This window comes from Camelus ferus, chromosome 3 (assembly GCF_009834535.1).
Source record: "Camelus ferus isolate YT-003-E chromosome 3, BCGSAC_Cfer_1.0, whole genome shotgun sequence".
Classification (NCBI taxonomy): domain Eukaryota; kingdom Metazoa; phylum Chordata; class Mammalia; order Artiodactyla; family Camelidae; genus Camelus; species Camelus ferus.
In genome coordinates this window covers 94735413-95023770 of record NC_045698.1, presented here as the reverse complement: position 1 = coordinate 95023770, position 288358 = coordinate 94735413, and the positions used below count along the sequence as shown (strand labels likewise).

At 41.9% G+C, this 288358-nt stretch overlaps 3 protein-coding genes and 1 long non-coding RNA gene across 6 annotated transcripts; 2 read left to right on the top strand and 2 right to left on the bottom strand.

Annotated features, from left to right (window-relative positions):
- The first annotated feature begins 81613 nt into the window (after nucleotides 1-81613).
- Nucleotides 81614-200376, top strand: TRPC7 (transient receptor potential cation channel subfamily C member 7). Its single transcript, XM_006180300.2, is given in 13 exon segments — nucleotides 81614-81919; nucleotides 89793-90570; nucleotides 122435-122617; nucleotides 148776-148940; nucleotides 156599-156815; nucleotides 167183-167298; nucleotides 167300-167417; nucleotides 171264-171528; nucleotides 184874-185069; nucleotides 190180-190401; nucleotides 191064-191144; nucleotides 197730-197805; nucleotides 199773-200376. Coding segments are annotated over 13 exon segments (2589 nt in total). The 5' UTR covers nucleotides 81614-81917; the 3' UTR covers nucleotides 199943-200376.
- LOC116662720 lies at nucleotides 90616-205317 on the bottom strand. Its single transcript, XR_004318727.1, has 7 exons — nucleotides 205125-205317; nucleotides 201069-201168; nucleotides 200618-200808; nucleotides 199750-199912; nucleotides 199191-199349; nucleotides 106710-106819; nucleotides 90616-90740 (listed from the first exon to the last, which is right to left on the bottom strand). It is a non-coding gene; the product is annotated as an uncharacterized LOC116662720 (long non-coding RNA).
- Nucleotides 205318-219645: 14328 nt separating this feature from the next.
- On the top strand, nucleotides 219646-220706 carry SMIM32 (small integral membrane protein 32). The gene has a single exon (XM_032476808.1). It carries the CDS (start codon nucleotides 219676-219678, stop codon nucleotides 219985-219987), a length of 312 nt encoding a protein of 103 aa, XP_032332699.1. The 5' UTR covers nucleotides 219646-219675; the 3' UTR covers nucleotides 219988-220706.
- Nucleotides 220707-228484: 7778 nt separating this feature from the next.
- On the bottom strand, nucleotides 228485-268903 carry SMAD5 (SMAD family member 5). Of its 3 annotated transcripts, none has more exons than XR_004318725.1 (8): nucleotides 268752-268903; nucleotides 256322-256893; nucleotides 250589-250840; nucleotides 246263-246382; nucleotides 236917-237138; nucleotides 234842-235098; nucleotides 231556-233528; nucleotides 228485-229646 (listed from the first exon to the last, which is right to left on the bottom strand). XR_004318725.1 is itself a non-coding variant. In XM_032476807.1 (7 exons), exons 2-7 carry the CDS (start codon nucleotides 256722-256724, stop codon nucleotides 233385-233387), a joined length of 1398 nt encoding a protein of 465 aa, XP_032332698.1. In that variant the 5' UTR covers nucleotides 256725-256893; nucleotides 268752-268903; the 3' UTR covers nucleotides 228485-233384. The 3 variants fall into 3 exon arrangements, 1 of the variants encoding a protein (XP_032332698.1); XR_004318726.1 differs by having other exon boundaries at nucleotides 231872-233528; XM_032476807.1 differs by having other exon boundaries at nucleotides 228485-233528.
- Between the last annotated feature and the right edge of the window lie 19455 nt (nucleotides 268904-288358).

The window sequence follows — 288358 nt, the reverse complement described above, 5'->3', positions numbered from 1 at the left end:
ATCACATAATTAATCCTCTTGTCTTGGCAGAATTCTCTCTTTTTTTTTTTTAACCAGAACTATTTGGCTTATTTAAAGTTCTTTAGATTCAGGATTTGTACTTTCAATGACAGAGAGAAATGAACGGAACAACTAAGAAACTGAGATTTCTTTAAGAGAACAAGCCACTCATATATGTCAATGCAGGGACCACGATACAAGTGATGGCACTTGATAGCACTAGCTAGCGGTATATTATGATTCCTTACACTGTACAAGCCCTTGCACATTTTGTTAGATTTATATGTAAATATTTCATGTTTTCTGCTGCCTTTGAAAATCATTGTGTATTTTTAAATGTTCACTTGTTCATAGCAAGTCTATAGTTATACAGTTAATTTTTGTATACTGAACTTGTATCCTGTAAACTTGATAAATTCAACATATTAGTTCTAAAAGATTTTTTGGTATATTCCTTGGGATTATCTATATATTTATGTCATCTGTTAATAAAGATAGTTTTATTTCCTGCTTTCCATTAAAAATGTCTTTTATTTTTCTTGCCTTACTACATTGACTAGAACTTCTAGTACAACGTTAAATAGAATTGGCAAGAGAAAACATACTTGCCATATTCTTGACCACTAAAGGGGAAGCATTCAATATTTCACCAATGTGGATAATACTATCTGTAGATTTTGATAGATGCATTTTATCAGATTGAGAAAGTTCCTTTCTATTCCTAGTTTGTTTAGAGTTTTAAATCAGAATTTGATGTTGAAATTTGTCCAAGGTTTTCTTTTTATCTGTTTCTGTGATTAGAAGCTTTTTCTTCATTTGTCTGTTAACTAATGAATAACATATACTGATTTTTTTAATGTTGATCGAGATTTCCATTCCTGGTAAAACCCAGTTGATCTTTAGGTCTTATTTCTTACTCATTCTGAAAACAACTGTCTCTTAATTGAAATTTAGATGTGTTACATTTTACATAATTATTGACATGATTGAATTTAGGTCTACTAATTGTTGTTTTCTATTTGTTCCCTCACCCTTTGTTTCTATGTTCCATATTTTCTGTTTGGCTTATTTGAATATTTTGTATTGCATATTAATTAATTTATTGGCTATTTAACCTTTGCATTATCTTTGCATAATCTTTGCATTATCTTCAATTTTAGCATTTTTTTCAGGAATTAAATATATATGCTTAAACTTTCACAGTTCTACACAGGGTTAATATTTTATCATTTCAAGTAAATGTGGAACCTTAACCTTATAGTTTCCTGCATCCTCTTTCTTTTGATGTATTACATACATCAAAAGCTCCACCAGACAATATTATATTTAAAATTTTTAAGAGTAATACTAGTTTAAAGAATTTAAGAGAAGAAAAATAGTCTTTTATATTTACCATTTCTGCTACTATTCCTTCATTCCTGAAGTTCTAAGTTTCCCTCAGGGATCATTTTCCTTCAGAGTTTCTTGCAAAACAAAGATTCAGGCAACAAATTCTCTCATTATTCCTTCATCTCATAATGACTTTACTTTGGGTTTATTCCTGATGGGTATTTTTATTGTTCATAAAATTCTGGGCCTTTGGTTGTTTTCTTTCAATATTTTAGACATTCCACTGTCTTCCTGCCTCCATGGTTTCTTATGGGAAATCTGTAGTCAGTCAAATAGTTGTTTTAATACGATGACCTATAGCTAGTCTTTTTGTCTTACATCTACCTGTGCTTTTGGAATCATATCTAAGATGGCTTTGCCTAACCTAAGACCACAAAAATTTACTACTAATTGTATATTTCCTACTAATTGTTTTATCACTTTAGCTCTTACATTTAGGTTTATAATTTATTTTGAGTTTATCTTGTATATGCTGTGAGGAAGGGGTCCAACTTTGTTCTTTAGCATGAGAATATTCAGCTTTTCCAGCACCATTTGTTGAACAGACTACATGCTCCTCATTAAAATCTCATTATCCTTGTCAAAAATCAATTAACCATAACTGTAGAGATCACAGCAAACTTTTTAAGAATGGTAATCTTTAGGGTTACCTCCATAGGCATTAAGATTAGCATTGGCACAGTTACATGTGGAGGACATTTTTTAAAAATTTTCCAGTTTTGTATCATGTATGCATGTACAATGAGCTTGAATGACTTTGTAATTTAAATTTTTAGTTTTTAAAAACACCACATTTGGTGCACCTTTTCTGATGAGTAAAACCTATTGCCTAAATAGGTACTGTACCTCAGAGAGACATATTTTCTAAAAGAAATTTTGTAAGCTGATTTAAAGCTACTTTTAAATTAGTTTAATATATTCAAATCTTAAAATATTTTGTACAGCCACACAATAACACTTTTAATTTTACTATTTGGTCTAAGAATTGCAATTGAAGATTCTAGAGGGGCATGTTGATATTCTGACACAGCAGATGAAAGAGAGTTAAGTATTATTTGAAGTGCCTGTTGTGATTCTCTTTGGTAGACACCTCTAGTCTTTTGGATTTCTGTTGCCCGCTTTTATTTCTGAATTAGAAAATTTGGGTTGGTGCTTTTTGCTTAAGAATTTCCCAATCTCTCTCTCTCCCCTTTCATTTTATTTAATTAAAGTGATTTAATTTGTCCAATGGTTTCCTAAGGAAATCTGGCATAATCAAATTCTTTTAATAATAGCCCAGAAAGCTTCTTTTATCACTTAAGTGTAACAATGCCTTTCTTGTATTTATGGGCTGCCAGGAGCATCCAGCTAATTATGGTTTTTCTGGAACAGAAGAAAATCAATATGGCTTACCTAATACTTTCGCTCTTATTTTCTGGGACCATAATTCTGTAACTATTTGCCAGTCCTTCCTGTAACTTCTTATCAGAGTAGGAGGTATATTTGGTAACTATAAAATAAGAGAGATGTGGACTAAATGATCTAATAAATATATATTGTACCCTAGAATCATGTCTTGCCCTCTTGGGATACAGAGGTCAGTGAAAGCAGCCATGATACGATCCCTGCTTTCAAGGGACTTAGATCACTGGAGAGACATACATTAATAAAATTATGACATAAGTAAATGTGTTTTTACAAAAGGGAGAGGACGAGAGCTCCGAAGGAAAAAAACAGAGTTCTGCAAAAGTCTTTAGAAAAGCCTTCCTTAAAGAAGTGGTGCCTTAGGCAAGAAGACTGATGAGAAGGAGTTAGGAAGATTAAGAGGGACAAAGCTTGTTTCAGAGAGAGAGAAATACATGTTTTTGTAAAAGTCCTATGTTAAAGAAGCGTATATTATAAGAATGCCAGGTATGACTAGAACACAGAAGGGTAGAGAAGAGGTGGTATAAAATGAGGCCAAATAAGTGAGCAGAGGCCAGACAACCACCAGCCTTGCAAAATTCAGTTCCAGCTCTGCCACTTTCTACTGATGTGGCCGGGGCCTAATTACTAACCTTCTATTAAGCACACTTTCCTTACCTATAAAATAGGGATAATAATAATAATACCTCACCGATGTTACGAGGAAGTCTGAATATTACACATAAATATACATGAATACTCAATCATACCAGCTCAATAATTAACATTATTATTAGAGGTTATTTGTAACTGGTCTTCCTACTCCTTCCCTCCTCTTACAATCAATCCTCTGGCCATTGAGATACTTCTAAAGCACTGTAAATCATGCCTACATTGCTTAAAAAATAATAATCTTCCCTCATTGTCTACAGCAGGAATGGCAAAAAGGCGTTAGCTCAAGAACCAATTCCAAGTCAATTATAGTAGATCTCTGGATTCAGTCTTCTGGATTCAGTAGTAAACATTCCTACAGTTGACTGGTTATATCTTCCATGGGCACTGAACGTAACATGCAGCAGGTATGCTATTCCTCAGCACAGAACCTAAGTACTTCCTTGATATACCTCCTTCCTGTTGTTCAGTCTCCTCTAAACCATCTTGTCCTCTTTCTCAATTAGAAATGCACCCAGAATGATGTAAAAATTTATCTAAGAACTATGTACCAAAAAATACCAACATGTTACTCCATGTATGTACTGTGAGTGCCCTTCACTCCACTACAGATTGGTTCATGATGTTTCATTTGTCTGGAATATTCTTTCCAACTCAGGGAACTCTTATCCATAAAATCCTTTGTATTCTATCTGAGAGGTCTGTGCCCCTGTTTTTCTAGGCCAGGGCCCTTTGAATATATGCTGTCTAGAAACACGCCTCTTCCCTTCAGAGATGGTATCTTAGTGTGAAGTTGCAGAGTTGGCAATGGGGCTATGTGATTACCACCTGTGGCCCTCATCACACTCCTGGCTCACAAGAAAGGGAACCATACCTGTATTTGCCTTCTTCATTCACTTCTGCATCTCCAGCACCAAGCACCTCAGTCTGCCATTGGTGCCCTATGCATTCTTGTTAAATGGATGGGTAGCCCCAGATATTTCCTTTCTCTGTACCATTCAGTAAATTTCCTTCTAATTCATTATCAATGCCAAAACTCAGGTAAGAAAGGAAGGAAATTCATTATCAATGCCAAACTTCAGGTGAGAAAGGGAGGAAATTCATTATCAATGCCAAACTTCAGGTGAGAAAGGGAGGAAATTCATTATCAATGCCAAACTTCAGGTGAGAAAGGGAGGAAATTCATTATCAATGCCAAACTTCAGGTAAGAAAGAAAGGAAAAAGATGAAGAACTTATTTAAAATTCCAGTGACCTCTTGGTGATTCTTACATTTCAGTGAGTAGCAATTGCTGTACAGTGACCCCTCCTGGTTCAAACTCTTCCATTATCCTTGACTAAAAAGATCTGTCTAGATTTCCCAAATCATCACCGGAATGCATACACCAAAATAATCCAGAGATCTAAAGGAAAAAAAAAATGGGACGTCTCTCCTTTTCTCCTGTTAGGCTCTTTTGATGTGCTAATTTGGTATATGTCAAAGTTAGAGGTTTTGTTTTATAGTGACCACTGAAGATCAAAATGAGAATCCTAGTCTGTATCCATTATTAATTCAGGATTCACAGTGAGACAATTTTAGGTAGTATATGGAGTCTATTACTAATATCCAGAGTTCTGATAGATTAAAATCTAGGAGAGAAAAGATAAAGAACATACTTCCCTCAGGGAATTTCTGGTTCCTGTGTTTGCCAACTAATAAAGCCCCTCCACCAATAAATCTTAGATTTTATTGACAATAGAGTCTCAGTTCTTAGCAGAGAAAAAGCAATTGGAATATTGAGTGAAACATTATTGGGAAGTATAGGTTGAGAAGAATTTTGCTATTTTATACACTCAAGGTCACTTTGAGAAGGACTTCCCCTAGAACGGCATTTTACAATATACACAAGTTATTTTGGAACTAACAAGGATCCCAGAAAAGTTCCAGTCTAGCAATATTTTGATTCTATAGATCAGAAAATCTAGAAGTAGTTATAATTCAGTCTATGACACACTCCACAAAATAGCATGTTTGAAAGAGTGTTCCTTGGAACCTAAGTTTTGTGAGATGTTAATATTTGTTTCACAAAAGGGGGAGAAAAGAACATTATTGAACTATCTGGGAAATGTTGCCTTAAGCAAAGTCCAACAAATATCTACTATAGGAACTCTCAAGGCTTTTAATTTGTTAGAAGATGAAAGTCTCCAAAAAGAAAAACATGGCAAACAATTTTACATTCAGAACCATTTTTCATAACTATTTCTTAGGACTGTGATTGTTGAAAAGTATTGGGCAAGAAATGCTGCTTCAGCCCAAGCTTAAAGGAATTACTTCAGGAGAAAGCTGGGAATTAGAAAAGGGAAAGACAATCAGATTAATTGAGCCTCTGAACACACTGACCAGCAAAACAGACAGAAACAAAGAGAAGAATCCTTGGTTCACCAGGCAGCTGGGGTCCTGGAATCAAGCAAATAGCTTTCCACATAGGGCCCTGCTCCCCAAAAGAAACTCAAGATGGAACCCAAATACAGAGTTGTGTAATAACTGGACTCCTTAATGTCCCTTCACATGGAATGTAAAATGGAGATAAGCAGCATTTGAGGTAATTGCTTTCTGCCTAAATCAATTCTGTCTTTGGTTGCAACTGGATAATCTTGCCTTAAATTGCTGTCTAATGTACCCGTGGGTTGTTAAACAGCAAGTGCCTTTCATTTCATAGGAAATGATTTCTGACTTTATAAAGCAATCTTTGAGGGAAGTTTGTATTTCTTTTTATGCTTATGAAGTGCTTTGGGACAGAGGTCAGTATAAAATCCAGATTTATTACTACTATTAGCAATAGTAAAAGTGTTATGAAGCCATTTATTCTGTCTTTGTTACTAATAGCTGAAAAAAGCTGATTCTCCTGCATGGAATGGGAGCTCAGCCTCAGATTATAAACATCCATCTTCCCCCTGTGCACTAGCTCCCAGCTGCAGGTATGCAGAGAGGGGCCAGGGTTTTGGCGACTGAGCTCTAGGGCTCAGGCTTTCTACACTTGAAAGTCACTCCTCCCTAGGTGGGTGGAGCCACGAGATACAGATGTACAAATGGAATATCAGAATTATCCAATGCCCACCCCAAACTATCAGAAGCAGTTTGGCTTTACTGCTCAGATTTTTTTTCATTTATTTTATTTGTCTTTACTAGAAAGATTTTAATGAAGTTGGCTATAGGCCTTTAACACAGACCAGAGCAGAAAGACAAAAAGTTATTTCACTGACTCTCTAGAAACTAGATTTTAAAAATTCTACTACTCAGAGCTTTTGAGTCTAGCCTGGTCACTAACCATGCACTGTAATATTGGTTTTTCTTATGCATCCTTTAGCTTAAATTCTTACCTTTCCCCCATGATTAAATGAATACTTTTCATTCATATATGTGCCACTGAGGAGAAATGGATAAAGATACTGCCTTTATGAAGGTTGACTTCTAGCAGCCTTTAATTATTTAACTTGTTGAACTTGTTAATTCTGTTTATAGGACTGGAAGAGTTGTTTCAGTAAATATTAGCAAGCATTTTATATAAATCTCAGTCCATGAAGTCTTATAGCTCTTCACAGGAGTTATTAATGCTGAAAAACACACGTTTTTCTCAAAGTCCAGCTTGCACTAGCTACCTCAGCAAAATCACTCTCCCTTACTTGACACTGGAGTAAATGAGAGGAGGTATAGTGAGGCTGGAGGACTGATTGTTCAGAGAGAGTTTTTCTTCATAAGGGAGAAACCAGAATGTGTTAAAGTGCTGATGAGAAGATTAAATAAACATAACATTCTGAGGAGAGAGGGGACAGCATGAATGGTTAATAGCATATGGTTCCTAAGAAGACGGAAGAGAGAGAGTGCAGAGTCCAAGTAGAGTTGAGAAGAGGAAGGCAAAGAGGCTTGCAGGAAAGGAGCCAGGAACTCCTGTCCCAGGCCTTCTGCTTTCTCTTTAAGAGAAGACAACTTGCTAAAAGGATGAAGGACATAAAAGGAAATTTAGACATCTCCTGCTGATACCAGACCTGGTAGAGCCAAGATCTACACTGAAGGCCATGAAGCTGTGCTCATGAATTTTTATGGAACCAACTTGCCAGGTGGTATAATTTCTACAGTCAGTGCTTGGGAGTCCCAGATACCAGCCCAGAAAAGACAAGAAGATGGGCTACTGATTTCCAGCAGTATTCAGGGTCAGGAATGTTCAGATGAGAAATGTCAACTTGCAGAAGTGTTAGAAGTGAATCTAAGTGAAATGGAAAAGCAAGGAACCCTTAGCTGCCTTGACCTTGTGAGTCTATCTCTGACCCCACCCTGAAAGGGAGGCCCTGGGACAGAAGGCTAAGACCAGAATTCCACAGTGAAGAACTCAAGAGACTTCTTCCATGTTTTAAAGCTCCATGTCCCTCCTGGTGGGGATAAGAGGGGGAAAAGGTCTATAGCTCAGCACACAGTAGGTGCTAAAAAAAATGATGACTGAATGAGTAACAAGTCTGCGATATTCTTTTTTAAAAAAGAAGAGTGGTTGCTCAGAATTTTTTAATCTATTATTTAGTTTGAGAAAGGGATTGTTTATATAGAAATATTTTACCTTTGGTGCAATATTTCCCAAAGGAATCATGCTTTTTTCCCTTTGCTGGTGAAAATAAAAGGAATGACGAAGAGAAAAAGGAACCAAAGGAAGAAACAAAGGAAGAAATAAAGGAAGGAAGGAGGGGAGAAGAAAGGAGAAAAGGAAAGAGGAAGTAAAGGTGAGAAGGGGAAGGGAGAAAGACAGGAAAATAAAGGAAAGGCTATTTCTACATGCTCTGAAACATGCCTAAGAAAATGACTGATAAATTGGTTAAATGCATTCTTAAGTAATTCCAAGAATTCAAACTGTCAGTATTCATTACGGGTTTGGATTCATTTTAAACTCCTGTAAAGCTCTTACTTTACTGCCCTGATTATGTCTCTTTATGGGCTCCATTTGTTCTGACAATACAGCTTTCGCCACATGGTAGCCTGTACTGTGTGTCAGCTTTGTTTTATGTGAATTTTAAAGATTTAGAGCCATAGAAGTTTGGTGAACAGAGAATGGTCTAAAAACTAAGGTGCATTAGATCATGTAAAGGAAAGTCATACTTTATTAATTATGTTTTGATATATTAACACATGGAGACTTTTTATCACCAGAGCAGCTCCTGTACTCTGGCCCTGTATTAGGTATAGAATATAAGAGATAATCAGACATTTACATACTTAACCATAATTCAGTACACTGCAATTTTAAAATATAAATGTGAGTATTTTTATTTTCCTGATTGCAAGGGCATTTTTTTCTTTGGTGTGCCTTCCTTAGGAATTATTCCGAGTTACAGTGATGAGCAAATCAAGGAAAGCATCTTAAGAAGACACAGGATGCTCATTTCAAATGGGTTATAACTGCAGAAAAAGAGTTGGCTCCACTGGATGTGTTTTTCCTTTCCTCCATCTTTAGAGCTGTGTCTAGATTCCTATGACATAAGAAACCTTGAAGGCTACAGTGATTTTTATGTCTTTTTACTTCTCCAACTCAAATTGAAAGGCAGCTGTGCAATAGCCAGGTGTTTCTGCATTTATATTTTTAATGCTAAGGTAAGAACATGGCTTTGATGAGAGTTACTAGAGTTTTACGATTTATTGTATTATAGTTTTTAGTTTATTCTAGCTAGGCAGAATGCCTTGGTGTTTGAGTGGTGAGTTTCATTGGTTCAAAATATCACTTTTATTTTTTTCTGGCTGTAAAAACAATACATGCCTGTGTTTTCACCTTTTCATTGACAATAACTATATCTACTCTGGAAAGAGAAACTAGTCATAGTGAGTGAGAGCAAAAACTCCAGAGTCAGGCAAAACCTTGGTTAAAAGTGTGTCCCTGTTGTTTATTAGACGGGTCACTTTAGACAAACAAACTTATCTTGCCAAACTTCTGCTTCTCTATTTGTAAAAGTGGGCCAAATAGACCTGTGTCTTGGGATTACTGTGAAGTCTCCATTAAAGCATGCAGCACAGGCAGAGCACCTGACGAGCAGGCAATACACTCCCTATCTTAGCAGGGCTGGGGAGGAGCTTAGAGGAGCTTTGCTCCTTCCCAGATTGAGGTGTCTAAAACAACTTGGCAGGTTTTCCCTCTTCGGCTTCTCCAAGTATCTCAGATTTTCAACTGAAATAGCAGGGATGTGTCTGTCTTCTTGATTCTGCAGCTTAAACCTGATGGGCTCCAGACATTAAGCCACCTCTTAGATATGAATGATCCTTAATTTGTTTTCCTACTTGTTGTTAAAAGTGCAAAATAAAATTAGCATTGACTAGGCTGTGCCTGCTTTCCAATGCCATGCTATGCTGTTGACTTCCATCTTGATTCGATACGTAGTTTCTGAAGTTTCCAATGTCATTAAAGAAAAGCTCTGCCCCGCATTCCAGCCCCACCAACCACTATCTTGACAAGACCACAGTACCTTGATATACAAAGTGTTTTTCAGTTTACAAAGCATTTTCATACTATTCTATCACAACAGCTCTGAGAGGTAGTGGGAATGGTTGTCATCAAAACCACGGAAGCCATGAGAAATCAAAGTCCTGGAACTGAACTGACTGATTCAGGGTACAAAAGCTAGTAACTGGCAGGGCCAGCCCAACCTCAAGGCCTCCAAAGTTACGTTTTCTAACTTCTCATTCACTCTCTCTCTCCTCTTGGACTTTAGTCTTAGGTTAACATCTTGGCCAGCAGTTCTAAAATGTGAGTTTGTTCAAGGACCATCTGAGAAGTCTGTGAAAATGCAGACACACAGGCCCTAGCCTCAGATATTCAGATACACTCATTCTGGGATGAGGCCTGAGAATATGCAGGTCTCACCAGATCCAGGGTGATTCTGATATGGAACCACACCTGGAGAAACTCAGAATTCTTAGCACTCTGTTATTCTCTAAGTGATGACACTACTCCTCTGAGAATGTTGTCTGAGAAGATCAGACTATTTTCTATAACTTGTTTCACATAGAGACAATATCAGTCAGCTTAGGCTAAATTGTGCAACAGTAACAAAAGATACCCAACACTAATGGCTTGCAAGTGCAAAGGCTGATTCACTGACTCACACTTATGTCCCTATGAATTGGCTACGAATATACTATATACCCCTTTTATTGGGGAGCCTAGGCTGAAGAACAGTCCCTATCTGGAACATCCAGGACATTCTGTCATGAAGGAGGGAAAAGAGATGGCAGAATCTCATGACAGCTCTTTAAGCTTTTGCTGGGAAGTGTCATGTGTTATTGCCACTTACATTTCACTGACCAAAGAAAATTAAATGCCCGAGCCTGCAGTCAAGGAGTCAGGAAGTAAACTTTTCCCTTAGAAATAGGCTGGGAGCTACTTCTAGTGAATACTTTCACAATCATAAAATGAATGAACCATAGGGACCTTACCTGAAGTCTTGAATAGGTCTAACTGTCTATTTTTCTTGGACTAATGAAGATTTCCCCTTTGAACTAATTATTTGCTGTCTAAGTTTAATATTTTGCCACCATAATATAGCCCCCATTCTTAATTTAATCATCCTTTTTAGGTATTGTGTTCTACCTTGTATTGCCTTATATATGAATGCTTTTGATTATTTAAACATCTAAGCATCTAAGCTCCAAATTCTAAAAATTTATAGCATGGTTAATATTTCTCCATGTTAAGAAACATACTTTAATATATTTAAAGACAACTCTGGGTCAACAGTGATCCTCTGCATCTTACAATGTTTATTTCTGCTTTTAGAGCATACTAGTGGCTGCTGGCCACACACTTCAATCAAAGGCAATTTTCCTCTCTCTGTTTAGCTCTGGTTCCCAGCCAGGACAAAGAATAATAACTTTGAAGCTTTTTCATTTTTGTAATAAACAGGCACTTCAATGCTGGTGTCCTGTTCATCATTAAAATCCATTTCATTTTTTTCCCTTCCCTGCATCCTTCAAGGCAGATGATGGTTGGTTCATGGTGGAGGTGAAGTATCTGTTTTGTTCCTGGGTCTACAAAGAATGAAGCTGGCAAAAGTAATCTTTCTTATTTTCTCTGCTGAGTAAATGGTTATTGGATTATATATGACTCCAATACATCTATAGACAGGAGAATATAACTAGTATGGTTAAGACCTACAAGACATACCATTAAATGCACCTCACTTTAGAATAACTGATACAAAAAAAAAAAAGAAGGCTGCTGGCAGTGACTCTATATGAGTTTCCATGGTAAGCTATATTTATTCACAATTTGATTTTCTCTTCTTAGGGAATTGCAAATTTTATTTGAAACTGTAGCTTTAAACTAATAAACAACACATAATCTCTTTAAAAATCAAGGTAAAATAGAGTGAACTCTGAAATACAAATACTTATTCATTCTCCCTCTTGTTCTTTCTTCCCTCCTCTCTTTTCCTCTCCTTTAAAAACCTAGTAATATTCCCAATCATTTTATTAATGAGCTCTGATCCCTCCAATCCATAAAGGTACACTGAGTGTCTGTTGTGTATCAGGCCCTCTTCAGGGCACTGGGGACCGTGTGATGAACAAAATTCAGCTCCTGTCCTTGTGGAAATTACATTCTAATGAGTACATATGTCATTTTCTTTTTTCTATTCATAATACGTACCTACTTATAATATATTTAACAAACTTTTAGTGAACATTTACTATGAGTCAGGTGTAGTTTGAAATGCTGGAGATAGAGGAGTGAATAAAACCAATAAAAATCCCTATATTCATGGAGCTTGCATTTAGTGAGGAGAAACTGATGATGAACAAATAAGTGAAGTACAAAATATGTCAGAGATATGTAACTGTTGTGGATAAAAGTAAATAAAGAAAGAAGAAATAAGGATTGATAGAGAGTGCACTTTAAGTAGGAAGCTTGAAATTGATGAGGAAGAGAGTGATGCAGGCACCTGAGCTAAGAACATTCCAGGAAGATGTAACAGCAGGTGCAAGAGCACTGAGGCAGGAGAGTGCCTAACATTTTCAAAGGGCAGCAAGAGAGTCCTGATAAAGGTAAGAATATACGTATATAGCACTGACAACGTAAGCTGGCTTCTACTTGTGGAGTAGTGAATGTTGAGTCATCAACTGGAGTAATGCAGAAGTGGGCAGACAGCGCAGGATTGTAGCTGAGAGGGTTTCACAAATCTTCTTATCAGTAAGATAAGATATCTAAAATAGATATCTGATTATAAGAAGATGATTAATAAAACGACAGCAGGAAAGATCTTCACAATCTGTCTCTGCCCGAATAGCACTCTTTAAAAAATATACATATAGCATCCAGATGTAGACTACAAAGTGAGTAAAAAACCTTTATCCATATTATTTCAAATGTTGAAAGTATTTAAGCTAAAGAAAAGGAAGCACTCTCTGGAAATAACCAACTTATGTGGTCAGTACTGAATAAAGTACAATGACTCGTCTCCTTTTTTTCCCCTTTTTTAACAAAAGCTATAATTCTCAAGGAGCTCTTTAATTTCCTAGGTGGCTTATTCCTAAATTTCTTTCTGTTTCTCTCCATCTATTGTAAAAGGACAGAAACAGTTCTCTACACCAAAATCCTGAAGGAAAGTTGACTGCATAGCAAATGCTAAAAAAAAATCATAAATGTATATAGTATAAGATCATACATATAAATATAATTTCTGCCCCCAATAATTACTACACATGATTATTTCAGTGCTGGAATTCCACATCAGTGCTCTGAGTAGGTTTGTAATAAACACACAGTTTTCGTGGTGCCATCATTATTTGTGGTGGTGGTGGTGGTGGTGGTAGGAACTCAAGTCTTTTATTAAATATGCTCCTTCATACTTTCTTCTTAAAAAGCCTACCACTATCAGGCCTTTTAGGACTGAGGACCAGAGGTATACAATTCCTATACTTTTATCAAAGTAACTAATAAAAATACCAGGAGACCACACAGCATTGTAAAAACAAAACAAAACAAAACAAACTTTGCCTTGAAAATGAACCAGAATTTGCTAGCGAACACTGACACTCAGAAACTGTTTAACCTTGGCACTTACTCAATCCCTCAGACCCTTTGAAAATGAGGAGAATCATTGTACCTGCCACAAAGAGCTATATAAAGGAAAACGTAGTATCACCTGTAAGATGCTCTGCACAGTCTCTGTGCTCAGTGAATGTTAGCTAACATTATGAATAAAGAACTTGGAGACGGTGGCTCATTTACACAAGGATCTGGACAAAAGCCATAAACGAGGGATATTATTTTTACATGCAACTTTCTCTGGGTCTGCTTAGTTTTTTGGGGGGTGTTTGTTTGTTTGTTTTGGTGGGGAGGGCTCTAGGGAGGGAGTCAGAAGGCAAGGGAAGCCTTCTGGGTTTCATGAACAGGACACTGAGTACTGTATTAATTTCACCTTGGGCTGGTGATCATCTGAGTCACACTTTCCCAGATTTGGTTTTGTCCTCCCAGTAGGAACACATTTCCACTTTGTGAAAATGAGATTTGCCCTTTGTTAATAAAATTCTACCTTATCTCAAATCAGAATTCTAAAGTGTATTAGTTTTAAAATGGTTAAATCATTTCTTCAGTAGTTTAACTTCTTTTATGCAGAGAGCATCCAAGAGGAGAATCGTTATTAAACACTCAAAAGAAAAAAAGTCTTTCTCAAAGCAGGACCGGCTGTTTAATAAATAATCCATTGAATTCTTGCAGCCCTTTCTCTCAGATAAAAAGCAACAGCAAGGCCTGTTAAAGAAACCCATCAAGGCAAAATCCACACCCAACAGAAAGTGTCTAATAGAGTGAGATGACAGCACAAAGGGCTGAAAGAAGCTCGTCTTTGTAGAGAGAACAAAGATGTCTCTGGCAATTAGAAGCACGTTTGTCAGTTTTAACTGTGCTCGTGGGGAAGTCTGCGGAAACCGTACCGTTTGGGCGCTGCTGGGGTGCCCTTGCTCCAAGACAGGTGGCAGGGCATGTTAGTGGAGGGAGAAAATAATGATCAGATGAGCCAGTGTGGTGTGGGACTACTTGAAATGAATTATAGCATAATTGTAGTCTCATGGTTTTATTACCCAGCTGTTCTAAAGTTTTATTTTCATCTATTCTATGGATATATACTTGCATGCTGATGTGGAGATAAGAGGCAATAGATGTAAAAGGCTAAAACAAATTCATCTCCCGGGGGCCTTTATTAATCTGGCAGCCGAGGCCCTTCAGATCTAGGACTGTTCTCCCATTTTAGAGTCTCTTGTCTCTACCTTCACATCTGCACCCTACGCTTTGGCCAGACCAACAAGTTTGTGGTCTCCACATAAGACAGGCCCTCTGAGTGTGAGCAGCTGTTTCTTCTCCAGGCCTGCCCTCCTCCCCACCCACAAGCATGCTGTCTTGCCAGGCACACTTCTGCCATCAGGAGGCCGTCCCTTATGTCTCCACACAGAGCTCCCTGTCCCTGTTTTGTCCCCATGGTACCCAGTGCCCCACTTTCCTCAGAGGTCAGAACCCCGCACAGCCCTTAACCATTTACTCGTGTCTACCCATGAGACTGAAGATAACAGTCACCTCCATGTGACGAGGTTCAGCATAACCCTGACACAGAGAGGCTCAATCAATATGTTAATGAGCTAATCAATCAATGGATATAAATCAATAAATTGATATAAATTAATGTATAAAATCTATCTCTATAAAATAATAGGCTGCTTTTGGTTTCTCTTTAGCCTTTCTCAAATTGGCATTTGCTCTAGAGCTTTCTGGAGGTAAAGATGTTGCAGGCTGTTGTCTGGGCAGTTAAGGACTTTTGATTCCACTTTCTTTTCCTATCCTCCTGGCAAACAACCAGACCAGGTTAGAGAAGCTGCTATCAGGAAGGGCTCTGTGACAGCGGGGCCAATGCCATCCCTCTCTTTCCTGAATAGGGTTGAAAAAACTAGTTTGTGAAATGGAACAAAATTCAACCTGGAGTAACTGAGTAGTCCCATTTCGTTCACTGAGAAAAAAATGTGTATCCAAGTCTTCAATAGATTGATATAAATTATCAAATAAACAAAATAATAGGACTTTAGATATAGGATTGTTGAAATAACTTCAGGTCCAGAATAAAAAATCTTGAAAACTGAAGGATAAAGGCATTCACCTAAAGTCCTGTCTGACTCACCTGTAGCTCTCAAGCTGCAGCCAGCTTCTGAGAGCACACAGCAGCTGGTCAGCAGACGAGGCAGAGGTTAGAGGTCTGCTCAAAAGTATGCCAACAATGTGTTCTGAAACTTGGAAAGCCACAAACGGCTCTGATTAAGTAGAGGGACTCTTCAATACAATCCTCCCTCATTCCAGAGGAAAGTATTAGAAAAGGGGCCAAGGTTTAAAATGTTAGCTCTATGACCACCCTGTTTTTGAGTCCACCCAAGAAACTTGATGGTCTTCACAAGAAAATATTTATTCAGTATCTGCTCCCAAGTGCAATCTCTGTGATGCCACTTCCACGTGGCTGCCCTCTGCCCAGCAGTGGCTGTCAGTCTAGTAAGGGGAGACAGACAAGTGAACAAGCTAACACAGTAATGTGCCCTGGAAACCATTACAGAATGGGTTTAGGTTGCCATGGGGCCATTAAGAAAAACAGCTATTCCACCAGCACAGCCTAGAGGATGAGGAAAGAGTTCAAAGAGGAGGCAGATACAGAATGAAAGTTTGAGAAATGATGATGGTTGCTATGGAGCAGGGCTGGGGTGGAAGGAGGGTGGGCTGAAGGGATGCCAGAGAACAAGGTTTGCTCTCCAGGAGAGTAGGTCTGGGGGACCCCCACAGTTACTGAGTGTAGAGCACTGAGTGTGTGGGGAGAGCACTGAGGAGTTGGGACAGGTAGGAGGCTGGGTGGATAGATGGACCTGATGATGAAGGCTCCCATGTGCCAGACCTAGCCTATAGGTGGTGACAGTCCCTTCAAAGGATCACAAAGGTGAGAGGGCCCAGAAGTGAAGCAATTTCTTTACTTGTTTATTCACATGTTATCCATTGGCCCTCAGACTCTCCTTTATAATAAGAATTTGAGGTAAGCAAGCATTCATGGTAAGCACAAAAAGCTTTCTATATCTGTAACTCATTTCAGCCCACTTGCTCCTATCCTATCTAATCCACTTGACACCTATATGCTTTTAATTGTCTGAGATATCTTACTAGCTCAGAACCAAACCTGTCCCTTCCTGCATGATAGTATATTCCCCTAATTGGTCATGGAATATTAGAGAAGATTTATTCCCTTTCTTTTGCTCAAAGCCCAATCACACAACTTAAGGACTACTATGCTAAAATCTTGGCCTGATTTCCAAACCCTCACATTTCATCAAGTGAGCCCAGCTTTCTCCGTAATACACTCATAGTCATGCACCAGGCATTTTACCCCTCGATGCACCTGCAGGGGGATCACCTGGTCTCAGCCCAGACCTCCTGAGTGAAGACAAATGGGAAGTAGGACCTGGGACTCTGCATTACAACAAGGTCCCTAGGAGGTTTTTAATCTCACTGAGGTATGCAACCAACTAATCTAGACTTAGGCAAATTTACAGAAAAATACAGCCTCCTATTTCGAAGGTGACTGGATCCAATTTAAGCAAAAATGATTTAGACATTTTAGGGAGAAAGATGTTTATAGTTCCTCAAAATACAACGTTCTTAAGATGAAAACATATTACAGTAACTGCTATAAAGGCTTGTGTTGTTTTGCCAAATTAAATGATCCTTTGATGTCACACTTCTCCCCCTCTCACTACCCTCACGTCTGATGTTGAGGTTACTGACTTCACACCTCTTCTTTCTAACGTCAGTTTCCTTTGCCAGAAGCCTAACTTGAAAGTGCTGGGAAAATGTGTTGGTCTCAAGTCTCTCACAGCAAAAGTCACCCTTTCAGGAGGCCATTGTTAACTCAATCGGGCACCCTTGGCTTAACTAGTAGCCATTCAATAAGCATGGGTGGGCATGTAGGGGTGTTTGGAGCTGTGGGATCCTGGGAGGACAAAAATCTCAGATCTTGGCAGAATGGACGAGAGTTCACAGAGAAAGAGTAATGGGGGGAGGGTGCTGGGAGCTTGTGTAGAGGAGACCCCCTGGTCGGGGAGGGACTGAGAGTATTGACCTTAGGACAGAATGTGGCATAATGAGAGTTAACAGCAAATTTAATATTGTTCAGTATTCAAAGGAGTCTTTTTCTTTGTGGAGTGAAAACGAAGCTATTTCACTGAATATAAAAAATGGCAATATTTCTGACTGTCCCTGTGTATTTTTAGCTGTCGAGATGAGATGACTATCTTATAACCATAGTTAATGCATGATTTTCAATGGTTCAGATTTTCCATGTTGCAGACTTGGGTATGACATTTTGGGATCTCTTTGTGTTGAGGGAAGATAGAAGTATTTCTTTGTTAATGATTTAGAATAATTTTTATCTGAGTTCTAACAGATTTTGTTCTTTTTGAAGACCCTTTTCTCTTTCTAGTATGACAAAGGAGGAGAAAAAAATAGGGCTGGAAGGCATTTAAAGCCATCTCATCCAGCCCCCTGCCCCATGTGGGAACCTATTTCCATCTGAGACACTTTGGATACTAATTTGTTTGGACACAAATGTCGTGACATTCAAACAGAACATCCAAGTCTGGGTTGCTCCAGACACTAGAGGTGCTAAAATGAGAACACCTGAAGTTTTGAGCCTAAAACATAAGTCAAGGCATAAAAATACTGGTTTATTAGTTTTAAGGAATTCATGCTCACTTCTAAGAATTGTGCTAAAATAGACCATTTCGTGCTCAGCCATCCAATGGACTGACACAGTTTGGTACTGCACCTTCACACTGGGCAATGCTGAGACTTCAGGAACAATTTTATTTTGCACTTCAACAAATATATCTGGAAGATTTTTAAAGGCATTTTGGAAGGAGCCAATTCATATTAGATGAAAGACACTCATATTCTGCTTGCAAGAGGATAAATTGGAAAAATTCATGAGATTATAAGCTTTGTGAGAATGGAGACCACATGCCTCATTCATATGATTTTTTTCTAGTACCTATTACTGCCTGAAAACTACAGGTGCTTTAAAGTATTTGTTAAATAAATAAATAAATAAATGGGAATTTGGCTGTAAGTCTGAATCAACCATTTCACTTTCAGAAAATTATTCTACAGAAATAAACATGGATGAGGTCAAAGACTTAGCTATGTAGATTCTCATCATAATATAGTTAGACATGTGCAAAAATGCAGAGGGGGTAAATTATGGTACATCTATGCAATGGAGTACTAATAAAGTTGTTAAAATAGTGTTACATGAAAATATCTGATGACAGGAAAAGATTAAATAGGTTGATAAACATAAAAGAAGATTACCAACCTTTAGTAACTACAGTATGTATCAAAATAACTATAGCATTTACCACAGGGTCTTGGAATTGGAAACAATTTGATCTCCTTATTTTTGTTTATTCTCTACCTTCTATCATGACTATGTATTATATCTATTTGTAACAATAAATGTTATTAAATATATAATACAGTTAAAAATTGTACCCCTCTACCTTTCACCTGAAAACTGCACAGTGATACGTGAAACTGATATCCCCACTGATTAAGCTATATCAGAGGTCATTAGTAAATTCCTTAGACATTACTAGTTTCTGTTTAGTTTAGTTTGGTTCAGAAAAAAATTCAAAGAAAGAGTATTAAAAAGGTACAAAGGGGCAGATGTTTTAATTCATTTTAAGAAATGGCATTTCTTGCTGGAGAAGGTGTAGAGAAAAGGTACCCTACCATACTGCTGGTGGGGATGCAGTTTGGTGCAGCCATTACTGAAAACAGTATGGAGATTCCTCAAAAGACTAAAAATAGACCTATCATATGATCTAGCAATCCCACTTCTGGGTATACATCTGGAGGAAACTCTAATTCGAAAAGATACATGCACTCCAACGCTCACAGCAGCACTATATACAACATCCAAGACATGGAAGCAACCTAAATGTCCATCGACAGATAACTGGATAAAGAAGCTGTGGTATATTTACAGAAGGGGATACTACTCAGCCATAAAAAAGAATAAAATAATGCCATTTGCAGCAACATGGATGGACCTGGGGAATATCATTCTAAATGAAGTAAGCCAGAAAGAGACAGAAAAATATCATATATCACTTACATGTGAGATCTGAAAAAAAAAGATAAACAAACTTATTTACAAAACAGAAACAGACTTACAGACATAGAAAACAAACTTATGGTTACCAGGAGGGGAGGGGGGTGGGAAGGGATAAATTGGGAGTTCTGGATTTTCAGGTACTAACTAATATACACAAAATAGATAAACAAGAAGTTTATACTCTATAGCATAGGGAGCTATATTCAATATCTTACAGTAACCTATGGTGAAAAAGAACATGAAAACGAATATATGTATGTTCCTGTATGACTGAAGTATTGTGCTGTACACCAGAAATTGACACAACATTGTAAACTGACTATACATATATATATATATACATATATATACACACATAAAATTAAAACAAAGTGAAGCCAGAAAGAGATAGAAAATTACTATATGATATCACTCATACTTGGAATCTAAAAAACAAAAAAACACTATGAACTCACCTACAAAACGGAAGCAGACTGGCAGACATAGTAAACAATCTTATGGTTACCAGGGGAAGGAGGTAGGAAGGGATAAATTTGGGAGTTTGAGATTTACAAATGTTAGCCACTATATATAAAAACAGATTTTTTAAAAGTTTCTTCTGTTTAGCACAGGGAACTATGTTCAATATCTTATAACCTTTAATGTAAAAAATATGAAAACGAATATATGTATGTATATGCATGACTGGGACATTGTGCTGTACACCAGAAATTGACATGTTATAATTAACTTACTTCAATTTAAAATAAATAAATAGCATTTCTGAAGTCAACCAGAATTTCTGATGTCACTGGGAATCATAATAATAAACCAAAATTTAATCAAACAAAAGGAGGGTTAACTGTAATTCAGAACTCTGAGGAAGGGAAGACTCTACTTAACGTGGCATGTTCTAAGAGTACCCACTGTGGTTGGCCAGGACATGAAGTCCCCACCCATGGAGTGATGCCTCTGGTGGGCAACATGGCTGCAAAGACCACTGCTCAAGCATCAAGTGACTATCAGGGAGAATACCTGTGCTCAAACCATGAAATGGAAGGATTAGCACCAATGGCCATCCTTTCTTATCAGATGACATCAAGCTCACTGTCTCAGTCAGCTCAAGCTACTATAATAAAACATCATATAGACTGGGTGGCTGAAACAACAAACACTTCTTTCTCACATTCTAGAGATTGAAAAGTCCAAGGTCAAGGAGCTGGTAGGTTCCGTTCCTGGTGAGGCACTCTTCCTACCTTGTAGATAGCCACCTTCTCCCTGTGTGCTCACAGCTTTTCCTCATCACATATGAGAAAGTTTTGGTGTCTCTTCCTCTTGCTGTGAAAGTACTAAGTACCCATAATGAGGGTTCCACTCTCATGACTTCATCTAAGCCCACTTACCTTTCAAAAGTCCCATCATCTAAGATCATCACATTGTGGATTAAGACTTCAACATATGAATTTGGGGGGACAAACATTCGGTCCATAGCACTCATCCACCTTTTTGCTACTTTCTAGTCAGCTCTAGTTGAAAAAATAACTCTGAAGAAGGGATGAATGAAGTTTGCACAATGGGTGCAGAACAAAATCTAGGATATGGAGCTGGCTGGTGCACAGCAGAGAGCAGGACCATGTGTTAGGAAGGAGGCCATCACCAGGTAAAAGTAGAAGGAGGTAGCGTTACTGAAGACCTTGAGGTGCCAAGCGTGGCGTCTTTCATTATTTGTTCCAAACCTTACATCACTTCTATGAGCTGGAATTATGGTTGCTATGGTCCACATGTTACCCATGAGAAAAATAAGGCTGATACAGGTTAGGTCACATAACTAAGAAGTGATGAAATTGACTTTAGAACCTAGAGCTGGCTGGCTCCAAAGCCAGTGCTCTTTCCACTTAATAACAGAAATCACTGGAACTGAATTAATTTCTATGAAAGCAAGGATCTTTGTCTTGTTCACTGCTGTGTTCCAAGCATTTGGGACTAGCCACACAGTGAGTGTTCTGAAAGTGACGAATGACTGAGAAAGTGAATTAATCAAGACAAAACTACAACTGGCATGAAAACATTAAAAGTCTTATATCTTTCTTCTTGAGCCGAGTCTTTACAGACACTGCAGATTGAACCCATTAGAACTGGGTGGCTGTGTCTGGGTTTGCAAAGTGTTGAGAATGACAAAGCACACACATCTCAATATTGCTCACCAATATAATTAACTGCTAGAAGATGACTTGGCTAGAGAAGTATCATTCTGGTTGGAGGGATGAGTCCCGTCTGACAGTAATAGCATGCTCTCTCAGGCTCTTTTTCTCCTGAGGCTGCCCATTCAGATGCTCACCTGTCCTCACTGCAGCTGCCCACTGGGATTGGAGAGCTGCCAAACACAGCTGAGTCCAGGGCAAGCTGCCATCACTGATGCAGCTGACCTGATGTCTTCCTCTTTTGCAGCTGGCTTTACACTTTTTGTTTCAGCCCTGTCCTTGAATATGGTTCAAGTGAAGTGATTTAACATTTTAGTCCGCCCCCAATTCAGCACATTCCCAATTCAATGTAAAGGACGCCAAATAGTATTTATAGTCATCTCACATGGGCGGCTCCTCTGAGCAACTTCACTGGAAATCTTCCCCTGTGCAATTTCTATTAGAGACTTTACTTCAAACCCCACCCAATAACTGTAGAAAAGACCAGAACTGACTGAATTCTGATAGATGAGTTCTTCTATGTGTGTCTATGACAAGTCTAGACCTCTCCACCTGCATACATTTGCTTTGCGCCCCTAGGGTCAACACCAAGAGCAAATCTTCTTTACACCTGTGGGTGCCAAAACACAACTCAACTTTGTACAAAGCACTTGAACTCTGTAAGCTTCAACTCCCTACTCTGTAAATTAGGACGAACATAACCCTATGAAATTCTTGTGAGAATTAAATGTAATAATGCAGCGCCTGGAATTCTCTCATTGCAGGAACAGTCACCAAGATCCTGAGAGGACACATGGCTTCCTCTGTGGCACAGTAGTAGACAGCACCGCTGGAATTAGTACCCAAGTCTCCCAACTCTGTGTCCACCCACCATCCTGTCACACTGCCCAATTTTAGACAAGAATTAGAGCGCATTTTATATTATATCCAGGCAATTTTCAGAAAAAAAGGCAATCCAGTATTTTTTAAAATAAATAATAAATATACAAATTATATTTAAAATATTTAGTTCTTTACTCTCAAGATGTTGAGACAGAGACCCACCCCCCCCACATGTGCAGATTCAACCAATTGTGGATCCAAAAACTTTTTTTTATTCTAGGAAGTTCAAAAAAGCAAAACTTGAATTTGCCACACTCCAGCAACTATTCACATAGTATTTACATTTTATTTACAACTATTTACATAGCATTTACATTGTATTAGGTCTTTTAAGTAATCTAGAGTTGATTTAAAGTAAATGGGAGAATGTGCACAGGTTATATGCAAATATTATACCATTTTATATATGGGACTTAAGCATTCTCAGAATTTGGTATCTACCAGGAGTCCTAGAACTAATCGTCCACAGATATTAAAGGACAACTGTACTTCATTCCCCAAACTTACATCATTTTGTTAGTCATAATATCAACCTGGAGTATAATTATCATTTGTGTTATTCAAGAAAAGTAACTTGTCCTTAAATCAGAAAGTAAGTGTATAGAATATTTTTAGTTTCCTACAGAAAACAAAATAAAACCAAAAGCCATAATTATTTTCAAAAATTCAAATAACTGATTCCCAAACTGATCTTGCATTGGGATAAACTTGTACTGCCAGATACTTCAATAATTATTTTGGTTCAATCAAAATATTACTCTGATAGGCTCACAAGAAATGCTAACAGTTAATAACAAAAAGAATCCATTGTGGGCAATTCACTTTTACTGATGGTTAATTTCATTGCAAAATTCCCAAATGAAGTGTCAAGTTACTTGGCATATGAAATCATCAGGGAAATTCAAAGAACACAGGAACAGGATAAACATGAAAGTGGCTACCAAGATTGTCCATGAGTGGAGCTCTCAACTCTGACCTGGACTTCGCAGCCAGCAAAGGAGCCCTCACTACCAAAGGCTAGTCTGTTAACATCATCAGCAAGTAGACAGTGCCTGGAGGTTAGAAATACCTGGATTTAATCACTGGCTGTGCCACTTACTAGCCCCATGACCTTGAGCAAATAAACATTCAAACGCCAATTTCCACACTTGTAACGGGGATAACGGTAGCCTTACAGGGATACTATGAGAGTTAGATGAGATAATATAAGATAAAACGTAGGGAGTTTGAAAGCATGTGGCAAGTGCTCAAGAAATGCCATGTTTATTTATTTGATGGTTGGGCTTTTTTGTTTTGTTTAAATAGCTGGTAGTACCAGGCTTGTTACATATCCAGCTGGCATGTTCATGAAACACTGACCAATGGCCTCCAACCATCTTGTCCAGGTGGCTGGACAGGATGAACTTCCTGCTCCAGATTCCCATCAATGTTCACTGACTTTATGGAGTGTCCCCTCCAGTACGTGAAAGGCACTGTGGCACCAACTAGTTTCAATTTACTTTTGCTAGTAATTTATTAGCTCTAGGCCTGGGGTAAGTCTTTTAAACTCTCTGAATTTTGAATTTTCTCATCTGCAAAAATGAGGAAAGTCTCTGAGAGATGTTGTGAAGACTGATCGAAATAATACATGTAAAGAACCTAGAACAGTCATAACACGGTTAACTTTTGTCAAGCCCTCTTGAAATCTTTTGTTAGCACTGTGGTAAGAGTCGCACCTGCATTATTTCTTTAATGTTTTCAACCATCGAATGTCAAGCCTATTTTACAGGAGAGAAAATGAAAGCACAGAAAGGTTAATTTTCATGTGCAAGGTCAAATAGCTAAGAGGCATCAGAACTAGAAACTGAATCCATTCTGCCTCATTTCAAAGGCCAGTGCACCTTACCACCTCCTTATCCCTTCTCTCCTGGCTCCTTAGCTGATATAAGTCACAGTTCAATTCAGTGTCTAAAATAGTAGGTTCACTAGGTATTTCATTGATCCTCTGAATTCTGTCCTCATTTTCATAAATGTCTTCATGCTACTACCAGTATTAATCTGCAGACCAGTGGAGTGTGTGCATCAGGACTTTCTCACTCTGAGTCTTGTCACAATATTAAGTATAAAAGATGCATCACTCCCTTAGTCTGCGTATGTGAAGTGCATCATCATCTTATTATATATCTAACAACTACTCTATTCTAGACATGCTGGGAAGTGACTTTCAGAGTCTCTGGAACTGCTTTCAAAATCAGCGTGGCACCAGGATGCACCCCCCTCCAACCACCACCACATACACAGTACAAGAACTAGGGACTGGTTGAACTCATTGAAAATGACACCTGCAGGAAGCAAATGCAATTTTACTGGAACTCTGGAAATCTGTTAAGTTTCCTCCATAAATTCTTCAGCATTTAGGATAAGTAACAACTCAAGATAGTAAAAAGGCAAGGTCTTCTTTCTACTAGGGAAAAATGTCATTATCTATCACTAGTGGAGAATGGAAGGGCTTAGACTACATGAAAGACATTCCCATGTTCTTAGTTTGTTTCAGTTTGGAGCCTAGCAGTGTCTGTTTTGACCACAGGAGTTTCCCCTCCTCCGCTCTATCCCCGCTGACAGGAAAAGGATGAAGTTCTTTGGAGAAATATTGTGCTGAAGTTTTCTTGATACATTAGGCTGAAATATCTTATTGAATCTTACATCTCCATCAAACCTGAATTAAAGTGTGAGGACTACCTGCTCACTACCTGATCCATCTTCCTGAGAATGGATAACATTTTTCCTAGTCATTTCAAAATTCTTCTGTTTTGCTAGCAATCTAATTTAGAAGCAGTGCTTGAAAACAATCAGTAAGAATTGCGCCTTTGTGGTTCTGGGTCCAGCCACACAGCCATAGCTCACCCTGGCAGCTCAGCATCCAGCAAATGAAAGATTGTGGAAGTCTGGCCATTAATCCCTACAGGGCTTGCTTTTCCAAAAAATTCTAGTCCTGGCACTAATGCCTTGGTTCAAGATATGGCATGCAGCCAGGTGGAACAACCAGACAAATCCCTGCAGGATGGGAACATGTTATGTCCATTGATAAAATATTCCTCCCCATAAAGGTGGAGTGAAACATTAGCAAGTATAAGGTATAAATTTTATGTAACTTAACAAATATCCCATGACTGCCTACTAGCTCCACCCTACCTATTAGATGTGCCAGCACTTGAGAAAGTTACCCAACTTTGCGAAGCCCTCAGTTTCTCAACTATACAATGGAGATAATAAGAGTTCCTCATAAAGTTCTCAGGTGACTTAAATGAGACTATATATATAAATTAATATACGTAAGTGCTTAGAATAATACCTGGTACGTGGTAAATACCATCTAAGTGACTTTTCATTAAATAAAATGCTTAGTATATACTACCTGGCAGATAAAAAGCACTCAATAAATTCTGGAGTTATTAATATCACTGTCGTCATCATCATCACTGTCTCAGGCACTGTGCTAGGCATAACGAGAAGAAACAAAGATTAAAAATATATAGTTCTTCCTTTAAAGGAGCTTCCCTTTACCAGGGGAGTAAAGTATGCTGCATGTGGGAATGCATCCTGCTGCTCAGTGATCTTGAGAGTAGAAGCAAACTATGATAGAACCTCCCTAATCCTGTCATACAAAAAAGTGTGATTAACTGTAATGCAATGATGGCACCCTTCAAATAACTAGACTTAGGAACTACTATATCTTTTATGTTCCATGGTGATAACAGAAGTGTAAAAAACAATGGACAAGTAATGGATTACTACAAAGATTAATTCTGACTGACATTATGAGGAGATACTTCAAGGAAGAGGGTCTTAGAAAGATGAAAAAATCAAAACATATTGTCATGCTGGGACTTCTTTTTCTAGCTATGATGTTGCTACTGGCCCTGAATTTCCACAGGCCCTCCCACTGAAAATAACTATAAAACTGGACAAATTGTAGGAAGCAATTATTTTCAGACACTAACTAACAAGCAGTGAAATTCTGTGATCCCTAAAAGAAAGAGAACTTATGGGTATCATGAGAGTGCTCAGGAACAATTTCATGACCATTGCACAGTGACCTGAGGGTCCCAGCAGAGCTGATGAGCAACAGACCACAGTCTAGGCATCTGGAACAACTGAAATCTGAACAGGAGAGTCCATACATAAGGGAACAGTGCGGATGGGTCCCTCAGAGGCCTGTCTGAAAGTTTCCCACAAGGCTTTAGCTGAAAACTGTGTTGTGATTATATAAGGTAGATAATATGAGACTTACTGGCTGCTTTAGAAGTGAAATCAGAAAAAAAAAAAAAAGAAGAAGATAACAGCAGTCAAACATGTTAGAGGACACTGGAAGTCAAATTTAGCCGACAAGTATAAAATTCATTAATACCTTATTAGCATCCCAGATATTCAGATGAGATACCAGAAGGCTGAGCCTAAACAGTAAAGACAGCATCCTAAAATAAAGCATATGCTAGTCCTACCCTACAAGTCTGACACCAAGACCTGCTAAGATCTGTAAGGAGAGAGAAAGTTTGGAGGCTGAGTCTCGCCAAGTTAGAGCAGCTAGAAAAACACCTCAGGCTTTTCACAGAACCACCCTAAATAAAGCATAAAATTAAGTCTACACAGGTTGAAGATGATCAACTGATGAGTAAACTGCCTAATAGAACAAGAATTAACACTCCTCAGGGATAACAAAAGATTCCAGAGTTGCTTGAACATATCATCACCAATACCCACTACACAATCAAAAATTACACCTGTGAGGCGGGGTGGAGGAGGAAGAATGGGAATAGGTGACTCCACCCAAGAAGTCATCAGTAAAACCAGCTTTAAATGATGAATTTAGCACACAAAAATGTTAAAACATGTGTGATAATATGTTTAACGAATTAAAGAAATACTGTCTTTTTTATTGAAGTACCGTTGATGAACAATATTTAGATGTTACAGGTGTACAATACAGTCATCCACAATTTTTAAAGGTTATACTTCACTTGTTGTTATTAGAAAATATTGGCAAAATTCCTTGTGTTGTAAAATAGATCCCTGTAGCTTATTTTATACATAATAGTTTGTACCTCTTAACTCCCTACCACTATATTGCCCCTACCGCCTTCCTTCTCCCCACTGGTAACCACTAATTTGTTCTCTATATCTGTGAGCCTGTTTCTGTCATTCTCATTAGTTGTATCACCAGTTTGTTGTATTCGTTAAATTCCATATATAAGTTATATCATACAGTATTTGTCTTACTCTGTCTGACTTCTTTCACTTAGCATAATAACCCCCAAGTCATCCATGTAGTTGCAAACAGCAAGGTTTCATTCTTTTTTATGGCTGAGTAGTATTCCATTGTGTGTGTGTGTGTGTGTGTGTGTGTGTGTGTGTGTGTGTGTGTGTGTGTGTGTGTGTGTGTATCTCCACATCTTCATTATCCATTCATCTGTTAATGGATACTTAGGTTACTTCCTATCTTGGCTATTGTGAACAATGCTGCTATGAACACTGGGGTGTATGTATCCTTTTGAATTACTGTTTTTCTTTTTTATTCTGATATATACCCATGAATGGAACTGCTGGGTCATATGGTAGCTCCATTTTCAGATTCTGAGAAACCTCGTACTGTTTTCCACAGTGACTGCAACAATTTACATTCCCATCAACAGTATATGAGGATTCTCTTTTTTCCATGTCCTTGCCAACATTTGTTATTTGTGTTCTTTTTGATGATAGCCATTCTGAGAGGTATGAAGTGATATTCACTGTGGTTTTAATTTGCATTTCCCTGATAATTAGCAATGTTAAGCATATTTTCATGCACCTATTGGCCATCTGCATGTCCTCTTTGGAGAAATAACTATTCAGGTCTTCTGACCATTTTTAAATTGGGTTGTTTTTGATGTTGAATTGTATAAGCTATTTATATATTTTGGATATTAACCCCTTAGAATCAAATCATTTGCAAGTATTTTCTCCCATTCAGTAGATTGTATTTTCATTGTGTGGATTGTTTCCTTTGGTGTACAAAAGCTTTTAAGTTTAATTAGGGTCTCAGGTGTTTATTTTTGCTTTTATTTCCTTTGCTTTAGTAGATGGAGCAGAAAAAAAAAAACTGCTACAATTCATGTCAAAGAGTGTTGTGCCTATGTTTTCTTCTAGGAGTCTTACGGTTTCCAGTCTTACATTTAGGTCTTTTAATCCATTTCAAGTTTATTTTTGCATATGGTGTTAGGAACATTCTAATTTCATTCTTTTACATGCAGCTGTCCAGTTTTCCCAAGAGACTCTCTTTTCTCCATTGCATATTCTTAACTCCTCTGTTGTACATTAACTGACCATAAGTGCATGGATTTACTTCTGGGCTCTCTATTCTGATTTCCACTTATCTATGTGTCTGTTTTTGTGCCAATACCATACTGTTTTGATTACTGTAGCTTTGTAGTATAGCTTGAAGTCAGGGAGTGTGATTGCTCCAGTTCTGTTTTTCTTTCTCAAGATTGTTCTCTATTGTGTTTCCATACAAATTTTAAGATTATTTGTTCTATCTCTGGGAGAAATGCCACTGGTATTTTGATAGGGACTGCAATGAATCTTGGGTAGGTTGCCTTGGGTAGTACTGCCATCTTAACAATATTCTTTCAACCCAAGAACATGGTATATATTTCCATCTGTTTGCATCGCCTTCAATTTCTTTCATCAGTATCTTACAGTTTTCCAAGTACAGGTCTTTTATTTCCTAAGGTAGCTTTATTTCTAGGTATTTTATTCTTTTTCATGTGATGGTAAATGGGATTGTGTCCTTAATTTCTCCTTCTGATAGTTCATTATTAGTGTATAGAAATGTAACAGATTTCTGTATATTAATTTTGTATCCTTCAACTTTAACAAAATCACTGATGTGCTCTACCATTTTTCTGGGGGCATCTGTAGGATTTTCCACGTATATTATCATTTTATCTGCAAACAGTGACAGTTTTACTTCTTCCTTTCTAATTTGGATTCCTTTTATTTCTTTTTCATGTCTGATAGCTCTCGTTCGGACTTCCAATACTATGTTGAATAAAAATGGCAAGAGTATGAATCCCCGTTTGTATCTGATCTTAGAAATGCTTTCAGTTTTTCACAATTGAGTAGGATGTTCAGTATATATGGTCTTTATTAAGTTGAGGTATGTTCCCTCTATGCTCACATTCTGGAGAGTTTTTATCATAAAAAATGTTGAATTTTGTCAAAAGCTTTTCTGCACCTATTAAGGTGACCACAGGGTTTTTATTCTTTAATCTGTTAATGTGGTGATTGATTTGCAGAGACTAAAAAATCCTTGCATCCCTACGCTAAATCCCACTGATCGTACATGATCCTTTTAAAGTAGCATTGGATTCAGTTTGCTAAAATTTTGTTGAGGATATTTGTATTTATGTTCCTCGGTGATATTAGTCTATAATATTTGTGTGTGACATCTCTGTTTTGTTTTGGTATCAGAGCGATGCTGGCCTCACAGAAAGAGTTTGGAAGCCTTCCCTCCTCTGCAATTTTTTGGAATAGTTTGAGAAGAACAGGTTAACTCTTCTCTAAACATTTGGTAGAAAAGCCATCTGGTCCTAGACTTTTGTTTATTGGAAGTTTTTGTATTACTGATTCAATTTCATTACTGGTAATTGTTCTGTTTAAATATTCTATTCTTTCCTGGTTCACTCTTGGGAGTGAACATTTCTAAGAATTTGTCCATTTTTTTCTAGGTTGTCCATTTTATTGGCTTATAGTTGTTTATAGTAGTCTCTTACGATCTTTTGTATTCTGTGGTATCAGTTGTAACTTTTTTTTCACTTCTGATTTTATTGATTTGGACCCTCTCTCTTTTTTTCTGGTTGAGTTTGGCTAAAGGTTTATCAATTTGGTTTATCTTTCAAAAGAACCAACTTTCAGTTTCATTAACCTTTTCCATTATTTTCTCAATTATTAAAATGTTCTATATTTTAATTGAGATGGTGGTTACATTGGTGTATTCACTTATTAAAACTTGTATACTGAAAATATACACATTTTATTGTGTGAAAAGCAACCTAAAACAATGATAAATAAATGTTTAAAAATTCATGTGGTATTAGGAGAGGGACAGCAGTGGCAAACTATCGGGTGGCGGGAAACATGTGGAGATAGCAGGACTTAATCTCCTCCTATGCCCTGTATACACTGCTTAAGTCTGTGAATCCAGTGACAGAAAATCAAACACAGCCTTGTACTCTCACTGACCCCACTGGGTAGTGAAGTGAGCAAATAATTAATACAATGAGGAAAAGACTCTAATCAAGATGGTGGAGCAGGAAGACGTGGAACTCACCTACCTCCATGAATGTATCAACTACACATCTACATGTGGAACAACTGTCATTGAAAACCAGAGACTAGCAAAAAAGCCTCCTGCACAACTAAGGTTTAAGAATGATCTATGTGGAATCAGATAGGAAGGGAAGAGAAGCTATCAGGTCTGGACTTGTGTCCCTGGGAGGGGACTCAGAGGAAAAAGGAGATTACACAGGTGGAAACCCTCCATGGGGAGTTAGCAATTCAAGCCACATATTCAGTGTCCCAAACCTGGGATCTGACAAAGGGAAGCCAGCCCCACTCGGCTCACTGGAGAGCTAGTGAGACTGAAAGGAGGGCTGTGGGAAGCCTGGGCCCCACTCAGGAAGAGTGCCCAAATGCTTGCTGGCTCCTGAAACAGGGCAGAGAGAGCAGACTGAAACTATGTGGGTGGCTGACTCATTTCCCATGACCATCCTGAGAAGCACCACAGCTCAAGGAGCATGAATGCCCCAGTGCCACGTGCCTCACATCACAGCTTCACACTAAAGTGAGGGCTGCCATGACCGATGAAAAAGCTTGGCCATGAAACACTGAGGTGGCTCAAACCTTAAGGAGTGTCTGAGCAGAGAGGGGACAGCCATTACCAGCAGTTGCACAGGCAATGCATCAGAGGCTCTCTGGATCTCTCATGGCAGCCAGACCAACACAGCCCGCACCCTGACCCTCACAGAATACTCACACCAGCTCCTCTTGCTCCAGCACTGCTCCCCTCTGGGTGGAGGGTGCCGGTGCTGGGAGGGGGAAAAGCAAACAATTAAAGGTAAGTAAGCCAGCTCAGACTCGACCTTAAGAGCTTCTGCTCTAGCAAATTGGGACCTGACCCCACCCTAAATAAGGCAGTGATAGCCACTGAGCAGAGGGGAAGCCCTGCCTCACATTTAGCTCCAGCCCTACCCTCTCTGTCTCTAGCCTTACCACCTACCACAGTGAGAACTGTCGACACACCCAGAGGAAAGATGTGACTTATCTACAAATCAAATCCAACTCTCCCACCAAAGTCACTGAAAACACGCAGATGATACAGGGATGCTCTCACTTAAGGACATCCTTTCAAGAACTGCCATAGGTAACGATTTCATGTAATTTCATAGAGGCAGAGAAAAATAAGCAAAATGGGAAGACAGAGGAATTCATCTCAACTGAAAGAGAAAGAGAAAACCCCTGAAAAAACAATGAATGAAACTGAAATAAACAATTTACCAGATAAAGAATTCAAACTATTAGCTAGAAGAATGCTAAATAAATTAGGGGAAATAATAGATGAATAAAGTGAGAATTTAAACAAGGAACTAGAAAACAAAAAAGAATCAGAAATACCTGAAGAATACAGTATCTGAAATAAAACACACTAGAAGGCCAACAGCAAACTAGGTGATACAGAAGAATGTATAAGTGATGAATAAGGGAGATGACCCAACCATAACAGCAAAAATAAATACAAATTTAAAAATGAGAACAGTTTAAAGGATCTTTGGAATAACATCAAGCGTAACAACATTCACATTATAAGGGTCCCAGAAGGAGAGGAGAGAGAGAAAGGGGTCAAAATGTATTTAATGGAATGACTGCTAAAAAAAAAACATTCCAATCCTGAAGAGGGAAACAGATATACAGGAAAAGGAAGCACAGAGGGTCCCAAACAAGATAAACCCAAGCACACCCACACACTAGGACGTATCATAATCAAAATGGCAAAATTTAAAGACAAAGAGAATTCTAGAGTCATAAACAAGGGAACCCCCCCCCATAAGGCTATCAGCTGATTTTTTTTCTGTAGAAACTTTGCATTCTTCTGAAGAGAATGACACGATATATTTAAAGTGATGAAGAGGTAAAACCTGCAACCTAGAATACTCTACTCAGAAGATTGTTATTTAGAATTGAAGGAGAGAGAAAGAAATTCTCAGACAAGCAAAAAATAAGAGTCCATCAATACTAATCCTATGCTAAAAGAAATATTAAATGGTCTTTTCTAAGTGGAAAAGAAAAGGCTATAACAAGAAGTATGTATCTATAAAAAAAAGTGAAAATCCCGCTAGTAAATATATCATAAAGGCTGAGGCCCAACCACTTAAATAGCTAGTATGAAGATTAAAAGACCAAAAATTGTAAATATCACGTACAACTATAAACACCTCTCAGTCCACCCAGATCCAACCCCAACAGCACTTCATCCATGAAGGCTTTCTGATAACCCAGAGCAGAGTTAGACACTCCATCTTCCGTGCTCATACAATTCCTGTATGTCATGGAGATGGTGGCACTGTAGCTTAAAGAATGGGGAGTATGCTGGAAGAAGTATGTATACGAAATATACACAGGGGCCAGTCCCAGTGTGCAGTCTGGGAGAAGTGAATACAGTCACTCAGTTATTCACTCACTCAGCACGTATTACTGAACTGTGACTAGGTGTCAGGTTCAATGCTCAGTGTTGAGAATTCAATTGCTAGCCTTATTGGCCTGGTCCTGACTTACACAGAGAGGCAGGCTAGTGACCCAGCGCTGGTCCCTCTCACAGAAACACACTTGCTTTCAGAAAACACTGATATGCTTCCTGCACTGACAACTGCAACATCTGTGTCATCTTGACCTGCTGGTTGAATCTCAGGGAAAGAATTGGGATTTAAGAGCAGATTAGTAGCCAAACCCTACAGGATTTGCGTACAGCAGAGAGAACCACAATCTCTATCCTATTTTTATATATAAATAAGGCTTTTTCTTTTCTGTTCTTGCTAAAAGACAGATAGGAATCTTCTTAGAAATCGTTTATCTCTGGAGCCAGTAGGATATATTTTTCTGGATTTCTTTCCATTTATTTTTCCACAGAAAGAAACATTTGTTTATAGAAGAAAAGAGAATCTCCTGATAAGTTATATATCCCCTGGAAATACTCATGAGCTGGGTTATTTTGATCAAATAGAATGTCATGGTATTTATCAAAGAGAAAAAAGATTGTTTGGATGTGGCTTCTCTTTAAGAAAACACAGAGAATAGACAGAAAATACAGAGAAGGGATTTCAGATATTCATGTCATTTTCTAGGACTGCAGTCCCCCAAATTTGAGTGGCTCTGACTTCAGTGTGATTTTCTAATAGCTGTTTTTAGCCCCCTGCTTAATGAGTTATATGGCTTATTAATCTTCAATAACTGAAGTAAATGTATTTTCTGGTGAGGAATATGGTGATGCTCTTTGGAATAATGGGTGATTCTCTGGAGAGACAGAAAATAGTCAGAGGATCCGAGGCTGAGGGTCTAGGAGCCCAGAAGCTGACCCTGCCAACATGGTGGAAGATGGGAACAGGGGGGAAGTGGTAAGAGCTCACCAACCAGAGCCAGGTAATGGGCCAGGCTCAGGTTGGAGAGGAAACCATAGGGAGACTCTCTTCCTTTATTCATCCAACAAACACATTCTGAGAGGTCCTGGAGACCACTGGTCCTAATGGGAAACAATCGAGCTCCCTGCCTCATGCAGGAGACAGACAAGGACACTGAGATCTCTAATGTGCTAAGACTACTAGAGAACTGAGGGGTGGGACGGGTGCAGTGAATGAAAGAAGGAAGAAAGAATACTTGAATGAGCCTCAAGGGGCAGGTGGAATTGAGCCAGATGAGCAGAGCACAAGACATTCCAGAGAGAGAGGAAGCAGCACGCATGTGCAGAAACGTGGGTTGTGAATTGTTCACACTGCAAACTGCAGGTCACTCTGCCTGGCAAGGGTAGTGAGGGCTTAAGGAGTACAGGTGACAGAGGGGCCTGATGTTATCACCTTTATCAGGAAAAACCAACAATCCACCCTAGAGGCTTTTTGGATGAACCCAGGCAAGCTACTCCACCTCTCTGGGCCTCAGTTTCTCATCTGTAACATGAGGATGATAGTAGCACCCACCTCACAGAGTTGTGAATGCACAGTAATCAGCACAATACTCACAGTCCTGCCCTCAAAGTCTTTACATCCTAGTAACACAATCAGTCTGCTCAGCCAAAGAATACCATAAGTCCTGAAAACATCATAAATGCTCTCTTAAAAAAAAAAAAACTCTTTGTCATCATCATCACTATTATCACCTTTTGCCTTTTCTCAAGACAGAATGTTCTTCTCATCAATCTGCATTTTCTGGGGACTCAAAACCCTCTGTAAAAGCAATTAGATAATTAATTCTAGCTTTCCTAAATCATGCCCCAGTGTGAAGGTACTGCCTTATGTAACTATTCAGTGATAATCAGAAAGCATTTATTTCCCCTTTAATTGGTAAATTAAAGACATCCCATGGGGAGAGACATGAATGACACTGAGAGTAAAATTATTTTATATAAGGAAACCAACCTCTATAAATTAACAAGGAAATTTAATGGACTAGAAAGAACTTCCTATGTTTCCTGAGTTTTAAGGAAACAGTCCATCCATCTGATACTAACCAAAGTCATAAAAAAAATTAGCAAACCGAATCCAGCACTAAGTTTAAAGAATGAAAACTGATGTCAGTACCAAAATGGTTCCATATTAGGAAATGTATTAATATAGTTAAGTACATCAACATATGGAGAGATAAGAGGGAATGACTGTTTTGATAATGCAGGAGCAGTTACTGTGGAGCAGTTAAAACAGAAGCTCGGACTGCAGTGGGTCCAAGAGCAAATGAGATGATGAAGTGGAGACAACAGTTACAGGAGAGTCTTTCCAGGCTTGGTAGGAATAAGCACAGGAAGAAGAGAGATGGGGCGGTAACTTAAGACAAGGCCACAGGAACAAAGGATAGTGTGTGTGTGTGTGTGTGTGTGTGTGTATCTTTTAAGATGTCAAATACTGGAACACTTTTATAGCCTACAAGAAAGAAATTCACGTAGGGGGAACATGTAAATGTTACGAAAGGAAAGAAAAAGAGGTGAACTATGCAACTATCAGTGAGCTGCATACATGGTTAAGAGCTCAGACTCTGGAGCTAGACTGATGGGTGGGAATCCTGTCTCCATCATTTACTAGCTGTGTGACCTTGCACAAGTTACCTCACCTCTCTGTACCTCACTTATAAAGTGACAATGTTAACAGTGCCTTCTTCATAGAGTTGCTATAAGAATTAAATAAATTTATATTTATAAAATGCTTAGAACAGTGTCTGATGTCGTGTTAAGTAAGATACATAAAATTAATGTCTTCTACTAAGTATAAAATGCTTAGCCCTACTAATTATAATACTAAATACTAAATATAGAATAGATTTTAAACATCTATATTTTATGTATTACTTCTTTCTAAGTGGGTATGTAAAGAAGCATGGAAACAAGTAATTCAGAGACAATTAGAGAAACAGATGAGACCAAGAGTCGCTGATGTCACCTATACTCACCATCAAAAAGATGGTTTCACTGAAGATAAGGATCAGCCAGAAATCCCAAAATTCCATTTCATCTCAGGATGACCTTGCTGTTCTAACAAAATAATGAAGAAATAGAAGGGAGGGACGAGGAGCAGCAAACTAGAATAGGGCCCAGATGAGGAGAGAGTCCAGGGGAACAGGGTTCAAGACAGAACTGCATGCCATGTTCTATATACTTCAGTACAACTTGAACCTATTACAATGCAAATGTATTCACGTAATATTTAGGTACTTAAAAAATTTGAAGTGTAAGATGTTACCATCAGGGGAACTGAGTAAAAAGGTACATGGGATCTTCCTGTATTATTACTTACAACTGCATGTGAATCCATATGTATCTCAAGAGAAATTTCAATTACAAAAAATAATACAGAAGAATGTGCTTAAAATTTAATGCTACATTGTCTCCCTCACTCTGATTCCAGCCACCACTGCAGAGAGGGGCAGATCAACATGCATTTTATAGACAGAAATGAAAACTATGACAAAAGGCACATTTCTTTCTGCACACGCAGTGGTGCACAAGGGGAAAGGCTGGTGGACAGTCCCTCAAGGGCCTGTCAGAGTATCCTTTGCTTTAGTCTCTGCCACGCTCCATGATTTTTCCTCAGTTTCACAACTCATAATCTTGGTGTTGTCAGCATGCTAAGAATTGAACCAAGACATGCAAAAAACCCACACTGCAAGGACAGCCTTGTAGCTCAGAACACCAGTTTTGTTAAAAGGCAGCCTTGGGTTCAAATCTCTCTGCTGTCACTAACTGTGCCGCTTTGGGCAATTTTCTTAACCTCTCTGGGCCTTTGTTTCTTCATCTATAATAATTAGATTATAACAGTACCACCTTACTTGAAAGATGAAATGCCATGGAGATTTCATGATAAACACAGTGGACTGAACAAGGCCATTGACGGCTACCTCCATCCAAAACTTAAAAAAAAAAAAAAAGTTAAGGAATAAAAAAAAATATGACATGCAAGGCGAAAAGGAACAGAGAGTAGACAAAAGGGGAGAGAGAGAGATCAACAGTTATTTTTAATATATAGAACATTGTTGAAGAAAAGTAACAAACTTTAGGACAGAGATTGGACAGAGAAAGCTGAAAGCTAAAAGCATCTAGCCATCCTTCCTTGTGAAATCAAAGTGTAAATATAAAAGAACTAGAAGGAATTTTAGCAATCAAAGTTCTCTTCTTAAAAATGTGGAAGTAAGACCTAAAGAAGGACAGCCATTTGCCCACAGAGACAGGACACTCACAGTGTCAGAGCCGAGATTAGATCCACTTTTTGACTCAAATCCTAACGCTTTGCCACCAGGCATTTCTTCTTCCTTGATTTGATATCAGAGTGGGAATGTCAAACATGCTGACTGAGGTCAGGATTTTCTATCTTTCTGTCTGTGGCCTTAGGGACCAGAAGGAGGAAATGAGGGTCACTGAGATGGGAAGGAAGAGGTCTTGTAACTGGGAGAGGCACTGGGGTGACTTCTATGGCCAAACAGAATTTTCAGTTCTAGCTGCTTGATTTTTCCAGAAAGTATCTGCTAAGGCAGAGAAGCACTGCGGAAGACATCTACACAAAGGAGGCTGCTCTTGATGTTTTGAAACTAGCGAAGGTTCAGAATTAATTTGCTGCTTCTCTGGTCCCAGGTGACAAGCACTGCTGGAAGCCTGAATGAAGTTCAGCAAATTAATCTCGCATATTTTATGGGTCCTGAATGCTGGATACACAGCATTCCTGATGTTGATTACTGTCTCAGTCAGTGCAGGGGGGATTTGTTTTATAATGATTTCAATTACAGATAACTATTGTACCCGGAATTAAACATCAGCTACTTGTATACCAGAATGTGATATTACACTGGCAGCAGAAGGTTAAGGGCTGCCTAGAACATGGTTTTATTTTAAAGCTGGTAATAAAACAGCTCTGGTTCTAGAGAAAGAAGTTCTGTTCCTCCCACGTTTTGTGTGCGTTCCTGTTGGTCGTGTCCCTGCTTTGGATTTGGAATCACGCAGAAATGACAACACTACTGCCTATGTCCCTCTCTCATTTTCTATCGGGAATAACCAGCATTTCAATGTTGCTATTTGGTATGCAAAGTTGAGCAGAGAGGGATGACCCAACAGCCCTGACACCCTCAAGTTGAGTTCCCAGCACTGTAGAACCAGTTCCTGGCTTCTGGCAAGTGACCGGGGAGGATGCCTAAGTGTGAGGCCCAGAAACACCAGGGGGCACTTCAGGGAGACAAAGGGCCATCAGGCATCCAGGCTGCCTGAGGAAAGAAGGCTTTTCACTTTGTCACACTTGGGCACCTGAAAGCTAGCTCTCCTCTACAGAAGCCATCAGTCTGTGTGTGTGTAGCCAAGGGCAGTGCTCCAAGCATCTCAATTTGTGAGAGACCAGTATGTCCAGCAAGTGACAGCCCCATTGTGGAGGCCTAGAGCGACACGGCTGGAAAGGAACTGGTGCTAGCTAAGCCTGACCTCTCATTCCACCGGGGGGAACTTAAGTCCAGAGGAGGGCTCCCTCCTGCAGGTCACAGGGAACTGGAGTCTCATCTGAGACTAGAATCAGACCTTGATCTTCTCGGTTCAGTGATTAAGTTTAGAAACCCATTATTTCTATTTTCTTACTCGTTTCTCACATCAGTGTCTGAAAAGGCAAAATGTTTCTGACTTGTTCATACAATCACACCCTCTAGCTCTGACAGTTTCCACAAAATTCCATCTTGAATAATGCCACACTATTGGGTTCTCTTTTCTGTTTGACAGACCTGGTGGTCAGCCCTGCAGCTGCCCTACCCGACTCTTGACGGTGCGCAGTGAAGCTGAGCAGCAGAGAGGCAGCCCCGCGCCTCCAGGACGTGCACGTCTGGGGGACACGCTCACCTCCCCTCATGGATACATGCCTGGGTTTGACCCTGTGCACAGCAGTCCTAGCCTCTCTCAGCCTTTGTCTTTCTGTTCCAGAGCACTCACTGTTTCCCATTCTACGGCCCTGACATGAATTTCTCTCACTGTAACTTAAATTTTTATTTTTATGAAGAGAAACAAAGTATTGTTGGTATTTGTGGGGGTTCCCATAGATACCACCAAGGCCACATTCTCACCGGCTTGTGACTACAAAACAAAGTTACTTTTTATTTTAAATACTCAAATTATTACAGCCTAAGCCCCACCTAATATAAGTCCCTCTAGCAAACACCCAGCAATTTCTACAAGCTCTTCCTCTAAAACCTGATGGTCTGGCCAGACATAGCTGCCTCTTCCTCCCGGTCTCTGCCAGTGATCACCACATCACCCCAGCTTCAGAGATAGAGCATCATGCTTTCTAACTTCCCACTGCACAGCTGTGATGTTAACAAGGCAGCGCAGATTCACAGAAGCGTAACTTCTTCCTGAAAGGTAACTACGTTCTTCTGGAGCTGGCCATTAAGGCCCATGGGCTCTATCTCACTCAGGATGCTATGGCAACCAGTCCATGCCTACCTCCTAGCCCGTCCTAGATGATGGGGCCCAACTCCCTGCCCTCAGTGCCAACCTCCAAGCATCTTCACACCCATGGTCTCCCCAGTGCTCTCTTCACTCCTGGCTCCTAATTAAAGAAGTCCTTCCACACTCCCATTAGCACCAGTGTCTTTCCTGCTCTAGAATTAACTTCCCAGGTTGACAATGGAAACCTCAACTTCCTCAGGAGGAAACCCACAGCCCTGGAAAAGAAAGTCAAAATAGTCAATGATAAATTTAGCAACATGTGGCCTTTTACTATATTAAATAACAGTATGAGACATACCAATGGTCCCATCTGTCCTGCTCAAGCCTGATACTAGTTCTCTTCATCATCTTTCCTCACCAGAAAGAGATGAGTTGAAGCCTGTGCCCCCTCCCGGCTTGTCTGGTTCAAGCTGCTGTTATTCTGTGAGCAGACACTGGAGTGAGAAGACTGTTTTCCAGGAACAGGCACATGTAGGCCAAATCCAGAGAAAGAAAACAGGTCCCTACCTTGGCAGGGAGAAGACACACACTGTCAGTCGCCTTTTCAGAACACAACGTTTCCAATCTCAGCCTGCAGCACCTCCCTTTTGCTCTCTGCTGCATGTGGGGCTTCCCCAAGGAAAATGAGGGGTGATCATTGCCCTCCACCTGCATGAATGAGAAAGCCCCACCAAAGAGACAGTCCTCCAAGAAAGTTAGAAGTTTAATTGCAAAGACAAACTGCAGCATTCATCCAGAAATGGTAAAACTGCCTTCAGTTCTGCAAATGGTAGAATTTCTAGGTTCTTAAAAAAGTTTAGTGTCTGTCAGACTTCCTGCTGCCTTCCAATGACACTCTCAATGCTGTCACACAGAGATCCCAACACAGATGTGTCCAGGCTCTTTAATCCACAAGCAGTTACTGAAAATGTAGCTATGTGCAAAAAAAAATTTTTTTAATGAGGTCACAAGATGGCAGGGACACAGCAGGAAGTGAAGTTTTTGGTAAATTGAAGCCTTTAAGGAAAAATAGTGTAATAAATATGATGGCCCAACTTGGCACATACATTCCATGACAATGCTTCATGTTTTTTCCCATATGATAGATGGTCACTAATCTTACTGTGGTAATCATTTTGTGATGTATGTAAGTCAAGTATTATGATGTACACCTTAAACTTACACAGATTTGTATGTCAATTATATCTCAATAAAACTGGAAGGAAAAAAGAGAAAGATCAAGATTCAATGATGCTACAAATGTTAGGAAGATGTTCATGCAGTTTAGAGACATAGGAGATTCAAATCTCACCATCAGGACCACACAAACCCATGATGTGGGCCAAGAACCATCCTGTGGGCTCCACTTCTACTTACCCTGGGTACCAGTACAGCTCCCGGGCAGTGCCACAGAGATAGACATAGCTGTGTCCTTTGAGGACCCCAATGCTTTGTCCATTTCTAAGTGGATGCTGCCCTCTGAGTTTCCTGGGGTGTTCAAATTGGTACAGGCGTTAGGAAGTCAGCAAGACTCTGCATGCTCTCAGAGGGGTCCAGAAACAATGCTCCTTGGTCACCTCCTTTAGACACACCTCCACCTCCCCACTCACCAAAGAACTTAGTCATACATCAGAGACCTGAGCTGACAGATAAACAAGGGAAGAAGAGCTTCACTTCTCAAGTTTGCCCTGCCTGGTTCCTTCTGCCTTGAGAATGAGTTCTCTCCAAGAGGCTCCTCAGCCCCTCGTGAAGAGAGAATTTTGGCCAGTTCCCTTACTGACCTAGCAGACACGCCAATGTGAGTCTGATGCCCAGTGGACATTTTGCTCCCACACTCCACAGACACATCTCAAATATGGTGCACCAGTGTGGGGGACGGAGCTTCTGTGTTTGCCCTTTGTAGTCATTTGAAAGGCATCATGCTCACAGATCTCCCACCTTTGGTGTCAGTGCCCATTTCTATCTCAGAACATGACATACGCCAGCTGAAGGGACTGTTCTTTAATGGAGAAGCCCAGAGCAGTTGGAAGAGGGATGGCTAACTGCTGGGATGCTCCTTCTGCCAACAGTTAAGAATGCTTTCCTCGGGATCCTTTAAAGTGTATTGGGGAAGAGGGGATGGTCATTCTTCCCTTCTTCTTTTCCACTGATTCCCTGTGGGCCACTACTTACTCTGGTGGGTGCCTCAGGAAGTGGTTAAGTGATACCCCACATATCACGAACCCAGCACAGTGAGTTCCTAACAAGCCCTGACCCTAGCATGCCCAAGCTCCGACATGTCCATTAATTCAAAGACCTCTTGCATTTCTTAAGCCCCACCGATACTTTATCATATACAATCCCAGCCTCAGGAAAATGAGAATATAAAAAACACCACAGACAAAACTTCACAAACATATATAAACATCAGGAAGACATCTTCAAGAGAAGCAACCACCAGTGTAGCCAGAATGTTGTTCTTCGCTCTAGAAGTGGCCACTGTCCTAGGTGTGTGGTTCCAGGCCCAGCTTCATCCATTTCCTTGATGAATTTAACTTTGCCCTTTCATTTATGAATCTGGTTGCCCTTCAACTCCTCCCTGGGTTGATAAGGAAATGAGTTGATGAGGTATAATCTTTCAATTAAAAAAGTACATATGGGAACATATGCTGGCTCTATAAATCAACAATCTCCAACGTGACCATTAAATGATTATTTCCTATTTTTCTCCAAGTCCATGAGGAAGCTACCCACAGGAGTGATAGGGTGTGAGGCTGGAAATCAGACCTGAGGCAAAGCAAACACTCTCTTCCTTTGCCTTTCTTGCCAATGTCACTAAACTTATTGATGGCATAATTGGAAGGTTTGGCTTTGAGCCAAGGGTTGCCTTCTGAATGAGGGGCAGGGGGTGGAGGAGTCATAAAATGTTAATTGCAAAATGCAAGCTCAGGGCCACCTGCCCCAGGCTCCTCTGTCACATCATTCATTGCAGCTGATGAGGCTTCCCTTGTAGACTCCCAGAAGAGGAATGATAAACGCTGACCTCCCCCGGTGCCAGCAGTTCCTGACTACATAATTAACATTTATAATATGGGCCTGAAGTTATTTCCAAGGCTCTGGAAACTCCATTTCCCAGACTGAGAAAATGGGTGTACAATGAAACAGTGGCCAGGACCACGAAGCCAACAGTTCCACAAGGCAGAGATTCCATCCATCACTGCTGAACCCCTACCCCAAGGCTCAGCCCCTGGCACTGAGTGGAAGCACAGTAATTATCTGAGACCCTGCCCGGACTGTTGCCTTTGTTTCTGCCCCTCCAATATCAGATACATGCAGAAAAACACAGACACTGAAACCGCACACAGAGGCAAACACAAACATGCACACTCACATACAGACAGACACATATATAGACCTATGTCTCTTAATAAACAAGGCTTGGGGCTAGAATTACCATTATTTCTTTCATCAGTTTGACATTCCCCTTTGCTGGTGAAAATAAAGCAATTTATACCAGTAGGGCCCTGCTTTGGTTCATTAAATTTCTTAGTAGCATTTGAAGAGTCACTAAGGGTTTTTCTAAGCCAATGTCTTCATTTTTAAGGTGGGAGAACTGAGGCCCAGATTGGGTGGGAAATTGCTTAAGTGAATTCGAGATGGTCCCGAAAGAATCTGGTCCTTTGTTTTCTAAGCTAACCAGTCCTGAGTTCCCTCTGGGGATGACTTTCAGCCATCACCCCCATGGAGATTAACCTGATAACAATAGGGGCTGCCATTTATTGAATGTCCCCCTCCTGCCAGGCATGGAAATAGGCCTTTCGCAAACATTATCTCTAATCTCACTGTCAATACTGCAAGGTACATAATATCATCTGCAACTGAGAACTGAAGAAATCAAAGTTTAGGAGGCAAAATATTCAAGTCAACCACTGAAACTGACAGTATTCGACATTTGGCTGATAAAAGTGGCAAATTAATAACTTCCCCAGGCCTCAGAGCAGGTAAGCGGTCCAGCCAGGCCGTGCCACGAGAGCCCCTTCCCCTCTGCTGCAGCCTCACTGGATGCATGGCCCGGGCTCCTGGGAGCTGGGCCTGCTCCCACTGCGTGCTGATCACGGCCTTCTCCAAGGCTCAGAGGAACCTCGGGCCTGTTGCCCTCCACTCAACACACGGAGTGTCCGGCGTAGCTATCCTGTCTTTTCTGACCTCAGCTCTTTCGCTTTGGGACGTTTTCTCTCTCAGCAGTCCTCTGACCATCCCTCTGACTCCTTTTAACCATCAGGGCCCTTGTGCCCACGCTGAGCGTCCCCTGCCCACACTGGTCAGGACAGCTTCTCTCCTCTCCTGGCCTGTCTGCCCTTTTCCTTGTTGGCAGCCTACTGAGCACTTACTCCTCACATTTTTGAAGTTTAAACACAGGCACTGTCTTGGTCTTAAAATCATGTCCACAAATGTTTTGATATTGCTGTTTTCAAGAGGTAAACTTGACCTCCCCTACTCCTGAGTGTTGGCTGGGCTTAGGGGCTGAATTCTTACATAGGGAATATAGGGGAAGAGATGGTGCACCACTTCAGAGATGACATTAGTAGGGAAAGCCACGCCATGTGCAGCCCTATGGAGAAGCTGACATGGCAGATTCAGGCCAACAGCCACATGAATGAGCCTGGAAGAGGAACCTCCAGCCCCAATCAAGTCTCAGTGACAGCAGCCCTGGCCAACAGTTTGACTTGAAAGACCCCAAGCCAGAAGTGCCCAGCTAAATTGCTCCAGCATTCCCAAACACAAAAGCTGTGAGATAATCAACATGTGTTGCTTTAAGCTGTGGGTCTGAATAACTAACACAGGCACCTTTGGCCTTATTGGCAGAAGGAGGCCACTCCTGTATCAACAATCAGATATTACAGGTGGCCTACCTTACTTGTTTCTAATTTTATTCTCCACACCGCCTCCTTAACTGAAAACGGGCCTACACTTGCTCCCTTCCCAGCGTACTTCTTTGCCAGGTGCCCATTGCTTCCAAGATCTAAGCTAATGGGTATTTTCAGACAACTCTTTGTTTTTAGTTTCATCTAGCTGAAAAGCAAACAAATTCATTAAGAGTAAAAAAACAACAACAACAACATCTCCAAAGATGTGATGTACTTGTCTGACATGAGTATATGCTGCTGCAAAATGACTTATATAGCTACGGCCCCAAAGAAAACATTTCATTGCTTTGTTCTTGGTCTCTGACTTTGAGCTACAGGATGAGAAGTTTCCAGTCCAATGAAACTCATACTGACATTAAAAACATGTCAGAGCAGTGACAGACAAAAAGAGTTGGATGTCTGAAAATTGAGTCCAGTTCTCAGACGTGCACACCTTGCCCTGCAGGGGCAAATTACGTGAAACATTTATGCAGGGATAATATCCTGCAACTATGAACATGGACGGTCCCTCTGGGTTCTTTGGTGGCCTTGGAATTCTACTGAATAGAAGCTGACTCAATGTAAGAGGACAGAGACACCCTGTTAGGAATTCAGAGGGTTTGTTTGTTTTGTCTTTTTACCATGGGAATGCTACTGTAATAAGACAGAGCGTGCTTCCTTCAGGCCACTTAGGCAGATGTACATGGTGTTTTCTGTCTCATCCCCTTTGCTCCTCTCGTCCCATTCCCATGTCACACTCTCTTATCTGGGTGTTAAGCCACTCCAGTCTTTTCTGAAGAGTTAGGGACAGGTTTCATTACTTGTGGCAGGTCTATCACTGTGAAACCAAGGTGCTATCCTTTGCTTGCTTGTGGCATGCTGACCAAGTCTTTAAATTGCCTTGAAACAATGTCATTCCTAACCTCTGGGACATGGACAGGAAAATCAAGTTGAGCTTTCTAACTATTTCACAAATAGCCCATAGCAAATAGCTTTGGTTGTGGGTACCATCATTCCTCATCCTTGCTCCATTAAATTCCCCAGCTCTGTCTGTCCCTGAGTGAACAGCTAATAGTCACATGCATCTTCAGCAATCTAGGACACCAGGTAGGAGCTGCTGTTAGAGATCTGCCCATCCTCCAAACCACCAGGCTTAAGCCTCTTCTCATGATAGGGCCACAATGAGGACATTGTCTTGATGCAAAGTTAAGCCTATCCAGTGGGACAGAAACCAGGTCCTGGGATACCAGGATGGAAGGCTGTCCTATAAAAGACGTGACATCATCTAAGGTTAAGACAGGGCTAGAGGAAGTCATGTGAAGTGGATAAAAGCAAACCTTAATAAGAGACAAAAATAAGCCTGCTGGATTTGCTTTTGAAATTACAGTAAGGGAATTTCAAAATATATCTTGTATGGGCTTCCACTCACCAATTCCACTGACTAAATGGATTTCTGAAGCAGCCAACTGGAAATGTAATCTGTATTTCAAGAAAGCAGAATCAGCTTTCATCACTCAAATTTGGTATTTAGTATTTCCACACATGCTAAAGCATGAAAAAGAATAAAATAATCTGAGATCAAAACCTGAAAACACACAGGTGGATGTAAGAAAAAGCAACTGGGCCCATATCAGAACATCTTTTATTGTCCCTATTGTCAACAAACTCTAGGATCTGGCTGTGGGACTTCAGTTTTGTTACTTAATCTTTCTGTGTCTCAGTTTCATTGCCTGTAAAATGGAGGTATTAATAAAAATCTTCCTCATCAGATTACTGTGAAGATTAAATAAAATCACACATTAAAACAATTCCTGGCACAGAGGAAGCACTCAAAAAATATTAGCTATTGTTGTTGATGTTGCTTTTATCATCCCACTCTGTCTCTGTCAGCAAATCCACCTGGGAAAGCCACATCATAAGCATAGTAGTGCTTGGTGAGCAGGGCATCTGCACATTAGGATGAACCCAACATTGACTGACATCAGCCAAGATGCATGGCATCCCATCTCTATTACAGAGGAAAGGTTGTATCAGTAGGGGCAGAATATCCCAAGTTCATTGCTGAAAGCTTCCTCTATACTGGTCAATGAGCACTGCTTATGCACCATTTTACAGCTCTCTTCTGCCTTTCTCTTTCCTTTTTAATAAATCAAACATTCTCGACAGTCTTTCTGAAAGGACAACCATTGTTTCTCCATCAAGTCCCTCCATCTATGACTAGTATGCATTAACCATAACTTTCACCTCTTGAGGGGGCTTCTCTTACTTCTTTCATTTCCTAGTTCATAGCAGGTACTACATTCCCCTAGAATTTGGCCACAACAAAGTTTTGCAATATCTGTAGAATTATCCAAATAATTCAGTTTAGATCCCTCACAGGTTCTAGTAGCCTGAAAAAATAGTCTCTTTTCTGAGTCTGATAAGGCAACTTGCCTTCAACGCTTGATATTGTTATTTATCTCTGCTTCAAATGAATGCAGGAGATCATTCGCAGGTCTAAGGTGACTTGAAATTATAGTCATTATCATATATAAACCTGTGAGAGTATCAGTTTGCCTAGGCTGATCATGGGTGTTACAGCATAACTGCCCAACGGGTCACAGTTGAGAGTAACAAAAGCAACTGAACAACAGGAGTGATAATAGTTTTCATTATTTGTCTAATGTTATTTTTCATTAATTTTTTAAACTCTCCTTACAAACAAATAAATGATCCTACTTAATTATGTCCAAGGAATACTCCAAGCCTGATTAGATTTCCATACCAATTACAGAATCCACTTTCTCTGAAATGTCATCCTAACATAAATGTGGTTGATTAGGTCAAAGGTTCCTGGCTAACACTAGAAGAGAGCTTTCTATGTGCAAGACAGTTTAAATACACTGCACCATCAGGTTTTCACAACAAACCTCTGAGCAACGTATTATGCTGATGAAGCATAGATAGGTCCATTAACTTACCAGAGGTCCAGACCTGGCAAAAGATAGAGTTAGGATTTTTTTTTTTAAATCATAATTCAACCTAAAAGCAGAAGCCACTCTAGACATTTCAAGCAGAGGGATTAAATACAGACAATTAAGTTATAAAGTTGTTGGCAGGTAGAGAAGCAAAAGGGGGTTCATGTTATGATCTAAAGATACACTGTAGGTCATAACTGCCCCACGTGACAACCTGCCCTTTTTTGACCCATTATCTTCAACCGATGAGCTGCCAGTACTGCTGCCTCAGAAGCTGACGGACCTCCTTAGACACTGGCTGATGCCACTGACAACAGGGCTAGATGAAGAAGTCCATTTCTCCCTGCCTGCACCTAAGTGCTCAAGCATCCTGCCAATGGAAGGACATAAAGGAGAATGGAATAGAGGACCAAAGGTGCCTATGAATAGAATTTAGGGGGCCCATGAACCTGGATGAGAAAATAATTACATCACCATTTTCACTAACTTCTTATTGAAATTTAACATATCTTTTAATTATGAACATAAGTAATTATCCACAGAAGAATTGATAGTACTGTGATGTATCTACCAACAGAAGGGACAGGCATCTTTACATCACATTACAATTGATTTATTTCAAGAACACATCCCATCTCAAAATTAGTGGCTATTAAATCCATCACTAGAGCTCATTATTTAAAGCATTAATAAAGAGGCATATACAACACTATTTCACAATTTATTATTTTATAAATTGTCATAGCCAATATAATTGGCTTCCTGTGAAATATTATGTTTTTAATTTTAGTCATTTAAAAATCAAAATTTTAAAAGAGGTTCATGGGCTTCACCAGATGATGAAGGGTTTGGGGCAAGCAACATTGATTACCTTTGGCCTAGAAGGACAGGGTTGATTCCTAGAATCAACACACATAACCTGAAATCTGAACCCCCTTCTATTAGACTGTATCATCTATGCTTTATTCATCACACTCTACTGGGGCTTTGAGAGTGAGAGTAATTCTTTTAGGTATTTTGAATACCATCAAAAATCTGAGTGTTTCCAGCCTGCCAGGCATTGATGCAGACTTGGGAATCCCCAGTGAACACTAGAGCAGTAGTTTTTTCATCCAAAAGATCAGTCCTTTACAGCAGGGTGGGGCAGGGCATGAGGAGGGGGATGGAGGGGCATCATCTTTCATCATCTTTGAAAAATTTCACTCTATTTCCTCACACATTGCATTTTCATTTGCAAAGTGCCTTTTCCAAGTGACATCAAGACATCTCAGAACTACATAGCTGACTCCTATTTTCATCAGAGTAGTGAGTACAAAGATGAAATGTTTGGTGTACTTAGAGGAAGAAATCAAGAGGTTATCTTAAGAATTCTTCCATGAAACATTCAAGTCAAAAGGCATGTGTGTGGTATTTTCTTTTCTGACAGGGCTTCCATCCGTGAGTACGGCTAAAAATACGGATGGTCTGTTTGTCCTCATGTATCTGACAAGGCATAAATAGAAGAGACCTCATTTAACAGATAAAGAGACCAAGGAAAATACTGCATCATGGTTAAGGGCTCAGCAGTAGAGTTAAAAGGACGTGCGTCTGAACCCCAACTTCTCGTATTACGGGTGTAACAATGGGTACAAACCTTGGCTAGAGAATCACTAAACCATAAGTTCATCATCTATGAAATGGGAGAGTATTTACCTATCAAGACATTTTCTTTTTTATAATAAATGAGCTAAAATGTGAGATGACTAGCACAAACAATGAATATTGTTAGCACAACAGAGACAAAATTACTCTAGGGCATAAGATGGGATGGTACAGGGAGCCAGGTTTTAGGCCCAGGTTTCTGGCTTTCTGCAGTGTTCTTTTCTGCATGAAGACTTTCTATGTGGCAGTTTTCTTTCCTCTAGGACTTGTCTGGCCAGTTGGACTGGACAGCTGGCTCCTTTCTAGCTTGTCCCAAGAGAAGGAAAGAGGTAATAACACCTTAATGTTTATGTAACAAGTAGAGACCTCATAAGCAAGACTCGCTTCTTTCATCCCCAGAAAATGAAAGAATAACAGTGGACCAGCCGAAGACAGATGTGAAGGGAGCTTTTAATCTCCCACCTGCTAGCAATCAGACTTCTGGACTCTCAGCTCCCTCTGATAAATTGGCTGTTCTCTTTTCACATCTCCGTGATCCATTTGTAGCACATGCTCAGCCAAGGCTTCTGTTCAAATTATAATCATCTCTGGCAAACTCATTTGCAGGTGATTCAACAGATTTCTGAGAGGTGACATGCTCCAAAGATTTCCTGTCACTCACATGGGGCTCCCTTTACCACCCACTTGGATGAACAGGCTGGTAGAAGAGCACCTCCAACATAGCCCAGGTCCTCAAAGACTCACAGTACAGGGGAGAGCACAGGCCACAAATCTATAAACCCAGGATTCTGGGGAGCACACGGCAAGAGGTCTGGTCTTAATGGAAGAGGTAGAGGGGAACCTACCTCCCTGAGATTTCCCTCACACCCTAGTTACAGGAGTCTTCTTCCATCTCCCTTCCCTAAACACGAAACACTATTTCCCAACCAGAAGTGGCTGCAGGAATGAAGCCTCCTCCTGGGTGGTTCCAGGAGGACCAGAACCAGTGACTCCATGACCACAGCCTTCCACTAGGCCCAGAGAGGAGCAGACCAGTTGTTCTCTCATGTGACTGCTTTTCTTGCAGGAAGTTCTCCACTTCATTTCCCTACCATAAGTAGATCATTTCCAGCTGCTCCGGAAAGGGCCATGATGAGGGTGATGTGCATAATGGGAGGTGTGCGGCCACAGGAGAGGGCACTTGGCTTAAGAGCAAAGCAGATACTTGGTCGCTGCAACCAAGTCAGGCTTTTGCCTGCAGATTTGGGCTGCCTTCTCACTATTCCAAACCTAGAGGAACTCTGATTGGGCGGGGAGTGGTGGGGGGTAGAGGTGAGGGTCAAGAGGAGTTCAGGCTCCAACCCACAAGCAAATGAGATTAAAAACAAAGTAAAATGCACAAACCAAGCCTATGGTCCTCTATTATCAGAACCACTTAAGAAAAATAGCTTCTTGAAGGGAAGTCAGGAGTATCCCAAGGTCTGCAGGGGATCATCTATTTGGTCACTAGATATGTGGATTTCTAAACAGAACCTCACTACAGCAAGTGCTAGCAACATACTGGCTGGGGTGGGGGTGGGGGTGCTTTTGCATTATAGTTCACATTTATACCTTCATGGCCCTTTGCCATTGCTCTTAATGGAGTATATAATCGTGAGGCTGCATACACTGATACAAAGCCAGACTGACTAGACTTGAATCCACTATCTGTGGGATCTTGAACAACTTACTTCACTTCTCTGTGCCTCAGTTTCTACCTCTGGAAAACAAAGACAAAATAGTATCTACCTCATAAGGTTGCTAGGCATATTAAACAAGGTAATATCTGCAAAGTACTTAGAACAGTGCCTGGTACATAGTAAGCATCACATAAGTATTTGTTAAATGACTATCATTTTTTAGTACCATTTAATTGGTACTAACAGTGTGCCAAACACTATTCTCACAACTATTCTCTCCAAAAGGCAGACAGCTTAAAATTATCTCTTCTTTACAGCTAAGGAAACTGAGGCTCTGAAAGGAAAGCAACTCAGCCAGATCACATGCTTGATAAATGGCCAAGTCAGAAGCTAACTCCACGTCTGCCTGACTGTGGACTCCTTAGCCATCCTGACTCCTCAAACCAAGTTTTGGAGAACTATCCCTGTAAGAGTTTATGTAAGACCTGCCTCCCCATCCAAGTCCCTAAGAAATCTGGGACTGGTCTTGGCAAAACCTCTGGGAGCTACAGTTTGTCCAGAGATAGGCACAGCCAGCGGCTGATAGCCTCCACCTGGTCCCTGGCAGGTGGGGTCTCAATACATGCCCCAGTCCCCAGGTGGAAGCCAGCACTGTCATTTCTGCTGAAACTGCTTCCTTCCAGCCTCTCCCTATTAGTTCCTCCTTGGAAAAGCACTCCCATCTTCACTGCCAAGCGACTCAAAGAAAACCAGAGCCTGTTCTCTAGCCAGTCCTCCTTCCCCAAGGGACCACTTCTGACTCTGACTCTGGGGACAACTGAGAGAGGTCAAGGTGATTCCCCAACCTAACACCACCGCCGTGTCTGCAGACCCACCATAAGAAGAGTAATTAGAACAATGAACACAGTGGTTATCACACATGGAAATGGGAGCTGACAGCAACTGTAGGAGTCGCTCTGTATAGAGAGCTCCTCTGAACAATTTACACACATCACCTCACACACTCCACACAATAACCCCGAAACATTATTAATACTCCCATCTTACAAATGTGAAACTCAGACCCAGAAACAGGAAGTTAATTGCCCAAGACCCCGTGCTAGTGAGTGGCAAAGCAGTGGAGGGGGCCCAGGTCATCTGATGACAGTCTGTAAGTCTTTCCCCTCTGCTCCAGGAGTCCAGGCCGAGGTACCCACAGGGCCATTTTTCCCTTAGCTCTGGGGATCCAGGTTCTAAGCAACATGCTTCATTTCTCTGCCCCACCCCCATCCCTGCCCCATGTCTTTCTGGCCAAGTGGAAACTGCCCCAGAATTCTTCAGAGCACATCTGACCAGAGCATGGAGTGTCCAATGCAAATACTGTTTCAGAGATAACTTAGTTAAATAAACGAGTCCGTTCCAAGGTGAGAAGCTATATCAAAGCCTCCCCTGGGGAACATTAGGCCGGCTCTGCAAGCTCAGCAATCAGGTAGGATCCTGCTGCTCTGTACATGCCCGCCTCTCTTCCTAAGCGATTCTGGCTGTCACCCAAATGGGCCTCACTGGGGCATCTGCACTTTGCTGCAGTCCTGGGCTGAGAGGCTCATCTCTCTAGGACAGCTTGTACCTCTGCTTTCTCATGCACAGCCTTGGCCTATGCTGTAGACGCCTCTCCTCTTCTTTTGCTGCTACAAATGGGTTTCCATCCAGGGCTTTGCAGGGAGTACTGAGACAGGTTGCAGCATGAGCATCCTTGACATTGGCCCCCTCTGCCTGGTATGTTTACAACTGGATGGTCCAGCCTCTTGGTGGTGGCCACATACAGCTGCCTATGATAGGGCAGATCATTCCTCCAAAACAAGGAGGAGTCCACCAGTGCATGGGAACAAGTCTTCACAAGCAGCTCTCAGAAGACAGAACCACGGGTGGGCCTCCTCCTCTTCCCTGGAGCTAACACCCCAACTCCTTGCCTACTCTCCTGGGATGACCAAGGTTGGATGATTTCTGGTTAAGAGCAAAGGCTCCGAAACCAGATGAAGTCAAGTTCTGATTCCAGCAAGACCATGCGCTGACTGTGTGACCTCAAATGAGTTGCTGGACTTCTCAAACCTTAGTTTCTTCACTGATAAAACAGAGATAATAATAAACCCCACTTCACAGAGTTGCTGCAATAGTTTAGTGATTTAATGCACACAAAGAAATTAGCACAAAGTTAGCATTCAAATACTGGTAGCTGTCCATTCCAGGTTAGTTGGTAACTTCTCAAGGCACCAACCTCCTCATTTAGGCTGGTGACTTGCAACTCTGTATTTTCATTACTCACTGCCTTCCTGGGCCTCCACGTATGGGGTATACAGATACTTCAGTCTCAAAACATCCACAAAAGAACCTTCCTCTTCATCTCAAAATACCATGACACGTAAGACCTTTGCAACCTCATCCATTTCTGCCCCTGACATAAACAGCTGTAACTCTCCCTCCACAGGAGTAGGTACCCTTTTTCAGAAAGAAAATGCTGTTTTATGCCTCTGTACCTTTGTGGGGCTTTTTCTTCTGCCCAGAATACCCTTGCCTAATTACTTGGGCTAACTCACTCCTAGTGCTTTCCATTCAAGCATCAGTTTCTCTGAAAGACTCCCCTAACACCCTCTCCCTCCCACTTCAAGCTGGATAAGGTGACCTCTTATGAGTTTCCATAGGCCCTTATGCTTTTCCCACCTCTTCCGTATCACACTGAATCAGAATGGCCTGGGTGGAAGATAAGTATCTTAGTCTACAATTTAAATTGTGCACAAAAATACCTTTCCTCTGTTGCTCAATAATTGAAGTTAATTTCCATTCAAGCTCCTAAATCATAATCTCAGTCACTTCAGGTAATGTAAATTAATTTAACATTTTCTCAGCCAATGCAGCCCCACTCCCAATCCCCACACTTCCCCAGCTTGAGTCTGGGCTCTGAGAGTCTGATACAATGTTGAGGCATGGGTGGGGTAGAGAGAGATGGTTGGGGCGTCTGCTCTGCAGCTGCAATCTTTACTTCAGGAGCCATCATTAACTCATGCTGGCATCTGCTGACATGTAGCACATCCTCCCTCCAGCCTTCTGTTATCAATCTGCAGAGGTCTGAGCTCTGCCCCATGATCTGCCTCTGCAAGTTCAGCATTATCTGGTTACTTCCGTGTCTCTGCACAAGAGAATCATTTTCCTGTTCACCATGCAATGCTAAGCTCTAAGAAGCCGTCTCAAGGCCACCTGCCCTAGACACTGCACGTATCCACTCCCACTGCCCCTGTGCCCCTGAGTGTTAAGGAACAACCCAAGGAGTCTTGTCATCCTCCCAGGCTCCATCAAGAAAATAAGGGCAGATACCCTCCTTCCAGGTTGTCCCCAAACCTATCTGGATATACTGTCCAGTATATTTCATCCATCCTCCCTAGAACTCATCCCTGAGAGTTACAGGATCCTCTTCTAAGGGAAGAGCACCAGTCTTCATTTCTATTGCAGTCCCCCTGACAACTGAAAATTGGCACTTGCCATCTGTCTTTCCAAGAATGAGGTCACTAGCCACTGTAGTCACTGACCTTCAACACAACCTGAAAGGAGTTCAGGGCAGATATCAGGAATGAGGCGCTCTGTGCTCTGGGAAAAACTGGCAGAACAGGCTTTCAGATACATAGATATCTTCAGGAGAAGATTTTATGAGTCTAAATTCTTGCATTTTCTCATATCTAGAAAAGCACTAAAATCATTAACGGAGACATCTGTTCTTCATGATTGGCAGTAATCCTCTTCCAAAATATGTGCTTGACTGCACATACCTCCTTCACTATAACCACGTATAATACTGACCTTCCCCCTACATCTTTGGAACAGTTCCTCAGAGCTATCTGAGATGCTCTCTCCTGGGCTACAGTCCTCAATTTGCCCCAAATAAAATTTAACTCACAACTCACGTTGTGCTTTTCATTTTTTCAGTCGACACTTCCAATTCTTTTTAGACCAGAAAATCTTTTATCTTCTATGGAGGAGGGAAAAAAAAAATCCTACACTCTGACTGGTTTTATATCTTCTGGCCTCTGAGTCTTTTCAAGGCAAAGATTTTTGGAATCCCAAATTCATAAGCTTTTAGAAGCCCAAAATCTTTCCTTTGAAACTACTGTCTGTGCCTTGAGTTTTCAAATATATTTTGAAACTCAAAAGCCAAGACTTGATTCCTAGCTTTCTGTGTTCTACTGTAAAAACCATTCCCTGAGGCAAAGAATGCCTCAAGTTCTAATTTGAATGGGGAATGCGCTACAGAACCCACCCCCCCAAAAAAAAAAACCTTCCCTGAGGCAAAGAATGCCTCAAGGTGTCGTCTGAACAGTAAACGTGCCACATGACAAAAAAAGAAAAAAATATATATATACACACACACACATTAACCAAACACAGTAGTAAATACATGGAAACAGTAACTCATTCCACTTAAATTGATTCTAAACCAGACTGAGCCCTCTGAAAGCAGTTATTTCATTTCTTTTACTAATACCATATGCTTAATAAATTTTAGCTGAATAAATAAATACATCTACTTCTGTTCTCAGTGTTTGGGATTTCAAGAAATTAACAACATACTGGACTATCCACGACAGTGTGGAAAAGGGACACAAAGGGAGCAAAGCTCCCTGTACCAGAATGGTAAAGCCAATAGAATGGGTCATCTTGACTCTCCGTATGACTTTTTTCCCTCAGCATTTACTAAGCAGTTAATATGAATCAGACACTGTTAGATGTTTCACATACATTATCTCACTTAATCCTATCGTGGAAATGAGAACATGGAATCTTTTAGGGAATAAGACTCCTAATAAGCTTGGGGCTCAATTTTTTCACTAGAGAATAGGGGAGTTCTCTTGCCCCACAGAAGAGCCACCAAGCTCAAAGGCTTATCAGTCCAGGTACAGTGAGATGGGGAACATGGGAAGTTACAGAAAATGAGTATCTTTCCTGGCATCTGTGGCTCTGACCTCATTAGATCTGCAAGTCAGAAACCCGGGAACATTTTTATCATTTCATCTCACGGTATGTATTGTCAACCCTTGCACTGAGATAAATTCATGGAAGTTAATATGGGCAAACTGGTAATAATTTCAGAAAGGCTCTTGGAAAACTCATATTGCCTTTGCCCTGAGACTCATAATTTGACTTTCAATCAACATAACTGAAATACGTGGCATGAAAATTTTATAGCAAAAGGAAAAGTACGTGCCAGGAGGTAACCTCCTTCACAAGTTAATTATTTACTTTTAAAGGGAAAATACTGCAACATAAATCACAGGTGCATTGTTCCTCAGACCCTGGCTGCAGTATGGAGATGACTATGCTCTCTGAATCAAATGGAGTCATTTATTCAGATTCATCCAAAAGCTACTGCTGTCCAGCTGTATTGCCAAAGTGGAAATTAGGAAAGAGTCAACTTGGTGCAGAGGAATGACCACTAGATTTTAGACAAAGGACTTGTGCTCAAGCCAGGGCTCTCTCTTTCCTCACTTGCTCAGTCACTTATGACCCTGACCCTGCTTTCTCATTTGTCAAAGATGATAGTATTGACCCTACCTATAGCATCTGGCTGCTGTGAGGACCAAATTAGTTAACACATGCAAAAAAGCTTTATGCTGTATAAAACATGCCCCTGTGAGAGGACAGAAGGTACCCCAGCTAACAGATTTATGCTTCCTGTCTCTCTTGTCGAAATATCGAGAATAACAGTGGCACTCGACAGTGCTCACCGGGCATAGGCATTACTCTAAGTGATAGTAAATATTAACTCATTTAATCCTGAAACAACTCCATGTGGCAAGTTCTACTATTATTCCCACTTATAGATAAGGAAACAGAGTCAAGGAGAGGCTAAGTCACTTGCCTTAGACACTAAGCTGCAAAGCTGGGATTCTAAGGAAAGCTGTCTGGCTCTAGAATCCCTGCTATTAATATCCTTGGTAAGATGCCTTCCAGTCTACCTCCAAGCATCCCCTCAGACATCTTTATCCTTTCAGCTTACTGTAGAGTCACACTTCTTTGGGCCACAAAATAGCTAAAAGAAGGACATCTCTCCAGAAGAGTCCGCCTCGGAAGCTGGTGCTCCTTCCCCATTTGGTACTATATTTATGTACATCTCCTACAGAGATGTAACTTCTGCTTTCTGATCCTCCCTCTGCCCTCTGAGCTCCTGCAGAGCAAGATGAACCCCTCCCACATGGAAGCAGTTCAAATACCGAATATAATCCTCAAACCCACCATGAAACTTTTCTAAAAACTCAATGACTCTTCAACTCTTTACCACAAGGAACACTCCTAGGACTTTTCCAGATGCTCACTGCCCACTTTTGTGTTCCTCTGATTTTCTCCCCTAGAAATGAGTCGTACATGAGTGGGACTTACAACCACAAGGGCAGTCTGCCCAGGAGAGAGGTCACAACTGCCATTTCCTATAGCCAGGCCTGTACCCCACACACTAAAGCACAGCTAACAAATCAAGCTTAATTTTCACACACTTCTATATCCATCTGAGCACAGCTTCCCTCCAGCATGGTGTTTGAAAATTTGAAAATATGGAAGTTCTTTCTGCAGAGAGCAACTTTCCTCCCCAAGGAAGGCTCAGCCAACTGCCATCCCCCACAAATGGATTATTATTTTTTTAGATTATTCTGCCCCTGGATTATTTCTCTCATTGTCCTCCATTTAAACCTCCTTTTTTTAACTTCTCTAGTCATTTATTAACTCATTAATTCAATAAATATCTACAGAGTGTCTACTAAATAACTGCTCCTGCAGAAGGTGGGGTCAGAAAACATTAGAGCTGTTCAGTAGTTCTGAAGAAGGTGGAGTCTATGTATCTTTTGGAAGTCTTTTTGGAATTTGCATAGATCTGATTCATTCAGTATCTCTGCTTACACACGTAGTATTTGCTTTACTTACAGGCAGTCCACAAAGAGGTCTGATATGACTGAAGAATTGTGCTGTACACTAGAAATTGACACAACATTGTAAACTGACTATAGTTCAATAAAAATATATTTTAAAAACATTAAGGATGATTACATCCTCTTGATGTACTGACCTATTTATCATTATGAAATTACTTTCTCTATCCCTGGTAACATTCTTTGCTCTGAAATATATTTTGTCTGATGTTAATACTGCCACTCCAGCTTCCTTTTGACTACTGTTACCAAGATACATATTTTCCCATTCTTTTACTTTTAACCTATTTGTGTCTTTACATTTCTTGTGAGCAGCGTATTACTGAATCTTGCTTTTTCATCTAGTCTCACAATCTCTGCTTTATTAGAGTAGTTATATTTAATATGATAATTATTAGGTTTAAGTTCTTCATCTTGCTTTTTGATTTCTATTTGTCCCCTTTGTCATTTGTTTGCTTTTTCTACTTTTTCTGAATGTTTGGATTGACTATCTTTTTATAATATCATTTATCTCCTTTGTTGGCTTATTAGCTGTTACTCCTGCTTTATTGTTTTAGTGGTTTCTTTAGGGTTTATAGCACACATCTTTAACTTATCACAGTTTATCTTCAAGTAACATTATACCACTTCATAAAGAGTATAAGAACTTATAGCATACTTCATTTCTCACCTCTGGGCTTTTACACTATTATTGTCATTTATTTTCATAAAATATCCCTGGATATAGATATCTGGTATCACTGTCCTGTCTGAAGGACTTCCTTTAATACTTCTTGTAATGTAGGTTTGCTGGTGGTGAATTCTTTCAGCTTTGGTATGCTTGGAAACATCTTTAATTTGCCTTTATTTTTGAAAGATATTTTTTACCAGGTATAGAATCTAGGCTGACACTATTTTTCATTCAGTTCTTTGAAGATGCTGTTTCACTCTCTTTTCACTTGCATTGCTCCTGAGGAGGAATTTTCTCACATCTTTATCTCTACTTCTCTGTACACAAGGTCTCATTTTCCTCTGACTACTTTTAATTTTTGTTTTGTGTTACTGATTTTGAGGAAAGTGTTTATTTAGCTTCTTGGATTTGTGATTATCAGATGAGGAACATCTACCCTCGAGTTTAAAATGAAGTAACAGTTTGCATGACCCAGAAGATATTAAAGATAAGGCAACTTATAATTTACCAACAGCCAATCTGAATTTTTTTCCTTTTTAACCCTCCTGAATCAAACGCTAGAATCAGGGTTGGTACCCAAAAAGACTTTGTGGAGAGAGTATCTCAAACCTCTGTTTTTTGAGTCATTCAAGCACCATAAGGCTTTCTATCAATGGGAGGTACTTCAGGCAGATTGTTGCGTTTCACAAAAAAAGAAAGAGTGTAGGAAATAACAGAGATTGTGTATAAGGAAATGAAGGAGTTTCAGCAATTTGACACATCAAATTCAGAATGGAATTTCAAATGGAAAAGAATTTATTATGTCAAAGATGTCTCAAAAATGCTTCCCTAGAATGACTAAATTTGCAATATTCTCAGGTGGATGTGTTCTGTGATCTAGTCTTTTCTAAGAGTTTTAGAGTGAACTAAAATATCTTATTGCAAAAAGGAGGAGGATGAGGGGTAGAGGAGGAAGAGAAGGAAGGGTCGAGGGGAGCGGAGAGGGGGAAAGGTGAAAACAGCAAATGTTCAAGCTTATGACTGCATTCTAAAATCTTGGTTTTGCAGATGTACGTTAAGAATACACCTCTGCTGTCATTCTGGTCTCCTTTCACAGATCTACATTTAGCCCTATGGAACAAGTCAAAATGATTCTTCAGATGCACCAAGATACCTGACATAAGAAAAGGCTTTTGAAAATGTCTTTATCATGGTAAATCATCAAACAGACTGGTGTGGAAATAACAGAGCTAGGCCTGAAAGAGAGGGGAAATTATTATGTTTCTAAATTGCAGACTTTCTCTATGTCCTTTCTGAGTAAGAACAAACTTATAAATAAAAGAAAACTCTAAAAGGATTTCATGAAGAACATATTCCTGTCTGCTGGCAGACACAACAGCCAAACTTGGGCAAAGCAAAAGATTTTGGCAAAGCACTGAATCCTGGAACAGGCAGAGTCAATAGAGATAGGAGATAGTGGCTTCTTGTTACACTTTTGATGCAGAGAGGCCTCCTTCTTCCAGAAACTCATAGAAATGCTTGATTAAACATTCTTCACAAAGTGTAAAATTCAAAGTTCAATGTGATATAAAAGGAAATACCCAAGGGTCAGAAATGAAAAGGCAAAGCAGTAATGTCACGGTGGACTCAGGGAGTGTAGGAACATATACAGGCTCTGAGGATTGGGAGGTGGTGTTTTAAGATCCTCTCAGGAACCCACGGTCACGTAAGAACAACCCCATATTAAAGGGACACAGTACTCCATGCAACACAGCTGTCACAGGGATAGAGAATCCTTGCTATATAGTATTCCGTTTTATAATTACACCAAAATGTTATTTGCTCATTCTCAATTGGCAGACATTTGTATTATTTCTGGTCTTTATGAATACAGACATTGCTGCTACAAAAAGTTTTATACAAGTCTTGTGGTACACAAAAGCAAGCATTTTTTTAGGGTATATGACTAGGAGTAGAATTGCTAGGTCATAAGGTATTGAAAGCTGTTTACAAAATGTGATTTTTTCAGATGTTTTACTTTTTATTAACTGATAGGTATAAAATGATACTTCATCGTGGTGTTAATTTGCAATTGTTTAATTACTAATAAGGTTGATCATCATTTCATATGCTTGTTGGCCACTTAAGGTTCCTCTTCTATGATATACCAGTTTATCTTTTGTCTATTTTTCTATTGAGTTTTTGAGAAGAGTTCTTTATATATTCTAGATACTAATTCTGTGTTAAGTACATGTATTGCAAATATCTTAACTTTCTGGGCTTTTTTTACTTTGTTTATAGCAGTTTTTGATGAACAAAAACTATTTAATTTTACTACAATCTTTACTAACAATCTTTCCTTTGTAGTTTGGAATTTTGCCACCATTTTAAGAAGTCACTTCCTAGTCCAAAGTCATAATATATTCTCCAATATTCTCTCCTAAAGCTATATGGTTTGAACTTTCATCTTCATTTATTGTCATATTTTAGGAAGGAATCCAATTGTATATTTTTAATATGTAAATAAGCCCAGTACTATTTATTTGAAAAGCGTATCCTTTAAACCCCTACTGATTCGCAATTCCAATTTGTCTGAAATCAAGCTTCCATGGATATAAAGTCTATTTCTGGATTTTCCATTCAGATTCATTGGCCTGTTTTTCTATCCATATACCAATACCTCATTATTTACTTTTAAAACTTTAAAATAAATCTTGATATCTGCTAGGCTAATCCTCTCCACCATATTTGTTTCTTTGGGAAGTTTTAGCTATCATTGCCCTTTTGCTGCTCTGTATAAATTTTAGAATTAATTCCCAAAACTAAATGAAACTCCCCATCACACACACACACACACACACACACACACACACAGACCTGTTTTATGCTATTTGTAAAAGTTTAGTAAAGAAAGATAAAGCAAAAAAAAAAATTAAGAGAAACATGATATGATAATATTAATATTAGATTATACTAAGGCAAAATGCATCATTCAGGGGAAAAAAACAGGATCTTACCTTAATGATGAAATTTAAAATTCACCAAGAAGATATAACATTCCTGATCCAGTCAAAGTGAACCACACAGTCTCAAAGTACATTAAAAAAAAAAAAAAAGAAAGAAAGAAGTGGACTGGAGAGGAGAAATTGATCAAATAATCACCATGGGATATTTTAACACATTTCTCTTAGAAACTGATAGATCAAAATGGCTAAAAAAAAAAAAAAAAACAAAAAAAAAAAACAGCAAGGTGATACAAGATTTAAATAGCAAAATAAACAATATTGATCCAGCAGGTATAACCTACAAATAAAGTAAACACATTCTTCTCAAGTACATATGGATAATTCACAAAAATTGACCATGCTCTGGACCATAAAAGAAGATTCCACCGAGCAATCAATACAAAACACTAAATTCTCTAACTGCAAGGCAATAACGTTAGAAATCAACAGCAAAAGGTCAGTTTTTCAAAGCCCATACGAACAGTTCTTATAGCATTTTTCACAGCTTGGCAAGTTCTTGGAAAGAGAGCCAGTGAACGGTCTTCATGAGAGTAAAGAAAAATAACTTAACAATGTAGTAATGGAATCAACCAGACTCCAGCGGGGATTCTAGTTCACTGTACCAGCCTTGCGACCTTAGGCAAGTGACACAGACTTTCTGTCCTACTATTTCCTTACAATTAGAATGGAAAGTGCCCTTTTTCTCATTAGTTATTATTGTTGATGTTATGATTATACTAACATTTGCTTCTCAACATCACAAAGGGAATTTCTCTTAGGATTTCTATCCTGGCACAAGCACCCTTTTCAAATGTGAACCACTGATTAAAATTCAAACATAACATTATAATAGAAGAGGCAAAGCAAAGTAATTAGCTTCTAGTGTCTCATACTTGGTTTCCCTGGGTGTTCATGACTCCCAAGGAAACTCTTTTTCCAACTTCCCTATTTAAAACATCCAAAGAGATTATTCAGATTTGACTACTTTTTATCCAATGTATAGACTAATAATTTTTCCTCTGCCGTCCTGGTTATTTCTTTGAAACCCTTTTAAGCCCTGTATGGATGAGTAGGGAGTTAATGGACACCTGAATTGTTGAAGTAGCAGCAAAGTGACTGGGGTTAGAAATCCTGCTATGTCTCATTCAGTCTCCTGGTGACCCTAAAGAAGTCTGCCTAACAGGGATAGTTTCTTTTTGCCAGTGAAATAGTGAACACTTCTGGAGAGCAACCAGAACTTAGAGTAACATTTGTAAGCACTGGCTGAGGTCATCAGCTCCTCCTCTTCCCCTCTGGCCTTCACAATGCGCCCCCCTGCCCAGTGTGCATTTGTACTCCTTCCTACTGTGCCATAAAAATGGAAAGGGAGAGAGGGAAGGAGGTGCTTTATTGGAACAAATTTCAAGAAGACATGGAAGTGTTGCAAATCAAATTAGTAGGGGTCACAGAGAAGAGAGAAGGCCTGGGGAACTTGAAAAGTGGGCATGGATCACTGGCTCTGCTGCAGGACTTTCCCAGGCACCCCTGACAATAATGACAAAGAAACATGGGTGATGATGGGAACAAAACAGATGCTACATGAGAGAATAGCTAAGATATAATGTACATGTTCATGGAATAAAATACAGTTTTTTGGTTAAAAAAATCATTTCTTCAATGATTTGGTGATATGGGAGAAAGCTTATGATAAAAAATAAATAATTTTAAGTGCACTGGAGTGTGATCATTATTTTCTTCCTCATTTTGTTCTGTATCTATCTCATTTTGTATCATAAGTATGTGTTACTTCTACTGTCATAGGCTGAAGCCAACCTATGGAGGGTTGTGAATGCCAAAGTTAAACACTGGAATTGTCTGGAGTTCAGTCTCACCCATGGGGCAATGAACTCCCTGGGGAGAAAGACTGTGCCTAATTTGTCTTTTTATCCCAAGTGCACAGAAAAGGACCTGGGCTTGGAGGATATTCAGAGAATATCTGTTCAAGAGAATGAATGACTATAAGAATATATACAGCAGTGACAAGGAACTGGATCTGGTGAGCAGTTAGGTTCATAAGCAAGAATACAATGAGAAGAGAGTAAACAATACATTGGACAAGTACCAACAGTGGAATGTGACCAAAATGCATTTTATTTTCGTCTCCCACCATCACTCTGATTTTTTTCTTTAAGTATATCTGACATACCATAAACCACAATTATTTAAATTGAACAATGTGCCAAATTTTGATGTATGTCCACCCCCATTTAACCATCAGCACAACCAAGATAATGAGCATTTCAGTTACTCCTCAAAGTTTCCTCCTCGCAGCCCTTTAAACAGGCTTTGAGATGGAGGTTTGTGTACAGGTTTATCTAGAAGTGCTCTCAGAAATATTGCCTATGCAGGAGTGAGGGAAGCAGGAGTGCGAAGAGTTGGGGCTGAACTGTGATACAGATACAACAGAGGCTCCAACCTAGCTAACCTCGCACAGAGCTCTTCAGAGTTGCCTCACATTGATATAAGGGAGCCTGTCCTTTGTACCTCATTTCCACCAGTCATTGGATATGGACTTCCCCTCGGGAGAGGCTTAAACTTGGCAGTTCCCTTTGACCCAAGGCAATTCCTGGGGAGGGACTCAGATAGGAGGCTCAGCAGGCAACAGCAGTTACAAGAATAACTACCTGCATCCTGAAGAGGGATCTGGGTCGGGTTCCACAATATACACCTTCAATGGGTCAAGTAAGGGATACAAGAGTAAACAGACCTGGTCGCTGCCCTCATGGAATGGGGAAATGATTAGTTTCTACTTTTTAAGGGAGAATTCAGTCCAACCAAACCAAAGCTTCTGCCTATGTTGTGCCACACACTACTCTAAGCACTGCACGATTATCATAACCACCCATCACGCCCTGGGACAGATGAGACAACTGAAGCACAGAGAGGCCAAGTAATCACCCAACATCACGTAATTAGCAAGCTCAGGGCTAACAATCAACACTCCATGCTGTGTGGTACATTTTTAACTACTACGATCTGCTGCCTCCCTGAGCTTTTATTTCCAGTCAGATTTTTTTTATTATGTTTTATATTGCATATCTTGTAAAACATACTATTTTTACATGTTATGTTCAAAATGTGAAAATTGGCAGTCTGACACACACTGATTGTATAAATCATTCAATGCCTGTATTAGAAATTACTGAAGTAACATCTGCAAAGTTATGTGATATTTTGTCACCACATTAGGAAAGGCTATCATTATAGCTTGTGATCACTGATGGAGTGAAAACACCATCCTAGAATTAGTCTGACTCAAAGGGGTTAGAATTGGAAATATATATACTTATAACTGCAGGGAAGGAGAACTCGAAGGCCCAGGTACAGCCTCATTTCTTATGCCCCAGGAAATGGTCATCTTTTACTGAACTGTCCTAGTAACTGACAGATAACAAGCCTGATCTATGTGGCTCTATGACGAAACTCATTACCTGTTATATCTAACAAGTTTCTGTCAGAGAAGCAAAACCACTATGACAGACTAGATGTATTAAACAATGAATCAGGGATTTGACTTCATACAATTGGCAGAGCAGGTTAAAGAGTCTATGTGAAACTACTCCACCTGCTTCTGGTACTGGAGTCTAAATGTGCAGACAAGACCATCAGGAAGAGAAGATCGATGGGAAACGGGAGAAGTAAGGAAAAACTGGAAACTATGAGGATGAGCAGAAAGGACCAGCACCCACGGCAGTCTCTCACCACCTCCAAATTCCTCCTCTGATGACAGAGGAATCCTGTAGGGGAACATGGCACCCTTCGTCACAGTTTACTCAACACTTATAATCAATTGTCATCATCCTTTTTGATGTGTAACTTGTCTCAAGTCAGCTTTTATACCTTTCTTTTTAATGAACTCATTAGTCTTGTGCACTTACTTGCTTTTTGACATGAGATTTTTCAGGCTTACCTAGTACATTCCTTGCTCTGGGCCTGGGTGTAGCCTTTCTCTAGGAAACACTTTAGTGGTGACTGTTATTTAGAAACCCAAATTTAGGTGCCAGCTGGACTCACTGCTACTAAAGTAGACTGCTTAAATCCCTTTCAGTAAACAGAGCTAGCAAGTGTGCATATGTGTCCTTGTCACCTATCTTTTGATCTATCTGAAATGAACTCATATTGAGAACTTTCCCTGAAGCCTAACCCTATATTGTTTGTCCTCACTTCTGAAAGAAAAAGAAGGCTTCCCAAAAATATCAATATATTTACTTTATTACTTTATCTTATTATACACAGAAATGTTTCAGAATTATACCACCACCAAGAACACAGCTGCTAAGCAAATGTCAACAGTTCTTTGTAGTTCTTTTTGACTTTACAATATATTCTATTTTAGGGTACACAGTTAAAGCCCTGTGTTCAAGTTAGTTAATTCTTTTCTGTGTGTGATTATCATCAATTTGACATGCAGTAGATTATTTTTTGTTTATATTCAAATTTACTGTCTGCCTTTTCATGATTTTGTTGTTTTTTTGAACATTTAAAATATTTACATGGTTCAAAATTAAAACTACATAAGAACAACCTACTAAAAGAAATCTTATATTCATCCCTATACCCTCCTACACCATCGTACATCTCCTACACCATCCTACATAACCTGTAGGTAAACATTTTTATTAATTTCTGGTTGATATATCCTGTTTCATTTTGCAAGAATGAGCAATTTCCCTTTCTTTCTTATATGATAGGTAGCTTACATGCACTCTGGTATATCCTGGATCCATGAACAACTTCCTTATTCTTCTTCTTTGGCTACATTGTACACCATTATATGGAGCACTATATTTAATTCAATTACTCTCCATTGAATGATCATTTAGAGTGACTACAATGTTTTGCTATTACAACTTATTTCTGAATGAAAACCTTGCGCGTATGCTGTTTCATATTTGTGGAAGTGTTTCCTCAGGGCAAAATTTCTGGAGGTGGGGTTTCTGGTTCAAAAGGTAAATGCATATATAACTTTGACAGATATCATCAAATCCCCTCCAGAGGGGTTGTCATCATTTTGCAGTCCCGCCCAATACATTTGGATATGAAAGTATCGTTGACACGTGTTATCTAGATTTTGAACTTTCTACCAATCTGACAGATGTGAAATAGCCTCTCAGTAAAGTTCTACTTTGCATTTTATTATGAGTAAAGTTGAGTATCTTTTCTTGCATTTAAGGGCCATCTTATATTATTTTTTTGTGAACTTTTTTTTGGGGGGTTGCCCATTTTGTATCATATTTTATGATTTTTTTTCTTAATTTTAAGAATCCTTTATTTATTAGAGAAATCCGCCCTTTGACCATGATAAACCTTTTGATTTTTTATTGGTTTTTTGACTTTGCATGTGATGTTTTTCCATGTAAAAAGTTTTCATCTTTATTTTTATGTAACTGATATTAGTCAAGAGATAAATCACCCATGTTTCCTTTTACTATTATATGGATTCATTTTTTACAGTTAGATCTCTGATCCATTTGGAATTTGTTCTAGCAATTGGTATGAAACAGAAACTAATTTTTTCCAAATTACTATCCAGTTGGCCCCAAGTCATTTATTTTTTAAGTCCATATTTTCCAAAACAGAGGGAATTTGAGGCACAGAAACTAGTTTTATGAGCAAAGGATGAGCTGAGAAGCCAAATAGGGGCAAATGGAACAACTCAGAGACTGGTAACCACAGGAAACCATTATCAGCCCTGGGCTAAAGTATCAAAGGGAGAAAGAAATGTTCCTGAAGCCCAGGGTTTAGGCCACCAAGAAAAAACAAAAGTCATGGCAGTCTGTCCAATGAGATCTGAAGTCTTCCAGAAGATGCACTTGCTGCCTAAGCTAAGGGGTGAGGGTAGAAATGCTCCTTTGCTCCCGTCCTCCAATTTCCCATCAGTGGTTTCCACTGGCCAAACCTAGATGGAAGACAGCTAACAGGGAGCCTAGGAAATGCATTCTGCAGTTTAGATCCCTTGCAAAATAAAACGGAGATGGAAGAGGGAGGAAGGACTGCTCTGAAGGCAAAGAGCCAGTACAATACTCAGCAAAAAAAAAAGTAAGAATTCTTTACCTTTTCATTAAAATAAACTCCCAGAAGATACCATGTAATTTATTAACACTTCAGTAGTAAATAAGTAAATGTAAAGGTATATAGAGGTTTAAAGACTGACTACAACACAACCTTCTTATTAGTTCAAATTGTCTTTCCTGAAAATAATCTCCATCAGTGAGATTTTCATTATATACAGTTGGTCCCCTATATCACAATCATAGATTCAACCAACCAAGGACAGAAAATAATCAAAAAAAATTCCAGAAAGTTCTAAAAAAAAGCAAAACTTTAATTTGTCATCTGCAGACAACTATTTACAAAGATTTATACTGTATTTACAACTATTTACCTAGTATTTACATTGTATTAGGTATTATAAGAAATCTGGAGATGATTTAAAGTACACAGGAAAATGTATATAGGTTATATGCAAATACTACCAACATTTTATATAAGCAATGTAGGCATTTGCAAATTTTAGCAGTCGAGACATTTGTGAATTTTAGTAATCACAAGGGTCCTAGAACAAATCTCTGGTGGATACCAAGAGACAACTGTATGCATTTTGGGTAAAGAAGGACTGAGGAAATCAAGAGTGTGGCAATGAAACTAGAAAAATTTTAAAAACAGAATTAGCCCTGCAGAAACCAGAAGCATCTAAGAGACTAAAAATGATATTAAAAAGTAGTAACTGGAAACAACTAAATTAAAAAGAATTAAACTTCATTTCAAACAAATTAAAGTTGAATTACAAAAAGAAAAATTACAAGTCATATACAATGAATGCAGGAGTTGAGATACTCAGAGGAGGCAGAAATTTCTTTTTTCCCCTTCATAATTTCTCTAGGTGCTAAATTTTAATATAATGATTTTAGAAATATGAACTTTAATAAATCTAACAACCTATTTTATACCTTAGGAATTCCATTATACTATTTATACATTCTAAGCTAGCAAAATCCAAATGTAACTTCAGTTTTTAAGGTTTGTTAGTTGCCATAAAAGAGTATTTTGATTTTTTTTGAAGGAATGATATATTCTCAGAATAAGTCCAATGAGACAAGATCACTTTCTTGTAAGGAAATCAGTAATGTATCTCTGTCTAATATCCTAGAAAATCAAGGGCTCAAAATCAAACACTTTGCTGATTTGCAATGTAGGTACTCAAATACCCAGTTGGAAGATTCTCTGGGCCCTTCAATGTTCCACTTATTCCTCTCCTTCTCTTCTCTCCTCCCTTCTCCTACTTGCCAGTGTCCTCTTCTGCACTGGGTAGCATTGCCATTTTGGGGAAGGAGAACTGAAAGGGTAAATAAATCCACTCAAGCAAAAACACCCTGGTACACAGGAAGATGAAATAACACTAGTGCATGAGGCACCATTAGTCATCGTTCCAGTCCCAATAAAACCATCTTAACCAAATACCCTTGGATAATCAGTTCCAATGACTAATACATACCCACTGATCCAGAGCCTGAGGAGTGTGACTGACAAACAATAAACCCACTTAGGATAATATGATTGACTGCAATTCCACTTAAAATAATGTAACAAATGATGATGTGCCATCTAGTTAACCATGCAGCACAGTTGTAATTGTTAAGGTTGTTCATTTAATTACACAGTGTCCTTTCTCAGAAAAAAAAAAATGTTTTCTGCTCTTAGGATGAGGAATTGTTGCCCTACATCTGATGGCATAGTTTCTACTGATTACTTGGCTTGTTTCTATTTCACTCTGGTTTCTAGGAAACCTGGAGCCTGTCTATAGCCTATGGATAGGGAGATATTTGCATGTTAGCTTAAATCAAGCAGTTTATGTCTCTTTCCTTATTATTGCCCTATTCTTTTTCAACTATCTCTAATTTTATTTTGTATTTTATATATCCCTGTAAATCATCTACTGCAGGTTAGGTTCTCTAGAAATAGATCAGAGATAGAGTTTGGGGTCCAAGAAATTTATCTGTAATCATTATTGGTGAAGAGAAGAAAGAGGGAGTAGGAATAAGCAGAGGGAAAAAGCAGGCCTGATCAAACCTTTGCCAACCTGGCAGGGCGCTCTGATGTGAACGCAGTCCTGTGCCAACCCATAATGGCTGTACATTCCCTCGATTGACTGGTCCCCAGAAATAGGCTTCCCCTCCAAGGATGGGAGCTCAGACAGGGTGAGACTCTAGAGCAGAGGGAGACTCTGAAGGAGCTGAAATACAGAGACTGTCTGCTGGTTCTAATACTCTCAGGTGGCAGCAAGTCCCTCCTTGAGGGGGAGATTGGCTGGCACATTCACATGTTTGTACTCTAGCCCTCTACTGCACACAGGATGGAAGAGAAGCTCCTCCAGGTGTCTGGTGTGCCTCTCTTTCTAAAAGAAGCTTAGAAGAGAGATGTTAGTGGGACAACTACAGTGCCTAAAACAGAAGAGAGTCTCAGAGTCCCAATGGATACTCATTATTTTCTTCTTCCACTATTTTTTTAGATTCCATTAACCATCAACCACCACCTCTGCTGGCCTGGGTACTTACCTGTTTATGCGCCCCAGACCTTCAGCCCTATGGTCATCAGGATAAAATGAATTCAGCGTAGTTAACCTATCATTTACAGGTTAGTTGCTCTTCTTGAGAAATGGTGTCATATTAACACTGTCCTCTGTTGCTGGCATACTGGATATTAAGCGGTAACCACAGCTAGATGACCACTGGTAAATGGGAGTCCAGGCTGTTGAAGCCTTGCATATCCTTCATCTTTGTTACCACCATTTATGTGCCAATTGCACCAGCACTGATGTGGCTGATAACAAAGGCTGGCTGTTGTTAACTGGGTAGGTCACTTTGTTTACTTGGTTGTTTAGTATCACTCCCATGGTAGATGCTATCTGGTGGACATTAGCATGTGATACAATGATCTTCATGATTCATACCCACTCCCATATGTCCATTCATATCCCTCTAACTCATACTTTCCTGTCATCAATCTTCCATTCTTTCTCCTTCCAGGCCCCTTAACAGCTGGCCAAACCATTCCTTACTGTCCATTCAGTCTGTGTATATTTAACCTCAGGTCAGTTCTCTTTCCATGCAAAAGGAATAACCAGGTCCACCAGTCCTCTGTGCAATGAGAGGACTTCCCTTATCTTTCAAGGCCATCTTTTAATGAGATTCTGGTGCAGCTACTATCTATTTTGATTTGTACCCTAATATGAAGCCAACTTATCTGTATACTGAATTCAGGTTTTTTCCTCCTCTTTCACTTGGTATATTAAATTCTCCATATAGCTATCAGTATGAGCTGAGAAAGGAACACTGGTGCCACAGTGATATGAATGCACGTATGGGAGTGGGTATGAGTTCAGACGTGTATGGAAAGTCAAAATCTTCAGGGACATCATGCAGATATCCTCTTCCCATCAGAGTCCTGGATTTTCTCAACCAAGGTGCTGGCCTTGCCATGAAAGACCAATTTGGTCAGGCATTTAGTCATGTCTGAAACTCAATCCTCTAAGTATTCGTTGCCAGGCTCAGATCTTGACTTTCTCTACCTTCCCACTAGAGTTGGTAAGCTTCTTTGTATGCAACCAAGAGGTTCTCTAGCTTTTATACCTGGATTTCAATTGACTATTATACATTCTCATCTACTCATTATCTTTCTGTTGGGCAACAGTGGCATTTAACAAAAGTCATCCATACCACTGTGCTTGCCATTATTATTTCTCCTGTAAGTCTTAAATGCACAACACATCACAGTTGTTAATGTATTTTCTTCTATCAGTACAACCTTCCAATTCAACATAGGTAAAAATTTAGATACTGGACATTACCTTGTTCCAGGATTGTATATGCTTCACATATGACCCATTATGGGGTCCACACTGCCAGTTGGATGGAGGTGATACACTTTCAAAACCCATTTTATCACCTACTTTCTCAAATCACACATGGTACCAATTAATACAGGTTTAATTCTCTGAGACAGAGTCTGAGGTGAAAGATACTCATTAGGAATAAACATGTACAAAAGGGAAGAGAGAATACAGATGACTGGGCATAGGGAGAAATCAAACTATGATAATTTGGTCAATACAGCAGTGAGCTATAGAATAAGCATTGCTCAGAAGAGTGTCCCTGAAATAGCCTGCATACTCCCACTTCGCTTAATCACCAGATAAAGGTTGCCCAAGAAAAGGTGTGACCTTAAGTAAGGTGGCTCTTTGAAGCTGAGGCAGATCCTAAAGGAACTGATGGCTGGACTCTATCAGCTGACTGCTATCTCCACGCAAGTTATTCCTGAAAGAGGATTCCCATGTGTTAATAATTATTTCAAGAATATGAAAACAAATATGTGTATGTATATGCATGACTGGGACATTGTGCTGTACACCAGAAATTGACATATTGTAACTGACTGCACTTCAATTAAAAAATAATTATTATTTCATATTAGTTTCCATTTGCCTTTTAAAGAAAACTTTAATGGGTTACTGGCCAATTATTGCTACTATACATCCTGTAATGGTACAACCACTCAAATCCATAAAGTTATAGCTCAAACAAGAAGGTTGGTAATTTTCCATAAAATGTATAAAAATGAGTAGAATTAAATCAGCATTATTCTCATCACTTTGAGACACTGTGCCATTTCTAATCACTCCTCACCTGTTTATGAATAAAGACAATTTTCATGACTTGAGAATAGTCTAGAGCATAGGATTTTGACTAGATCTTGTGCTCACTGAAAAAGTTTCAAAGCGATTTTGCCATCAACCAAGACAAGAGAGAGATTCCCTGTTCTTTTTGAATATGAGTTTAACATAGTGACTTCTGGCAATTTCAACCAAAAAAAATTTTTATGGGACTGATTTGTATCACTTTCTTACATCAAAAGTATAAGAAGTATGTTTATATTGTATAACAGTATATTGCTGTTCCTATCCAGGAGAAATAGCCAGGTCTGTTCAGTAAAACAAAGTAGCATACACTATTAAAGAACATTCTGAGAGGGCAAAAAGAGAGAATGAGTGTCCCAAAATATTCAATCACCTGAAACAGACTTTCATACTCATGGCTGTGGTTTCTGCAAAAGTTTAGTCTTCCAATAGACAAGAGTAGCGTTTCTTCATGAATATACGTATGTTCATGTATAACTGAAAAATTATGCTCTACACTGAAATTTGACACAACGTTGTAAAATGACTATAACTCAATAAAAAAAAAGTTTAAAAAAAGAGTAGTGTTTCTTCAAAGTATGATTATGAATTATCTGCATCAGTATCACCAGAGGTTCTTGAGGAAAAATGCAAATTCTCTGGGGAAGGAGCATCAGAAATTTGTATTTTTACATATTTAACAGGCTACAGCATATAAAGTCTGAGAACCACAGATCAATAGTATGTTCACTGCCTAGCCATAGATTGAATTGTTAAGCAAGAATGAAAGCTAACAGGAGGGGCCCAAGATGAAGGTGTAGGAAGACCCTGAGCTCACCTCCTCCCACAGACAAATCTATACCTACCTATGGAAAAATTCTTCCTAAAGAAGACATGAGGGCTGCTGGAACAGCTACTGCACACAGAAGAATCATATAGAAACAGGTAGGAAAGATAAGAGATATGGTATCTACAGGAATCCCGCCCCTAATGGACATAGCCTGCAGTAGGGAGGGATACTGCCGAGGGGACTGAGCACAGACTCATTCACCCTGGAACACAGTGAGAAAAAAACAGTAGTTTAAAAGGCACCTACACTATACTGTAAGGTAATCCATTCACTAACCCTAGAGCTTCTGCCAAACAAGGAGGAAACTGCTAAAACCTTCTCCAGGGCCAGATGCACCAGTGAGTGCCACTGTTAGAGTCCCGCTGGGGTTCCCCCCAAGTCCAGGCCCACTCCAGCTTCACCAAGATGGCCTCGGACACAGCACTCCCCAGGGACTTCATGAGGCCCATGCCAACTCCAGCTCCAGCTGGCTTTCCAAAGCCTCCAAGTACAAGCAGACTACACAGGTGATATTCCCATTCAAGGATACTCCTTCAAGACCAGGAGAGAGCTGTTTTGCATAATTCATGGAAACAAAGCCCAAAGTCAAACAGAATGAAGAGACAGAGGAATATGTTCCAAATGAAAGAATAAAATAAAAGCCCAGGGTGAAAAACCTAATGAAACAGAGTAACTAACTTACCTCATAAAGAATTCAAAGAAACTGTCATAATGATGCTCACTGAACTCTAGAAAAGAACAGAGGAACTCAGTGAGAAATTCAACAAAAACTTAGAAAAATGTAAGAAAGAATCATCAGAAATGAAAAATACAATACGTAAAATAAAAATAAGCTAAAGAGAATCAACTGGCAGATTATATAATACAAAAGAAAAGAAAAGTGATCTGAAAGACAGAATACTGGAATCACACAATCAAAACAGCATAAAGAAGAAAGAAGTTTAAATAATGAGAACTTAAGGGACCTCTGAGACAACATCAAGCATACTAACATTCACCTGATAGGGGTCTCAGAAGGAGAAGAGAGAGAGAAAGGGACAGAACACCTACTTGAAGAAATAATGGCTAAAAACTTCCTTAACCTTAGGGGAAGGAAACAGACATCCACATACAAGAAGCACAGAGTCCAAACAAGATGAACCCAAAGAGATCTATACCAAGACATATTATAATGAAAATGCAAAAGTTAAAGATAAAGAGAGAATTTTAAAGGCAGCAAGAGAAAAACAACTAATCACATACAAGGGAAACCCCATAAGACTATCAGTTGATTTTTCAAAAGAAACTTTACAGGAAAGAATGGAGTGGCAAAATATATTTAAAGTGCTGAAAGGAAAAAACTTACAACCTAGAATACTCTATTTAAGATTATCATTCAGAATTAAAGGAGAGATAAGGAGCTTCCCTGACAACCCAAAACTACAGTATTTCGTCACCACTAAACCAGCCTTACAAGAAATGTTAGAGGGTGTACTATGAGTGGAAAAGAAAGACCACAACTAGAAATAAGAAAACACATAAAAGAAATAATCTCACTGGTAAAAGCAAATACATAGTAAAGGCAGCAGATCCACCACTTAAAAAGCTAAGTTGAAGGTAAAAAGACAAAAATAGAATGATCAACTCTAACTGCAATAAGTAGTTAAAGGATACATAAGATTAAAAGATGTACAATATTACATCAAAAACATAAAAGGGAGGGAGTACAAATGCAGTGCTTTTAGATGCTTTCAAACCTAAGTAACTATCAGCTTAAAATACACAGCTACAAATCTAAGTCAATACATATGAAACACAAACCAAAAACATACAATGGATATACAAAAAATAAAGAGAAAGAGATCCAAACACAGCATTAAGGAAATCCATCCACAACCAAAGAGACCAAGAGAAGACAGGAACAAAGAATGACAAAAACAACCAGAAAACAGTTAACAACATGGCAGTAAGTACATACCTGTCAATAAGTACTTTAAATGTAAATGGACTGATTCCTCCAATCAAAAGACAGAGTAGATGAATGAATATTTTAAAAAGACCCATCTACATGCTGCCTACAAGAAACACCTCATATCTAAAATACACATAGACCAAAAGTGAAGGGATGAAAAAAATATTCTATGCAAATGGAAAAGAAAAGACAGCCAGGATAGCACTACTCATAATCAGCACAAAACAGACTTTAAAACAAAGACTGTAACAAAAGACAAAGAAGGGCATTACATAATGACAAAGAAGAAAATCCAACAAAAGGATGTTAACATTTGTGAACATTTATAAGCCTAATGGAGGGACATCTAAATGTATAAAGCAAATATTAACAGAAATACAGAGAGAAAGAGACAGCAATACAATAATAGTAAGGAACTTTAACACGTCACTTATATCATTGGACAGATCATTCAGACAGAAAATCAACAAGGAAATCACTGGCATTAAATGACAAACAGCATATTATACCAAATGGACTTTAGAGAGAACATTCCATCCTAAAGCAGTGAATACACATCTTTTCAAAGTGCACTTGGAACAGTCACCAGGAAGTATCACATATTAAAACACAAAATGAGTCTCAATAAATTTAAGAAGACTGAAATCACATCAAGCATATTTTCCGACCACAACAGTACGAAACTAGAAATCAACTACAAGAAGAAAACTGACAAAAGCACAACCATGCTTTAGTGAAGACTAAACAACATGCTATTAAACAATCAATGGATCAATGAAGAAATGAAAAAACCCCTTGAGACAAATGAAAACAAAAACACAACTTTTCAAAATCTGTGGGATGTAGGAAAAGCAATTCTAAGAGCTAAGTTCACAGTGCTAAAGGCCTACCTCAAGAAATAAGAAAACTCAAATAAACAATCTAACTGTACATTTTAAAATACAAGAAAAGAAGAATAAGCAAAAATCAAAGTTAGTAGAAGGAAAGAAAGAGTAAAGAGCAGAAGAGGAATAAATGACAGAGAGACTAAAAGAAAAACATTACAAAAGATCAATGAAAGTAAGAGTTGGTTTTTTGAAGAGATAAACAAAATCAACAAACCTTCAACCAGACTTATCAAGAAACAAGAAAAAGCCTAAATAAATGATATCAGAAATGAAAGAGGAGAAATTTACAACTGACACTCAGGAAATACAGAAAAAAAAATCACAAGAAAATACAATAATTATATGCTAACAAATTATACAACCTAGAAATACATATATATATAAATTCCTAGAAACATATAATTTTCCAAGACTGAATCATGAAGAAATAGAAATTCTTAATAGACCAACTACTAGTAACAAAATTGAATGAGTAATAAAAAAAAAAAAAAACTCTCAAAAACCAAAAATCCAGGTCCAGCTGACTTCACAGGTGAATTTTCCAAACACTTATAGAAGAGTTAATACCTATCCCTCTCAAATTATTCCAAAAAATTAAAGAGAAAGGAAGACTTCCAAACTCATTTTAAGAGGCTACCACTACCCTGATACCAAAAGCAGACAAAGACACCACAAAAAAAGAAAATTACAGGCCAATATCTCTGATGAGTATAAATGCAAAAAAAAAAAAAAAAATCAGCAAACCAAATTCAACAATATATTATAAACCATGATCAAGTGGGATTCATCCCAGGGTTACAAGGATGGTTTAAGACCCACAAATCAATGTAACACACCACATTAACAAAACTATGATCATCTCAATAGATGCAGAAAAAGCTTTTGATAAAATTCAACATCTATTTATGAACAAAACTCTCCAGAAAGTGGGCATAGAAGGAATGTACCTCAACATAATAAAGGCCATATATGACAAACCCATAACTAACAACATACTGAAAGGTGAAAAGCTGAAAGCTTTTTTTCTAAAATCAGAAATAAGACAAGGATGCCCAGTCTCACTACTTTTATTCAACATAGTATTAGAAGTCTTAGCTACAGTAATTAGGCAAGAAAAAGAAATGAAAGACATCCAAACTGGAAAGGTAGAAGTAAAACTGTCATCTGCAGATAACATGATACTGTATTTAGAAACTCCCAAAGTCTCCACCAAAAAACTATTAGAACTAATAAATTAATTCAGTAAAGTTTCAGGATAGAAAATTAATAAACAGTAATCTGTTGCTTTTCTATACACTAATAATGAACTACCAGAAAGAGAAATGAAGGAAACAATCCCATTTACAATTGCACCAAAAAGAATAAAATACCTAGAATAAATTTAACCAAGGTGAAAGATCTGTACTCTGAAAACTACATGACATTGAGGAAAAAAAAATTGAAGATGACATAAATACACTGAAAAATAGTCCAAATTCATGGACTGGAAGAATCAGCATCATTAAAATGCCCCCACTACTCAAAGCAGTCTACAAATACAATACAACCTGTATCAAAAAATATCAAAATACTACTGGTATTTTTTTTACATAACTAGAATAAATAATCCTAAAATTTAAATGGAACCACAAAAGACCCCCAAATAGCCAAAGCAATCCTGAGAAAGAAGAACAAAGCTTAAGCATCACACTCCCAGAGTTGAAATTATACTACAAAGCTACAGTAACCAAAACAGTATGGTACTGGCACAAAAACAGACAAAAAGATCAATGGAATAGAATAGAGAGCCCAGAAATAAACCCATGTTCATCTGGTCAATTAATTTACAACAACAGAGGCAAAAATATACAATGGGGAAAAGACAGTCTCTTTAATAAATGGTATTGGAAAACTGGACAGCAACTTGCAAAGGAATGAAACGGTACCATTTTATTATACCATATACAAAAGTGAACTCAAAATGGATTAGAGGCTTAAATATAAGACTTAAAGCCATAAAATTCCTACAATAAAACACAGGCAGTAACCCCTTTGATATCACTATTAGCAATATTTTTTGGAATGTCTCCTCAGGCAAGGGCAATGAAAGCAAAAATAAACAAATAGAAGTACATCAAACAAAAAAGCTTTTGTACAGTGAGAGAAACCACCAACCAAATGAAAAGGCAACCTACTAACTGGGAAAAGACATTTGCAAATCACATATCTGATACAGGGTTGATATCCAAAATACAACTCAACCATCAAAAAAGCAAACAACCTGATTAAAAAATGGGCAGAGGACCTGAATAGACATTTTTACAAAGCAGACAAAGAGACAGACATAGGTATATGAAAAGGTGTTCAACATGACTAATCATCAGGGAGATGCAAATCAAAACCACTTCATACCTGTTTAAATGGCTATTATCAAAAAGACAAGAAACAGCAAGTGTTGATGAGGATGTTATGCACTATAGGTCAGAATGTAAATTGGTGCAGCCACTTTGGAAAATAGCATGGAGTTTCCTTAAAAAAATAAAAATTGAACTACCATATGACCCAGCCACTCCAGTTCTAGGCATTTATCCAAAGAAAATGAAAATATTAATTTGGAAAAATATATGTACCCCTATGTTCACTGCAGAACTATTTACAACAGCCAATATATGGAAATAATCTAAGTGTCCATCAATAAATGAAAGGATAAAGATATGCTATATATACAGAAGTGAATATTACTCAGCCATAAAAAAGAATGAAATCTTGCCATTTGCAACAACATGGATAGACCTACAGTGTACTATGCTAGGTGAAATAAGTCAGATAGAGAAAAACAAATACCATATGATTTCACTTATGCAGAATTTAAAAAACAAAACAAACAAACGAAACAGAAACAGACTCATGGATATGGAGAACAAACTGGTGGTCATCAGAGGGGATGGGGATGGAGGAATGGGTGAAATGGGTGAAGTGGATGAAAAGGTACAAACTTCCAGTTATAAAATAAATAAATCACAGTGATGTAATGTACAGCATAGGTAATATAGTCAGTAACAGTGTATCAACCTTGTATGGTAATGGATGGTAACTGGACTTACTGTGGTGACTGTTTCATAATGTACAAAAAACTGAATCACTATGTTATACAGCTGAAACTAATATAATGTTGCATGGTAATTATAACTCAATTTTTTTTGTTTTTAAAAAAAGAATGAAAGCTGGCATATGCTGAGTTTTGATTTTGTGCCAGGCACTGCTGTAAGTGCTTTATGTGACTTGTCTCATTTTATCTTCACTGTAACTCTACAAGTGAGAAACTATTACCTACCTTTTTATAGGTGATAAAACTAAGGGATATACTTGGGGAATGGAATATTTGGATTATAACACAAGAAGTTTGACCAGAAGTGGTTATGTACTGTGAGCCTATGAAAAAACAAAACTCAAGACCTTACACAGGAACCTTGGATATCTATCGTCTTCTGAACTTTCACTGTTGATAGTGAGGACCTAGTTACTTCTGTGTCTTACATATTGAAAATATTTTGACATGTATGTAACTTTTTCAGATTACAAGTATTTATTCATTGAACCAAATGTTGTGTATAATATCCTCCAGAAGTGATAAATCTTTCTAATAATGAGGACACTGAAGGTTGGATCCTTCATAAAACATCATCTTATCCTATCACTCTGGAGAGCTGATTCTGACCTATCCTCTGTTTATATGTATCTATAAAATAATTAGCTCATTTCCTCCATATACATGACTGTAGTAATGTCACTGGCACACTTTTAAAAATATGGGGTATTTTTATGAGCTCATCATGAGTAGAAAAAAGAACATAGTTCATGTCAGAATTTCTCTTGGTTATTTATTAAAAACAAAATATAATAAGACTTCATTTCCATCATTATCAACTAAAAGCCACAACCTAGTATTCTTCAGAAAGTATTTCATAATTAAGAGTATCTTATTCTATATTGCTTCACTAATCACAATGATGCGAATCCCAATTAAAGGGATATTATCAGTGTCATAGCTAATCTTCTAACTTTGGGGTTGTGTAAGACACTTTTGTTGGCTTTATATATTTTGTTCTACACTTCAGTGTAATACTAAATAGCTCTTAATTCATTAACATTTTATTTAAAATGAGTTAAACGTATTTATTGCTGATTCTAACTAAAAATAAAATTCCCTTGTCCTTCAAGTCTATAAAAAATTTAAAGGAAAAGTCTTAATGTTAAGGAAATTTCTTTTTAAAATAGTATTTCGTCTAATAAAGCACAATCATTAATGCTGGAGAGCTTGTGTGGAGGCTTATAGAAATAAAAATTAGTTTGTTATCAAGCTTTTTGGAGTTTTAACCAGATAACTACTTTAACTTCTCTTAAACAAGGAGTGGAAGAAGAACACTCAAACTTACTATGCATCTCTTAAATGTGAACTCTTCTGGGTGTTTCGTATATGCTATGTCTATCAATTATTATCATGCATTTGGGGAAAAAAAGCATTATTACCCATTTTCACTAACTATTTACATATGAAAAGACTGAGATTCAGTGAGGTTAAGCATTATGCCCAAGGTCACACAGTTAACATGTGAATAAAAACTCCAGGGTCTTTCCCCACACACCATGTTGTAAGCAAAGAAAATGCTAATAGCATAGGTATCTATTAGCTACCAGTGTAATCTGATTTGTCTATAAACCTAGAATGGCATTGTGCAAAATGTATTAAAGCCACCTCTTTAATCCTGAGTACTGTATGTGCACACAGAGACAGTCTTTAATACTGTCAGTTGTTACCCATGAATTGGTTTCAAAGAATAAACACTCTGTTTATTAGTTCAGTGACCCAGGTAAGTTTCTTTCACACAGGTAATATTTCAATTAAGGAGGTTTCTCTCCAATCAGGCCATCAAAATACTTAAGTGTTTAAGAACTGTAGGTCATTTGTTAACATAGCAATTGGTGAGATTGGGGACTGTGGGGAAATGGGTTTTTGCACTAGGAATTTCCTTTCAAAAAATGGAAAGCTATAAATGAGAGCTAACACTTTTAAAGTCTTGTTACTAGTATCAGACTTGATCTACATCACTGACCTCTACCTGATCCTAGACAATGCTAAAAGATCATCAAACAGAAGGTTACAGTTAGAAAATGCATCAGTCACAGAAGACAAAGTCGGGTGTGACCATAAAGCATATTAAAGTAAACTACTGTTATTCTTTGAGTTCCTCCGATTTCAGTTTTCTTCTCAACTCTTTTCCTTGGTAAACACACAGACACAACAGGTAGGAAACTAGTTCATTCCTCATTTTTCATTCGTTTCAACAGATGAACAGTCTGTTTCAGGAGCCAGAACCTGCTACGTTATATAATTGAGGGGTGTGTGTGTGTGTGTGTGCGTGTGTGTGTGTGTGTGTGTGTGTTATATGCGCTGTTCTGGGGCATGAGGTGGGGGCAGGTAGAAATCCTGAGGAGCTGCGGTAGGAAGGCAGAGTTGCTACCTCCCTCTCAAAGCTACTGGGAGAGGGGGTGGGGACTATAACAACCCATCACCACGCTGCCTGCCAGTCTCTCACACACGGATCTTTCTCCTTCATGTTCCCTGAGAAATTTTCCCCAGATTGGGAAAAGAACAGTAAAGCGGGTCTGCCTCGGAAGACGAGTTTTTACTATTGCAACACAAAGGACAGTGGAGTGCGCTTTCACATTCTCGCAACTCTACTCACTCGACCAGCTCCATACTTCAGCACCACGGAGAGCGGTATCTATCCGGCTATCACTCATGGGGAGCCAGATTTCTGCGACTCAACACCGGATTCCGGTCATTTAAAGAAGGAACAAGTCTGCGTATTTCATCCTCAATGTAAGCAGCTATGATGGTTCTCTCATATTATTTTTCCAGTAGAGGCTGTTTTCTAGCTGAATATGGAATTAAACTTCTATTTATTAGCCCTATCCCTCTTGTGCTCTGCTTGGATTTTTAGATGTAAATCTGGATCTGAAGTCTTATCTGCTGGGTTGGTAAGAATTTTTTTTTTAACTTTTAATTGAAAGTTTAAGTTTACAAAGCCTTTCAGAAACAGACAACTCATCCTGGTAGCCCAGTCCTTTTGTACTAGAGTGTAGTTTTATTCCTAGAAGAAAGTATGTGTGTTGTTTCTTCTACTTCACTACTGGCAGCTTTTTTATTTGATTTTGTGTGTGTTGTTGTATTTATTTTAATATAAATATGGGAGTAGGAGGAAGAAGAAGGCTGTATTTTAATAAGTAGCCACTACTAAAGAACTATAGGTAGGAAGAAGGAGACTATTATTTTTCTTTCCTTTTCTTTGTTGAAAACATGTCCTTTAGACAACCATTTCTTTGTAAGATGAACATGCTTTTAATAAAAGAGATGAAATCTGGCAGGGCTTTGACACAAGCTTTGAAACTGCAATACAGAATCTCCCTCTTTAAGTTTGAGGTTGTAAATTCGCTTAAGTATAGTTGAGTAGACATAACCAGGATGCTATTGCCATTAATTGTGATTTAAAGGCTTAATGGATTTAGGGTAGATCTGAAAGAAGCAATGATTGACCCTGTCTGGTGGTACTCAGTGAATTTTTGCCTCAGAATGCCACCTGCTGGTGGGTCCTATTTCTGAACACTGGGCACACACCAGATTTATGAATGAATTCACATTAAATCCAGAATATTCAGTATGGATATGATTCAAACTCACTCTCTAAGATCTTCTAAACAATGACATTAGTTCAGTTATCTAACAATTTACCAAGGGTTCTATGTCACAAGTATAAGTTCACAAAAATTTACTTCTAAAAACACTTGCTCCTAAGCTTAGGGGCATGGAGACTAGCTAACTCCTTTAGGCAGTAATTAACCCAGAAAAAAATCAAAACTACATGGAGCCTCACTGAGGCTAATTACAGATGCATATGGTATCCTGCGTGAGAGGATCTCTTGCTTAAGAAAAGCAATCATTATCCTCCCCAATCACGCCACCCGCCAACAAATATTCAGCATGTTACTTTTCTCAGTATTGTCATTTCATGATTTAAGGGTCTCTCACTTTTTTGCTAGTACACGTTCATTTCAGACTCTTGTCACAGAAGTCAATAAACAATGAAAAGGTTACACATATCTATTTAATTCCAAGATGAATCTTTGGGGGGGAAATGTAACTCTTAGAACTTGTTGTTCCAGCTCTATCTCAAGCTATACACAATGAGATACAGACATCCAGTTCCATAACCTACCAATTCCAAATAGATAAATAAGGATTTAAAAAGAAAACAGAAATAAAAGAAGCACACACAAAGCACTGTTATACTTGGATGGCTAATTCATAAGGTAGTTTGAAAATCCTGAGAACACTCTCATCCAGAGAAGATGTCATTTGGTGAAAAATAAATTACTGATAAAACCATTTTTAACATTCAGGAACACTGGATAATATTTTTCAATCTAAGATGCAATGGGAAAAAATCCCACATTAGTAGAAGTGTTTGGAAAGTATACCTCAATATAATATATTGTAATAAGTAGCAGAAAGGTACTTTGCTTGTTTCCTGTAGGACCTGACTGGCAAAAGGTGTATGAACTCATGCACATTCATGGAGTAAATAACTGAATATCTTTTTTAATTCAAAGTATATGTGCTATACAAGCAAATTATTTTCATTAGCTTGGGTAGGAACTTGAATGCTTTGGATTCACAATTATTATTGCTTTGGATCCACAATGATTATAACTGTATTAAACTAAAATAGTTAATATTATCCAATTATTACTAGAGCACTTAGTAAGCACTGTAATTTATATGTACTATCCCACCTCAACTCCAACAGAATAAAGAAGATGATACATAGAAATAAGTTGGATCCCTCTGGAAATATATTTTAAAATTTAGGAGTATTCTGAAGTAGTAAGAATGCCTCAGTTATCTGCCCCAGTCACCCATAGTACTTAGTACATCCTCTGATACTAGCAGTCTCACCTAGCAACTTACGGACCATCATTTACAGTGAAGCTAACTGGAAACTAATTTTCCTTTGGAGCTCACACCTTATTTTAAAAGTTGTCAGTTACAAATAGGAAATAGTAGTCATAGGATTATATGGTTCCTGCATTTCTAAGGAGGACACTGGTAAACATTAACACCTCTGTTTTACTGATCTTCTTTAATAACCAACCCAAATTCAAGTATTTAAGAATTAACTTATGTGACCATGCACCAAATGCCAGGCATCCATATATCATTTACCATATACATATACCATATAAACAAGTAATTCTCCTGCTCTTAAGGATCCTGCACTCCAGTTGGAAAATCTGCAGTCTAAAGAAACTTAGAAAAAATGCAGGAAGAAGATGGATGGCAGCAGAATACCAGCTAAAAGCATGGGCTTCGAAATCAGGCAGATGAGAACTTCTTACAGTGGGTCTACCATTCATAGACTGTGTAGCCTCACAAGTTGTGTAGTTAAAAGTGGTTAATTTATCTGAGCCTCACTTTATCATCTATTAAATGGGAATGACAATAGCACCTATATCCTATAGTAGTTGATGAGAATTTAAAATGATAATGCATGTAAAGTATTCAGTACATGGTGCCTGCAATGTGGTTAATGTATAATAAATGTTAATCATTATAGTCATTAAGGAAAATAGCTAAATTTATCATACAATTTGTGTGAATTTAAAACAATTCATGTAAATCATTTAGCACAGTGTCTGTCACATGGCAAATGTGTAATATATATTAACTCTTACTATTACACAGTCATTTAGAAAAATAGCTAAGTTTAATATATTAGTGTAGAGCAAAATGGAAGCCAATTTACAATCATTTACTTAAGTGTACTAATATGTAAGGTTTTCATCATTATTGTCATGGACATTTGTGTAAGGCTTTACAGTATCCAGGGCATTTGATACACATTATTTCATCTTCACTGGAGTCGTGAGGCACATGGAGGATAGATTTTATTATTTCCTTTCTATTGGTAAGAGAAATGAGGTTTAGGAGAAAACTCCCAATCACCCGACCATTTGATCTCTGTTGCTCTGGACTAAAATTCAAGAATATGTACACCTGGGAGATGATACACAGACCAGAGCTGGGTTTTTCCTGGATGACTGATCTGACTCTTGGATTTGTTTGGTTCTATGTTTAGCTGTGGAAGGTTACAGACTGAATTTGTTTCAGACTAGGATAATTTCTACAAAGACCTATGGTGCATGTAGCTATTTCACACAAAAAAGACAACAAATATCTCCAAAAAGACATTTTGATTAAGTGTGGCCTTTTCTTCACCAGTAATCAACCACAATCCCTGTCTCCAAAAAGCTCTGTGGTCATGCTCTTTTGCAGCTGGACTTAGGGTGTAGAATTCATACTTTTTGTGGATCAATGACATCTGGCTTCCTTCAGACTGGCTGATGCATCTGTAAGAGAAGCCTGATAAAAATAGCAACCAAGGGATCAAGAGGGAGTTTAATAATTAGTCCTCCTCTCAAATACAGTTTTGTTTCCCCTGGAACCCCTTTTTCAATGACATCAAATGTCAATGCATGCATTTATGGAAAATGAAAAACACAGTATATTAATTGAGGTATTAGATGAGTTTGATCACTTGTTATCTTAATAATATATGCAAATAAAAAAGCATTTGCATTCAAAGTTCATTTTTAAGAAAAATATTAAAGTAAGGGCAATCAAATGCTAACTGTATTTTAGAGAGAATCACTTAGCTCATTATTGGCAGTAAAACTATGTCAAGATCCCAGAGTCCAGCAGAGCAACATATCTGACTCATGAGTGTAAGCTTTGGCCACAGCTACTGTGGACCAAATGACTTTATCTTTCTGACATAGCATGCTCTGTGGATTCTTCCCAATCCATGTGAAATGCATCGCTAAAGTCTGACTACTTATAATGTCAAGATTAAATGGCAAGGATACAATGGTTAAATATTGTCAAAGGTGTATAAATGTTTAAATGGGGGAAATAGGGAGAGAGTGGTAAAGAGGTACAAACTTCCAGCTATAAGATGAATAAGGTCCTGAAGATCTAATGTAAAATATGGTAACTATAGTTGATAACACTGCATTATACGATTGAAATCTGCTAAGACAGTAGAACTTAAATGTTCTAACCAAAACACCCATATATATATGGTTATGGATGTGTTAATTAACAAGATGATGGGATTCTTTTCATGGTGTATACACATATCAAATCACTACAGGATACACTTTAAATATTTTACAATTTGTCAGTTTATACCTTAACAAAGCCAAAAAAGTAAAACCAATGTTTAAAAGCACTATTAGAATAGAAGACAGAACTAATAAGAAGCCCCAGTGAGGTAGAAAGGCCTCCATCAGTATCTGGATCAATTCATGTGGCTGCTGTGAAATCCCTTATGTTGGGAGCAACCTCACTGAGTAGCATGTCCCACTATATGCTTGCATACAAAGGTGACTTGAGTCCCATAACGTTTCATCAGTGCCAGATTCTGTAAGGAAAGGAACAGAACTGACAATTCTGTGAGCATCCAAATCTATCTCAAAGTCAAGGTATTAAAGGATGGGAAAGAGAGACTTGTTTATTTCCTAAAACTTCTGGGTGTCTGCTTTCAAGGTCATTCAGAAAAATGCATGTCAAGCGGTGAAGACAAATACTAGCCATACACATACATTTTTTTTCTTTGATAAAACATAATTGTTATAGAAACATCAAGATTTATATGATGCTCTATTCTTGTGCAGAAATTGTTTGCCCTAAGGTTTAGTCTTTATGCTTCATCACCTTCAGTTTCTCTACCTAAAAATGAGAATGTTAACATCTTGCTTTTTTTGTTCGTTTAATGAGGGGAATTAACAAATGATTCTTTAACATCCTTTAAGTTTTTAGGCTACAGCGTCTATGACATTCATATGGACTCAGTTTAGATTGGGTACTTATGTGTTCCCTGTGAAATGTTTCTCTGCTCTGACTTGGTTCTGTATTTTTTATATTTCCTTTGAATTAGTCTCTCCATGGTTTATTGCTATATAATAGTTGTGTACTCTTGACCTTGGAGTCTGACTTATCTCCCTCTTGAACAGATCTCTAATGGAAAAGTGATATGGAATCAATCTCAAGGTCTGTCTCCTTCTAGGACAGTTACTGTTTCATCTCTGACACATTGCTCAGATGCTCTTGAGTGGAAAGGGACTTTTCTCAGGTTGAGATGTGACGGCAAGTTCAGAGAGGTAGCCCTGCGAGGGGAGAAGCCTCAGCATAGGACAGGCTGAGTAATTTCATGAGAAAGAGTTAAAGTCTTCTGTGGGAATAATTCCCACCTGAGAGTGTGTACTCAGATGACAGATCTTGAAACTGAGTTCATGTCTTCTGAAACAAGGCCCTTTGGGGACACAAAGGAAGTGACTGCTTAGCTTTCAACTCAGTCACCTCCTTGTCTTCTGAAAAACATAATAATAAATACCTGTGCCCACTTTGTGACTCCTTCTCTCTCCTGTAAAGATCTCTCCTGGACTCCCAATCTACAGTCTGCACTGGCATCAACAAGCAGCCTCTCTCCCTGGAATGATGGCATTGTTGACAGAAATGGGTTCAGAAGGAACTCATAAACTTGAATCTTGAGAATCTTTTCTCCAGCAATCTTTTATCAACCTGCACTTCAGAAAAGTGGATAGTAGTTCAGACACTCTTCCTAAAAGAGCACAGAGCTCTATATTAGGATTTATCACCCACAACTGCCTTTTCAGGGAGTTGCCCATCATTATTCCTTTTACTTTTCTGAAGATGAAGAAGCTGCTCCACTGAATAGTTCAGCAGATTCTCCCAAGAAGTGTGACTCAGGCCTAGGCAGGATTAGAGTATGAGACCTCCAAGTCTCTTCTTTATACCAGATCAGGGCCCCAAAAGGAGCTAAAAGCAAAAGGGTTCGAGGATGTCAAAAGAAAAAATAAGCAGAAAACTAAATAGAGCCCAAATTTTTAGAAATCACAAGACTAAATGACACTACTTTAAAAAAAAAAAATCTCAAAACACTGTGTATAATTTAAAAGCCTTCCTCTGTGATTACTTTGCTTAATTTTTACAAACGACTTAAGTGAAATAGTGAGTATTCTTGATGCATGGAGACATGACCAATAACAAAAAAGACAGTTGGGAACATGGAAAATAGTTCAAAACAAATCCCCAAGTACTTACTCTTTAGAATAGATGGTTTCTTACTGAAATGCATACCATTCTAATATTATTTGAATACCTTGAGTTGGGGTAGACTAGAAAAAGAGATTAGAAAATATGAGTAGGGACAATTGGAGAATCAAAAAAGTTTGAGATGCTCAAGTGTGTAGAGAATTAGGGGCTCTCTATTCTACAGTGGAAGCATCTTGAACTGGGGACCCACTCCAGAAGTCAAGGTGAGTTAGAGATGGGGTTTCCAGCTCAACCTCAAATTACACGGCAGCTATTATTCTCTCTAGCCTGCCATCTTAAAACCCTGACAAACTTGTCCAAAGTCACAACGCTGGCAAAAGATAGAGCCAGGATTCCTACTCTGGACCTTCCTACTTCAAAGCCTGTCTCTTAGCCCCACTTGTCTAGGGATCTTCATCTGAGTAAGGACAATTATAGTATCCACCTCATAGAGTTTAAGTAAGAATTACACAGATTATCTATGTGAAGTACACTAACTTCTTAGTATAGTTCCTGGCATATCAGAGGTGCTTAGTAAGTGTCGCCAACTGCTACTAATAGTATTAGTATTAATGTCTACATTATGACACAATGGGAAAGAACAACACATTAGAAATGAACATACATATAAATTACACTGTTCTTCTGTCCATATAAAAATTCAGGTTTGATCTTAAGAAACAAAGGCTGAATTTCCTCAGGAAGGCTGTTTCAGTGGCCATCAGTAAGTGGCAGTGAGTCTAGGGCAGCTCCCTGCCACAATGTGCCCTTAGTAGTTGCTCAGGCTCCATGGGGGCAAGAAAGAAAGCACAATCCCAGTGCAGAATAGCACTGAATGTAGAAACAAGAGGTGTGTGGCCACGCTTGCACGTTGCTCCAGGTCTGTCACAGTGAAGGAGGTTCAATGGGGGCAACATACCTGAAGCAAAGGCAGCAGTATCCAAGGTGGCCACCTCTATGGCAGAGTCCTTGAAGAACTGGGTACACCAACAGGCAGGAGAGGACAGAATAAAACCAACATCGACTGAGTGTGTTCTACATGCATGTTACCTCATTTAATCCTCCCATGGACTCTATGGCACACAAAAAGTTATCCCCGTCGCACTGGCAGACACACAGAGAAACATTACTAATGCGCAGAGAAGTTAAGGGACATGCTCAACTTGACACAAATGGCAATAAAACAGGCCTTGGCCTGTTTTCAGCTACATCATGACCCCCACACTCTCGACCTCCCTCTGCTTAAATCCACATTTCAGCTCTGCAGCCAATCCTCCACCCCAGGGGTATAGATGCTAAGTAACTAAATCGACACCTTTCCGTTTGTAAAAGAATAGTGCAGGTTATCCAACCTGTCTTAATCTCAGTGCTAAAACAATGATTTCTAATAAGATTTCATAATTTCTCGTAAGATTCCAGTCATGACATTCTTTTTCATCTCAACCTTGTTGTTTGCTCTGCCCCTGGGGCACCTGCAAGCCCCTGGGAGAGTATTCAGCATCTCTGCCTTGTTGTCCCACAGGTTGGGGAACAGCACCTTCAAAAACATGCAGCGCCGGCACACAACACTGAGGGAAAAGGGCCGCAGGCAGGCCATCCGCGGTCCCGCCTACATGTTTAACGAGAAGGGAACGAGTCTGACGCCGGAGGAGGAGCGCTTCCTGGACTCGGCCGAGTATGGCAACATCCCAGTGGTCAGGAAAATGCTGGAGGAGTCCAAGACCCTCAACTTCAACTGCGTAGACTACATGGGGCAGAATGCACTGCAGCTGGCTGTGGGCAACGAGCACCTGGAGGTCACAGAGCTGCTGCTCAAGAAGGAGAACCTGGCGCGGGTGGGGGACGCGCTGTTGTTGGCCATAAGTAAGGGCTACGTGCGCATCGTGGAAGCCATCCTCAACCACCCAGCCTTCGCGCAGGGCCAGCGCCTGACACTCAGCCCGCTGGAGCAGGAGCTGCGCGACGACGACTTCTATGCCTACGACGAGGACGGCACGCGCTTCTCCCACGACATCACGCCCATCATCCTGGCAGCCCACTGCCAAGAGTACGAGATCGTGCACATCCTCCTGCTCAAGGGCGCCCGCATCGAGCGGCCCCACGACTACTTCTGCAAGTGCAACGAGTGCACTGAGAAGCAGCGGAAGGACTCCTTCAGCCACTCCCGCTCCCGCATGAACGCTTACAAGGGACTGGCAAGCGCTGCCTACTTGTCCCTGTCCAGTGAAGACCCTGTCCTCACGGCGCTGGAGCTAAGCAACGAGTTAGCCAGACTAGCCAACATTGAGACTGAATTCAAGGTAACTCTCCCACTTACCACCAGCAGGCAGATTGCCCGATGGGCTCTTCCGGGTGTGTCCAATAGCCAAATGGGTTGTCTTCCCGTCTAATGGAGGGTGCAGGACTCACGGTCTTGCCTGTTCAGGCTTACAGGGAGGAAGGGAACCTCCAACCTGTGTCAGAAGTAGGCCTGAAGGAAAAGCAGCCCATTAGATGAAATATTTGAAACCACATAAATGTGGTCAAGAGATGACAAAAACAAATCCATGTGTTTGTCACACAGGCAAGATTATTCTGTGGTTCTGGTGTAATTGCCTCCCCTCTGCCCTGGGCAGCCCAGGTATGTCTGGGATACATGCGGTTGTTTCCGAGTTCCAGTTTTGGACTTCTTGACTGTCTCACCTGTAGAGTTTTCATTTGTCTTGTTCATATCTCTAATGCATCCTGGACTGTGTGGACTGTAGATACAATAGTAAGTGCTTGCTAAATTGAGAAAGGCTTGCGGTTCTATCAAAGGGCTGAGGAGGAGGTACATGAAAATGAAAATAAAACTGTCTCTGTAGTTAGGTTTGTCATCCCAGTAGATGGGCCCAGAGCAACCCCCCTGAAAATACCCGGAATTTCCAGGCCAACTCAGAGGATGAAGACCCATCTCTAAAGTCCATTATTCAATAGTGGTTCTGTGCTTTTACTATCAACTGACTCTCACCCTGATAGAGAAGACTGGAACCTAATTCTTTTGACAGTTTAATAAATTGAGACCAATATTTATTTTGTGCCAAGTAGTAGCTTCCTTACCTACAGGATACTGTTTAATCCCCTCAACAACCATTGGTATGGGTACCATTATTATCCCCATAGTATATTAGAGCACAGAGGTAGAGAGGTACCCTATAGCCAGTAAGTAGTAAAACCACTGTTCTAATCCAGGCACTCAGACCCCAGAGCCAGCTTTTAGCCATCCTGGGAAATTGTAAGTCAGAGGACTTGTTCATGCATTGGGCTTCTCAAAGTTTCATTTGTCTCTATCTGAAAGACACCTTCCACTGCAGAAGGTGTGGCTTAAAGACTAGAAACTACAGCTGGGCTCATAATTTTTCATCCTGCCATTCAATCAGAGTCTGTGATGTCAGGGAGCAAGCAAAAAGGTATCACATGTGGGGCTCACAATGGAGCTGGGAAGAGATGTCACCTGCAGGAGAAAAGTTCATTGTCATGTGCAAGAGTTGCCCCTGCATGGGACACAATCAGGTGGACAAGGATGGGTACCAACTCACATCAAAGGACCACCCTGTTCCGGGAGATCTCAAAGTAGGAAACAGAATTGAGCTGGGCTTTATTAAGCAGGAGGAATTGAATTAGTGGGAAGAGAGAGGTAGGCATTCAGGGAAGGCAAGTGAAGGTAAGGTCCAGAACGGCCCACAGCAGGCAAGCCACTGATGAGAAGCTCTATGTGACTACAACAGACATTTCCTGCAGGGGCACACAGGAGGAGAGCTGAAGAGATGAGTGGGCAGGTCTCAGAAGGCCCTGCATGTCAAACTGAGCAATTTGGATGTTACCCTGTAGGAAATGGAGGCCAATGAAAATTCGTGATTAGGAGACTAAAATGAAAACTACGGTTTTGGAAATTTACTTGACTGGTAGGTAAGATGATTTAGAAGATATGAAGTGTGAAGCACTGGGACTACAGAGGGATAATTTAGTTGAACATGCTTGAGGCCACTGAAGCCTCTCTGCAGGAATGGAATCACCCACAGTCAGGCACAGAGGAGCCAGGCCTACAGAAAGCTGCAGGGCACCACAAACTATGAACAGATGAAAAATCCTATAATTAAACTAATTTTACTCCATCTGTCCCCTCGTCTTGGACCCATCTACTGAATTGGAGCCTCTTCCATAAATCCTGTAATGTTCATAGCCTCATCTAGAAAAATTGGTGGATGCAGACACAGAGATTAACCAAAGAAGCTTCCAAGGAATGTAGCTATTGCCTCTTATTTCCTTGTTTCTGTACAATAAACTCCACCTACCAGCAATGAAGTCAGTCATGTCCCAAGGAAGCTCAGCGGAATTTTGCTTGTTCCCTGGGCTTCAGACTATAACTGCATAAGCCATATAAAAGAAATGGCTAAACCAATTAACTTAGATATTTCTGTCTAAGAAAAAAATAATTCAAGCAAAAAATGTTTTTGGACCAGATTATCTGGATAATTGCGCAATTCTATATTTATGTGGAATCTGCGAGCATGCCAGCCTTATCAAATAAAATGAAGCTAGACTGACATTCGGAAGTATATCTACACCATTTGTTTTCTTTATAAAACCTAAAGTCTGACATATTTTAGTATATATAATATCTAAAACTGGGAGTTTGTTGAAAACATCTACTATGATATTTTGATTTAAAAAGTAAATTATGAAAATTATGTACAATTAAGAACATGACTAACATGATGACAAATCTTTTCTACAATGCAAAGAATAAGAGCTAGCATAAATACATTTGCTGGCTATTAACATCCCCCTAGCTACCTTTGTTTGAAATAAGTGTCTTTCAGATTGTCGACAAATGGTGCATTATAAATTAACATAAAGCATTCCTTTAGAACTTTATTACTTATTCAACTATCCTTGTATGTGCATTCTTCACATTATAAATCTCAGACAAGAGAGCAGCTTATTAGCAAGAAGGAAGTCAAACTATAATAAAATAATAAAGAGCAAGTGATGTGTTCTAAAATGCACTCTTCAGGCATCTGTTCTGCTTTAAAGGGACTACACATTGATGACTGTAGCCATGTGTTATGGAGGTGGTCCGATGCTACCACCTGTGTAAAAAAGCTATCAGGTTCCCACTGCAGATGTCATATGTCATCTTCCACATTCTCTAAAACACTCATTCTGGGAGTGACTCTTCCTGACTGGAACATATTATACATGAAAACCTGGATTCAGTTGCCCAAGCTATTGTTTTTGGAGTCCTTTTAATTTATCACCAGAAGAAAGTTTAGTCATTAGCAAGAAGTACAGCCAATGTCAAGGTCTCCAGTAAATTGTTGCTGGAGTCAGATGTCTGCTAGCAAGCCATTATTTTTAGTGTGGAAATTATGCAACTGGTCAAGGATTTTCTTATGTCTCTCTAATCTTATGGGCTGTAGAAAGACATTAAAACTTGATGTGGCCAGTGAGGCTTTCCTAATGCCATGAATGGTGCCCAGTAATCAAGTAAGCATTCCATAAATACCTGAATAAAGGAAATCCTAAAAAAGGATAATCATTTCGACTGATGAAGTAAGTGATTACTTTTACCTATGATTTAAACTCTTCTAACACCAATGGGTTTAACAAAGGTATTAGATAGACCTGGTGAAATGGGAAAGCTCTACAGGTTACATGGTGGTTGAAGGGATAAAACCATCTCATGTTAAATAACTGAAGACCAATCATAGGCTGCACTGTCTGGTGTCAATGACCACTAAACTCCCAGGGAGCAGAGAGTGTCTTCTTGGTCTTGCCCACTGTATATAACATGTGGGATCTGGGAGTACTGCCCACAAATGATATTTTGGTTAACTGATTTATCTACACAGTAGGAGACAAAGAAGGGGAAGATCTGTATGGGATGAACTATTCAGAGGTGTTTCATCCTGATGGAACAGCGTCTCTACAGAGGCACCTGGAGTAGCATGGAAAAACAAGGAATTTGTCTCAGTTGAGTAACAGCTTCAGCCACCAAGAACACAACAAGGTCTTTACATTTCTCTTGAGTTAGTCTGCTTGGTTTTCTTCACTGATCATTCTCATGATAAAACTGCTTGGGGCCCCCTTTATTTTGCTGGTGCCCTTCCTGTGAAAGTCCTGGGCATTCTGTCTGTGTATGTTGTTTATCTGTGGAACTGCCATTTCAAAAGGATTACAGGTGTTCATCTTGCTCCAACCTAGAGTTATGCTAACAGCAATGTACAACAGGGGTGTGGAGAGGAGAAGGAAGGAAAATATCACAAGAGAATATTGTAGAATGAGGTTCAGGGCTTTGGAAAGATAGAGAAAGCAGGATGGGGATTGAAAGTATTCCTCTTGCTCTCTCACCTTTTGCTTAAATTGACACCCAATGTTCCCAAGTCAAGGAACTGTGGAAGTCCAACAAACACTTTATCTTAGTTATTTAAGATTCAGTCATTCTGAATAATAACAAAGCTACAACTGAGAAGGCTCTAGTTGACAAAACATCAGCATGAAAGCTACAGACTGCTTCAGTCACAAGGAATTTATTCTTATAGACTACAGAGGGGAAGAGCAGGGGGCAAAAAAGCTAAAGCTGTAAGTTCATCTTGCTTAAAGTGTTGATGATTGTTCTGTTTGTAAATGGGTCGTTAACCATGTGTATTATGAAAAATAGATAATGAATTATGTATCAGTGTTTGTGTTGCCATTTTAAGACCCATAAAAAACTTAAAATACCACAGATTAAAAATGCAAATAATGATAAATTAGACCACTTTGCCACCTGCTATCATCTCTAGTAAGATCCCATTGTGGAAGGTAAAGATGTTGAGATGACAGTTTGCAATCTGCTTGCAAACTTATCAAAATGGAAGAGGGAAGAGGAGGAGAGTAGGGTGGGAAGGGACTCTGTATTTGGTAGGGAGAACCCAGAGCACATGTGAGCCCTGGAGTCTGGAGCCAGGAAGACTGAGAAAAGGCCCACTCTGGGCCTGGGGCAGTACCAAAAGCTGAATAAGCCTGTTGCCCCCAGCCTTTAGTGGAATCTGTTTTTGCACCTGCTTCTCAAATCCTTTGAACATTTTTAGTATTTTTAAATTTTATAGGCCAAAGTCCTGGGAAAACACATTTCCTTGAAGTCTGAAAGCTTAGCTAGTAAGTAGCACAAACAAATGCCTGTTTAATATACAGGAAATGACTTGAAAACTGTTCCCTTTTCTAATGGGAAAATATTTTTAAACCATGAAGGCTACAGGTCTTAAAAGCAAGTTGTTGTTGCTTTTTAAGAGAATCAGGCAGAAAATCCTCAAAGCACTCACTTATATACCATCTGAAAGACCCCCAAAGATCTAACTGTGTCACCCAAGCCCTGTACTTGAGCATCTGAGGATGCAGAATGTAAGCAGAGAAGAGACAGTTCACAAATGTCAGTTGATGAGCTACGACAGAACGCCCCCCCACTGAGCATGTGCAGGTAAAGGGCAGTCAGAGTACATGTGCCGGTCTCCAGATCTGAGAGCAAGATCCAGGCATTGGCTTATCTCAGGAGAAGGACAGAAGTGATTCTCCCCATGTTAACTTTGTCTTTTTCTATTTTTCTACCTAAGTGTCTGGAGGAGCACTTTCACCTGAGCTTTCACTGATGAGTCATCACAGGAAAATGAGCTAATTAATGTGTCCTTTAATGACAGTTTTTCATTGGGTCAGAACTAATGCCTAAAGTTAAATGATTTTTCTCTTCTCTTTATGCCAAGAGTATTTAGCCTCTAAAATACAGGGAGACATTGTAAGCTGGGTGACAGATATTCCAGTGGGATAAAGGAGGCCACTGCACTAGATGAGGACATGGACAGGGGACAGGCTTTGGGTGAGCACTCAGTGCAGCCATGCTTCATTTTCTCAAGGCTATGAAATAGGGAGCACAGAGCTTGGCTCTGGAATCAGACTGACCTGGGTTCCAGTTCACAGCCATCTCCTAGCAACCATACAATCTGGGGCATCTACTGGAAGTTAGTTTTCTTACATGAAAAATGGGGGGTGGGGTGAGGGGAACAGGTGTTAGAAGTGTAACATGTCCAAAATGAAGGCTTGTTTTCCCCACCAAACACTTGCCTTTACCGCAATCTCTGATTCACCCCATTGTTAAGAGCTTTCACTGCCTCATTCCATTTAACCTCCACAATGTCCTGCACATGTTAGGTGTTCAGTAAATAAATAAATAAGTGAATTAATGAATTATGACATCCAAGGATGTTAGTGAGGGTTAAATAAGATGAAGAATGTAAAACTCCTTGCAGAGGACCCGACCCATAAGAAGTACACAATTTACCCCAGAGATCTCACTGGGGATCCCTTTTTGGTCCCTAAAGCCCACAGGATTTTCAGCACCACAAGTTTTCCTCCCAATAAACACAACTTAAGTTTCAACACCTCCTCTATTCAGAGGGCCTTCCTGATGTCTGCTAAGCTTTCCTCCCCAACCCCAAAGATCCTTCCAGAACCAGAAAAAGTATAGGCTGTACATGTGAGCTCCATGATTAAAAACAGGTCAAGGGAGTATTTTCCAATTGGGAAAATGCAGACCACTGAAACTAGAGAAGCCTAGCATGCTGCTAAAATACTGCTGTGAAAAGCAGCTACCCGGGTAGGAGAGACAGAGGCTGCGATGGGGGGAGAGGGAGGAAATGGGCACGCAGAGCTCCTGCCAAGTACAGAGATTATTTTTTGAAAAATATCTCTATGAAAAAGATTCATCACTACACACAAAAAAACTGGGAAAAAATCATTTCCTATACAAGTGCAACTATCAGTCTGAAATATCAGAGATATGGAGAAAATGGAGGCAGTTCTTAGAGGGGATCAGTCAATGAGTAGTAGTGCAAGTTACATCAAAAGTAAATGATGGAAATGTAGGGTTTTTCTCTGAAAAAAGTTACAATTCTATATATAAATCAATCACAATAGGGTAAAACTAATCAAGTATGCTGCACACACCATCAACAGGGAAGCATGTGGTTTACTAGGAGTAAATTCACATGCAGATTAAATGTGGAAAATATATGTCAAGAGTGTGGATGGGAATATGGTCTATAGACGGCCAGAATATCAGAAGTGGAGGGACCCTAGTTACAAGCTATCTGAAAATTCAGCATTCATACCACAAATGCTTAATTAAGCCTCTAGTATGGGCCAGGTTCTGGGTTGGCTGCTGGGATGAAATGATGAAAATGATAAAGTTCCTGCCCTCAGGACCTTATAGTCTAGTGGAGGAGATGGGCATTCTTCACGTAATCACAAAAACAGCTTTACAAATCATGTTGTATGCTAAGCAGTAAATGAGCAATTTAAAAGAGTTGACTTAGTGGGATAGATGACTGTGTGTGTATGTGCATGTGTTTAAAGATTTCTCAGAGTTGACAATATTTAAATGAAAATGGATGGTATGGGAGAGATAAACAGACAGCAGGGAATGGGAAAGATGGTTTCAGGCACAGAAACTGCTCAAGAATTAGCCCACTGCAGAGAGGGAACAGAGAGGCCCATGTAGAGAACTGTGAGTAGCTCCCTATTATAGGGAGTAAATAGGAGAGGCGGCAGGCAATACAGATGCTGAAAAAGAACACCTCAGCCTCTTGGAAGCCATGGTAAGAAATCAAACTTCACTGTAGGGTGAATGGGAAGCTATCGGAAGGTTTCAGCAGGTGAGTGAGTGACTCGTATCCGCAGCTTGGAAAGATCCAGTCTGACTGCTGTACAAAATGGACTGGAGGGGACAAGACTGGAAGGAGCTGTACAAGCGCTGTTGGAAGGGGCCTCCCAGGAAAGAGGAGAGTGGCAGCAGGACCAGCACATCTCAACCAGCAAGTGACTCGTTGCAGCTGGAGTGAGAGCACAATCAGAGAAGGTGACGGCTCCTGGCTGTTTCCAGGACAGCTTTCTTGTCTGTGAGCTCCCAGGAACTTCTTCCTTCCCTGGACCACTCAGTGCTCCAGCAGTGGAGAGACACAGGGAGGGAAGGAAAACAGAGCCAGCTCTCTTGCTGCTTCTCCAAGGTAGAAGCCCAGTGGAGTAGCAGAAGGACAGGAGACTAAGGAGGATTCTGATATTCCACCCTGAACTTTGGAGGAAAAAAGGGTGTGCCCTAGGCTTGGCCAAACTATTTACTGCATAGCACTGTCAACACAGAAGTACTGGAAAGTGGGTTCAGAAGTGATAACTCCAGAATAGAAAGGTTTCCACTGGATTTTAATCTTTCCACTGTATTTTCCAGATTCTGAGGACATCTTTCTCCCTCTGTCTCCTGCATGAACCAAGTGAAGTTTCCATTAAAGTAGAGTAAAACGCCTAAAATCTCATCTCTGATTTTGCTAACTGGGGCTGGTTTTAACATAAATAAAGGCATAAAAGAGACCTCTCCCTCTACTTCCTCCAAGACTCTGTATGTTGAGAATGCCAGGCCGGGAAGACCATGGAGGCAGGTGAGGCTTTTCTGGGCACCCAGAACCTCTAGATGGACAAATTAGTTTCCTACAGCTGCTGTAACAAAGTACCACAAATGTGGTGACAAAACAACAGAAATTTATTCTCTCAGTGCTGGAGGCCAGAAGTCCAAAATCAAAGGAATCAGCAAAGCCATGCTTGCTCTGAAGGCTTCAGGGTACAATCGATGCTTCCTTGGCAAGCCTTTGCCCATAGACACATCACTCCAACCTCTGCCTCTGTTGTCACACAGTGATCTACGTGTGTGTTTCTGTGTCTCTTGTCCTCTTCTTATAAGACCATTCTTTTAAGGAACCGTCATTTTGAATTGAGGGCCCACTCTATTCCAGTAGGACTTCATTTTACCTAATCACATCTGCAAACGCAATTTCAAAAAAGGTACCATTCTGAAGTTCCAGGAAGGGTGTGAATTTGGCAAGGACACTATTCAACCCAATACAATCGGGTAGCACTGGGCTAGATGAACTGGGGAAGGCTGAGACCAGGAATCTAGGCAGATCCACAGAGCAGGGCAAGATAAAAAGGCAAAGGTCAGTTATCCTGGGAAGTCAAAGACAGTCCTAAAACTAGGAAGTCATTCTGGAAGAAAAGGGAGAGACTGTTAGTGCTTTCTACTGACCAAGACACAAGCCTAGATAGAGCTATTGGAATTCTGTAAAAGTGTGAGTGTGTGTCTGTATGTGTGTGTCTGTGTGAGAGAGAGAGAGAGAGAGAGAGAAAGAGATGTTTGGGGGAAGCCAGGTGGGTAAAAAGTGGGAGGTAGCTGACAAAGGGAATGGAGGAAATTTAGTACTGGGGCACTATCCCTCTCAAATATGAGGAAAACATTTTCAAGGGCTGGGTTTGAGTATAATGAAAATGAAACACATTGATTATAAAACTTTTAGAAAATACAGAAAAGTAGAAGGAACAAAAAGGTCAGCATTAATCCCACCATAAGAGGACTTTATATTTTTGTATGTTTCCTCCGAGTGCTCCCCTACCACCCGGTGCACAACCTGAATTAATACTGTGACTTAGCTGATGGAACATTATCATCATATTTTTGTTTCCCTTCATACTTTATCCTCATTCCTATTCTCCTCTAACCCCCAAAAAAGCACCCACTTCAGTGTATTTAATGTAATTACACTGAATATCATGGCATTCTCTCATGTGATGCCAACACTTCATAAGTAACAATTCATAGAAAATGTTAGTGTCATGTGTTGAGAGGAAAACTCCCCCACTACCACCTTAGGCTGTGACGGTTAGGCCCTGTGAATTAACTAACAAAAGACAGGTTAATAAGAGAAAAGACAGAGATTACCCATATGCATACAGAAGTGCAGAAAAGAAGTGCCTCCCTGAACCGTTAAAGACGGGTTTATATACCAACATAGCAAGGAAAGGGAGGGGAGAAAGGAGCTTCTAAGGAAAAAGAGGACATTCAGGAAACACATGGGCTTTTAGGGAGACAAATGCAAGGCGTAAGAGCTTGTGATGTTTGTTCTCGCCCAGGTGCTAGTGGTCAGTCTCTTTTCTAGCTGTAAACCACTCTCCCAACCTCCGCCATAGAGGGGATTTATGACAAGTGTACTTTTGGCACTTAAGTTAGCGAAAGAAGTTCAGCTGCTCTTTGTTCAGATGTTTTTAACCTAAAATAATCTTCATGCCTTTCTGATGATTTTGAGAGTCCCTACGCATAATCATTACAACTCAATCTCTGAGCCCCACCACAGAACAACTCCTGTCGAACAGTATAGCATGAGGGTGGGCCCCAGGGACTAAGGAAGGACCCTCTGAAGAAGGGTGTCCTAGCCCTGTCCAGGGAGAGAGATAGGCCTGTATAGGGGAGGAATTTTCCTCTGCCTTCCTGAGTTCATAGCTGCAACCCCTGTAATAAAAAGACAGATTATCAAGAGAAAATTGAACAGAAGTATAGAATCATGTACACAAGAGAAATACTCAGGGAAAAATAAGGAAGTCTCTGAGGTGGCTTAGAATTCAGATTAAATACCATTTTAATAGGGAAAGCAGGGTTTGAGGGGCATAGGCCTTTTAGGGGAGAGTATATGATTTTTAGGAAATATGAATGGGCACTTAAAAGAACAAATGGTGTTCATGTGTAATTGAAAAATTGTGCTCTACACTGGAATTTGACACAACATTGTAAAATGACTATAACTCAATAAAAAATGTTTAAAAAAAAAAAAAAAGAAGAAGAACAAATGGAAAGTATGATAGTTTGGGACAAAGCCTGTCTGGGTATGGTATCTCCTCTCCTGTGATAAGAGCCCATCTTCTCTGGTGGAAGAGGCTCCCAGAGAGAGGATTTATGGCAATCAAGATCCTTTTGGAGGATCTGTCTCTGGGCAGATAAGCAGATTCAAAGAAAGCCTCTTTCTGTATGTGCTGTTTCTCAAGTGTCTACAACTCAACATGATCAATATACCAAAGTAGCATATTTTGGGGTAGCATGTCCTGAACTCCTACAGTCATATTCTGGGCTAGCATATTATCCTGTCCTTCAAGGGGTTGATACTAGATGATGTGTGGACTTAGATTTGTTTTCCACAGCATCACTTTCAGCCTTTCTCTCCAAAACAGAAGTCACTGTTCCCAGGGGCTGGTGACAATGCATCTAGAAGGAAGAAGGGCATTCTCATATTTTGAGAGGCTCCTTCTCTTACATGCCCACCAGCTGGAGCCCTGAGCAGAACTACAAGACAGATCCCTGGCATCCTTGATATTCTAATCCCCTTGCAGGACTGGCTTGGTGAACAGAGGGAGGCCTGTGAGTTCACACCTACCCATTAACCCTGGGCCAGCCCAGACAGTGGGCAGACCGGGCAGGACCAAGGCAGCCTCAGGGCCGGCTGCCCCAGTGGACTTTTCACCATTTTTTTTGTTGGGGTTATATATGAAAGACACTTAGAAGACCCCTGGAAATTGTACATAAGGGTTAAAGAACTAAAGTAGAAGAGTAGGGGGTGGGGGAGCCAAGAAAATGTGAATAAATTACCCAAAGGGCTATTAGGAAAGAAAGGTGAGGGCTGTTTTCTGTACTTCCAAGGATCAGCAAGAGGTAGCTGGAATTAAAAATCAATGATAAGACGGGCTAAAATCAGAATTTGTTTTCAAAATGACTTCAGCAACATGACCCAGATCAGCTTAATTTACTTCCATTGAATTAAACCACAGTGAGGACCAGAACTAAAGCATGATAGTAGTCTGTGGTCCTGCCTTGCTGCTGGATCTGGAACTGGCTGAAGGGTTCCCTGTGAGATTGAGGAGCTCAGCCTGAGCAGTCAAGGGTTTGGTTTCTCCTTGAGATTCCCTTTACAGTGAGTGCATACAGGAGTAAGGAACAAATGAGGAAATTACCCATCTTCTCAAATTTTTATCAAAGGAATGTATGATGAAAAAAATAATTCAGATAGAACCAAACAACATACAGTAAGAAATAAGCTCCCCCTTTCTTAATACTTTCCCTTGCCCTAATCTCAGTTCTCAGACTCAGCCTCATTAATCATTTATTTTATACCTGGGCATAAATCTTTTATTCGTACATAGGCATATATTCACATGCCCATGTAAATACACATATGTATTTATTTATTTATTGTCTTAAATGTATTAAAACATACTCCACATTCAGTTCCCAACTTCTTTTTTTTTTTTTCACTCAATAATAAAATCTGCAGAGATGTCTTTCCATGTCAGCACCCAGGAGTCCTCTCCTCTCTCCCCAACAGGAACAGAGTGTTCCATAAATGCACTGCAATTTATGTAACATTTCCTTATTGATGGATCTTCAGGTTAGTTGCAGCTTTTGTTTTAATGAACAGCTCTGCACTGAATATCCTTGTACATATAGCTTTGTGCACTTCTGTGAGCATATCTGTAGGCTGACTGCTCAAAATGGTCAAAGAGCACAGATATTTAAAATTGTGTTACAACTTGACAACTGCCCTCCCAAAAAGCAGTCCAAAATTATAAGTATCACTAGCAGGGTATGAAAGCTTCTTTTACACACTTCCTTGCCCACAGTGAGTGCTACCAAACTTATTAATTGCTGGTGGTTTCGTAGGTAAGAAATGGTCACTTTGTGCTACTTTAATTTGAATTTTTTATAAGATTACACAACTTTTTGTTTATGGTTCATTTGTATTCCTTTTTCTGTGAATCATTTGTTCCTATCTTTTGTCCACTTCTACTTGGTTCATTCCTCTTTTAATTTTTGGTTTGTAAGAATTATTTTTATGAAAAAGAAATCAGACCTTTATCTACACAGTATGTGGCAAATATTTTTCAGCTTGTTGTCTTTTTTTATCTCTTACAATATTCTTTTCTGAACAGAAATGTTGTGTAAATTTTATACTGTTTTATCTGTCGGTCTTTTAGTGGTGGTCTCTAGGTTTCATGTCATACTTGGAAAGGTATTCCTATTCAAAGATTATTTTTTAAATGCATTTGTCTTTTCCTCTAGTATCGCTACAGTTTCATTTTTGTGTATTCAACTCTTTAATCCATCTGGAATTTATTTTGGTATGAAGAAGAAACTCTCTTAACCTTCTTAACAGTAACACTCCTCTGCCCCTTCCAACAAGTTACCAAGATTTGATTCCATTTGTATAGTCGAAAACTTCTAGCTGGAAAATATCAACCAAGGGAACTTACTGTAATTCAGGAGAATGAAGGTGGCTGTCAGTGGCCGTGACTACCCCAGCTACCCATCAAATCCCAGATACATACATTTAAACCATAAGTTTTCAAAAGAAATAGCCCAAAGCCATGCTCAGTTAATTTTTTTTTATTTTAAAGGCTTTTTTACAGGCTTTGGATTATTTTAGTGTTTGGTTTTTAGGCTGAATAATGCTAAAAAGTTATGGTTCTTTTCTTCCTCCATTAGGCTGCAGGAGAGGAAAAAAAATCTTTTTCCCTCTACCCTCCTAGGTTCCCTGGCTAGATAAAGCCCTGTAAACTAGACTGAGCAAAAGACAGGTAAACAAGAAAAAAACAAATAGGAGTTTATTAAAATGCGCATTGTGCAAAAAGAGGAAAGAACTCAGAGATGAGTAATTCAAAGGGGTGGTTAGGACTTGGGCTTATAAATCATCTTAACAAAAGAATAAATTTTTAGAGTCATGACAAGACAAAAGAAAACAACTGTGAGCTTCTAGCGGCATCAACTGTGGGAAGGTAAATATAGGAGGAAACTATGGTAGATGAGAAGCAGTTTTAACAAGGTTGTTCTGTAGATTCCTCTAGTGCTGTCTCTAGGCTGATAAGGATCTAGAGTTGTCTCTGGTGACTAACTGGTTTTCCTTGGTAGAGAGGGAAGGGGCGACACCCTTCACAAATTTATGTTCTGCTTTTAGCCAAATAGCAGGAGGACAGAGAGTTTTTTTGTATCTGCTTCTTCTCAATTGCCTTTTTATCTCAAAAGAATCCTTATGCCAAAGTGGCATATTTTAGGGCAGCAGATTCTAAGCTGGCAAATACTACTGCAGCTCCTGGATTCCAGGTGGAGTTGCACTTAATACCAATCAAGAAAACTAAGAGAAATGCATTTGATTGCAAAAGGAAAAAAATTTCTATCATTGAGAACTCTCACTTGGCATTGGTGAACTAAGTGTCCCTCTCTTTCTTTCTCATTTATAAACTGTGTGATCAGTACCTACCAGAAGTGTTATACACTCAAACACAGTGTAGGGATAAGACGTTCTGCAATAAACACTGAATATCCTGGCATGGGCTTCCTTTCAAAACATGTACTGCCCTAGCAATAGGAGGCTACGTACTTTTCCATCAGCTCTCAATAAGATAGATCAGGTTGTACAGTACCATCTGCACTGGAGGAGCTGAAGTACAGATTCTGGTCACCATAGAGGCAGAATGGTGTAAGATCCAAGAAAACTAAGAAAACTAAAGCTGTAAACCTAGTCCTAAAATTACAGTGATGTAGGAATAACTGAGGCTCAAATTTTCTAAATACTATCAATTCTCAAACAGAAGAGGGCTCCCCAGATGCTCGGTAGCATAATTATCTTTCATATCATTATGATCTCTCCATCTCCCATACCTACAGTGTGAAATTAATAATAATGACCTGTGTTTCTGGGCTCCAGAGCAAGTTTGCTAATTACTGATAGATAAGTGCTTTGAAAATTAAGAGGGGCCATACTGAGATGCTAAGTTCCTCTCTCTGTCACACACACACGCACGCACACATGCACATGCACACATCCTGGAAATACAACACACTTTCTGTTTATCAACAATATAATTGCTTGGACATGGGGGCTCAGAACTCATGTTTGCATTTTCGGGAAGAGTACCATGCTTTTTGCATGATGAAGACCAGGGCTTTTTCTGTTGAGGGTTAATAGCTCTCTCCTGCTTCTCCTACATATTCTTTGAAAACAGAGCCCAAGAAACTTTCTGATGAAAATTTATCTTCCCTGGTGATTACTAATTTTGCTTAAAGTTTATACTCCAAAGAATTTGACCAGTATCCTCCCATAGCACATCAGACACTTGATGTTTAATGTGCTTAAACTTGATGTTTTATCATAAACATGAAGATGAACCCCAGGAAATGTGGCAAAAATGTTTTAATTTGACTGAAAAAACTAGGAGCAAGAGTTTATTTCCCCAAATGGTTTTCCCTCAAAGATTTTAAGTGTAGAAACCAGATTTTACACAAAGAGTTGGATTTTTTCTTTACCCAAGGCACATATGTAAGGAGGGTGGTCATGGTGGTAAGATTTTGTAGATTACTTGAGGGAACCAAGTAGCTTGGTCACGTTCTGCAGAAGACATGGCATATGTCACAGAGGTAATATGGCATCATAAAGGAAGATCCTCTTGGGCCTAGATGAGGGGCACCGAGTGAGGAGACCCAGGCTCTAGCATGAACTGATATGTGAATTTGGCTCAGTCATTCTACTGCTCTGCAGTCATCCTCCTCATTCAAAAAGCCAGGTACTTTGACTAGTAATCCCTTGTTGAGTCCCTACTTCTCTAGCCCTTTCTGCTTCTCATTTCTGCAGAGCATTTTCATAAACAACATCTAAGTTTAGATTTAAGAAGAGATTATTATTTCCATTGTACAGACGAGGAAATGGACTGAGAGTGGTTAAATGATCTTCAGCAAAGGGTGGTCTTCTTTCTGCGTACCAGATACTGCACTAGGTACTAGGTCTACAAGCATGGATGAGACCTGAACTCTGCCCTCAAAGCAACAGAAAAGAGTGGAGAGCTGAGGGATAATTACAATGTAGGAGAGTAGGAGCAAAATGCTATGATAACACAAAGAGAGCAACGAACCGCCTGGTGATGCGGGGGAAGGATTCTTGGAAGAGATGATATTTTGAAGTGGTTCTTGAAGGTTAAGTTTGGCAAATAGAGAAGAGAACTAAAGGCATAAAGGCAGACGAATAAGCACGTGCAGAGGCATGAAAAGCCCAGTGTGCTTGGTGGACAGGTGTAGCTGGAGGGGAGGTGAACTTATGGGAAGAGGGCTAATCTTCGTGAGGTATATTAAAATATGATAATAAAGATGCATGGATTTTTTTTCCTGTAGATTTTTAACCAAGGGGATAACCAATGGTCTGGCTTCCAGGTAGAGGGAACTGTTGCTGTTAAACAGATCACTCACGAGGGTAATTCAAAAATCTTGATACTAAATTATAAGGACTTGAATTAAGATCAAGACTGTGAGTGTGGGCAGTAGGGGTCAGACAGTAGAGATCTTTGGATCAGAATCCATAGTTCTTGGTAACTAATTAGTAAAGACAACGACAAACCCAGGATTTCTAGCTCAGGAAGCTGAGTAGATGGAGACTCTATTTACTGAAGCAGAAAGCAGATCAGGTTTGATTGTCAGACGGAAGACCCATATGCTCAGTTTGGGGCATGCAGAGTTTAAAGTGTCTGCAGGACTTACCAATGTAGGTGACCATATGGCAACTGAATCTTTAAATCAGCTCCTTAGAGTACAGGTTGGCACAGGAGGTAAAAACCCAGGAATCATCAGCTCACAGGTAACAGTGGAAGCTGTAGAGATAAATGAAAGCATATCAAAGTCTCAGTTTCCTTTTTTTACATTCACAAAAAAGCTCTAAGTCCTACTTCCAAGTGTTATTCAGTCATTCACTGGATAAATAGGCAAAAAAATTGGCATCCGATTTTCCTGATTAGATTTGAACTTACTTAAATGCAATCACTTACTCATCTTTTCCATGTCTTCCTGGACTTCTAGAAAATCAGCGCAGTTTTCTATGCACAAGACAATGAGCCCTTAACAGGCAGCTCTGGCTCCAAGACCATCTCTTAGAGACAAGTATACCCCTCCCACTACTCCTAGATCAGGTCCCTGGTAGCCACACACCAGCAGTTGCTCCTCAGCTTCCAATAAATAAAATTCGAATCAGAGTATATAAATGGTCATTTTATGCAACATTTATTAAGTCCTGTAATGTGGCATGCCATGGGCTGAGATATACAAACGAATGAAGTTGATTAGCTAAGCCTGAAAATGTCAAAAATACAGAGAGAATTTGGACAGGGCTCCTGGACCCTAAGAATAAAAAGCACTGGGTGCCCAAGCATGAAACAGGGCTATTTCCCCAGGGATACCAGGAGAGCCATCCTGGAGTTACCTTCAAGCTGGTCTTGAAAAAGGACAGAGGTTTTTAGAAGAAGTAAAGAGGACTTCAGTCCAGGCATGAAAACACAAGGTAAAAAGAATGGTGTGTGCTCCTTGGATCAGAAAAATCATAAGTACTGATTTGCCTAATTTGGTTTTGGGGTTTTGTTTCGTAATTAGTAGAACTCAACACTTTTTTAATTGCTGCTTTGCCATCCAGTCATTAGTCCCTCTTAATAGCATTTTCAGCAATCACAAGCAAATTTTTAAAAATGCCTTCGATACATACACTGTGCTATAATTACTCTTTGAAACAAGTCTCATGAACATTTACTATTCTGAATTCATAATCAGGTGAGTTATGACATAATCCTCTGGAAGGGTATGTTATCTGATGATGCCAATTCTAAATGAGTGTTTCTCTGAAATGTTTTCACAATATACAGTAAGTACAAACAAGATGCACAGGTCACATTTGCTCTGAATCTCATTTTGGATCTTCTTTTAATTTGATCTTAGGAAAACAAAGTTATTAGATATCAAATAGGAAAGACTGCATCCCTGGCCAAGACAGCAACAAGGGTGGATATTGCTCTTCAACACTAAGATTTAAAGTTTCAGCAAACTTTATCCAAAGGAAAAACAGGCAGGTTTGAACACCATAACTCAAAATTTTTTCTGTTTATATTGGCAAATGTGCAATTCATGTAGAAAATTAAATTGTTGTAAGAAAAAGAAAATTCATCTATAATCCCATCAGATACTAACATGTTAAGGAATTTCCTCACAGTGTTTGATGCCCAAAGCATGCCACATATGAGCTCCTGCTATCCCTCTGCACCTTAAATCCTGCTCGTACGAAAACTTAGATGTATCCCCAATCCATTGCCATTCCTGCACCCTTACCACCGCTGCATCTGACCAGGTGATCACAACTGCTTCTACCATAATCCTACCTCCAGGCCACAACACTCCCCAACGCTGAGGCAGGTCTTGCACACAGGGCTAGAGGATCCCACTGAAGTACAAATCAGACCATGCCATTCTCTCACTTACAAAGCTCTGGTGGCTCCCCACTGCCTATGGAATGAAGTTCAAGGTCCTTATCATGGAAGACAAAACCCTCCATGTCCCGGCTCCTGTCTATGTCCCCAGACTCACCTTCTGCTGCCCTCTGCCTCTGCTTGCAGTTCCCTGTATATTCATGTAGCATGTTTTTGTGCCTCTATGCCTTTGCTCATGCTGTGTCCTTGACTTGGGATGCCCTTCCTCTGCCTCTTGAACTTTGGGAACTATGATTGACCCTTTAAGACCCAACCACAACTTAGTTCCTCTGGGCAACTTCCCTAAATACACAGGCAGGGCTAAGAGCCCATCTTTGATGCTGATGTCCCAAAGCACTGAGCCTACATCTGTCCCTTATCAACTAGTTACTGCCACAATAATGTTGTATTACAAACCAACCCAAAACACAGTAGTCTACACTTCAACATTTATTGTCATGTTCACAAGTCTGCGGGTCAAGGGAGGAGGCTCTACTTATCTCATTCTGGGATCCAGGTTGGATGAACAGTGGAAACCAAGGGCACTCTTGGCGGAGGCTCAGAACCCCCAGAGAGATAAGGGGAAATGCATGATGCCTCTTAAGACCTAGGCTTATATAAAGGTCACACACTGTAGTATCATGGGCTAAATAAGTCCCATACCAAACCCAACATCAATGGGAAAGGAAGCATGCTTGTCTCATGGAGATGGGGAAGGAGGAAGGAAACATTTGCTAAACGTGGAGCTAATTTAACACAGTGCTCACCTCATAAATAGTGAATATGTTTCCAGTTGCTCACGCCAAAAACCTCAGCATCACTCATCCTTATCCCTTCTTTCTTTTATTTTTTCTTTCTTGATATCCAATCCATCAATAAATCTGCTTGGCTCTATCTTTCAAAGACATTCAGAATTCTACATTCTCTCCCTCTGGCTCCTGTCTACTTCCCTAGACTCATCCTCTGCCACCCTCTGTCTCTACTTGCAAGCTTGATCGTTTACCTTTCTGGTCCAGGCCACCTTCATCGCTCCCCTAATTAACTGCAAATGCCTCTTAATTGGTCCTCCGGCCTCTGCTCTTGCACCTTACACTGTATCCCATCCTAGCAGCCAGAATGATTCACTTCAAGCATATACCAGATCATCCTAACTCCACTTCTTAAAACCCTCCAACAACTCCCTGCCTCACCAGAGTAAAAGCCAGAGTGCTACATGTGCCTATCAGGGCTTTGGCCTTCTGTCTCCTGCTGCTGCTCTGTTCTCCTTACACACTCCGTCCCAGCAACTGGCCTCCTTGCTATTCTTCAAAAAGACCAGACACTCGCCCTCTTCTGGCTTTGCACTCTTCTCCCTCTTCATAAGTCTACATAGGTAACTCCCTCCTTCACCATCTTTGACTCTCTATCCAACATCACCTCCTCAGGGAGTTCCTGCCTAAGCATCTATATGTACAAAACAGAAATCTGCAGCCCCCAGGCCCTCAGTAAAAGATAAGCTCCAAGAAGGCAGGTGCTCCATTTTGCTTTTGGCCATATTCCAAGACTGAGAACAGTGCCTGGAACAGAGTGGGAACTCAACGACTATTTGTTGAATGAGTGACTCATTCATATACAGCACTGCCATATAACATGAGAACAACTCATTATGTGAAGTCTCCCCTGTGGGTGGGCAGTGACCGTATCTCACTCTTCCTTACATCTCCTGTATTGTCACTGCTTCTAGAACACAGAAGACTCAGTAAGCACAGGCTGAACTGGGTGGAACACTTTGTAAGGATGGATTACTGGAAAGCACTCAAGCTCTCACTCTAACAGATTCAGACTGTTTCTACTACTTACCAATTGAGTTTATTTGGAAGGAAATGTTTTCCCAGGAAATACTATGAGACTGAGCATAAAGAAACTCAGGTTTAATTAATTAAAAGGCACAAAAAAGGAGCTCCTTATCCCACTTGGCTGTAGGACCTTCACTGTTCTTCCCTCTGGCCTGTCAGCTTCCTGAGGGCAGAAACCATGCCTGCCTTGCTTCTCACTGTATCTCCAGGGCCTGAGCACAGTGCTCTGCACAAGATGGAAGCTCTATTCATTTTTATTGATTAAATAAATAAATAAAGGAATACATGAGTTCTTCTACGAGCCAATCCACAGACCAAAGTGGTTTACGTGTGCTTGTGGATGAAAGCTTTGGAAGGATCCAGGAACAGAAAGTTAATTCAGCATCATTCTGCAGCTATACTGTATGCCTCCGCTCCTACATGGCAAACAGACCCAAAAGTCATGCCCGGTGCACCGTGAACAGCAGCCACAGTGCTGCCCCCTTCGGAATTCAGCTGGCAAAAGCAATGTCGCCTCACCCTGCCACATTCAGTTTCTCTGTGTATCTGAGGAGTGAGTGAGCTGCAAAGTGCTCCAGCCACTGTAAGGGGGCAAACCTGCCAGTCCTCTGTCTCACCCTTTCCCATAACTTCTCAACGTAAAGACAGTGATCCTACAGAGGGTAGGGGGATCTGTTATAGAATGGAGGTGGATGGTCCTCTGGTAGGAGCTGTAAGACCAAAAAGGATGTGGGGGAGTGAACATACTGGCACCTGAAGGAGAGGCTTAGGGCCTGGGGAGCAACAGGGATGGCACATCCTGTTAGGGATAACTTCCGCCTTGACATTCTGATGCCAACGCACCTGCTGGTAACTTAAGAGTGCAGGGCAAACTTGGCTTCCTGAGCTCAGCCAGGCTTACCTCCTGGCCTGCCCCTCAGTGCAGATGCATGGGTACTGCCTCACTCCATTTCATCACCTTGTCTCTTACCAACAGGCCCCTTTAGGGTGATACTCAGGGTTTCAGAGAACATGACAAGGCAGTTGGTATTTTTATCAGATGAGTACTCTCCAGTGTTAGTATTATGGAAATTGGAGTCAGCATACCCAAGTTCAAATGTCAGCTGCCACTGAGGTCTCTGGGCCTCAGTTACCCTGCCTATAAAGAGGAATGATGACACTATCTACTTCCCAGGTTTGTCATAAGAATTCAATGAGGTAAATATGTAAAGCCTTCAGCCCAGGGCCTGACCTATAGTAAGCATTCAGTAAATGATAACTAACAGTAGTAATAACTGTAACAGGCATACACTTTAATATTGTCTCCCATTCTAGTTAGCACAGAGACCAACCAGTCACACTGAGGCCAACCCCAGGAAGGCAGGGGAGAGGTGGGGCTGCTTCTATGTAAGTGAACCATGGGGCTTCCTATGGGTCCCTCTTTCTCCTTCAACTCACACATCTGACTGATTTCCTGAGCCACAGCTTGGAGCAATCACTCTACCATGGAGCAGTGACCTATGGTTGATAGAAAGATGAAAGAAGGCAGGGGAGGTGGGGAGGCGGTGAGGAAAAGGAGATAAAGACAGGGCCTTGGAGATTCCAGGGAGGCCTGGAGCTGTGAGGGGTGGGATCGGGGCAAGGCTCACAAAGGCAGACCATCTTGCCTTTCCATCTTGGTTCCCGAAGAAAAAGCAGAAAGCTGAGGAGAGGCTCTTCTGGGAGCTCAGCAAGAGAGAACTAAGCAGCATCTTTAATCTGGATAAGGATGTGCAGAGAGTGTACATGAATTCCTCTCTCCATACACGAGCGCGTTCGTGTTTAATTGTGAGAAGTTATGTAAAACACTGGATAATGTGCATAATTTATGCACATAACCATCTGTGCTTAAAGGAGCTCATACCCATCACAGTCTACCCTTTGGTGAATGTTCTCCACCCTCTGGGCCAGTGCACTTGCCAGGCCCTCTTCCTGGATTGGGTCCCCATGACCTCTCCTCCCCACACCTGCCTCGCCCCTGCTAGCTTCTATTCATGCTCAGGGCTCATTTTATACTCTGCCCCCTCTTGGAAGTTCCCCATACCTGTAGTTGGATGGCATGTCACAAGACACTTACGTCACCTTGTGGTCGTTACCTAGACACTTGTCATTCTCTCTAGCAAGACCCTGAGTTCCTCAAAGGCAAGGACTGCATTTCATTTAGGTTGTGTCTCCAGTACCTGGTACACAGTGAGTGCTCAAATATACTTGCTGAATTTGAGTAAATTACTTGAATTGCTCATTTGTTTCCTTGAAAGACAGCCTCTATCCTCCTTAGGCAAGCCACTAAATCTGTCAGAGAGGACTTGCTACAAAGTCAACAAGCAGAGCAAACCATTACTTCTGGGACAGCATAATGTCATGGTGACGGGTTAAGGAGCCCCTTACAATGTCAGTAGCTACCAATTAAGTAAACCAAAAACCAGCTTGAAAACCAAAGTATCAGAGGCATTGTCAACACTGCCTGGCTAAGAAGGGCAGTGCAGTCACCTGTAGGTCCAGGCTCAGCACACAGGGCCTGCACCTCCGCTGTGGGCTATCAAGCACTCTGCTCCAACCCCATGCTCCAAGGCGCTGCCTGCACCTTCCCCAAAGGGCGGACACAAGGTGAAGCTGCCAATTAAATCCAACAATGGATGTGTCAGCTTTGTTAGAAAAGGCACTTGAAGGTCAACACCACAAAAGAGACAAATTTTCCATACACTCTGCTAACCTACAAGCCACATGTATCATAATACTGGCTCACCCTTGCCACAAATACTGTTAAGCAACCTATATGGGTTAGCTTATTTACTCCTTGCAACAATCCTATACAGTTAATAACAGTATCATCCCCATTATACAGGTTAAGCTAGAACACACAGAGAAATTAAATTATACACTCAAAATCACACAGACAGCATGCAGCAGAGCTGGGATTATGAATCCACACACTGAGTATAGAGCCCAAGCACTACCCACTCAGCCATCCTTCTCATGCAAAGACTGATCAGGCCTGTCCTGAGAAAATCTAAGATCACCAATGGCTCACATACAATCATCTTCCCCAAATCCTGAGAACCTGTTGGGAAATGCAGGGAGTAAGTTCAGGATGAATAAAGGCAGGTCTCCCACAGATAGCAAATAAAACTGTCAAGGAGGCAGGGGGTGACCAGTGGCAGAGTTTGAGAGCCGGGTCTTTGAGAGGGTCACTGGAGCAGGTGGCCAGCACTACCATCCACACTCCTGGGTCACAACCATGGATTCTGAGGACCCAGGGGATGTCTAAACCCCACTGGGAAAGCCAAGGCGAGAAATGCTGGCTATCTGACTCATACGTCATTATACATCATACTGGACTTGAACCACCTTCTTTGGATCTGTGTCTCTAAGTGGAAGTAAATGCTGAAGGATATTTGCCTTTAATGATCCTACGGAGCACGGGCTTATTGATATGGCGACGGTTAATGAAATAATTAAGTGTGTGCATGAAAGCTAAGACATGGATTGAAATTTTTCAATTTGCATCTGCAGTAATGAGCGACAGGCTCAGGTTCTTACCCTGCATTTCACATCCATTAATTATTTCAGTGATTTCAGTTACAATTAATAAGGATTCAGCCATGTGTGTTAAATCTTAACATTCAGTTTTCCCATCCATCACCTGAGTGAGGGGATGTGCAGAAAGGAGTACTGGAGGGCAGGATGAGGCACTTAAGTCCTTTCTCAGCTAAAAGGCACTGATCCAGACCCATGTGCGCAGTCCCATGTTACGTGCTTCCCGTCTTACCTCACTGAATCCTAGTGATACAATTTCAGTAAGTGTTTTAGTCCCTCTTTATGTCATGGCTGCCTCCTGGGTCACCCCTCAGAACCTGCACTCAATTCCCCACCAGGTTCCTCGTATACCCTGCTCTGTCCTCACATCCACCTTCTTCATCTCTAGATACCCTCCCACTACACTCTCTCAAAGTCATAGTCTTTCTTCGGCAAAATCCCCTGTCTCGCTGCCCCCTTCTCTTAGAGCTGCATCATCTTGTTGCTCTTTCTGAAGACTGGCTCCCCTAAGGACACACTTCCCCAGCATTCCTCCCATTGGGGTTCGTTTTGCTCCCACAGTCCTCATGCCATTGGGCATGGAGAAGGGGAAGGAGGGTGTACCCCTCTTTCTGTGCCTTACCTCTTCCAGACCTTTCTCCTCTCCTCCCTAAAAACACTGAGCTCTGAACCACATTCATCAGATTATGCTACCCATTACTCCACATCAATGCAGTCTGCAACAATGGGTCATGCTCTGTCATTTCTCCATGGTTTTAATTTCTGCTATTTAAACTCTTGACACTTTGATATATACACAGATCATCCTTTTAACACCTTAGCTCAGTTTTATGAACTCATCTCCTTCTGTGGTCTTACTTTAGTCACCATGAGCCACCCTGAGCCTACACCTGTCATGATCATTCAATGAAAACTCTCCGTAATCCAAGCATCATCACATATTATACTCTATGACTTCCGGCTTGAATGTTTCCATCTCCCTCTAATACCCCAACTCTGTCAATCTTTTGCCTACCCCCAGGACTTCCAACTCATTAATCTGACCATCTTCTTTAAACAAACTTTATTTTTAGAGCACTTATAGGTTCACAGCAACATTGAGCAGAAGGTACAGAGTGTTACCATATTCCCCCTGCCCCCACAGATACACAGCCTCTCCCATTGTCAGCATCCCCTAACAGGGTGGAACATTAGTTACAACTGATGAACCTACACTGACACATCATTATCACCCAAAGTCCACAGTTTATATTAGGGTTCACTCCTGGTTTTGTACATTCTAAGAGTCTGGACAAATGTATAATGACGTATCTACCATTATAGTATCATGCAGAGTAGTTTCACTGCCCTAAAAATCCTCTGTTTACCCTTCTCTCCCCCCAGCCCCTGGCAACCATGATCTTTTTACTGTCTTCATAGTTTTATCTTTCCCAGAATGTCATACAGCTGGAATCATACAGTATGAAGCCTTTTCAGATTGGCTTCTTTCACGTAGTTATGTGTATTTAAGGCTCTCCCATGTCTTTTCATGGTTTGATAGCTCATTTGTTTTTAGCACTGAATAATATTCCATTGTCTGGATGTGCCACAGTTATTTATTCACTTACTGAAGGATTCCTGGTTGCTTCCAGAGCTGCTATAAACATCCGTACACAGGTTTTTGTGTGGACATAGTCTTCAACTCCTTTGGGTGAATACCAAGGAGCATGACTGTTGGATCATATGGTAAAAATATGTTTAGTTTTGTAATAAGCCACCAACTTTATATTTTAAGTGGGTTTCTTGTAGACAACATACAGTTAGGTTTTTCTACTTTCTTTCTCCCGTGGAAGTCCTGTCTCCATACCAGCCTTAATTCTGTGGACTATAGCCTCTGTTCCTCAGCCCCTATGTTGATTTCTTGTATTCGCTGGCAAAAATACAATCCTGGTAAAATCTAATTCTCTACCTACTCCATGCTGGCACTCAGAGAGGTGAATGTGGTGACAAAAATCAACCACGCTAGCTGGTCTCATTTTAAATTTCTGACAATGAACCTCAAATGGGTTCTCACTGTTCTTCAGCAATCATATCCTGCCTCCCCCGTCTATTTACTCTTAAATCTCTCTAAAATCTATTTCAGACCTCCTTTCCTCACACTTCCATCACCTCCTCCCCAATTCCTACCCACAGCTGATAACGTTTCTTCCTATTTTACTGGAAAAAAATCGAAGCAGTAGAAAAAAGTCTCTGCAGAGTCCCACCATCAATGCATTCAGCTACTAGCATCCTTACCCACATACTTGACCTTCCCTCCTACTACAGATAAACCATATATGATTCTATCCAAATTCATTCCTCCATTTAAACACTGCACCCGATCTTCCATTCATATATGCTGTTGAATTACTGGCTTCATATAATGATATACTGATATCACAGACAATGATCAGCATAATTACCTACTGGAAAATTCCCATCAACATACAAAATATTATGGTTTCTTCCATCAGGAGAAGGAGGGAAGGAAGGCAGGTAGGCGAAGAGGGGGGAGAAGAGGAAGAGTGAGTGAGGAGTAAAAAGAAAGCTTCTCTTGACTCTACTTCTCACACCAGCTATTTATCCATTTCTCTGTTCACCTTTGCAATGAAACTCCTCAAAAGGGTCATCGATATCACAATTCTTTTCTCTCTTCCCTTTCTTTATCCTTACCAGTCATACCCTCTACCCTCTCAAAACTGCTCCCATCAAGGTGACCAATGACCTCCAACTTGTTACATCCATGATCAAATCTCAGCCCTCCTCTTATTTGGGAATAATTATATTATCAGCTTTATAAGGTAACTATGACCATTTAATTAAATACTAAAATGTCTAGAAACCTTTTATTGTACTGATTTCTTTCTTAATAATTTAATCACTTTTTAATTTATTGGAATTAGAATAGCAAGACCTATATTTTTGTGAATTCAGCATCTCAGTTTTAACATCCATGGCCCTTCTCTTCTCAATTTATTTTTTATATTCCCGTATTTCCCAAACTATAGTACTTATGAAACAAAGTTTTGTATCATCCTTTAAACTTCTTTTTTTAGTTGAAGTATAGTTGATTTACAATGTTAAAAACTCAGCCTAAATGTGAAAAGCAGAAACTTCCCAGGTTTAAAGAATGCACACATATGTTGATTTATCACCATTTGTATTTCAGTTGGAGCTTTCAATAAACATTCCTTCCCCATAAGTGGATCTCTGAAGGGAGGAGGGGGGGAGTGAATGTGAGGCTCACACTCTTTTTTTAATCTAATTTCTAAGGTCTCCATGGAGGAATGAGTGTTAATTACACTGTACTGTGTGGGTGTCTCCACAGCATCAGTCTGAGAAATCTATCTTTTGACCGACAGAATAATGAGCTTCTCTCGTTTGATTTAAGTTTGTCAGTAGCTTTGAAAAAGTTTGAGAGTTGGGGTTTTTAACCAAAGTCAAACAAACTAAACTGGTTTTTAATTACAGAAGCTGGAGCAAGTTTTGTTATTTGTGTTATCTACTGTTAACTGTACTAAGCATTTTACACTGTTTGGTATTGACTCTCCCAGTGATTATATGGTGTATACAGTATTACAGATCAAAAATTGAGATGCAGAAGAGTTACACGGCTTGCTCAATTTCTCATAACTGACAAGTAGCAAAAAAGAAGTTCAATTTCAAGGTCCTTCTGACTTCAAAACCTGTGCACTTACCTACTATACTATCGAATCTGTCAGGTATTCATATATCCATGTCCCAGTGCACCCTTTATTTCCTCAAGTTAGGTGAAAGTGAGCCCCAATTAAGCCTCTAGCTTTTAAGCGTGCTAAGCAGAAGGGAACGTGCTGCCTCACTAAGAGACGAGAGAGAGGAAAACAGGATTTGGGTCAGACTGACCTGTCTTGAATCTTGGCTCTACCACTTAGTCACTATGTCATCTTAGACAAGTACACTGCTCCAATGGCGTCAACAAGCATTTACTGAGTGCTTATCGTGTTCCAGGAAATGTTCTAGGCTCTCATGATATATTAGTGGAAAAAATAGCAAATATTCTTGCTCTCAAGAAGCTTACATTTTGGTGAAAGACATGGACAATAAATATAACAAATAAGTAAAATATATAGTATGTCATATGGTCATAAGTACTATGAAGAAAACAAACAAAAAAAAAGCAGGAAAAGATGATGGCAAATGGAGAAGGATTACAATTTTTTAAAAGATAGTTAAGAAAGGCTTCTGAGAAAGTGACATTCAAGTAGAGACTTAAAGGCGTTGAGAAAGTTGTTTATGTAAATACCTGGGGAAAGAGCATTCCAAGCAAAGAGAATCCCCAGTACAAAGGTTTCAACCATGCCAAATGTGTTTAAAGAATGAGGTGGGGTCAGAGTGGTGGGAGTAGGATGAGGGAAGGAGAGAACCATAGGAAATGAAATCAGTGAGAGAATGGAGAGGCTAGATAATGTATGTCCTTATAGGACAGTATAATGATTCCACTTTTACTTTGGGTGGATGGGGAGCCACTGGAGGGTTTGAGGAGAGCACTGCCGTGACCTGACTACTTTTTGTAAATATTCTGACTGATGTATGGAGAAAACACTATAGAAGACCAGAACAGAATCAGGGAGGCCAGTTTGGAATCTCCTGGTTAGTCTAAGCAAGAGATGATGATGGTTTGGACCAAGGTAGAAATAGCAGAATTGGTGAAAAGAGGTTAGATTATATATACATATTTGGAAGGTGGAGCTGGTAGGATCTGCTATTGAATTAAATGCCAGGTTTGAAAGGAAGAGAGGAATCAAGGATAAATCCAAGATTGTTTGTCTTAGACAACTGAAAGGATGAGGAGGACTAAGTAGAGAAGACCAGACCCAGAGGTAGTTTTGTTAAGTTTGAAATGCCTATTTGGCATCCAAGTGGAAATATCAAGACAGCAATTGGATATATGAGTCAAGTTCAGGAGAGAAGGCTGGGCTACAGATATAAAATTTGAAGTCATCAGCATATGGATGGTATCTAAGGATCTTAGGTAGGATCACTAAGGCAATGAGTGTAAACAGATAGGAGAATTCAAAGGACTGGGGACATCTTTGGGGCATTCCAAAATTGAGACATCAGGGACAGGAGAATGAATCAAGTAGAATACAAAAAGGAGTCATTCAGGGAGAAAAACCACAGAAGAGTATGTTATGTTGGAAGCCAAGTGAAGAATGTGTATCAAGGGGGAGGAAGTGACCAGCTAAGTCAAAGCATTTAACAGGTCATGGAAAATGAGGACTGAGAACCAACCACTGGATGGAGCAACATGAAAGTCTCTTGTGACCTTGATAAGAATGGTCTCAGTGGAGGCAGTGGGTAGGGTGTGAAAGCCTTACTGAATGGGGTAAGAACGAGCACAAGGAGAGAAGCTGGAAACAATGAGTATAAACAACTCCATGGAAGAGTTTTGCCGTAAAACGGCACAGAAAACTGGAGTAGTGATTAAAGAGAGAAGTACAGTCAAGAGGTATTACTTCATGAGACAAGAAAATAGCAAAATGTTTGTATACTGAGCCAACAGATAAAGGGAGAAATTAACAATGCAGAAGAGAGAAAGGAAGAATGCAGAAGCCATGTCCTTAAGTAGGCATAAGGGTCTGAGATCCAAGATGGGGAGTTGACATTAGATAGGAGCAGGGGCAGTTCATCCACAGTGAGAAGAAGGAAAAGTGTCCATGAGCACAGACGCATGAAAGTAGGATACGTGATGGTATGAGCACATGGAGCTTCTCTCAGGATGTCTTCTATTTTCCAAGTAAAATAGGAAACTAAGAGGGGGAGAAGGTGTCAGATGACTGAGGAGAGGAGAAGCGAAACGCTTGTTTGAGAGACAGGGAGAGTAAACTGCCCAGCAGCACTAAGGACTACCTGAAGTTGGAGGTGGTGAGTTGACAGCATGCCTGCTCAGTGCAGGTGTGTGTCCTCCAGCCACATTCACTGTGCAGAGGCAGGAGTAGAGCAGTGGAGAGTTACACTCAACCAAGTCAGGTTTGTATCTAACGAGGAGGACCAAATAAGAAGAGGACAAGAGAGTTCATAATACGTTCAGGAAGGATTATAATGATTGCTTATGAAATAGAAGCTCTACAAGGAGGGAGACAGGGACCTGAGAGGGATGAAAACTGGTGAAGAGGTGGTACAGTCAATGGTTTATAGGTCTGGTGGAACCAAAGGATTGTTAGAGCTGGGGTTCCAGATGGAGAGAGCTGGACACATAGGAGGAGGCAGTCAGAGAGAGGGAAACTTAAAGTTGGGGTTGTGGATAAATGGCAGTTACTGGGAATAACTCAGAGAATGAGTGGTTGAGTTGGGGTAGAAGGTCACTGGAAGAGACGTTGTCAAAGAAATGAGAGGCAGGGTATTGGGAGGGTCATCTTCTTGGATAGTGAAGCCACCAATAATAGCAGCAGTTAATGTTGGGAGTGACAGTGAGATAGGAGCTAAAATCTTCAAGGAAGGTGGGAGAGTGACCCAGAGATGAGTCAGTGACTAATGTAAGGAAAGTGGATTTAGCCTGTTAGTTTCTCTCTCTGAGTCTGCTTCCTCCTTTGTGAGTTGGAAATGCTGATAGTCCTTTTAACATGAGGTAGTTATAAGGACTGAGTGAGATGATGGAGGTAGAACATCTGTCACCCATCGGAACTGGCAGACTTCAGTGAGCAAGAATATTAATTTATCTGTAAAAGGGCATCTGTGGAGTCTCGGGTGTGTGTCTCATCTATCTCCAACTGAAATTGAGGAGTGTGGTTGGAAGGTTCACTGAGCTCAGGGTTGACTCTCTAAATCATAATCATCATAACTCCCCAGAGATGTTCACCTCTGGCTCTCCCTGGGAACGCCCAGGCCTGGCCATGACCCCCCCCCCCAACCCAAAGCTCTCCTTATCCATGTCATCTCCATCTTACTGGCAGGCCCGGTTCCCTCTGCCTCTTGCAGCCATCTGCAGACAGCAGGCATGGTGTCTGCCAGACTGAATGCCTAATACAGAAGGTAGAAAGCAAACAACCTGCTTTGGCTGCTCTGGTGTGTCTCCTCTTTTTACGGCCAGGCTAGTTGAAAGAGCCCAGGGAAGTGAAAATCTCTAATGAAGTGATACCTTCTGTTCTGAACTGCACAGAACCCAGAAATGTGCAGAGGCTCTGGGATGGTACAGTCTGACTTGCTCCGTGACAACCTGCCTGAGCTAAGAAGTCATTTTTCTACCCAGCACTTCCAAAACACCCTTCTTATTCCTAATATATATATGAAAGTGAAGGGCAGTCACTCTTATCTGAAAACATTTTCCTGATCCTTTTCCTTTTCCTTAGCAAACATTTACTTACCCCTTTCTCTAATGCAAAGGGACATTTTGATGCTGTGCTGCTGGAAGGAGAAAAGAATCATTAATTGAGAAAAATGGCCGAGCTTCTGCAGCTTGCCAGGCTTCCACCTATTTGCTAAGGAATCCAGGTCTGGATTTGGAAAAGCAAAACTGCACTCCAATCTACCAACTACTGTTTACTACTCTGACATTGATTAACATTGGAAGTGACATTTGGCTCTTCTGTCACTTCTGAAGAGACTTGTTTCAACTAAGAAACCAATAAGGAATCCTTTAGGGGAAAATATTTTGGTGGAATAGAGGTTTGAGGGTGACATGAAACATTCTTTTGTCCAACATTTTGGATCATTATCTGAATTAAAGCAATCTGTTTTAGGGGAGAGAGAAGTTGGCATGTCACTAGGAAAGGCAGTCAGCTTCTCAAAGATAATTCAGAAAGGTACGCCTAGAGAAGAGAAGAGAGAAACCCAGAGGCAATTTATCAAAAAGCAAAACAAAACAAAAAATAGGTCAAGGTCTGAAAATGTTCATTCAACAGGCAAGTAATTTAAGGAGCCATGATTTGCTTTACAAAAGGATTTGTGGTAAGAAAAGATTCTCTTAAATTACATTTGATTTTTACATTTATAATTGACAAGCAGATTTTCTAGCACATAAAAAGAAAGCACACCTGTGTACACTTTTCCCCCAATTTTAGCATATCAGCTGTATCTTTCCAGTTAACTTTCTGTGTAGAGCAGTCACCACTATAGATTGGTGGTAAATGAGTGAAGTATATTTCCATCAGTCTTAAAAGTGCATTTCCTTATCACTCCTCTCTCAGAGTTGGCTCAGAATTGGGCACAGAGAACTGCTGCTTTCAAAGAGCCCAGGATGGGCTTTGGCAGGCATCAGAATCACTCAGAGAACAAGGTTAAAAGACAGATTCCTGGGCCTCATCTCCAGGAATTCTGAGTCAGGAAGTCTGCAGTAGAGCCTGGGAATTGCAGATACAGGAAGCACCCAAAGTAACTCTGATGCAGGTGGCCATGGAGCACACCTTGACAAATCCTGTCTTAGGGAAGATGTCCCCTAGGTTCTTATGTCAAAAGAAATTACTCTGTCTTCCAGATTCAGCACATTCCCTGGTTCCAATGTACTCCGTAAGCTCACACTTGGTGGACAGCTGCTGATCGACAATGCTGTGCTGGGCAAGCCGATCACACCCCTGATTTCTCTTTATTCTGTTAGAACGATTACAGGAAGTTATCTATGCAATGCAAGGATTTTGTGGTGGGCGTGCTGGACCTATGCCGAGACACAGAAGAGGTGGAAGCGATTTTAAATGGTGATGTGAACTTCCAAGTCTGGTCCGACCACCACCGTCCGAGTCTGAGCCGGATCAAACTCGCCATTAAATATGAAGTCAAGAAGGTAAGCTCCCCTACCGCTCCTGCCTTCCTGCCTCCAGGACTGCTGGCCTACCTCTGTGCTCATGCATATTTTCTGCTCAGGCAAGGGGACAGTGACAGCGCCAATTATCTAACTTGTCTCTAGACAGGGAACTGGCAGCTTTGCAGGGCTGCTCAGGGCCCCACCCTTCACCCCCAGCCCACCAGGAGAGAGAGAGATATGTCATTACATGGACAGGCTTCGAGCCTGGAGAACAAAAGAGGAAAGTTTCAGCCTCCAAACCACTGGCAGGAACAAGGTCACAGAGAGTGTTTCCATCAGCTAGCAGGCCAATTCCTAAGTTTTCATGAGAAACATTTATCACTCAGCTCTTTCAACAGCATTTATTGAGCTTTCTCTGAGTGCCTGGGAACTTGTGTAGAAAAGGTCGAAGTCAGAGGCTTTGCAGGAAACATGGTTCTGGAAGGCTTACAGCAGTTTCACTCTCAAGGCTTACATAAGTCCTTAGTAGGAAGCTTGAGTAGACTTTCAAAAGAGTAAGCTCACCCCATCTCCTCAACTGGCCCCAAGTGTCTTTAGTGGCCATTAGCACTCAGTAGCCCTCAGACCTCCAGTGGCTGGTCAGCTTGAGGTTCTAAGGAGTAAAATTCAATTACATTTCCACTTTGGAGGTACTCCCGATTCTTCAGAATGTGCTTTTATGTCAGACAACATCATTCATTCTGATAAAAACTTCAGAGTTCCAAAAATCCATGTGCTTAAATATTAATGTCCTTTCCCATAAGCAAGATAGCTGATCGGTCTCTAAGGGGGTTTCTTCCCAGCTATTTTACAGGGTGACTACCAGAGGGTATTTTTAATGCCCCCAAAGTAGCCTCTTGGTATTTCTCCTCTTGCCTGATTATCTTAATTTGTGTGTGAGCCATCCTTCAACAAACCACATACATATATGGAATTCATCTAGAGAGAGCTTCCAAGTTTGATAAAATCTTTCTGCCCTTTTAATTTTAAATAATCAAAAATTCTAAGAACAATTGCTTTTTTTTTTCAAAGACTATGAATTCCAAAGATAAAACTGATAAATCATGGGGAAGGTGGCCTTAGATTAATAATAAAAAGCAGAGAGTTATGGGAAGAGAGGAGTCAGGCTGCAGTTTCAAGTATGTCCAATCCTATTTTCCTAGCTCAGGAAAACTCATCTTTTAGCTTACCTCAGGAGCTCACGGAGGCTCTTCATCTAAGTACAGCAATCCCTTCCTGAAGCTGCTGAGATATTCACAGCTTTGGAGTTCAAAGAAACTCTGCTGCGGAGACTGCTTGGCAATGAATGGTAACGATGAGCTTGAGTTTCTAGAACCACAAGCATTTCCTTCCATTCCCAAGCTACAGCATCCCCCTGCCTCCCAGCACAGGGTGAGAGGTGAAGATGTATTTGACCCCTTAAAGAACAGGAGATGCTTGGCATTTGCAGATATACATTCACAGTTTTGGCTGTGCATGAGTAATTCCAAGAGCCCATGAAATGCAAGCATTCACCATTTTTCTGAAACATAAATCCAAATCTCTTAGCAAAACTGTCACTGAGGGTAAATTATTCAGCTAGTCCAGAGTGTGGCCACTACCTTATAGCCTATATGTTCCTTCTCATTGTCAGTTACCAAGTACAAAACCGTCCTGGTGATGAATGAGAAGAAAAAGAGAAACACTCCATGGACATGACAGTTTGGGTCAGAATAAAAAGGTTTTCTGAGGGAAATTATTTACTCTAGTGATATTTGCCAATTAAGGGAATCATAAAGGTCTCAAGAAATATCCATCATGAATGTCAAGTGTCTGCTCAAATCCATAGGTAGGAAGATGATAAATGACCTGCATGAAATGTCAGCCTTGCTCATTTCAAAACCCTCAATGGGTAAATTCTTTCAAGCCATGTATGCCATCATGCAACAGCAGACAGACTCACAGTTTTCCTTGACATTTATTCTACCGTGAATTACCAGTGAGAATACCTAATATTTTAAAACCTTATTAATATTATAATGAGATTTCATTTTTAATTTATGAACTTCAGCATGCTTGCTTGGGCAAAATCTAACTCCAGGTCTTTGAATTATGAAACAACTAGCACCAAGGCCTATTTATAAATACACTGCCTTTTACACCTGACACATATATGAGCCTTAAGACTGAAATACAAAATCATAAAAAATTCCTATGGCTCTGCCCACATAGCAAATAAAACCATTAATTCAGTGATTAAAACAAACTAGTTGCTCTTGGCAGTTCCATGAACTGCTAATAGGTGTGACCTTAAAAAAATGTTTTCTGTTCAAATAAATGTGGAGAGCTTGAGTTAAGCAAAGTCAGAAAGATTTCTGTGCTTAAACACATTATACAGCCTCTAACAGGCATTGCAACTCTAGAAGGGGAGGGGGGAGTACAATATGTGTTACCTGATCACAGAACTCCTTTTCTCATGGAACACCTAGTACAACTAGTTTTCCATGTAACAGTATTTGGGAAACTAATCTGTGTATCCATGAAGTACACAGATCTGAATGAAACGGGTGCCACTCTGTGGCTGGTACTGTGCCTTAGACCATGTCCTTCATCTGAATGCTCACCTCTCTTCAGGGACCACCCCAGTGTCTGGTCCTCTGGCTGCCTCAATCATAATGTCAGCCTCTACCAGATAAAGAGAATGAGCCCACCATGGCACAAGGGGCCACCTGGTGAAGAGGAAAGAATCACGAATAGGGTGTCAGGAGACCAGATTTCTGGCATGAGTCTTACTTTCACTAGCCATGTGGGCTTGGATAAGTCTTTGGAGCTCTCTGGGCCTCAATCCCCATCTAAAAAATGGACATAAAGCTTTTGCTTCACAAAGTTTTCTGTGAACTTGCATACGAATTACTATGAGAGGAACTGCTCTGGAAACTGAAAAGGTCTCTGCAGCTCCACAGGGAAGCATCATCACTGTCATTCAGTGATGCCACCTTCCTTGAGATACAGAGGTCCTCCTGTCCCAGAGACATTCCTTTGTCCTTTGTTTTCTCCCCAGAGAATGTCAGAAATGTTCCCTTGTAAGGACATCAGCCCTATAGCTTAAAGTTCCTCCCCCAGAGACCAAAGGCCTTGTAAGGATATGGTTGTTCTCCATGTCTTCTGACTTAATCAGGAGACAACCTCCCCAGTGGCCTAGGTGGATGTGTCACCTGAACCGTTAACCATTGTGTTTGGAAGGCAGTGTTGGAAAAGTGGCTAAGAGAGTACTCTCTGAGGTTAATCATGGTCCGACCACTTATTAAGGGGATCACTTAATAAGCAAGTCACCTAGCTTCTCTGTGTCTCACTTTCCTCAGTTATGAAGTTTGGTTAATAATGCCTACTTCATTAAATTGTGATGAAAATCAAGTGGAATAAAGTATGTGTGCCACAAACAGCCCAGGCCTCACCAGCCTGTGGGTATAAGTGAGACCATATTAATATACACACTGCACTGGCTTAGAGTCATTGCTCACATTACAGAAGACATTTCTGTTAACCATTTCTGTCCACCTGAGCCTTTATAGGCCCCGTCCCTTCAGAAGGCAAGCATTCCTTGTGAAGACGCAAGGATGCTTCTTCCCCAGACTGAGTCACAGGTAAACTCAGAAGCAACTCTACCAGTGCTTCACTGGTAAAGATAAAGAAAACAATCCCTCCAGCTTTGGCCTTTGGCCCCAATATATATACAGGCCTTAGTCTCCTCCTCTGGGGCCAATGTGAGTAACGGACATCTTGCTACCTTCTCGATTTGTATCTTTGTCTCCAGGAAACCACACCTAAATATCTTTCTTAAAGGCTTTCCCTTCTCCCCACGTGTCAACTCTAAATAACCCTTGGTTCACACATCTTTCCTCATTGCTAGTCCAGTCCCACGAACTGGGAACACACAACCAGTCTCTGAATCCATTCAGTCTCAGCTGGGCCCGGTGTGCACCCAGAAAGGGGACTGAGTGACTGGTCACAAAGACCAACACACAATCCTTAGTGCTCTGTTCAACTTGTATAACTGAAGACTCACATCTGGGGCCTTCACTCTCATCCCTCCCTTTCTCCTCTTTATCACTTCTTCATCTCTAGGCTTACAGGGATGCTATTTTCCTTCCTTATCCCTACATCATCTCTTCCTTCTTCGTGACTCCAGGTCTGCCTTACTGAGGATCAGGTGACTCTCCTATTCACTGGAAAGAACTTTTTGGGCATGGGTCCTCCAGGCTTAACTGCCAAAGGAAAGTGAGACAAAGAGACCCACGAGATCCTATTTGCACAACAGAGGCCTTAACTACACCTGTAGAAAAGATGGAGGCCCCTTTGGACATTATTAAGCAAAGGTCTGCTACTAAAAAAGAAAACACGTGAATAGTTTGTCCAAAATTATATTACTCTCATTGCAGAAAGCATGTCTATTATCAGGCAGTATCACCAATAAGGGAGGTTAGTTTTAGCTGACGAGTTGTTTTAGCTCTACAGACGCTGATCCCAAGGACAGTAAGACACAGTCTTGCCCTCAAAGAGCCATCAGTGCAGCAGGTGAGGTGCAGACAGGTTTGCTATGACTATAGCAGCAAGAGTGTCTGCACTGTCCTAGATGAGCAAAGTGGAGTTCACAGCAGTTACCTCTTTCAGACTTCCAGGTGGCCCCTATCTGTAGCATCCTGGCATGGGGAGGATATAATCATGGTGCCAACCATCTTTCCTTCCAACTGATGAGACCCCCTGACCTCCTCAAGAAGCAGCTCTATTCAGTCAAGCCTTCTAAGCCCCAGGATTTTAGAGATGCTCTTTCCTGACTCTTCCACACTCTTGGGTTATTCTATGAAATAAAGACCTGGGACTGGACCGTGGGAGGTAGGAAGGAGGCAGGTGGGACCCTCACTAGTCCTATTCAGTAACACAGTTTCTTTTCTCTTCGCACTGTCGTACTAAGGAAATATCCCCTGTGATTTTCATTCATTCACTCACTCATCATTTAACATTCAATGATGTCTACTACAGCACCAGCTCTGTGCTGAGCACTGGAAAGACTGAAAAGACATAGACCAGGCCTTACCCTAGAGGGATTCATGTAGCAATGGAGAAAGATGTGTAAACCAATGGTTATAATCTTGCCTGAGCAAGGCAAACATGAATGGGCGGGGGGCAGCATGGAGGTCAGCAGCAGCACTGACCAGCTCAGTATGGACTTCAGGAAATGTTTCCCAGAAGTGGAAATTCTTGAGACGGAGCTCATTTAGGAAAGGAAAACGTTTAGAGGGGGATGAGTGTTTCCCTGTGGCTGCACTACTGTGGGAAAGAAACAAACTGGAAAGCCTGTCAGAACCAGATCCTGGAGGGCATTGTATGCCATGCACAAGCACTGGGACTTAATCCTGCCAGCACTACCCAAAGGTTTTCTATGACAAAGGAAACGTTCTACTTTCTACTGTCTAATCTGGCAGTCACTAGCCTCATACAGCTAATTAGAACGTGAAATAGGTATAATATAATTATGAAACTGAATTATTAATATTTTTAATTAATTAATTAAAATTTCAACAGGCACACGTGGCTAGTGGTTATCAAACTAGACAGTATGACCGTATCCCACAGTCATGCATTCAACAAGCTTTCACCGAGTGCCTACAAAGTATGCTGTGCTAATCCTGGGGGATGTGGTAGTGAATAAAAATGACATGATGTCTACCATCATGGAGAAGATAGATATTAATCAAAACAGCACACCAATTGTTGTAATGGTCCAGTTGAAATAAGTGTCATGGAAGAGAAAAATATATTATAACCTCTAAAGGTAGATGTGATCTAATCAGGGAGGTCAATAAAGGCCTTTCAGAGGAATTCATGCTGGCTCTGAGAGAAGTTAACCAGAAGTGGGGAGGACATTTCTGGCAGAAAGAACATGTCCAGAGCTGTTCAAGGCATGTTCAAAGACCCTGCAGTGAGAATAAACACAGCATACAAGAAGAACTGAAAGAGGGTGAATGTGGCCGAGTTAGATGGCCTGAGGAACAGCAGGGTGTGGGATGAGTCTAAAGAAGAGACAGGAGCCAGCCCGCACAGAGGCTTGTAGATCATGCTAAAGAGGGGTGGGGGGAATGTTGTTGTTTGTAAGAATAGAAAGCCACTGGAGGACTTTAATCAGAGTGGTTGCATATATTAGGATAGATGGAGAGACAGCTTTTCCTCGGAGAAGGGCTGGAAGGCCAAAAGGATGAGTACAGATGCCATGTAATTGCTGGGGGAAAAGAATAGGCTGTTAATCAAGGTGAAGCTATGCTGTGCTGACAAGCAAAATCAAAGTTGTAGTGGCTTTTAACAAAAGAAGTTTATTTACTGCTCATCCTATTTCCATCTTGGAACAGAATTCACTCAGAAATTCAGGCTGAGAGAACAGCCACCACCTCAAATGTTTCCACCCCACCAAAGGGAAATCCAGCTCTGGAGTCTCACACCAGCAACTAAATGCTTCTACCTGGAGGTCAAACACACACCGTTTCTACTTACAAATCACTGTCAACAGTTAGTCACATCGCCCACCCCACAACAAGAGGGGCCAGCATGTAGTATATAATCCTGCCATATGTTTGAAAGGAGGGGAAAAAAATGGGGCTACTTGGCAAATAGCACTAATGACTACCAATAGGAGAAAAGTTGAGGGAATTCATATTAAGAGCATCAGCTTCTCTGTAAATAGGTAGCAGAAACACTCTGTGAGGTAAAAGGCAGCCTGCAAAAAAATTTTTTTTAATCAGAAAGTCTGGGAAGGACCCTGTGGGAGATGGGAGACAAAGCTGAATAGTAGATCCAACAGCCCAGCTTAGACTAAAGAGTGTAAATTATTTGGCAATAGCCTGTGTTCTCAATAAAAATACAAAAATCTCTATGAAAAATGGTAACACACCAAGTCAGTGTCCTCCATCAATCTCAGTTCCTGCTGTGAACTTCATTTCAAGATTCCTTCATAGACATGGAGCCCAGAAGTGCACCACACATGCCCACAGCACAAAGAAGGCTCCCTCACAGAAGAATGCTACAGAGGGAAGGGCAAGCTTAGAGGAGAGGGGTGTGGGGGGCCATTCCACCCACATCACCATCCTGTCTAAAGCTGGGCCAGGGCCTCTAACAACAGATGTCCCTTTGCTTCTTTCTTCTAAAAATCACCATCTTGTACACATTTCACAGTCATGCCATAAGTTGGCCCATTTTTCTACCTGGAAAAACTCCCAGGAAAAGAAAATGGAACCTGAGTGCAGCAATATACAGCTGTGTGGCCAGGAGCCTGCCAGCTCACGTTCTCCACTTACTAAATACACAGCTTTAGTAACATGTCTGAAGTTACATATCTGCTGGCCTGCTATTCCAACCCTCAAGAGCCGCCTGGCCTAACTCTGTACTAAGAGAGACAACGAGGCCCAGCAGTAGATGCAAAACTGGTTGAAACCCCTCACCCTAGTACAGTGACTACATGTAGGGACACTAGAGAGGGCAGCTGACCTCTACAGGGGTTGTTTCACTTCCTTTGTCTGCACAGAGCACAGGGCCAGTGAGAAAAGGGGACACGGGGATGCCAGAGCTTTCTAGTGGACATCTGAGAGGCCAATCAGATGCTCACATGCTCTGAGCAGACATTCTCCCACTGTGCTTTCCTGCTGAGGCATCGCTTTAACAGATGCTCAGAGTTAAGAAGACCAAAGCTGTCACAAACACAGTCTGGCTGGTCCGGCACTACCCCCAAACTGCACAGCAGGATGCCCAGGAGCTGCCACACGCTGTGGGAATCCAACCGTATCAAAAGCATCAATCAGCATCCTCTTTGGGGATTCCTCTCGGCACTTCCAAGGCCCTAGCCTGGCCACAAGGCACAAAAATGATCCATGTCCATTCATCTCTCAGCTCAGAGGGGCTATCTTTTGCCTAGGAAAAGTAGCTTTGTTTTTCTCAAGCAGCAATCTTAAGAAGGACCAATGCAAGTAGGTATGTACCCCTTTGCTGCCTGGAAAAACTCACAGGAGAAGAAACAGAGAACCTATTGGGCAGCAGTGTACTGTTGTAGCTGGAAACCTGACTGCACGTGAGCAAATCCCAAGTCCTCCCTTTGCTAGATAGGTGGCTTTAGATAAGTTATTTCATCTCTGGGGCTTAGTTTTCTCATCTGCATAAGGGGAACAAACAATGGTAACTAATAAACAAAAATCAATGTCTATTGAAACACAAAGTAGCTAGAAAACAGTAAGTGCAAATAAATATTAGCTAATGGAACCTGTATGCCATGTTGATTTTACAAGCAGAACTACCCCTAAAATGAAACCAGGGTTTCTCAACCTCAGCACTACTGACATTTTGAGCCAGATAAGTCTTTGCTGTGGGCACTGTCCTGTGCATTATAGGATATTTAGCAACATTTCTGGCCTCTACTCACTAGATGCCAGCAGTATCCTCCCCGTAAGTTGTATCAACCAAAAATGTCTCCAGATATGGTCTGTACTGTCCCTGGGGGAAGATGTGGAGACAAAATCATCCCCTGTTGAGAATCTTGGAATACTTTTCAGGATATAGGCTATAAGCCCTTAACTGTAAGCCACTGAGGGCAGGGATTGTAGTTCTGCAAGGATGCACTGCATCTATCTAGACCAGACCCAATGTTAGAACAAAATTAAACTCCATGTATCTCTCTAGAACAAACTAAATTCTCATACTTAACTGCATAAAGGAACCGCCTGGGAGCTCTGAAAAAAAAAAAAAAAAAAACAGCCAGCTTCTGTGCCCCACCCAGTTTCTAATCCAATTCTGGGTGGGAGCCCAGGGACTGTGTTTTTGAAAGGCTCTCTAATGAGTCTAAATTTTGTAAAGACTCAGCTCCCGGCAAGTAGGACCTCTCTTCATTCACCTTGGTCTCTGAAGACAGAGAACAGTACTCACACTACATAGATGTGCAGGCTCCGTGATGAGCAAATGAATAGCTAGATGGGTGTAAGGCATGAAGCCATGGGCCTTCAAGCACCCTGAACATCTGTAGTTCTCCTGACAGTTAAAAATCCATATAACAGAATTCAAACGACGTTCCAGGCTGGCCTGAGAGAAAAGGGCCATCCATCTCCATTCCCTTCATTGCTGACCTGTATCCCTTTCAAGTTTGTAGCCCTGAAAAAGGGTTCTCATTATGCAGAGAAGCCTTAACACTGGTTCTGGCCTAGGAGTTTTAAGGATGGAAAAGAGCAGCTGGTAGCTCCCAAGGCAGCCCCACACAGCAGGGAGAGGCAATAGGGCCTTTGAACTCCAGCAGGGAGCTCAGGCCACTGAGCGTTCCACAGTGGGTCTCAGGAGTGCTGCTCCACCCACTGGCCGAGTTGCTGGCCGGCCCCACACCCTGCCTGGCTCAGCGTGAAGAGGGAAAAGCAGAGTGCCTGATGCCTCCTCTCCGCCCTTTCTCAGGCTTGCTGAGAATCATCTGACACAACTTTCTCTAAAGAGCAAATACTACTGCACATTTGCAAAAGAGATTTCAGTTCCTCAAAGGTGTCACAACCAGGCAGAAAACTATTGCCTTTTTGGTTATTTTGCTGCCTTTTGTTCAGTTCTTTGAATATATAAATATTTGCATGAAAGGATAATCCTTTGAAGGATTTTTTCTTCTTGGTTCTCATGTTTCCTAAGCTTTGTAGCCTTAGCTTGTGTAGCTATCATTGTATCGATCATGTGCTGCACTTGTTCAGGTATTCAGAGGCTGATTATTATTACATCCTGATTTAGGGGTCAACAAGAAGAGAGGAATCTGAGGAGCATTCAAGGAAGGAACACAAATCCCCACTGCCTCCAAGAAATAGATGCAAATTAGATGCATTTACTAGCCCAAAGTGGAAAGAATAAGAGCCCTTTTCAAACTGTCACTTTTATCCCAGAGTCAAACAGATCTTAGAAATTACAGTACCCTCAAGGACCCCAACTCACTCCAGTAATTAAGCTAAAGACCAACTACATATTTCTGTCTCATTATTTCTATACTAAATGCTCATATATGGATTCAGAGTCTTAATGAGCATTTGCTCCTTTATATATTCCTCCCATTACTTACTATAATGCTTTACTCTTTTATTAACATTCATCTGCCTAAGGTCACTTGGAAATTTCTTGATGGAAGGGGAGTTTTCTAAGTACAATTGTGAATGAAATCTTTGCTTAATAGAGATGCTTTAACTTATCGTAATCAAAGCCATCGTCCTATCTTGCCTGATTTATTGCAGTAGCCTCTAACTGGTCTACCTACCTCTGCCCTCTCCCTCCCCTCCTCCTCACCACAGCAGTGGGCAGAAGCAGCAGCAAAGACGGGGTTTCAGTGAAGCCTGACTTCAGCCTGACTCACTGGGAGCTCTGGAACATAAGCAGCACTGCAGACGTGCTGCCACGTTGCTCTCTCTGTCGTCAGTTACTCTCAATTGCAGTCTCCTCTTTGGTAGTCAATATCATCTGTTCCATTTGTCTACTTATTTACTATTTCCCCCAACACAGTAAACTCTGTGGCAGCAGCTCACCACTGTATTTCTAGCCTAGAACAGACCCAGGCAAGCTAAAGAGTCTCAGAAATACTTACTGAATAAGTGAATGGTTGAATGAATGAATGCACTGTATCTTTTTATTTTTCTCAAATACAACAAAAGCCTATGTTCAAGGTAAGATGCATTCCCAAAAGCTGCTGAGGAAACTCTCAGGGTTCTCTTGAGAATCAAAATGAGATGAGTAGGATAGGAGACCATGAGCTACTAGACATTACTTGTCTCATTCTTGAACTCCTACAACTACTGGCACCAAGTTCATGGAAACTCAGATCATAACTAATGGCCTTATTTTATTTAAAAACAAAATATCATTGTTTGATTAACAAAATTAGTAACAATTTGGCCAGCAAATTGCATCCTGAAGGAATTACAATCAATTTATCTTTTCATACTTATTATTCCATAATAAATCCATCTGATGCATCATCTTCTGACTGCTTTGCTTATTCACTCCCCCTTCTGATAGGTATTAGCTGTTTTTGAACAGGCAGACCTGTAAGCTTGAAGAAGAAGGGAATAATCATGTGACACCTATTACCAAGAAAATTTATGGACATTGAAAAGATAAGACCTAGTCCCCTGCCATCAGAAACATACATCTTAAAGGGCTACATATTTGTGAATCCAGCCTTTTATATAAAAAAGAAAGATTAATTCAGGGGAAAAAATGATGTGGGAAATCTTTGTGGAGGAAAGGAAGGAAGTTTCTGAGTCAAACCCTGAAAGGTGGGTCAGAGCTCAAAAGAAAAGAACATTCCAAATGGAGGAAACAGTGGGGAAAGCACAAAGATGTGATAAAGTTTGGAGAATTATAGACGGTGAGGGTGAGAACACAAGCAAAGAGAGACTGGGGTGGAGCGGACATAATGGGGTGGGGGATAGGGGACTGGGGTTGAAGGAGATACAACCTGCTGGGGAAGCAGGCCGGCTGTGGTGGACTGGGAAAAAGACATGCTGAAGTATATGGTCTTCATTCCATAACGGAAGGGGAATCCTCGAGTTGTCTCTGCAGTGTGCATTTATCATTTTACTTATTGTACAAATAGCATTTTAACAATAAGAAAAATATTTAAAAGGAAAAGGACAGTCTACAGTCATGTGCCTCTTTGTCAACTGTTTTCATTGGTTTACATTCGTCCCATTCTTTCCCCCATTAGACATACTTACAGCTATAGGGTAAATAATTTTGTGATTTGATTTACCTACATTAGAAAGTATATATTTTTCTATGATTACTATGTTTATGTCAGCATAAGATTGATATACTTTCATTTGTATCTCCTCTGTTGGCGCATATTCACTTTTTATATGTAGTTATATTTTTCTATTATCTCCATACATATCACTTACTTTCCTTCTTTTCTATTATTTCCTAAAACTGAATTTCTGAGAATGAGGCTCCTGGGTCAAAGAATACAAATATTTGTGGAATACACTGCAAAATTATTTTCCCAAAAGGCTATACTAATTTTCAATGTCAACAGTGTTATACAGCTGAACTGGTTTCACTACTCTGCAAGCATTAGGTATTATTAGGATATTCTCCTCTAATTTAATAGATATAAAATAATATCTTATGCTTATTTTAAAATTCATTCCTCTGGTGCCTAGGAAGATGAGCATTTTCTATCTGAGTTCTCTCTGCCCACAGCCACTCTACTACATTCACCAAAAGATACTGGTGAATATCCTTTAGCATTTCCATACTGGACCCTTGATCTTTTCCATGTTGATGTGTATGACTCTAGTGCAATACAGGACTTTTTACACATTTGTGGCCAAGTCAATAACATGTTGTGACTGAAGGTAGCCTTGCTTCCTTAAGACAGTTCTAGTAGCACGGTTTGATGGTGTACTTGAGAATGGGGACTGGCTAAGACGCTACTGGAGAAGGCCAGTGGGAGGTGATGAGGGCCTAAACAAAGTAAGACAGTGGTTGTGATCACTAAAGGGAGGAATCTGCGTAACCGTCATTTGGAGCTTAAAAAAAAAAAAAAAAAAAAAGGACTTTTCAATCGAGGGCACAAGTTCAGCCTGGAAATTCCTGTGAAAGTCTGGCCTAGCAACCACAGGATAAATTGCTTTACTCCGATCTTAAGTTGCCCTAACAGAGATGACCATCAGGCTGAAATTCAGTAAAAGTAAGACTCATTAGAAAAGATTTATAAAAACAAAGCTCAGACAACCAAATCCATTAGCACTAGTTACAGATCCTTACCTTATAACAGACCACTGTCCAGAGAAAAGTGACAATGTACTATGAGGGCAGGGGGCATACACATTCCATATACATAATACATAGTGTTCTATTATAATTGCATATTCATAAACAGTGCACGCATATCCTAAAGGTTATTTACATGATTGTTAAAGACTTCTACCTGAAATAACTGACTCCCTTCCAGATAATCAGAGAATCAGTATTTCTACCGAAAAACAGACCTTTCCACATGATGTGGAAAAAAGATTCTGTGTAGATTCGTGCTTAGAATCATGAGCTCTGGAATGAGACAGCCTGGGGTCACCTTGGGCAAATCACTTAACCTTGCTTTTCCTTCATCTCTCAAGTAGGGGTAGTAATACTTGCCTTACAAAGTTCCAGTATATAGTAAGTACTGGATAAATATGGGCCTCTAGCACATTACAAATGTTATCTTTCAGGAATTATTCTGATCCGCAGCAGGTACTAGTTAGGGAACCGGTTACATATTATCTGGTTGGCAGGCAAGGCACAACTCACTCCAGGTTGTTATACAACATTGCTAGAAAAAAAAATTCTCTATTTCTAAACATAATCTGTTCTGTTTGGATTATTATATTATACTATTAGAATGTTACATATAAACAATACATGAATGTATATACAGTTTTAAGTATGTAATTGTGAAGCAACAGGTACAACCAGTATGAATTTGCTTCACGAATCTCAAGAGTAAGAAATCTCACATCTTATCTGCTACTTGGTAGAGATGAAACTCTGGAATGAGAGAGAATACCTGGGTGGTTCACATCTTGGCTGTGTGACTGGAGACAAGTTACTCAGCCTCTCCATGCCTCAGTTTCCTCCCTTTAAAAAAAAAACCTAATAATTTTACCTATGACACAGAAATATTGTGAGGATTAAATTAATATGTGAAAATCACTTAGAAAAATGTCTGGTGCATCATAAATGCTCAATAAATGCTGACCCTTATTTTTTAATTTTTCTAAATCATGTGAAATCTGGCCCAATGTCTCCTACCCAGGCTGCCAGGAAATTCTGCCTGTCAGAATTCAGTCAGTCTAGGGTGTTGTCTTCTGCGTCACACCACAGGCCTGAAGACTCATCTGTGTATCCAAAGAGGGCTCTTGGCCTATGCCCTTCTCCTTGTGGACACATTATACCCCTAACACACACGGATCACTACCATCTGTCCAAGTTGTGGCTCCATTTTATTTATTCAACAGTTTGTTTGTTGAGCACTATATCCCAGATACTACAGCAGGTGCTGAGAATAATAAAAACAAAACAGACAAAAACCCCTTCCTCTATGGAGTTTCCAATGAATCAAGATCTCTAGGCCTACTGATGCTGAACTTCCACAAAAGACCCCTTGGCATTGGTCAATCCCCCCAGCAATCTGAAATTAACCCCATTTTGGGGTCATTCTATCTCCAGAGAAGAGAGTTCAAGTGGAATCTGATGTCTACACCTCAAAGAAAATTCCCAAAGCCAACGAGGTTTCAGGGAGTGTCTCTCCACCACCAGGTGCCCTCTTCCCCCAAGGCCCTCCCCTTCATTGGACCTTGATCCCAAAAAAAAGGGCAGCATATGGTTTTGAAAACCATCCCTAAAGCCTCCAGAAACTGTGAATTTCCTCCTGAGCCAGGACCACCTGGCTCACCAGAGCCCTCCTGGCCACCTCCTCAGGAGGCAGAAGGCAAAACGCCACTCATCCTCCCGTGAAGAGCCTTCGGCTAAGAAAATGAGACAGGCTCACCTCCCAGGCAGGTTACTCAGACACCCAGCAATACAGAAGGGGTCAAGGGAGAAGGCATTCCTTAGTGAGTGGTAGGTGGCACCTGGGTTACAGAGCTGTCACAGAGAAGGAAGACCTAGAACAGACTGGTGGATCTGACAACCAGAAGAAATTTTGAGAGAAACATTGCAGCAGAGTTCAGGAAACAGGCTTCAGACGGTCAGGAGGCCATAGGGAAAATCAACAGCACAGGTGGCAGCCAGCTATGATTACAAAGGATGCTTCTTCCTCTCAGAAAGAAGAGCACAGGAAGAGGACCAAGGCAGATAAGAGATGAGGACCGAGGAGGGACGTCTTGCCCAAGAGCTCAGTGAACTGAGGATGAGATAGAGAGGGTGCAAGAATGATGGTGGATTCTGTAATCTCCCCTCTATCATCTCCCCAAGAGCAGGGAAGGGGCATTATCTGGCTAGTAAGGATGGGTCTCTACTAAGAATCAAGCCTCCTTCAGCCAGACAAGAGGCCAGACCAATGGCACTCACTATGGTTAGAAAAATACCACATTTTTTCCCTATGTCTATCAGACTTCTGATAATCTGGTTTTTGCCTGTTTCACATCCTGCCACTCTCCTCTTTGTTCATTATGATCCAGCCCACTGGCTTCCTCATTCTTCCTGAAACACACCAAGGCCTTCCTTGACCATCCTAACCAAAACAGATCTCCTCTCTGCTTACCACTCAGTCCCTTCCTGTCCTTTTACCCAGGTCCCTGGGCTTCCCTTCTAGATTCTAAGAGCTTAGGGGTAGTGTCTTTGCTACATGTTTTTTACATTACAGTGACTAGATGCTATCCAAATTTGGTCTGGAAAAAATGTAAAAAGTATTCTGCATAGCTCCAGATGGCTTTGTAAATTAAATTAAACCCACAACTAGCCCAGGAACTTTCCCCGTCATAATTATATTATTGATCATTAACATTTAAAGACGTTGTAAAATGAATTCCGGACATTGCAATAAATTATCATTGTCTACTAGGCAGGTTCCATGGATCAGGTGCCCCTGGAGCCTTTTGAGACTATCCGATGATGTAATTTAAGTGATGTCGTTTTGCTCTTTGTTAAGTGGGAGGACAGCGTGGGCAGAGCTGGGGACAAGTGTGTGTGCACATACAACCTACACGATGGGCATCTCGCCCACATGTAGAATAAAAGTATATTACAACTCTCTCTCACTCCCAAGGTACCTGCTTTTCCAAGTCATGTTTAGTTTCCATCTTAGCATGATGCAAGACCCCTTGAGCTGGCTCCCATTTCCCATCACTCCCTGATGGTCCACTCACCCTGAGATACCTGCACCTCACCTGACACATTAGGCTCTAAGGCATCACTAATAATAACAACAACAATAACAACAATTTATTAAGTGCTTAAACTGCCCCCCACCACTTCAAGTGTTCTGAATGTGCTCATTCACTGCACCATCAATACTGTCATCCTCATTTTCATCCTCAGATGAAACAGATGCAGCTCAGAGTCAGAGTCAAGATTTAAATCAAGATCTGCCTCTGAAGCCCAAACTCTTAGCAGCTCCTTCTCCTCAGTAGACCCTTCCTGATTCTCTTGGTGGCCTGGTTATAGCCTTCACAGCTTCAGCTTAAGAATGCCTCCTCCAGGAAGCCTCTGCTTACTGTCCCTCCACATCCCCTCTTGGGCTGGGTGCCTCTTCTCTGCTAACCTCTGTTATGGCACTGACTGAGCTACACTGAATTTGCCTGTTTGTCTCCCTGACTAGACTTTGAAGGTCATGAGAGCAATACTGAGAGATATTACACGCAACCTTTGTATTCCTGGTATCTGGTTCAGTAGGTATTCTCCGGATGGATGGATAGACATAAATTTATGTATACACAGATATAACTTTAAATACATCACAGTAATTTATAAGACTCAGTTTCCACTTCTAAAGAACATGAACATGCTGAAAGAGAGATTTTATTTGCCATAGACTGATAAAAAAAAAAAAACCCAGCATTCAAAGTCTGACCAAAATCAACTCAACCTATCAAGAAATTTTCTATAGATCTCATAGCTTGGGGGTTGGCCCCCTGAATAACAAAGGAGACTACTGCATCTTCAAATACTAAACAGAGGTGTCAAGGGGACTTTTGCATTGGTTGCTGAATATTCATACCCCTCATTTGACATCTAAGAACAGAGAGCTAGCAGTCGCCTCCATGACCAAAATGTGCCTTCACCAGAAATAAATGCTGCATGCTTCCCAGTGTTGGGGTGTGATGAATTTCCACACTTATCAGAGAAGTGAAAGGAGCCACTGAGGATGTCCAGGCTGGAAGCCTTGGGTAACAGCAGGCATAGATATCACCAAGAGAAAAGAAACCCACATTACTAAGTACCTAGCTAAGGTATGTGTCGGGCTCTTTGTCTACATAACAATGTCCTTAAAAATATCAGAGGGTAGAAATGAGCATTGTGACAGAGGGGAATAGGAGACACCCTTTAAAAGTTCTCTCTGTGCTCTAGAAGTGAAAAATTATGGTGATTTGAGAGGAGTGGGGTGTTCATAATTGACACACTTTATTGTTATGTGGCCCAGAACCACATGAAAAAGAACTTCAACACTGTCTACAAAGGGGTTAACTTTGTTGGTCAGGTCAGTGGTAGGAGGTGGCAGAATAGGAAATAAGGTTAATTTTTAAGGGAAGTCTGAGAGAAAAATTCCTAGAAGTGAGGAGAAGTCTGGCCAAGATCTGTGTGTGAGGGACAAGCAGGGGATCTGAGCTCAGCAGACAGTGGCCCTCAGATCCTCCTCGGCCTCCCCACGAGTCAAGATGAGCTGTGTGTAGGGAGCTAAGAGTACTGGTTCAGTTTTAAAATCCCTCTCCATCCAGCTTTCGGGAGGCTAACTCATGTAGTCAAATAAAATGAAATAAGACAAGTACTCCTCCACTTAGGAGCATCAGAAGCAGAATCATGCAGGCCTGAATCCTGAAATAAAGAAACTATGGAACAATGGAAGGCATTACTTCACCCGAGGCATCACTTCCAGAGACCCTGTTGGGTTGCTGCCCTCTAGAAAAGCATGAGAAGAGACAGCCATTTCTGGGGTAAACAGATGGAAATCTGGAAATAGGCATGATGGAGAACCAGTGGTCATCCCTGCCAAGAAAGTAGAAGCCCCACATGCCAAGGAGGCATTCAAGGACCTGAGGAATTCAGTGCCCACCACCACATGGGGGTCCACCAGCCCAGCAACAGAACTGGAGAAGAAAGTCAGCAGCAGAGAACTCAGAGAAAGTCTGAGAGCAAAGCAGAGGGCAGAGGGCTAGACATACTCTGCAGAGGCACGGACCAGCCAGGAGGCTTTATGCAAGCAGAACAAGAGATCAGAGGGTTGATGGGGAGGGAGGGGGGGGGGGCAGCCAGAGCAGAGCTACCGACGCCCAGCAGCCGTCGTGCCCATGCACTGGACTAGCTACAAAGGGGTATTTCAGAAAACATTTCATACGTAGGATACTTCAATCAAGCTTAAGAGGAGGCAATGAATGATTAAAAACAAAACCAAACCCTGCTATATAGCCTGAAAGGGCTCCAAACCATCAAGATTTGGGAATTAATAAGCTTCCTAAAGGCAGAAGCCTTGACTGTCTTGCTCGCTGCTGTTTACTCCATGCCTGAATGCACTTGGTGCACAGTATCAATCGGCATTTACTATCTATCTGGTGGATGGATGGAAGCATGTCTACCAATGGGGCCAGGTTTGTATTTACCAGCTGCCAGGACCTGGAATATCTAGGTCACAAGCAATTCTTGAACCAACGGTTATACCATTATTTCAGCACTTATTTCTCATATCATCAAAATACTGGTAATATTGATATTCTTCAAGTGACAAGAATTTAAAATTTTTAATTTAAAAAAGAGACACAAAATCCTTAGCATGTTTCAAATATAAAACTGTACATACAAATAAAAGCATCAAGTAAAGATGAAATATGGGCAAAATATATGTTATGCATATATCAGCATTATATCATAGGAGGGAAATTAATTTTAAGCATTATTTTTAAAATAATTACATAAAAGTAAAATGTAAAGTGATTTTAAAAAGTAAAGCATGTCAAGGATATCATTGCTGAGCTATATGCACATTTCTCTGAGAGAGAAACTTGGAAAATTTGGAATCATAAAAGAAAGTTATAGGTAAACTCCAGATAGTTTATTTTTTCATCTACAACTGACCTAATATTTTATTTGATAATTTAAGAAAATCTTCTGGAGAAAAGTATGATTACTCCAGCTTACCACTTACCACTAGCTCTATCAACCTAGGACTACAATTTTTGTATTGGCTGGAGGCTGTGTTTTATATTTCAAGAAAGCATTTTTAGTCTGTCTTTGTCTTCTGTTGTTTAATTAAGTATAAATGTTGATTTCCTATATCAATATCAGTATCTTTGGATGTATGTTCTCCTAGTTGATAAACTCTTTGAATGACAGAATTATTCTTGCAAGAAAAACTTTGCTTTTATTGACAATCAAATTTCTTTCTCTACTTAAAAACCATAAAAAATATGTAGAGGAATACTCTAAGTGAGCATATTCTTGACTGATTAAAAATTTTAATGCATGACATAACTCTTTGGACAGGGCTTAAGATAAAAATGTGTTCTGACTTTTACTGCAGAAATAAAATACTCTACCAATAACAACAACAACAAAGCAGTATTGTGGCATTTGAAAATTGAACCATAAACCAAAAACTGGAACTGCATTTTCTGAACCCTTTAAACGTCCTTTGAGATGGTCATGCTTATAGTCATTTTATAGATGGAGAAACTGAGGCCTGAAAAGTTAAGCTACCCTGTCCCTCATTAGTCAGTGAGTGGTAAAGCCAAAAACGGTACCCAGGCAGGCTGACCCCAGAGGCTGTGCATGTTCTAGCACAGCCACCAGGGAAGGTCTGCAGAGTTATGGATCCAGTTGGGGAACATTATTCAGTCAGACCTCAGGCTCAAAGAATTTTGTGAAACTACAACTCTTCCTAGTAAGATTCAGTGTCAGATGGGATTTAGCAAGAGGCTGGAGCTCCTAAATAGATCTCTCAGCAAAGCGGGTTTTTGGCTGGGGTCTGCACTTCTCAAGGATGTAAATCTGGGCTAAAGTGACCTCCACATTAACCTGGTTCCTGACAAAGTGGTGACCAGGCTGAGTTACTGCTGAATCAGTTATTGCTGCTCTTGCCTGTGTGCAGGAGAGAGAGCCAAAGACTTCATCTTCAGCATGATGACTCACTTCTTTTAGGATGACGAAGTTGTCGAGGAAACTAGTTTCAAGCCCTCCCCCTTGTGTATTCCTGGTTTTTATATCCACTGGGATTTGACTGGCCCACAGGCAGAAGCAGAGATGTGGGAGTTCTAACAGCAACTTGAATCATGAGGTCCCCTGGCCTCTGTGGGCTTGGAGAAATCATTGTTGGCCCCTTATACTTTGGCATGTCTGCCTGATTAAAAATTTACCTTGTGGAAATAAAAGATACTAGTTCAAAGCACAAAACTAGTTTAAGGCCAGACCCTGTTATAATCACCTTTGTGTTTTATAGGCAAGTTACCAAGTTTCTCTGTGTCTCACGCTCCCATATTTAAAACAGGGATATAATAATGTGTATCTCAAGGATCTGATATGAGGGTTAACAAATATAGTGATTGTTAAGCACAGAGCCTGACACAGAATAATCAATAAACATCAGGTATCCCATATAATGATAAAAATAATTACTATTATATATTTTCTGGATTGATCTCAGTTTGCAGTGGTAGTGACATACATAGAAATTACATGATCCTCATCCAGTCCAAAAGACATTCCTCAAACCCTGCTTTAGCCTTGCATTTCAATCTTCTCCACAAGAAGACAAGAGCCTGCTTTAGCTTTCATCACCTTTCCCTGTCTGCCCTCTAGCAAACATGTGAAGACAGTTAAGTGTTCATCAGACTCTGAGTAAGAGGGGATCTGTCATATTTAGAAATCATTTTGGAATGATGACTCACAGGGAAAATCATGTAGCAAATCTCAGAGGTTTGGGAAGAGCACAATTTATCACTAAACATGTTCACTGAGCACCTACTACATGCAAAACATAAGGCTGCCCACTCTTGGTGACACAAAGATAGTTGGTTCCCTCAAAGAGCTTAAAAATAGCAAAAGAGAGCAGATGTACACATACCAGCACAGCTCTTCAGAACTTGACCCACCACCATGATGGCCAAGCCAGGGGGCCACACAACAAGACCCAGAAGAGTCCAGGACATCTCAGGGGGCTGAGGGACTTGGTAGGACTTGAATGTAAAGAGAAAGTTGGGTGCTGAAGGCTGACCAGCAACTGAACCACAGAGGATCAGGATGGACCTTCCTTGAACACAGCAGGGGGCTACAAAGACCATATCTGGGAACAGTATGGAGAGCAGCCTGGCTGGAAGGGAAGGCTCAGGAATGAGAGTAGCTCAACATAATTCAAGAAGGTTTGCTAGAAGCTGCTTCCATTTCTCCTTTGGTTTCAGGCTAAGACATAGCCCTAAGTGGGGTGGAGAGAGTCACTGCCCAGGTATGGAGAGTGGCCTCTCTGTGACACTGTGAAAGAGCAGAGGCAGTCACTTGGAGTCAGCTAGAAGCTCACTCTAAGCCCATGGTGGGACTCTGGCACCACACACCACTGCCAGACTGGAAAGCAGGTGGCCTCATCAGCACCCTCTCAGCTCAGTGCTGTGGCAGGACTCCTGATGAGCACTGGGCAATCACACAGTCAGCATTCTCCTCCAGGAGGGCCAACAGAGCTGAGTGCTCTGTGTGGATAAGGACAGCAACTTCTCTGTATTTCCAGTGCTGGGTACAGTGTCTGGTGAGAGGTGGCACTGAAGAAAAGTTTGTTGAATGAATGAATGGATGAATGAACAGACCAACAAACTAAACTAGTCATTGACTGACATTTCCATTTCTCTTCTTTCCTCCTCAACCTCCATGGCTTGAGAGCTTTGCCAAGACAAAATGGGAGGGAAGAACATTAGCACCACCGAACCCAATTCTACAAGATGCTCCAAATAGGAAATGGCACCACAGAATTATTCTAGTTCAGATTGACTGTCCATATTAAGAAAACCCACTTGATAACTGGTACAGCAGCTGGCTCTCTTGGTCTACGTAGACAGTTTCCAGGGCAGGGAAAAAAAGAAATCCAATAAGGAAAGGCCAGTGATGAGCTAAGCGGGAAATCTTGACCACAGTCACATTAGACATCAGCCTTTGGTAGTTTACCTGTATAAAATAAAGTCACTTTCTCTATAAGCATTGGATTTCATAAATTTTTTTCAGCTACATTAGTCTTCAGCTTATCAAATCATGCACAGCCACATCTCTTTATTCTGTAAATGAGGCCTAGCGTCAGAGAGAAAAATCTGTGCCTATAGGATATGGAAATCACATAGCCTCAAAGCCTGAGATCAGATGTAGCCCTCTTCCCCTCCCTCAAAAGAGGGCTAAATCCCGGATTTAACCGCTTTTAAGGTGGAGGAGGGGAAGGGCATTAGGAGGGAGGAGGAGTATTTGTGCAGGTTCAGTGAGCTGCATGGCGCCTCCTTGAAGGAGGGCTCCAGAGTGGAGGGGAGCATCAGCAATGGATGAACAGATGTGATGGGGACCCTGACTGCCCTTGCACAGGCCAGCTCACTTTCAGCTAACTGTCTGGATAAACCAAGTGGCATTTTCATTGGAGGATGAGGAGGGAGGAGCTGGATAGAGAGGGAATGACCTCACCAACCTGTTAGGCTACATGAACCTTTCCAAAGGCACCAACACTTCAAGAAACTCCGCTGAAGCAACGTGGAGGTCAGAATAAAGATAGGAGTGTGGAGCAGAACTGCAGGGGGTGGGATGGAGGGCAGAGAAATAAAAGGCAAAGGGAGAGGAAAAAAAGGGAAAGGAAAGGAGAGTCATGGCCTTATTTTTATTTATCAAATACTAATACAGTGCTTATTATTCACCAGGTACTGTCCTAAGCACTTTATAAATACTAACTCACTTAATTCTCATTACGAGGCACATATTACAGGAAAAGGAAGCTAAGCATGGAAAGAGTCAATGATCCAAGAGCACACAGCCAGCATGTGGCAGGACCACGACTTGAACCCAAACAGCCTTGCACCAGTCCACACACCTAAACACCCTCCATCAGGAAAATCTTAGCCCTGTTATAATGTGAATATATGGCCCAAAGGTGTTAACATCCCATAAAACAGTTAAGGAATGTTGACAGCTCTTCTATTTATTCTTAAAATATTAGATATTTCCATGTGAATGAATATAAAGCAGGGAAAAGAGTGAAGGGAATAATTTTCCTTCAGGCTATAAAAGAAAATTAGTAGCCCATGGATCAGTTAAAAGCAAAGTAAGAGCCAAGATTTGGCCAACATGCCCAAGAGTTTCCATATGCCAGTATTACAGTCTCTCTAAGTCACCGGGCACTGGGAGGACAAGGAAGTTTAGGTGAGATAGTAACAGAAAACTAGCTTTGGGTACAAATGCTGTTATACTGAACACGAAGGCTGCTCAACATGCCACCAGTATAACTGGCATGTCAGACCAGGTCTTCCCTTGAAGAGCTTTCATAAAAATTCTTCCATGCTCTGTGACAGGAATGGTTTAGGGGCAGGAATGGCCTGGGAAAACCTCCTGGTGTGATCCATCTTTTGATCATTCTATCCTTTTGTGAGCTAGATGCCAAAGAAAGCAGGCCCACAACCATGTCAGTTTTCTGAGTTCCCACTCTATTCTGTCTAGCTGTGGGCTTTTCTTCCTCTGTTCCTCTCTGACCCTGCTCTTGAAAATCTCCCCCGCACCTGTCCCCCAGGAGTTATTGCTGCCTCTGTTCCCTGACTGAGTGTCCTACTGGTTAGGGTGTTCTTTGTGTCTTGATGGCGTGCCTCATGTTACTCTCCTCTTCCTAGGGTCAGGAATGATGTTTCTCTGTGCTTCAAAAGCACAGTGGGAAAAAAATCTTTGTTACACATTGAACTGTGTGTCATGACGTTGTCTTTGAAGTCCTGCTACAAATACAAAAAAGTGCCCACATAAAGATAAATAAAAATTTGGGCTTCAGCTATCAGCTGCTGTCAGCTTTCTGGAAGCATTATATTCTAAAGTCTGTCTACAAATAAATAGCATATTTGGAGCTAGGTGACTTTATTACAGAGGAAGAAATGCCAGTGTGGAAATTAATAAAGGTCTAATGAGAGAACACAGTCTCAAGAGAGACGCCCTTGTTTTAGCTGGGCCACTGCCCTCCTCTGAGGCACATAAGGGCAAGCAGGAATGGTTCCCACTGTGTTCTCTCTCAGAATTTCTTACCTGCTCTGCTGCCCAGTGTGTTGTGCTGATTTGCCTGCAGGAGGCAGCAGAAGCAGCATGGATGGGCTTTCCCCCAAAGACAGAAGGCCAATGATGGGGCAGGATGGGAGTCCTTCCAGAGCAGGGTGTGCCAAGTGGTCTTCGGCTACTTCACGGGTCTACATTTCACCTTCTAATCAGACTGTGAATTTCTCCAGAGCAGGGCCATTTCAGCATCCAGAGAAGGCTAATCATTGAAAAACAAAACTGACTGCCCTCCATGCCTGCAGGTCAACTCACCTTGTTGTGACGAGGCACTGAGAATTAGTAAAACACCTACATGACACTGCTGTTTGCTCTACTTTGTTGTGAGCCAGAAAGGGTACAGGAAAGCGTATCACCTAATGGCCTGGAGGTTCCTACCTGGGTTGAGGAGAATCTGTTGCTCTTGTTCTTGAAGGAAAAAAACCACAATGGTTGTCATGAATCCAATAACACTACTCCCCCAAAAGCCTCATTTGCAGCTGATGTTTGAGTAATAGCATCACCAGGGGCCACTGCAGGGCCAAAAAAGCTTTGATGGCATCCTTGAAAATCACTTGGCTGCTACTGTGAGTTCTCAGAAACTGGAAACAAGACAATGTTGCCATCTGTGTTGGGAATTTTTTTTAATAGCTCTATTTATATTGTTCATATAATGAAAAGGGAATGTTTTGCATTTCCCAGAAATTGTTGTATATGTCCTCTTAAGACCCAGTGAGGCAAATGTGATGAAAACTGGGACATTATGCTCCAGGGTAATCAGCTGAAAAGTCAGTCCCTCTAAAGAATGCCAGTCTATCTGCTCTAATCCATGGGTCCCAGCTCCTATGGCACATGGCTACCCTGAGTAGGGCCAAAGAACAGGGTTGCCAAAAGCAGATAGTGGCTTCCTTCCCTCAAGGGAGGAAATAAGCTAATAAGTATAATTTTCTCAAGTGTACATTTTATTCCCATAAATTTTACTTAAATATTGCCTATTACCAGTTTCCACTGGCCAGGACTCAGAATCAACTAAACAAGCAGCACCTATTAAATGCAGAAAAGGATGTTTGGTTGCAGCAACTCAAGTCAACTTGCTGGATCAAGCAGAAAAAGGAAGATGCTGTGTATGAATCTATGGACCACGTGGGCAGAGTGGAGCTGGGCCTTAGAGAGAGTCAGACACTATTTGAGCCTCTTTCTATACAAACTTCCTTCTTTCTCTCTTCTTAACTGGCATGCTTTGCTACTTACTCCACAGAATGGAAGATAGCTGCCCAGGTATCTCAAGGTACATGTTAACTCCTCAGTAAATAGACTGCCTCTCTCCATCACAGTCTCAGTCAGCTGAGAAAACCTAATGGACCCAATTTAAATTTGGATTCCACCCCTACTCCAACATATACCAAGAGGGGTGAGGTCAACAATACAAAATGTCCACAAAAGGCCCATCTTGTAACTGGGCATTAGGGCATGGCAGTTCCAAGAGAGGGAGGTGGTAGAGCAAGGAGCCACTACATGGGGGATGCAATGTCTCAGTGCTTCAGCACGCCAAAAACATGGGCCCAAGCCAAATACTACAGAAATCCAGTGGGGAAATACTAAGGAATGTTAATATGTGCTCTGGAGACACTGCAAGCACTTTCTCTTAGACAACACACGAAAAGAGAGAGGAACCTCTCTACAACATCTCATTTAATCCTACAGGACAATGTGACAGGCTGTTTTGCAGATACAATACTGAGGTTCAGAGGTTAAGTAGCTGGCCCAAGGCCACCTGGCTAGTAAATAGAGCAAAATTCAAACCCATGTCAGCACTCCAAAACCCCATTCATGCTCCATCCATTCCTATACGTTGACTCCCATATTAACTCTGCCCAGAGATGAGTCTCCTTGGCTTGGAGACAAGCATTTACTCAGAAGCTGGCTGTCCTTTTCCATGCCCAAGACTTCTCCAGGCCCTCAGTTTGCCAAGCCCTAACTCAGCCAGTCCTATAAGGACTCTGGCCACAGCACAAAGACCCCTAGCACCTCCAAGCCAGAAGGGCCCAGCAGGTATGTGACTTAGCTGCTCCCGCTCGAACACCCAGGCCACCCCTGGGGGGGAACATATACGCCCCAAGCTACTCATAGGTCATATACTGTTCAAGTGCTACCAATGCCATTTTCCTGTTTGCGTTTCGTTTTTGTTTTTGTTTTGTTTTTACAGTTCGTTGCTCATCCTAACTGTCAACAGCAATTGCTTACCATGTGGTATGAAAATCTCTCAGGCTTACGTCAACAGTCTATCGCTGTGAAATTCCTGGCTGTCTTTGGAGTCTCCCTAGGCCTCCCTTTTCTCGCCATAGCCTATTGGATTGCTCCGTGCAGCAAGGTACAGACTGCTTAAGGTGCATGTCTTTGCGGTTATTTCTTTCTACTTAGCATGACCTAAAGTCCACTTTGTCCAAATAAGCAGCTGATCATTTCTCACATTTAAAGAAAACAGCCCTGAGATACCCAGCAAAACTAGAAAACCACATAAGAGGGAAAATGCTAAGATGTGCTTTTTTTTAAATCATCTTTTCTTTTTTTCAAGACAATGGAGAGATAAAATGGGAAATTTTATACACACGAGGCATAATCTGAGCAATAACAGAACAGAGGGGAAATAAAAGCATTTCTCCTTTTCCAATTATGCAATGCCCTAAACAGGTCCTCCAAACTCATGGTAATAATAATCATGATAACGACAATATGAAGAGCCAGCATTTACTGAGAACTTTCTTTTCACTAAGCCCTTGTCATGGAGTATCTCACTTCACTTTTCAGTTACACTATGAAGGCAATAATTTATGAAGCAGGTTCAGCAAAGAGAAATAGCTAGTAGCTGAGAGTCAAAGGCTTCTCATACTGAGGTACTGCAGACCCCTCTCAGCATCCTCTGGTTTCCTGGCTTCGTTGTCTGGCTTGTGGCCCACATGGGCAGCTAATGAGGTCACTAGAAGGAAAAATGAGAAAGGAAAGAGAAGGAGAGCTTGAAAGGCGCAAAGCTGGGTTCTTTTCCCCCGAGGAAGGGGGAGTGTCTGGTGCCCATACATAACGGAAGGAGTGGAACTTGCAGGTGCCAAGCTGTCCCACCATCCCCATAGCTCAGCCATCTCATCCAAAGCCACGAAAGCACAGTCCCTCCAGCTTCAGGCAAAAGTTAGCACCTATAAAACCAAACCATGCAGAAATTTTGAAACATGTTTCATGGGTTAAGTGGTAATCAGAGGTTCCAAAGCTGCATTTACTTTGTGATATATTAAAAAGGGAACTAAGCTTAAGTAATAAACATTTAGTAGAAGAGATACTACTACAGGGAGATTGGTTCCACAGGGAATGTGATCAGCTAATGCAGTTAATAGAAGTGTCATCAGTGAGTGGATCCTCTTGTCAACTCCACCAAGAGAAAACTCACGCCTGGACGATGGGCCCAAGACTCCAGGGCTGATGAGGCCACCTAGCCAGGCAGGCACTGAACTGACTGCCTTAGAGTAGAAGGGGTGTCAGAGAGAGACTAGGACTCACACTCCTTCTTCTGTAGAATAGTATTAAAAATAAAAGTCCTCACACTGAATATTTGTGGTGTTCAACCTTCTATCTACTAAGTATTTTATTTCGATGGCAGTCTACCACGACATGGATTTCTAAATCACCATTCCCCAAATGACACACATGTAGATGAAGGCAATTTTTTCTCTCCATAATATCATGAGCTGAAAAAGGCACAGTGAATGAAAAAAGTCTAAGCAAACGTAAAGCTGGAGTAAAGCAGGTGATTGGTTTTAGGCACACGTTTTCATACTAGAATTATCTAGTCTGTACTGCAAGTTAGATCACTGCCTTCACCTGGAGCCTAGATGGATAATGAGGCTTGCCATCCGCACCCTCCGAGCCCCGGACTAACTCTAGCATGTTAGTCATTCAAGTAACAGCCAAACACTGCCAACCCTCACTTTTGTTATAAAACTAAATGTGACAGCTCTCAGGGAACTCAGACTAGCCAATACCAGCAAATTGGTTTGCCTCTGCCTGCATGGAGAAGTGTTCAGAAAGAGAGAATATGCCAGCTGCTGACTAATTTTTTAGATTTTCAGTAGATCTGAGAAGAATCTTGGCCAGTATCATGCAGATGTGATGCAAAAAAAAAAAAAAAAGTATGTGTGTAGGGGAGGGCAGAAGTCCACAGAAGCTCAGGAGAATGATGCCACCATGAAGATAGGAGTCAGACTTACTGTAGTCTTTTGGAATATTCTAGAAGAAATAACTGCAGAAAAGTTTGGCTGTGGCTTCCTCTCCTCTGTTCAAATACTTGTCTGACTCACATTTTGTGTTCCTGGAACTTTCAGAAAGACAAAAAAGCAGAGCACTCAAGATAAACATGAGCTTGTCATTAGGCCACTTGTGGATTTCTTTGCACTTTCTGGGCTCCAAGTCTGAGCTCAATGCAGTGGAGGCTGTGTCCACAGCTCAGTGACAAGTATTATTCTATGGCATGAGGTAATTTTTGGTAGCAACCCTCATTCTGAGGAAAGATTCCCTCATTACAGAGCTTGTCAAACTTGCTCTGAGGCAGCCAAAGGACAGATAAAACAGTCACGATATTTTTAGTCTTTTCTTTCACCACTTAGAAAGAAATCTTTTCAAGTTTGGCAGAGATATTACATTACTAGGGATCACAGAGAAGTTACATCTTCCTTGTGAAGAACTGGCCCTCTCTAAAGGCTCCCGATCCCTGGAATACAACGTCCAAGAGGAGTGGCATAGTGGGGAACTCTCTTAATGTGCTAGTATCCCTCCACCCAAGGGGTCTCTGCCTTTGCATCTGTCCAGTAATTCTATGAAAAAGCCAGTGTCATTCCAGCAATTTCATGTTCTAATAGCCTTATCACTCCTCCCTCAAAGAAATCAGACCTTGATATCCTTTCATAAATGTATTCATAAAATGTCACTGCTAAACTTCATCAACCAGCTAATGTCCATGAATGTCTAGCAAATGTTGAAATTTCTGTTTCCAACTTAATGGTGCATTTACTTCCTAATAGTTGCTGTCCTAATTTAGGGGCTATTAGGGACACCAAAATTACTTGATTAGCCTGCCAGAATGACCTCATCTCTTCTTTCCTATTGAATTCCCAAGGATGTCAATTCTACTTTTACATGTTTCTGATGATCCCTAAAAAGACAGTTAAATAAGGAGATGATATGTGAAGAGTGTCAAGACAAATTCAGCTTACTAATACGGTGGCTGAAGAGGGTAACCAAGTCACAGATGTGTACATACGGTGATAACTGAAGGTCTGGAGCATAGGACGGGTTTTCCAGGGTCAATAAAGAGAACAGTGCTTTTGTTGTTGTTGTTGTTTTAATCACTTCTCATTGTAACCCCCAACGTGGGTGAGGTCAGGCAGCCCACTGAGAGGCCAGTGAGTTCTTATCCACATGGATGTTGTCAGGTTAAATCGTTTCCTACAGAGCTCTTTCCCCTCTAAACAAGGGCTCCAATGCCAAAGGGCTTTTATGACTAATTAGGCTGTTTTCCATCCTTTGCTAATCCATCCTGATTCATAATTTGAGTTGTTTGTTAAAATCCAAGAGCTGAAAAAACAAGTCATCCTCAAGGGCTGAAATGGTATTGCTACAGCAGGTAGAATGGAGCAGAAGTTGGCATCATGAAAGTGTTGAGGAACCGAGCAAGTTCTAATTATAAAGGTGCAAGAGAGGAAGCTGACTACCCCCATTACCTGTTAACCTTTGCTGTTCAACTGCCCTTATAAATTAGTCCCAGGACTCAGGCTGGGAGAGCTGTAAACAACTTTAGACTCCCACCTGATGTCTCTGTAGTGTGCAATTTATCAGTCCTTACTGCCACATAACTCTTGCTTGCAAAAAATACCAGGAAGTGTTAGTTGTTGCCCCCAACCCCCTCAGCCTCATCCCAAGCAAGTGAGGGTGGCATGAGTGACTGCAGCTTTTGGAGGTCCCTGCTTTGCCTTGTCAAAGCTGAAACACTTTGAAACAAAGGTTTTCAAACCATGAGGTCCAGGGCCAATAGAGTGAGAATGGTGCCTCCAAAGGCCTCTGTGTCCTCCTCATTTGTCTCTGCCAGAGAGCTACGCTAAATTAAAGAAAACCATGATACAATTTTTAAAGCATTGTGATGGAGGGGAAATCTGCACCAGCAAATAGAGCATTCTTTGCTCTTTTGTTACAAAGCTTCTGCCCTCAAAACCAAAAGGAGAGCCCATCACCTGTCAGCCTGCTGGGATAGAACTTAAGATCAGAAGGCTGATCACTTTCATACTTAGGCGAGTCTGAGCCCTGCAAAATTCTCTCCCCATATCTCCACTTCCTACCATAGTGCTTTGCCTATTTCTAGTCCCCCTAGGAAATCAACAAATTTGAAAGAACCAACTCTTACAGCTTATTCTGTCTCCATCATCTCCAGTGCCCAGCATCCATTTGTACATAGATAGCACCCCAAAAGGGCTCATAACATAAATACATAAGAACTTTGTATAGATCTCCTTTTGTGAACTCTTGCATGTAAGCTTTTCAAGAGTCAGTTCATTTTTTTAATTGAAATATAACTGATTTACACTTGACTTATTTTAAGTTAACCCTTAGGACAATTGCCTGAGGCTCTCCAGTGCCACAAACTGAGTGCTTCCTGTGTGTGAGGTACTATTGTTTTGCACATATTAAATAATTCATTCCTTATGTCAACCCTATGCAATAAGAACTATTATCCCCATTTTACAGATGAAGAAATTGAGACACAAAGGGATTAAGTAAACTGCCAAAAACTACAAAAGCTGTGATTTAAATCTAGGGTCTCTGACTCCAGAGACCTAACCTTAGCCACTGCACACGTGCACATGCGCACACCAGCCATCCCCCTGTTACAACAGCAGCATTACAACCTTCAGTGCTGAATGGAGACCTCTTAGCTGCTGACTACTTGACCTTGAAATGAATTTGATTCACATCTTTAGCGTTAGCAGAGATTCTCTAGAAGGGAAGAGTCAAAAATCACCATATGATTAACTCTACTCCTTCCTTTTCTTTCTTTGGAAGCCCTACCTTTAAAATCCCATTACTCAGCCCCTCCTCAGCCCTCAGCACAAAGGGTGGAATCATACTGTAACGTGAGAACACCCTGACCAGAGACAACTAGTGAACACTCCCTCCACACTAAAGAAAGAAGATTCCGGAGTCCTTGGCTAAACAGTTTGAAAAAGAATTTTGGAGGGAGCATTGAGGAATCTGCCATTAATTAAACCAGGATCTGTCAAAAATTTGAGAACCACTACAGCCTTGAAGATAACACATGTTTCTTTCTGAAATTCCTGATCCAAAGTTTGCCTCCATTCAGCTTCGTACAGCTTGTACTGAGCCCCTGCTGTGGCCACTGGAAGCTGGCGGCAAGTGAGGGTGCCACTTGATGAGGAAGACTCTGGTGTTTCAGACTGGAGAGAGAGACGCTGGAAACACTCTCTGTGTGCTCTACTGCAGTCACGGCCTACCTTGTAGGCATGTGGCCACCAGGCCCCAGTTAGGTGCTGACACTTGTGGTTAGGGAGGGCTAAGAGCCCAGTGGCCTGGAACACAGGCGTGCCAACAAGCAAAAGCAGGTGCTCACCCTGATGGCTCGAGAATGCAGTTCACTTGGAGCTAATTCAGGAGCATTACTCAGTTATTCTCACGTTCATATAATTCCCAGAGTAAAAGAATAGTTAGTAGCCAGGAAGTTTGGGGTGAGCCAGAAACAGAGTGCTGTACGCCTGATTTCAGCTCCTAAGAGCCAAGTAATGCAGAGCTGCTTTAGCCCACATTTCAGACTTACCAGTTTTGCTCTTCCGGCAGAACAGGCCAAAGCCTACGTGTCCCGAAGCTCTACCATCTCTTTTCATACCTAACGCGGTTACCTGATTCAGCTTTAATGATTCCCCCGCTGCTGCTATACACTGGTTGACTTTTCTCCTTTCTTTTAGCTCACCTGGTGGCCTTGCAAAAGGAGGAAGTTTTCCCTAAGCATAGTTTGCTTCAAAAACTGAGACAAATAGGGAGTATCACCGAAAAAAAGAAAAAGGAAATCACTGAAATGATTTGATCTCATCTGACCTTTATCAAAGTTTTACCAGTTAAAAGATGCATTCAAGCCCAGGAAAAAAAAAAAAAAAAGAAAAAACAGGAAAGAAGCATCAATTTCTAACCTTGCTCTTACTCCCTATGGCCTAGATCAAGTGGGACTGAGCCCAGGGCAACCTTCCAAATTACTACGGGGCCTTATTAGGGTTTTTTCTTACAGTCTGCAATAAATACAGTAACTTTTACAGACATATCTTCTTCCAGAAGATAACAACTCGAAGGAGGAAACAAACAACATTCAACTTCTCAAAGCAGGTCTCTGGGGAATCCCAGGGCCAGCATGTGTGTGTGTGCACACAGACTCCTGAAATCTGGTGCCTCACCTAGATGAGAAGGTGGAGAGGTGTCCCCATATTCTTATCCAGGCTGTCACCAAAGAATGCTATGTAAAGTCCACTGATAAAGGATTGGGAAAACATGGCCATCAATCCTTTGAGAGCTATGTCTACCTCTGTGTTCCCCATCTTTTTGAGACATTCTGGGACCTTGCTGGGACACACAAGATCTGGTATCCTTTGCCCTCTCCTCAACCTTCCCTTTCCCCACAATATTACAATGTTATAATAACAACTAGCACAATTAAAGTGGATGATTCCCATACCAGTTAAGCATATTAAAAGAACATTATCAAGCCATCTGATTTATAAATGTTATGCTAACCACAGTCATAATTAGGGAAATTTTACCTGAAGAAACCCCAATAAATGATCTTCTACTGAACCAATATTCTGTATGCTGGGCAACATTTCACTGTAGGACTCTTGAATGAAGCAGAACATGGACATCAATTAACTAGTCACTGGCTATAACTGAACATGTGCCCTAGAGTAGGTGCTAAGCTCCAGAAGAGGTTTCCCTCTTTGCTCTTGTCATATAAGTATACCTGAGTGAGGGGTAAGATCTGGTGCTAAGGTGAGAGTGACAGCAGAGACCCTAAGAGACCCAAGAGAATTCATTTACAGGGGTCAGCAAAGACTCACTGTGCAGCCCACAATTTAGTTCTCAAAGATCTTAGTGGCCTTTAGATGGCATGCCAGGGATAAAGAAGATGTGACCAACACATGCTGCCTATCAGGGCATCTTTTGGATCATTGGCTCATGTGGAACAACTGAACAAGTTAATCATGTACTAGGCCACAATGAAAATCTCAACAAGTTTGAGAATAGTATCATAGAGGCTATGATCAGAACACACACTACAAAAAAATTAGGATTTTTAAAAGGAGAGGGAGAAAATTCCTGTATGTCTGAAAACCAAATAACCTCTGAGTTAAAAACAAAATCAAAAGGGAAATTATAAAATATTTATAACTGAGTATCAATGAAAATGATACATGTCAAAATGGGAACACAGCTAAAGCAGTACCTAGTGGGAAATGTATAGCTTTAAATAAATTTACCAAGATATAAGAAACGCTGAAAATAAATCATCTAAGCACAAAATTCAAGAAAATAGACAAAAGAGCAACAGATCATATCCAAGATGCATTTTTTTAAAATTCTGAACTCTACTGAAACTAATTTTGTTTTCTAGATTGGCAGAGCACAAAATTCATATCCACGTGGTTGGGGGTAGCTGTGCAGTCAGACTGTAACACAGATGCTTTATCAGTGTGTTTTACACTTTTCTCTTATGACTCCCATTAAGTCTTCTAAACAGGAAAAATTAAAGTCAGTAGAAAAGGTCAAGTGGCCTCTCACATAAAAGCGCCAGAGAAAACGTCTGGGTTCAGTTAGCAGTTTCTGTCCAAGATGGAGGATTCTCTGGTTCAACTTTTGGCAAAACCATTTTACAGAGAGCCCTGCACCCACTTGGAGCTGCCAGATTAACATGTCTTGTACGTATTTTGTTTCCAGCTAGGACGAACCCTGAGGAGCCCTTTCATGAAATTTGTAGCCCATGCAGTTTCTTTTACAATCTTCTTGGGATTATTAGTTGTGAACGCATCAGACCGCTTTGAAGGCGTTAAAACCCTGCCCAACGAAACCTTCACAGACTACCCGAAACAGATCTTCAGAGTGAAAACGACAAAGTTCTCCTGGACAGAAATGCTCATCATGAAGTGGGTCTTGGGTAAGCAAGTCGCTCTGTCTTCTACTCCCTCCTCCTCTACTTCTAATAAGGCATTATTAAATTCTGACTTCAGAAGCTCTTTCTCTCCTCTTGAATGTACTCTAGGCAGACAACATCGGGAGGGGATGACCAGCAAGGAAGTCAGAGTCAATTTCTGTATGTGCTGGTGTATAAGATGCACAGACCTGCAATATAAATCCCACTTCTGAAGGGAGATGTCTGGGGGAAATTCATTATGTATTCTTCCTTATACATGTATTGAAGTGTCTGTGTGTGGGAAAACATGATTTTGCTCATTTAAATATAGTCTACTAAAAGCCTTAGGAAATCAAGTTCTGCTTCTTAAAAAAAAAGTATAGAACTGTATAGCTTAAAAGATTTTTCATTATCACTGAATACTGTTATATAGTAGAACAGTGATAAAAAATATAAATCTAAAAAGTTAGGAAGATAACATCTTCTCATTATTTTGTGTTAATGAACATAACAAAGCCATGAAATTCCTGTTTGTGATGATATTTTGTCTCCCACTGGAACTGCCAAGGAAATTGTTCCCAGTTGCCTCACTAACTAGCCAAGAAAGGCTACCTCTCTTCTGCCTAACTCTCAAGAACTACTACTAGTAGAAATAAGCAACACAAAATAAAACTGGCAATGGCTAAAACTGTACATGGCCAAATGTGTTACAGATTTTTCTAACACTGAAAACTCCAAAACTGATTGGTGGAAAATCAGACTTGGTAGGAAAAATGAAAAACTGTAAAAGCTATAATCAGTGGTACTGTATATAAACAAAGTGTGACCAATAAATTACACAATTTACATCAAAAAGATGTGAATTTGATGAGAATGTTTTGAATAAAATGAAACTGAAAATTAAAAAGACAAAAAAATTAAATTCTGCAGTATCAAGATTTGATCAATTAATTAAATTGACCTAATGGTATTCACCGCAAATTGCCTTTCTTAACAAAAATTCAATACTGTTTTAATTTTCTTCATGTTAACATTCAGAAACACTAAGTCAAAATGTATTCAGGGTCCAAGTGTCTGTACCATCAATCAACAAACTCACAGGAGAACAAACACTTGAAAGGACAGCCCAACACATGCCCTGTGCTAATTAAATGATATTGCCTGGGAGAGCCGCAAGACGTGAACCACTCTGAACCACTGGAGAATATCCTACAGATCTCCCAACTGAGACCAACTGGGAGTCTGGTCTCCAAGCTGGACCTCAATGGGAAGAACATGATGAGCAGTAGAATGATTTGACCCAAAGGGCAGAGGCAGAGAAGCACACTATGCTACTCAGGAGCTTTTAATCAACCAACCAGCAAGTCTGTTAACCAAAGGCTCATTTAGTGGAGTCACTGGCACCCAAGCTGCAAAGGGAGTTTAAAGCCTGTTGCAGAGTAAGTTCTGTGGCCTCACTTTCCCAGTTTGAGTCTATTCCAGTTCTCCCTAGTATATCACTCATCTCTCCAATTTAACTAAATTAAACACTTTTAACCCTAGACACTTTGCAACGGACTGAATGTTTATGTTCTCCAAAATTCACATGTTAAAACCCTAATCCCCATGTGATGGTGTGAGAGGTGGGGCCTTTGAGAGATGCTTAGGTCTTGAGGGTGGAGCTCTCACGAATGGGATTAGAGCCCTCATAAAAGATATCCCAGAAAGCTCTCTCACCCTCTCTCTGCCATGTGAGGATACAACAAGCAGTCGACAACCTGAAAGAGGGCTCTCACAAGAACTCAAACATGCTGGCACCGTGATCTTGGACTTTCAGCCTCCAAAACTGTGAGAAATAAATTTCTCTTGTTTATAAGCTGCTCAGTCTGTAGTACTTTGTCACAGTAACCCAAAATAAGACATAGTTTAAAAAAAAAAACTCACATGTTGGGTTTATGGATAAAACAAAGTATTTACAGCACTCATCACTGACCCACCCCATTTCCCCACCTGGACAGCAGGTAGAAGACTTTGGTGAGTGCAAGCATACATCCCCATAAGTGGGATTGCATCCATACGTCAACCACTGTATTCCTACTGAGTCGTGACTTCCTCCGGAGTCCTCACACTTCTCTTCCTCAGTGTTAGAGCATGAGCCCAGGAATGGATGCATCCCTAGCTATAGAGGTCCTCCTCTGATAAGGTGAAATGTTAACAGAGACCTGAAGAGAAAAAGCAAACTCTGCAGATATCTGGGTGAAAAACATTCCAGAAAGAAGGGTCAATATGCGCTACAGGCCTACACTCAGAAGCAAGTTGGATAAGTTCAAGGAACAGCAAAGAAACTGTGTTGTTGCAGCAGAGTGAATGAAGAAGAGAGCCTTGAGATGAGGTCAGAAGGATAGGCAGAGTCAGTCACGCAGGGCCTTGGAGGCCATGGCATGAGTCTGGATTTTATTCTGAGTATGACAGGAAACCACTGGAGAGTGCTAAGCACAAACGTGACATCCCATGACTTCATTTTCTAATGGATTGCTGGCTGCTGTGTAGAGAACAGATGATTCTGAGACAAGAGCAGAAGCAGGGAGACCAGTTAGGAGGCCACTGCAGTCATTCAGACAGGAAATGGTTGGTTGTGAAGAGATAGTGGATAGTGATTATATTTTCAAGGTAAAATCAATAATATTTACGATTGGATTGTCGGTGGGGTATGACAGAAAGGGAGCTGTCAAGGAAAATTCCAAGTGTTTTCTCAAGTAACGGTGCAGTAGACAGCCACTCTCTAAGACAGGAAAGACCAGGCGAGGAGCAGTGTGGAGGAGTAGTCATGGAAATCAAGAATTTGGTTTGAGATCATCTATTAGACACCCCACTGGAAATGTCAAGTAGCAACCGGATATACACGCTGAAGTTCAGATAGGCTGGGGCTAAAAACATAAATTTGGGCAGGTCAGTCTATTTAAAGTAAATTATATGCAATCACCTCAGCTGTGAATGTGGACAGATGAACTGAGACCAAGCCCTAGGGCACAGCAGTATACAAAGGATGAGAAGATGGAAAGTGTCCTATCCAGCAAAGGAGACTGGGGTAAGAGGGTACAGTCCCAGAAGCCAATCAGAGTAACTGTCTCAAGAACCAAAGAGTGATCACTTGGGTTGAATGCTGCTGTACCGTGAGGTCTGAGACTTGACCACTGACTTTGGAAGCAAAGTTCCTGAGTAGCAAGATGGGATGGGGATCCAGCACACATGTGGAGGACTTGGCCTCAGAAGGAGTGTGGGCACTCCACCCACTGAAACAGGAGGAAGGGGGAGTTGAGAGCACAGAGCAGGTAACCATGCAGGTGCAGCAGTAAGAGCAACATGGAAGTTTTCTGGTAGTGTTCCTCCTATTTTCTCAATTTTTTCTCCATAAATATTTTCTAGTTATTAAGCATTATATTATGTACCGAACACTGTACTGTGCCAGATACTGGGGAAGCAACTATAAAATAAGGCTCACATTATCTTATCTCTAAATAGTCTCTGGAGCTCTTTATAATTAAACCCTACTACCAATAGCAACAACCTTGGAGGGAAAGCTACTGAGCTCCATGCTGACTATGCTCCTTGTGCTGGCACACCCCAAGGTCCACAGTCCGATCCACTCTGCTCAGACACGGAAAGGCTCGAAATGGCAACAGGCCCTCACTGAGGGAGTCTTCAAACCCCACTCTCAGGCCCTGCCAGGAAGGCCCTGGATCAGCTAGAAACACAGCAGCACAGTTCTTCTCCCTCAAGACTCATGAATGCAGTACTCTGGACAGACTGGTGATACAGATCCCCAAACCATTACTCCCTCTCTACCCGTAGTAGCCCTAGGGCTGAAGAGAACCTTAGGACCCAAGCAAGTTCAAACTGCTCCCCTCAGGGAGGGAGAGGTGGACCACAGAGAGGTGAAGGGCCTCGGCCAGGTGTCCCTGCCTCTGCCCTTCCCACCCCCGTGCCTCAGCATATGCTAAGCAAAGGTGGTAGAGGGATCCCTTTAAAATGTAATCAGGTTGTGTCGTCATGCTTTGCCTCAAAACTCTTCAGTGACAGCCAGCGTCATTATGAAGGACTACAGAGCCCTCCACCTCTCCGCCCCACCTCCATGCCCTCATCTCCCACCACTTTCCATCTCACTCACTCTCTTTCAGCCCCACTGGCTTCCTTGCTTCAAACAGTTTCTGTCTCAGGAACTTTGTGCAGGCTGTCCCTTCTGCCTCAGAGTTCTGCCCACAGGGAGCTGCAGGGCTCACTCCCTCACCTCCTCAGGTCTTTGTTCAAAAGTCTCCTTCTCAAAGAGAAGTCTTTTTGAACCAACCTATTTAAACCTGTAAGTTTACCCAGCCTCAATGCACTCCTATCTCCTCTTCTCTTTTTCTTCCTAACAGTTAACACCTCCGACAATACTACATGCTTTCCTTCATTTCCTGTCTGTCTCAATTAATATTAATATTTCTGTAATCATACAAATGAGCAGTTGACTCTTTCCATCTTCTGTGAGCCCTCGCCCATGTGGGCATCTGGTTCTCCCAATGGCCGCATAGTGTGACAATACTCTAACTTACTTCCCCAAGCCTTCATTGGGCATGTAGGCTGTTCCTCTTCTGCCGTACAATTCTGTGGAAGGGTCAAACCCAATCAGAAATCCAATCTTCCTTAACTCCCGATGCTTTGCCTGATTACCAGCGGAATTCTGAGAAACTTCTAGATGGTAAGTCCAGGAGATTTAAAGCAGGGCAGAGAAGGTGGGGGCCTCAAGGACCAAGACCACACACAAAAGTAGAAGAAAAACCAGGACATAGTATAAAGGAAGCCAAGAGAAGAGTGTGACTGGGGAAATAGGGGTGAATTTGCTAGCAGACACATGTGTTCTGTAGAGCTGGAAGATGAGCTGCTTTGGGGAGGACCAAAGGAACCAGACATCATTGATCCTTCTGCCTGGAGAATCTCCAACATCACTTCATGCCACAGGAAACTATTTTTCTTGCCTGCATCATGAACATCCACTCTGGATAGTTGAAAGAGCCAATAATACAGCTTTTCAATTGGAGAGTGTGGCTACAGAGACACTCATCAGAGGACTGTAGCAACAGCAGTGGTTCCCAGAAAGCCACTGGGCTTGGAGGGCAGGAAGCCTATCCACAATGCATACCATTTCTAAGAACAGAATCACACCGCGAAGACTCTTTCTACATCACTTTTACAGAGAGCCTGGCAGTGTGAAAGCTCAATTGATGGAGTATTGAAAGCTCAACTGATGGAGTGGGATGTAAACTGCCTAGCATAGTAGGAAGTACATTTACAGTAAGCTGGAGAGGAGGAAACAGATTGGGACCAACCGTCAGGAAACCCAGTCCTGACTGTGTCCCTGTCTCCTTGGTGGCTCTGCCTCTCTGAATTTCAGTTTTCACATGGGTAAAATGTGAGGATTGAGCTGCTCCCTCACTGCACCCACCAGGGATTATAAACTCTTCAAGGGCAATTCTACATCCTAGCTCCAGAATCACACATCTAGGTTTGGCCAATAATAAAACTGCAAAATCAAATGAGCTGAATTCATTCTTTTGATGGTTTCTTCATTTATTGAAGTAAGTCTTTCAAGCAGACTACTCCAGCCAACCTGCCAAAATTTCTCCCAGCAAGTCAGACTATGTTGCTGCTCCACTTACCACCTTTAGGAGCTAACCAGCTGCTCAGGGTGAAGCCCCATCTCCTCCTCACGGCCTGAAGGAGGGCCTTTCATAGTCTACTGGGCCTTCACTAACCTTCCCTACTGCCAATCTCCAGCCCCACCTCAGACCCTGAAGCCATACTGAGCCTCTTGCAGTTCCTTGGAGGAGCCTGCTCTCCCTCACTCCCACGGCCACTATCTGGAACACCCTGCAGCCCCTGCTCCCTCACCTAGCTGACTCCTGATTCCTCATGCCACATGCCACCTCCTCCATGAGTTCACTCCTTCAATCAGTCAACAGGTACATGCTGTGCCCAGCACCCTGCTGGGTCCCATGATTCTAGTGCTGCCTGCTTTTATCCCTGTGCCTCCACAAACAGCCCCCTGGACATTTTGATTACAGCATCTGTCACCCTGAAGCACCACTGTTTGTGAACATCTGTCTCCAGCACTAGACTGAGCTTGCTGGGGAAGGGCTATTATCTTCTTGGTTGTTGTATCCCTGGAATGGCACCTGGCACAAAGTCAGGGCTCAACACTGTTGGTTAAAAAGTAGGTGAATGAGTTTCTGACCAGTGAGAGTAAGTCTGGGCCTAGCAGACGTCACGGTGGGCGACAGCACAGTGAAAAAAACTTGAACTGCTTGTGTGACTTTGGATAACTTGCTTGCCATCTTCGTACACAAATTTTTTCATATGTAAAGTGGAGATAATTATAGTAGCTACATATCAGGCTGTAAGGAAGCTTTAGGGTTGGAAAAGTGCTTAGCACAGGGCCTGGCACCTAGCAGGTGCTCAATAATAGCCACTAAAATTAGAGAAGAAGGTGAGTGCTGTTAGAAAATTTTTGAATCTATTAAGTATCAACTTATCTGGAAAACAAATGGACTCTGAATGTGTCTGACGCCCAGATTTGTTGCAAAGAACCTGCCGTTAAGAAAGTGTTTGGATGTTAGGACCTGAGGGGTTAAGAGCTTCTAGGTATATTCTGCCTCCTGTGAGTTAACAGAACAACCATATCCTGACCCAATGATGAGAAGTTGAGCCGAAAGAACAGACAGGCCTCCCAGCAGGTGCTGTGGGAAGAAGCTTGCTCTGTTGGCGGCCCTGGGACAGTGCAGATGAAGGTCTATACAGAGGAAGGGGCTCTGACTGTTGAAGTCTCTCAGGACTTCAAAGGGGCATATGAGGCAGGGATGGGAGTGAACCGCCTTCTGAACTGCCAAACTTCACCTCAGCAGCCCACAGGTTACTCAGAACCTGCCCAAATGAAGGTACTCATTTCCCCCAAGGCTTCCCAGCATTTCCCAACCTGTTCCTCTGCCAGTCATCCTTGTTAATTATCAGCGACCTTGTTCTCTGGACTCCAGGCATCCCTGAGGGAAGGGGACTTTACCTGAAGGAGGCTCCAGTGCCCAACACCCTTACCCTCCAAGCTCCTGGGCTCTATATACTCATCTGATTAACATGCTAGAGGCAAGAGACCACGGAGCTCAGCTTGGATATAAAATGTTGAACTACCCTCAGCACCTTGGAAGCAGGGGGCCCAATTTCACTCACTCAAGTACTTAATTTCACACATTTCTTTTTTCATTAAGCATTCCTGATGCTCAAACCCTTGGGTCCCTGCTACTTTTACTCATGGCCTTGGAATAATTTAGATTAGTCTGGGTAAGTTATTAGTGTAAATCTAGGAAGACTGACATGGGCAATGGACCATGGAGGAAGTGATTTGCAATGCCCAATGAGGAGCTACTATATTGGTCAGAAAAGTCAGCTTCCTGTAAATAATCTGCATTTCAGATTCACAGAGCTTTCAGTGCTTAAAATTATCCCAAAACCCCAAGAAAATCAGGGGACTTATCCAAGGTCACACACCCAATAAGTGGCCACAGTAGAACTTAGCCCAGGGCTTCCTGAATTAAAGCCAATAATAGCCATAAGTGATAGCCAGTGATTCTCCTAGGGCCCAGGTAAAAGTATTTCCACTAAGACAGGGGAAATTTTAACTGCGGGGGCTAGAGGGCCACAGAGGAAAGCAACAGATATTATTTTTTCCAGCCTATAGTGGCTTTTTCCAATAACATATTTTAAATAGCTATTTGAACAGGCAAAGATGAAAGCACATTTCAGTGTTAAGGAAATTTTACTTCAGTGAATCACCACACAAATTCTGAAAGTGTAAGCTTGAGAAGCGTCCCTTTGTTAAGGGAAAAAAAGGGCAAGGGGTGTGTGTGTTAGGGTAGGGTGTCTTGTAAACAGACTTGCAATGTTTGGGGATATTTCCTATAGTGGAGACTTCAATTTGATACAGACATGCAGGTTTTAGAATCTGTTTCATCAAACAAAGCCAAGACTTCTCTGAACAGCTGCCCTCAAATTACTTTTCTCCTTAGGAAAACATTGTTTCAATTCTTTTTATTTGATAGGCCATTTTCACCAGAAAAAGAAAAATTCTGATGAAAAAAGTCCTTGGATGGAGTCCCAGAGGAGTGAGATGATCAGCTCCTCACTCAGATGCAGCCAGATGTGGGCCTGGAACAAAGTCAGCCATGCTTCCATCCCCATGACCACTTGTCTGCTCTTAGTATCATTCCTAACACCAAGCTTTTTAAGCAGCTAGGTCCTCAAAGGCCACTGTATTATAATGTGAGCATCTGTCAGTAAGAAGATGGAGGTGAAAACTGAGAAGGCGGGATGGATCTGAGAATCCACCAGAGGAGGAGCTGCAGAACTGTGGCGATTCCACAATGACAGCGTGGGGAGTTTGGGTGCAAGAGACAGAGCACTGGGCAATGGTGGGACTGTGATGTGAAGGGGGACAGAGAGGCCAGCTTGAGGTATATGGGATTTATGGCACTGGCAGGACATCTGCTTAGAGCGGTCTCTCTGCATGGTAGGAATTCATCTTTGAAGCTCTTAAGAAAGAAATATCTTCACCTGTGGGACAAGTGCAAGAAAATGAAGGACAAAGCTTCAGGGATGAATGCACTTTCTCAAGGACAGAGGAAAAAACAAGAATGGCTCAAACCCTGGAAAGCAGCTGCCTTTAAAGGATAAAAGGAGAATGAAGAGTGACAAAGGAAGCTGAGGAGGAGTAGTGGGTGGGACAGAAGGAACCTGGGAAGGCAGGCTGTCATGTCTGATGCACCAGAGAAAGGGTAGTGCCAAGAGAGGCTGACAGTGTTAACCTTTACAGATCATGTGGTCAATGAGCTGCAACTGTTTCAGTAATCAACCAGTTAGTGATTCTGTCACAACTTTAATGTCCTAAGTATGCAGGTTAAGTGGAGCATGGTATAACATAGAATAGACTAGTTCTGAATCAAATCTTTTCTAGGTTTGAGTAGCTGTCAATGCTCTGATGTTAATCAGAAAACATTCAAGAGTCATTTTTATTCATCACCTGCTTGGAACCCAATTTTACTTCCTGGAGAAACAGAAGAGTATAGTGGTCAAAAGCATGAACTTTAAGGGTAGACCTTCTGGATTCAAATTCCACATCTCCTGCCTCCTATCTGGGCACATTACAACTCACTGGAAAACTAGGATAATAATAGAATGTACTTCATAGAGCTGCTGCAAAAATTTGAGGGAGTTAATTCTTACATACATATGTTTATAATATGTATACTTTATAATATATAATATGTACACATGGTGCTCAAAATGTTACTGAATAGTTAATTTTTAACAATCTAATTTAGTTTAAATAATCAGTGAAGACAAAGGTAGAGAACAGCACTATTCAACAGAAATACAGAGCAAGCCATTCCACAAGGCACATATTTAGTTTTCTAATAGCTATATTATCTTAAAAAAAAAAGGTGAAATTAATAATATTTTTTATTTAACCCAACATATCTAAATATCATTTCAACACGTGATTGATATTTTTTAATTACTGAGGTATTTTATCTTTTTTTGTATAAAATCTTTGAAATCTGACTGTGTATTCTACACTTACACAGCACCTCTCAATTAAACTGGCCACATTTCAAGTGCTCAGTATCCACATGTGATTACTGGTTACCATACTGGATAATGCAGGAATAGGTACACACACCAAATTGTTAATATAAGCTATCTCACAAGGCTGGCTTAGCGGTGGGGCGGGGGAACTGGCAACATCTTGTTTATATACAGCTACATTGTTCAATATGTAACAATAAGGTCTGTATCTCCAATATCCAGTAAAAGAGTAAGAAAAAAACTAATGATCCAAACCAATATTCACTGAAACAGTCACAGAAATACAGAGGAAAGCATTCTAAACGAAAAGTTAGAAGAACTGGGTTCTACATTACATGCGAGCCCTTCAGAAAGCCCTTTCCCATTCCTAGACCTCAGTTTCGTTATATTTAGTTTGGAACTGGATTAATTCCTCATGACCTCCCAGTTCTTAAAATGTATAAATGTCAGCCACTGTATTTCTCTTATATTGCGTCCAAAAATCTACCAATTGACTGAAGTAAAACTTTCCTCACATGTGGAGGTGGTTTATCTGAAGAGGGACAGGTGGTACAAATTCTTGCAGTCGGAGCATTTCCTGACCTTAAATCTGCCACGGTTCCGTTCGCTGCTGAATATCAACTTTCCCAGCTCCAAAAAGCTTACATTTACATCCGTCCCCTGGTTCCCCCCCGTGCCCCACCCTGTGGTCACAAATGCCCCGGAAAATGAAAAATGCGCCTGACCTTCTCACTCTCCCGCAGGAATGATTTGGTCCGAATGCAAGGAAATCTGGGAGGAGGGGCCGCGGGAGTACGTGCTGCACCTGTGGAACCTGCTGGATTTCGGGATGCTGTCCATCTTCGTGGCCTCCTTCACCTGCAAGGTTCATGGCCTTCCTGAAAGCCAGCGAGGCCCAGCTCTACGTGGACCAGCACGTGCAGGACGACACGCTGCACAACGTCTCGCTTCCGCCGGAAGTGGCCTACTTCACCTACGGTGAGTCGGCCGTACTGTGCCGCATTCCGCCCCGAGCGCTTCCGGGGCGTGGCCAGGAGCCTTTCGCTTGGCTGGTTCGGCAGCTGGCGGCTTGTATCGGGGCTGTGGCTGACTTTGGTCATCAACGCAGATGTCCCCTCCCCCCCACCCCACCCCCACCCCGACACTCCCAAAGGTCCTAGTCCCTGCAATACAACCAGCTGTATAGAACATGGAATTGGGGACTACGAGAAATGAATCATTTTTCTTGGGAAGGATGGATTTGTTTTGGAAAGGCTCTTGGAGCGTTTCTGTGGCATTCTTTTTTTTCTTTTTTTTTTCTTTCCTTTTTTTTTTCTTTTTTCTTTTTTTTCCCCCCTTTTCTAAAAAAATTTCGTTTCTCACATAGATCCAGGAGCTTTTCCTTCCATATTGGATCCCTGAATTTTGTTCAAAAATAAGTCCTGCTTTCCCACTTAAAAAGTTATTTTCTCATGGTAAGATAGGCTCATGGAAGATGCCTCAATTCTTTGAAACCACAAGGCCATACAGTGTGAGGCACAAGACTGATTTTTTAGTAATAATAATAAAGGTGATAGCATCCATTTATCAAGGACCCACTACGTGCCAAGAACTATATAGACATTTTACACCATAAACTCCAATCCTTTCAATAGCCCCACATAAAAAAGTTCTTTTTCTGTCCCTGTTTTATAGATGAAGAAACAGGTTTTCATGGCAGGCTTTACAATGTTCCCAGAAATACAGGACTGCCTTGGATACTAAGGGATCCATAGTGAAATGAAAACAATACAGAATGGCATAGTGGTTATGTTTCCAGGCTTTGGAGTTAAACCTCATTGCAAATCCTACTTCTATAGCTTACTATGAGGACTTGTTTACTTAATTTTTCTGACCCTCTATTTTCCCATATGTAAAATAAGGATAATACATATGTCAGAAAGTTTGTTTTGAGGATTAAATAAGAGAGTGCATATGAAGAATTTTGCACTCTATTCTGAAATGCTAACTAAGTAGTAACAGTTACCATTATCACTACTACCTCTGGGGTAATTTTCTTGCTCAAACACTACCTTCTATACTAAAAGAGAAAGGTGGGTGGGGAGAAGAAACAGTGGATATTTGTTATCAGTAAATTAACTGGACATTTAATAGGCAGTCACTAGTGGCAGCTGCTACATCATAAAAGGTCTCAGTGTCAAATGTCCCTGTTTAGATGTAGGCCACATGGTGCTTGTGACCACAGAATCTTCACAGTCAGTTACAGCAATGATCTGCAGAGGGTTGGCCACTTAACACAAAAGCTGAGTTACTGCCCATGTTCAATGTAGATTGTTATGCAGCTTATGTAACATGTAAATGTGGTAGGGAAACCCCTATTGAGAAATGGAGAGTCTTGTATTACAAATCATCCACTCTTCATTTGTTGGTTTAGCAAATTCAGATGTTTTAAAAGCAAAATGGGCTTAAATATTTTCCCCTCTGTGCTGCTCAGGGTTCATCAAGGAAAGATGGGAGAAGCTTGATAACTGCATTGGGTAATTTTCTTAATGCCGTGCTTCAGGCCACATTATTGTTCACTTGTGACTTCTGTTCCTTTTACGGATTGTATTAAAGTCTCACCCAACACAAAGCATTACACATTATGCATTATGTGTTGCATTATGGTACACCCTGTGCCCTTGAAATCTGACTCTCAGAGCAGTCACTTTTGCTCCATGAATGGAGCAGGAGCGCCCTCTCGTGGTCTGTCAGGCAATGGGCTCTTCTAACCTGTACAGCACCAAGTAGGCAGGTATCTTTCAGTGTGCGAAAGGGCAATTTTTCTCATGGAAACAGTTCGAAGAGAAAGAAAATCCCTTTGTCTGAATCATCAGAGTGCTGTTTGCTTTTACATCTATCACAACTCTTCCAAGCCAGTCCCAGTAGAATACTTTTCACTAAAAGTCCTGACCTGGTCACCAGGGTCTGAAGACAGCTAAATCTATTTTAATAGATAATAGGAGTGGCTTTTACTATTACAGCTAGGTTTAAGATGACAAATTACAGAGGCAGAAAAGAAGTTCTTTTCGACGTCTGTTTGATGATGCTGTGTCCTATTTCATGTTATCCAGATGTGTTATTTATCCATAGAGGGCAACAGATACACTGGAAAAATATAATTTGTTCCCCTACTTGTCTTTCACAGACTTCAGAGTTATAACCTTGATGAGAACATAGAGTCTGTGACTTTATATATTTCCAAATATAATTTCGAATGCACTACATGAAACTTTGGGGCAAATAAAGGCCTGGCTTCCCTTACTAGAGATGTCTTACTGCTCTTTATTATTATAATTGTTTAGCAGAGTCTCACTTTAAAAATAAACAACAAAATTCTTCCTCTTCCATCTCCCTTGAGATGCCAAGAATTGCTATGTAATATCCTAGCTATCTGCATTTACCCAGCTCTGAAAAGGACCCCATACCCCAAATCCAATCTTTAAAATGGCAATAATACCTCCACTACAGGGCTGTTGTGAAAATTACAGCAAATGTTAAGTGTAAGGGCTAATTTGGGTTTCTCTAAGTTTCTCAATTTAAGTTTCACTTAGTACTTCTCAACAGGGACGCAATTGGTTTGTTTAGCAGGGCAGTTCCTATGGAGCGGGTCTGTCTGGTGCGTTGCAAGATATTAGCATCCCAATAATACTCCTACCCAGTCATTGTGATCACCATAGAGGCCCCCACACACATTGCCCCAGGATGAAGATGCTCCCCTCACTGGAAATTCACTATGTCTTAACACATAGCAGGCAGCTTATTAGAGAAAGATGCTACTCCTTGCACCATTAGAACTGCAATAGGAACATTCTGCAGGTTTGCTCTGCTGTAGGAATCCACCCAGGGTGGCTCAGACCCTCACCAGTGACCACAAGGAGAATCTCCCCAACCAGGGACAGGTCCCAGGACTCTTGCCACCTGGAACAGGGCTGTCACAGAAAACCTGGGTGACTGGTCACCTGTTGGGGACCTTAGCTCAGCTTCCAGACACACACTACCTGAGGAACAAAACCCAAGAGCATTTTCTTAGGCAAAAGCCTGCAGATTCCTGGCCCCCATGTGAGCTCATTTGTTCTGATTTGTGGCTAGTCTACACTTGAGGTTAAGATTTTGTATGGCCATTTAACAAACATGTTTCAGCACCTGCTATGTGCTAGACCTTTGTCCCCAGGAACCCCCAAGTGGCCTGGAGTTTGTTTTCCAGCTAAGCCCTTTACATAATTGATTTCATTTCATCCCACCGCAGCTCTGTACAGTTGATGATATGATCCCCATTGACAGATGAGGAAATGAGGCTTTAAAAAGTTAATTGACTTGCTCAGAGTCACACTGCCACTGTGTAGAAAGGCCACTTTCAACCTTGGGTCTATCTGGCTCTGAATCTGTGCTCCTCCCCGCCACCTCCGGGGAATGGCACAGCTTCTGCTTGTGGTGCTCAAACACGGGGAAGGAAGACAGGATAGAGCAGCATGGGAAGGGCCATGACAGGAGGGTACACAGGGGACCATGGGAGCAAACAGGACTAGGGAGGCTGCCCCAGCCTGTGGGGGTCCCAGAGGGCTTCCTGAAAGAGATGACACCTGAACAGAGTCTTGAGGACTGCTGAGACTGAAGTGAGGGAAGGTTGTTCCCAGCAGCGGGGCCGGCATGTTCCAAGAGGGAGAGTGGCACCTACAATGTATTTGAATTAAAGACCAGGGCAGGAATGGCAGGTGATGAGTTCAGAGGCTCTACAACCTAACTGATTTCTCTTCCAGAGCAGATCCTGTCACCCAGGGAGTAACCAGGATTATTTTCTTTTAGCCAGGGACAAGTGGTGGCCTTCAGACCCCCAGATCATATCAGAAGGGCTGTATGCAATAGCTGTCGTGCTGAGCTTCTCTCGAATCGCGTACATCCTGCCAGCCAACGAGAGTTTCGGGCCCTTGCAGATCTCCCTGGGGAGAACCGTGAAGGATATCTTCAAGTTCATGGTCATTTTCATCATGGTATTTGTGGCCTTCATGATTGGGATGTTCAATCTGTACTCCTACTACCGAGGTGCAAAGTACAACCCAGCGTTTACAACGTGAGTATCCCAGGGCTCTCCCTGGAGGGGCTCCCCGGGCTTCCTGGGAATCGTTGGGAGCCTCCTTCAGGCGGTTCCTCAAAGAGATTCAGGTCCTCTTGGCATTGTTAAAGATGAAAGGCAACTCTTTTCAAGGATGGTTTCGAGTTCGGGTTCTGGAGTTGGAGGAACAGAAGAGCTGGATTCCGTCCTTACTTTGCCACTTATGTGCTGTGTGGCCGGGATCACGTTCCTCAATTTCTCTAAGCCTTAGCTTGCTCATCTTGAAAAATGAGGCAAATAATAAGACCTGCTTCATAGGGATAGTGTGAGGATTCAATCAGCTGATTTACTCAGTAAACTTAATAAGTGGAAGGAATTATCACTATTATTATTATTGGCTTAGCCTATGCTACCTAGAAAACAAAACCCTGGGCAAGTCTTGCATGCGAGCATTTCATTGGAGAGAGGGAGTTGCAATTCAAATGAGATAAGACTGAAGGAAAAGGGAAAAGGCATGTGAGAGGAAAGAAAGCACACACAGGTTGCTTGTAATGGCCACCATCTACCAGGACACACCTGTCACGGCAGACTTCTCCCAGGAGACTACACAGAAACACCACATTTTAGAATAGCCAGAGAACCCACCAGCCATATCTTTCCCATCTGCTGTCCTTCATTAGTCAAATTCACTCTAGGACATTAACACACCTACACTTCCGGGGCAGCCCCTGGGGGACCATGTCTGCACAGCATGGGAGGGAGGTCTGCAAGCAGCCACAGATCAGCAGCTCTCTGTGCCTGACTGGGCAGCCAGTGCTGTGCAAGGGCACTGAACAAGTCCTCAGCGGAATCATGGGCCTCAGCGGCAGCAAGAAAAGCCCAAGCAAGGGATGCAAGAGGCATGTGGTGTGAACATGACACAAGGCACTGACACGGGGTCCAGAAGTAGCTACTGCAGGCAGACCAAGCAATGCCACAGCCTCCCCCGTGGAGGTGGTGCCGGAGATCACTGGGCCTGTGTCCCTGAGGACCCAGAGATCCTCCCCTCTGGGGGTTGGGGGGATGCCAGGCAGGTCTCCTGGAGGGCCATCAGTAGCACTGAGCAGTGGTATAGCACAAGAACCTGGCACATCTGGGTTTACATTCTGGCAGAGGCAGTAAGTGGCTAATGACGTTACGCCAAGTCACTTGAGTTTTCTGAGCTTCTGTATCCTCACTGGCAACATGGAAACAAGACTTCTCACCCTGCTCATAAAGACATTTGCAAATAAAGGAAGGGGTTCTGTAAAGTGCCTGAAGCTCAGAAGTGTTTCCAGTCCAGGCCCTGCCCAGACTCCCCTAGTCCCAGATCTTCTCCCTGCCTTCATCAAGCTCCCATGCAGAGTTTTGAGGGAAGAACAGTCAGGTCCCCAGCGCAGCTGGGACCGACAGGCTCTGACACTGGTCCTCAGGAGGCTCTGAGTGGCCTGGAATTTGTTTCGAGCCAGTGAAAATGGCAGTGCTGCACCGTGCTGGCTCCCTGAGCAAGTCCCACCTCACAGTAGGCTCCCTCAGCAGTCTGAGCTCTCCCCTCAGTGGCGGTGTGGCCTCGGGCAAGTGCTTCAACGCCCCAGGCAGGAATGTCCCCAGCTCTGAAATGAGAAAACTAAGATGGCCAGCTGCACAGGGTTGTCGCAAGGATCCAAAAAGAAGAAAGAGGACTGAATACAGTGCTTGGCATATAATAAGCCTTTAATGAATGGGAGTGATCACAATGGAGATGGTGAATAAGGAGGAGGGGCCGGAAGAACTGCAAGAAAAGGCAACTGGGTAGTCTATAGGACCCTCTCTGGACAGGGGCCTCGCCTACTGCCTGCCCACCAGATTGGGCCAAGTGCACTAGTGAATCAGCTGCACCACTTTATATCACTCCAATACTCTGCAATTAACTGATGAAGGAACGAAATAAGCTTGAATCACCCAAAAGCAAATTTGCTCTGGATCATCTCGAGGCAAACCTAACTGTATGCACTCAGTGGGAGATGCCTTGTTGACTGATGTCCCTCCTGTGCTTCCGGTCTCCTTATACTCAGTATTGCCCACTAAATGCTTCCTAAACAAGAGTGTGGGAATGAACAGGGGCTAGGAAGCCAGCTTCAAGGCAGTAGGGAAAGCAGTAGATTGGGAGCATGACCATGAGGACTTCTGTCCCATTTCTCCTGCTGTGGGGGTTACGTGCAATCCTGCTTTGCTCCCCTTACAAGGAGAAGCTACAATACCAGCCCACAGTTCCTCCAAAAGTCAGTGCCACAGAAAGTGGGAAATGTGAAAGGTCATGACTCAAGAGCAGGGCTGACCCAGCCACAAGTCTCAGCTGGATGTACAGCTCAGCCAATCTACAGAGGGAGCCTTTGGGATCAGGAAAAGTCATGGGAAAAGGTGGAAGCAGGAGGAAGAGGCAGAGCAATCAGACTGTCCCACATGCTGGGAACCAAGGGTTCTCTCAAAGGTCAGGGTTATTTTTCACGATTGCTTCTCCATTGGGGGCTGGTGTGAAGGAAGGCGCCGGGACAGGGACGCGTGTGCGCCGTCACTGGGCTATCAGCTGGGCCTGTCTGCATGTGACAGACTTTGCACCTGCTGGTGGCTCACTATCCCCAAGCCACTTCTCTTAGAAACTGCAAATGACCAGAGGGAGGAAGAGAAAGTGTGCAGACCAGTTTTACTCTCTCAGAGCATAAGATCTAAGTGTCCCAAGACGGGGGTGAGGAAGCGGAGGGAAAATCGCCTGAGAATGCATTTCCTTTTAAAAAGTCTTCAAGTTCTCAATTCCAACCATTATAAATTTTGTTCTTATTGGGAACATATCTTTGATTCCATCATGGAAGTCAATAGACAAAAAGGATTTGCTTTTTGGCGTTCTGTTTTGTAGCCAACTTTGCAAGAATGCACACGTTCCGTAAGGCAAAGACTTTCTGCTTAGAGATCACAGGGAAAGCTTGGGGTCCAGCACTCTAGTGACAGTGTTAGAAAAAGAGACAAAGTCCTTGGCTCACTGATGTAACACAGCTAGATGAGAATGTGTAAGAAAAGGGTGGCCTTCCGTATACTCAGATTGGTGACCATGGTAGGACAGGCACTCAGAGAAGAATGGGAGAGGGGCAGCAAGATGACCCAGAACAGGGAAGAGAAGGGCTTGCTAACACAACCCAGGATGGGCTCCTGGTCTCCCCACTGGTTGAACTTGACCTCCCCGACTTAATTCTGATTGGAGATTAAACGTAACCCCTGACTCTGAAAAGATGATCCCAGCCAACCTCTTCTACAGGCTGTTGTGGAGTGAGCTTCATAGCATAGCTGGGTTGAGATGTTTCTAATCAAAAAATACTTATCTTAAGGTTATTCTGTCTCCCCAGGAATCATTTTAATGGAAGGAGCTTTAGCAGTGCTTAGCAAAATTAGCAGCTTCTGTCTTCCATGACAGTCAGGGGAAATTTCCACACTCTAGATACAGAGAGATTTATTTGCATACCAGGGGCAGAAGGCACTGATTCAGCAGTGGAGCCAAAGGAAACCCAGCTTCTCCTTCCAATGAACCAAGAGATGGGCACTGAGGCTGAAGGAGAGGCTCCTTGAGACTCCACCCACACATACCCTACCATGGGACCACCACACCACCCTGCTGCTGAACAGCTCATGGCAAATACACGATCTCCTCTCTCGCTTAATCCACGCAACAATGGATTGGCACAGACACTACTATCACGAAACTGAGGCTCAGAGAGATACTGGACTTGCCCAAGACCACAGAGCCAAGAAGAGGGTTTGAACCCGAATCTGCATGGCTCCAAGCCCATCCTCCACCCTCTGACCTGAAATCCGTCCCTGCCACACCAGGGCCTATGCTCTGAGGTAGAAGCTGAGTGCCTTTAAAAGGTGGGACACTTTCCTATGACACTAAATTCTAAAGAACAGCATACCCAATTCAGACTTTGATTATCACTGGAAGTCTGATAATTCTACATATCTTAGCTCTAAACATGCAGCCTGTGACCGTCTCTGGAAAAAGCAGGATGATCTTCCAAAGGGTGCTCATTGACTTGACAAACATTATGGAGCAGTGACTCCATGCCAAGTGCTGTGTTTGGTCCTGGGGTTGTAGAGATTAATAAGACAATATTTCTATCCCTGAGGAACTCACAAGTAGGAAATTCTGGGGAAAAAAGGTACCAGTCATTACACCATGTGATCATTATCAAAGGGTACTTGGGCAGCACAGTGAGGAGGAAGAAATGAACTCTGCCTGGCAAGGTCAGGGAAGGCTTCATGGAGGGGGTGACCCTAACCCAAGGGTCTTAGAGGATGACTAGGAGGGCATTCCAGCCTGTGTAAGGTAAAGGTGCAGGCCATTTTTTTTTAAGTGAAGGAGGAAGCAGCTGCCTCATTGCCCAGATACTGATTTGTTCAGATGTTTCAATGCCTAATGATACACAAAAATTTTCTTAATGAGAAAAGCCACTTCCAGCGGCAGGGTCTGGGGAAGGGACAATAAACATCATGTCCAGCTGGCCACAGATGTGGAGAGAAGAAACCCATGAACCAGCCCAAGAAGCAGGCCAAGGAGATGGATAAGATGAGACATTCGTGCAGAAACCGAAAGGGGAGCAGAAAAGAGGAGCTAAAAGCGAAGGCCCCTGGGGCACAGCGTGCAATTAAGAAATCTGCCCCAAAGAAAGCTGTGCCTTGTGCCGGAGGCAAGGACAATCTTGGATTCCTTCCCTGTTGAAGCATCTGGATTCTCGGCCATAACGTCTGTCGCCACCTATAGCTGGAATCAAGTGTTGTCCTGGAGCTTGCAGTACATTTAAGAATAAACCTTTGTAAAAAGAAGCGAGTGCGAGTAGGCAAGTAAGCGAGAGTTTGGGAAAATGGCAGAAGACTCAATCAGATAATAAAGCAGGAGCCAGATTATGAAGGACTTTATATGTCCCAGTAGGGTAAGAGTCTCCCCCAGGCCTTTTTAAAAGGAGGACTCGTGGTCAGATCTGCCTTCAGGAGGAGCGCAGTGGCAACGGTGCAAATGGCGGATTAGAAGGGGTGGGAGGGGACACCCGGATGTGGCCTGAGCTTGGTGCTCGGGATTTATATTGAGCAGGAACAGTCTTGACTCCTCCCCTCGTGGGAATTGCAGACTGGTTGAGAAGATATTAAATAGTCACAGGAATGAAGGCATGTTTACAATTGAGCAGATGTTCTCAGAGAAAGGCAGCTCCAAAGGGAGCTGACAGATCCCCAAGAGGCTGTGGCAGGAAGCACGTGAGAGAGGACCGATCCTGAAACAAGGGGTGGCAGTAGGGATGGAGAACAGGGGATGAGAAGGAGGGAGAGAGGGTGAGAGTGGACGAGTCGGGGAGACTGCCCACACCTGGGGGCGTGGGGTCAGGGAAGGAGGATGTTTTCAGGGTTTTGACATTGGGAATGCCCTAGAAGGATTTGGGGAGGGAGTCAAGGAGAGTATGATGGGGAAGAGGGCAAGGTCCTGGTGACCCAGGAAAGGGGTAGGGGCTTTGTCCTTCTCCAGGACCAGACCCATTCCCAGCAGAGCTAACGGCCAACACTCAGCTCCACCTCCCAGAAGCATGGGTGAAGTCTATATCCTAAGGGACTAGAGGAGTAGCGGGGCCTTGGGAAGGAGGACCCCATGCTCAGCACCAAGGGACAAGCAGAGACTTGCTGAAGGGATGGATGGGTGCTTTGCAAACAGAAGACGAGAACCTGAGACTTCCCTGGGTCAAGGAAAGGACCAAAGGGAGATGGTCAGGTGAGCCATATAGGCCCAGAAACATCCCGAAAGGAGTGATGAGACAGAGTGGCCTCCTGACAGCAAAGGGTCACACCCCCAAGAAGGATGTGGCCTCAGAGAAGGTCCTGCTGGGACGGCCAAGGCTGGGTAATACTGTCTGCCCTCGTAAGACTCATGTAACCAGTGGCCGGTTAAGAGGAATCAGTGTGGCATCACGGGACCGTGCTCTTTGTGTCAAGCATGCTACATGGGTTTGCAGGTGGGGACGTGGAGTGCAGTCAGCCTCCTGGGCTTCACAGACGACAGATTTTCCCAGAACCCTGGGTCTCTGATGAAATATGGGCATCCCTGGTACAGAATGTTATCATACACTTTATTATATTTTGAAAGTTATAATCTCACCTTTATCTTATAAATTCAAGTTAGGAATAAGGGCTTTGGGGGAATGAGAGAACTTACTATGCCCATTTTCACATGGAGAAACTAGCACACAGAGGTCTAAGACTTGATGGAGGAGACAGCTGTGGTCAATGTCAGCGCCCAGGTCAGGCTCAGAGAGGCTGGGCATCTGGAAATGACCGTTATGCATCACAAAAATAGTCTGCATCTAATATAAGTTCTTATCTTTGCATCACTCTCCAAAAAGTGACAAAAACATAGATCTTTTCCGGAGCTACTTTAGAAGAATGCTTACGCCTACTACAGCAGACCTTCTAATATCAGATAATGTTTATTTATATCCTCTCCTCATGTTTATTCATGAAATGAATTTTAAAAGCCTGGTACCTTTGAGCTTCAGGAACAGGCTGAGAACCCCCAAGGTTCTAAGGAGAAAGACTTGATGATGCACAGAAAATGAGCCCTTTTGGATGAGGCCTTCAGAGCACGTTGGAAGGCCCTACCCCGAAGCCCCGCATCTTGTTCTCAGACTGACTGTAGCCTCTTAAAGGTGAAAATCCTGACCTTTATTCACTAAAATTCAATTCTAGGATGGAAATAAGGTTTAAATTGTGACTCTTCAAAGTGGCAGAGTGAGAGGAAACTGGACTGTCCAGGGTTAGCTCTAGAATATCATCACAAAAGCAGCTGTGAGATGGCATGCTGGCTCAGACCAAATCACCCCGTGCCTCAGCGCCCAGCTTCAGTCATTCACTGACGAAAAATGTTTCCTGAGACCCCACTGAGAGCGGTGACTGCTCTGGGCACCTGATGGCAGGGCAGTGAGCAAGTCAGCAGGCCCTGCCCTCACGAAGGTCACGTTCCTCTGTGAAAGGAAAGACAGAGAAAAGAGACAATATGCTAATGATGATGATGAAAATAAACAAGAAGATAAATAAGATCATTTTAGATTAAGTGCTGAGAGCCAGGAAGGAAATAAAAACGCTGTACAAAAGAATAATGAGGAAAGGATCTCCTGCAGACATGGTCCAGAGAAGGCCAACCTGAGCAGGTGACAATTAAGTCTGAAGCCTAATGGATGAGAAGAGTGAGATGAGGCAGGCAGGTGGGGAGGTAGGGGCAGGGCAGTTCAGGCAGATGGGCAGGGACATGGCGCCCTGAGGGAGGGGCAAGCCAGCAGGGCTACATGAGGTCAGGGGAGCCTCAGCTGGGTGACTAGATTTGGTTGTTAGCCTATGGAAAGCCACTAAGGAGAAAGGCAGGATCTGATTTATACTTTTAAAGGCTTATTCTGAGAGCTGATTGTAGGGTCTGAGAGTCTTTCAGCCTGATGCAGAAGTCCATTGCAGCTAAGGGAAAAAAACAAACTCATGCCACCATCAGTAACACTGCTTATTTGCCATCTGCCAGGGAGTATTTTATGCACTTGACAAACATTCTATTAATTCATATAATCCTCACGACAATCCTAGGAAGTAGGAATTATTATTTTCCCATTTTGCAGCAGGGTGAAAAAAGAGGCACAGAGAGGCTAAGTTATTTGGCCAAAAGCTCACAATCAAACCCAGCATGTGCACTCTGCTTCACCACAGCCCCACCTCCACACCGGTGTCAGGAACAGGGAGTCCAGATATGCAACGGGGACTCATTCCTTCATTCAAAGGACAGTGAATTTGTTGAGCACCTTCAGTATTGTCAGGTTCTGTGCTAGGTTTGGGGTTTCGCCACTGAAGAAAGCACAGCTCTGCCCTCAAGGAGCAACCAGGCTCCCAGGAGGAGAGTGTGACTCTCAGTATGAATAAATCTGGGCTGCACGGGCTCTGTGCATCCCAGTTCTTCTGGGGCCAGATTCCTGGGCTGTGTAAATCACTCCTCATTTAAGACCCTAGATAAACCAAGAGCTGGTTCAGAGGATCACAGTGGGGGTGAGGCCCAGACCTCCCCAGGCACTGGACACTCTGTCCCTGACTGCCCTCAAACCCGGTCCAACCGCTCTGGTCACCAGGTCTGAAAATCAGAGAAGCACAGTCCTCGTGGAAGGTCTTTCTAGGTTCCAGGCACCTTCCTGCAGCTCCCAGCCAGGATGGCAGATGTGCGTTGTTCCTGCTTCAGCAGAACTTTAGCACAAGGCCAGCTACTGTCTTTTGAACTTGAGAAACAGCCTTTCAGGAGCTGATCCTCCTGCTTAATTTGAGCCTGCTATGTGCAGATTTGAGAAGGTAACTGAAAGTAACTGTTCAGGGTGAGGACAGAGTTCCATAACACTGGGGGAGGGCCTCATGGCATTCTAAAGAAGCAGCAATTTCCATAACAATTACCCAAACCCTCACAGCAGCCTTGTTGATCAGTTTGTTCACTGAGGCCCATACACAACTGCCTCTTCAGACAACCTGTTATTACAGTCCCATTATCCAGGCGAGACAGACCTGGGAGAGAACTGATTATTTCATCCCGCCTAGTGCATGACAAATCAGCCCCACCCTTCCCACCCACCCACCCCCGCCCAGTAAGAGGAGGGTGAATCGGTCTGTTCAGCGTCACTCTCAGGCACTTGCCCCTTTGACTTCATTAGGAGCACTTCTTATGCTAGGGAGGCCTATTAATGAAACTTCAGTCCCTTCCACTGCCAGCCAAGAGTCAAAGACAGCACAGGTCAGAGAAGTCAGAAAGAGGATTTGCATGAAATCAAGGGTTTGTGATGATCTCTGCAGATAGGAAGGAAAATGAGGCATGTTCAGAAAAGTCAATAAGCCACTGAATTATGAACTCCTGTCAGCACCTAAGGGCTGACAGGGTTGTGTGTGTCCCTGGGGAAGGCAAGGCAACCAGAGCATCCTTGCCCACAGCCCTGTCACACTGGCTCGCCCCAGCAAGCTTGCATTATACTAGGACCTCCAAGAGGATGAACATGTTCTGCGCGTCCTGCATCCTTTTCACCTGCTACAGTGCCTGGCCCAGGTTTGGGGTTTCGCCACTGAAGAAAGCACAGCTCTGCCCTCAAGGAGCAACCAGGCTCCCAGAGTTCAGTAATATCTGGCAAATACTACAAACGAATAAAAATAACAGCTACCATTCATTGATTCTTACTATATACCTTACGTGAGTTGCTCATTTAATCTTCACAGCAACTTAATAATAAGGAGTCATTATCCTTTTGCATACATAAGTAAATCACGACTCAAGCAGGTTTTGTAACACACCCAGTTCACACAGCCAGTATGTGGCAGGACTGGGATTTGAACCCAGGCCTGCACCTTGGCTCTTCTTAATCCTCCAGCTATCTCTGTGAAGACTCCTGTGACTGACACAATCGAAGGAATCAGTAGCAAACTCAGTAGTTAGCAGGAGTGGGTGGGAGGAGGATGTGGAAGCCGTGGCCACCATCCCTATCAGAAAGAACCTCAAATTTAGCCTGGAGACCAGCAGGCTGACAGTGGGGACTTTTTGTTAGACAAGTGGCTTCGTGGTGAATATCAACTAAGCCAAGTGCAAGATACCTTCTTCTTGAAAGACAGCCCCAGACCTCTGCAGTGACTGGACTTCTGCCCCATGCCCTGTATCCCATAGCTCCTGAGAATGACAGGCGATGATCAGTACATGACTCAGAGAGCATCATAGCCTCACAGGACACTGGGATAGCTCCCATGCCCAAGCTCTTGGGGTTAGAAATGTACTACTGACTCCTTCCCAAGGCCAGCCTTCTTTCTGAGAATATATTATTAAAGGTTTCCAGGGTCAAGGTAATATAAGTCTTTTCCCACACAGAGCAAAGAGGAGAAGCTTCATTTATCTCCTGCTATATATTAAACCAGAAGACACCACTAGCCTGGCCTATCAAGTTAATTGTGGAGCTCTTGTCACCACAAAAAAACAGCAAGTTTTCATAGGAGTTTTTTCCCCCTTTTATTTCTCAACAAGGATGTCTGTCATTTTCATTTTGATTTATAAAAGTTATTTATGTAAGAAAGACAACCCATTGTCCTATGTGTTGGAAATACAAATCCTTTCCTCACTGAGTCTTTTGCCTTATATTTTTATTTAATATGCTTTCAATATATACAAGTAAAGTTTTATGTGGGCATATCTTTTCATCTTTCCCTTTTTAGTTTCTGAAGACTCTCCCAGACCAAGATTACATAAATATCAATACTTCATTCTGGCTTTTTGATCATGTAATTTTTAAGCATTAAATGCTTCAGTTCCATTCAGAATTTATTTTGTTGCATGGTTTGAGCTTTAGATAAAATATCATATTGCTTACCACGTAGCCCAACTACTTTGACATTACTCAGCCCATAAGGTCCCGTCTGAGAAACAACAACAAAAAACAGTCTATTCAGTTAGTCCACTGAATGTTCATGGGTACAAATGAAAGACCCAAGAGATCTTAATAATGAGTCTAGCCATTTTGTTTTTCTTGTTTTCTTTGGGGTTTTTTGGGGGGTGAGGTAATTAGGCTTACTTATTTATTTACTCTTAGAGGAGGTACTGGGGATTGGACCTAGAACCTTGTGCATGCTAAGCATGTGCTCTACCACTTGAGCTATACCACCACCCCAGCCATTTTGAATGATTCAAGCCAATGGACCCATCTTTTCCTTAAAGGAAGTCTTTGTTACTGCAACTCACTTAGCCCTAGAGTAAGAGGAAGCAAGGGCTATAGACACTCCCTAAAGGACTTGGAAGGGTTTGTTTAAAAATGTGTAGTTTCCTGCCCAGTCTGATACTGGGGGTTATTGCTCCGAAGGGGGGCAGTTTCACTCTGGCAACCACAGGGAGTCCAGGCCACTTGTGATTACGGTCTCCCAGAGGTCGTGGCCAAAACAAGTCTAGAGGCACATCCTGAAGCTAGAGAATAGAAATGGAACAGGTATGAAGATTGTCTGGCAGCCAGACAACAAATGGAACACATCAGCATTCCAAGCCTTATGGGGGCGGCTGTTAGAGAAGGGGCAAAGGCACAGGTCTAGGGATCTGTAAATATTCCTTTACTGGAATACATACTGCTTAGTGGGCCAGCTCTGCCTCCTCCAGATTATTACCGGAGAATGCTTAAGTGAAGGCACCAAGGATAAATCAGCTTAGTAACAAAATTCATAGCAAGAAGCAAATGAGAAGAAAATACAGGCTGAATCTAGGCCATTTTCCCTAATCAAAATGCGAGAGGTTTTCCCTGGATGTGTTCTAGAATTGCTTAGATTTGCTTGCTTCATTTATGTCAGCCAAAGGTTTGTGGGATTTTCCAAGGTAAGAAAGGGAAAATGAATTTCTGTAAAATGTCTCTCAGGTGGTTCTACTAACCATTTCTTAGGTTGTTCATGGTAAGTGCATTATCCTGGACCAGTACTTGTCTGCCCAGCCCCTCCCTCAGACAGCGTGTCCTATGATTTTCACCTGATCCTGCTAGGAAGGGAACAACTGTCAGAGAGATCACTCCCGCATCTCCTTCCAGTTTTGGATCTGAGGCTCATTCAGTGGTTTTGGATTCTCTCTGCCACTGTTGCCTTCCACTAGCGTGATAATCGAAAGATTGCTTCTTAATGGAAGGTGATACCTGCAGTGAACCATGCCCACATATTGAACGGCATTTGTTCACACAAAATGGATGCTGCATCTCATATAAGGAAAGAGTTTTCCCCCTTTCTCAGAACAGCATCAGGAGCTAGAGCGCTAAAATCATAGCTTGATACCCAGTGTTACTTCCAAACCCCCAACTAAATTCCTTCTTGCTAAAACTAAGACAAATATTCCAAACTCACAGATTTAAAAGAAACCAAAAACAAATTCATGGCAACAAAAACTCGGTTCAGTGTTTAGTTTTCAGACTCTGGGATACACAGGGAATGAGCAAAAAGATAGCTAGAAACACACACATACACACACATACACCCACACACAATCACATATGGGAGAGCTGAAAATTCATGAGCGTCACTGTGGGATTTTTAGCCAAAGTGATGAGTACTAGTATTTTTGTACATCTTATCAAATAAATACCAATCCTTGAAAAATGCTTTTTTTTTTTTTTGAGACTTAGCTAATCTTGGCCATTTGTGGGTGAGTGATAAAAATCTGAAATGTTAAAGAGAAAAAGAGAAAATGTTTTCTCATAATAGTACCCCAAATCTGGATGCAAACTAAAAGACCAGCACTTAACCATTCAGATGTTATCACACATACATGTTAAGCCACCCAACCAAAATCCAGCTTTCTGATTACGTTCTGTGTCACAAACCTGAGAGAAGGTCAGAGTCACAAAGTACTGACTATGAAATGTGCTTGAACCTTACTCTGAAAACGAACGTATTTTAGTAACTTGATCATCTCAAAAATGTCCAAGAGCAGTGTCCTAGAAGCCAGCTCTCCCCTGGACTGCCCTCACAGCCCATGCAGCGTCTACCTTGAGTGAGCTGCAGGGTGAAGCTTGGGCAGTTACCTGGTAGACTGGATCAATACAGACACAGCAGATTCACCACCTTCATTCCTGAGAATTCATCCCCAGTTTAGAGGATTTGATACTTGTGGCTGGCATACTACCCAGAGCCAGAGCAGTGGTAAAGCACAGTGGTTAGAAGTACCTGCTTTTGAAAACCTCAGACACATCTGGGTTTGCAACCACTTGCCAGCTTAGTGAACCTGGGGAAGGCACTGAAGGCTTGGAGCATCAGTACTTCCATCTGCACAATGCGAGTAATAAACCAGCCCACAGCACGGGTGGTCATAGGCTTAAGTGAGCCACCCTGTGTCATGTGCCCAACAAGTCGCAGTTGCCAATTACACTGGCTCCATCTCCAAACATCACCCTTTCCCCCTTCCCATGGGGCTAGGTGGTCTAAGAAGAGTCAGTCAAGAGACAGCTGAAGGAAGAGTGTACTTTCTGAGGCTAATAACCTAAAAGGGCAAACACCTGCCCTGGTGTTTAATTCCAAATGTTTAACTAATTACAAGATAAAAATTATACTGCAGCCAGGAGTCCCAGTAAAAGGACTGAATGGAAAAGAAAGAGCCTGCTCTTTATAATATTCTTTCAAAATCTTCCGAGAGATCTGAGCATCTCATTATTTCAGTATACAGGCACCAGCACCCAGCCACAGCCCCAATCCAGGGTAACCACTGACCACGTTCCTGGGAGAAGAGTCAATAGGTGCAAACCACCTGAGAGTCCTGTCTGTTTCCTTGTAGGGTTGAAGAAAGTTTCAAAACCTTATTTTGGTCCATCTTTGGCTTGTCTGAAGTGATCTCGGTGGTGCTGAAATATGACCACAAATTCATCGAGAACATCGGCTATGTTCTCTACGGCGTTTATAACGTCACCATGGTGGTCGTCCTGCTTAATATGCTAATAGCCATGATCAACAACTCGTATCAGGAAATTGAGGTAAGACCAGCGAAAATGCTCTCTCCCCCTTGGTTTCATTCACACCGCTGTTTTCAGCATGAGGGTAATGATGTTAGAAGCCCATGTGTTATGAAATGTGAAGCCAGAACAGCCAATGGTGGGCATTCTTCCTGGATTGCTCCAAGAAGCACTTCCAGTCAACCTGAAGCCATGACAGGCACATGCAATGGCCCAACGAGGACAGAAAGTACTGGGGTCCTGAGTCCTCCCTCTTTTCCATGTGTCCGCACAGGACAGCATGCAGGTGACACATGGCAAATTGGAATGACTGTTTCTTTCAGCCTCACTTCTGCTTTGCCCATGTTATTTATTAAGTGCTTACTGTATGCCGAGCCTGTGTTAGACACTGGCAATACAGAGACGACTAAGATGTGATCTCTGCCCTTGAAGAGATTCTCACTCAGCCCAGTGAGGAAAACAGGTACATCAGTCAACAAATTACAGTGAGGTGGGCCAAGTGCACCCAGAGAAGTCCTCCCAGGTGTAGGAGGCACAAAGCAGAGAGAGTAAGTGACTGTGGGGGAAGGAAGCTCGCAAAGGTGATGCTTGAACGCCAAAGACTGAAACGGTTTTGCTAGACAGACATGGGAGTGAAGAGAATGCATCAGGAGGCAATTTATCAAAATCTGAAATTCACAAGCCATGAGCTATTGATTGCAGTCTTGTTTGGAACAGCAAGAAATAAAAAACAAACTAAATGAACATTAATAGGAAGCTAGTTAAATAGATTATGATGCACCTGAACCGTGAGAGTCTATGCAGCTTTGGAAGAGGGTGAGGATGTTCTCTCTATACTGATGTGGAAAGACCTCCAATTATAATGTTAAGTAGAAAAAAAAATCAAGCTGCAGAACAATGTATGTATTGTGCTCTCTCTTACATAAAGAGGAAGAAAATAGAACACATATTCATTTTTGACTGTATAACCATTTGAAAAAGAAAAATAACCTGAAAGTTAAAAATATATATGTAATAGATAAACAACAAGGTCCTACTGTATAGCACAGGGAATTATATTCAATATCTTACAATAGCCTATAATGAAAAAGAATAGGAAAAGGATTATATATGTGTATATATGTATATACACACACATACATATACAGAGCTGAGTCACTATGCTGTACACCAGAAACTAACACATTGTAAATTGACTATATTTGAGTTTTTTAAAAATTTTTTTAAAAAGAAAAGAAAAGGAACCTGAAAGAGTACACAGGAAAAGCACAGCGTGGGTGCCTGTTGAGAAGGGGGCACTTAGGGGTACGGTCAGTGTAAAGGCTTTCTCTTCATAACCTTTTATGCTTCAAAATTATATCATTGTTTTACATATTAAAAGTTAAATAAATAAACTGAAAATTAAAACAAAATAAAACGCGCTGACCCTTTGACTCAACAATTCCATGCAGAAATACGATGCTACGTAGATTTTTATCAAAAGAAAAACTTGGAAATAGCCCATCAATATCGGCTTAAACTACTACATCACAGACTTTAGAACACTGTACATTAACAACGAGACTTTTCCGTGCTGACATAGCAAATCCCTTTGATACTGTTAAATGAAAAAAACCGAAGAAAAATACCTACAGGGAAATCTTATTTGCATAATAATACAAATGTGCATATACAGAAAGAAAAGGCAGGAAAAGGGTATTCTCTGGGAAAGGGACTGAAACAAGACAGGAGATTCGAAAAGGGACTTTCACATGTGCTTGGTATACCTCTGTACCTAAATCTTTTTCTAAGGAAAAGTTTCTTATAAAAGATGCTGGGTTCAATCCCCAGCACCTCCTCTAAAAAGTAAATAAATAAACCTAATTACCTCCCCCCAAAAGCAAACAAACAAACAAGAAAAAGTTATCTGTGTTTTTCTCATGTAGAAAAAAAATAAAGACTTATTAAAGTATTAGTTTGCTAGAGCTCCCACAACAAAATCCCACAGACGGGGCGGCTTAGACAACAGAAAGCTTTTTTCTCACAGTTTTGGAGGCTGGAAGTCCGAGATCAAGGTGCTGGCAGGTGGGTTTCTTCTGAGCCTCTCTCCTTGGCTTGTGGATGGCCACCTTCTTGCTATGTCTTCCCGTGGTCTCTCCTCTCTGTGTCTCATCTTCTCTTTATGATGACACCAGTCATAGGATTAGGGCCCCACCCTTATGGCCTCATTTAACCTTAATTACCTCCTTAAAGGCCCTCCTCCAAATATAGCCACATTCTAGTCTACGGCCATACCACCCTGAACGCGCCCGATCTCGTCAAATATGACCACATTCTAAGACACTGGTGGTTAGGGGTTCAACATACGAATTTTAGGGGGAAACACTTGGTCCATAACACTCCCCACCAAAAGAAGAGTATTCTAAACAGCAGGAAGAGCACATGCCCAGGCAGGGAGAGGTAAAACAACGCGGTCTAGTCAGTGCTGCGAGAGTGCAGGCTGTGCTAGGGGAGAAGGAGAGAGGCAGAGGGGAGCCAGCGCCAAGCCTTGGCCTGAGCCCCCCGCCACCCCCACCACCTACAGGGAAATGCAGCACTGTGTCAACAGACAAACAGCAGACAAATTTTTTCAAGTGTTTCACATACTTGGTCACCCACGCATATGATGAGCTGTTGCTAACAACCCCCCCCCCTTCTGGGCCTCAGCTTCCCGTCCTGTAAGAGAAACCAGATGGTGCCTGGAACGTGTGTGTCTCGAGCACTCACCCAGGTGTTCTGCCCCATCCTGATGAGCACATCGTGCGTTGGTCCCAATGAACGTGGCATAGGAAGCCACGTGACTGGCCTGAGAGATGCCCACTAGTTTGGGGCAGGAGTGAGCAAGCCCACGGTTGTGATGCCAAGTGATCCCAGCACAGCGTGGTGCCAGGAGACAGAGCGAGCCTCCTGCAGTTCACACCTCCCCCCAGGCGCCAGCTTCGTCTTGTCAGGTGAGAGACATGTCCCACCTGTCTCGGTTACGGGTGTGCAAGGACCCTGAGAGCTGCTGCCAGGAAGTGCCTGGGGTTCACAGTCACACTGAATTTGGATGAAGTATGAATTTGTAAATCCACACAGAACACTTATTTACTCAGTAGATCTTGAGCACCTGTGTCCGAATCCATGGACCCGCCTGCCTCTGCGCCTCCTGCAGGCGGCAGACAGGCTTCTCCACCTGAGCAGCCCAACCCGTGTGCCCTGGCTCCCTGCCCTCTCCCCTCCTCAGGAGCCGCCCTGAGCATCACTCCTCCCTGCCTGCAGCCTCACCCTCTCCCTCTCTACCTAATCCTTCCTGGCAGCATTCCCATGCATCCCCTGATCTTAAAAAAAAAAAAATTAACAGCTAACAGTCTTCCCTCCATCTCACTTTTCAGCTCTCAGCCTTTCTCTCCTGCTCTTTGCTGCCAACTCTCTACTTTCTCGAAAGAGTTGTTTACGCTTCTCACTGCCTCTCCACTAATTAACTCCTACTCTTCTCCACCCCTGCCCACCCACACTTGACTTGACTGAGAACTACTCACCCGTTGGATCTGAGCTCAAACATGAGGCCTCGGGCAGCCTTCCCTGACGGGGCCAGGTCAGGGCTGGCACCTGCACCTCCCCAGCTCTCTGCACAGCGCTAGGTACAAAGAGGTGATGACTTGTTTAACACACACATGTCACTGGCCAGACTATTCCAGGAGGGCCTGAGTGTCATCCCCGGTGCCTACCTGGCACAGGCCAGGCACACAGTAGGTATGCTGTAAGTGGGCACATAGTAGTAGGTTTGCTGAGTGACTAAGGGTTGAATACCAGGCACTGTGTTAAATTATGGAGATAAAAATAGTACTTGCTGAGAGTTTACTAAACATCTGACATTGGTTTCCATGCATTAGCCCCTTTAATTCTTACAACAGCCCATGAGGTAGGTACTATTATCTTCATTTTACTGATGAGGAAACTGAGGCCCGGAGAAGCTAAGTCACCCACCATGGTCACACAGCCAGTCAGAAACAGAGGCAGGATTTGGATCCAGGCAGGCTCCAGAGGCTGTGCTCTCAGCACTACACACCCCTCCTGCCAGGTCAGGATCAACTCCCCCCGCACCAACCCAGCAGAGACTCGGGGATGACCCCTGCCCTCACAAAGCTTCTGGTCCAAATGGCCAGGAGTGCACATCCCCACAGACCAGGCCAGGTCCTGTGGGGTCTCAGCAAAACAAGCAAACTGGTCACGCCCGCTGACCATACTCATACTCTTGTGACACACCCCAGCAGCCTCACGTAGGCCCTTGCTGGGCTCATAGCCCCTTGAAGTGCATCTAGTGCCTGTGGCGAGAGAAACCCATTGCTCCCAGATCACACACTCAATGCCAGCTTCAGGGCTGGGGGAAGGAGGCAGCGCTGTCTCCACGTGCACGGGGCAAGCCCAAGACCACTGCCAAGTGTCGCACAGCTAGCGAGGGTCACGCTGAATCCCAGCTCTTCCCTGGCCTTACACCGCCCTCCTATGACAGAGGCCAGGGAGCCTGCTTATCGACTTGCTGCCTCTCTGGGGGGGCGCTCAGCATTCTGGCATTGACACCAAGTCAGAAGTAACAGATCTGGGCTTTAAATCTACCACCACCACCAGGGAAGAGGGCACGGCCAGACTATGTCCTGCCAGCTACAGTCACATTTATTCCCCTTGAATTACATATGCTGGACCTCTTAGCACCAATTAGCAGCACTCCAACCAATGAGAAATACACTGTCTAAGAAGAAATACACTGTAATGTCTGATATGGTAGCCATGAACCACATGTACCTACTGAGCACCTGAGATGCGGCCAGTCCAAATGGAGATGTGCTGTAAATACAGAATACATGCCAATTTCCAAGACTCAGTATGCAAAGAAAAGGTAAATGATCTCATTAATAATTTTTTTATAATGATGACATATTGAAATGATGATTCTGTTGGATTAAACAAAATACATCACTGAAATGAATTTCACTTGCTTCATGTTACTTTTTATAATGTGGCTCCTAGAAAATCTAAATCTGCTTGCACGGTTGGCCCTCGCGGCTCACGTCGTATTTCTGCTGGATGGCGCTGCCTCTGATGGTGTGCTGTTGCCTCCCTTGTCCCACAGGAGGATGCAGATGTGGAGTGGAAGTTTGCCCGAGCAAAGCTCTGGCTGTCTTATTTTGATGAAGGAAGAACTCTACCTGCTCCTTTTAATCTAGTGCCAAGTCCTAAATCATTTTATTATCTCATAATGAGAATCAAGATGTGCCTCATAAAACTCTGCAAATCTAAGGCCAAAAGCTGTGAAAATGACCTTGAAATGGGCATGCTGAATTCTAAATTCAGGGTAGGTAGTATGGGGTTTATGGCGCTGGAGAGGCAGCAGTGGGGGAGGGGGAGCTGTGTGTGTTTGATTCAGATGGTCCCCTCCCCACCCTCACACAAGGGAAGTCAGGAGCCAGAGAGCCCCCGTGCTTTTCAGAATCAGCAAAGCGGCAGCACTGCCGGAGCCCCCCTCCTCCTGCGGTTCTGTGCAGAGGGGCATTGCTGGGACTCGGTGAAGCTGCCGGGCTGAGGGCTGAGCCGTGACCCTCCTGAGGGACTCCTGAGGGGATTCGGAAGCAGAAAAGCTCTTCCCAGAAAGTATGCGGAGAAGGATGTCTGGGAAGAAAGCTTCCTGACCTGTTATTTCCCCCTCTGGAGATTCTCAATGTTTATTAGCATATTAAAATCTCTGGGGAGTCCCAGAGGAAAGACACCCACATCCCTTTAATTCAGTGCTTCCCAAAGTTGACCAAACAATATTCTGCAACCCATTGGCCTCCTACAGAATGACTCCCCAGAAATATGTTCTAGGCAGCCACGCAGGGGTGGCTACAGTGACCTCCCGAGAGTCCTCTTTTTAGAGACAGCCCAGTACGCAGCTGCTGTTCAAGTCCTACCATGTAGGTATGTATTATGTGTCATGTATGATGTATTATATATTATGTGTTTTGTATTTTTCCCCAGAAGACTCACTACCATGCTGGCATGAGGAATTCTGAAATCCTGACAGCAAATAACACTTACAGCAAGCCCACCAGATACCAGGTAACTCCCTCTTTCCCAGGGACAGGCAGAGATGCGCTCTGTTAAGGCACGGATTTAGTCACACGGCTGTGTCATCCCCCTAGAACACAACTCCATTCCTCTCTTCATTCAACAAATATTTATCGTGCCTACTATATGCCAAGGCACTGTGTTGCTTCCTGGGAATACGGACGTGGTTCCTACCTTAGCAGCACTTGTGGTCCAAAGAGGGAGAGGCACAATGAACAAGCAACACACCAATAAATATGGAACTTCAAATCAATAAAAATGCCAAGAAGAAAACAATCAGGTGCAAAAAAAGGGAAAAAGAGGGAGCCCCTGCTTAGATGTGGCTATCAGAAGATTCCTCTTCAAGGAGACGACAGTTGGCTAAGACCCCACAGATGAGGAGGAGGCAGCCACGTGGGACCTTCCAGGCAGAGGAAAAGCATCAGCAAAAGCCAGAGGGGAGAAGCCTGGCAGGTCCAGAGAAGCTGGAGCTCAGCGAGCAGGAGAGAGGGGAGCGCAATGAGGTCAGAGTCAAAATCGGGCGAGCAGAGCAGGTCAGGATGTGCGTTTCACTCTGTGTTACCTAGGAAGGCAGTGGGAGGAGCTTAATTTGATGGAGGGAGAAGATGATAAAACTTTATATATGCTTTAAGAAGACTAGCTAACTGCTATAATGAGAAGAGACTAGTGGGGACAAGAGTGGAAACAGGAAGGCCAGTGAGGAGGATGTAACAGTCATCCAAGTGCAAGGGACGGTGACTTGAATTGGGGTGTGAAGAGGGTGATGGAGGAAAGCCAACTGACTCAAGATACACATTCTGGATGTATAGCCAAAAGGACCAACGGGCATGGGGTAGGGAGGGCAGGCACGCAGCGTGGCTCCCAGGGCTCTGTCTCAAGCAACCAGGTGGATACTGTTGTCCTCAGTGAGCAACTGATCTTAGACTGCCAGCCTGCCAAGTTTGTTGGTATAAAAATTAGAAGACCTGTCATGCTTGCAGTTCTTGCTTTGCTTTCAGAAATGATGCCAAATCTCTGTATCAATTTGAATCTGCCCATGAGCCAGTGATAAAGGGTTACTGCTGGTTATTGATTATAAAAGTGCGGACGATTCTCTCCCTGCTTCCCCTCCCAATGACCAGCAGTTTTATCCACTGACCCCTTCCTATCAGATGTACATCTGAAGCTGTCCTGACTGTTCCTGCAGGCAGAGGTGATCTGTCCCTGGTGCCACCACCCCCAAGGGAGCCATTACAGACTTAGCATCTTCCAGACACAGGTCTCTAATCGAATCTCCCTGTGTATTTCAGAACACAGCAGTGCATTTAGGAGGAGTTAAGTGTACAATTAAGAAATGGCTCATCTCTCATAGTGCTTATAGTTTTATCAGATGACATGGGCTAAAAATTGGCAAAAGGCAAGTCTTATATTTAATTGTGCACAAAATTGGACCTGACCAATTTGATCTGCTTGGAGTTTATTTTAGAGGACAAATTCTTTGGTCAGGGGAAGAATTTTTATTGCTTTGCTTCTCAGAGAGTAGTACAGATTATCTGTGCCACAGAAAAGATGGAAAACCCTATGGATTAGAGCCAGATCTCTCCTGGGTTTCGGGCAGAATCAGCAGCTGAGATAAAGGAAGACAGAGGATGTGGTGAATGTCCTACACCAAGGATGAATCCTTTGTGAACAAGCCCGTGTTCCAAAGCAGTCTCAGAGTGATCCCATTTCTGATTTCCATCATCCCTGGCTGGGTCCCTGCAGCCTTCGATCTCCCTGAGCCCTTCCTGCTATGATTACACAGATTAGCCGGTTTTCAACTTCAGGCTACAGATGGCCTGGGAAAGCATGCTCACTCTATAGTTTGTGAATCCACCAAGAAAAGCCTGGGGCAACTTACTCAAATAGTTGTCACCAAAAAGAAGACTGAAAAATGGGGCCAGCAGGCATCAGAGGGAGAGGGCTGGGAGGACAGCGGATGGAGCAGAGAGCATCTTACATTTGTACGTTTGCCCTTTGCTCAGCCCTTCAAGGTCAAGTCTGGGCATCTTCCAAGGCCATCATCTGCACAAATAGGAGTAAACCTTGGGCTGACACAGACAAACAGCTGGCAGCAGACTAGACAGACACTAGGGCAGGCATAATCTCACAGATGCCTGTGAGAGAGGCAGGATCTGTAACCCCACTAAACAGATGAGGGAACCCAGGCTCTGTGGCAAAGGTCACACAGCTGGCTGAAGTAAGATCTGTCTGACTCAGAACAACACCCCTCCTCCACTGAATCACACTGCCCGGGCACTGGCCCCTGATTCCTCTCCACCATGTCACACCAGAGCCTTCCTCCAACCTGCCCTGCCTGTGTCTGACAGCCACCAGGAAGACATCTATCCAAACCCAAACGGAAGGTGCTTTTGCTATCATGGGGCAGCAACCCGTGCAGAATGAAGGATTTGGGCAAGGATCCAAACATGGCTCATCCGTTTTCTTGGGCCCATGGGTGGCCTTCCAAGCTGCATTACTTTCTTCCCAAAGCACCTCCCAAATGTGCCAAGAATGTGAGGAGACCAATTCACTCCCTGTTCTTACCATCCAGGCTGCACCCAGAGCCTCCATCTCACCAAGCTCATATGCCGTCAGCCTCACACTGTCAGGTTCTGAGACATCCTGTAGCTTCCCAGTAAGACAAGACCCTGGTTGTTGATACACGTGTAGCTGTTAAGCTTGTTTTTCTGTGTTTCTAGTAGATCTATCTGCTTGACTGTTCAAACTTAGCCTATTAGGTGTTTATTTTAAGCTTGCCATTCCTTCAGCTTTGTAGGGCTCCCTGTTGGAAGGGAAGGCAGTTCCTTCAGACTTCAGAGGCTCTCTGTGCTTTTCTTTTCTGAGGCTTCCAGGGGTTGGAATTCTAATTTTTCACAAAATTGGTTCTTTGCTTTTGTAAATGTGTTTTCCAACCTGGGCTCTGTGGACATAAGACCAAACAATGGAGCAAAACCCTGATGCCGGCAAAATGGCCAAAGTGTGCATCCTAGCAAAGCTACCCTTGACCTGCTCCAAGATCCACTGTGTCCACTTGTCGGGGTGTGTGCAGGCCTCAGATACTCACTCTCTGAGGAGTTTTTTCCTTCATGGGCCAAGCAAACAAGCTGCATCCCAAATGAGCCGTAGAATCCAGGCCCAGTCCACCCTTGAAATAAGCCCCAGGTTTTATGATACAATCCCTTCCCCTAAACCCACTGGAGAGTCCTCCTTTTGCCTCCTAGATGGCCTTTTCTGTAGAGATCAAAGCCAATGGAGTGGACAGTTTGCTAAGGCTGATTTCTTCTATTCTGGGGTCTGATAAACCCCAGCTTAACGAATGACTTGTCTCGCGACTCATTTCACCCCACCTCTCCCCAGTGTTCCTCCGTTTCTCCGTTCGCAGGTGGCAGCAGCACTTCCCTCTGCCTGCTGCTTGGTCTGCCACCTTGAGCGGTGTGTCCTCTTGCTCTTCTATGTCCTCAGCTGCCCTGGCTGCACAGAGAAATCCCTCCCATTTCCGCTTCACCAGCAGCAGCCAGAGGACTCAGGGTCACAACCATTCTTACCCGTTGAGCACCCCAGTCTTAGGTCTTTTGCCTAAGATCACTGAATATACTCATCTTCAGTACTTGCTAAGTGAGTCTGGGCGAAGTGGGCCAAGCCGGCACCAGCAGGGACAGTGAACTTGGGGAGCGTTTATTATCTCCATGAAGTGAAAGTGCTATGGAAGGCAGCCAGGAGGGGTCTCAAACCCATCGCAAAGTAACGTGCTCTTCCTCCACACAGCGAGGGGGGGGGGGGGCTTCTGACGTCCATCCTTTCTGGAAACAGAGATCCACCGTAGCACCCATGTTCAATAGAACTTTGGACATTTTCTAACCATTTCAGACTTTCTGGGGACAAGACTGGCGTCTCGCTCCTGCAGATCCCAAGTTGTCTAACATGTACATGCCAGAGCGGAGGCTAGGTCCTTAAGGGCATGAAGTCGCAAAGCAACTGACAGGTGGTCACAGTGTTATCCCTCAAGGTGACTGTCACTCCTGGGAGTGAAGCAGGGTACGGAGGAGGTTAAGGGTCCCTGCATGCCTGCCGTGCTCATGCAATTCTGCTTCCATATTAAACCTCTAAAATCCTAATGTGTGGTGAGAGGCTTAAAAACAAACCTTTGCTACTCTCCCCTTGGAGCTGTAAGTCTGTGGAAACCCCAGCTCAGGTCAGGCAATCCAGGGTTCAAGAGTGGGCCACGGGGTTTCTGACAATTACATACCAGCAACCCTCTTCTGCAGGGTAACACTCTGTCCTCTGAAATCTAGCTGAGGCTTTTCCTTGCGTAAAAGACTTTGTGCTTTTTTAAAGGTCAAATTGGTACTCAGAAGTGGCCCACACCCCCTGTGATCAGTGGGAGCCAGTTTCCTGCATCTCATCTCCTAAAGCATCCTGCACTTAGCCTTTTCCTGAAGGTTTCTGAAGGTTGGACGAAGCCCCAACTTTGATTTCCATTTTGGTTAAATCCCAGATCTGCCACTTCATAGCTGTGTGACACTGGAGAAGTTACCTTACTCTCTGAGCCTCAGGGACCATCTGTAAATGGAGACAACTCCCATCTCACCTGGTTTCAGGGAGGATTCCATGAGGTCATTTTGTCAAGGAGGCTCACACAACTCCTGGGCTGCAAGAAGTACTCAGTATATTTATGTTAGTAATCATGAAATCTTTTTAGATGATCAATTTAATCATGTTGCACTAAAACACAGCATGTATGTGAAGCCAGGATGACGATTGCTGCTGTGGCTACGAAAGGACTCTGCTCAGCACCATCATGGGGAAGGGAACCCTTCATTTCCATTCTCTGGCTTACCACTTTACAGCATACAATTTGGGGTTGACAGATCCAGAAATGGAAGAACCCCTAATTCTTGAGATTTTCCTCTAAAAAGGCAACAACCTTTAACTAGATCACCTTGTCTTGTGTCAACTTGGAAATCTGCAGTAGATTACTTCTGAATTCCTCATTCAGCAAGAATGTTAGATACATGGGTATCTGGTTTGTTGGCATTTTCCCCCATGAGAACTGGTTCAGGACAAAGTTTATTTTGCTTTGTTTTGTCTTTCCAATTCAAAGTGAAAGGAGCGTTCCTGAGTCCCATGGAAAGGCAAAGATTCTTAAAACTCAGGCGCCTGCCTTATTGGCTAGAAGAACATCAGTGAGCAACCTAGCACTGCAGGACAAGACCCAGGCTTCCTTGGGAAGGGGCAGCATGAAGGCAACTCGTTCATTAACTGTTCAGCCTGAGATTAGAGCATGACTCAAACCACTAAGCCAAGCCGACCACCAGCCGGGGGCTGAGGAGGGGCGGCACTGGCACCAGTGAGCTGCCTCACAGTTCAATGTAGATAGAGCGCCTTTCCCCGGGCCAGCTGACTCATGGAATCACAAGGCTGGAGGCGCCTCCTGGGCAAGGTCGCCTCCAGTAAAGTCCCTGAGGGAACTACTGGTTGGTGATAATAATGAGTTAAATCCTCCAGTTCTCTGCATCCCAGCTGCTCACTTCTCTTTTACTTTCAAGAAGCTTTTCCTGAGCCCACTGTAGTCAGAGAGAATTTCGCCACCCGCTGGACCTCACACAGTGGAGCTAGGAACAGAATTCAGGGCCCTTCAATGTGGCAAATGCCACCTCGGTCCCCTCCATCCTCAGGGTGAGCAGGTGAGTCGGTCACAGAAGGGATGGCGAGGAGCAGGGAATCCCTCCTCTTCGTGCTGCCGCTCAGCACCTACAGGATTCAGAAGGCTCGACCACCAGACTATTTTTAAATCCTGTGATTTCACAGTAACCCTGGAATGACTAGCTGGCGAAATCCAAAGTTCACTCCTGCAGCCTTTCTTACACTCGACTCTATTCTTGGTGTCTCTGAAGTGTCTGTTCATGCCTCCTTTGCTTCAAGAATCTACTCTGCATAATAAGTGGAACCTCCAGCATGACTCCAACCGTGTTGGGTGGTGAGATTTCAGGGAAGCGGTAGCTTGGCAAAACCTCCCGAGGCCGGGCTGTATCTGTCTCTGCCTGTGGTAGGAATTTTCCAAAGTCCAGTGGACATGTCCTCCACGTCTGGTCCCAACTGTGTGCTGAGTGAACCTCCTCTCTTGCACAGCACCTCAACGGGATGCAGTCCACCTGGCTGGCCTGCTAAGACTTCCATCCTCCCTCTGGTCGCACCAGTTGTTGAAATACAAGAATGTTTCGGGGCTAAGGCCCTGAGAAGATGACTAAGGTCACAAGGCCCAGGGCAGAGTCAGGCCTAGGACCCTCATGCAGTGCCCGCGGGTCTTAGATGATGCTGTCTCTGTGGCTGGGCCTCAGCCATCGATAGTAGCCTGTTCTCACATCCCGGGGTCAGGTGGTACTGAACCTTTGGGGGGAGGTTAAACCAGGAGACTGGAATCTCCCCCCGAGGCAGGGCATACCTCAAAAGTGAGGCACCATATGAGGGAGGACGCCCAGCAAGGGAGGACTCTGTGGGAGCTGCCTCAGTGCTCCTCTGAGCTTATTTGATCCCTTCCTTGTGTTCCCATTTCAGAAAATCATGAAACGGCTCATAAAGAGGTATGTCCTGAAGGCTCAGGTGGACAGAGAAAATGATGAAGTCAATGAAGGTGAGCGAATGGGTTTGTTTCCTGTAGGGCAGATGTCGGACGTGGTCTCACCAGGCTAAGGTCACCGTGTTAGTGGCAGGGCTGCGTTCCTGTCTGGAGGCCCCAGGGAGACTTGGCTTCCTCATTCACTCGGGTGTTGGCAGAAAGTGGGTCCATGCAGTTGTAGGACAGAGGTCTCTGTTCCCTGGCTGACCTTCCACTGGGGCTGCTTTTACCTTTGACCCCCCAGTCTTTGAATACAGCCCCTCCATCTCAGAGCCAGCAACAGGACGTGGGGCCCTGCTCACACAGTTGTCCTGCCTACTGCAGTCATGGCTGCCGAGAGCTGGCCTGCTGTCCCTTGAGCTCGGGAGGGCCCAGATTTCCTCACCCCATGGGCACAACACAGACAGCAGCAGACCATACATTTCTTTCAGACTCCATTACAGCCTTGGTTCCAGCTAGCTCCATCCCACCTTACTTCCAGGAGCTCAGAATTTAACAACCAGCAGTGTTTCTCAAAGAATCCCCTGCCCCAGAAGAAGAAAATCCAGGTCCCAGAGCCCACCCAGCCCTAAAAAATCAGCAGGGCCTGGGGGTCTGCATTGTGATAAAAGCATCAGGTCGTTCTGACGCACACTCAACTTCGCCGGCTGCATTATTTTCACTGTCTGGGTTATTTTCCAGTCTATTTTAAGCAGTTACTCTTAAGTGAAAAGCAAATTACTATAAGCCAGATAATTAATCTTCATGAGACACCTGGGACAAATATTTGCTACCTAGAAACAGCCTCCTCCAAGAGTGAAGATACTAAGTCCCCCCTTTGCTGGGGCCCCAACAGCCTCCCCAAGGAGCCTAGTCATTTAGTGACCCTCTGCTTCCCCCTGGGGCATCCACCACGCAGCCTGAAGACCCAGCAGTGAGCACATGAGCCTGGGCCGACACCATCTAGGAGCCCAGCAGCCGCCCATCTACCCACCCCTACAACTGGGTCTCAAATATAAAACTGCCGGCTGTCATGGCAGCCAGCCTCCTGCGGTGTGTGATGTGACTGACAGGAATGTACCTGATGAGAGAAGGTGGGGCGGCCCAGGTTTTGTGCCGCTAGAATTACAGCATGAAACTGGGGCTCTGTGAAGCTCGCACGAAAGGAAAATAGGGGATGGATGCCTTTGTCAAACCTGGTGAACTGTACCTGTAAGGCCTTTGCATCTTCTGTGTGTGAGGCACGCTTAGAAAATAGACATGACTAATGTGTCCCCGGGCACTGGACGCCCACTGGAGCCAAGTCCAGCATCTATCTTACCAGGACTCCTCTTTATGGTTAATAAGAAGATTCCCACAGCCCAGGCCCGTGTGGATGTCTAACCACGTGGTGCACTGTGGAAATAAGTGGAAGACCCCACCTGGTGGTCCCTTGCCAGGGAGGGAGGAGGCAGGCGGTGCTCCGGTGAGGCACGCAGCTTGCGTGGTCAGGACAGACCCTGCTCCTGTGAGGCTGCCGGCTCTGCAGCCGCATCCACTGTGCTGACCCATCCCCTCAGACTCTTGGGAGTTTCTCCACCCTGCAAATAACAACAACAGAACAAAACATGGAGCAGCACGAGGAAAAAATGTTTCAGTCAATGAAAGTGTTGCTCTGTGCCTTGAAATCTGCCTTTAATGGCTCTAAGACCCACATTCTAACAATTGTAATATGAAATTGGTGCTAGCAACTTACAACCCTGATCGTGGTTCCTCCATCTACCTCCAACCTTTAATGGAGAGCTGGGACAGAAATGGGAGAAGGTTCTTAAGCGGGTGACTCTGTCCTGCATTGGCAGGAGCTGAGTGGGATGTAGTTCAACACAGAACTCCTGTCCCCTCACCCCGCCCCTGGAAGGCTGGACCAGCAGTGTGTTCTGCTGGGATGATGCACTCCCCAAATGCCTATGGGATGAGCCCCTTCTGCAGGCTCATACTCACCCAAATCTTATCTGTTTTTGCAGGTGAACTGAAGGAAATCAAGCAAGATATCTCCAGCCTGCGCTATGAGCTTCTCGAAGAGAAATCTCAAGCTACTGGAGAGCTGGCAGACCTGATCCAACAGCTCAGCGAGAAATTTGGGAAGAACTTAAACAAAGACCACCTGAGGGTGAACAAGGGCAAAGACATTTAGCAGCCTGTGTCGGCACCTGTGACTTCTACCAGCATTCCCAGGCCAGATGGGATGCCCTGGCCACCAGCCCTGGTGGGGAGGGGTCCCGGGCCCACTCCTCTAGGACTCTAAAGGGACCCACTGGCTCCACCCTGACCAGCCGTGCTGATACCTGCAGCCCAGGGGCCTGCTTGGACCAAGAACTGTTGTAAATCTAGGCTGTTGGGTGAGAAACTAATCCATAGGAGGAGGTGATGAAGCGCCCCCGACACATGCGACACCTTCAGTCCAGTCACAGTGGCATTCGCCCCTGTGGCCAGCGCAGGAAAAGGCCATCTTGGATGCACACTTGTGCCCTCCCGCTGCACACAGACCACAGCTGGGTCTGTATCCCCGAAGACAAACCACCTCACCCCACACGCCCCTGCTCACTCCCTCCCTGCCACCTGCACACATCAAACAGAACCGGGAGGTGACCTGTGATCTACTCTTAAGTGCCAGATGAGAACACAGATAGCCTAATAGCAAAATAGTTCTATTTGTTTATAAAAAAAAAGTTTAAAAATCCTAAATCAAAAGTTATACTGTAGGTAGCACTGTTCAGAGAACAACCAAATCCAAATGATGTATTTTTACCTTTATTAAAATTATCTTGTATTTACTATTTTTACCTGAAATGGAAAGAAATAAAATTACCTCATAATAGCCTGGGGAGCCTCTGTGGATGCACTGCCTTCATGTTGTCCTGCACTCTCTCTCTGGAGGTGGTCTTGGGCATCCACGGAGAAAGGGCAGGTGTGGGGGGGACAGGTTCCAACTCCCTGGGAGTCATGCAGGCTGACTCCCACCAAGTGCCTCCTCCTGTCCCCAGGCCGAGTGACCCCAACCTCGCCAAGGTCAGGAAGGAAGCAAAGGAAATGGTGAAAGAAGCGAAACATTCTCTCCCCGCCTCACCCTCTTCCCCTGAGTGGGAGGGCACGGGGTGCCTGGTGAAAGGAGCCTAGCCCTTTCTGGAGGGGCCTAGATGTGAGTAAGGAGAGCAGCCACCAGAGGGCGCCCCAGTCCCGAGCAACGCCCATTCTGAGCAGGTTAGAGAAGATGAGGTTGGATTCCAGGAGAGCCCACGTGGCCCCTAAAGATCACTTACTAGGAACACGAGCTGGATGTAGTGAGTGAGCACTTGCTGCATACTAGGCTCTGTGCTGAGGGCTCTGGATCCATCAGTCCAGTGAACCTTCACAGCCACCCTGTGAGGAGGGGGAGGAACAAGGTCACAAATTCAGACACCCTGGAGGGGCAAAATACACGTGTGTGCATGTGTGTGTATGACTGTGTGTGTTTTCTACATGTATCTGTGGGGGGGGGTTGTGTTTTGTGATATACAGTGTATCTTTAGAGATAAAAGGTGTTCATTTAACCTTGATCTAAAAAGAGTGCAGATCAAATGTGATGATAAGCAGAACTGAATGAGTCCCAGAATGGAGGGGTGGGGAGGGACCATGACAATCCAGACAGTCGTGCCCTACCTAAAACGGGTGTAGACATCCAGCCCCGCTAATCGCTGCTGTAAAGCCCAGTTTTGCCAAATCTTCCCCCTTTCTAGGGAGAAAAAGCCCTCATCTGTTAGGCCTTGGCAGCCAAGACAGGTGACTGGAGAAGATGCCCTGAAATGTGACCCCAACTTGGGACTTCCTGGCACCACCACTCAGTACTCAAACAGGGAGAAAACAGAGGTGTCCAACAGGGAAGGGGGACATCTGGATGTGCAGGGAGCTTTACAGAAGCCTTTAAACTGTGGTCCAGGAGTTCTTCCCCTGGGGTCCATGTGAGGGTCCATGGATAGGTTTCAAAGAGCCTGCAAACCCTGAAGCGCCCATCAAATTGTGTGCGTGTCTTTGTGATGGTAAGTTGTCACAGAGAGAACACCTGAAGCTTTTCTCAAACACTCATCTGTGCCCCCCACCCCCACCCCAAGCCTGCAGCTGATGACTGAATTCCTTCAGCAGAAGTTCCTGAGTCTCCTGCCAAGTACCAGGGATGAGACACCTATGTGTCCAGTGGGGAATAAATCACTCTTCCCACAAAGCTCATCAGCCTCCCTATCCAGGGGACAAATTTACCAACACTTGTGGAAGATTTCCTTTCGGATCCCTCACTTAGCATCATCAGAATGCTAATAAACACTTTTAAGATGCATTATTCAATTTCCCTATCTCCTTTCTACCAGAGGCAGCTGGCAACCCCATTTGTCCTGTCAAATCTGAGTCTCAAATTTGCCCCTGAAGGTGATAAAGGAAAACAAGTCCCACTAAGTAATTGAAAACTGGGAAGCAAAACTAGCACCACCCGTCAGGCTTTGGATGTCACATCTGGGAGGTGATGGTTGTCCAGGAATGGATTCATGGCTGCCAGAGAGATGTGGGGGAGGAGAGGGACCCCTCTTTCTTGGAAAGCTGTGGGAGAGGCCTGGAAACTGAGGGCTGGCAGAGCCATCAGCTGGAGCACTTGGTGGTTTTCCAGGCACTAACAACCTCCCTCGCATTCCCCCATTTCCTGGCCTCCTGTGGAATAAGCCAGGTAGGAGGAGCAGTTCTTGGAGAAAGGAAAGGAGAGAATGAGCAGTGGAGTGTGGGAGGGGCATCAGGACAGACACGGGGAGGAGAAAGTGCCCAGGCCCTCCTGGCAAAGTCCACAGACACCACCCCCAAGAACAGCTTCCCACAGCTCCCTATCCATCCCCTTGCGCACCCTGCACACCTGTCATTACTTAGTGAGTAGCATATGCAGAGCACATCTGCCTTCTTGGCTTGTGGGGAAGCTCCAGGAGGAGCTCGGGGTCTACTTTATTCCCACTGTGCACTAGCCAGGACCAAAGGAGCAACTCAATAAGCCACTGCTGGGCCTGTTTTTGCAGGTTCCTTCAAACGGTGCCATCAGGCCCTGAACACCGGGTGAGTTTGCAGGAAGCACAAGCCTCCCCTGCTGCAGCTCAGAGAAGGTTCAGAGGAAACCTTCTAGTCACGGTGTGGAAGGAGGCCCCACTCAGCCTGCTCTGTTACATCTGAGTACCTTCAGACTCTGTGCCGGGGCCAGACAATCGCAGCGCAGGCCTGGTGGGGGGATCCTGGGGGGGTCGGGAGGCAGCCCTGGCCGGGTCTCCGGGTAACCAGTGGTTAAGCAGCCAATTCTACAGCAAATGTCACCTTCTGATGGTTCCTAATAGGACTTGACAAATCCTGGTAACACTTCCTGGGCAAAAACCCCCAATTAGTCCCCAGAGCTATTCCTGAAGGGCGAGAGCTCACACACTTGAGAAAGCACAGCCAGCCTCCTCTGCCCATCACAGAGTATCTCCCTCCATCCCAGCAAAGCCCAGAAGACAAAAAAATTTTCCAAAGCAGCCTAGCCGGGGGGGGGGGGGGGGGGGGGGGTGGATTCCCTGACACAGGTGCTACTCCGCGAAAGTTCCTCCCAATGGCCACAGCCCCAGGAAGCTGGTGACAAGACACCTTCAGGTCTGCTCGCCCCAGGGAGGCTGAGACACCTCATCCTGCTAAGGAGGCTCAGCCTCGGCATCTGGTTAAAAATAAGCTGCCTTGCCCGTCACTCCGGAAAGTGCTCATTAACACTTATGTAAAGGGTAGAGCTTGAGGCTCCAGGAGGCTGGCAGGAATTAGAGTTTTGATCCGCTGAGGCAGGGAGGCCATGCCCTATGCTGTGTTTGCCCCATCACTTCCCCTCATCCCTTGAAGGGTGAACTGCTAGTGGGAAGGGACTCCAGGAGAAGCATATGAATGTCAATCAACTCAGGCTTGTAAACCAGGCAGCAAACCCCTTCCACCCTCTCTGCAGACACAGCAAGGTCCCGCGTTCCCCAGCCTCATCCTAGCCTCATCCCAGCCTCGGGAGTGGAGGCTGGCTGGCTCTGCCTAGAGAAATCCCAGCCGATTCTTTGACAGGGGTTTCTCCTGTTACTTCCCCACCATGGTTAAGTTGCAGGGGTGTTCTATGTCCTTTACTTCAGGGAAAAAAATGACACAGATGCAGGGGGCAAAAAATAAAGGTGTCCAGGGCTTGGGTTCCCAAAGGTCAGAGTCTTTATAGAAGGGAGAGGATCGTGGTAAGAATCAAAAAGCTTGAGAGAAGTGGTGTTTGAGGAGCACAAGGCTCTGCCCTACCCGGCCCACTTCCCGCTTTCCGCAGGCAGGGCGGGAGAGGGATGGAGGCGAGGTCCTGATCGCTGAGAGACTCTGCCTGTGGAGGAAAAGTGCTCTGGTGCCCGAGAGACAGGACCACAGCTGGAAGGCCAGGTCCACGCACAGCCACCCTCCCCTCCTGGGCATCCAGGGAGGCAGGTGGAGGGGGAGGGGCTCCCCAAGCAAGCAGGGCTGGAACAAAGGGTACTCTCATGACAATACGCTTATAAAGTGCAGACTCCACGTCCTCAGAGTGTCTGCGGCAGAAGTAACTGGGTCAAACAGGGTCCATCAGCTGTGCCGGCTGACAGGATGACAGATGAGGCCACGGGTCCTGTGGCGCTGACCCCACGCACGCCCAGGCCAATGGCACGCCCGCCCACCTCAGCAGTGCGGTGGAGGGGGAATTAGGAGGCAAAAGAAGGCAACATCTACCCAAACAGAAGTATACCAGGGCCCGTTCAGGTGTCTGAGTGCGGATTCCACACTCACAGGGTACACAACACTTCCACTGTGCCACTTCCCACCCTACCCCACCCCCCCAACCACCTCCAGAGCCCAGTGTGCCCACAATAAAGCAGAGGGAAGGCAAGGCACACAGGAGGGGAGAGGAGGCATGGTGTGCAGGCTTTGTACTGGCTGGGATTCCCCCCACCTTGGGCAGGAAACAGATCTCACCCCAACCCCAAACCAACTGATCAGACACCAACACAGTCTGAAGCAGGGCAGTCACATTCCTGCCTTGATATCTGTACCTATGTGGACACTGGGAAAGAAATCCTACTTTCCAGTGGGGTTACTGAATAGGAGAACGTGAATCTGGGACCCCAGTAGACCCCTCCCTGCCACACAGACAGGCTGTCTGCAAATGAGGTTAAACAGAGATGAGAAATTAAGGGTAGGGAAAAAGCAAAGGTAGGAGGGGATGGAGGAGAGGAGGAAAGAGAAGGAGCAGGAAGAGAGGAAAAATGGGGAGGGGGGAGCAGGGAGCTGCATCACATTCTTACCCCTGATGCCCTTCTTCCTTCAGCTCTGTCTACACCTGGGAACTGTTCCAGAAGCCTTCTCAGTTTTGCTGCCAAATAAGTGCCATTTTTGTTGATGCTGGTTTGCACTGGGTTTCTGGATTTCATTTACATCCTCAGAATCCTGCTGAACACAGAAACATCTCTAGGACTTCTCTGCACCACCCTCCCCCTGGGGCTGTTTTGCATTTAAGTGGTTAGAGGAGAGAGAGCCAGAAACTGCCTGGACTATTTTTCCCGAGATTCCATAAGGTTCCGGACAGCAGGTAACATCCTCAAGCTGGTGAAACTGTTCAAGGCTGAATCCACAAAATAAGGGATACTCTAAGTGATGGGTGCACCTTAGGACTAGGGGAGGAGTCTTCTCCCTGCTCTGCCCAGGCTCCGGCCTAGAAGGATCCAGAAGTGGCACCCTGGGCACTTCTGTGATGGACAGTGGCCCCAGTGAGGCACTTTTCAACCACTGTGTAGGCAAATTATGGAGTGCTAGGTGGGGAGCAAAGCAGAGAGGGAGACAAGGCAGTGGGGTAGGGGGGCTACAATTATTGCTCCTGTTTGGGAGCTTTGCCACTCAGAGACCCCAGAAATAACCAGCAACCACTTTGAGAATGACCAATTTCTGGCTGGTGAGTTTCCTGCTATAAACAGGAAATACAGCCTTATTTTACAGGTGAAGTAGACTTCAAGTTACATAAATACAACTCAACATGGTATGTGGGGGACTTCTGCTCCTTTGGGGGCACACAGATCTTGGAGAGTAGCACAAATCCCAGCAGCTGTACCACTGACTCACAGGGTTTTCAGACTGGTGTTCACCGGGGGAGCGGTTACCGCCCCAGACCCGAGCTGGGTCTGTCTCCATGAGGGAGGAAGTAACTCCAAATCATTTCAATGACAGAACAGAACAGAGCCCCAGGGGTTCACTCTCAGCTCCAATCAATCACAGGACAGGCACTCCAGCAAAACAGCCTCTGGTGGCTCCCCAGCCTGTGCAACTGAAATAGAAGCCCCCGAAGCCTGCGGGCCCTGCAGAAGGTGAACGTTCTGAGAGCCTAGCTGCTTTTTTCAACACATCTTCACATAAAGACGCTCACAGCAGCATCACTGTCTGTCACCAGCAGCGTGAACAGAATGTGTATTCTGTGCTCCAGCAAAGGCCCTGGGGCTGGAGAGCCAGGTGTCTCATGATATTCCCCTCCAAAGACACGCAGATGTGCTGCTGCGCCCTGGGACTTCCAGGCCTCTCTGTCCCCAGGCCGCAGCTCAGAGGTGAACGATCCTCTCTGAGCTGAGGCTGCAGCCAGAGGACGGTACAAATCAGTATTCTAGTCACTCTGGACAGATTCTCAATTTTTCTCCCAAAGGGTAGAAATACCATTCTGCTGATTCTTAAAAGACCTTCCAGCCTGTCCTCCCCCTGCATACTTAAGATACCTGAAAGATTCAGCCTGAGGTGAGACATAAGGGGCCTCTTCTGGAGAACGGAGCTCATGGTTTGAGACAAAAGCACAGAGGCAGGAAACCAAGGGAACTATGACTTCCCACCCAGCCCAGGTGTGTGTCCACCCACAGGGTCCCGAGGCAGGTGCCAGCAACTCTGAAGAGACCCAAGGTGTGCCCAGCTCCTGCTGGTCATCCCTGGTGCCCACCACGTGATTGGAGATGAGGGGAACGATTCAGAGGTGAAAATGGGATCTGGGCTAAGCCTTCCAGCACTCCAGCCAGAGGAAGAGGAGGCAGAGTGGAACACACGGCCACATGGGTACCCCTGGCGGCAGAGACGTGAGGCAACCCAAGTAGGTGTGAAGGGTGGTGACATCCGTGGCTCCGTCTTCGTGGAACCTGGGGATGTGTGCAGGGACTCTGCAGGCCTCTCCAGAGGCCAACCCCTCCCCACCCCTTCCTCTACCCCAGCCCTCCCCGACCCCTACCCCTGAGAGAGAGAGAAGGCCAGAACCAACATGCAGGGCAGTGTCTGTGTGAAGCCACACTACTGCAGAGGGAAAATGACAGAGAAGCTGCCTACCTGCCAGGCCTCCGTGTCCCCTCCCTGCAGGCTGTGGTCACTCAGGGGCAGAAGCCAGCACTGGGACAGAGCAGCTGAACGGGGGGCTGTGTGACCTCCCCTACCCCGCCACAGCCCAGGCCTCCAGGCTCCGCAGCACTGCTGCTGGCGGGAAGACAGCAGGGAACACAGGCCTGGCCTCTGCCCTGTTCTATGAAGGGAGGGTGAGGTTGTGGGGAACGACTACATCAGGCGCCCCCAGAAAACACGCCTGCGGGGACCCCTGCCTCTGCTTCCTCCCCTTCCCCATGGATGCCAGGCTTGTCGTGCGGCTCTGAGGACCCAGTTCAGTATGAGCCATGGCTCCTTAGGCATGTGCCCACGGTGCCTTGTCCTCGTGGAAGCCGTCTGCACTACTCTATGCTGAGACCCGTGTGGAGAGGAACCTCAGAGGACGAGGGGCATCTGGTCTTTCCAGTTGAGCCAAGCTCCCGGCTGAGTGCAGCCGCGGGAGTGGGTGGGCCACATGGAGCAGAACTGCCCAGCTGAAGCCTGTCAACCACAGAATTGAGACAGGAGGGAAAAGGGCAGGGCACAGCCACTCAAGGAATGACACGGCAATTGTCACAAAGATGGCGGAAGATTAAACTCCCGGTAGACTTTGAGGCCCAAGATGGTGGGAGATTCGACCTCCAGTGGACCTTGAGCTTCATTACACGCTCACTGTAATACAACAGCCTGGTGAATGACACACCCACAGGTGCCATGGCAGTTCTGAGACTGACCATAAAAGGTCAAAAAGTTGGCAGTGGCCCAATTCCTGGGAATCCCTGCCCCTTCTTCAAAGTACCTGGAATACTCTTCCTACACATTAGCGTATGAAATTACCAAGCCCATAAAAGCTAACCCAATTCCTGGGAATCCCTGCCCCTTCCCCAAAGTAGCTGGAATATTCTTCCTACTCATTAGCATATGAAATTACCAAGCCCATAAAAGCCAACACCTTGTCACCAACTCTCTTGCCTTCTGAGATGGCCTGCACTCTATGGAGTGTGTATCTACTTTTCCTTTAACTCTCCCCCCTCCATGCCTTGTGGCCGCTCTGGCCTTCTGAGATGGCCTACACTCGGCCTATGGAGTGTGCATCTCTGAATAAATCACTTACTCAGCTATGGCTCACTCTTGAACTCTTCCCTGCACAAAGCAAAGGACCCTCACTAGATGGGGCGCATCCCAGGGACTCACCTGGGACCTGAAACATGGCCATCCTCTTGCACCTCCCATTTTTTCCTGTATCAGAATCATGGAAAACAACAATGTGCTGTTTTAACACCCCAGCAATAAATAAGTCACACAGAGGAACTGAAGGGTGGTCCAGGAACCTCTAACCATAGGAAAGGGATCTCACCCATTCACCCAGAGAGAATGATGTACTCCTTGTGCCTCAATCAATAGCCCAAGAATGCAAGTCAGCCAGTGGTAATGAAGCCACAGTGAGTGTTCCCCACGAACCAGATCAGCTGTGCTCTACCTGGAAAGAAATCCTGTTTCTGTCCACCAATATATACCCAAAATAACAGCTCTGGCCATCTTGTGGAAAGAGGCAGACTTTGTTGAAGATGCTGATTGGAGCCAGTCAAGCCCCCATCTGGGAGCAGTTAAGTAGATTTGTGAGATTTTTTAATCAGAGTGGTGGACAGTTACAGAGGAGCAGTCAATGAATCACTGCCCACGGGCAATGATAACCCTGTCTCCATTCCCATCCTTTTAGCTGCCAGGGCACTTTCACGTCCCTTACCTCATTTAATTAAAACAGCAACCCAGCCAGGTGGGCAGGGCAGGATTTGTTATCCTCTTTGCATAGAAAGAGCTTAATGCAACGGTCCAACTGTGTAGAAGTTCAACACCCAAGGCCCCTGAGTCCTGTGACCAGGACTGGATACAGAATGGGTGCCAAAGGACACAGGTGAATGGGAAGGGTGCCCACCTGCTGGACAACATGTGTAGAAGCTCTGTCCTGGGAAGCAGTTTGGCCAGGAGAGACTCACTTTGCAGGGCATTTCCTTGGACTGCCTGCCTCACAATCAATCCCCTGGGGCACCTGCTGATAATTTGGAACTACAGACTGCGAATGAAGCCTAGGAATCTATATTTTAAAATGCTCCTGGGTGACTTTGATAGTCGACTGTATTTGGACACTATTGCCACAGAAGTTCTTTTAGCTGGTTATCAAGTCACCTGACCGTGGGCAGTGGAAACAGGACTGCAGGCCCATGGACCACTGCTCTCGCTAACTCTCTGGTCTTCACCAAGGAGGTAGGACTGATCCAGTTTTGGAAAAATGTGTAAGATCTGGACATGTAGAAAAGATGGGGGATAAAGCATTGGAGGCACCAAGAAAGAAAAAGTTGGGGAGACATTCAATCCCACTCTACCCTATACTGTGTAACCATCATCAAACAGCATCACTATGAAGCAAAAATTCAGTAAAGGATCAGAAAGTACTAACAGGTTGGGGTAATCAGATTCTCCAGGGGTGGCCTGGTTTGGATCTGGTCTCCTGTTTCTTGGAGGTGAGGAAATGTCATTTCTGCACGGGGGAACAGGGTCCCTTCTGCCTCGGTCCTGGATCTCAGGGCTCACCTGGGGTCAGAGAGCAGAGCACTGAGAAGACTACCTGCCCCAGAGAGGACAGCAAGCTTACTGGATGTCCTGGTATTGGACCACCTGGTAGGGACTCTCATCCTCTCAATCCCCCATCCCCCATGTGGGCAGGTTCTGCCAACAGAGATGGCAAAACAACAGAGAAACTCCAAGCTCCCACCAGGCTAAGTAAGTTGTGGGCTGGTGGCGGGGGAGGGGGGTGGGGCACGCCTCTTCCCACCACAGCTAATGGGGGAGATGCAGGGAGAAAGGGGAAGGACACAGGGCAGAGATTCACTTTTTATTTTTATCACTCTTTCCGACTGTGATGGAATCTGAGACACTTCCGTTGTGTATCAGGAGGAAATGTGTGGTTTAAGTGCTCTCGTAATTAGACTCAGGTAATTAGCTTTTTAATAGTCAGCATGTTTCTCCCTCCAGCTCACTGAGCCCCCTCTTGCCTCTGCTCTGTTTTCATCCTGCCCCCCTCCCCACTGGCCCTGCTCAGGCAGGGATGCCTTAAAGGGCCCCGCTGGCTTGTCAACTTTCTTGTCTCTTTCTTTCAAATGGCCTGATTGGCCCTGGTGGGCCTTTTCTGACTTGAAATTGAGTGAGGCTCTGAGCAAGGAAGGGTTCTTTGGGGCCAGGGGAGGAGATTCTGGGAAGGGAGCTTGGACAGTGAAAAGTCCTGGCCCACTCATCCTCTGGCTCAGCAGAGCCCAGCCTGGCAGACCCTTCTGCCTGGCGGACCCTCCTGCCTGGCGGAGGAGAGAATTTCTCCCTGAAGCCAGGAATGATGAGAACATCTCTTCCATCCGGGCTGTCTTCTCAAGTGGATGCAGGGAGTACAGAAAAGTGTCCTCAGTGATGGTACTATCAGTGTCCTTGTGACTCTAGGATTCCCAACCAGGGCCGCTACTTCTCTGGGCTCCAGCCCCACCTTCAGCCCATGCTTTCCAGGCTGGGGCAGGGAGGGGCTCGGAAGGGCTGAAGGAAGGGTGATGGATGAGGCACTTAAGGAACAAGGACCCCAGAGAGGGGAAAGAAATAAAAAAGCAAATTACTTTTAAAAAATTATTATTCTCATTAAAAAAGCAAACATGGTCACTGGAGAAATTTTCAAAAAGCAGAAAATGAAAATTGCCCTTAACCCTACCATGCAGAGATCATTATTAGGGGGTATTTACTTGTGGTTTTCTTTGCATATTATATCAGTCTTAATCTACAAAGTCAAGTGGGTAAGAAATGTCACGTTATTTTTCCATCTCTGCAAGGATCCCTCCCCCGAAGTGGCAGAAATCTCAGTTCTGAGTTCCCCCCACCCACTCCCCTGGCACTGAGCTAAATTCTGCCGGAGGAAGGTGGGTGGGCGGTCATCCCACCCACAGCCCTCTCTGCACTGGTGTCCACCAAGCAGGCGTCCACCACCACTGCTGTTCTCGCTGCTTCTGAAAGGTCAGTCCTGCAGGTCCCTGCTACGTGGACCCTCATTCCCAACCAAAGGATGTCCTCAGATGCCTCCTCACCACACTCATGGTCTTAAGCTCTGGCATTGAAGCCCTCTGTCTGTCTCCAAACCACTTTGGAGACAACTAGCTGTGGCCCCTCTCCCTCTGCGCGTCCAGGCTTTGGTGAGCTTACAGGAATTGTTCTACAGCCTCACACCCAGCGGGGCTAGGGGAACCATCCATACTCTGAGGGCTCCTGCCTCCCTAGGGCTCTACCCAAAGAAAGTATTTATTATCTCTCTCTGCACCCTGTTCCCCAAAACTCTGGGGTCTGTCCTCCCTATGCCCCCTTTCAGGGATCCACCAACATCTAAAGTCTCCTCGTCTCCCCATCAACTCTCCTTTCCTCACCTCCCACCCCTCCCTGCCCCAAGATCACAGAGATGTCTTCTAATTTCAGGAATGGGGAAATTTGCCCTTACAGAGGGCTACCACATAAGGTTGAGCAGCATGTGCACTGCACAAACGTGGCCAACTGTGGGGTGAGGGCACAATAGGAGGCTAAAGTCTGCCCTTGCCCTGCCAAAGAGAAAGGCGCCTTTGTAGAATTAATGCAAAGGTGTCACATGTGCTAGCCACAGCCCTGCCCTTACTCATCGCATCTTGTCCCAAACCTCATACCCAGGCCTAGACTTCTGGAACCCAAAGCCAATAATTTGACTCCTTTGTTAAATCTGTCATCCTTTCCCTGAGGCACTTAATGTTGGGCCATCTGATTGCCATCTGCCTGCAAAGAAGGATCACAGGTGTCAGGAAATGCAGGGAGACGCCTTGCTCAGTACTTGAGGATATCACACACACACACATACTCACATACACGTACACAATCCTAGCTCCAAATGCTAGAGATTCGAATCTTTGGGGCTGAGGCCAGAACCTGAATTCTAAAAGCTCCGAGTTGATTCTGAAGGAGTCAGAGGAGAATAGGTATTTTGAGGAGAAATAGATCCAGTCCCTGGAGAACGCTGCCCCATAGCTCAACACCTCACGGCAGGGGAGGGAAACAATGCAGGATGCTGCCTATCCTGCCTGGGCAGGTGAACTCGGGATCGGGCTGGGCTGGATGGGGGACTGTCGTATCTCAAAATGCCCTTAACACCCCCACGCGTCTTCCTGTTTTACTCTTTTGGTTCCAGCTAGGATGTTGAGAAAATCCACTCAACACCGTATCTGGGGGAGTGTCATCTTAAAGGCTTTCTCAAAGAAGGGCAAGATGATTCCCAGCCATCCTGCCCACTTCTCCCACCCGGCAGAGAGAGCTCCCAGGCAGCCTCCGTAGGGAGCAGTGGGAGATGCCCCTTCCCCAGCAGGACTGGGGCGCAGGGACCACGCAAGCCTCTCCAGAGGAACCCTTCCTGGATGGATACGCCCTAACTTCTGGGAGCCTGAGCTCTAGGGGAGGAACAGGTCAAATTTCTATTGCCTCAGCATAAAATGGCAATGCTAACATAGTTTCTAATTTAGATTTTAAAATGCCATTTAAAGGACAGCTTCAGTTCTCTCACTTAAAACTTTTTTTTAAAAATCACATTTCCTCATGAATCAGGCCATGGATGTATTTGTCCCTGCTTCCCTGAAAAGAACTGACAGAGCATAAAGGACATTCTCTAGAATTTCTTCACGACCAGTGTGCTGCTGCTCCTTCCGTCAGGGACCCTCTCTCTGGCCCTACCCCACATCCACTGTCCCTTCTGCCTGCAGCCTCTGACAAGCATCCTGATCCCACCTCTCCTGGTGGGAGAAGATGGCATCGCCCAGCGGCAGAGGCGCAGGAAGAACAGGGAAGAAATGAGAGCTGTCCCCCGTGTGCCCCAGATCCTGCCCGAGGAGAAGGTTGGAGCAGGGCTGATTGGTTGTAGGGAGGGACTGATCCAAAACTGAGATACTTGGTATCCCTAGGAGTTTTATGGGAGAGAAACCAAGTTGGTTTTTGTTTGGTTTTGTTTCAACTTTGGAAGAAAAAGAAAACATAATTCTCTTTTATGGAAATTAGGAATAATCTTTCAGGAATAACTAGAAAATAATTAGCATAAAGAATATGCTCCCAGATTTTGTAAGCTTGGACTCTTTCTTGTCAAGGATGAAAATCCTTCCTAGTATTATAAGTCTAGGTGGGGGGAGGGGCATGAACGTGGTCAAAGGATGTCATTTCTCTCCTACCTACCCTCCCATGAACTTGGGAAGTGGCCTCAGGATTTAGGCCCATGAAGACGGGGTCTGCAGGAAGCCCAGACCAGCTGCCATGGGCCCCATTAAGAAGGAAGAGTCTTCTCTACAGGACCAGGTTTGCAGGCTTGGCCTGGTCCCTGGTATCAGAGGGTGAGGAGGGAGCGGATGCCTGTCCACGCAGGGCTGGGCCCCAACCCCTGAGAGGGAAGTCAGGCCTCTAACTGCTCACCCAGGACCCCAGCTCTGGAGCAGAATCTGGAGCCAGAGCTAAAGCCTGTCCTGCTGCACCTCCCCATCCTGGCCCAGCCTCCACAGGCTGCCCCAGGTACTCACTCTGGGGACAGTCAAGAGAAGGATGTACTGATGACAGGAGCTGGGGACACACCTTCCTGCAGGTCCCCAGTTTCCTGCTGACTCAGACCAGGTCTTTCTAGCTAGTGCTGCACTCAGCCATGAGGGTTATGGGGGTTGCCTGAGCCATCCCTTCTACCTCCCAGGTATAGGTTCAGCCATACCTGAATCTTAAGAAGGTTGAGCTCAATGGCCCTTCCCGGTCCTTCCTTTGTGGTAGGTCCCCTGCCCCTGCTGTTCCCTACACCCTGTGTCAGGCATCGTGGACAGAGTTGGAAGCAGGACCAGCCTTCAGCTTGTCTGTTCTTGGGGACCCTCAGCTCAGAAATCTGAGTCCATGAGATCTGAAGCTGCTGTGATCCGAAGGCTCTCCCGGCCTCCACCGGCTCCACCTCATGCTCCACAGGTATTCCCACCAATAAATCTCTTGTACATGCTTCTCAGAGGACCCTAACCAATACAGGACCATCCTGGATTTGTCTTCTGGCCATAATCAGAATAATTAAAGGCAATTACAAGTAACTTTTGCATTGTATGATTCAAGGATGTTTAGAGCCATACCTGTGTACTATCTAAAATAACCCTGCGTCTCACTTGGAGTATGCATACCAAACCTTCGAAAATGCTATCCAAAAAGAGCCAGCTCTTCCTGTGTGAGTTCTTTTGGCCTGGCCTCACCATCCAGTCCCAGAGCTTTCCAGGAAGTAGGTCTCCATTAGTGTCACAGACGGGATGGGGTGGGGGAGCCTCTTAATTGACTGAACATGCCTCTCCCTGCCTTGCTGCATGTCTCCACTTCTGGACCCCAGGCTCTTGGTGTCCCTCCAAGTGCAACCTCCAGGAGAGGCACCCCCTCCCTTGAAGTGCAGGGACAGGTATCAGATGGCCCCAGCCAGATGGCCACATGCCCCTAAGCCTGGTTATAAACAACAGTCCTGTTATTTTTGGCACATGCTGGCTCCATCCCAGCTTCAGCCTACTTCTCGCCAGAGCAGTGGCCTGTTCCTTAGCATGCAGTGACCCCACTCACGACTCTAACCCAACACCCGGTCAGGCCCAGGCAGCAGGAGGAATACAGCTTCACCTTCGTGCAAACCCCTGCACCTCCCAGAGAAGGCCAGGTGATCGGGCCCAGGAGCTGGCAATCAGTCTGCTATCAGTCCCAGCAGCCTTGAGTCAATGGGACACACTGGGCTAGAGGCCACACAGCTAAAGAGACCCAGAGAGATGGGTGACATCACATGTCACTGAGAGCAAAGAGAAGGATGTTGAGGCACTAACCAGTGAGACTTGCAAAAATGCCCAGAGTTATCCCACCACCAGCGTCAGAGTCAGCACCCACAGCCTGCAGATCCAGGTCCCAGGCAGCACTGGGAGTCTTGTCACTGACTCTCCATCCTACAGGCCTGTGGGAGCAGAGGCCATACAGGAAGATGCCCTCTCTGGGATGGGAGCCCTTTGTGAGCTCTCTCCTTGCAGAACCATCTCTGCCTCACACCCCATCCTTTCTCCAGTTTTCCTGCTCCACAAACCAGACTGCAATCCCTCGAAAGCCCTGGCCTGACCACTCTCCAAGCCTACTGCTGCCTATTTCCATTTGGAAAATCGCTTCATTTCCAAGCCTGGGCTTGGCCTACTTGCTATTTAGTTCTTAAAATGGACATTCTAAAATGCAACCTTCAGTCACCAATCACTATGGCCACCAAAGCCATCTGTTACCAAAAAAACAAAAACAAACACAAAAACACATTGCCAGGGGTGATGGTTAAAATTAAAAAATCCGGGAGCAAGGGCACCACCAGCATTCACGGAGGGCGCAGAGGCCACTCCATAGCAATTTAACGCATACAAAGCACACGGAAAACCCACAGCAGCAGCAGTAGCAAACTCCAGCCTCAGACAGCACCTTTCCACCCTTGATCTTTACCCCAGACTCTCAGTGACGCTGCGTGGTTTAATAATAATTCCCCTAGTGAGCAGAAGAAACAAAAATAGCTTCCCCAGGCACCGGGGCCGGCGCGGCACAGTTTATGAAATCCTGGGGCTGTAATGCTCTCAGTCTCCCAAGTTTCCATTAAACAGCTTAACAAATGGCCCCATCGTGGCCGGAAAGGCACCGCTGCCTCTCTTCTCTTGGTCTCTCTGCAGACAAGCCAGCTGGGAGGGAGCAAGTGTCACTCAGCAACCATGTAATGGGGAAGAGGTCAAGCGAGGGTCCCAGCCCTCTGACCTCTGCCTGTCAAAGCCAACTTCCGAGCCCCTTTATAATCTTTCCTGAGACTTAAATGTATGGGTACACAAAGCTCCCTAATGGAAGGTCACTCTGGCTTGTGTAAAAAGCTGTGTAAACTTCATCTCTGCATTTACTCAGCACCAGCCTTGTTTAATTTCCTGCTGGGGGATATTCAGGGAACGTGACTGCCCTCCCAGGGCTCTGAACATCCTTCGGAAAGAAACAGTGCCCTCCCACTTTGGAACCAAAGGACCCCCAAAAAAGGGCAAGATACTTCCTCCAACTTTACCAAAAGGAAAGGCAGTTTGACAGCATGCTCTGGGCTGAGTTTCTCACTGGAAAAAGCAGCTTAAGACTGAGTGGATGAGCACAGGCTGCCAAGTCTAGGCTGCCTGGCACCATGACCAAGCTGTGTGAGCTTGGCAAGGGACACCACTTTCAGGGTTCCAGTTTCCTCCTGGGGAAAACAGAGGTGATAGCAGTGTCTGTCTCATAGGTTGAGAAAAAGCAAGTGCTTGGCCTATAGAAAGAGGTATGTGAATGGTGGCTACTAAAACTGCTCTCCATTGGAGGTGGCTCACTGCAGTGGTTCAGTGTGTGTACTCTGGAACCCACTGCCCAGGTTCAAGACCCAGCTCCACCACTCACAGGCTGCAAGGCCTTGCATGTATTACTTCTGCAAAATGCAACCTGATGATGAAAAGCAGAAGCTCTAAGGAATGAGCATTGCCAGGGATCCCAGGTGCAGAGATTTCCCTACTCAACCATGAGCAACAGAGCTGTAGAGACCCACTATCTACACCAAACCTTCTGTAGACTCCACCTGTTCTGGGTCCACTTCCTGGATGACCACAGCACAATTTCAAAATCAGAAGTTACTTATCATAAACCATTACTATATAGCCCAAAAGGCTGACACTTGCCCCAGACTCCACTTAGGACCTCTGAACTGAGTCGCTCAGAGTTTCTGCCACTGCCCTGTGTCATACCTGATTTCATGGGTGGAGTGGAGAACAAGCAGGTCAGCAGGGCCACCGTGACTCCCCATATAAACACATGGAGGAAATTTCAGGCCAAACTGCAACCAGAGCTACATACCAAGAATATTTTGATGTTTTTCTTTATTCTGTATGTTTTAGATGGCCTCAATATTTAATGAAAAATAAATCTTTAATATTCAGTTAAAAATAACTTTGCTATACCGTAAAAAATAAAAACCCTGGGACCCAGGGAGTTAAGGACAGCAGGGGCTTCACCTGGATAAAATCCTGTCCATTCAATCCACATGCTGCCTCTCCCCTTGGCTAAAAGTGTCCATGAGGAAGCTTGTTCTGGTTTCACATAATGCCCCTGGGATCCTGCTGGCTGAGTAAAATGCTGTTCCAAGTAGGTTAGGCCTTCAGAGAAAGGGGCAACTTCTGCCCCTTGCCTGAGTAGCCCACATCCACGGCTGCTGCATCACTGTTACGTGGAGGCTGTCCTGTGCTAAGAGCCTCTCAGAGCCAGCTTCCCCATCTAGACAATGAGGAGTTGGCCTAAGCAGCAGCCAGGCCCAGGGGCTCAGAGTCCTATACCCTTGGAGCACACTGGGTAGCACCTCAGGACCAAGGTAGGTAGATGGGATCATAGTGAGATCTGCCAGGTCCTGCTCTCCACCCCATACCCATACACAGCCCTCTCTGCACTCAGGGCAGGTCCCCACAGGCCTGTCTACGGGACTACAGGGAAACACTGAGGAGGGTCTCTCTTTCAGAGCACTTCTTCACCACACTTAGAGAGCAGCCAAACTATCTAAAGGGTCAGGACTTGGAACCGCAGTTTCAATGTTAGACAAAGAGCTGACAGAAGCATTTCTCCTGGACTGAGCTGGGCTTTGTGGGGATGAGCTTTGGCTGAGGGCAGCCTTGCCCATCTTCCTTGTTCTTGTGAAGCTTGTGGCCAGGTATGAGGTGCGGCGGGGGGAGAGGGAAGTTATGAACTTATCTTCCCACTAGTTCCCTCAGCCAGTGCTCACCAAGCTCTCGCACACCCTGTACCCCTTGATGTGGGAAGGAGGGCTGGGGAAGAGAGACAGTGCTGTGACCTTGGCTGACCCTGTAGGGGTCTCAGAGCTGGGACTAGGGTGAGGAGTGAGATGCCCAGGGTGCAAAATGGAAAGAGGCACACTCACTCTTGACTCTGTACTTGCAGAACTTTGAGGGCAAGTGCCTCCTTTAATTTCGTGCCAGATGATGACAGTCCAGGGCAGTCAGTGCTTCTTGAGAAGTTCAGGGGCTGTGGTGGCTGGGGCACTGGTTCTCATTCCAGCCTGGGGGGCTTGGAAGACTTCTCAAAGGAAGTGAAGAGACTGGACTCCTGGAAAAGGAGAACCCCTATCTCAATCCAGCTGACTGCTCGCCTCTGTCCTGGCCACCAAGTCTTTGCCAGGGCTGCCAAGGGCAGGCAGGCCAGCATATCTTCCTCTTGTCCCCTGTGCCCCAGCAGAACAGCCCAGGGGCACCAAGCAAATAAGCTCATGGTAGGGGAGCACATGTGTTCTCAGGGCGCAGGTAGAGTGGAGCCTGGGCCCATGGAACCAGTCCAAGCTTGTGGGGGGCTCTTATCCTCTGCCCTTGCCCTCAGCCTCTCCTGGAAGCAGGTGCCCTCCCTGAGCTACCCAGCCTTAGGGCTCGGAGCCAACCTCACTGTGTCTGGAGAGAGAATGTCCACGAGAAGAACGAAAGCAGGTATCCATGACCGGCTGAGCCTGGTCTCTGAATTGGTTTGCTGTCCCTACTGTCTCTGTTTTGCGTCTGTCCGTCAGTCTGTAATCATCTCTTTGTCCATCTGTCTTTCCATGACCCTGTGTTTTTCCTCCCTCCCTGTCTTGGTGTGTCCCTCTGTCCGTGAGCGACAAGAGGCCGGGCCGGGGGCAGGCGCAGCCCTGTCCTCTCTCGCTCTCATTGGTTCGCAGCCGCTCCCTAGGGGCAGCCGCCGCCAGTCCCGCCCCCCGCCCGGGACCAGAGCGCGCGGGGCCACCTCAGAGCTCAGTCTTCTGCTCAAGACAGGAGCGCAGCAGCCAAAGCCAGCGGGGACAGGCTTGCAGCACATCAGGCATCTCGACAGGGACTCGAGGCTGCAGAACTGCTCCGAAACGCGGCGGCGGTGCGGGAGGACGCGGAGGACTCCCAGCTTTGGCCCTCAGTACACTCCCAGTGTACTAAGCATCTCAGCGGCGCCCGGCAGGGACCTCGAGCTGCGGCCGCACTCACCAGGCACCTCTCAACGCCGCTGCAGCCCAGGGGCGCCCCGGAGCCCGGAGCTCCCCGGAGCTGGGGTCCGAACTGAGAGGGCGGCCGTAAACCCGGGTAGCTTGATTCTCGCCGCGGGTGGCGACGGCGAGAAACAGGGAAAGCCCGGGGATCACGGAAGCCGAGCCGTCCAGCTCCGAGCCTTGGGGTCCGCCGCCTGGCGAAGAGGGCAGCGAAGCGCGGTGGCCCGGGAACTCCGCAGCCCCATTGGCCCCGCGGGCACTGGCTCGCGGTCAGCAGCGCGCAGCGGGGCGCGCCATGGAGGCGCCGGGCGGCGCCGGGCAGCGTGAGGCGAAGTGAGGTGGCTGGGCCGGGGTCGGCGGGCCCGCGGGCCATGTACGGCGACGTGTTCAACGCCACGGGCGGCCCGGAGGCGGCGGTAGGCGGCGCGCTGGCCTTGGCAGCCACGGTCAAGGCAGAGGGCGCTTTGCCGCTGGAGCTGGCTACCGCGCGCGGGATGCGGGACGGCGCGGCCGCCAAGCCCGACCTGCCCACCTACCTGCTGCTTTTCTTCCTTCTGCTGCTCTCCGTGGCGCTCGTCATCCTCTTCATTGGCTGCCAGCTGCGCCACTCGGCCTTCGCCGCGCTGCCCCACGACCGCTCGTTGCGGGACGCCCGCGCACCCTGGAAGATGCGGCCGGTGTAGTGGAGGAGCGAGCCAGGGTGGCGGGCGCCGCGTCTCGATCTCGCTACCAGCAAGCCGGTATGAGAGTGTCAGGGCGCGCCTGACGCCCCTGGAGGACATAGCGCTCTGACCGATCACCCTTCCCGACCTCGAGCGGCACCCTGGGCATAAAGGGAATCCGAGGTTAGAAGACTGCGGAGGGTCCCGAGCCTCGTGGCAGCCGCGAACCAAGGTTCTACTCCACTGGCTGAGCCTCTCTTTTCCGGGCAGCGGGTCTAGCCCGGGTGCCTTCCTGGAAGACTGCGCGCCCGCCGGGACGCGGGAGCCTTCCTCGCCGCTTGCTGATTTACCTACTTTGCGCATCCAACGGGCAGGCGAGGCGAGCGCGCAACCAGACAGGAGCTGCCCGTCCGGAGCCCCAGCCCTATGGCTGTTTTCCCGCAGATGCTACTGCCTCTCCCACTCTTCGGCACCGAGGGTCCCACTAGGATCGGAGCTTGAACTCAGCCAGACTTGGGAATAATGGCCTTTGGGGGCTGCGTCCCCCCTGGGAAGTGAGGGGATGTGGAGATTCAGTGCGTTCCAACCGGGTTCAAGGACCTTTTCTTTGCCCACGTGCGCGAAGGGGAAGCTGGTCTAGAGAGGCAGGGTCCCACCTGCAGCACCCTGTGCTGGGGGATCCGCGTCCCACATATTCTGGGGCCGCATTTCTACAATAAAATCTCACTGAATTAGACCCAGTGCTGAGAATGCTCTGGTCACTGGTTGCGCCACTTTGGAAGGGGATAAAGGGCAGATTGATCCTGAGCAGGCTGAGACCCAAGAGCAGCATGCCTCCCACCTACTGTGACCCAGGTCACTTTTAATGAGACTTAACTCCGCTCAAACCTTCCCCAGGGTCAGGCAGTTAACTTGCTCTGGGAAATGTTTTCGGAGCCAGTCTGAAAGAGGAATTGCTGCCTCATTTGCTGAAAAAAAATTTCTGTATCGGGCTCTGTGGAGACCTTCCCTGCAGGGCCGTTCCTCCCACCTGGCATCCTCCACTCCATTGCTCTTGGGGCTTCTCCTGGGCCTGAACCCTTCCAAGTATTTCTAAACCAGAACCGTGCGGTGAAGGAAGGGCCTGAGGGTGAGGTGATGGGGGTAGCTGCTCAGCATTTCTTCCCCAAGTAGGCAGGAGGCCAGCAAGAAAGCAATGGATGAATAAGCCCAGCTAGGAGGAGCTGATTTCAAAGAACCTGAGAGGGAACAGAAAGAATTATGATAACCTTGACCATTTTCAAAGTTAATCTAATTCTAGGGAGTCTTCTTTATGGCAGTTTAAAAGTTTCATGAGTCACTTGGTTCAGTAGGGCACTAGAGCATAGAGAATATTTGACTAAATGGAAATTTGGTAGATCATCTAATCCACTAGGTTTAAATAATATAGGGGTCACTCAGGTTTTGAGACTCTGAAGAATGCTAAAGACACCTGTCTGGCAAAATGCATACAGGCACACAACTCTGCAAACCTTTTGTAAGGGCTGCCAGGCACTGAAATTAGTTTAAGGACCCAAGCTGAGGATGGAAAAAGACTTGCTAGGGCTCCAGTCTCAGGCCAGGGCTCCCTCCTGCCACTTCTCAGCCAGTACCTAAAATTCCCTCCTGCTTCTCTCCCATGAAGCAGCAGAAATGAGCAGCTGACAATGTTTCATCTTGGGCTTGATTACTCATGTCTTGGACAGCTAACACCAGCCAAGCCTAATGGAGCTAATTCTGTGATACCATCACAGAACACTTTAGTTTGGTTTTGGGAAATGTAACCAAACCTTTCTAGCCTATAGTAATGGTAACCCAGCTAATCTGTGTGATCCTTGGTTGCAGAGAAGATTAAATGGCGTTAAGTGTTAAAGAGATATGAGAGCCCCTGGCCAGCATAATGAAATCACACATTGCTGATATGGGGGACCCTTAGGCCTTAATCTGGGGGCTGTGAGAGGTAGGGGACTAATGTAGAGGCAGTGTATCCCTCCTCCACATCTCCTGAGGGATACATCTCAAGGCAGTATGCAGAGTGGTAAGAAGCACAAGTTCTGGAGTCTATCTGGCTTTAAATCTCAGCTCCACTGCTCAGTGGCTGTGTGACCCCATGCAAATTCCTTACTCTATCTTAACCTGTCTCTTCATCTGTGAAATGGGTATATCACCTAGCTCCACAGGGTTGAATGTCGAACGACATAACCAGTGTAACATGCTAGCACCCAAATGTTAGCTGTTATTGTCACTGAGCCTTAGGCTTGAGGCAGCATTGCTGAAGGGACCCTCCAATAGGATGTGCTTTTACCACGGCTCCCTCTCTACTGTGATCACAAATAAATTCAAGGGGAGAATATGAGTGGATGACTGGTGTAGAGGTCACCTGAAGTTCCTGGGCCAGATTCAGCTGAAGCCAGAGTGATCCAGGAGGCTCTTGAGATCCCTTAATGAAATACTGGCCCAAGGCATTAAGAGGTTAAAGCTAAAAAGTGCTAAGATGGAGACAACTTGGAAAGCTTCTTTCTGATGTCTCTACAGGTTGCAATGGTCTTAGCCACCTAAGCCAAACGCTTCAAAGGACAGGCACTTCTGGAAGAAAGTCCTAGGTGGTTAGATCTATGCAGAGCTGGAATCTAGAAACTAAGCAGGGTCAGTGAGAGGAACCAGATTACAGTTCTGCTTTTTGCCAACACTGTGATGCTGAATAATTTCATTTCCTTCTCTAGGCTAGTGTTAGACTAGTTGAGCGGTAATGGGTCCTTCTGCATGTGGGACCTAGCCCCAGATTCTCCCCTGAAAAGCAGGGATGTGGCTGAGTTCATGCCTGTCTTATGCTGATATGCAGGGTAAGTGGGCCACAATGTGGTAACTGGACATTGACATGGATATCAGGGAGGCCAGTCTATGCACACACATCCTCCTGCCCTTTGTTCTTCCACCAATCCCACGATGCCTCAGAACTACCTTTGGAGAGCTGGGCATGGCAGGCTAAAAATAGGAATAGGTTCATGACACAGGTGTTTGGGCCCCTCTGCCATAACCAGCCACTGGGATTGGGCAAGAGGACTAAGAACACATTTCTGCTGGGGGTGAGGGGTGGCAGGGTGGAAATTGGGAAAGGTAGTTGCAGATGCCAGGAACTAGGGAGAAGCAGCATAATGTACTGACCAAGGGCCTGAATCCTGGAGCCAGGTAACCTCACCTTGGCCATCCATTCTAAGCCTTGATCATGCTTCTGGATTTCTGAGAGCCTGTTTCTTCACCTGTAAAATGATAGAAGATAATAACAGTACCTGCTTCATTTACAGAATGACTAAAACTCACCACCTTTCCATATAAATTAGATCTTCCTCCAGTCCTCTTCATCTCAGCAAAGTGCACCATTATCTGGTTGCCCAAAGTAAAAAGCACATGGTGGTCACTCTGACCCCAAACTCTTCTTCATCCTCCCGTATGCAATTCATCACCACTCTACTCCATCCACTTCCCTCCACTCCATCCACTCCCTTCCATCTCCACCACTGTCACCTAAATTCAAAGCCTAGCATCTACTTTCACCTCTCTAAAAAGCACATGTCCGACCCCAGTATCTGCCTCCTGCCCCACCTTACATTCCAGTTCTTGCTCTCAGGATTTAAAACAAAACCCTAACCTCTGCCTACAAGATGCAGCCCCCACCAACCTCTCAAGCCTTATCTCCTCACACTCCTCTTGAACTCCAGGCTCTAGACACCATGGCCTTTTGATCCCTGAGGCCTCTCTGCCTCAGCTGCTTGTCTCCTCTCCACCTGACTAATGCCTTCTCATCCTTCAGGTCTCAACTTAATAGCTCTTCCTTGAAATGGGTTTGCCTGAGTTCTCAGAGAAGAGCAGTTATATTCTTTCACAGACCCCGATCAGCTCCCTTATCACAACTATTAGGTAACTTTAATTCACACTCCAATGTCTCTCCCTCTACTAACATGTAAGCTGTATGAAGTCAGGGACAACATTCGCCTGCTCACTGCTACTTTCCCAATGCCCAGAACAGTGTCAGGTGTAAAGTAGACATGGAATAAGTATTTGTTGAATGCAATACAGTGGAAAGACAGAGCTAGAGGTTAAGGCAAATTTGCCTGTGGGTTCTTCATCTAAACACTTCACCTGTGATTTTCTGCCTTAAACTAAACTGGTATCAGATGAGGTACTGAGTTGAACTCTCACTGATCAACCCTCCAAGTGGTCAGTGTCCTGGAGGCGGTAACCCACAAAGTTGTTAGCACTGCCATTTCTTTTCTCCATCTATGTAACACGTCAGTAATTCCTGTATCCCCGGCAGAGACTAAAGAGCATGCAATTTACAAGTTTGTACCTTTGGCCGTTTCTGCTTGAATTACTCCTTTTCCTGCAGGGAAGCTGAGATTTTTACCATATCATTCATAGTCTTCTGAATTGCCTTGACTGCGAATCAATTAAATCACTACTTCACATACTGACTGACTCTCTCATCCCTTCCTGGACTTTGATCAAAGCTTTCCTTCTCAATGAGACCTTCCCTGATTTCTTGATTTCAAACTTCAGCCATCTTCCTCCCTCCACTCCTGACATTTCATATCTTCCTTTCCTACTTTTTCTCCTTAGAACTTACCACTACTCTATATATTTCATTTATCTTGTTTTGTGTCTCCATCAACCAGAATGAAGATGCTTTAGAGAAAGAATTTTGTTTTATTCACTTTATGCTCAGCCTGACATCTATTAGGCTCTCTAATATTAACTGGACGAATGAACAAACAACTTGATACTTTTTTTCAGGACCAGAAAAAAATCCAGATATTTAGAAAAACAGGAACAGATTTTTTTTTGCTTGAGTCTCCCTGATTCTTCATTTCTGCCCCTCCTCCACCCTCCAAAACAGATCAAATAACCCTAACCAGATAGGGACTGAAATCATTAAACTATGTTATATTATAGCTTCACTTTCCACGAGAACAGGAATGACTCGCTGTGAGAGCTCTGCTGCCTGGCATAAAGTGTGACTTGCAGTCAGCATTCAGTAAGGGTGAGACTAAGTGAATGAGCAAGTAAGGATAAACTAGGCTAAGGCCTGAACTGTTCTAACAAAGAACATTCCCCACCTCCAAGTTTCTTTTCCACATAACCTTCCAAGGGTAGCACAGCTCTATCACCCTCATCCTTTGGCATCCATGTCCACTGTCACTCATCTCTGCATTCCAACCACAGGGAAGGGGAAAGAGCAAGAGGAATCCTCTTTGGAGCATTATGCCACAATGGCTGATACCTTTCTGCTCATGTCCATTGGTCAGAACTAAGTTGCATGACCATCCCTAGCTGAAAGGGAGGCTGGGAAACGTGGTCTGGGCTGGACAAAGGTCTTTGATGAGTGAAGAAGGAGAGAATTGATATTAGTAAACTTACAGTAGTTGATTAAACAGACAGTAAAAGAAAAGCACCTTTCTTTTCATACAAAGATTGTATTTGCAGGCTTATTGTTTATATATAACTAGTTTGTGCTGCATTCATCATCTTCACCTTCACTGCCATCATGAACCTAGTCTAAAATTCTGTAAAATTCATAGGATTTTATATAAAGAAAAGTAATGTTTACTATTAATCTCAACTTATGGTGACAGAGCCCTTCAAACTCCCTGTGCTTTCCCCCACCCCAACAATCACACATGCACTCTTCAGCAAAATTAATCTTTTATTTTGAAGTACAAATACAGGTCGCTATATTCTGTCTCTCAAAAGCATTACTTGGGTGTCCCACCTGAATGCAATTAAAAGTCTGTTCCTTGGGCACAACAGTTGGGGGTGATATTATAAGATCTAAACCAGGGCACTAAATCAAACTACAGGGTTCTTAACACTGCCACCTCTGTAAGCTATGGAATAAAAAGTATACTCTTTGGCGGGAGGGGGTGGGTATTTTCTCTTGTCAAATACATCTAGAAAACTATGCCCTTTCAACTTTCTCTGGGAAAATATTAAATGTCAACATGTTAAAGCTCCAACTTGACTGTTAATTTTGTAGGTTCTCTAAGCAACAATCCAGGCACTTGACAATTTTGGGGCAAAGGTCCAAAAGTTCAAAGAGAAAGAACAGATACTCTAATTTCTAATTTCTTAGTTGAGTTTCCCCCTTTCCTCTCCTTTGAGGCATGCAATAAAGAGATCTAATAAAGTGCTGAGCTTCAATCCAACCAATTAAGAATAGTCTTATTATATAATTTAAAGCTAAATTCTAGCATAAAAAAATCACATCTGACTTCAGTACTCTCATTCATTCAACAAATACTCGAGTGCTTACAGTATATGAAGAACTGCTCTAGCAGTGGGAACACAGGTCTGGCCGCAGCTTACATTCCCATGAGATGAGACAGTCTATAAACAGAGTAAAGAAAATATGTAGTATTTTGGATGGTGATAAATGCTATAAAAGATGAAAAACTTTTTTTTTGTTCTCCTTATCTTCCAAGATCTTATTTTCCTTCTATTTGATGTAATACATTTTGGAAAAGTCTGCCATTAAACAAAATAAGAGAGAGCTAGCTAAGAGATGACAACGCTCTCTAAGGTATACAGAATTCAAGAAACACTTTGGAACCAAAGCAATTCCTCTGAGAACCCTTTCAGAAAAGGAGCTACAGTTTCACCCATCATCAGCTAAATTTGTGTCAAAGAGAGGAAAGGACTGATGGAGAGTGATGACATGAGCAGGTTAGAAGGATAATACGCATAAATGTTAATGGTTAGCTATTGGTTTGGGATTTTTAGTTTATACTTTTCTGTACTGTTAAAAGTTCTCAGCATTTACCTCACATAAAAGTATTATTTAATATGAAGTAGCAGGTGAGGGGAAAGGGGTAAGAGATTAAGACAAAGTATAAGGAAGCTTTCAAAATCCATCCCAAACATCAAAAAATTGCTTCAGGAAAGGTCTCTCACAGGAACTACACACACATCAATTTGAAACAATATGGATAATACAATCTTAACCACCAACCAAAATCCCCCTTCCACCTCCCACTCAACATACTTTAAGATGGAGATGTTTAAAAAAACTCTCCTTTGTATTTTCCCTGTAGCCCTTTTCCCCTTTAAAATACAACCACAAGAAGTGGTTTAGATAAAAAGAACACAAGATTTTTTTTTACCAGTTTATTAAACATAGGCTTACAAATTCAACAACAAAAAATACTGTAATATTTAAAATGTTAAATAGGGGGAAAGCACTTTCTTATGGCCCACTGAGAGCCTTCTTATAAAATATGAACTGAATCAAAACAGCTGTAATATGGAGTAGCAACAGCCACTGAGTCTCACATCTACAAGAAAACCGAAGCAGCTGTCACAGCTGATCTCTCTGTCACCCGAACTGTTTTGGTTATAGCAATTTGAAAACTATTTATCTTAAATTGGAGAGAAGCCAACACCTCTCACTGTTCACTGAACTCTTTTGCCAGAACAAATGTTTTAAAAATATGCTTCTAAAAAAGACAGCGAAGTTGCTACTAAATACCTTACTAAATGCCTTACACTGGAAATTAAAAAGGCAAAAGAAGAAACTGATTTGCAGAAATGGATTATTTTGATGAAGCCATAGAGAATAAGAGCTTTTATATTTATTCTTTTGGGTTATTTAGTTTGTGTTTCTCCTAGTGGGGGGACATGGATTTTCACTATCTCTTTCTAATTAGAATGAGTTTGTGTTTCTTGTATATAAAACACAGAAGGCGGTAAAAGTAGGCACTTGGTGGGGATGACAGAAATATTTGACTTTTAATTTTTTGAAAAAGGAGAAAATTAAGAAAAACAAGGCTAATTCACAATGTGGGTAATCAAGGGTTAATCTACTAAGGTCAAGTAGCATCAGAAGGAATTCCTCCAAATCAAAGAAGTAGAAGAAATATAACAGTAATAATAATAATAATAGTAATAGTAATAATAAGAAGAATTCTTATGTGGCAGGCACTATTCTAAGTACTTTAATTTTCCCCCAAATCCTATGAAGAAGATTTTTGCTTTACAGATCAGGAAACTGAGGCACAGAGTAGTTAAGCAACTTGCCTAAGGGCACTAAGGAGGCTTGAGGCCCAGGACTTAAACGCAGCCAGGCAGACTCCAAAACCAGCTCTGCTAAGAGCTATTCTATGTCCTAATTGTCCAGTCAAGAACTCTAATTTTAGATAGATCTAAAGAAGAGGAACTAGCGATTAAACTAAAAAACCCCAGGCTCTAGATTCAAATCCTTTTTCAAAACAAAACTAAACTAACAAAGAAAAACACATCAACTCTCTTACAAACAGAACAGAAAAACACATCATTCTGAGCAAACCTCATGCTGAGGGAAAAGGCACAGTATATCCATTCTCTATTGCTAGTGCACGAACACAGATAATGCAGCCACAGTAACTGATAATTTCATTCTTTTTACAACTCCACACAATGAAACATGTTAAGCTGAAACAGAATACCCCCCCAAACAAACAAAAAACACACATTAAACAGATTTGAGATTTATTAAAATAAAGTATTAGCAAACAATATGCAAAAACAAAGTTCTTAAGAGTTATGGCTTTGAAAAGCACAATATAGTAAAATCTAATATATTTCATAAGTATCAAAAGATAACAGAATTGAAGTTGCTAGAATTTCATTTTCTACAACATAAACAGAAGCAGAATAAGTAAGAAGCAGACCTATAGTGCAGCCATTGGTTTGGTCTTTATCATCTGCATATGAAATATCTTTTTAAGAGAACATGGGCAGGTCCATACAAATACTCAGTTTCCATGATTACCATCCTACCCAATTTAACATAAATGATTTTCAAAATGCAACTTTAACCAACCAGTTTAAGAAGAAAAGCACTTGCCCAACTATTATCTTCAGCAGTCCCTATAGTTACAATACTTTATGAATAAATCAAAGCAACATTATCTCCAATGGTATTAGAAGGGAAAATCTGACTCTAAAAGATTTCTTCTTTACTTGGGATTGTTTGGTCTTACTGGAGTTTTGTTACAGCTAAACACCAGCTGGTATTAATAAGGCACTACCTATCAATGGGGTAAAAAAAAAAAACCAAACCCAAAAATCTACCTCTACACAAAATTTTGAACTTTCAAAAAATAGTATCTTCAAATAAATTCTTAAAGGACAATGGTTTAAGATAATTTTAAGAATTTTAAGAACTGAATTATTTAAATGAGAACCACACTAACCTTTTTACTCTGCCATGAATGACAGATGAATCCTGCTCTGAGACTGGATCTTTTCAACAAAACAACTCATCAGTTGTTTGACAGCGATTGCTACCAGCAAATATTACAGCATAAACTTTTAGGAAAAAAAACAAAACCTGATACATTAAATCCCTCTCACTGGTTTTTTTAAATCATCCAATTTTAGGATAACATTTTGATTACAATAACTGCATTTTAGAAGACAAGTTTCTATTATGAAAACCCAAGGCAAAAAGGGCTTGACAAATACTGTTACCTCTTGTAATTAGGACATGCTAACCTGCAATCCAGTGAATTACAAAGAACTGTCCAAGTTTCTGTCCAGCAGGTAGAATTATTTATGCAGAAGAAATGCCTCAAATTCTCACTCTCCATACATGCATCTTCTGTGAGAAGAAAATCTCTCCAGATTCCCACCTGTATCAATGAGGAAAAAAGCTGCTGTTCTCAGGCATCAAACCTGAGATCACCACCCCAAAAGCTGGCCTCCTTAACATCTGAGGAGATGCCCATAAACCACTACTTCAGAAAACTTCCACCCATAAAAATCACCGAACACTTCTAAAACCACCAGACTATCTACTACCTTAAAAGGTTCTTGCTTATCTAGCTGGTGGATATGAGGACACACATCTATATTCCTACCCAAGAGACTGAGGATTTAACTACTAAGACAAAAAAGGGCTCTGACCCTCTTAAAAGTTAACAGGTCCAAAATTTAAATCATCACTGGAAGGTGAATTTAATAATTATCAAAAGATTCTTCCTTCTTTAGAAAGTATAAAAGATACTAATATATTTTAAGTGGGTAAGTGATAATGATCCAAAGTAGTATTAAGCAAGTAACTAGAAAAGGTATACAGAAATGGATCTAAACTGGTGTATTAGATGCTCTCTGTAATAGAAGTATAACACTTAAACAGGTACTTTCAAACTTCAAAGTTTCTCTGCTACTGGCAGGATATCATTTTTGTATAAACTTTCTCCTTCAACAGAACACTATTACAGGGGAACTGTTTCCCTCCAGTACCCTAAGATAATACTGAAGATCTTACAATGAGAGCCCCAGTCCTTACCTTGACAATAGATTTCAGATCTGAATACTTACAGATCATTTTATATCCTAAAATAATGTCTTACTCCTAAATGTTATGAAAAGTATAACATAGCTACATTTGTACTACTACTTTCTGTACTATTATAGGTATAGGTTTAACTATCCAGTAATCTTACTGTGGATTTCACCTCAGCCAATTCTATTATCATAGTTTCTTTATATAACAAGAAAATGTAAAAAATGATCTATATTCTGATGTATATATTTGACATTTAGATTGATGTCTTCCTTAAACTGTCTCTAAAAATTCACTTCGGTAGATCAATAATATTGATCTAGTTTACATTCTCTAACTTAAGCCAGGTAATTATGTAGCAATGTTAGTCAAATGCACCTCCTAAATTGTTTTTTTCCCAAACATCTTTTTGTTGATTTAATTCATTACTGAGATTAATTTTGACTCTATTCCTCTTTTTGCATTTACCAAACTGGTTGTAATTTTATTATTTCCAAATTCCATCTTTTCAGCTGGCATATATACTGTACATGCCATAAATTGTGATTATTCTGGTATGTTGATGTTTTTATAATTTGACTATGAACCATTCTGGAGATTAAATAAAAACTTTAAATTGTAATTTTCTGAAATGGTTTCTTTCAAAGGTGCTTTTTCATTGGTAGAATTTTACTTAGTTTTTAAAATCTCAGGCAATTTTTATTTCCCACCCATTCCTACACTGAGTATCCTCAGGAATTATAGAGGCAGCTAGATTGAATGAAGTTTGTATGTAAAATGAAGGGGTGTGGAGTTAACTTTTAGGAAATACAACAGGTTTATACTTCTCCATGAAATTCTTAACAGTTAATGGCTTTATTGCTGTCATTCATGAGACACAATCCCTTAGGAAAAAACACAGAGAAAGCCAATCACAGAAAATCCTGCTAACCCTAAAGGTTGTTACATGAATAAAAACAACTGTTAATGAACCCAATTGAAAGCATTAATAAAACAATTCAATAGTTTCCACCAGTTCAAGCCCACTGAAGTTGATTACATGTATCTGTAATTCAACCTGGGTGGTTTTTCTACAAATTTGTTCCAAAGATTGTGCCTTGAGCCTAATACGTAAAAGAATGATGTAAATAGCTAAATTCTACCACTAAGCAAATAATTCTCTTTCATGTGGCTGACACAATTCTGGAAGATTGAGAATTCATATCATGTAAAACTGATGTTTAAGGCTCTGGTGACAGAAAGTTTTCTCTTACCTAGCAAAGGACTGTAAGCTGAAAACACATATGGCACTTCATCTGAGAGAACTAAAACCATCCACTGGCTGCACTTTATAAAAGCAATAAATAATGTTACAGGAACAAGAGGAATCATATTCTCCTTTCCTCAAAAAATGCATTTTTTTAATTCATGAAAGCAGAAAGGGCAAAGCAGAAAGTCAAGCCAAACTAACATTTTAAACAGAAGATTGACATGGCTCCACGTACTTTCTAAAGGCATCAGAAAATAAGGTTCTTCTGAAAGGTAAATTAGGTCATTTTTTTCCCCAAAATAATGTCTTTGTTCTCATACCGTAATTAAGTGTCCATGTGACTGCTTCCTAGAAAAGGAGGTTAAGAGTCCTTTACTCAAAGCCCTTAAACATGATTGATTAAACAGTTATTTTGGAGTTTTCACGTCTTTTCTCTCTGAGGATTGTAAAGACAAGCATCCACATAGGTGCTAAAATAAAAAAAAAGGAAAAAGACAGAGGATGCATGGTAACTGAGAAAACAGTCTGTATTCTTTGATACATGAGTATTCTTTGATTTGTGAACATTTTCATATCAGCTAGCTCAACAATCACTGCTAACTCATGTAAGCATCAGATCTGTGACCTCACCCTATGGGCCAGAATGAAGATGCTCCTATGGCCGCAGGACACAGATCCTTGCACAGGGAGATTGATGCAAGTAAGAACAATGGGATTAAGTACATGATTTTCCAACATTAATACTATCTATAAAACTGCAGGGAATTTAAAAGGCACCTTAAGTTGGAGCTATAAAATAACAGTCTTATAATGTAGGTTGAAAATACAACAAAAGATAGAAAAAGCATAACTTCCTACAACTTTAATCTATAAATTGCAGTGTTTGTTAATACAAAAGGGGTACCAAAAAAGTAAGGATGAGCATCTAAGTCCAAGTCACTTGAGTGTGTTTCACAAAAGGTTACATTAAAAACTGTCACCCATCAAAGTGCAAAATAAAAGATTAATGCATGCCAAGATTAGAGTTCTTACAACATTGGCCAAAAGCAGCAAATATAGCTGAACAAGGCCGTGCACGCACTGTCACTAGCTATAAAGTAGTTCTTATGACAGATTCTGAATAAATGACATACTGGAGATCTGTTGTTTGCAATAATTCTTTTCTAAAAAGGAAATGTTTTACAAAGATATACTGAATCAAGTCACAATACATTGACAAACATTTAGCTGTATTAAATGTAAATTTTATGTCATTTAGAAAACTTTCACTTCGCTTTCACTGAACACTACTTGTTAGAGCAGTGCATGGTGTTCCTTCAAAAAAGATTTTTTTATAGTTTCTTTTAAGCCCCTACCATATGCTTTTATAAAACAATAGAATTACACTTTTTTAAAGTCGGTAGGACAAAGAAACTGGCAAAAGTATAGCTTCTAAAGAATCAAGAATAGAAGGGAAGACTTTTCACTGAACACCCTCTTACATTGTTATAATTTATCATGTGATGTATTACTTTTCAAAAAAAATTAACAAAAAAATTGTTGGAACAATAAGGCAAAAAGTATGTTCCAGGTTAAGATCAATGCCGAACTTCTGAACTGGGGCACAATACTTACTCTGCATCTTTCACAACACTTTTGAGAGTTAATCACATGAACATGAATACAAACAAATGTAGATTTACCACAAAATACAAATGTATTGGTCACAATTATGTAGAAAAAAAACAGGTTGTAATATCTGTTTTCCATGTAAGCTCACAGTATCTGTACTGAAAGTTTCCCTAAAATTAAAACAAGTCCACTAATAATGTAGTTGAAAAATATACTTCTGCACTATGAAACAGAAGAAATGGGGTTCAGAGGGGAGCCCATTTGAGTGAGGACTTTATCCAGCCACTGAAGAGGCCCATGAAGATGAATCTCAATCCAACATGGGGTGCTGGTAACATCCTGCCGGTGATATTCTGCTCCCCAGCCCTATGGAAATGAACAGCACAGCAAATTGCTCTTTAAACTGTCAATCAGTCTAAATCAATTTTAACACAGTAACAAAAATACACTTTAACAGTAGAGATACGTAGAATATACTTAAAGGAAAAACTACCATAAAAACCAATCTTAGCATTCACTATGGAATTAAAAGCAACACAATAGTTGCATCATTATAATAACATATAAGCCCCTTGGAGCAAGATATGTAAGTTCACAGTAGATTTTGTTAACAAAAAGTATTTGATTTTCAGGTTTTTTTTTTTTTTTTTGAGTATCAGATAAGGCATTGTAGATGTGATCAATGCATATAAATGTAATTAAAGTGGCAATCACATAACATTATCTTTTAAGATGGGAAAATACTGGGATGAACTGAGCTGGAACACTTTAGCCTAAAACTACAAAGAGTAAAACAGAGTTTTTTCACTTTTATTTGCCTGGATTTATCAAGCTCCCTGCTTTACTGCTTATAGTAGTTCTGGCCTAGGAAAATTAGGCAGGTGTGGCAGGGGTGAAATGGGGGTAGTAGATTAAATATGCAAAAGTCATGTCTCTATAGAGGGGAAGGGAAATGCCTTCAGGACTATGATAAACTGCTGCAAAAACGGACCTATAACAAAGCAGCAAGGAAAACACTGGGTTGTGGGACTGTGGGCCAAAAAGAAAAAAACTACACACAGCATTTGACACTAACTCTTCTTTTGCTAAATCCTAAGGATCAAGTCGACACAGCCTAAGTTGTTTAAATATATCACTAAAATTCTTTCCAAATTTTGCTCATGAACCATCATCTTTGGAATGCCAATAAAATTAGGCCAAGAGCAAATGATAAACTTGAAAAGTTCTTTGAACCAAACTTCCTTAAAAATAAATTCTTAGTAACAGAGCTTAGACACAAGGAAAACAATTTTAGTATTGTAAAGAATTCTTTCAGTCACAATCTAATGGATCTAATAATATCTGAAACTACTGAAGCTAAGGAACTTCAGCAATTCTAATATTAAATGCTTTCTGTTATTTAGTCTTTAACTGAGATCGTTATAAACTCAGCCTCTATTCAATATCAAAATTAATATCTATATCAGGCACTTTGTAATGTCTGGATTATAAAATAATCTTAGACCAATCATGTCATTTGAATTATAAATTAAAGAATTTTATTTAAAAACTTATTAAATCAGGTCAAAAGTAATTACCACCTTTCACCTAACAAAGAATTCTAAAAATTTTAACCTACAAACTTATAATATACACATTTACAGTGACTCAAATTAAGCTACAGGTCACAATCCACTTACCTTAACAAAACTCATTCGAATGGTACACATTTTGGTGAGCTCATATACTGCCTCAAACCCATGGTTGACAGACTGAGCCAGAAGCTGAGCAAACTCTTGATTGTTAAAAATTTTGAGGCTGCAGCTGCTGGGAATCTTACAGACAGTGGTAGGATGAAAGCCATGATGAAAGTTGCAGTTCCTACTCTGTACAAATATGCTGCTGTCACTGAGGCATTCTGCATACACCTCTCCGCCAACATAGTACAGATGAACACCTTAAAAAGACAGGCAGTACAAGCGTCAACGGAACAAAGTAGTATAATGAAAAAAGGTTGTTGTATGAGGCGAGACAAAGAACAACCACTATAGCAACGGTCCTTAGATAGAAGCTACCACTAGATGGCCTTATGCTGCCAAAGATAATCAAGAGGTAAATGTTTGCCTACATCTAAAATGATCCTCAAATAACTAAGACTTAAGCCTCAAGTTGGCAGCATATTAGGTTATCAGGTTATCAGTTTTCAAGTTTTTTTTCCCCCTTCTCTAACAATCATTTGTGATTTCTATGAGGAGAAGCAACGGCAAAAAGTCCCCCAAAAAGCACCTTATTAGAAGTCCTTTCAAAAGAATGCCTGGTGCTATCAACTATCAAGAATACTTACTTGGCAAAGAGTTTTGCATTCTTTTTGCCAATGGAAAGGACAGCAGCATTAAAAAACAAAAAAACAAAAAAAACACTAAATTACATATGTAATTTCAAGTCAGAGGAAGAGATTTCAAAGGGCAGATTTATTTTACTGTACTTCAAAAAAGTTTTTGGGATTTAAAAAATATATCAACATTATACAAATTTAGGTTTAATATTTTAAAATTCAAGCTACATAGCTAAAACTGAAGTTGTTTCCAACTTTTCACTACTGCAAACAGAGATAAAAAAGACCGTTGTACATACACACTTCTGCACACACGTGTGTCACAGACTGGCACCAGGCTGTGATATTAAAAACTATGTTTTGTTTCTGAGCAAATAAAAAAAATCTGTGGAAAAAAGGGTCCTAGAACTGTATACTGGGAATAAAGGGGAAATTGATTCTAGAATTTAAGAATTCACCAAGTAGGTTTCTCTCAAATTACTCTACTTCAGTATGAAAAATCAATGCATAGAAGTGAGGCATTTTACCTAAAATACATGGCAAGTTGACAGTTAAGTCAAAAAAGAATGGAAACCTTCTTTCCAACCTATTTTTGATCATGGTATTTTTCTGAATATTTTCCATTAAGAAATCACATCACAATTACAGTTTTTCACCTTTTGTTCCTAATCTGGACCAAGATTTTTCTCAAGTAAAAGAAGCAAAAAGTAGCAAGTGGCAGAAACAAAACTTCTTAAAAGACAGGCAAACGACTCTACCTAGGATAGGTTTACTTCCCAACCATCTGATGCATGAGACACAGACATTGCATTGTAATGTTTTTGGAAAGTTCCTTGTTTGCTGCAGCAACTGTCTAGCAGGATGAATTATAAATAAAACCTTGTTACCTGAATTTAAAAGGTGGGAGGAATGGCAGTAAAGCCACTGAAGACTGACATCATTCCAAATGGATTTCCTACCAGTTACCCTATTCCTCCACATTATGGAAATGCTTACAACTCATTTCAACTCAAAATTTTCCACAAATACTGTAATTTAAAAATTCTAATCTTCACCAGCTCTCGTATATTCCACAAATATTTGTTATATATGTACTATGAGACAGGCATGGTTCTAGCTGCTGAAGATACTGTTATGAACAACATAAATTCCTGTAAATATATTATATTCCAGTCAAGAAGACACTCAAAAAAAAGAACAACAAAAAACCATAGAAATGGTATGATTTCAGAACCTAAGTGGTGTGATTTCAGAACAAAGAAGAAAAAACAGGCAGGATAAAGAGAAGATGACTGATTATGTCTCTATTTAAATCTGCAACTTGAAGGCAGAAAGGCTTTGAGCTTCTTTGTGTGCCCTAGCACCTTACACAATGCAGACTACAGGATAAGCACAACAAATGCATGAATTCAAATGAACGTAGGGAAATGACAAAATTACCTTTTCCAATATGTCGCCTAGTATTTTCAATTGTCGAATTACGATTAACATTTGACAACAACCCCAAACAGAATCTACTTTTGTTATTTGAAGGGTCTGTGAATCCATCTACTAATACACTAGTAGAAGATGCGTGAAAAGCTTCCCCAACACGATTATTTAATTCATAGTAGACAATTGAACACCAATGTTTGGGCTCTTCATAGGCAACAGGCTGAACATCTGTGAACAAACCAGACAGAAAAAAACATTTAATGAGTCTCAGAAACTCCAGGTTCTGCATGTGTTTCCCCTTTAAACCAGCCCAAGAACTATATGGAAAAGAAAGTTTTCAGATATTTCACTGAAGTCTCACTGTCCTTCCTGGCTTTTAGTCTGTATCAAAAAAAACTTTTTAAATTATACAAATACAAGGATAGGCAACATCACATTTTAAAATGTTTTTCTAGTAGACTCTAATCCAGGTTTAAATTTGAGATGATAAACCTGTTTAAACAAACTGAAAGATTTAACTATACATGTATCTGTAAAATTATTTTAAACAAAAATTTGAACTAAAAAAAACTAAGTGAGACTCTCAACAAACTAGGAATAGAAGGGAACTTCTTCAACTTAATATGAAGAACATTTACAAAAAACCTACAGCTGACATCATACTTAATGGTGAAAAACTAGAAGCTTTTCTGCTGAGATCAACAACAAGGCAAGAATGTTTTCACCACTCTTTCAACACCATACTGGAAGTCCTAGCTAAAGCAGTAAGACAAGGAAAGGAAATAAAAGGTATACAGATTGAGAAGGAAAAAATAAAACTGTCTTTGTTCACAAATGATATGAGTGTCTATGTAGAAAATCTGAAAGGACTGACAAAAAAATTCCTGAACTAATAAGCAATTATAGCAAGGATGTAAGGTTAATATACAAAAGTCAATCACCTTCCTATATATCAGCAATAAACAAATGGAATTTAACATTAAAAACTCATTATCATTTATATTAGCACCCAAAAAATGAAATACTTAGGTCAAAACTAAACAAAATAGGTATAAGATCTATGAGGAAACTATGAAACTTGAAAGTAAAAAGTTAAATAGCTAAATAAACATGGAGATATAATTTAGACCATGTTCATGAGCAGGAAGCCTCTAAACTCTCAACATGCCAGTTCTTCCCAACGTGACCTATAGTCAATAAAATTCCAATCAAAATCCCAACAAATCATCTTGTTGAAATCAAAAAACTGATCCTAAAGTTTACACGAGGAGGCAAAAGACCCAGAATAGCCAACACAATATTGAAGAACAAAACTGGAAGGTTAATACTATCCAACCTAAAGACTTGCTATTAAGTAATCAAGATAGTGTAGCACTGGCAAAAGAATAGACAGATAGATCAAAGTAACAGAATAGAGAGCCCAGAAATAGATCCACATAAAAATACTTAACTGATCCTTGAAGGACCTCCATTATTTCTCCAGTAATAGGAAAAAGACAGTCTTCTCAACAAATGATACAAGAAGTGACATTCACATGCAAAAAAAAAAAAATGAACCTAAACACAGTATCTTACACTCTTCACAAAAATTACCTCAAAATGGATCACAGACCTAAATATAAAATACAAAACTAAAGAACTCTAGGAGATAACACAAGAGAAAACCTAAATGACCCTGAATCTGGTGCTGACTTTTTAGATACAACACCAAGGCACAATCCATGAAAGAAATAACTGATAAGATAGACTTCATTAAAAATTAAAAATTTCTGCTCTGCAGAAGACACTGTCAAGAAAATGAGAACACAAGCCACAGAAGGGAGAAAATATTTGCAGAAGACATATCTGATAAAAGACTGTTATCTAAAATATACCAAGAACTCTTAAAACTCAACAAGAACGAACAACCAAATTTAAAAAGTTAGTAAAAGACATGAACAGACACCTTAATGAAGAAGATACACATATGGCAAATAAGCATATGAAAAGATGCTCCAAATCATATGTTATCAGGAAAATGCAAATTAAAATAGCAAAGAGATACTACAACACACCCATTAGAATGGCCAAAATCCAAAACAATGACAACACCAAATGCTCGTGAGAATGTGGAGCAATAAGAACTTTCATTCACTGCTGGTGGGAATGTAAAATGGTACAGTGACCAGTTTACTTGTTCCTTACAAAATTAAACATACTCTTACCATACAATCCAGCAAATGTGTTCCTTGGTATTTACCCAATGGAGTCAAAAAATTTTGTCAATATAAAAATTGCACACAGATGTTTGTTTACAGCAGTATTTATTTGCAACTGCTAAAATTTGAAGCAACCAAGATGTCCTTAAATACGTGAATAGATAAACTGTGGTACACTGTAAACCAGAATATTATTCAGCACTAAAAAGAAATGTGTTATCAAGCCATGAGAAGACATGGTGGGGAGAATTTAGATGAACATTACTAAGAGAAGAAGCCAATCTGAAAACGCTACAATTGTAAGATTCCAATTACATGACATGCTAGAAAAGGCAAAACTATGGAGACAGTAAAAATATCAGTGGTTGCCACAGGTTAGGAGAGAGGGAAGGATGAAGAGGTGAGCACACAGCATTTGTAGAGCAGTGAAATTATTCTGTATGATACTATAATTATGGATACATGTCATTATTCGTGCCAATCCTCAGAATGTACAACATCAAAAATGAATCCTTTGAAAAAAAAAAAAGAATGAACCCTAACATAAATATGGATTTTGGGTGACAATGATGTGTCAGTGTAGGTTCATCGACTGTAATAAAGGTACCACTATGGTGCAGGATGCTGGGGTGGGGGGCTTGTACACGTATTAGGGGAGTGGGGGTATGTGGGAGTTCTGTACTTTCTGCTTAAATATGCTGTAACCTGAAACTGATCTAAAAAATAAAGTCTGCTGAAAGAAAGAGAGAAAGAGAGAGAGGAAAGAAAGAAGGAAGGAAAAGAAAAAAAAAACACAACTAAGTGAGCATTATCTTTCGGTAAAAGGTAGTATACATTTTAAACGTTAAGTGACAGAACTGCCCAAGGAAAAAGGTTTGTACACAATATAAAATATTGGCCAAATTCTATTAGTGTAAAAGTCAACAACTCACAATGGACACAATGGATAGGAGGGACACATGGAGATCTTCATCCAGCACTAGTAGGGTGTCTTTCTTGGAGAGGAAATCAGGCAGAAAGTCATGGACTCTCAAATTTTCTTTCAAGAAAGGCAGAAATTTAAAGTCTAAGAAAAATTTAAGAGTGGTGACATGGTCTATGTTGGCACCGCAAAAGAATTAGTTAACTTTTAAAGCTCAATTCTGATTATTCAATCACAAAGACTTCAGATGGGAAGAAGAGAAAAAAATAAACCAGTGAGGACTCAGAGAGAGAAGTTCTAACAGTTCAGATTTTAACAAAATTTATATATAAGATGGAACAAGGAGAAACCCATAAGCAAAGACACAGACAGATGAGTAGCAGGAAGTTATAAGAATAGTGTTCAGCAAAGAATAAAGCCAAGAATGAGCAGAAGCTTGTAGGGAAAAAAAGCTAAACAAAAAAGACAATTTTGGTTAGGAAGGAAAAGAAAAGTTTTGCCTCTGCTCAAGGCAAAGGAAATATTGTTAACTGGTCATTCAAGGCATTGCAGTTTAACTTTGATTTCCCTTTTGTTACTTGTCAAATTAAAAACAGAAAAAAAAACCAAAATACAACTGAAATGAGAAACAATTTTGGTGAAAAAAGACATTTACAAGGGTGAGAAGACTTGATTGCCAGGTTCTTCTACAGCGACTCAGTTGTTTGGCTAATAAATTATATTCCAAGGACTACCTAATATACAACACTATTAAACTGTACTCTCTGATCACTGGAAGATAAGGCGAAAGAAGAAAGGAAAATGCTAGGTGGGGTAAATACAGTCCATATTTTCACAAGGAGGATGATAATATCATTTATTGGGTATTACCTGATGCTGTATGTTAAGATCATTACAGATATCATCTAATTCAATCAACATACTAATAATTTCTGTGTATATATTTTCTCTATTTATTTTACAATTGGAGATTCTTAGACTCAGAGATTTTTTTAAGGCTACCCTAAGTTGCAAAGCAAATAAGTAGAGATGCAGAAATTCATGTTCTGAGACATTTTGCTCTAAATGAAGGTAGAGTCTGAATTGTCAACAATTTAGTATGACAAAATTCCTACATAAATTCTAGACCCTGAAAAAATAAAGATATTATTTAAACATTAACAAGATTATTAGGGAGGGGCCTGAAATTTAACTATTCTTAGGAATAAGGGCTCCTGGGAAAACACAGTAGGACATACAGTTACTCCATACCATCACAAACACAAACAAAAACAAAACACACTGAGACACCATTCTTTGTTGAAATACATAAAATGGCAGTGTCTTACTTACCCTAAACTTGTAACAAACTAGGAAGTTTAAGGTTTCAAAGCAAAGTGGCTTTTAAACCACAATGAGACACCACTTCAGACCCATAAGGATGTTATTAACAAGTGTTGGCAAGAGTTGGAGAAATAGGAATCGTACTGCACTACTGGTGACAATGCAATGGTGCAGTCACTAAGGAAAAATTTGGCAGTTCCTCAAAGAGTTGAACAGAAATATCACAAAATCCAGCAATTCTACTCCCAGGTTTATAATACCAAATGAATTAAACAGCAGAGACTCAGATACCTAAACACCAATGTTCATAGCAGCATTGTTCAGAATAGCCAAAAGGGGTAAACAACCCAAATGTCCATCAACTGATAAACAGATAAACAAAATCTGATATATACATACAAAAGAATTTTTTCAGCCTTAAAAAGGAATGAAATTCTAATACATGCTATGATATGGATAAACCTTGAAAACATAATGCTAAGTGAAATAAGCCAGACACAAAAGGACAAATAGTACATGATTCCACTTAGATGCTGTAACTAGAACAGGCAAATTCACAGATGCAGAGCAGCCGAATGGTAGTTAACAAGGGGGCAAGGGAAGGGGGAATAGGGAGTTATTATTTAATAGGTACAGAGTTCTGTTTGAGATGATGAAAAAGTTCTGGAAATGGACAGTGGCAAAGGTTGCACAATACTGTGGATGTACTTAATGCTAATGAATTGTACACTGAAGGACCCAAAGCAAAAACTAACAGAACTGAAAGTAGAAACAAATGATTCAACAATAATCGCTGGGGACTTCACTCTCCACTCTCACTAACTGACAGAACAATTAGAAAGAAAATAAGCAAAGACAGAAGATTTGAGCAACACAAATTTCATCTAACTGAAATCCATAGATCCTATGACATCCTACAACATCAGAATATACAATTTTTTCAAAAGCACATGGAATATTCTCTAAAAGAGACTATCTGGTCTGCCAGGGACTGGCAAACCTTTTCTGCTCACCAAATCCAGCAACATACGAAAAGGATTATGTATCATGACCAAGTGCGACGCAAATACTTCAGGTTTGCACACCATGTACAATTCCTGTCATACATTCTTCTTCTTCTTTAACAATCCTTTAATAATGTAAAAACCATTCTCAGGTCACAGGCTGTACAAAAACATGCATAAAACAATCCTCAATAAATTTAAAAGAAATGAAATCATAAAATGTGTTCAATGCTCACAGAAGAATTAAATTAGGACTCAACAGCAGAAGGAAATTTGAGAAATCTTGCAATATTTGGAAACTGACTAACATGCTACTAAATTAATCCATGTGTCAAAGAAGAAATCATAAGGGAAATTTAAAAATATTCTGAACTGAATAAAAATGAAAACAAACATATCAAAATTTATGGGACACAAAGGCATGTTTAGAGGGAAGTGAATAGTTTTGAACACCTGTGTTAAAAAAGAAACAACTCGAGTTAATAACCTAGGATTCCAGCTTAAGAAATTACAAAAAGAAAAGCAAACCAAACCCAAAGCAAGAAGAGTAAGGTAAATAAAGATTAGAGTGGAAGTCAATGAAAAACAGCTGGTTCTTTAAAAAGATCAGCAAAACTGGCAATCCTTTAGCTAAACCAAACCAGAAAAAAAAAAAAAAAAAAGACACAAATTACCAAAATGAGGAATGAAGACATCACTACCAACTCTTACAGAAATTAGAAAGATCACAAAGGATACAATGAAAAACTTTATGCCAACAAATTAGACAATTTAGATGAAACAGAAAAGCTCCTAGAAAGTCACAAATTTATAAAAATGACTCAAGAAAAAAACAAACTCTGAATAGACTAACGTAACAAGTAAAGAAACTGAATCAGTAATTAAAAATCTTCCTACAAATAAAAGTCCAAGCCCAAATGGCTTCAGTGGTAAATTCTATCATATATCTAAATAAAAAATAATACCAATGCTTCACAAATTCTCCCAAAAATAGGAGGGAACACTTCTCACCTCATTCCCTGAGATCACTAATACCTGACAGCAATACCAAACAAAGGCATCACAAGAAAACTATCAATATCCCTCATGAATATAAAAGTTAATCAATAGCCCTTACGAATATACAAGCAAAAATACTCAACAAAACATTAGTAAATCTGACCCAGCAATATATAAAGAAGCATTATATACCACAACCACATGGGATCTATCCCAGGAATATAAGGCTGGTTTAACATCAGAAAATCAGTTCACATAATAACACCTTATCACTAGAAAAAAGAACAAAATACCCACATAATCATCTCAGTAGATGTAGAAAAAGCCTTTGACAAAATCCAACATCCATTCATGTAATAATTCTCAACAATCTAGGAAGAGGAGACTCATAATTTATCGGCTAGACTCTCCAGAACAATACTGAATAGAAGTAATGAAAGCAGACATCCTTGTCATTTCCAGCTATAGATATAGAGTAATTCAGTATCTTACCATTAATTATGATGATAGCTGTAGGTTTTTCATAGATGCCCTTTAATAATAATAATGAGAGGGGTTAAAGGCATCAGATACTGGATAGGAAAAAAGTAATACCATCATTTATTCATAGATGACATGCTCCTGTATTTAGAACACCTTAAGGAATCCACATAAGCATGTGCAAAAAACCTACTAATAAGCGAGTTTAGCAAAGTTTCAGGATACAAGATTAATATACAAAAATCAATTGTATTTTTTCATAATTAAAAAAATAGCCTTTTTTCTTCCAGTTAAAAGTTGGAATAAATATATATTGAGATAAATATATAAATCTATAAATAAATATAAATATATATTGAGATATAATTGACATACAAAACTGTATACGTTTAAGGTGTACAGCATGATGATTTCACTTACACATATCATAAAATGATTATCACAATTTAGTGAACATCCATCATCTCATATAGAAACGAAGTTAAAGAAATAGAAAAAAATTTTTTCCTTGTGATGACAACTCTCAGGATTTATTCTCTTAACTACTTTCATATACAACATACAGCAGTGTTAACTGTATTTATCATGTTGTACATTACATTCCTCAAACTTACTTATCTTGTAACTAGAAGTTTGTACCTTTTGACTGCCTTAATCCAATCCACTATATTTCTACCTACTAATAATGAAGAATCTAAACATGAAATTAAAAAATTCTATTCAGTTAGGAATAAATTTAAAAACAAAAGCAAAAGTAAAAGACTTATACACTGAAAATTGAGAAGATCTAAATAAATGGAGAGACACTTCATGTTCATGTACTAGAAGATGATTGCAAATCTCCCCAAATTGATTTAGTGATTCAATGTGACCTCTATCAAAATCCAAGGAAGGGTTTGTAGGGGACAAAAATTGATAAACTGATACTAAAATAGCATGGAAATATGCAAAGAATGCAGACTTATCAAATACTTTTGAAAAAGAACAAAGTTGGAAGACTAATACTTCTCATTTTTAAAACTTACTAAAAAGCTTTAGTAATCAAGACTATGAGGTATTCATATACAAGTCAGTGAACAAAATTGAGAGTTCTGAAACTTACATTTAGTGATTACCACCATAATTTCTGAAAGATACTAAGGCAATTCAATGGAAAACTGTTAACTTTTCAACAAACAATGCTAGAACCAACTGGGTATCTACTTGCACAAAGATGAATTTAGAACTTTACTGTATAAAAAGATAAACTCAAAAAGAAACATACACCTAAATGTAAGAGTTAAACAACTTTCAGAAGTAAACAGAGGCGAATAATTTTTATGATATTGGGACAAAGATTTTTTAGATGCAACACCAAAATCATAATCCAGGAAAGAAAAAACTGATAAACTGGGCTTTATCAAAACTAAACACTTTTGTGTGTCAAAAGACATGATTAAGAAAATGAAAAGACAATTCAGACTGATAGAAAAGATTTGTAAATCATATATTCGATAAAGGACTCCTATTCAGAATATATAAAGAACTCTTAACAACTCAGTAATAAGACAAACAACCCAATTAAAAAACAGGCAAAATATTTAAATAACATTTCACCAAAGAAGATACATGAATGGCTAATTAGTACATAAAAAGTGTTCAACATCATTACTCATTAGGGAAACGCAAATTAAAACAAATCAGATGCCACTTCACACCCTCTAAAATGTCTATAATCAAAAAGACAAATGATAACAAGTATTAGAAAGATGTGGAAAAACTGGAACCCTCATGTTACTGGTAAAAAAAAAAAACAGTATTGCCACTTTACAGAACTTTGGCAGTTTTTCCTAAATAATCCAATTTACCATACAACTCAGAAAAATAAAAACAATGTCCACACAAAGACTTACATGCAACTGTTCTTAACAGCACTGTTCATACTAGCTCAAAACTAGAAACAGTTCAAATGCCCATCAGCTGATAGAGGGATAAACAAAATGTGGTACATCCATACAATGAAATACTTGTTCAGCAATAAAAAAGAACAAACTATTGAGACGTGCTGCAACATGGATGAATCTTGAAAACACTATGCTAAGTGAAAGAAGCCAGATGCAAAAGACTACACATTCTGTGATTCCATTTATATGAAATGTTGAGAAAAGGCAAATCTACAGGCACAGAAAACAGCTTACAAAATTTCTGGGGCAGGGATAGAAGCGGGGGTGACACAAGGGATGTATTTAGAGGTTATAGAAATGTTCCAAAACTAGACTGTGGTGGTAGTGTAAACCTTTATATATTTACTAAAAATCACTGAGTCATACACTTAAAATGGATCCATTTTATGGTATATAAATTACACTCCAATAAAGTTGTTTTCTAAAGGTGGCTGAGAAGTTAAAAAAAAAAAAAAACAACCAAGTAAATATTATATTTCTTACCTCTGCTGGATATACTGGGCATAATCTGAGGAATCATATTATTGCTTGTATCCATGGGCTGGGAATTATCTTGACCCATCTGATCATCTGGTGGCATATAGGCAGGAGGAGGAGTATCAGCTAAGAGGAAGAAAATGAGATAAGTTAAAATCCCAAAAGAATAGTTAAAATCTTCATCCTGCCCAAAGTTAATCTAAAAGCATTAGAAAATTCCTAAGATTACCAGCAGGATTCATTACTGAATATCATAGACACACAAAAACACAGGATGCTATCTTGGCGCAAAGGAAAAGGAGAAAAAACAACACACTCATTAGCTACTGAAAACCTACTACAAGTCCACGTGTATTTGATCCAATCCAGAAATGTGAGATCAGAGCTAAAATTCAGTAAAATAGAATTCAAGGTCAAGAATTTTATCTTAGGCCATTGATTATCCTAGTTTAGATATATATCTACAGAGGCATTTTAGAATTATCAACATCATCACATACTGTATAATAATGTTATTTAAAACTGGAAAATAAAACTATCTTCTCTTTGAAAATTTGCCAACAACACAAACAGCAATTCTTTTGCAATGTCTTAAAATGGCTGTTGTGTCCTATTAAATGGCTAAGTAACTCTCTTAGAAAACTGAATATGAACCAGAAAACCTTTTGAGTTTCAACACTTGTGCTTGAAAACCTTTGCAAAATGTATTTCTTTGGATATTTTACTTTGCATGTTGTTTACCTGTATACACAAGTATACAAAAATATACTTTGTCTCAATTAACTATAAATACTAAATAAATCTGTCTTTTACCTCAAGGTCTGTATAAGATGTATTTTGAGAAAGAGCTACAATCAGCACTGAATCTAGGACAAAGTATAAAAATTAGTTTTTGAACACCTAATACCAAGTTAAACAGTTGATACTTAATTCTTCTTTGAAAAAAAATTTCATCAATTGATATTTTGCTACAGTAGAGGAATCACAAAGTGTATACTTACATATGACTCTGCCTGCAAGAGCAGGCATTCTAGTATTTCTTGACAGTGATATAATGAGGTATCCATACAAAACATGCATGCCATTAACAAAATTTAGGAACTTTAAAAATCTACTCTGATCTTTCTCCAGGCAAATCAGTGTATCAGTTATCTAAGTAAAGTTAATGGGGTTCATTTCAACCTACCAAAGTATAAAATGATTTGACAAGCAATGCAGCAAAGTTTTAAAAGCACAGAATTATTTTGTTTGTTTGTTTTATTAGGTAGAATTCTTACAGTTTGACTGCACATACACATTATATCGCATGGAAATACATATATACAGACTACTGCACATTTTTTGTTTACATGTATGTACTGATTATTGTTTCTAAGAACAGATTAGAGCTTTAGCTTTTTAAACTTGTATTAGTTATCAAAGGAATAAAGCCAACTACAAAATAAGAATCAACAGAATGCAGTAATCCAATCATAAAGGACAGTCAAATGAAAAAGCACAGACTTTATAGAGTCAGAGAACCTTGGCCAGTTATTAGCTGTGCAACCTCAACCAAGGTACTTAAACTCTTGGGGTTAATACTAGTTTCATTTTCCATCTTAAACCAAGAATAGTATCTATCTCACATGGTTGTTCTGAAGATTAAATTTAATGCAGTCTCTTTCATCACGCTATCAGTTATATAAAAGGCACTTGATAGATAACACTTGGTATTATAAACTATACAAAAGTATTTAAAAATATTTAGCTTTAAGTGAAATGTAACTACTCTTTTTTTTTTTTTTGTAGTACTTAATTTTAATGCCTGGCGGTATGTATGGATTTAGCCATTTGGTCCAATAAATGGTCAACTGATAACAACACTTTGTTTCCAGATTATCTACTTTACTTCATATTCATCAGAGATGTTTTATCTTTATGTTTTTGATAAGCTGTTAGTACACTCTGCCTTTAACGTTTATAGGACTCCTCTCTATGAAACTGTTAGTTAACACCATTTGGCTTCAATCTCTCAAGTTACACTGGCAACCACTTAACAGGTGGGTATATCTATAGTCAGCAGTAACTGTATTTATGTGTTTCTATAATTTCCTCCATTCATTTAACAAATATTTATTGAGGATCTACTGTATATCAGACTCTGATCTAGGTACTAGGGATGTGGCAGTAAACAAAAGATGCTATAAAATCTGTTTTCATAGAGTTTATAGTCAAGATGGGGAGGGGAAAGAGGCAAAATAAGTGAAGACAATATATACTATATTGGATTGTAATATATACTATAAAGAAAAATCAAGCAGTGAGAGAAAAAAGGTGGGATGGCAGGAAGGAGTGCATTTTTATCTTATTTTTATTGTCATTAAAGAGTCATCTCCAACCTCCCCAAAACTGTTTACTTTTTTAAAAAAAATTCAATTTATTTAAACTAAAAAAAAAAAGAAGTTCACCCATTTCCCCCACCCCCTACTTCTGGCAACCACCAATCTGTTCTCTGAATCTGTGAGCTTGATTTTTCGTTTATTTATTTTTTTAGACTCCACATATAAGAGATCATATGGCATTTGCCTTTCTCTTGTCTTACTTCACTTAGCATAATGCCCTCAAGGTCCAACCATATTGTCACAAGTGGCAAGATTTCATTCTTTTTTATGGCTGGATAATATTCGTGTGTGTATGTGAGATATCTTCTTTATCCATTCATTCCTCGATGGACACTTAGGTTGCTTCCAACTCTTGGCTACTATAAATAATGCTGCAATGAACATGAGGGTGCAGATGATGTTTTTGAGCTAGTGTTTTTGTTTTCTTTGAATAAATATCCAGAAGTCGAATTGCAGAATCATACGGTAGTTTTTATTTTTAATTTTCTGAGTAGTCTCCATATTGTTTTCCATAGTGGCTGTACCAATTTTACATTCCCATCAACAGTGCACAAGGGTTCCCTTTTCGCCACATCCTTGTTAACACTTGTTATCTGTTGTCCTCTTGATAACAGCCATTCTAACTGGTGTGAGGTGATGTCTTATGGTGGTTTTGATCTGTGTTCCCCTGATGATTAAGGATGTAGAGCATCCTTTCATGTATATGTTGGTCAACTATATGTCTTCTTTGGAAAAGAATCTATTTAGATCTTCCATTCATTTTTTAATAGAATTGTTTGATTTTTTGCTATCGAGTTGTATGAGTTCTTCAAATATTTTGGATATTAGTTCCTTACCAGATATATCATTCACAAAAATTTTCTTCTATTCGGTAGGCTGCCTTTTCATTTTGATGATTATTTCCTTTGCTGTGCAGAAATTATTTTTCCATTTTTAAATTGAAGCATAGTTGATTTACAGTGTTGTATTAGTTTCTGGTATACAGCATAGTGACTCAGTTTTTTATATATATGTATATACGTATGTGTGTGTGTATATGTGTATATATATGTACATGTATATATACATACACACACACACACACACACACATTCATTTCATATTCTTTTTTATTACTGGTTACTAGAAGCCACTGAATATAGTTCCCTGCGCTATGTAGTAGGATCTTGTTGTTTATCTATTTGGTACACAGTAGTTTGTATCTGCCAATTCCAAACTCCCAATTTATCCCTCTGCAGAAACTTTTTAGTTTGCTGTAGTTTTATTTGTTGTTGTTTTTGGTGTCAGATTCAAAAAGTCATCATCAATACCTATGTTAAGGGGACTATCACTTACTTTTTCTTCTAGGAGTTTTACAATTTCAGGTCTCACATTCAAGTCTTTAATCCATTTTATTTTTTGTCTACAGTGTAAGATAATGATCCAATTTCATTCTTTTGCATGTGACTGTCCAGTTTTTCCAACACCATTTATTGAAAAGATTCTTTCCCCGTTGTATATTCTTGGCTCCTTTGTCATAAATTAGTTGACTATTTTTGCATGAGTTTATTTCTGTTTCACTGACCTATGTGACTGTTTTTATGCCAATACTGTATTATTTTGATTATTATAGCTTTGTAATATAGTCTGAAATCAGGAACATGATGCCTCCAGCTTTGTTCTTCTTCCTCAAAGTTGCTTTGGCTATCTAGGGTCTTTTATGATTTCATGCAAATTTTAGTACTGTTCATTTTATTTCTGTGAAAAATATGTCTACTTACATTTTCTTAAAAATACAATATTTGGCAAAATAAAATCCAAAACTCTCCTGGAAATCAAACAATTACCAAAGAATAAAAGTCAAAAATAGTAAGCTCTTGGCATGTAACAGTTCACCTAGAGAATGACCAGTATAAGAACAATTGATAATTCTCAGATACTGTATTTTTGTATCAATAGAATAAATTCTTACCTGGGAGCTGAAATGGACTTCCTGGTCCAGAACTTGCTGGGGAGTTGGGATATGTGCTGCTAGCAGGGGAAGGAGGGTAGGGACTATTTGGAGATAAAGGGAAAGGAGTGTTGTTGGGCTGATGGAAAGAATCTGGAAACGTTGCATTTTGTGGCATGTGTGGTTCATTGTGACTCAAGTTTCTAAACTGAACCAGAAGGCTGTGCTGCGGATTGAATTCATTATGACGAGGCACTAATACTGGAGGTAAGACTGAAAGACAAAAATCAAAAGTCATCTGTCAGCAATGACTAAAGCAAAATATCTCATATACATGAAGAGATAGATAGAAAGGACGCAGGGAAGACTATAAATCTATTAAAACAATCTTTTAGGAAGGACTGCTTTGTAGGACCTTGAATCTGTATCTAAGTAATAACTAAACTAAAAATTCTCTAAGCATTCAGCCTATACAAAATACTCTAGAAGACAGAACATTCAGAGAAAAACATCACTCCTGTTCTATAGATCAAACACATAGAAAAAAAAATCATAATTACAACATAGGGAAAATAGCCAATACTTTATAAAAACTGTAAATGGAGTACAACCTTTAAAAATTGTGGATCAATATGTTGTACACCTGAAACTTATATAATATTATATATCAATTATATCACCCCCAGCAAAAAAAAGAGGTAAATTATTCATCATCTCCATAGATGTTACTGCTGGTGGTCTTGCTTTAATCTACATGCAACTGAGAACACATTCTAAACTGTGTGCACAAAAATATCATCCTTTAGTTTGCAGCCAGGGTAGCCATTTCCATGACATTACTGCTTCTTTGCATGTTTGTGCTTTGCCATTCAAGTCTGTCTAAGCTTTTAATGAAATAAGATGTTCACATGAATTTGAAATAAAATAGTCGATTAATATAACTAAATTTTTTAAATTAAAAAATAGATAAAAACCATAATACAGAGAATTTAATCCAATGAGAGTTCAACAGAGGTATTTCCAGCTAACAAGGAGTCAAACAAAATATTGTCGAAAAGATAACATCTGATTAGACCTGAGGATTTCACACGGAAGTGTTAGGGGTGGAGAATGTAAAGGAGATGGAGAGACTCAAGGAAGGAGCCTATGCAGTGAGTAAAGTTGAGATCAGCTGTGTAGATGCCCTGAAAGCCACCATGTTTCCAATTTTGAACATTTCATCTTTCTTTCTTTGAGAGATTTTGCATTTTATGTTCTTCAGTAAAGTTTTCCCTACTGAAAACAGTAACATTTCCTAGGTAGAAATCTTCTAGTCAAAATCATTTTTCTAAAAATGACAGAATGAAAATATATACAAGAAAGCCAAACATTCGAATCAGTATACTTTTTAAAAGATTCAGTTTATTCAAATATTCAACTTCTCTAAAGACTCAGGTGATCAATCACAATACAAATATGATTATCTTTCCCTGTAGGAAACTGAAACATACCTGATTCCTTTAATCTCTTACTATACACCAATTCAGTTCTTTTACAACTTTCCTCATCTGTCAGTGTAATTTCACTCCCTAAAATCTCACTTTGAATCTGACATCAGTCAGCAGCAACAAAATCAATCTTTTAAGTTAATTAGGTCATACTTCCCCTCACTGAAGTAGGGATAAACCTGAGGAATCAGAGGCTCACTAAGTATGTGTACTGTTTTTTACCTTTTCATTTTACTGAATTAGTGTTGTAATTATGTGGTTAATATCTGATTACAACTCTTGTTCAACTGTGTATTACTAACTGCTGTTTCCCTTACAGAATGATGGGACAGCTGCCATTGGACAGCAGGGCCTGAGACAGTAAGAATTTCTATGTTTAGCTGGCTAGCAATCTGAAAGACTTAGTGAAATCACTACTTAGGAATTCAATCCAGTAAGGATTTCTTTCATTTTTTTTTTTGAAGCAGAACTAAAATCATTGACTTCTCTCTTACTTGTATATTATCTACACACTTCATTTTTTTAAAAAATTAATTTTCATTCAAAATAGCACATGGATAGTTTAAAAAGATACATGCTACAAAAGATCATAAACAAGAGCAATTTCTGAGTATCTTCCCAAACTGCTTCTAGAGACAACAAATGTAAAGTCTTAGCCATTTCTTCTAACATTGACTTTGTGCTTTGCTAAATGATATGTTTATATTGCTGTTAACTATTTATTAAGACATTATTTGTAGATTTGCTGCTATGGCAGATTAAGTAGCTTTCCTACATCATTTTATCCTATTCTCATTCCCTTTCCCCATAATAAAGTTACTTAAAAATTTTTGGTTACATCAATATCCAGTGTCTATATTATATTTTACATATTATACATATATATACATACATATATATACACATATATATATACACATATATATATATGTATATATATATAATGCATTGCTGAGCAAAGTATGTACTATGATTATTTTTTCTTGAACGGTGTTTCAACTAAAGTTAATTACTGCCTGTTCCTTCAGTTGTTTAATCTCAAGTATGTACCACTAAGTTTCCAAAAGTCTAACAGGTCTACCAAATTCCTTTCAATACCATTTTCCAGATGCCACAAATAAACCAATAATATGTCGATTCCATTTTCTCCCCTGGACCCTCTACCCTTTAGCTACAATCTAGACTGGCAGCTACTTAAGTCTCCCATAAATATGAACACGAAGTCCTTGAACTTCCTCTTCTCTTCTCTCCTGTTGGATCCCATTTCCTGGACCTCATCCTCTATTACTTTCCTAAGAAAGGATGTAAGGAAGATAAATTTTGAGTCCCTGCCTATAATACAATATCTTGTCTAATGTTGGTCTGCAGACAGATTCCAGAATAGATAACTTTTTCCCTGTGAATTTTGGGGGCACTACTTCATTTTCTTCTAGAATCCAAAACTATATTGAGAAATCTAATATTTTCATTTCCAGTCTTCTGTATGTGTCCTTTGTCTTCTCTCTGGGAGATTTCAGAATCTTCCTTTTATCCATAATAAATTAAAATTTCACGCGTGGGTCTTTTTCTATCCCTTGTTTTGGTTACTCAGTCACTGGGCCCTTTCAATGTTCAGTTCTAGGAATTGTTTTAGTAGTATTTCTTTGATAATTTTCTCTTTGCCATATTCTCCAATGCTCAATTTCTAGAATGCTCTATTTTATTAGAATGATATTTAATTTGAAACTTATTCTGAACAAGTTAATATTTTATCTAAGCACTTCTCATGCACTAATTCATCTAATCCTCATAACAAACCTGAGGTAGGTATTATTCCCATTCTACCGGTCACAGAAAGGTTAAGTAACTTGCCTGTGGTTAAGTAATTATCACACTGATAGTACTGGTAAAATCAGGATTCAAATCTAGGAAGTCTGGCTCCAGAACTTAGGCTTAACCAGTACAAAATACCACCTATTAAACATTGGACCACCTGGGTTGGTCCTCAACTTTTCTTTTCTTTCTCACTTCCCAACTACTTTCCATCTTTTTTACTATTCTGTAACACTTTCTGGCTCCATTATATATTAGCTATATGATCTTGTGTAAGTTACTTCCCTGTTAAGTTTTGGTTTCTTTATCTATAAACTCATTAGTAAACTTACAGTGTTGTAAAATGTTAGCCTCACTTTCTAACCCTATGAAGGAATAACCTCACAGGGATAGGAAAGTGCCTAGTCCATAAGTGCTCAATAAATGTTCATTACTATTACTTACTGTTACTGTTACTACTACCTTATTAATACTACTGGTATAGTATAGTGATTCATCCTGTGCCACAGCTGCTTAACTTACTTAAGCATATCAGAGCTAAACTCAGTCTTTTCTATAGAATGAATCATAGCTGAGAAAAATAGATTTTATTTCCACTGGCTGATTGTCAGACACACCCTGGCTATGGCAGAATATACTAAATTCCTAGACTTTCTTTCCAGCAACTCCTAGCAAATCAAGCATGGGAATTTTTCAGACTACATTTCTCTATTAAAATCCTCACATCTTCCATTCCTCATCAACTCCTCAGGCTCCAGCTTCCTTGGACTCAATAAGAAATTAAAAATCACCTCAAATACTAGCTGGCAACTCTTAATCTCTTAAACTTAACTTTCCCTGACAGCACCATCACTGCTATTTTTTCCCTAGTCTCCACATCCAATGTTATTTTCACAGGTATTTTTATCATACTGGGCTTATATTATCTACAGGTGAAATCTAATGTGGTCAGTAGAATCAAGGTGGCTACCATGATTCCTGCCTCTGGGTATTCACCCTTGAGTAATCCTCTCCCTCTGAGGAAGTTTGAGGATAGGTCATGTAGGGAAGAAATCTATTCTAAGTGTGACAGAAAGCCTTTAAGTATTTTTGGGCAGAGACTGACACAATTTTATATATATTTGTAAAGATCACTCTGGCTGCTACATAGAAAACAGAATGGGTTGGGAGGAAAGCAAAGAGGTAGAGATGCCAATCAGGAGACAACGTAAGGGGAAAGATGATGATGGTCTGTACTAGAGTAGTGGTATTAGAGAGGATGAGAGACGATGTTGTCAAGATATATTCTGAAGGTACAGCAAACAGCATTTGCTCATAGTTCAAGTATAAGACTTCAGAGAGAGAAATAAAAGATGACTTCTAGGTCACAGCTACAAGAATGCTAGTGCCATTTACCTCAATAGGGAAAACTGGAGGAAAAAAATGACTTGGTGGGAAAAAAAATCAAAGTCCTTTTATAGACATACTAAATTTGATGTTTATTGGACATTCAAGTGAAGCTGTTAAGTATGCAAGTTGATACGGAAGACTAAAACTCAAAGCAGAAGCTGACTTGGGATTTCAAAATGTGAGCATGAGCTTACAGAGGTTTTAAGACATATGACAGCATGAAAGTACATAAAGGAAAAATGAAGATGAAGAAAAGGTCCAGAGACTGAGTCCTGTGAAAACAGAAAAATAAGTCAACAAAGAGTCTAAGCAAAAACAGCCTGTGAGGTAAGAGAACCAGGGGAGTGTAGTTTTCAGAATGCAATATGGAAAAGTTTTGAGTTGGAGGGAAGGAGAGCAACTGTACCAAATGATGCTGACAGGGCAAGTAAGATGAGGACTGAGAATGAATGACCTCTCTATCTGTAAGAAGGCAATCAACAGTGAATTTGACAAGTCAAATGGTAGAGAAGAAAGACTAACTAGAGGGGTGTCAAAAAATAGAAAGTAATGTAGAGATAATAAAGATGGAGACTCCTATAAAAGGACTAGAGGAAATAGGACAGTAGATTGGGGGTGGGGGCATGAGAATGAGATCGAGGTAGGAATTCTTTGTTAACTTGTATTTTAGGTTGGGCAGTATCATGACATGTTTGTACGCTGTCAGAAAAAAATCTAAGAGAGGGAAAATATAATACTGGGAAGAGGAGTAATAATTATAGAAACAAAGTCTTTGAATAAAAAAAGGGGTGAGATATAGTACACATACGGAACTTAGGCCTTAGTACGAAGAATAACAGAGAGTACATATGACTGACTGCTTACAGTGAACAATGAATTAGAATAAGCCACTTGGGAGCTATAGCAACTATATATAAAAAGCTAAATCAAAATTCAACATTCCTTCCAAGATTAGAAGCCTTAAGATGGAAACACAGGGCTAAAATAACTTTTTAATTACTAAATTAAGTCAGATGCAAATCAGAGAGAAGTTTTTGTAATTCTTCCCAGAGGAGTTAAAACCTACCTGGACTTTCCACTCTCTTATAGTGGTATGGGTTAATACAAACTTCTTTTTGCTTGGATCCAAAAGGAAATTCACAAATATCCAAGGGCTTTAGCTCATGATGACTCTGCAGATCAGGCCAGCGCCAAACACGACAATATATAACGTGGGGTAAGCCTTTTCTGTGAGAAACCTGCAGGCGTCCGTCTAAAGATCTGGGAATAGTGACACATTTGCTCGGCTGTCCTGGACTGCTCAAGGCTTTCTCCAGTTCCTCCATGGCACCCTTCTTCTTTTTTAGCTTTTTCACCAAAGCATCGACTGCCTTTTCTGCCCATTTCTCCTCTTCATCACCTTGCTTCCAGCCCAATAATCGCTTTACTGCTGGACTAGTAAAAGAAAACAAGCTGGCCATTGACGTCATTTGATATAAATCTTCAGAGACCTTCCTGCAACTCAAAGTCAGCGGCTACTAAAAGAACAGATCACAGGTGAAAAGTCATATACAGGTACTAAGCAGAAGTTCCAATTTAAAAAGGAAGAGTAACATTTATCTTTTTAAGTGCCATAAGCTTCCTTCATTGGTTCAAGCCCTGGAAGAGAAAGGGAAAAAGGATGAGATCTCTAATTTAAATTAATGCAATTAACATACACTTAAATCAACATAATTTAAAAGTATATTATTTTTAAATAAGAGCAGAAAACCATTACAAAGTAAAACAAAAAAATCTAAGTCTACAAAGAGAAATTTTCTCTGAAGTCACTTTCTTCTTCATAATATGAACAAATAATTCACCTGCAACGCCAAATGATAACCAAAAGCAAAAACAGAGTGCTCTACTTTTTATGTATTATCAAAAAAGCAGAAACAAAAACCACCTCTAGATCTTTATTTCCTTTGGTAAGAAGCCCCCGGATCAAAGGCTTGATTCTGAGGTACTTTTCTTCACTGAAGTCCATGTTAGGTGCTATGTCAGTTTTGAACATGGTATTGTCCTGATTTGAACAAAAGTCTTAGAAAACCAGCTCTTCCCTAGGGTCATTACTCTCTTTAAAACATTTCACAGACTTGTAAGGTTTACACAAAGTCATGTACTACTCAAGTCACATTATTAGAAGCAAATTTTATTAAAAGTTGTCAAAAGCTGTACCAAATCCTCTAATAAATCATAACATACTTATTTGCCAAAAAAATGGGAAGTATCTACTTTTAAACTGAAGAATGCTACAATTAAAGAGTATAAATTCGAAGTTTAACCCCAAAATGGATAGCTTGTAATTTTATAATTCCTATTGCCTTCTCTGATATTTTAAGCATGTTAAGTTAATAAGCCGGCTCCAGGCAGACCACCACTCTGCAGCCTGAAGAAGTTCTTGTTGATGGTGACAAGAGGACAGTCACTACTAGTTGATCAGCATCCAAAACAGTGCCTGACATTTAGTAGGCTCTCAGTAAGCATATATTGAATGAATGAATCAGTTGGCTCTTAAGATGAAACCTATGGTATGACTTTTTTAAAGTACCATCGTGGCTATTCACAGTACATGCTGCATAACAAGCAATCAGCAATTATTTGTTGAATTGGACTCTATTTTATTTTACTTCATGTTTACTGGGGTTTTAACTGAGCACGTGTATTCTTTTCTGGGAAGGTGCACCCCAATCCAGAACAGGCTTAATGCTAGAATTTGCTGCACATTCCCAGAAAGTGTAAAGTGCTGTGAATTAACAAACTGTAAAAAGGGCTGACCTCAGTTGTAGCTACGTTAAGGATGTAGGATAAAAGCCATCTGTATCAGAAAGTAAAGGCATGGTTTGGCTGTTGAGACAAGAAGGGAAATTTCAAAAGAAAAGGAGCACAAACAAAAAAACATGTAGGCAGACTATATGAAGAATATTTCCTAGGATATAGAGGAGATAGTCCTGGCTGACTGAGATCTTATTCAGTAACACTGGAATATAACAGTGGCTAGACAGGGTAGCGCATACGTATGAGAGAGAGCATGAATGAGCAATGATATTTTGAAGGAGACAAAAGAAGAGGAGCTTGAAAACCAGACACTAGATTAGGGGTTAACCACTAGAAAGTGCTTAATAAATGTTAATTACTAATCTAGTATCACTATTATTATTAAGTACTAACCATATTATGTACTAATAAGAAAAAAAAATTAAAGTTATTTGTGTATACAAACCCAGAACAAGGACTAGAAGGCTACATACGAAACTATTCACTGCAGTTACTTCTGGAGAGAGGCATGGAATAGGGGACAGACAACAGAAAAGGGTCCCATGTGATTTGTTCTATATGTTTCTTTATTGTTTTAGCCTTTTAACAAAGGTGTAATGCTAAAATAAAAATAGTAGATAATCTAAGACAAATTATGACAAATAGAACGGAGTTAAGAAGGCTGGTACAAAGAGCAGGTGAAACCAATGCATGCTATTAGAAGTCAGGATGGTGGTTACCCTCTGAAGGGAAGGGTTGGGGTACTGACTAAAAGGGAACCTGAAAGCTTCTGCCATCCTGGTAAAGTTCTGCATCTCGCTCTGAGTGATTACATGACAGAGCTCAGTATGTGAAAATTGAGCTGGCTAAATACTTAACATGTGTACGCTTTTCTGTTACAATTTAAAAATATCTTCCTGACATAAAAAAGTGTGGAATGGTCAACTTCCTTCCTATTTTTCTTCCCATCTTCAGTTCCCCTCCTCACAGGTAATCCCTGTTATGTACAGAAAAATGCATAAACAATATTTATCTCCAAGATCTTTACATATCTATATAGAAAGAGCTTCCACATTCTTTTCTACTACACTGAATTCCAGTATAAAAGTAATCTTAAAAGTACACCAAACCATGTCATACCTCTGCTCTAAAATCATACAGTGGCTGCCCATTACACTCAATATCCAAATTCTTTAACATTACTTTATGGGACCTACATGATCTGGCCTTTGGCGTCTCCTCCAAACTCACCTCTAGCATTCTCCTAGCTAACTTTGCATTTAACCACACTTGAAGTCTCCCATTTCTCAAATGCTCCAAGGTCATTTCTACCTCAAGGCCTTTGCACTTAATGTTCTCTCCCCTGGAATTCTCTCCTCCCAGATCTTAACATGCATGGCTTACTCTCTCAATTAATTTAGCTGCTCAAATGTCACCTCCTGAAAAAGGACTTTCCTGCCCACTTAAGTCTACATAGCATACATCCCACTCCCACATTATTCTCTATCCCCTGATCCTGCTCAATTTTCTTTCATGGCATTTATAGTTATCTGATATTATATCGATTTTATTTATTAACTACATGTCTTCCCCACCAAAATGTAATACGGCAGATAGCCCTGTCTTCCTTATCCAACATCATATTCCCTTGGATCTAGAACAGTGCCTATCTGTTAAATAAATGAGTGAGTGAGTAGGGAGTAATTAAAAAGAAAAAAAAATTTGTAAAAACATACATACCTTTGTAAGAGCAAGTATATAAAATTTAAAACAAAAAAATGTTATTTATGAATATGTATATATACAGTGAGAGAATAAAAGTGTGCACGGAAATGATACATACCAACCTTAGGATAATGATTCTGATGACCTCTGATGAAAGAAGGAAGAAAGAATCAAAAAGCCTCAGCAGTGTTTCTTTTAAAACTAGATTTGAAGAAAATTTGACAAATCATCAAATATATTATTTTCTCTACTTTTCTGTGTTCAAATATTTCATAGCTGAAAGAATTCACTATTTTTAATTTTTTCAAGCATTATAATGATAACAGAAGATCAGATTCTGTCCTTTACTAGGTGTATGACATGACCAAGTATCACTCTTTCTAAGCCTATTTACTTTTCTGTAAAATAGGGATGATGTTCCTAAGTAATTAAAATGTTAAAGTAATAAAATAATGTATCTGAAGTACTAAAAACACACATACACATGTATGTAATAGATGCTTTATAAACTGAAACATTTTATTCACACATGAATTATGATCATTAGTATTCAAAGGAAGAGTCAAGACTTAAAACTAGCACTGGAAAAGGGGCAGGGACAAACGTTGCACTCATCTTTTAAAATATGGAATGATCAAAAATTTTAAACATGTTTAACAGATTCTTTCCAAAAATGATTTATAACTATCCAAACTGCATGGTATGTGCAAGTAATCTAAGTACTTGTTACCTAAGTCTCAACTTACAAAGTTAAAAAAGTTCATCATAAAAATTCACTAGTGAGTAAGCAAAAGATCTGATCAAGCACTTCACAAAAGATATCAAAATAGTCATTAGATGGTAAAATGGGCTCAACATCATAAGTTATAATAGAAATTTTTTTGAAACTTTATTTCAACAAATATACAAAGCCATCTACTGAAGAGGTATCATTATTTTATAAACCATGAAGGAAGCAAAAGGTGCAAATTAAACTATCATACCATGCTTTCTTATCACTTAAATTTTTTCTTCATAATATCATCTTTCTGCCATCAACACTGTAGGTCTGAAGAGTGTTCCAATATTACCCTAGGATTGTCATTCAAGCCACTGAAACCCATCCTTGAAAGTTTTGATACTGGTGCTTGCTTGATCTTCCCAGAGGGTGTAAATGAAAGAAATGACAGCAAAGGCAGAGTTTGTGCGCATGGAACGAAAACAACATCAAAACTGCCACCTGGTCAAAACCAATATTCAGATGCCATCGGCTGTAAGACACATTCCAATTTCAGAGATGTTATGAGATGAAAAAAACATAGATCTCAGAAGCAATAAGGCAGCTTTTTCTTTCCTCCTCCTCACAAAGTCTTTTCTGATGTTCCCATCACTTCCCGACAGTATCTACTGCTCTCTCTTCTCTTTTGTTCTCATTCCTTTGACTCTTCTCCTTTCTTGCTTCCCCTTTCTCCATTCCTCATAGCTTCTTACACATTCCTCAGTGCTGATTTTGGAGAAGCTTGGCTACTACCTAATGATGTATAAACTACCAAAGGAAAATGAACTTCTCTTTTAAAAGGACCCAATTAGAATCTATTCTATTTTGCTTCATACAGTTCTGCACTTCTTAAATTTGAATTTCTTGTAGTTAGGGAAAAAAACCAATTTTAAAACCAAAGTGCAGATGTCCCTCAACCATACTAAAATTCTTACTAAATAGAGGATTTGTATTATAAGAGTCACTCATTTTCCAAAAGAATTCTCTCCAATATATTTAGGGCAATACAAATTTGGAGACTGAAATTTAAGAAAAATCAAAAGAAAACTAGGGGTAAATATTTTCTGCTCCCAATAAATAGTAGTAAGAATTCATTTTTCAAAAGCACTTATCTTCCTGTACTGGAATATCTCTTGTACTTCAGAGATTTTACAAATGCCATTTTCTGCCTGGGCCACTCTCTTCAAGTTCAAACCACTAATTTCTAGGTCTCTCATTACTGAGGCTTTGGCTTTACCTATCGTCCCAGAGATCTTACCTGGTCACCCCATAACTCTATATAAAATAGGTTTTTCCCAACTTCTAATCCAACATTATATTCATGTCCTTCACTGTACTACCAATTTGTAACTCTTTGTTGGTTTATTTGATTTTTGTCTCTCCCACTAGAAGTGTAATCTTTGAAAAATAGTACTAAGCATATTCCGAGAACTTACTAAATTCATTCAGGTTATTCATTCAAAAGTCTATTTATTGAGGTAGTGTTCTAGGAGCTGGGAATAAAGAAGTGAATAAAAGGGACCAAAATCTCTGTCCTCATGTAGCTTACATTTCAGAGGAAGGGGACAGACAAAATACAAAATAAGTGATAAGTATAGTTTGTTAGGTGAAAAATGCTATGGAGAAAAGCAAAGCAGAGGAAGTTGGATGGGGAGTGCTATAGGAGACGTGTAATTTTAAATCGGGTGGTTGGGCTGAGACCCACTGAGAAGGCACCAACTGAGTCAGTACTTCAAGGAAATAAAGAGTCAACCAGACAGATATCTAGCAGGAAACTATCACAGACAAAGGCAACAGGAAATGTGAATGTCCCAAGGTGGGAGCATGCCTGGAGTACTTAAGGAACTGCAAGACCATGAAGCTTGAGAATAAGTGAAGAAGGGGAAAACAGGTAAGAGCTCCAGATTGGGTATGCTGGGTATGATAAGGGCTTTGGTTTTTCACTATAAGTGAAATGCAGACATTTGAGAGTTCTCAGTGGAGATATTTCATTTTCTGATTTATATTATTAAAGAATTTCTCTGGTTGATTTGTTGAGGATAAACAGGGAGGAGGGGTAGGGTGCACAGCAAAGGTAAAAGCAAGGAGACCAGTCCAAAGTTGCAGTAATTTAGGAAAGAGATGAAGACAGCTTCAACGAGGGTGACAGCAGTGGGATGGTAAGAAGAAGACAATTTCACATGTTTCAGGAGACAATAAATTTCCTGATGGAAGAGACATGGGGAATGTGAGAACAGAGGAGGCAATAATGATTCCAAGATGTCAGCCTGGGCTATCGAAAGAAAAGAATGGGACCTGTCATCAACTGATTTGGGGAAGGTTGACAGAGAAGCTAAAGGAAGGTCAGGAGTTACATTTTACATATATTAAATGTATGAATAAAATACTGTTAAACTTCACCAAGCTTCCATTCAAATGAACTTATATTAATATCAACAAACCAAAAGTCCTGTTCTTACTTCAAGCTACATGAGTAGGGCCTCCTGACCAATTCCCATAAACACATACACAGGCCTCCCTCAAGAGTCTTCCCTAATCAGAGAGACAGACACATAGACAACACACTGCTCATGCCCAGACTTCAGAGGTGAGGTAAATTCATAGAAATAGCTCCTTCACTTTCTGCTCCAACATCTCTAATGGGGAGACAATAAATTCAATATCTCTAATTGCTCCAATATCTCTAATTGCTTCAATACAAAAGGCAAGCAAACCAATCCAAAAATTTCACCCAACACTATCAGCCAAAATGAAATCTAAGCACATCAACCCACACAAATAAATGTGCATACAAGTCACAACCCACCACCATCTCAGCCAATCCTACACAAAAGAATCACAAAAGATGGGGGTTTTAAAGAAACAAATTTCTCATAACCATCCCACAAAATTCAAGTTCATTAGGTTTGAGAATAGGGCCCCACCTCCCATATTTTTAACAAAGGTCTCAGGTCCTACAGCAGATTTAAGAACCAAACCCCTTAGGACCATCTGCAATGGGAGAAAGTAATTTCTTGTGGTGGGTGGAGGTAAAGCTTTAAAAATAGCTTACCCTTATGTTTCTAACATTAATAGTCACCAAGTATCAGCAAGAGCAGACACTCATCACTCAGACACTGTCAAATCAATCCCAGATCCAGGTATACAATTACTACCGAAGTGTAAGCCACATCCATGATTGCAAGCAGAAAAGAGAAAGAAACCAAGAGCAAATCTGCCCAAAAGCTCTCCTAGATTCAGAAATCCTATTCTTTATGGAAACGTCTACAAAAAAAGAGGAAATCCAATCACATGAATACCAAAATCATCTTCCTAGAGAAACACTTATATCACCACTTTCCCCAATTGTGTCTCCCTATTTCCAAAGACATCCAAAGTTCTCAAAGTGGATTTGAAAGCCATTCAAGAGCTGAACTCATGATCCCTGACACTTCTTACAAGTATAATACTCTTGCCTAGTCTCTTTGTGCCCACACAAGTCTCTACTTTTTTATCTCCCACATCCAGACTTTTGTTTCCTAGTTTTTAATCACTCTTTAAACCTCACCTGCTCCTCTAAGTCCTCTAATCAAGCAGAGCCTGATCTAGATGTAGCACTCACCCCCACAGAGCCAGCAAGATTTCCGACATTGCTACCAGATGTGTCTGAGTATGCTTGTATAGGCTTGTAGGCACAGGAATAGACACAGAGCCGGTCAATCTTTACAGCGCTTTCCTATAAATTACAAAATCGTCAGGGGCAAATACGAAATCACTATGTTACAAAATATGTCTATGGAGCACACTTGTGTACACAATATATAGTCCAATGCTTTAAGAAGATGTTCTCCAGATACCTCATGTGTACCCCAGAGGTCAAGTAACCTACTTAGAAGAAAAGGGAATATATATGGCTTTGGGTACGTTTTTGCTCTAGTCATCATTCATTTAATTTACACTTTCAACTCCAAAGAGTGAAAATGGCCAGAGAGTTAAGTAGACACTCAGTGGGCAGAAAGATGTGAATAAACGGAAAGAAAACAAAAGACTAGCTTTGAAATATTTCTGCAGTCTCCCTCTTTTCTTGGGAACACACAAACCAGAATAACTAGATCTCAAGTTATACAGCCTACCAGATAGGATGGTAGGCAGATCCTAACACATCATGAAAACAAAAGTAAACAAAGCAAAACTTGCCTTGAGTACCAGCCATGTTCTTAGATCACAGTTAAATCTGAAAAGTTTAAGACTATTCATAGGCCTCCAGCTGCTATTCTCAGAGAAAGGTGGGAAGGTGACGTTAGTTTTTTTTCTTACTATTATTTTCAGTAATAACAAAACAATATATACAGAAACCAAAAAGAAAAATCCAGTTAAAATTTCACAACAAATGACGCCATTTTCAGAATTCCAGAGTATACCAGTCTGTAAGCTATATATATATGTTAGAGACTGATATACCAAATAATTCAAGAGCAAACCTTGTTTACAAAATGTACTTTTAACAACTAGCTTTTAAGAGTGAATTACAATTATAGTATTGCACACACAGCATTGCCTAATAAGGATTTCTTTCTTCTAAAATATTATCACAACCAAGCTACGTATACAGTAAAAGCTGGAAGAAAAGTTGCTGAAACCCTCTCTCCACTAGAATGGGGCCAAAAATGTCCCCGCCTAGCTGCCCAAGGCAAAGAAAATATCAAAGCTACAGAGTCCAGAACTTGCTGATTATTTATGAAAAACCTAATAACTCTGTAATTACCCCATCAGTTCAAAGTTGTGAACAACAAAAGCTGTTAGAGTATATAAGTGACCTTGAGATTGAAAAACTAGCTGGTTCTAACAATAATCAAGCTTTTAACATTTCTTCAAAAAAATTTTTACATCTTAACCTTCCAACTAGTAAACATACTTCTCAGATCCAGAGTTCTAGGTAATGGCAATGAACTGGATAATGCAATACTAAGAATTTCAATTACTATTATTCTATTAACTTTGGAAGCGGAAAAACAAGGTGTAAAAAGACACTGATAGGCTTTGTGGGATCATTCATCATCTTCTTTGGTGAAGAAAGCATCCTATGAATGTTCTGTGCAGCCTTCTTGGGTATCCTCCTAGACAATCTTTTCTCCAGAATATCCAGACTGGTGGAGATAAGAATCATCCCTCAGGCTGCTTATAAGATTTCCTTTTATAAGACTGTCCCTTATAAAAAGTAATCTTTTCCAATGTCTTTGACCTTATTAGTATACTAGCAATCCCACTGGATATTTGAAGAAATAAACTATTTTGGTTTCTTCTTTGTGCTTAGTACAAAGAACAAAAAAGAGAGACAAGTGACATAGACCCTTCTAGAAGTAAAGAGAACAGAGAAGACATAAACCAGGGGAATAAAGGCAGCTATATCCTAAAGTGTACTCAAGTCAGCTATGAAATGCACCCAAATGTGTGGCTCAATGCCTAAACCAACATATACATCTGGTAAGAATAAATACTGATAAGTCATAAACAAAAAGGGCTTTTTTAATTCAAAGACTCTAAAAACTACCAGTAACATTAAAATTTACATAAAACAATCAAACAATATGTGTGAAATAGATTTTTTTAAGATAGTATTCCAACTTAAGTTACTAAGAAATGAAAAACTGTTTAGTGTTTTACTGCCTAGTCTTCAAAACACTAAGAAGCCAGTTATCTCTGATTTGACCAAGTTACAAATCTGAGTTCAGAGAAAACATACTGCCTCGGTTTAACGCAAAGGACAAAAAAGATCATCACTGCAAATCATAATGTTTGGGTTCACGATGAAAACAGGAAACAGACAGGCTGCCCAGGTATAATTATGGTTATAGTCTAATGTGCCTTCAGGTTCAGCCAAGAATTAAAACCCAGTGAAGAGGGTAAGCAGAATTTACTTGCTTCTACCTTGCTACAGAAGGCAACTTTTAATAATACTCCCAGCAACGTGTTACATAACCAGTAAACAACAATCTGATTCAAACCTCATTAGCAACAACATTCTGCCATGGTCTCCCACTGAAATTAATAACTGACTTTGCCAGAGGGGAAAGAAATGCAACACATATCAATCTACCCATTTTTCTGGCGCCTACCACAGTGAAGCAGACAAGTAGATAATTCCACCAAGTCTGTACAGAATCTACAAAAATATTTTAGCCTTTTCTTTTCCAGTTCACCATTCCCCTCTTCCTTTTAACTAGACCATATCATATGGATGCATTTAAAATCTAAGAGGAAAGTCAGTTGGGAAGGCTCATCTAACTTTTATTGCCTACTTCAGCGATCATCTGAAAGAAATGGAAGTATAAATGATGAGTGGATTTTATTAACAAAAATAAACGGGTAAAGTTTATGCAAAAAAAGCGGCTATGTGAAAAGGAAGGTCACACTAAGGAAGCAGCAATGCAGGGAGGGAAGAAAGGAGGATGCTAGAGAGACAATCATGCAATCAATTATAAAAATTAAATTTAAAAAGTTGAAACATACTATGTACAACCTTTAGCAGATTACATTTTGTTAATGTGTCTCTTATGACTTGTTTTTTATTCTTGTAATCTAGGATTCACTTTGGAGGAGTTACCAAAGAAGCAGTAAAAAAAAAAGAATGTAAGATAATTTGGTCAGATCTATAAATAACTTACAGAATTTGGAACACACTAATTTCATAAAATATTCAGATTAGTAAGTGTGAAACTCCCACACTGTGTCAAGGTATTGTTTTCCCCACAACATTGGTATCTAACAGAAATTTTAAACTACTTGGAATGTTACTAATCTACTGGGACTAAGGTTTTCAAACTTTCAGCATTCAAATTAAAATTAAAGACTGATTCTCGCTGGGCAGTTCCGGTGCTATAATTTAAGGAAATTTAACTACTCCAGTTAAAAAAAATAATTTGAAAAACAGCAACTTAAGTACCCCCGTCTCTCAACTTCTGTGAGGACAAGCTACAACCTCCACCTATCCAGTCTCTGTTGCTAGGATAAGAACACTTTTGGTGGTGCTAGGCAACAGGCATGATGTGACAAACCCAACCAGACTTCAAAACTTTTTCCAAAGAAAGATAAGGTAAACAAGACACACTTAGTACCACACCCATGTAAACGCACTGGCAGCCAGGAATGCTTTTTTCCCCCCTCTCTCTAGACCTCCAGCTGGTCAGGAAACAATGTCTCTGCAATCAAGATTGAGATCTGGCCTCGGGTGTTCAGGCATTCCTCACCCCTAGGCTGGCCTACAGCTCCACTCTCCAATGCCATCCAAACCAGAATTGGAACATTTTGTTAGGAAGCGGGCAAACGTCCAAACACCCGACTATCCTGGCCCCAGCTTTTTTTTTTTTTCCCCAACCAAAATCTGTTTTGGCTACTGAGCATGCTCCGACTTAAGACAGGCGCCACATGGGAGTTTTCAAAGCTTAGGCTCCAAACTCCACGTAATAACAGCAGCTGAAAGGGGAAGAGAGGAAAGAGAGAGGGGGAGGGGGACAGACCGGAATATGAATCTGAGTAATGACACTGACGTGAAGGACCCCGGCAGGGGTTGAATACGGTGAAGGCAAATATACTGATTATCGTTGTTCTTACGGCAGAAGTTTACATGGAGCAGACGAAATCTTTACAATGATGAAAATTGGCATGGCAAGTGGCAGAAATCAGGTCTAACTACCAGCCGAGTGCAGCAGCAGGTCACAACTGCCCAGAGTGTAATTCCCACCGATAAGGGTGGATTCTTATCTTTGAAACACAAAGCGACGGCGGCAAGGATTCATCAAGCCACTGGACGGCTTTGCAGCGTAGCCGACCAGGCTGCTCTGCCGAGCGCGGTTATCCTACCAGGAATGTGTATCGACGGTGGCGCTTAGAGGAGGGAGAACAAACCGCTCCTCCAGACAGAAGCGGGGCCAGGGATCCCCCTCGAGGGCGTCCCGAACGCCTCCCTCCACAGTCCAGGCGGTAACAGCGGCGCCGGGACAAGAGCCAGCCTCGGCCCCGCCTCCGGACGCCCCGGCCTCCTTAGCTGGACTGGCCGCACCACCGCCGCCCGCCTGGACTCGGGCAGGCCGGGACTCGGCCTACCTCCCACCCCGCAGGCCCGGGTGGTTTCCGCTCCGGCCGCGGCCGCACGCCCCCGCCTCGGCCCGAGTCCGGCCACTAGGACAGAACCGCGTCCGGGCAGAGCCTGCAGCCCCGAGTCCTGCTCGCCCGCCCGTCCCAGGGCCCCACATTCACTCACGGGCCGGCGGCGCGCGCTCTCCCGGCGCCGTTGCTGCGCTCCCCTCAGCGCAACTTTATTAGCAGCGCGGCCGCGGGACACACGCACGGCGCCCGCTCGCCCAGGACCCGGATGAAGGAGGGACGAAGCCGGGGAGGACGCCGCGGGGCCGGCGCATGCGCGCTAGCGACCGAGTGACCGCTGCGGGACCGAGGAAAGGGGCGGCTGAAGGTAGCCTCCGCGCTTGGCTCGGCGCCCGCGAACTCCAGCTTCCGATCTGCCGGAGGCTTCTCTCGTCCATGGCCAGGCCCAGGAGTTGCAGTCGGCTAGCTCCCACCACACGATAGCCACTAGTAGTCTCCAGTAACCAAATCAACCCATCTTATAAGGAATCCTCTACATGGACAGTTGAGGACTTTCTCAGTTTTGTTTAAAGTGGAAATTAAAACATCTTTAGATACAACTTTGCTACGTTTAACGATTTGTAATATAAATATAAATCCGAGTGAAGAGAGCCTTTCTGTGAAAAAAAGTAGCTGCAGAACAAGCTTCTGAACATCTTACAGCTTCTTAGTGGGTGCAGGCCTAAAACCCCTCCCACATGAAAATCTTGGAGCCTCTGCTGTCCCCCAGCTCCTCTAGCGGTGCCAGACCTTTGAGTTCCCCGAAGTAGGACTGTCCATGTAATGAAACCCCAGTAGTTCAAGATACACCGTCCTGGATGGGTAGGGACACTGAGGTGCACAAGGGCCACCCACAGACAGATCCCTTCACTCCATCTCTCCGGGCAAGAGCCTATCTCTCTTCTCTTAGTTACTGGGGCTCTTCTCAATGTTCCCCCTTCCCCCCCCATCCCCCAAAGTGTCAGCATTTCACAGAAAACGATAGTGGTACCATCTGGTGCACCCACTTTGGAGAGTACTAGTGAAGAAAAACTTTTAAATAATTTTGTTTTTATTGTAAAAGTTCGACACTGGTTTTCCAATATTCCACTACAGATTTACTTTTATAATAAATTAATCCAACTAAAAATCAAAATTTGAGTCTTTTCAAATCCTCTCTCTCATTCCCTAATTCAGAACATCACGAAATCTTAATCACTCTACTTTCAAAGAATATCCCAAATCTGACCATTTCTCATGGCTTCTATTGCTACCACCATGGCCTAAGCCAGGGTCATCTCACCTGAAACACAAATGGGAAGCAGCCATTTTGTTCCAGGCTTCATTCAGCACTGTGTTTCCACAGTGAAGACAGATAATAAATGTGGCAGAAGTCTCTGCACAAAGGATTGTCATCTCAAGTGTGGACAGAGTGAGGGAGTGTAGAGAGCCAGGATGGGGAACCAGAGAGGGCCTGCTCCGATCAAAGGGAGCAGCTACTAGTTCACTCCAGGCAACTGTCAACCGTGAGGAAAAGTGAGAATAAGGACCTAGTGTTGGCAGATCTTATGATTTTTCAAATGCAGCTGGGAATCTGGATTTTAATGTAAAAACCTCAATTTTACATGTATAGCAACTTTTTTCATTCTTTCTTTTTCTCTTTCTGAGACATTCAGGAGGCCAACCCTGCACATGCCAAGTAAAACAATCCATGGTCTGATTTAGCCTGCTGGCCATCAGTTTGCAATGTCAGGTCTATGTCTTAAACCCCTTTACTACTACATAAACTTTGTGAAAGTAAAGTCTGTGTACTTTAATTCTTTGTCACACTCACTGATTATTTGTTGTTAATTCAGAAGTTTCCAGGCCTTGGAAGGCACATATTTCTGGAGCCTGCATGAGTTTACAGCTCCCAGAAGTGCCCATAACCCTGCCTTGGAGGATGCCTTTTTTCCAGAACTGATGTTTGCAGCGTGCTCTGTGGAACATTATAAGACATAACAATTTGGTTTAAATATTTTGTACACTATAGCCACTCCTCACTTCAAACAGCCAGTAAAATCCTGCCCAAAACAAACTGTTTGCTGTCTTGCAGTCACTGTACATATGTAAAGAACAATTTGTGATTACAGGATTCCTTCTGACAATCTCACGTGTAATCCCAAAGCCAACAGTTTTGCTTCCTGAACTATGTGTTCAAATACTGATCAAATCAACCAGAGACTCCAACCTCTCCAGGTTGCTGTGCAAGCTCAGCTTAGGTCTTAAATTGGAAGAGATGATAACATAGAGGACAGGAAGGGAAACTCCTCCTAAAGGACTAAGACATTACCCAGACCTTAAACGGTATCAAAAATCAGATCATGAAAGATCTATATAGTCAGAAAGATTCTCAAACAGCAAATGAACAGGCCTGTCAGAGACACAGGAATGTAGTAAGGAAGTCCCTGGTTTTGGCAATCAAATGGGATTGAAAAACAAATGCAGAACAAGATGATCTGAACAGGTACGTATATATAATCAGTGGGGCATCAAACAAGACAAACTGCTTTTTCAGTTTAGCATTCACCTGATCAGAAAGATCAAATAGAAGAAGTTTCAATACTCTATTTTACTGATCAACAGACCTAATCTGGATAATTTAGGCCAGTGCTTCTCAAGTAGGGGTGACCATGTTCCCCAGAGAACATTTGACAACTTTTTGAGCAATCCTGGTTGTCACATCTAGGAGGGTGGTGTGAGTGATATCTGCTGGGTAGAGGCCAGGGATGCTGCTAAACATTCTACGATACACAGGACAGCCTCCTTGTACTGAGAATTATCCAAATCAAAATATCAATAGTGCTGAGGTTCAGAAAATCTGATTTAAGTTGATGTTTAGGGAGAAAATGAGCCCTTTCTTTAAAGTTTTCCATAACCGGATCAATTACTCATTTGTCGTAAAGAACCAGCTTAAATGTTTCATCTATTACCTATTCCCATGTTGAATTTTGCAGATCCACTAAGGAAGCAATTTATAGGAAATGTGGGACCATATATAGAACAAGAAGAACTGGGGTAATTAATTCAGTCTTTCCATATTTTTAAATATAGGGTAATTGAGGCAAATTGGTTTTGATTTCAATATATTTAATATATATCTCAATTCCACCCTTTGCTGTAGCTCAGAATATTTTTCCCTAAGTAATCAGTGCACTCCCCGTCTACGGGGAGTTCTAACTGGAAGATTGTGGTGATGTTAGAAGGAGTCACCCAGTGTAAAAGCATTAGTGAATGACATCACAGAGATCTACAAGGGACCCTGGTAGCCACTTCAGAGACCTCTCCCTTCCTCACACAGTCATGGCAAGTGGACATCAGAAGAAGAAATGTCTAAGTTTGTGTGACTTCTCTGGACAGTATCCTGGAAACAAGAAAGCTGTGTTTCAGGTTCTGAAAATTCTGTTCCTCAATTGACAAACTAGCCCCACCTCCAACCCTTAATATTGGAAACAGTGCAAGAGGCAGAGATAAACAGGGAAAAGTTCTAAGAGCAAAGTCCCAAAGAAATAATGTGCAAAGACATACCCCACGATCCCAGAGAGAAAAAAAAATCACCATGCCGTAATTTTCAAAAGAAACTTCATGTTAGTTTCTAACAGAATGAGCCAAGGTTCTGTGCCAACCAGAGAATACACTATAGTGACTTTATCCTATATATGAAAGGATTTTTTTCCAATAAAATTTGAGTGTTCTCGTGTGAAATTGATCCCTTAATAATCCACAGGCCCTTTACGTTCACAACACAGAGCTCGAGACTCTTAATGTATTGAAAAAGGGAAAAGGAAAGGAAAGGAATAACATCTAACCCCACTGCAAGCACAGGAATCTCGCTGCCAGAGACTCCTTGAAGCTTCAGGGATGCATATCAGAGACTCCATGAGCCCCCTGGAATTAATATGCATCTTTTTGTATATAACCTACATACAAATTTTCTGCAGAAAAAGCTTATAGCTTTCATCAGACTCTCAAAAGATTTGCTCGCCTCCAAATGTTTGTGGATGTCTAAAGCAATGGTTACTTTACACGGGGTGTAAATTTAATGTGTCCATTTTAAGTGACTGTTTCTTCTTTTTTTCTGAGCAACATAATTGGGAGATTCCTCTCTAGGGAAAGCTGCTTGATGTAGAGCGTAGGAACCGGGCTTGCCTGTCTCCAGCCATCTGCTACATTAAAGAAAGCCTCCTATGGCTGTGATCCAAAACACAAAATTAAAAGAGTTGCTTGCACCCAGAGTCATAAAACAAAGAGGCTTTCTAAAGCAAGGTTTGGAGTGAACGCTCGTTTCTTTCTGACTTAAGCAGCATCTGTTCCTCCTGCCGGCAAACACCCTCCAAGTTAACTCAGCTGACCTCCCCAGTTCTACATTCTCAGTTTTCATCCTCAGACATGTAGTCTCAGATGAACCAAACCACATGTGCACTCTGCCACAAATCCAGAGCGGCAGGTGAAAATCTGGAAGTGTTATGGAATTGGGGAGAGGGAAAGGAGACAGAAACTTCTCCTTCTCCAGGATGCCCTTTAACTGGATAAAATCTTAGTCATGAGAACTCTGAAGCTAGACTTCCTGGTTTGAATACAGACTGTCTTGCTTACCATGTATGTGACCTTGCACAAATTTCTTAGCCAATCTATGTCTCGGTCTTGTCATCTGTAAAATGCAGATAACAGTAGTATCAACTTAATAGAATTATTATGAGGATTAAATGAATAGAGACTTGTTAGGCGCTTAGAACAGTGCCTGGCACATAGTAAATGATTATTTAAGTGTTTGTTTTAAAAACATGCATCTTCTCCAGCAATCCATAAAATATTCCTAGCAAATTCCCTTATTATGTAAAACATGTATTCATTTTACTAGACAGTAGACTCCCTTCTCTTCTTACTTTAATAGGTCATCTCATCCACTCTTAGGCCCCTGGTACTATCTATGCAGACAATTCCCAAATTTCTATTTCCATCTTGGACTTGGCTAATGAACTCCAGGCCCTTGAACTAGCTTCTTAACGTCTCTGCTGGACTGCAGTAGTTGTGGATTTTGTCTGTCTGTCTGCCCTACTTTCCAATCCCCTTTCTCCTGCTTTCCTTGTGATAACGTTCCTTTTCTATTTAACCACAGGACTAGACACCCCACCCAGAGACGGGTACATGACTGAGGAAGTTATCATAGTTCCCCACTAGCCAGGCCACTGTGATTGGTTCATGGATGGGCATATGACTCAAGCAAAGTAACGTGTGTCATCTCTTAGACTGATGTATGGATGCTGAGAGAGAAAAGTATTCCTTCTTACTGTCATTGCTAAGCTCAGGGTGATTCTGAGGCTCCCAGGGGCCATCTTGCCACCATGTAGAGGGAGTTTGCTTGAAAATGAAGCCAAAAGAGAGGCGCTGAGCTGAGGTATAGAGGACAGTGCCCTGACCAAATCTCTTGATCTGTTTGTACCTGAAGATCTAAAGATTCTCCTTAGACTTCCCAATTACATCAGCCTATATATTCAGCTCCAGTTTAAGTTCGTTATGTGTCTGCCACTTGTAACATCTGCCCTTGGCAGTCTGACTGGATTTAGCAGGTCCAACTGTGAACCCCTGCTGTTTGTCATTCTTCCTGCCTACTCTGGTCTTGCTCCAGTCTTCACCATACTGATGAATGGCAGCTCTGTCCACATAGTTGCTCACACCTGACAATCATCTACGATAGATTGGATTATTGTTCTAAATATTCACTCCCTCCCTCTTGTGGAAGGAGTACACACTATACATCCATGCCCTTTGCCACGTGACTCTGCAGTAACTTCCCTTAGAAAAGGTGGAGTAAACATCTTTGCTCCTTTGATACTGACTTTGGCCATGTTGGTTTTGAACAGCAGACATGACATGAGCATCAGTCTTCAGATGTACTTAGTGATTTGGCTTGGTCTTACGTGCTTTAGCCATCTGCCATTAGAAGAAAAGACCCCAGGTAGCCCTTGGTCCAAGGAGGATGAAAACACACATACGGCAGAACTGATTCCAACTCAGACTGGAGCCTCGCTCAACAGACCTGCAGCCTGAAGCTCAGCTACCTAAGTGCATTCACAGACTCGTAAGTGAGAAAAAGTAATGTTTGTTGTGGGGACAACAAACTGAGAACTGAGATTCCGGGGTTGTTTATTATGCTACAGTAGCCAACTAAAACATCCTTCAGTTCTCCTGATCTCTCACCCTCATTTATTTATTCACTTATTAACTCCATCTCTCAATAATGTGACAGATATTTATTGAAGGCCGATTATGCATCAAACATAGTTTGGGGCACTGGGAAAAAGACAAACAAAAGAGACAAAAGCCCCAGCTCTGAGAGAGTAAACAGATCATTTGTTAAATTATGAAATCGGGTAAAAGTTAGTACATCACATGGTAATGAGCACTTGGTAGAAAAAGGACACCATGAATGGGATTTGGGGGAAAGAGTGTTGGGAGGAGGAGCAGCAGTGGCTGCTGTTTGCACGGAGTAGTCAGGGTTAAATCAGGTTGTCCTTCCACTTTCAGTCCAGCATCAAGTCTGATCAGTCCTGCCGGCAAGCTGTATCTTAACTCTCTCCACTTCTCTCCCCGTCTACTGTCCACGGATAATCAGGTCCACATCCAAGTTCACTTTTCACCTGGACTATCGTCTGCTTCCACTCAGCCCTGCTCCTATCTCTTTGTCACCCAACAGACATTACATGTTGAAAATGGAAATAAGGTTATGGTAACTCTCAAAGTAAAGCTCTTCAAGGTCTTCCCATTGCATTTGGGATAAAATCTGGGCCTTTATCATGGCCCTGCCCTAGGTGACACGGTCCCTGCCACGGCCAGCACTCTCACATGGACCTTGCAAACACTAGCCTTCTTTCTGTTCCTCACATGCCACAAGCTACTCCCCAACTTAGGGCTTTATGCCTGTGGTTCCCTCTGCTTGTTCTTGCTCTCCACCTTGGTAACTTCTGAAAGGCCTTGCCCACCACTCCTCACCTGTCTCACTCCTTATCAACCGAAGTCTCAGCTTAAAGGTCACTTCCTTACAAAAGCTTTCTCTGCTACCTCCACTCTAACTGCCCCTCCACTCTGTCTAGATTGGGTCCCCCCAGTATACACTTCCAAAGCATCCAGCCCTTTCCCATGTGGGACTCTCTTCTCACATGTCATGACTTGATCAAAGTTTATATTCCCCACTGGAATTAAGCTCTTCTTCATAGTTGAATCCTCAACACTTAGATGAGGGCCTGGAGTGCTGTAGGCCTTCAATAAACAGTCACTAGATTTTCTGCTTCAATTTTGGTTTTACATTTGCTCCTAGAAAAATCCCTTCGTTTGCATTTAATTTTTAAAAAATTCCTAGTCAAATTTTAATATGTAGTAGGGTGTCATTGCTCCCACTTTGCAAGCAAAACTCAGCCCCTAGGTTTAGCATTCATTCATTCACTTATTTATTCAACCTAAATACTTATGTAGTACTTCCTGTGTCCCTGGCACTGGGCCAAGTACTGGGAATACAGAAGTGAGTGGCATTTTCTTTACCATGGTGAAGCTCACAGTCTCCAGGAAGATGTTTGCTTGTCTTCTGTCTTCAAGATCCTTACATACTGGATGGAAGAATCAGAAACCAGAAAATCAAAATCTGTCATTTCAAAGCTGTCAGCCCAACTGTTTGCAATGGAGAAGACTTTTCATACCTTTGAGGATCCCTTGTTTTGTAAAAAGCTTCCACGTATCATAGACCACTCAATCATGGAGATGTGAAACAAAGACCCTTTTCTGAAATGGAGCTTTTAGTGTTAGAGGGTTAAACTATTCAGTCTGATCATTTGTAAGGTAGTTTCAGGCAGAGTTAGATCCCCCTAAACTACACCTCCTGAAATGTTTTATTGCCAAGTATGAATTTAAAAAAATAGCTTTACAGTTTTTATAAAAACAGTGCATGGCACAAAAAGAGTAAAAATTACTTGAAATCACACAAACAGAAATAACCATGGTTAACAAGTGATGGACCATCTTGCCAGACGTCTCTCTCTTCATACATATAATGATAAAAGCTAATATTGATCAAACACATACTTTATGCTAAGTACAGAGCAGTATGATTTATATATTTTATTAAACACCACAGTCAACTTACAATGTAGTTGCTATTACTAACACTATCATCCTCCTTTTTCTAAATGAAGAATCTAAGGCACAGCCATTAAGGAACTCGCTGTGGTGAAGGCACGTGTGTCTACAGCCTGCTTGGGGTTACAACTCCTGGAAATATTTCTAATTCCATCTTGGAGGGTGCCTTTTTTTAAAGAACTGGCATTGGCAAAATGCTTTGCTGCTGGTTGAGAGAAATAACAGAATTTGGTTGAAATATTTTGTACCTAGGCCCCATTCCTCATTCTGCATGCTTTGTAACATCTTGCTTTCTCTGCTTTCCACAACCCTGTCCCTCTAACTCCTCCTACTATCCCCCTGTGCCACTCGCGTGTCCCCAGTCACCAAGCTGGTCTCTTTGCTGTCCCCGCTCCTCCCAACTCACCATCACATTCCCATCAGCACACCTTTGCTGTCACAGTAACCTCTGTAGGAAATGGACCCTCCCGCAGCCTGTCCCATCTTTCCCTCTCAGGCCAACTTAAATGCCTCTCCTGCCTGGTCCTCACCGATCTCTACTTAATTCTTGGCCCCATGAGAGGTACATAAGAAGGAAGAGATATGCAATGGAGAGATGGTGGGAGGTAAGGGGTTTCACAGCCACTTTACAATAAGGAAATGGAGACTCAGAGATGTGACAGCAGTTCCTGGGTTTATACAGATTGTCAGTAATGGAACTAGAATTCAAATCCGTCGAGTCTGATGCCCAAATTCCTAACCACTGTGCGATACTGCCTGCTCACTTGATTTATTGAAAGAGTCTAAAGTCTTTCATCACCCCAACAAAACGGTTCTTGTGAATCCTATGATAATAGTCAAGGAACCACAGTATTCTATGAACTGAGCTGGGAAAAAAACCTGGTTACTAAAAGAAAGAAAGAAAGAAAGAAAGAAAGAAAGAAAGAAAGAAAGAAAGAACGAAAGAAAGAACGAAAGAACGAACAAATGAATATGTCGCTGCACACAACTGCAGTTTTTAAACTGAATATGTGTCCTTTGGTGATGGTGAAGTCACACAGAGCAAGTAGGTCATAAAATTCTGTGTTTATTCTAACAGTCAGGTAAGGGCCCTAAGCAAGCTCAAAAGGCCCTGGGTGAATGGAGTTACTGTTCCAACATGTTTATCTTGAAGTGTACTGAAACCTATTAATTCTATTTGTATAATGACTAATGCCTCTGTGGCTGTATCATTTACAATATGGTGGCATTACTAATGTGCCACATTAAAGGTGATCTGAACTGATGAATCAAATCAGTTAAGCTCCTCTAAGTCAACTCTGGCTACCCAAGTCATGTCGTTTAATGTTTCCACTGCAGAGAGGAGCTGTGGTAAGCAGCCCAGGAGAGGGTTGATCTCATCTGTGCTGCCTCCACAAACCTGTTTTGGTAAGAGCACTGTCACATTATGTGCTAAAAACCAGAGTTCACTATGTGCTAAAAACCTTTTAAAAATGAGGTATGAAGTCAGCAAAGTCGCCTGCCTTGAGTGTGTCATGGACCAAGTAGTGGGGGCCCCCTGATAAAAACAAGATGTCCGAGCTCCAATGTGGTCCTGGCTATGATGTCAAAAACCATCTGGGCAGGCTTCTGGTGTTTAGGACCACAGGAAAGAAGTCTGTTTGTCATATAGGTTAAAATATTTATTTTACTTGCTTATGATTGCTGGATAAGTTTCTATTATACACCAGGCACCATAATGGTAAGGAAATCATCCCATTCATTGCCCTATTTATTCGTGAAAAATAAGGATATTCAGAGATAAATATATCAACGCTTGCCTCTCTCCTTGACCCTTCCTTCTTATCTCTTCCTTTAGTCAGTTGTCTATCCTGATCTCTGCCTTCATGATGGAAACCTCCTTTCTGATTCATTGATTCACTCAACTAACATTTATGGAGGGCTGGCTATGTGCCAGGACTTGGGCTAGACACTGGGAATGTCTTAGAGCACAAAAGCAGGCAGGGCCCCTGCTCACATGGAATGCAGTCAAGTCAGGAAGACAGACGTACATCGCTCCATCTCTAGTCTGCCCAACTAAGATGGACCCCAAACACCCCCTTTATTCTTTTGATCAGCATTGCCTGAGCTAAACTTTTCAACTGCAAAATCTTTTTCCTCTCTCTACTCAGCATCACATGACTGGAATTCATCTTTGAGGTCTATAACCAACCTCAGGGAAATAGGTACACTCACTCCTTGCTTGCTTTTGTCGTTTTTGCAATTTTGACATAGCCATAAACAAACTAGAGTAACCAGAGGCACCCAGACTCCCAAGCACCCACACCTGCATTGACTCCTGAAAGGTTCAGTGGTGCTGGCAATTACCATTGACTCACAAACAGACCATGCCTTTACCTGGCTGGGATAGGTCACCTTAAGGACCCCAACGATTCTGAAACTGCCAGGATGCATGAACAATTTCAACAGCAGGCTAATGTGCCACAGCTACGTGAGCGTATCAGGCAAACAGACGCTACACGCAGGTTTCCGTGCTGAGTGGTTTCTAGCTGCCACCTCTAGAGACTCATAACAGCCTTAAAGAGGAACCAAAGAGGTCCTTTTTTTTTTATCTACACAGCACACAATGAGGACAAACACGCAGAGAGAAACCCATTTCTCATCCACACCCTTGGATTGTTCTTACCCCTTAAAACTGAAAGGGAAGGATGAACTTGAGCTACCCATGGTAAAGGAAGCATATTGCAAGGCTATCAGGCCATGCAGTGTGGCAAGGGATATGGCAAGCCATAAAGTCACTCTGGTCCCAGGGCTACCCAGGGAAGGGTAGCGACACATCTGTCCAATTCTTTGCTGCGGTGCCTGGTATGTAGTGGTGCATAGCCGACCCACGGTAAATGTTTGTTAATTGAATCCTAATGTAAAATATACAAAAGGCAATTTTTGCTCTTATTACCTTGAGGGAAAAATCTAGACAGGACACCCCAAATTAATAGGGAAAACAATTCCATTTCTACAAGTTTTTACTGTAGATATTGATTTCTTGGTGTGTGTATGTGTGTGTAGGGGTTCCTCTCCTCTTGAGGGATCTAGAAAGGCCCTAGGAGTAAACAGACTGGTTCAAGATCGTAGGGTGAATTATGTAGACCTTCACTTTATGAAAGCATTGGAAATGGCGCTTCACTCACCTCTGAACCTGGAGGAGAATTCTTGCCACAGTTGAAATGACAGTAGAGTGAAAGGGCCCCTAAGAGATGGTGCTGTCCCCAAAAAAGAAATACTACATTCACTTGCCCTTTCCCTGCAGCCGGGGTAGGACTGGACTGTTGGTGAGGTCAAGTTTTCCTCATCCTCTCTGGCCTGGGGAAGGGGACCCAAGGGCCTGCCCGCCCACTGGCTTGCAGCTCACCTGGAGGTGCGGGCTCTCTCCAGGCTCTCTACAAGGTGGGGCCCATGCTGTGTGCAGAGCTTTGGGCACTTTTGCACATGGACATCTTGTATTTTATTTCATCTTCCAGAAACCCACATGCCCATGGTCTCATTCCAGTCTGATCATCTCACAACCCCAACAGGGAGAGCTGGTCCACGGTGGTCCATGAACCATGAATGAAGGTGGCAGACCAGGAAGCTACCTGTGCGTTGGAAGGTCTCTGTGGGAGATACTGGCTCCTCTGAAGCAGAACTCACAGAGAAGCGCTTTCTACCCCCTTCTGCTGTACCACTCCTCAGGCCAAACAGCTCCAAGACTCCAGTTCCATGAAGGTGTCTTCAGATACTCACGGCACCTTTTCTTGCCTGGGTGGCTCTTTGGATCTGATGGGAGGTTGGCCACTGAGGAAGATGTGAAGAGAAAGAGGGCAGGGCCAGGCTGGGTAGTGGAGGCCCAGGGGGCTTGAGAGAGTCCTTCCTATTCCCCTCCTGTTACTCACAGTCTGGGGGGAATTGGTCAGAGGGGCCTTCGAGTTTGATCTGGGACAAAGAAAATAAAATGGTGGAGTAAGCACTGGGTCAGGAAGGAGAACCGTGTGATGGGAGAGCAGACTTGGAATTCAGGAGGTGAGAGTGAGGAGGACACTGTGGCTCAGAGAAGGGTGGAGGTCAGGCACAAGTGGTGTCAGGAAGAGGGTGTTTAGAGTCCACCAGGAGGAAAGGAACCAGGGTCTGCAAGGGTGAGAGGAATGTTGGCAGAGAGAAAATCCGTGAGGCTTTGAGTTGGGAGCTCTTTGGGTTCAAGAGGGAAAGGATCTGGGAGACTGAGCCCATGGGCAACAGCCCACATTTCCTGAGGAAGGAAGAAGGCCCAGGAGTCCAGACAAGGAGTGCACAGGACGGAACCAGACAGTCTGGCATGTCAGGTTCCTGTCCAGTAAAAAGGACAAAGATTAAAACTAGACTGTCAAGTGTATATTTTTTACCATATTCATTTCAGAGCCTCTTCATCTTGATTTCTCACTTTTTAAAAAATTATGGTCAGTTTTTAATATTGTGTCAGTTTCTGGTGTACAGCAATGTTTCAGTCATACATATAGATACATATATTCCTTTCATATTCTTTTTCATTTTAGGTTACTACAGGATATTGAACACAGTTCCCTGTGCTATACAGAAGACACTTGCTGTTTATCTATTATATATACAGTATTTAGTATCTGCAAATCTTGAACTCCCAATTTATCCCTTCCTACCCATTTCACCCTCTAGTAACTGTAAGATTTCTACATCTGTGAGTCTGTTTCTGTTTTATAAATGAGTTCATTTGTATCTTTTTTTTTTTAGATTCCACATATGAGTGATATCATATAGTGTTTTTCTTTCTCTTTCTGACTTCACGCAGAATGACGATCTCCAGGCCCATCCATGTTGCTGCAAATGGCATTATTTTATTCTTTTAATGGCTGAGTAGTATTCCATTGTATAAATATACCACAGCTTCTTTATCCAGTCATCTGTCAATGGACATTTAGGTTGTTTCCACGTCTTGGCTATTGTAAATAGTGCTGCTATGAACATTGGGGTGTATGTGTATTTCTGAATTAAGATTCCCTTTGGATATATACCCAGGAGTGGGACTGCTAGATCCATACTGTTTTCCGTAGTGGCTGAACCAAACTACATTCCTACCAACAGTGTAGGAGGGTTCCCTTTTCTCCACACTCTCTCCAGAATTTACCATTTGTGAACTTTTTAATGAAGGCCATTTTCTCATTGTTTCTTAATTAGCAGGCACTTGAGTCAATTCAACTCTTAACTCTCTCCCTCAGTAAAGGAATGGATAGTTAGTAAAAGGAGGGGTCCAGCTCTGTGAGAGATACTTCAGTCTTGAAAAGTTCATCCTCCATCTATTTCCAAGTAAGATATTCAGAGGCCCTGAGTGTATGCGTGCATGAATGTGTGTGTGTGTGTGTGTAGGGGGTAGTGGTGCTGGTAGTCATGTGTATCTCCATAAAAATCATTTCTTTTCCCTCTCTCACTGCCCCCTTCCCAGCCCTGTCCACTTCTCTCCATTCTCTCCATCCTCTCCCACTAGAGGGTCTACCAGAGTGTTCCATCCCCAAATGCCTCCACCCTTGTCCACTCTTACTCACCTCTCAGATCTCAGCATCAATTCCTTAAGAGAGCCCTTCCTGAAGCCCAGACTAAAGCGGTTCCTTCGTTCTAGGTTTCCACAGAACTTGTTTCCTCTTTCAGAGCACATCCATCCCTTTGCTATAATATACTCAGGATGGTGATTGCTATGTTATTATATACTCAGGGTGCTGATTGACAGTCATCTCCCTTGTTAGTCTGTAAGCCCCATGAAGTTAGACACATCTGTTGATGTTCACCAGCACCCCTGGATGCTCCCACTGGTCCACAGCATGTGTTCCCCTTCCCCATGACTCACACCCATTAGGATAGGGAAACAAATGCTCTGGAAATCCAAAGAAGGATCTAATGCCCTTTTCTGTGGGATGACTTTTTAAACGTTTGAGGGTAGTTCACATGACAACCCACACTTCCCCATCTCACCTCCATAAATCTTAATGTCAAAAAGCCTCATGTGAGAGTTCTGACTTTTCTTCAGAAATATATAGTAAAATGATGAAAGCTCTCAGAGATCAAAGGACATGCCACCTTTTCTATATGTCCAGTTATCTTACGGAATCAAGAGAAGTATGTGCTCTGTTCCTCAAGCTCAGGCAGTGGTAGTTCTAGAGTTTCAATGATGCTTTGCTGGGGAGGAGGCCCCCTTGGCGGCGAGAACCCCCAGAACATGAGGAGCCACGAGCAGAGCCTGCCCAGTCATCTGGTTCACAGAACTGACGGTCCCCACTGTACAGTTAGTCTAGCTCACCTAGAACCAAAGTTTTAAGAATTAGAGAGTCATAAGGGGAAACACGAAAGTTTTTCTGGGCCTCTGGGAGGAAGGGAAGAAGGGAAGAAGGGAAGAAGGGAAGAAGAGAAGAAGGGAAGAAGGGAAGAGCTGCTGTGCCGAGTTCCCACCCTGTGAGATGAATCAGGTCCTCAGGAAGCCCTTCCCTCCTGGCTGGCTCCAACCCAGATCTGCCCCCTGGGGGAGGCGGCTCTGACCTTAGACTCCCTGCCAGCCCCATGGGATGGAAGGGGAGGGGGCTGTCCTGGCATCCAGACCTGACTAGCTGCTCCTCTGCTCTGAAGATGATCGGCGTTTGCTGTCCTCAGTCAGGGAACAGATCCTTGAGCTGCCCGTGCTCCAGGTCTAGGAAAACTGGATCACTGCTTGCCAAAGATCTCACCAAAGAGCCCAAATCAAACCACCTCTCCAGATCCTTGAAACTGCAAACCAACCCTCCAACCTAGCTGAATGCCCCAAGGCCCCTTAGATTTATCTACCCTCAGGTTTTTTGATGTGCATTTCCTGAATCATCTTTACTGTTTTTTTTTTTAATTCAAAATTCATATATCTTCATCTTGAAGGAGTCAAACATTATAGAAAGAAATAGTGAAGAAAGTGCAAATCTCCTGTATTCTCCCCACCTCCCCCATCAAGGTGACAGCCGTTAATAGTTCCTGGTGTATTCATCCAGATCTTGTCTCTATGCATATGCTAACACAAGGGACTCCACTACATTTAATATTTCACAATCTAGTTTTCTACTAAATACACAGTGGGAACCTTCCTGTGCCACTCTATTCTATACACTAAATCACCTCAATATTTTAAACAGCTTCTGTGAATGGATTTTGCATGTTCTCTCTCTCCCTTTTCTGTGATTCCAGACATGGTATAGTGAGCATCCTCACAGCTTTGCAAGTTGAGATGGGCACATGGGCTGTTTCCGATTCCTTTCCTCAACTGGCTTGCTGCATCACCAGTTTTGTGCCTCTGCCTCTGTGCAGGCATCTGCTTGTTTCTCCACAAGACAGATTTCTCAAAGTAAAAGCTCGGTTAAAGGGTAGGTGCATCCTGAGTCTTGAAGTACTGCCAAATTGTGCTCTCAGAAGGCTGTGCCAGTTTTCACTCCTCCTGGCAGTGTGTGAATTACTCAGTTGTGCTTTAATGTTGTCCTTGGCTTTACTGAAGGATGTGCTAAGACACAGCTACACGGACCCGGTTCCTGAACTTGCCATGGGATTTGTGCTCAGCACAGTATGAGCGACATCATTCAGCACCTGTCATGAAGCCCCAGGTGAGACTGCACACGAGGAACGAGAATGTCCAAGGAAACTTCTGAGAAACCCTGAGAGACAGACATGGGCAGGATGGAGAAAGACAGACAGACACACAGGTAGGCAGGGAGAGCCCTGTGTCCTCTCTCTTATCCAAGATGCTTACCATTTTTTCTTACTGGATGTTCTGCACCCCACCACCCCGCTCAAAACACACACACACTCAATCACTATTCCCAGTTTCCTGTGCCCTGGACTCAATCAGTTATCCAGATAAATGGTCCAAGGCTCACTGAAGATTCTATTACATTGTTGTTTGGCTCTGCAAGTGTACAAACTTGCCATGAGCCTGCAGTGCAGTGTGATTGTCAGGTTCTGGAAAGAAATGGCATCTTGATTGGTTAGATATCAGCTGCTTTGTGAACCATTGTGTCTTTAAAATCCTCCACTGCTCTGTCTACGCAGCCTACCCATCTCTGTATGATGCAGGGCTGCTGCGGGAAGAATGAGTATTTGATCCATGTAACCAGAAAAGATTAGAAAAAGAAGCAAAGTATAAGCCCATCCTGGGCCTCTGGCCATAAGCTTTACAAGACAAGGGAGCCCTGAAAATAATAATTCACATCATACAATAGTTCACATTGATTCAGTACCATTCCAAATACATTTAATATATGTTTTACATATACTTATATATAATACATATATTTTATATATATATACATACACATATACATACACACACACAGCTTAATTCTCCTATCAATCTTATGAGGTATGAATTATTTTCGGAGTCCAACCTGAGTGAAGCAGGCAGTCTGATCCCTTAGCTCACTCTGCCATGCTCACCTAGCTGCACATCACGTCTCTCATTTTATAGAATGTTCCAAGTATACCATCTCATTTGATGTGCAAACAAAGCAAGGCTGGGAGTCTGGGAGGACAGATATTAATGTGCTTATCTGATAGATGGGGAAACTGAGGTCCAGAGATGCGCCCAAAGAAATCCATGAAGCAAGTCCCTTGACTTTGGGGTTTCTCACCTGACACCCCTGGTGAGTGTTCATCTTTAGGTCTCAGATATTTCGCCAAAGCACAGAGTTTCCTCAGGACTTGAAGCCCTCGGCACTTGGCCATCACAGGTGGCTCCCAGCCAGGTGACAGGATCTGTAGATAAGCTTGGCCCCTGCTGGCAGCCTGGTATTCCTTGGGCAAGTATTTTCAGAAGCCACTGACATCTTGGTTGGCTAGAAAGCCTGGCTCTCACCCACTGCCCAGCAATTGAACTGCTTATTGGCCCATGGGCTTATGAGTGTCAGCTGCTTTTTCTCATTACCACTTTCAATTAACGTATTGTTCTGGGCCCAAAGCTAACAGGCATGCCTTGGGATCGTTTACATTAATGCTGGGGCCCTGGTTTCTTTCTTTCTTTCTTTTTTTAAGAAGAAAGTTTCAGTTTTTGTGAAATGAACAATTAGAAACAGCAGCAATAGAGCCCTTGGTCGGGGCTCCAGGAGAGATGGGATGAGGACCCCTGGCGACCTAGACAGGTTGAACACATCCTTCAGGGCCCACATCAGCCCTCCTCGCTGGAGGCAGCTGCAGCGGCGGAACGAAGATGCAGGCGAGGGAAGAGACGGAGAGCTATAGGGCTTGCGGAAGAAGCACCCACTGTCCTGGGGGGACCCATGACGTCTATTACGGAAGGAAGCGGTCTGGAAGAGAGCTACATTTTATTAAACATCTACCCCATGCTGAGTGTGACCGCCTTCATTTCACATAACCTCCATGCAACTCTATAAAACATGAACTATTATCCCCCTCTTACAGGTAAAGAAACTAAGGCATAGAGAGGACAAACCTGACCAGAGTCACACGCCCAGGGATGGAGGGTGGGGATGGGCACCAGTGAACACACACGTCTGTGGGAAAGTGGAGTGGGGGCACAGGACTGTGTGCAACTGGGTGGAAATTCCTTGAAATCCCATTTGAAAGGCTTGCTTCCTGCGATAACCTGCTTGCTTTTCATGGATTTCTTTGGGAAACACTTGCTCCTTATGGTGTAGAGATAGTCCAAGGATGCTGACTTGAAAACCAGTCTTCTTGGGGTGTAAATAAACGAACAAAAAAGGCTTCTGCTTCTCCTTCCCCTCAAGGTGTTTATTGGATGGCTGGTGGACACAGATGAGAAAAGCCCCATCCCTACGACTGCTGCTGCAACATGGCAGGGGGCTGGAGGTCAGAGTGGGAGACATATATGACCATTCCAAGAGCAGGAGGACAGGAGGCAGACAGAGTAGGCAGACCAAGTCTAGACCTTTGACTGCCACTGCTTTACCAGAAACACCTCAAAAGAGGTGTCAGAAGAGCCAAAAGTGGGCCTTTTGAGCTGCCATCAACCAAGGGACCTGGAGCCAGTCCTTCCTAACTGGGCAGAGCCTCAGTTTCTCCACCTGTAAAGGGAATGAATTGGCTGAGCAGCTCCCTAAGGTCTCCCAGTTGCAAAGCCCTCTGCTTTGCATCAAAGAAGATCTGGGTCTCTCATTTTCCTGCAAGCTGTGAAAGCTGCCTTACCTATTATTCTTTCACACCCAAACTCTTTGATGGTAATTGATTTTCTTCTGTATGTGATTTTAAGTTGAAAATTCATTTAATTATCTCTGTCTTTGATCCAGGCCACCTAGTCTTCATTGGATCCGAATTTAGAGATAGACCAAATGACTCCAAGAGTTGAACAGCTACCGTCCCCACCCCCACCTCCTCCGACATCCAGCAGCACTCACTTCCTGAAGAGGGTATATAAATAGTCGGCACGTTTGCAGGACTTTGCAGGCTACCTTTTGTTTCTCCTCCGGAGGGTGTTCATGTGTATGAGCTACAGGAGATGGGGCGTGAAGAAGCTGAAAGATCTAACAGAGAGGAAAGGCCGGAAGTTTACAGGGAAGATGGCTGATGTTTGCCAACGGGGTGAAAAAGTCAGACATCTGGTTGCTGATTGTGTTTCCTGCTGAAACTCGGGGCAAAAGGTCCCCTACAAGTGTGGGTCTGGGCGAGAGGAGAGGAAAGGGAGTAGGAGGGTGGATATGAGACAGAAATCCTGCAGCTGGGGCAGGAGGAAGGGGTGGGTGAAAACAACAGCCCTATATTCTTTGGGCTCAAATCTTCCAAGAGTGGGATGGAGATTTGACAAAACATTTCAAAGCACCCTGGCTTCCGGGGAGGGAGCAGTATCTTCAAGGCCCTTACAGGTTTGCCCTTGGCCCATCTCCATGTTCGCAGGAGGAGCTGCACAGCTCTGATCCAAAGTCCTGCCAGATAACAAATGCTGGGAGTCAACCCTGGATTCTTCATTAACGGTGCAAATGAGAAAGAAGGAAAATAAACAGATAACCGGATGCTTGGTGTGTGCCCCCGACTGCAGTAATCCCTCACATTTTACAAAGGACCATGTCCTCCATGTGATTCCCATCATCCCATCCTGGAGAAGGAAGAGGGGGTCAGGGCTGGGCTATGAATCCTCATTTCACAGAAGAAGAAACAGGCTCAGAAAAGAGAACTAATTCAACCCACATCTCAGAGCCCTCATGAAGCCTTGATTAGGCCTCCGGGCCCAATAGATACATCATATATCTGATGTAGCTGAGATGGCCATCCTAGTAGGCTACTCTTATCATCAGTTTGATTTTTTGTCTTCTAAACAAAGGGAACTGGAAACTAAAACTGGTGTGAGAAGGAGCACAGAGAGAAGGCTAGAGGCTCATATCAAGAGAGAGGCAGAGAAACTTAGAAAAGAAACTTGCGGTTACCAGGGTGCGCAGGGTACTGGGATAAAGTGGGACTTCAGGATTCACAAATACTAACTACTCTATATAAAATAGATAAACAGCAAGGTCCTACTCTGTAGCACAGGGAACTATATTCAGTACCTCATAATAGCCTATATTGAAAGGGACTATGAAAAGGAATATA

Excerpts from the sequence above, each read along its gene's own strand:
- SMIM32 (XM_032476808.1), top strand. The coding sequence starts at position 219,676 with ATGTACGGCGACGTGTTCAACGCCACGGGCGGCCCGGAGGCGGCGGTA.
- SMAD5 (XM_032476807.1), bottom strand. The coding sequence starts at position 256,724 with ATGACGTCAATGGCCAGCTTGTTTTCTTTTACTAGTCCAGCAGTAAAG. Across the intron at positions 250,841-256,321 it reads TAAGAGAGTGGAAAGTCCAG|TCTTACCTCCAGTATTAGTG; the intron begins GTAGGTTTTAAC and ends TTTGTCTTTCAG. Across the intron at positions 246,383-250,588 it reads AAGTCCATTTCAGCTCCCAG|CTGATACTCCTCCTCCTGCC; the intron begins GTAAGAATTTAT and ends TCTTCCTCTTAG.